General features: G+C 41.9%; 4 protein-coding genes and 1 pseudogene across 6 annotated transcripts; 4 read left to right on the top strand and 1 right to left on the bottom strand.

The window, feature by feature from the left end:
* Nucleotides 1-18,933: 18,933 nt before the first annotated feature.
* Nucleotides 18,934-23,312, bottom strand: LOC147605056 (uncharacterized). Of its 3 annotated transcripts, none has more exons than XM_086793748.1 (3): nucleotides 22,675-23,312; nucleotides 20,916-21,442; nucleotides 18,934-19,563 (listed from the first exon to the last, which is right to left on the bottom strand). In XM_086793748.1, the coding sequence occupies exons 2-3, from the start codon at nucleotides 21,423-21,425 to the stop codon at nucleotides 19,039-19,041; spliced, it is 1,035 nt and encodes a 344-aa protein (XP_086649874.1). In that variant the 5' UTR covers nucleotides 21,426-21,442; nucleotides 22,675-23,312; the 3' UTR covers nucleotides 18,934-19,038. The 3 variants fall into 3 exon arrangements, with proteins under 3 accessions (XP_086649874.1, XP_086649872.1, XP_086649873.1); XM_086793746.1 differs by having other exon boundaries at nucleotides 21,921-23,161; XM_086793747.1 differs by having other exon boundaries at nucleotides 22,265-23,110.
* An 84,028-nt stretch (nucleotides 23,313-107,340) lies between these two features.
* On the top strand, nucleotides 107,341-205,220 carry LOC147605053 (DHHC-type zinc finger family protein). The gene is made up of 10 exons (XM_086793791.1): nucleotides 107,341-107,671; nucleotides 107,771-107,864; nucleotides 124,847-124,941; nucleotides 125,044-125,211; nucleotides 125,311-125,383; nucleotides 125,538-125,590; nucleotides 139,080-139,171; nucleotides 203,757-203,809; nucleotides 203,906-204,031; nucleotides 204,749-205,220. Exons 1-10 carry the CDS (start codon nucleotides 107,526-107,528, stop codon nucleotides 205,070-205,072), a joined length of 1,224 nt encoding a protein of 407 aa, XP_086649917.1. The 5' UTR covers nucleotides 107,341-107,525; the 3' UTR covers nucleotides 205,073-205,220.
* Nucleotides 128,262-130,134, top strand: LOC147605055 (uncharacterized; annotated as a pseudogene).
* LOC147605054 (uncharacterized) lies at nucleotides 192,460-194,767 on the top strand. Its single transcript, XM_086793790.1, has 3 exons — nucleotides 192,460-193,461; nucleotides 193,590-193,905; nucleotides 193,991-194,767. Exons 1-3 carry the CDS (start codon nucleotides 192,479-192,481, stop codon nucleotides 194,468-194,470), a joined length of 1,779 nt encoding a protein of 592 aa, XP_086649916.1. The 5' UTR covers nucleotides 192,460-192,478; the 3' UTR covers nucleotides 194,471-194,767.
* Nucleotides 205,221-222,441: 17,221 nt separating the features above from the next.
* On the top strand, nucleotides 222,442-224,583 carry LOC147605052 (putative galactinol--sucrose galactosyltransferase 2). The gene is given in 7 exon segments (XM_086793878.1): nucleotides 222,442-222,540; nucleotides 222,789-223,199; nucleotides 223,420-223,561; nucleotides 223,656-223,723; nucleotides 223,820-223,954; nucleotides 224,208-224,326; nucleotides 224,329-224,583. Coding segments are annotated over 7 exon segments (1,095 nt in total). The 5' UTR covers nucleotides 222,442-222,481; the 3' UTR covers nucleotides 224,490-224,583.
* Nucleotides 224,584-288,358: the final 63,775 nt, after the last annotated feature.

The following is a 288,358-nucleotide window of genomic DNA, read 5'->3' as shown; positions in this document are numbered from 1 at the left end:
TTCAGCATGCCTCTTATGCATCAGATTGTTATGCTTTGGCTGTGTCTAGTATGTGTGAAGAGGAAGAACCTCTTTCATTTGATGAGGCACAAAAATCAAAAAATTGGTTGGCTGCAATGCAAAGTGAATATGATGCTATAATGAAGAATGGTACATGGTCTTTGTGTGATTTGCCTATTGGTAAAAAGGCCATTGGATGTAAGTGGGTTTTTAAGTTGAAACGAAAGCCAAATGGCAGTGTTGACCGCTCTATAAGGCTAGACTTGTTGCAAAGGGTTATGCTCAAGAAAAGGGCATTGATTTTGATGAGACCTTTGCTCCCACTTGTCGTATGACTACCATTCGTAGCATTTGTGCATTGGCAGCTCATAATGGTTGGAATGTACATCAGTTGGACATAAAGACTGCATTCTTGAATGGAGATTTGCATGAGGAGGTGTATGTAACGCAGCCTCGTGGTTTTGTTCAAAGAAGGCAGGAAAACAAAGTGTGCAGGTTGAAAAAGGCTTTATATGGTTTAAAGCAAGCTCCACGAGTTTGGTATGAAAAGATACATGTATATTTGACTGCACATGGTTTTCAGAATAGTCCAACAGAAAGCACTTGTATGTTAAAGGTGTGGATGATGTACATCTAATCATTGCTCTCTATGTCGATGACATGCTGCTCATCACAGGACCAAATGAGAGTCATATTGCTGATTTTAAGGCTGATTTGAATGCCTCTTTTGAGATGTCAGATTTGGGGCATTTGCATCATTATTTGGGGATACAATTTAAGTAGTGTGATGGAGGTATTGCTTTGTGTCAGACAAAGTATATTGAGACATTGTTGTGGAGATTTGGCCTTGAAGACTGCAAGCCTATTGCTACTCCAATGGAGACAGGTTTGAAGTTGAGTCTTCATGATGCTGGAGATCACTTTGATGTCACACTCTATCAGACAACTGTTGGTTGCCTCATTTATGTATGCATTACGAGGCCTGCCATTTAGTTTGCAGTCTCACAGGTGAGCAGGTTTATGCATAGCCCAGGGTCTCAACATTGGAAGGCAGTTAAATGCATCTTTCGCTACTTGAGTGGCACCATACATCTTGGGTTATTTTATCCCAAGGGGGGATCGTTGCCGCCAGATTTACATACTTTTTCAGACTCAGATTGGGCTGGTTGCTATGACACAAGAGTGTCCACAAGTGGTTTTTGTTTCATGCTCGGTAGCTCATGCATATCTTACTTGAGCAAGAAGCAACCTACTGTGGCCACTTCCAGTTGTGAAGCTGAGTACAAGGCAGCTTTCACAGCAGCTACGGTTGAGTGTGTGTGGCTCAGACGACTTAGGCTGACTTGGGTGTTGGACAGGAGTCTGCCACCTCTATCTACACTGACAGTCAGAGCGCATTGGAAGTTGCAAGAAACCCAGTTTTTCATGCTCGCACAAAGCACATTGAGGTGCATTATCACTATGTCAGGGAGAGACTCTCAGCAGGAGAGATCAGCTTGGCCTATGTACCAACACAGGACAACCTCGCCGATCTTTTCACAAAGGCGCTTCCTCGTGAGAAGTTCGAAGCTTTCCGCAAAGCTTTGGGCTTGCTCCCCTTTGTGGACTGATCTACTTTGGGCATGGTATTTCCCTATACATAAGTGCCAGCTCTCGTTCACACCATCACTCCTAGGGGAGATTTGTTGCCATATATATAGGCATTGATGTGTGTGAACACACTTAGGACCGCTGGGGCACTTTTTCTCTCTTTAGGAGGTTTTTTTCCCCGACTTGTATATACACCCATCCTTCTAGGGCTAACTTATCTTTTGTACATTGACACAATCTAATACATTGTGTGTTGTGTACATTCTTGCTTCTTCTTCTCCAAGCTTTGTGTGCTTTCTTGCAACCCTAATTCCAACACTCACTCGAGGCCTCGCCCTCAAATGTCCGGTCACAAGACTAATCTGGTGGTCATTTCGAAAAACCAAAACTAGGAAAATTCCCCTTGCCCGGAAAACGGGGACGATACCACCTTTTTGATTTTCTTAATGAATTTTCTAACGGGTTCAAGAGATTAGACTATCCTTCACCTGATTAAACTAGATAGAAGGAAAACTATCACTGACTTAATTTGAAGAAATCAACGCTTTTTCCTAACCTAAATGAGGCACAGCCATTGATCTAAACATCTGAGGAAATCAACATTTTTTTCCTAACCGAAATCAGGCACAGTTGTTGATCTACTCATTTGAGAAATTCTTCAGGGTTTTATTTAACTACTCGAATTCTAAGCGTATTCCTATTATTTTAATTTAATTATTAAAACTCCACTAATTCCAGCCTCGGCCCATGGGTTAGCCACCACCCAACCACTGGAATCGGTAGAACCAGACAATTACTCACCCACCCCCATAATTGAATGCCTTTCTAAACTTTTGCTTTCGAATACAGATACGCACACACTCCTCTTTAAAACTTTAACATATAAAATAATCCATTGACAAACAATTATTGGTTACAGATATCATAACTCAAAATTTCCATCCAGTCCCTTGTTTCTCAAAAAACAGTATCACTCTGAACTCTCCATTGAGACCCACTGGTCAGCCAACGAGATCCAGTAACAGATTACAATAATCATTTCGTCCATCATACATATCTTCCACGACATACACATGGGTGTCCTAGGCACCGCGAGCCCGTGCATCGCCTGGTCAGAACCCTCCAGGATCCTCCTGAGGTGTCCTGGCACTTCACTCCAGGGATCGCTTCGTCGGTCCTTGCCCATCGGAAGCACACCATTTTTCAACCATACCGAGGCTGGCTTTGTCGCGTGAGCCGTCCTTTGAATACTCCCTGCGAGCTGTTGCAACCGAACTTCCCTCAAAAACATATACCAAATGCTCCCTCCAGCATTTTAGCGTAAGACAGTCCTTTAAGAAAATAGGGTTTCTATGCAAGTTTTCAGTTTGATTTTCTTTTGAATACAATGAGTATTTCTTGAATCAGTATCCCCAAAACTTCTTGAACGAAATTCTGAATTTCATACCAGAATTCCTTGAATTCTGTAACCTTGATCCACAGATCAATTCGAAGGGTCTCAACCTTAGTTTTAGATTTGGCGGGAGTTTTGAGTGTATTTTTCTAGACTCGTCACATCTTCTTTCCTCGAAACTGACAAAAGAGTTTGGTCTTAGTCATAGTCTGATTTAAGGTTCGAGTCGGATAAGATTTTTCCTGAACTATCTTTCTCAAAAAAGTTTGATAAACTAGTTACTATTTTACCGAATTTCTTTCTTTGAATATACGCTTAACTGATTTCTAAATTAGTTATGAATTCCAATGAAATAAACTAATCATTTATTTGAATATCTCGATCTCGATAGATTTTTTGAATTTTCTTTTTACAAATCGTGTGAATATAAAACGATAGAAATTTTTCTCTTAGAGTATTTAATTATTCATTTATCAAATACGTATAGAATTTAAACATAGAATTTAAGAGAATTCTAATTTTGATATAAAAATTCTTTATGCATCTATTTATGCATAAAAATCAACTTCAATGGGAATAACACTTTTATGCATCTATTTATGCATAAAATCAATTTAATAGGAATAATATTTTTAAAATAAAAAAGAATTCCTTTATGCATCTTTTTATGCATAAAAATCACATTTAATGAGAATAACATTTTTATAATAAAAAAATTTCCATTATGCATCTTTCTATGCATAGAAAATAAAATTTACACTTTTATAATAAAAAATTTCTTTATGCATCTTTTTATGCATAAAAATCAATTTTAATAAGAATAACACTTTTGTAATAAAAAAATTTCCTTTATACATCTTTCTATGCATAAAAATCAAATTTAATGAGAATAACACTTTTATAATAAAAAAATTTCCATTATGCATCTTTCTATGCATAGAAATTAAAGTTAATGAGAATAACACTTTTATAATTTAAAAAATTTTCTTTATGCATCTTTTCATGCATAGAAATTAAATTTAATGAGAATAATACTTTTATAATGAAAAAGTTTCTTTATGCACAAAAATCAATTTTAATAAGAATAACACTTTTATAATTTAAAAAAATCCTTTATGCATGTTACTATACATAAAAATTAATTTTAATGAGAATAATTTTTTTATAATAAAAATTTCCATTATGCATCTTTCTATGCATAGAAATTAATTTTAATAAATAATCTCAATGATATCCATGCATATTCATAGGTGAATATGTACATGGAGTAATTGGAATATTTCTATGCATAGAAATCAATTTTAATAAATAATCTCAATGATATCCATGCATATTCATAGGTGAATATGTACATGGAGTAATTGGAATATTTCTTTTAGATGCAAAAATGGTGGGAATTACTCTTTTGGAATAACATAAAAACAACTTTCTTTTCCACAAAATTCTAGAAAATTTTACCATAACCTCCTTTGTATGGCTGACCATTTCTCATTTTTATCATTCTTTATTTAACTTAAATTAACCCAAATTAGATTCATAGAACTCTTATCTACATAATTTTCCAAATTCAAGAGAGTAAACTATAAGAAGAGTTTAATTAATCTCTTAGTTAATCTTTCTAGGATTAAGAAAGGCTGGAATGTAAAGAAGAGAAGGGGGTGGCCTTTTCATCAAGGCATAGCATTTGAATTTAATTCAATTAACTGCAAAACACAAAAATCAAGAAAACCATAGATTTAAAATTTGTAAATAAGTAAGAAAATTAGCTTACATGAAGCTTGTAAGCTCTCCTTTGGCTTGAGGGATTGAGGGTTCTACTCTTGTTTGAAGCAAGAGTGGCCATCAAATCACTTTGGAGAGGATTAGGTCAAAAATAATTGAATTATTAAGAAATTCAATGTAGATGGCTCAGGACAAGAGTAGAGTAACAATGCATAAACACCATTAAGCTTTTACAAAGGGGGAGGCTTCTATTTATAGGAAAAAGTGAGCCTCTAACCAAGCAAACTGATTTTAGAATTTTTTAGATCTCTTTGGTCAATTTTGGACCATTTTTGGGTCAGCTCAGCTTACTTTTTGGATCTAGTTTTGAAATAGGAGAGAGGAGAGATGAAATATCTCATTTTATTGATTTAAAATTGAGAGTAATGATGAGAAAAAAGGCGCCTACTTCATGATGGGAGATCCCCACTCTGAGGTGTCAAAATTTAGTTTTTTTAATTGTTTTCTTTGGTCCTTAGTCCACTCTTCATCTTATGTGAGCATTTACTCATTTTTGGGGGGTTTTTCTTTTATTCTTCAATTTATCTCCTCCCTACATTTGGATTAATCTTATTGGTCCATAAGAACCTTAATCCAAAATTTTCAAAAAATCTGGACCCTTAGGCTAAGGTCTTTTGTGCACATTATAATTTATTTCTAATGCACCTTAGGAATTTCTTTTTGATCTTCTGTTTCGGGGGAATTTATTTTAATAAGAAGGGATATTTTTTCATCCAAAGATATCTAAAAATTGAATTACCTCTCTCTAGAACATATTCTCTCTAGGCCAAAACAGGTAGAAACAAGATCTTTTATTATTCTGAAAAGGGGATTGATTAGAGGGGAAGAAACTGGACATCTTGAGGGGCTGGGGAGGAATCTTACATCCTCTCCCACTTGAAAAACGCGAGATGTCCTCATCTCGCAAACTGGGGGTAATTCTGCATCAGTTCGGCTTCTTTCTCCCAGGTGGCACCTTCAAAAGGATAGAACTTCCATTTGACTAATAATTCTCTCAAAATTTTGTTCCTGAGAACCTTCTCTCGAACATCAAGGATTTCTTCAAGTTGGAGTTCCATCTGTCCTTGGGTTGAAGAAGTTAAGAGTTCATCATTAAGCACATGATTCGGGCTTGGTACATACTTCTTAAGTAGGCTGACATGAAATACATTATGTACTTTGAGATGAGGAGGCAGAAGAAGTTCATAGGCTAAGCTAAGTCACCTACTTTCTTTGTAATCAGATATGGCCCACAGTATCTGGGGGATAACTTTTTGTACTTCCCAAGAGATAGAGAACTTATTTTGGGGCGTACTCGAATGAAGACCATATCTGCTTCTTTGAATATTCTGCCTGACCTCTTCTTATCTGCATATTGCTTCTGTCTATCCTGGGCAGCTTTTATATCCTTGCGGATTGACTGCATCTGCTGCTCCATGTCGTCAAGCATCTGTCTGGACATCTCAACCCTAATCAATGGGTCGGACCAAGTTAATGGTGTTAGGCAGTCTTGTCCATACAGAGCTTTGAAAGGGCTCATCCCGATACTTCGGTGATAAGACGCATTGTAGGCGAATTCGACTAGGTGTAGATAGCTTAGCCACTTCTTGGGTTCCTTGCCACAGCATTACCGAAGTATATCTTCGATTACTTGGTTCACCCTTTATGTTTGACCATCGGTCTCGGGGTGGTAAGCTGTGCTGAGATCCAAGAAAGTTCCTACAGCTTCGAAGAATGCAGTCCAAAATCTTGACGTGAACTTGGGATCTCGATCACTTACTATTCTCCTAGGTAGGCCATGCAATCTGAAGATTTCCTTGAGGAACACTCTGGCCACATCCACTGTAGTGTAGGTTTCTTTTATTGGAATCAGATGGGTAACTTTGGTTAGTCTGTCAACTACCACGAAGATGGAGTTGTAACCTGATTGCACTGAAGGTAGTCTAGTAATAAAATCCATATTGATACATTTTCACTTCATCTGGGGGATGTCTAATGGATGTAACTTCCCAGGCATTTTTACTCTCTTTGCTTTGACTTTCTGACATATCAGGCATTGACGTACATGATTAAGTACATCCTTTTTTAGTCTAGGCCAAAAGAAGCTTTTCTTTACAGACATGTAGGTCTTGATGAAACCTGGATATCCTGCTACTATAAGGCTATCATGGGCTTCATTCAGAATTTGACCCTTAGTCCCCTCATCATTGGTTATGCATAGCCTGCTATTGTAATACATAATTCCTTCATCTAGGTTGTACCCTTGAACTCGGTTCAACTCCTGAGGAGTTTTACTTTCTTGCATAAGTAGGGTAGCAATAGGGCGAAAGAATTTATCCTGCATGATCTTCTCTCTTGCTTCATTAATTAATGGTTTTGACACACTCTGCAAGCAAGGAGGCTTTTCTGCTAAGGGCATCTGCTACCACATTTTCTTTGCCTGGGCGGTACTTGATTTCAAAATCAAATTCCTGCAGGGTTTGCATCCACCTTTTTTGGCGTATGTTGAGGCCCTTCTGAGTGAAGATCCACTTTAAGCTCTGATGATCCGTCATCAAAGTGAATCTTTGACCCAGTATAGGTAATGTCTCCACAACTTCAGGGCCTACTGAAAGTAGCTCCAGGTCGTGGACATCATAATTTCTCTCATACGTTTTGAGTTTTCGGGATTCATAGGCCACTGCATGACCTTCCTGCATGAGCGCACCTCCTAGGGCAAAACCACTGGCATCAGTTTACTACCTCAAAGGGTAGAGAGAAATTTGGCAACTTCAGAATGGGATTGGTTATCAAGGCGGTCTTCAGCTTATCAAAAGCACTCTGACACCTGGCAGACCATTGAAACGGGGTATTCTTCTTGAGAAGATTAGTCAGGGGGAAGCTATGAGAGCATACTTAGGTATAAAAATTCTATACCAACTAGTTAATCCTAAGAATCCTTTGACTTCTTTCACTGTCTTTGGTTCAGGCCAATCTATGACTGCTTGGACTTTTGCAGAATCTGGAGAAATTCCGTCTTTGGATACCAGAAGGCCCAAGTATTCAACATAGTCGTCGACAAAGAAAGTGCATTTGCTCTTTTTTGCAAAGAGTTGGTGCTTGCTTAGAATCTCAAGAACTTTACGGACGTGAGCTTCACGGTCAGCTGCATTCTTTGAGTAAATCAAAATATCATCAAAGAAAACAAGAACAAAATCATCCAAGTATTCTCTGAGAATGTCCTACATTAGGCGATTGAATGTAGTTGGGGAATTTGTCAATCCAAATGGCGTGACAGTAAATTCATAGTGCCCATAGCGAGTATTGATGGCTGTCTTTGGGATATCTTGATCATTAATCCTGATCTGGTAATACCCTGATTTGAGATCTATGTTTGTGAAGATCTGGGCTCCATTTAACCTTTCTAGAAGCTCATCAATTCTTGGGATAGGATACTTATTCTTAACTGTCAGCTGATCGAGACCTCTGTAATCCACACAGAGTCTTAACATTCCATCCTTCTTTTTCTGAAAGAGAACTGGCGCTCCCCATGGTGAAACATTGGGTCTTACAAACCCTTGTTCTGACAGTTGCCTAAGCTGTTCCTTGAGTTCAATGGCTTCAGTGATGACTGGCATTTTTTGTACATGTGCTGGGCTACTGGTTGAGCTCCGGGGGTCAATTCTATCTCATGATCTAGTTCCCAAATCGGAGGCATCTCAGTTAGCTCTACTGGGAATAAATCATCATACTCACTTAACCATTCTGGTTCTTTAGCCTTCAACTTTGTGTCTACCGGATTCATTTTGACAACATAAATGAGCTGCTTCTTTCTAAGTCTCTTCAGTAACCTAGAAGCTTTTACTAATTGCAGATCTGGGGATCCAAAAATTCCAGTTCCTTGAGCTTTGTTCCCGTGGTCACGGAAGGAAATGGTTCCATTGTGACAGTGAATGTCAACTTGATTTTTGTGGAGCCAATCCATTCCAAGGATTCCGTCGAAAACTCCCAAAGGTAAGACTCTGAACTGGCAGTCAGTTACATTCCCATCTAACTGAATACGATGTGTCTCATGGTGAGTGAAAAGAATCTTCCCACTGGCCAATTCAACTTGATTTTTGTGGAGCCAATCCATTCCAAGGATTCCGTCGAAAACTCCCAAAGGTAAGACTCTGAGCTGGTAGTCAGTTACATTCCCATCTAGATTAAACTGAATACGATGTGTCTCATGGTGAGTGAAAAGAATCTTTCCACTGGCCAATTCAACTTGCATAGGTTTCTCTGATTTCTGTTCTAAGACTAGCTTACGCAAGCATCCTTGGGAAATAAATGAATGAGTGCTGCCTGAATCAATCAAAAGCTTGAATGGCTTACCCTTATACTCAGCTGGAGTATGGATGATAGAGAATTGACGATTTGGCCCTTGGTTTTCAATCGTGGCATAAATCTGACCTCTTTCCTCTTCCACTACTTCTGCTATCGTAACTGCTCTGGCTGCTGCAGATTGAGAACTCTTTCTATTTGGTTACCCCAGTTTTGGGAGAGAGTTTTGAGACTACTCTGAATAGAGCAGATGGTTGAGCTGGAGTCCTCCTGGGATTGCCCTGATTTTGGCGAGACATTGACTAATACAAAGGGGCTGGTCTCTGCACTCTGGGTCCTTGACTTCCCTGTCCTCTTGACATGGCAGGAGTCGGGCAGTCTTTAAGCTAGTGATCGAAACCCTGACACCCAAAACACCTGTTCTCACTTCTAAGCTCATCCCTCTGAATCCTTGAAAGAGGTGGGGCTCCTGAGAAAGTGTTCTGAGGGAAGGGTCTTCCTTCACTTCTGAATCTCCCAGCATCTTGATTCTGAATAGGGCCTTGCTGCCTCTTTGGGGGTGGAAAGTTTGAAGCACTTCCCGGGGTTTGGAACCTTCTAAAGTTTGAGGGTGCAGGCTTCGGCGGGACCTTAACAACAAATGCTTTGGTAAAGTCCTTTGCCATTCTGATGGCTTTGCCATTGAGACTGTTTTGGTATTTTTCACTAATGTGTCCAATGGCTCGTTTATCCCTCTAATGAATCTGGCCATCAGCTGCTCTTCATCCAAAAGTGGAGAATATTTGAGGAGAAGGGCAAATGCCTGATGGTATTCTTCAATCGTCTGGCTATCCTGCTTCACTTCCAAGAACTCATTCATTTTGGTTCCCAGGAAGCCCGGAGGACAAAACCTCGTCCTGAGGTAAGCTTTAAGATCTGACCATATTTCGGTCGAGACGGTTTGTCTCACAATGGTTCCTCCATGCGACCCTGGCCGCTTCCACAATTTTCAATCTGGCAAGAGCCATCTTGCTCCTCTCGTTATAACCGGTTACATCAAAATACTCTTCCATTGGCTCGATCCATTTTTCCACTACTTCTCCTAATTGTTCCCCTTCGCCCTTGAAGGGACCAGGTTGGGATCGGTGGGTGCAGGGTTTTACGAACGTCCGGATCTAACTCTTCATCATCGGTGAGAGGATCCGACTACCTACCACGAGCCGCGCGCCTCATGATTATGACAAAACGACATTTTTGTCAACTTAACTTTGTCACATCAGATTTATGACTATTTAATTTTTGAGATTTATTTCTTAAACAAATAAATATTCCATCATAATTCTTGAAAACAAGATTCACTCTGATAATTTTGTTAACCAATATTCACAACCATGAAAACAATTTGGAATCTTTTTCAAAACATCATTTATTTTCAAAAGTTTTTGATATATACATAGAGCGTCTCGGCTCCAAAAGTCACTGCCTCAATCGCGTGTGCATAAAAAGGCGATACTACGATGGAGACATGCTATGATATACACGATTTATCACTGATAATGGTGCTGTAATTCTTCTCCTAGGAATAAAGCGGCTAAGAAGTCTAAAAATACGGCAAGAAATTCTAAAATTCCGGGGTGAATGATTATAGAGTTGTACATAATGAATAACTCCTAGCCTTATCAAGATCATGGCTAGCGAGATATTCTACCTGAGTCTCTGTCGTTGATTGGTATTGACGGGAATACTTCGCTCTCTAGAGAACCACATATACTGACGTCGCTCTACTAGATCAAGAAAGTATAGATCCTCAAAGTGACGAGCGAGTCTCACTCTGCTTACTCAGGTTGTAGTAGCGGAGTTGATGAGATTTTTGAAGGCAAAGGCGATCATATCCTGACTCTGGGAGAGTCCAGGAATGCTAGACAGATTTGGGGTATCCATCTAAAAATCTAGTTCAATTTATGAGTTTTCAATTTATGAAGTTCATTTCAACATAATCTTAACAAGTGAAAACATTATTTCTCAGATTTACTTTAAAATTTTAGGTAATTTTTGCTGCTGTTTCGTAATTTATGAGTTTTCAATTTATGAAGTTCATTTCAACATAATCTTAACAAGTGAAAATATTATTTCCCAGATTTACTTTAAAATTTTAGGTAATTTTTGCTGCTGTTTTGTAGGTTTACAACAGCGCTCTGATACCAGCTGTGAGATCCCTCTGCCCCCTCCGCGCATCAGATTCCCGATTGCTAGCAGCAGAGGGGAAGTAGCTTCTTCTTACACGGGGCAGGGTTTCCCACTCGGGGCCTCGTCCTCGAATGTCCAGACACGAGACTAATCTGGTGGTCATTCCGAAACCGGGAAAATTTTCCTTGCCCGAAATCAAAACCGGGAAAATTTTCCTTGCCCGAAAAACGGGACTAAACATTTGAGGAAATCACCGCTTTTTTCCTAACCGAAATCAGGAACAGCCGTTGATCTACTCATTTGAGAAATTCTTCAGGATTTTATTTAACTACTCGAATTCTAAGCGTATTCCTATTATTTCAATTTAATTATTAAAACTCCACTGATTCCAGCCTAACCCCATCTGGCCCATGGGTTAGCCACCACCCAACCACTAGAATCGGTAGAACCAGACAATTACTCACCCACCCATAATTGAATGCCTTTCTTAACTTTTGCTTTCAAATACAGATACGCACACACTCCTCTTTCAAACTTTAACATATAAAATAATCCATTGACAAACAGTTATTGGTTACAGATATCATAACTCAAAATTACCATCCAGACAGTATCACTCTTGACTCTCCGTTGAGACCCACTGGTCTCAGCACCAACGAGATCCCGTAACAGATTACAATAATCATTTCGTCCATCATACATATCTTCCACAACATATGCATGGGTGTCCTAGGCACCGCGAGCTCGTGCATCACCTAGTCAGAACCCTCTAGGATCCTCCTTAGGTGTCCTGGGACCGCTTCGTCGACCCTCGCCGTGTGAGCCGTCCTTTGAACACTCCCCTCCAGCTGTTTTGCAACCGAACTTCCCTTCCAAATGCTCCCTCCAAAACTTCTTGAATGGAATTCTGAATTTCATACCAGAATTCCTTGAATTCTGTAACCTTGATCCACATATCAATTCGAAGGGTCTCAAACTTAGTTTTAGATTTGGCGGGAGTTTTGAGTGTATTTTTCCAGACTAGTCACATCTTCTTTCCTTGAAATTGATGATAGAGTTTGGTCTTGGTCAAAGTCTGATTCAAGGTTCGAGTCGGATAAGATTTTTCCTGAACTATCTTTCTCGAAAAGGTTTGATAATTGAGTTACTATTTTACCGAATTTCTTTCTTTGAATATACACTTAACTGATTTCTACATTAGTTATGAATTAAATTGAGGAATAAACTAATCATTTATCTATATATTTCGATCTCAATAGATTTCTTGAATTTTCTTTTTACAAACCGTGTGAATATAAAACGGTAGAAATTTTTCTCTTAGAGTATTTAATTATTCATTTATCAAATACTCATAGAATTTAAACATAGAATTAAAGAGAATAAAAATCAACTTCAATGGGAATAACACTTTTATATAAAAGAAAATCCTTTTATGCATAAAATCAATTTAACTTTTAAAATAAAAAGAGATCCTTTATGCATCTTTATATGCATAAAATTTAAATTTAATGAGAATAACACTTTTATAATAAAAAAATTCCATTATGCATCTTTCTATGCATAGAAAATAAAATTTAATAAGAATAACACTTTTATAATTAAAAAAAATTCTTTATGCATCTTTTTATGCATAAAGATCAATTTTAATAAGAATAACACTTTTGTAATTAAAAAAATTCCTTTATACATCTTTCTAGGATTAAGAAAGGCTTGAATGTAAAGAAGAGAAGGGGGTGACCTTTTCATCAAGGCATAGCATTTGAATTTAATTCAATTAACTGCAAAACATAAAAATCAAAAAAACCATAGATTTAAAATTTGTAAATAAGTAAGAAAATTAGCTTACATGAAGCTTGTAAGCTCTCCTTTGGCTTGAGGGATTGAGGGTTCTACTCTTGTTTGAAGCAAGAGTGGCCACCAAATCACTTTGGAGAGGATTAGGCCAAAAACAATTGAATTATTAAGAAATTCAATGTAGATGGCTCAGGATAGGAGTAGAGTAACAGTGCATAAACACCATTAAGCTTTTACAAAGGGAAAGGCTTCTATTTATAAGAAAAAGTGAGCCTCTAACCAAGCAAACTGATTCTAGAATTTTCCAGATCACTTTGGTCAATTTTGGACCATTTTTGGGTCAGTTTAGCTTACTTTTTGGATCTAGTTTTGAAATAGGAGAGAGGAGAGATGAAATATCTCATTTTATTGATTTAAAATTGGGGGTAATGATGAGAAAAAAGGTGCCTACTTCATGAGGGGAGATCCCCACTCTGAGGTGTCAAAATTCAGTTTTTTTAATTGTTTTCTTTGGTCCTTAGTCCACTCTTCATCTTATGTGAGCATTTACTCATTTTTGGGGAGATTTTATTTTATTCTTCAATTTATCTCCTCCATACATTTGGATTAATCTTAATGGTCCCTAAGAACCTTAATCCAAAATTTTCAAAAAATCTGGACCCTTAGGCGGCTAAGGTCTTTTGTGCACATTATAATTTATTTCTAATGCACCTTAAGAATTTCTTTTTGAACTTCTATTGCAGGGGAATTTATTTTAATAAGAAGGGATATTTTTCCATCCAAAGATATCTAAAAATTGAATTATCTCTCTCTAGAATATTTTCTCTCTCTAGGCCAAAACAGGTAGAAACAAGATCTTTTATTATTCTCAAAAGGGGATTGATTACAGGGGAAAAAACTAGCCATCTTGAGGGGCTTGGGAGGAATCTTACAATTATCATGAACCACACCATTGTCCACATTTTCATGCGCACTTGATTGATGATCCATGCCAGCTCCATGATCACCTGTGTCGTCATAAAAATGCAATTCTGACAGATTCTTTTCCTCACATTCTACCGCTTCACCAAACAAATTTGCAGACTCCACACTTGCATCCTCCAATGAAACAATCCTCAATTAAGGTATTTGTGGCACCTTCATCTCTCCAGAGATCACATGTCCCTCCATAGCAGACTCACCAGCCTCTTGGCATTTTTCCATCACCTTTCTAGCATGCACTATCCCCATCTCTAGGTCCGCAGCCACACAACCTGAACTCTCTTCAACTCCACAAACATATTGATCCATTTCCCTTCCTTACTGTGTCACAACACTCACACATGGATCTACAACCTGCATACGGCTTCTAGCATGACACTCATCAATCAAACCAAACACAACAGCTCTATCTGGCTTAACAGGTGGCATATACAAATAGGATTTCCACCTCATCTTCCTCTCTTGATACATTGCAGTCTTCATAGCTTTAGCAAACATGCATGGGTCTTTCACCTCTACGTTCTCTCTGATCCTCTCAGTCAGCAATTCAACAAACTTTTCTTTCTTCAAAAAGTCAGGAGGCACCTGATTCTCTCCCAAACTCTTGAGCATCCTCCTCCAAGCAGCTTCAAACCTATCTACAAAACTTGACACTTCCTCAAACTCTCCTTGGGTCATCCTACCCAACTCTCCCACAAGTCCTTAGGATTGTCAACTTTCCCATATTTCTTCTTCAGGGCTTATCTCAACCCATCCCATCTTCTTGTCTCAGTATAAATGACCTCATACTCAAACCACTCCATGCCTACATGCTCTAGCAACAAACTCACCAACTTCATCTTGTAGGCATCATCATCTTTGTGGTTCCTCAGAGCAACTAACTCAACACTCCTCAGAAACTGAGTGACATCCTCACCCTTCTCACCTCTGAACACATCATATCCAAAACAAGCCATTGGCTGCTCTGAGTTGATCAACAGGTGGACTCCAAACTGCTGATCCTCAGTGGGGGCACCAAAGCATGTGTGGTGATTGGGTGATGGCCTCCACTACACCACGAGTCAACACACAAGAAGAAAACACAATGGGATTATAACTGGGGGCACTGAAATCTCATCTCCAAGGGCACCAATCAACCTAGCAATGGGACACCTCAACACCCTCCCAACCTCCCTATCTAACCCATTAGCCTCCTCGAAGTCCTCCCAGGTCATCTCTGACCTCCAGTACCTCTCAAACTCCACCTAAAAGCCTCTTCGAACTATAGTTGACACCCAGCTGACCAAAAACCTCTCCACTTGACTCAGAACTGACCGAAAATTGCTTCCGAAATCCTCCACTTGTCCTCAGTTAGAAAACTATCCTCCAGGCTCCTCAATTGTCCTCCAGCATCATCTAACCTCAAATCCACATCCCGAAGACCTTCCTGGACCCTTTTGTTGACCCTCTTCTGGCCCTCCTCTGACCTTCATTTGCGGAATACTACATCACCAATCTGACATAGAATTGGCTGACTCAAAAGCCTCTATTGAAATAGAAACCTTTCTCAAGTGTCCTCCGACATCCGCAGGCCCTCAAGAAGCTCTAAACTCGAAAGTATAACACATTACTGACTCTATGCTGATAATTGCCGATCCACAGTTGCTTCAAATCTCACTGTATCCGACCAACCAACTGAACTGACTCAGCTGATGCATGCATCCTCTCCTTTGTGTCAGCTGACTTCTAGACCCACAAAACATTCAAACCACACAAGGACCCATTACCGTGAATGGATACTCATCTGGCAGCAGCTAACTCACAATTGCCATAGAAACCATTCAGACTACAAAGCCTTTTGATTGTTGACAGCTGACAGTCCTCTGTTGACTGTTAGACCTTACTCACAAACTCAAGCTCAGACAAGCCATTCCAAGGCCTCCACACCTTTAGCTAATATATCTTATGCTCAGTTAACACATAACTAACTCAGAATCAGTTCAACAGACACTATCTGACACATACATGTCTCTCCACCACCATGAACTCAATTAGAACATCACCTTTACCACAACAAGATCATGAAAACAAAGACAAAATCCACTTTCTCTATTTGCTTTAGATGAACAATAATATAACAGTGTCTCAATAGCCTTGAGACGTGGGTATCAGCATAAGAAGAAAACACAAAAGAAACTCAAGGATCCCCCACAAGTGGACCTTGGGAACAAAGCTTCGAACTTTGAATCCAATGTCACAAACGACAAGTCTCTCACAAAAAAACAGCACTCAAATGACTAGAAGTAGCTATAGTTAATCAGAATTGGATTGAACCAAGTATCTAACGGAGTTTAGCTCCTCAGAGATCCTAGGGGGACACAACTCCTGCAAGACTTTCTAGCCTCTAGCTCTTGCTCCGTTATGATCCAGCCAATTCTCCCACACTACACTAGTATTCTTCTTTTGTAATCTGGAAAATATGCAAGAACTCTAGCCTGCCCTGTGTTGCAGGAGACACACTCCACTGCAGTCTCTCATCACCGGTGGTCTCTCTCCAGCCTCACCGTGCTATCAACCACACTCAAAAACTTCCTCCATTCTCCTTCAATATGTCATTGCCTTTTCTTTCTTTTGGAACCTGTGTTGCCTGCTTCCTTTGTTCATCCACGCACTTTCTATTTTCATTTGCGCACTTGTGCTTATCCACAAGATTCTCATGCTGTTTTGGCCACCTTGGATTGATCATACATTAACATATGTACATTTTATTCATCTTTACACCATGCTTGGGAGGAGCTCAATATTCTCCTCACAAGGGTTCTCTAATCACACTGACGGGTCTAGGTGTATCTCAGGATGGAGAGGCCATGGTGGTGGGTGAACCTGGCCCATGCTACGACCCATTTCCTTGATTACCAGTGATCAGAATACTACCACCTCAGGCATTCTCATAGAAAAAAAACACACAACCCTCTAAGCAAGTTGTGCACGCATGTTCACATCTACGTATTCATGTTTCTAGTTCCACACACATGTTCAAAGCTATGTACGTTGTTCTACGTATGCACGTGCCCAATAATGGCTTGCGAATGTACGTACCTACTGTGTACATATGTTCCCAAGTAAAAGAAATGGGCCCCCATATCATTTCCCACTATTTTCTCTACACCTATCCAACTCTTGCCATTTTTTTCTGGCCTTCTCCCTACCTTCCAGCCCTCTCCGAGCCTTGAGCATCCTTTGCTCTCACCATGGGCGAGAATACTATTGGGGCATCCAAGGCCTCCTCTAACATTGTCCTTCTTACTCCCACCACCATGAAGAGGAAGGCCAAAAAGTCTCTAAGGTCCTAGAGTATCAGGTAGCTGCCTCTAACTTCTCCCTACTAGTGGTGTGGAGCTGTACGAGAAGTCGGTGACCACATGATCCACAATAGAATCCGGTCAAATCGGTAGGTCAACCAGAAGCTCACCTACCACACCCATGAATGCTACCAGATTTCAAGGACCCCGGCGTTATGGAGCACCTCACCCTGGCTTGGACTCGGTGGTCTTGCTACTATTCCCACTTGGGTCTCGACCTCACCACCTGCTCCAGGTTCATTTATGCGTATGGTACCCATCTTAGTACCGGAACTATCAGGGATGCCACAAGTGCTAACCTCACCCTTGTCCTCACTGTTGATGTGGTCCATGAGGCCTTGCACCTGCCCCGGGCCACTGAACCCTACAAGAAGCTTAGCAGCGTCCACAAATCATGATCCACAACATCATCAGGGGCATCACCAACAAGGATGGCAACAAGTTGGAGGACATTACCCGCTAAAACCACCGCACCCCTACTTGTGCCCTAACTATACTCACCATCCTCTACTTAGAAATACAGGTACAACCACTAACTTTTCCCTTCTCGCTCACCTCAAGTTGCGTTAGGTCGAATTGGGCCGACCATTTTCGTCACACGAGATCCAAAGCATTTGCACCAACCTTATCGGCAAGTTGGGGGCAACCATGATCCTCACCAAAGGCCTCTACTACGCTACTAGGTTGGGAGGAGCTCCCTGAACCCTACAGCTACAAAAAACCCCCCACCCCCTCCACACTCCATCCCAATGGCTCTATCCCCTGTTGATTGTGGCCGACCCATAAGAAGCAAAAGATGGACCAGGAGGCAGACGGCAAAAGTGAGACCTCGCAGACTTTCTCAAGACAAATCTCACGGACACCCCCACCAGGTTGGCCATTGCAGGTCCAAGCTCCACTTCGGCACATGCTGGCCCTCCATCCCATAGCATCCTCGAAGGTGCCAGACGGCTTCAAAGACCAACCTTTATTTACCACCCAAGAGGCACATAATATCATAGAAGCCCACCGTTGGATCCACCAAGGTAGTCTCACCTTGGCAGAAAACTTCTCCCCATCACTCTTCCAGTCACAAGGCCAGGTGCTAGATTTCCCTGCTACCTTCTTCTCCCTCCTCCAAAATGCGGCAACGACATGATCGCTCCAAAATTCAACAGTTAGAAGTTAAGATTGATCCGATAGAAATTCCCCATTCTTATCTCATTTGAACCCAGTATTATGCCGAACAATATCTCAAGGCTACAAATTGTCTATTTTTCCATGCCAAAGAGTGAGGTCTTGCAACCATTGAGAAGTGGGTGCAACTAAAGTAAACATGTCCTTGAGTTTGATTCTATCTAGATAATTGATGGCATTGCTTCTACTTGACTAGCCCTTTTGGATGCTTGGGTTTAGAGAGTCTCTATATGTGGTATTTAAAGCTTCCAAATCACTTGAGAGATTAACAATTATACTGTGAATTAATACCAATTGGTCAAAATTATTAATTCAAGTCCAATTGGTATTATTAGCACCCCACCCCCCCCCCCAAAAAAAAATCTAAAACATTGGTATTAATAATAGCAATACACACACATATACACACCCCTCCAATACATTTTGGGATTGGCCAATATAACATCATTAACCTTGAAAAACTGGCTCATATGACATGTTGTACATATGATTAGCCGTGACATAATCACATAATTAAACACTACTGGTGTTTAATTAAGACCAAATTGTACTGTTCCACCAAGGAAAAGCTCCTTCATCTTCCAAGACGAAGCAATAATTGCTGTAATTTTCATCTTCTTCCGTTCCCGGCTTGACATGGATGGTGGGCTCAAAGCTCAAAATCTTAGGATGAACTGTGGCTTGGTCTCCAGATGTTTTCTTGATAGCACTAGCAGCTGCAGCGCATGAGCTAATGAATTCATTGTTGAGTGTTGTGATGATATGAATTCCTGCGCCACCATTCTCCTCTTTTGAATTAACACCACTGTCAATTGCGTGCGGACTGTTGCAGATAGCCTCGCTCACAGCGCTCCCTTCTGTGCCAGAGAGTGCTGCAGAAGCCTGCACTATATCCGTGATATGGTGCTCTTGATGAATATCAACAGACGCTGGCATGTCCTCACCACCACCATGATCATCAACTTCTTTTCTAGTTTCCTCAGCTTTTAACATCTCCTCCTCAATTCTAGCTTTGCTTTCATGCTCCCCTTGCTGAAATTTAGTTTTCAAAAAGATCACCTGAGAGCCACAAATCCTATTAGAAGTCCCAATATGTTTATACTGATGATCTTGCAAATTAAATCACAAGCACGTCTTAGCATAAACATGAACGCGCATGTGCTTATGCTAATTTCTGTTCTAATTTAGATCTTTCTATCAACGCCAACTTCTGTTTACCTTAGGAAAGAAATAAGCCCATAAAAAGTGAAAACTGTTTTTTTCTGGAAAGTTTTATATTTTTTCTGGAAATTAGCTAAATATGTATGTTTGTGTGTAAAATTAAGTAAATATGTATGTTTATATTTAAATTTTAAAGAAATTTTCAAAGTAGTGGCCTTCTTTTGCAACCCTATTTTTTAAGAGACCTTCTCTAGAAGGTTTATGTCTAAATGTTAGCGAAATTTTCAAAGTAGTGACCTTCTTTTGCAACCCTATTTTCTAAGAGGCTTTCTCTAGAAGGTTTGAATGGCTTTAATGCCCTCAAATTTGACACTGAGCTTTGGGTGTTCACCGTCCATAGACATTTGTGAATATACATGTGATTAAGTCCATAGACATTTGTGAATATACATGTGCTTAATCAGAAGTATGCCACTCCTTGCCTTTCAATAAAAGAAACTAAAGTTAAGCACAAGTATGCCACTCCTTGCCTTTCAATAAAAGAAACTGAAGCGGAAACATATTTTTTAAGAGAAAATAAAATTTTGAATTATGTTTAAAAATAACACACATATATATATCTCTACACTATAAACATATTTTTTAAGAGAAAATAAAATTTTGAATTATGTTTAAAAATAACACACATATATATATCTCTACACTATTATTCTCTCTATTGTTGCCCTTGTCATTTATATTTCTCTCACTACTTCGCCACAACATTTACCTATGTGTTACTGTCTATTGCCATGTGATTTTACCACTCTATTTCTGCATAGGTTTAGGGAAAGAGAGAGGGAACTTTCAAAAAGCGAGTGGAGCACAGGTTCATTTACTAGTATTATTATAATATTAACAAAGAAATGGGAGAGAATAAAGCACAAGCTGGGTGTGGCCATTGAGCCTATGTATAAACATTACCTAAGGAAAGAAATAAGGCCATAAAAAGTGATCATTAGAAATTTGATATGGGATTTATTTATTTTATATAGTTGTAAATAATGTTGATTTGATAGTGCTCCAAAACCGAGGTGAACCAAAAGACTATGTATGTAATGCTATGTGTGATGAGGTTGAATAAAATTGCTTTTTAATTAAATTCACAGATGCACTTACAATTTTATTTACAAAGCAGAGTGGGTGAGGAGATGAAGATGGAGCTGATAATTTTTGCTTAATTAAAGAGGTGGAAGCAGCTAATTAATTACCTGGTGGTGGAGCTCCTGCTTTTCCTTGAGGATCGCATCGAAGTGAGCTTGCAAGGTGGTGAAGGAGAGCTTGAGAGCATCGTAATCTTTCTCGAGCCGCTTGGTTTTGCAGCGGGCTCGCCTGTTCTGGAACCACACGGAGACTTGGCGAGGATGCAGGCGGAGCTCCCTCGCCAGCTGCAGCTTCCTCTCCGCCTCCAGCTTGTTCTCCACTTCAAAGCTCTGCTCCAAACACCTCACTTGCTCCGCACTCAGCCTCCTCTTCCTCTCTGCTGGCCTAGGCGCTGTGTACATTACACAATCGCTGCTTGTATAATCCTCCTCCATAATCATATCCTGATCTTCTGATCCCAACTCCTCTTGATCAATACCGCCCCCTCCGCCACCACCTTCCATACGTCCATTCATGCTGTACCCTTCATTATATGCAGTACTGATCTTATCTCCAATGTTATTATTCACCATATCTGATCTCTTCCTTCCTGCACCCCCCATCATGCTCGTTACCATTGAAGACCCTGCTCGGCCTGTTTAATCACAGTGATCCGGCATCAGTTATACTAATTGTAATTAGGTTAGTAATCAACTTATGGAATTCAGTGATTAATCTCCATTGCTCCCAATCACAGCTTACACCACATGATCACTACTTCACACTCCCTGAAGACATAGTATATGAAGGTAGTATAGCTACCCCACTACGGGTTTGTATAATCTCACTAGTTCTTTGCATACAGCTTATATATTGTCATCAATTATAATATTAACGAAGCTCATTATAATGCATCATAACCTAATTTCCAATGATGATGACCAACTCACAGGCAATTAACGAGTTTTATACAAGTTGATGTGATTTCAGCTGCGTTTCTCAACGCAATTATACATCAATTTTGGCAATCCAAATTAAGCAGGAAGAAAGCAAAAGGCTATCTTACTACTATACATGCATTTGGAATTAAAGCCAGAAAGTTCTTATCCCAAAAAAAAAACAAGAAGGAAAACCTTGGAGAAAAGAGGGGGAGCAAGACAAATCCATAGCTTCGAGGGTATCACGTGGGGTGCCATTATAAATATTAAGAGTAGGCATATCAAGCTGAATGTTAATTGAGGCATTGCAGCTTGGTGTTGTAGCAGCTGCTGCAGCCATGGTTAATCTATTCACTAAGAGCCAAGATAATCAAATAAGAAACCCTGCTTTAATTCCAATGTTGTATGGTGCAACACGCATCATAATCTTGCTGAATTTAATTATATAAAGCCAACCCCAATTGGCCGTATTAATTAACGTGCTTCTGATGCAAAGAGCAGGTCAAGAGATTTTTTTTAGCTTGAAGGAGGAAGTAAACCATTAATGATGATGTGAATTAGCTATGGCAAGATCTGGCAGAAATATTGGCAATTAATCAGAGCGCCTGGCGGGCAGGCGCCCGCTCTTGTGGCGGAAGAAGTTACAGCTAGTGATCAGCCCCTGCTAGCGATGGCCAGCACAAGCTGCTGCGCCTCCATTAAAATCCAAGAATTCAAGCGTGTAAGCTGTCCCGACGTAGCCCTTCATGAAGAGGACCGTTCTTAATTAATGAAAACGTGCAAAACCATACGCTTACGTTAATTAGGGCTAGCGAAATGAGATTGATTAACTGATTAGAATATCGTACAGACCATAGCTTAAGAGCTAGGCTAATTATAACAAGATTTGAAAGAATAGAAGGTCAAACAAGGGTGGTAAGTTGCTGCTAGAGCAGACGAGCTGCTGCACCTGGAGGAATTTGAATGGGTAGGGAGGAGATGATATTTTAAGCTGGAGATGCACGAGTGCGTGGTGTGGCTTTTGCACAGGCCGAGAGTCGTGTGTGCGTGAGAGAAAGAGAGTTGTGAATCTCCGTGTGTGTGTGAGAGTGAGAGAGAGAGAGACTTGGGAGAGTACTGTGATGTGTGTGTGTGTGTGTGAGAGAGAGAGAGAGAGAGAGAGAGAGGTGCTTCTGTGTGTGTGTGAGAGAGAAGAGAGAGGGGCTTGTGTGTGTGAGAGAATCTTGTGCGTGTGTGTGTGAGTGAGAGAGAGAGAATCTTGTGAATGTGTGTGTGAGAGAGGGGTTGGGGCTTGTGTGTGAGGGAGAGGGGGGAAGGTATTAACGTAGATAGAATGCAATATGAGGGTATACACGATCAATGGTGAGACTTGAACTAGGGTGGATCATGGCCTTTATAAGGACCTTTCTTACAAGCCAATCTGCCTCACTTGTGGGTGGTAGAGAGAGAGGGGCTTGTGTGTATAAGAGAGAGAAAAAGAATCTTGTATGTGTGAGAGAGAGAATCTTGAGTGTGTGTGTGAGAGAGAGAAAGAGAGAAGGGGCTTGTGTGTGAGAGAGAGAGAGAGGGGCTTGTGTGTGTGTGTGTGTGGAGGTGGGTGGATTGCATTGCGCCCAAAACATGGAGAACGGCACCGACACTTTTTGTAGGGGACAGAAAGAAGCCTTGTTTTTGTGTCCGATTTCAATTGGTGGAGGGTGGCATAAAATCCAGCAGAAAATCAAAAGTGTGCGGGAGAGAAACTGATTCGTGCCAGGGCAGGCCCGGCCAGACAAAACTTAGAAAAGCGAGAAAGTAGTCCGTCCCAAAAAAGAAGAACCCGGTCCCACGAGTGGTGGAATTCTATTGGTTAAGCTTCACGAGTTTTGCCAAGTCCCATCATATTAAAAATCAATTACTAACTATCAGCTCCTCCTTGGTATTATTCCTCATCATCTACCTTTGAAAAAAAACCTTTCAAAACATCCAAACTCAAAATATACTACCTAAATGTGAAACAATTCCTTCTCTCTCTCTCTCTCTCTCTCACACACACACACACACACACACACACGCACACACATCGTTGAAAAAAGCAACCCTACTTTTTGGCAAGCATCACTTGTAAGCACAATCTTCTAAGCATAGTAGCAACTGAATCTAGCTCTTATCTGCGCCTTTTCTTTGCTTTAGTAGTCAAGTCTTGGTAATTATCTTCTCCCCACAATGCGACAAAATCCATCAACATCACTCTACCACACAATTTACTCTTGGTTTTGGATTCATTATGGGCTTGGCTTGTTCATGTGATCCAAACCATGCTGGTGTCTACTTTTAGTCTGCATCAAAATCATAAGTCATTGCAGTTATTACATCAGTTCAAAGCTGGTGCAATAGATGTTGGAGAGTGCATAGCAAATATAAAGGTGCCACCCACACAAAAAGTGACTAGGCCACCAATTTGCAAGCCTTGGTGGGCAATGTAAGAGATGGTTCCCACTTGAACTCCAACTCTTAGCTAGTTGGTATGTAGCTACCAAGCCACTACGTGTGAACATGCCATATGGAAACTAAAAGGGAGATCAGAAGCAACAAGTCACATTGTGTATGTCCCCAACAACAAACCCCCCTCCCCCTTCTTCCCCTCCCCTTCCTCCTCTCTTCCTTAAAAAAAAACCCTCTTGCTTTTACCATATGTTGACCCAAACCTTTTTTGATGTTCAAAATACTTTATTTTCTATTTATTGCATATTAACCAACCCCTTTACAAGGCTCAAAATTGAGTTTTTTTGTCATTAACATTTTAATATGCCATTGAGATTTGTATTTTGATGTTTGGGACTTCCTTACAAATAGATGATTGCTTCATGTCTCCTTCATGTTAAGGTAGGAATATGATAACAATATTATAAATGCATCGTCCCATATGAATCATACAACTACTCTTTTACAAGGCCACAAAATACATTACATATACACATTACATATTATAAATGCAAAATCCCATATGAATCATACAAGTACTCTTTTACAAGGCCACAAAATACATTACATCATAGACCACATACACATGATACATAACAAATAATTTGTGGCAAATAAGATGCTTATGATAAGTCATGCATAGTTAACAAAACATATAACCCGTGACATAATACATGTTGATGAGTAGAAGCACTTGTTCCTAAATTTATACCTCTTGATTTGTGGCAAATCAAATGCTTATGATAAATACTGCATAACGACCAAAACATACAGCTTAACAAAGGAACGAGCCTTTGTGTGGTAATAACAGCAACCCAAATCCCCACCTTAGTGTAGGCATCAGAAAGAGGAACTTTGTATCTAGGCTTTACAAGAAGCCACACTTTCTATTGGAAAACCCTATCAAGAAGGCCTCCTACTACAAGAAGCTAACCTCCAGTTCATAATCTTGTATGACTAGATTCGCCTGCTTGCCTTTTACCTTCTACTTTGGTGTACACCCACCCTATGAGTATTAAGAAAATATCACCAGTTACAACTACACAATACATGTGACCCTATCTCAAGCAAATGAATATTTGTCTGGGCGATCAAGATAACCAAAGTAATTCAACTTATTAGTTTGTACTAATAATCGATTCTACACATAGCTTCAAACTCGCAAAATAATCGTTTATTTTTGGAACACCATATATCTCAAAGGATGGTTAACCTAAACCATTTCCAATATGGTATTACTCTCTTCAACCGGTTTTGTAATTTTCCCAAGAATCATGTGTGTTTGGCGATCTACCCCAAGCTCTTGTCTGACTGCTTAGTCTTCCTACTACCACCATTCATCGGCGGTGGCTGAGCCACTCTTCCCTTGCCTATTCATTACATCCATTGCTCCACTTCTCAAAACGTTGGCGAGACATTTCCTCTGTGCCTCTGTAGTCTGTGAGCATGTGCAATGACATCACCATTTGCATCTCCACTAAACCTACCTCTGCTTCAATGTCATGGCTCTCTATCTCAATGTGTCACCCTTGTTTACGGATACTCATTTAATCAACAAAGCCTTTGCTATGTAGGTCTTAACATGGATCAACCCATTTCATCCATTCCCTATAATATGGCTAGATTCAGTGGCACTAGATTCCTGACACGGCAGAAGAAGATACAAATATTTCTTATGAGAGACGGGATGCAGATCATCATCAAGGGAGTAGACAAGAAGACTAGTGTAAGGTCCCTCCCAAGCCATGTATGTATATGTCTCTTTTAATATAGATTTCAATAAGGAAAGAGAGTGTACTTAGAGAAGAGTGAGACAATAAGGCTAGAAACATTAGGAAAGTGTTAGAATAAAAATATTAGCTCCAAAAATCCTAAAAGAAATAAGAAGACAAGAATAGTTCTATTAAGAGATAAGTATCTCCAAAAATAGAAATTCGAATGTAGGTGATAAGAGGTCATATTTAGAGTACCTTTACATATTTAGAGTCTATGCATACTAAAAATATAGAAAAGCAACGCGTTTCTAAAGATGGTGCATTTGTGGCTATATACAAACGTTTTTGCCTATTCTACCCGTGCTGCCTTGTAGACTAGATGTCTTCTGTTCTTTTGACTGGTTATATGACCATATTCTGAGTTTTTATCAGAGAGTTATGGCCAAAATAATTTGTTGATTCTGTCAGGGTCTCTACACAGGAAAACTGTAAGAAGGCAACAAGTAGCCTCAAGGTAATCCTAGAGCTTGAGATGTATATATCCCTTCATTCTTATCTAATATCTTAGAAGAGAAGGTTAGATTGCTATGGTCTTTCGGAGGAAGAGACCAAAACTCCATAGCTTTTCTTTTAGAGAAAGAATAGTATGCCGTAGCCCTGTAAGAGAAGGCTATTTTGCCATAGATCTTAGAAAGAGAGAAGAGTCACAGTACGAGTAAGAGGAGATAAAGCTTGGGGATGATTGGATGATTTCAATCGTAAGACAAGGTATTAGAAGACTCTATTCTCATATGTCAAGTTCTAAAGCTCTTGTTAACGAGCAAAGGTAACGATAAACGACAAATTTCTATAAGATATATACATATTTTGTTTTTCAATTATATATCATTCTTAGGGGTTGAGGTATGGCCCCGGCTTCTCTATTAATTGTTAATAGTGATCTATTTGATTGATTTACTATTAAAAGTTTGTATTCTTTTAAACAACAGCATATACCTTAATAAAGAATGTCTTATCGCAATCTCAAGTTGAAATGCTCAAATCTTTGTGAAAAGGATTGTTTTCTTAAGAAGGTAACATGGATTCTAGTCCTATGGTTTAGTGAGTAAATGGATTGTTATCTTGGTTAAATTAAGATACAGGTACAACTCTCCCTGCCTTGACGCTGCCCCGTTCTGAATTCGCCGATTAGGCAAGTGATTGTGATGCTACCTAGTTCTGAGGGCCCAGGCTAGTGTAGTGAATTAGCCCACCCTAGTGCGCAGACATCCCTCTGAGGGACAGGAGGATCGAGCGATGGAGCCTGAGAGGGCGACAGGCTGGCTTGAGTCCTCCGTTGCCAACGGTCGACGATGAGGTGTATGGTTCCGTAGGGTTTTGCCCAGCATGTAGAGGCTGGAGGGCCGAATTCTAGATCATCGACGGCGATATAAAGGAAAAGAATAAGAGAGAGCCGGTTTGGCTTGTATGAAATTGATTCATGTATAAACTTTCTTTTATAAATCTTGTCTTGGCATTATTGTATTGTGTAAAAAGGCTGTTTTAACAAACCTTGTGAAAAGGGCCTTAATTAAGCAACATGTTTATTTATGTCAAACAGTGTGCTAGGATTAATTAGAAAATAAATTGATGCGTGAGTAGGGTGGAAAGTGGGAGAATGGAATGCCCCGACGGCACCATCCTATGGAGGACGGGTGGACCCGATTAGTCGGGTAGCTTTCCAACATATTAAGTGAAAATCCTACGTTAGATAAATAGGTTCTCATGCAATTCTATTCTAGAAGACTAGGCCAGCAGATGTGCCTTGCATTTATGAGGAAAAAAGCGTTCTCTAAAAATCAAGACTAGTAGTTGCCCAAATTATGATCAATTACCCTATGGGTGATTTGATTTTTAGAAGACCACGCTCCCCTTGTGGGATAGAACTAGGTCTTACCTATGAATTGTATCCTTGAATCTCTGCATGGTTAAGGTGTCGATGAGTAAGAAATTTTCTCCAAGATAAGACTTAGTGGACTATCTTAAGTGTTTCCCCTATTTTTGGAAGAGGGGAACCTTACAACTAGACACATGGAAGGTGCTGAAAAGATTCATCTTTGGGAGGACCAAAATGACCAGGCAACTACTCTCATTGGGTTGAGCCTTATTGATAGTCTTATACATCAGCTTGATCTAAAAAATTCAACAAAGGACGTATGAAAAAAATGGAAAGTTTAATTGAAAATAAAATTATGAATCCAAAAGTATTCTTAAATAAAAACTTATTTGAATCAAAGATGGATGAAAGTGATGACCTCGGAACATTTTGGCACTATTGGGTCTACCACACTCAACAACTCTAAAGTTTTGGGGTGCTTATTGAAGATGAGGACAAAGTTGTCGTGCTTCTCAAGAGCATACAATATTGGGTCTTTCACTCAGCAACTCTCCAATTTTGGGGTGGTTATTGAAGATAAGGACAAATCTACCATGCTTCTTAAGAGCATACAATATTGGGTTTGTCACTCAACAACTCTCCAGTTTTGGGTGCTTATTGAAGATGAGGACAAAGTAACCATGCTTCTCGACAACATACAAAAGGTATCATGCTTTTCCCAAATCCTAACTATTCTTCAGCCAAAGATACATCTCAGTGAAGACATAGTAGCGATGCTCATTGAAGAATATGGAAGGTTCAAAGAATAGAGTCGACAACAACATTGATCTTGGCAGAGCTATGCTAACAAAATGGAAAGATAAGAAAGAAAGCAAGATTAGGTGTCATTACTACAAAATGACTTGGGGGCACAAGAAAGCTCAATGCTCCAAAAATATGGAATATGAACATGAGAAGAATTATGCACACCTAGGAGGTTAAGAAAATGAAGAAGAAGAACAAGTGGAATAGGAGATAGAAGCCACTACAAAAGTACATGGTTTCTCTCTTGATGAGAAAGACTATGAATAAGCTTTCTAAACATTTATGTGTGGGTCAAGGGTTCTTTGCCTAGGTTGTCCCCCAAAATGATATGTAATAATCTCTTATGTGTTATTTTTCTATGAGTTTTCCATTTTGTGTAAAAGGGACCTTGACCATATAAAAGGTTTCATTCCCATGTCAATTCCCTCACCTCTTACATATGTAAAGTTATAAGGATGGGGAGGCTTTTATGCTAAGGAGGAGCTCTTAGAGCTTACAGTTGTGGTGGAGCTCGTTTATCATGCCTTATTGACCTAAGGTCTGAGTGTTGGCACTAGTAAGGGGCATGCTTTCTACTTTAATTTGTTCCTCCCCAAAAAATGCTTGATGGAGGATAAGAGTTTTGACCAATGATATTTTTAAATTCTAGTAAGGGATAGGAGAATTGCATCATACAACCAGCTTAGCATGAAAGGGGAGAAGAATGTAGCCCCACATGTTTATTTTAGTATTGACTTTCTAGAAGACCCATTCAATTAATTGCTTATTAAATACTTCGCCTCGATGGGGCACCCTAAGTTTCTTAAAATATTACCTTGTTGACTACTTGGAAACCCCACCTTTGTAGGTCAAATGCTTTATCCTCCACTCATCCTCCATTAGTCTTATTATTCTATATTTTGCAATGTTTCATCTAGATCTAGAATCATTTGTAAAGCATTGAATGAATGGTGAGTGAATGATGATGTTGGCTCTTCTTACAGCTTCATTGTCATCTTGTAGAAATACAAAATAAAACATTGGAGCTAATTGGCATCCTTTCATGATCTATCTATTTATTGTGAAATATCCAACCAACACTCTATTAAAAAGAAGGTTTGATCTAATCCCTTAACTATGTATATGATAGAACTCATGCTCTTGCTAAATCCAAGATTTCCCACCATGGCTTTACTTATGAATGACCAATAGATTCTATCATAATATTCCCTTCAAGAATAACTTCTTGTAAGATCATAGTTAGGGGATGAGTGGCAAAATACAACGTGAGAGCTAATGGGCATCCTTGCATGACTGCTCTATGTATTGTGAAATCTCCAACCAACATTCCATTAAGAAGAAGGTTTGATCTAATCCTTAAACTAAGTATGTATATGATAGAAATCATGATCTTCCCAAATCCAATATTGCCCATGGCTTTGATTTTCCTCCTCGAAGAAGTATATGAACTATGACGTAGGCTACCGCTCTGCCCTTCGGGGTAATCATTGTATTCTATCATAATCTTTTTCTAAATTCCTAGCTATAACATGAAACACTTTTGTCTAATGAGGAGAGCCGATTATTTACCTATAAGAATTGAATATATGTTGTCATGGATAGACCCGCTACCTTTGATGGAACCATGTTGTCATGGATATATGTTGTCATGGATAGACCCGCTACCTTTGATGGAACCATGTTGTCTTACGGAAATGCAAGTTTGCTGTAGAGGGCGATAACCTTTCAGTTATGACTATGTCAAATATTTTGTATATGATTGTGAGCAGGGTTATAGGTCCACTAATGAGAGAACTACTCAAAAGTAGTTTGTTTATGGAGGAATACCAATTATTATCAATGTGATGCTTTGGAGATGCGACCAATATTCAATGAAGATCTTCACAAAGAGACCCTGGGACTTATTTTTCCCCAACTTTTTCAAGGATATAAGGCATTCATCCTGTTTAGTGAGCTTTCTATGACTAGGTGAAACCTTCCTTTGCACAAAACTAAGTGACCCACCTTCAATATGAAACCTCTTATTAGAATGATCCTCCTTCTAACTCAAAGTTTACCCAAGAATTCTACCTAATTCTTAGCCATGTTCTCTAATAGGCATGCCATTTTCTTCCTTAACATGTCCAATGGTCTCCTTGATTTTCTTGTCCTTAAGGGACTTTGAAAACCAAACTTTGCAAGCATGTGGGGGGGACCCACCCCCACATGCTTGCAAAGTTTGGTCACAAAATTGGAGCATGTTTGAATCGGTAATTAGCGCCCAGTGCGGATTTTTCAAGTCTCTTGGTGCTTAAGGGGCCATGGAAAATCCGGGCCTTCCCCATACCATAGTACCCAAACATGCTCCGATGGGGACCAAACTTTGCAAGCATGTGGGGGGGACCCACCTCACTTGCTTGCAAAATTTGGTCACAATCGGAGCATGTTTGGATTGGTAATTAGTGCCCAGTGTGGATTTTTCAAGTCTCTTGGTGCTTAAGAGGCCATGGAAAATCCGGACCTTTCCCATACCACGTACCCAAACATGCTCTGATGGGGACCAAACTTTGCAAGCATGTGGGGGTGGGCCCCTCCCCACATGTTTGCAAAGTTTGGTCATGATCAGAGCATGTTTGGGTTAGTAATTAGCGCCCAGGTGGATTTTTCAAGTCTCTTGGTGCTTAAGAGGCCATGGAAAATCCGGGCCTTCCCGATACAATCGTACCCAAACATGCTCCAATGGGAATGGAAATTTGCAAGCATGTGGGAGGGGTCCACCCCCACATGCTTGCAAAGTTTGGTCATAATCGGATCATGTTTGGATTGGTAATTAGTGCCCAATGCGGATTTTTCAAGTCTCTTGGTGCTTAAGAGGCCATGGAAAATCCAGGCTTTCCCCATACCATCGTACCCAAACATGCTCTGATGGGGACCAAACTTTGCAAGCATGTGGGGGTGGGTCCCTCCCACATTCTTGCAAAGTTTGGTCAGAGCACCTAGTGCGGATTTTTCAAGTCTCTTGGTGCTTAAGAGGCCATGGAAAATCTGGGCCTTCCCCATACCATCGTACACAAACATGCTCCAATGGGAACCAAACTTTGCAAGTATGTGGGAGGGGCTCACCCCCCACATGCTTGCAAAGTTTGGTCACAATCGGAGCATGTTTGGATTGGTAATTAGCGCCCAGTGCAAATTTTTCAAGTCTCTTGGTGCTTAAGAGGCCATGGAAAATCCGGGCCATCCCCATACCACGTACCCAAACATGCTCCGATGGGGACCAAACTTTTCAAGCATGTGGGGGTTGGCCCCTCCCACATTCTTGCAAAGTTTGGTCATGATCGGAGCATGATCGGGTTAGTAATTAGCGCCCAGTGCAGATTTTTCAAGTCTCTTGGTGCTTAAGAGGCCATTGAAAATCTGAGCCTTCCCCATACCATCGTACACAAACATGCTCCAATGGGGACCAAACTTTTCAAGCATGTGGAGGGGCCCACCCCCACATGCTTGCAAAGTTTGGTCATGATCGGAGCATGTTCGGGTTAGTAATTAGCACCCAGTGCTTGCAAAATTTGGTGATTTTCAACAAACAATATGGTGATGGTGATTTTCAACAAACGATATGATAGCCAAAGTGTTAAAAAATCAGAAAACCATGAACATCAACTAAAATGCAATGATCCTCAATATTGAGAAAACTCATAATGATATAAACATCAACTAAGTACATCAGAATGTGAGCTAACACAACCACTCTAGGTTTAGCCACTAACTCAAAAGATCAAGGTATTTTGAAAATGAGCTACAGTTTAATCACTACTATCAAGATAGAGATCTAGTCAGCAGCACCCTCTCTAGCTCTCAACTACTCTAGAATGCTCTCATGATCATCCACTCGAAGCCGAAAACGAGGGTGAGAACTGTGTTTTCGGCTCTGTACTCGATCAAGAGTACAGAGCCGAAAACGAGGGTGAGAACTATGATTTCGGCTCTGTACTCGATCAAGAGTGAGCCTGGTGTAGCAACCACTAGATGAGAGAATTGAAATACCTCTAACTCCCACTTCCACTCTGCTGGAACTCAAGACTCGCCCGATGAAGTCGAATCTGCTGGTAGAACCGGCCTGCCACAATCAAGCTATGGGCGTCAAAAGAAAACCCATGATCATCCACTGTATCCTGGTCAAGGATGCACTTTGGCCTAGTGCAACTCATCAGATAGTAGTCTACTCCCTCTCTATTTCCCTCACCGGAAATAACAGCAAATACATCACCCTCCTGTAGCAAATCTGTCAGGTCATCATCATAACTGACCATGAACGCAGGACCTGTGTGCTCATCATACAACACTGGATGTGAAGGATGCTCGGGGGAGAGGAATGTCTGTATCCATGTATCTGCCCATCCTCTCGAGGCACAATGTGACCAATCGCCATCCATACATGCTCCACAGAAGCATGCAAACCATCGTGTGTAAATCGTGGGGGCCGCCATGCACGTGCTCCTGATGGAATGTAAACCCAGGTGCCAAGTACTGTGTCACAATCATGGGAGGCTCTATGGTCAATCATGCCACCATCCACATGCCAAAAAAATCTCCTGACAATCCGAGCATCATGTTTGGGATACGATGATGCTGCACTCCCACACAAATGTTGAGAGCACCAGTAGACTACGTGGCCCGCATCTTTGAACCGCTCAGCATCTTGCCGCCGCAACTGATGACGCCTCAGGGCACGTTTCACACACGCGCCCACACCATCATGCTCTCCCTTCCCGTGACCAGTCTCAAAGAATGACCAAATCACTGGGATACTAGACTGCACATGCCACCTATAAATCCATAAAACAAAGTCTTAGTTATTGTTTTCTTTAAGATGTTCTAGTGAATTTAGTTTAATTGTGAATATAAGAGAACCATAAGTACTACCTGTAGAGCCAATAGAATTGTCATGAACTACTTGAACTATGCGCCACAACCATCTGACCAAACCCATTGCTGGCCACGTATGATCCCAAAATCTTGTAAAAAATCATCATGGAGACGAAAACAGTGTTGCACAAAATGTGCATCATGTGAACGATCATCCACTGATATAGAAATGATACTCTCGAATAATGACATGGGTCTTGGGGGTACTCGCTATCCCATCTACATGAGCCTCTGCATGTGGATAGCTAATGTGGACCATAATAGCAACCTGGTGAGGTAAGCAATATAGACGATTAGGACACAAAAAATCAAATAAGTAATATAGCTCAAACACGAAACAAATATTATGAAATATAACCATTACCTTCTTTGAGAAATAATACTCAGATTGTATCTCCTGAAAAGGTGTGAAGGTGTAGTTCTCAGCAAAATCAATCACAGAGGAGACAACCACACCAATAGGAAACTCTCCCAGGCATGCTCGGAACTCACGATCTTGCCACTTGGCACAATGACTGTGCCGTATATAGGGGTAGATCTGCTCCCTAAATGTGCTCCCTAAATGTGGCTGTGAAGTGATAACGTGGTGTATGCTTGTCCACGAACTGCAACTTTCTGGACTGTCCACACCACTCTGGAGCTAGTGTATACTCATAACGTTGCCATGGCACTATCTCTTGGTCACTTACATCAAGATCTACCATCTGTAGATGTGCAAGTGAACCACATGATGTGCAATTGCTCTCCACAAAAGGCATCCTATGGAACTGGGCATTCTCCGTGCGTGCACACAAAAGAGAGTGGATGAAATCACGAGGACTACGAGGCAACTCTAAGAGAACGGAACACATCATAAAAAAGTTTGAACTCAACATGGTAGCGACAACAACATGTGTCACGCTGACGTGAGTACCTCACAAACCAAGGCTTACACCCTCAAATGACCTTTGCCCAATTTTAAGCTCTGGATACGAAGCCACAAACTAAGAATACAACTCTGTTTAGGTCATTTCAAGAAAGCAAGCGTCGTGCTCAATGAACACTCCTCTTATCACTCTCTTACGCAAAGCTTTCTTGAAAATTGGTGAGGCATGACAATTCTCCTCCCAAAAACTTTCTATCAAGGCTCTAGTGGTTTCATCTAGTAGGCGATCATGCATAGCTACACGACCACTACTCGCCCACAAAGCACCAACCTCATTGGCATCTAAACTTTGTCGTCTAATAGACCCAACTCTAAGTGCGTGTGGTGCTATGGAAAGGATGTGAGATGTGGCACTCACCTTACCCTTCATTTGGGAGCTACTTCTGGCTGCCACAATAGCCCGTCGAGCAGCCAAAGTGTCCGTAGAGTTCCTCTTCTTGTTAACTATATAGGAATGACGAACACTTTGTATCACCGCCATGCGAGCTCTCCTCTCTCTTTGACCTCCAATGTCAGAAAGCGCCCTGCAGTTGGCCATGTTCGGTAGATCGATCAAAGCATCAAGCACACATGCCTGTGATGAAGGCGTGAGGTCTTTGAAATAGGAATGGAAGATTGCATGGGCACGACGATGTGCCCCTGACTTTGATAGTTCTTTCCTATCCACATGATGGGTGCCCAAAGGAGGGGGGGTGGGTTCTTGTAGAAGAGAAGGGGACTCAGGAAGGGCGGGTTCATGTGGATTATCTAAACTAAGGGGTAGTGGGGGGGAAGAGGGAGGAGGGAGAGGAAGTGGAAGAGGAGGAGTAAGGCTTGGATCATCGCAACGGAAGGTGTTGCTCGTTGACGTGCTCTCCACTCTCTCTTTCTCTCACGAGCTACCCTTTTCCTCTCCTCCTCTTGAACTTGGTGGACGGAGGGAAGTCTAGTCCTATCACGTTTTCGACTCCTATGACTTTGAGAACCCATTCTCAAGGAAGCTAAGAGAGAAAAAATTATGAAGGCTCAATGATGGGATAGTACTAGAGATAAGTATGGAATAGTACTAGAGATGTGTGATTATATAGAAAAAATAGGTTATCCACTTCAAATCTCATTGGATTTCCTATCTAAGATTGATTGGATAATTAAGATAAACATAAAGATAATTAAAGATAAACTATTATCATTACTAGATATATAAATATATCTTTAAATATATCTTTTATTTTATAATTATATAACTATATTTTTTTTATGATGATTTTTTTTAAATTTTATTCAAAGGTTTATTCTATACAAAATATTTTCAAGAAATATTAAACTTAAAAATTTATTTTTTTGAATTGAATAACATGAACTTTAAAAATAATATTATTGATCTAATTTCAAAATATAATCCTTTAAAATTAGTGATTTAAAATTCTTTTATTTAATAAGTTATATATATTTTATTATTTAAAATTTTATATTCTATTTCTCTAAATTACTAAATTAACTTTTTTTTAAAAATATATTTTTTTTACAAAAAGGGGAGGTGGGAAGGAGGTGCCACGTGTCACATGCATGCATGACACGTGCAATTCTCTTGACATGTGGCACTATTATGGTTGATGTGGCAATTCCATGATGTGGCATGCCATGTCACCAAGTGTGAGGTGGCATGCAAAGGTGGCAAGAAGATGCGACATTAATGATGACTAGGATGATGAGGTGGGGAGTCAACTAGGTTGACCATGTTGACATGGAGGGTGGAGGTGGCAAGCTGAGGTAGCAAGCTACTTATGTGGATCCTCTCGAAGCTGATGTGGACATAAAGTGGCATGCATATATAAGATTTGTGCCTACCCAAGCCTCACACATGGAATGATATCTAAGCTTTGAAGTTTACCACGCCTAGATTTCCAAACCTAACTAGGATTGGTTTTAGACTTGAAAAGCGGAGAGTGGACACAGTATGGGAATTTTCACTTGGGAGGATTGAAAATGAACCTTCCCATACTCAAATTAAGCCAATTTTTTTAATAAATTCATGGCAACAATTGTATTGATCCCTAGAGTTTTTAGATTAAAAGATTCAATAGAATTAAATTACAATTGATTTAATGGGCCTCTCACAGTCATAACAAATTTTCCAAAGTAAATCTACAAAAATCCAACCGTTAGATTTGTAATTTTACCTTATACCCACATTATACTAATCTTTCTCAATCTAATCATCACTAGATCCATACAATTTGAGTATTTTAAATGGTAGATGTGGTGGGAGGACAAAATAGTATGTTTTTTTAACAATTCTAATACATTTTAAATAATATAAAAATAGTTGAACACATCAAAAATTACTCGATAAATCAAGTTAAGCTCTATGTTATTTGTGTTTGTGATATGCAAAGTGGGAACATCATATGAGCAATAATGTAAAAGTTATAGACAATTTACTCACATTTACTGTACTTGTCTAAACCTCCGACATGGCATGTATACAATTTTGGTTCCCAAAGAAAAGGAGATTTGCAATTATTGGATATTCGATCAGATTATAGTTTTAGGTGCCCAACTTTGAATATGATGTTTCATTAGAAGACCTTGAAGTGAAACTCCTTGGCTAACTAGGAGAGATTGGCTATTCTTCTTGAAAAAATGCCTGTTTTTCGGCTTAAGCCAAGGGCGCCCACTACATGAAACTAGATAACCTCATCTTGCAACCACCCCTGCAATGAAACTTGACCTTAAATTGCTGAAAATACCTTGATTTAGAGAGGGTATTCGGATTTTTAAACCAAGGTGCAATTTAAAAAGAATCACATACAAGGGTTTAGCAACTCCCTAATGATTAATTTGAGCCTCCAATGTCTCTGAAAACCTAAAGAGTGATTAGCACTAATCTCATTATTTATAGAGGTAGTTTATAGTTATAATAGAGAGGTGGTTTAGAGTTATAATAGAGAGCAGAGAGAGATTTGAAGATTACATCCAAACCACTTGATGAAATCACTTTAAACTTATAGGCATAATCCCTTCAAACTTGTTAGACACCTATAAGCTTGCAAGAAATTTGCATCATTTTTTCTCAAATTACCCTCTATTGTAACAATAGCAGTAGTCACTGATCTATAGTTATTTGGTATTAATTTTTAAGCCTTTAAAGTGCCTTGATTTGATGTGGTTGACCTCTTATGATTTGGTATTAATTTTTAAGCCTTTAAAGTGCCTTGATTTGATGTGGTTGACCTCTTATGATTAATAATCCTCCTCTAGGTGTCCAATTGCAGCAATGGATAGGGGAAATATAAGCTTACTAATGCTGATAAGTTTTAGTAATTTTGATTAATCCTAAGGCTTATAATACTAATGAAGGTGGGATCTACTCTATTACCAACTTGATAACGCAAATTAAGAGCTCATGGTGGATCCAAAACAACTAAGAACATGGTTTGTGAATAATCTAAGTACCAAAAAAGGTTAAGAAAGTGATTAGCAAAATTGGCACCATGAGGGTATAGATCAAAAGCACACAATTTCTATTAGCTTAAGAATCTTTGAATAGGTTGAGAATACATGTGATTAGCTCAATATTTGTTTCTAATCGTGCTTAATTATCTCTCAAAGTAGCTCACTTGAGCCACCACCTCCATGATTATAGCCCTTATAAAAGTTTATGAAGACTTTCTATCCACTTGCACTCTATGAGTTTCTCAAAGTAGATTCTTGGTTGGGTAATTGTTCCACTTGTTGCTACCTTTTACATGCTACTTGACCTTGGACCATACATTATCAGTTGTCTAACTTTTCTCTCCATCAACTAAGGCTACATGTTCCCCTTACAAGAGTTAGCTAGCTTGGAGGTAGCATTAGCTGTAGCCTAGAGACCGTTCCCATGGAGTGGTTTGATACCAGTCTTCTCAAATTTTTAGAACCACTCCCCCCCTTCCCTTTTGATGCACAAATGATTCCACCCTTTATCACTTGACTTCAGAACCGCTCCCCCCCTTCCCTGTTAATGCACAAATGATTGTACCTTTCATCACTTGACTTCTAATAATAATGACAACCGCCAATATAGCAAGGGTTCTTATGCACCTCTTGTTTACTTCGTCAGTAGTAGAGCTAAATCAATTTCATCATCATCCCCCTTAATCCTAGCCCATGAGTGTTTGGGGGTTAAGATACCTTTCTCAATTCTCCAAGTTTACAATGAAGTATTTGCTTGGAAAAGAGAACGTTTTAGCGAAATGCTACAATAAATCCAAGAATGCAAGAAAAATAATATAAAACAAAGATTAAGTGTGATTTTTTCCCCAAAACATACACAAAACACATAAAATTATAAAAATTGACGAGCATCAAGGTTCTACATGGCATTGACCATTGACTAATGCCTTATACGATGTCATTCTTTTTTTTAGTCCTGGGGGATTCACAAGCCATATCTTATGGTATCATGTTAGTGTAAGGGAGGGGGGGGAGGGGGAAAAGGAGAAGGAAAGTAGGGGTTTCATTTTTTCTTGTAGTTTACAAGATGTAATCTAGTGGTGTAGTTTGAAAACTTGATTAGTTTACTACTCTTTTCAGTTAACCACACATGGAACAATTTTTGGAAAGTACATGTAGGTCTTTGTGCTTCTAGCACTTACATCCATGCTACTTACATGGGCTACAACTTGTCACATGTATAACATCAATATTTGCTATTTGATTTTTAAACCTTAAATAGGGGGTACTTGAATTTCATAATTGGGACTCATATCCTTAGAAAGGGGGTTTATTTTTAGAGAAACTCTTTCTCAACATAGCTGGTGGACTAGAATAGAGATTATGGTAGGAATTGAGTATGATTCCTTTTCAAGTAAAAATGTTATCTTCATAATGCTAAAAAATAAGAGGTATTAGCGGCTCCCCAGGGCTTAACATTCCTAGAGTTTTCCTAAATTTCTTGTTTAAAAATCACTTTTAGTCTTGACATTTGAAAGTACTTGTATTTTTGTGTCCACCCTGCCACCCACTTTCTAGTGTTTGATTTGTTCATCTCCTATCAAATTCATTGTCAAAGTCTAACCCCATCTAACCCAATGGGTTAGCCTCCAAGTTTAACCCCATTTGACCCAATGGGTTAGCCTCCGTCCAACCACTTATTAGTCCCCGTATTCAGTGATTGACACACACCCATAATTGAATTTGCCCTTTAGCTTTCAGTCACATATGATTTGTATAATTCAATTTTACACTAGAAAATTTGTACTCATTCGTAAAAAAATAGACCTTTACAAAGATATAATCATCCACTATGTACTCATAGATCCGTCTCCATGACATATGAGAGTATAAGCCCTTGGATTGAACCAAAAATCAATGATACACCAGAGATCTACTCAATCCCATCATTGCCTATGAAGGATCTACTCACTGCACTATACAATACCAATGAGAGATCTCCTCAATCTCGCTATTGTAAAAAATATCAAGGGATCTACTCACCTCGCCAACATATAAACCACATCTATATAGAGGGCTCAGGGTCTTGGAGGAGGAGGAACAACTTCGTGTGAAATATCGAGTGAGCAACAACCATACACCCCCACGTGTGGGGTACCATCACACAAGCCACCTTTGTACATAAAAGAGAACATTACTTTTACAAACAATTCTCTCACCAAGCATCGAAACACGTCACTATGGCATGTAAACCTTTGTAATTCAATAGATCCTTCTTCTCCTTGAGGGTCCCAAACGGAGGTCATAAGTTTCAATTTTCCCATAGTTTCCCCTCAACAAGTATTAGTTTTAAATCTCTAATTCAAAGTCAAGTTGAACCTTAGCAACACCTTAATTGGTCAGTTTTATTGACTTAGGAGAGTTTTTTTCTTTTAAGTAATGGACTCTATTCAGAGCATTGGGTGCTATTTTTAGATCTAGGGTCTAATTTTTTAGAGTAGCATGGAGTGCTAATCTTTTCACTTTTTGCACGTGAATAGCCTATAACTATGCACATAACTTGAAAAGGCTAAATTTAAAAGTAGAGAGCTAAAATAAGCATATAAATTCTAATTTTTGCAGATGTTAAAAGCAAATACTAAACAAACAACTCCTAATATAATACACTAGGAAAAATCCTGCGTGTACACCATAACCAAGGAAAAAATTCAAAATCAAGAATAAAATTTTCCTAGCATAAGGTCCCATAAATATAAGGAATAAGTCTCTAATAATAGCTAATTAATTGATTTAAATTTACATGCGTTCTAAGGTTAGGGATGGTTTTGGACAAGGGATTTATCCAAAATTCCTTTCTAAGGGTTAAAAACATAAAACTATGCATCCTTCACTTTCAAAGGTTAAAGGAATGCAAATTTATTAAATGGAAAGCCCAAAAATTAATTCTAAGGCTATGGGTTTGATTAATCCTATTTACTATTATTACAAAAATTAAATAAATAGTAAAATAGAAGGTAATCACGAGTAAAAATTGAAATTTGAACTTGCATGAAGGACACAAGTACAAACTGTACCTGAGAAAGATTTATGCAAAATTTTGAATAATAGATTTGTCTAATCTTATATGGGGATGGAATCGGAGTAGTTGGTTGGCAAGAGAGGTTGATGTAGAGATTAAGCACCAAGGAGAAGTCCACAAGTTTTTCTTGAGGGGAAAAGTGCACACCAAACTTTAAAAACTGGAGTACTTGCCAAAGAAAAGGACCACTGCACTTGGCTAAGTACTCCTAGTACTTGACAGAGAACACAAGGATGATGATGATGATTACAAATAACTCTCACAGCTACCAAGGAGGGGGGCATTGGAAAAAAGAAGGGGAGGCCCCTTCTTTGCTTTCCCTAAAAGCATAGGACATGCATGCATATTTAACATGCTTTTATGGTAAATATAACCCTTCTTATGACATCTCTCATCTATATTTACCTTGCTTTTCTCCTTTTTTGTACTCATCTTAGCCTTGTTCTTGATTTAACTTGCCTTTTGTATACTTTTGAAGTATTCTATACTTTGCCTTTTTGTTTTTTCTTCTTGATGTAGCTTGCCTTTTTGTTTTTCTTCTTGATGTAGCTTGCCTTTTCTATACTTTTGAAGTATTTTATGCTATATTTTGAAATTTTGTTTTCCTCCAGTGGTTTGTAGAGTGTATTGCGGTATTGTATTCTTTATTTTCAATCTTTGTATTTCTTTCTTTATGATGTTGAATAAATGAGTCCCCAAACCAACTTGAGGCTAACAAGGATATTAGTGGTTAATAAAGTTGAGAAGGCTAGCCTACTAGGACCATATTCTAAGTTGGCTATGTTTACTATGAAATTTGCTTAGTCATACAAGTGGTGACAATGATGCCGTGATAGCAAGAGAAGGCTCAACGGAGGGGGCTTAGCTTAGATTGGTAGCTAAAGAAGCCTTGATGAGGTTACAATTGAAGATATGGTTGGTCCCAATTTATAATGATGATACATACATCATAGTGCTAAGTTTATGCATGCATACACACCATGTTCTCATCGTGGACATGAATAACAAGCAGGTATAGGCTATAGGAAGCTTGGATAGGGATCAAATAGCCATGAGGAGGTATAGGCTCTAGGAAGCTTGGATAGGGATCAAACAGCCATGAGGAGGTTATAAGGAAGCTTTGATCAGGTCACAATTGAATGTATTTTTACTCTCAATCTATAGTTAGGTCCACATGCATTGTTAAGTTTATACATGCATACACACCATGCTCTCATTGTGAGAGAGCTTCTTTTATCTTGTATGTAATTAAAGCTTTATTTATTCTCTATCTCCTTGTATCAAGTGTTAACAGGTCATGCACAAATCATTAGATACCTAATAGGGGCAACATAGGGGTAGGATTGATTTTCTGGTAGTTGTAATTGTTGTTTTGGGGCATCAACCTTTATCCATAGATTAATATGAGTTCATATTCTTAAACAATATTCCTAAATTTACTCTTTTAATTATTGTCTTAGTCATATTTTGGACTTGTAGGGCCCCTAAATTTACTCTCTTTTAATTATTAATAGTCTTAGTCATATTTTTGTTCCCATAGCAAGGAGAATCAACGCTGCAAAAGAGTGTCTGGTGGCGCCACGGTGGAATCGATTCTATGGACAGGTGTCAATCGCTGAACCCATGGAAAGACAGGATTGGACGGGACCAGACTATGTACAGGCCTGTCCCCGTTTTCCCACTGCTGCTGATGCTCGTACTCCTTGTGTGGAGATTTCCGTAATGCCACCTGGCTCCTGGCCCTTAAAGGGTCGGGGGCCACGCTTCTATCACTGATTTTTCTTTTCTTTTCTTTTCTTTTTCCCTCCACTTCACTATTCTTGCTATTGCCTCCACATTCACCCCACTTGTCACTCTCACCCACTTACATTCACCCACTTGTCACTCTCTGTAGTAGCCACATCATTTTGCCCTCCATGTCGTGGGTGGCAAGAGCGCCTAACAGAGGACAAACTATTGTGCAACAATAGCAGTGGGTCCGTAGCAGTAGCAAGAAAGGACGTCCACTGTCTTTTGTATTTTTTTTAAAAATTTGTAATGATAACCTCTATAGGTATAGCTCCCAGCTTTACCGTTGGGCTATTGTCCTCACCAGGGTTGATTTTTGACAGGGTGGTATGCCATTCATGAAAAAATTTGATGACGGGTTATAGTCTTTCAAGTGACGTTTTAAATATAAAAACGGCCTTCAAAATTGTGTTACTATTATGAACTTTTAGAGCATGCTTTATCCATGTACAAATTGCACATTTTATATTGTTGGCATCAACATAGATAATGAAACTAAAATAGTAAAAGGCTTCAACTAAAAAAAAGTGTATTCCAAACTTTTGTATATATGTAGAATGTGTGAACAAAATATAGATCCTTGACTCCCAAATAAAAAATACAATTAACATGTTAAAAAAACTTGGGCCATGAAATAAAATTACATGGCCATTCACTCAAAAAGTGAGGAAGACATAACCATGAAAGTGAGGAAGGCATAACCATGAAAGACCTCAAAGTAATTTTCTTAGGGCATTCCACAAATTCAAACATCATAGATCCTGCGTTCCTTTGCATCCTTCCAAATCTTGAAGACTCCATCCCACACAACATTATCTAGCATTGGCCCTGTCAATTACACTCTCATTGGATCATTGAGAGTGTTAATTGTTAGCCTAGTTCGCATCACATCAATGACACTCATTAAGAGAAATATGGACTCTCCATTTTGCCCCTTAAGGAGTGAATGAAAAATAATTGGCCTGACCAATGAGAGAGCTGGGATTCTAAATCCATGTAACATGGATCTTTTTGTCATATCTTTGCCCAAATCTCTTAAGACAATGAAATAATAGAGCCCATATCTTAAAAAAATAAAGAAATGTCAGATTTCATATCTTTTTCATGTCAGATGTACCTTGTGGTCATCACATGGAAGTTTAAAAACCGAATTTCATTTTTTTTCTATCTTTTATGTTTAACTTTTTACTTTCCCTCCTTTTGCATTTCACTACCTTTTCATTTTTCCCTCTTTTTTGGCGGGATTCAATTTCACCATATCTTCTGTAACACTAGTTCTTCCTTCACAAAAATTTACAATCATGTTGTTCTCCACCATAGCTCTCTCCTCCTAAGATTTCATCTTATTTAGACAAAACGTCTATGAGTTAGGCCCGTTTTCTCGTATGAACTTTCCCTTCTCTGTACCACACATAGCTATCTTGATGTGAAGTGGCATCAAATTCTTGTGAGTAATTATCATATGTTTAGGGTTTGTCTATGTTTTGTCTTGATGTGAGTAATGATCATAGGTCTAGGATTTGTTTATGTTTTGTCTTGATGTGTTGCTATTTATTTTCTGAGGAGCAAGGTTGTAAGCAACAAGGTTGTGTAAATCAAAGAAGTAAGTTGTTGTTTATTCCCTGTTGTTTTAATCTTTATTTGTTGCTTTCAATCTTCTTTGCACAGTATTGATTTGAAGTGGCATAAAATACCACAGTAATGATCATAGGTTTAGGATTTATTTATAATGTTTTCTCTTGATATGTTACTGTTTATTTTCACAGGAGCAACAAGGTTATGAGCAGTAAATTACTATTTATTTCTTGTTTTTTAAATCTTTATTTGTTTATTACAATCTTCTCTGCACAATAATGATTCTAAGTGGCATAAAAAACAATAGTAATGATCATAGGTTTAGGGTTTGTCTATGTTTTGTCTTGATGTCAGTAATGATCATAGGTGTAGGGTTTGTTCATGTTTTGTCTTGATGTGCTTATGTTTATTTTCATAGGAGCAACAAGGTTATGTAGATCAAAGCAGTAAGTTGCTATTTATTTCTTGTTATTTTAATCTTTATTTGTTGCTTACAATATAACATATATATTTATTGATCATGTAGTCTAGCTTTATTAATTTAGATGTCTTCAAGAAGGAGGAATATCAGTAATATTCACACAGTGGAGGTGTTTTGTAAGGTCCCTCCCAAGCCATGTATGTGTCTCTTTTAATATAGATTTCAAGAAGGAAAGAGAGTGAACAGAAGAGTGAGACAATAAGGTTAGAAACATTAGAAAAGTGTTAGAATAAAAATATTAGCTCCAAAAATCCTAAAAGAAATAAGAAGACAAGAATAGTTCTATGAAGAGTACTTTTACATATTTAGAGTCCATGCACACTAAAAATGTGAAAAAGCAATGTGTTTCTAAAGATGGCATGTTTGCGGCTATATACAGACATTTTTGCCTATTCTACTTGCGTTGGCTTGTAGACTAGAAGCCTTCCGGTTCTTTTGATTGGTTATATGACCATATTCTAAGTTTTCATCAGAGAGTTATGGCTGAAACAATTCTCTGGTTCTGTCAAAGGTCTCTACACAAAGAAATTATAAGAAGGCAGCTAGTAGCCACAAGGTGATTCTAGACCTTGAGATGCATATATCCCTTCATTATTATTTAATCTCTTGGAAAAGAAAGCTAGATTGCTATGACCTTTATGAGGAAGAGACTACTACTGTATAGCTTTTCTTTTAAAGAAAGAATAGCATGCCGTAGCCCTGCGCAAGAGAAGGCCATAAACCTTCGAAAGAGAGAAAAGTCAGAGTACGAGTAAGAGGAGATAAAGCTTGGGGATGATCAGATGATTTCAATCGTAAGAGAAGGTATTAGAAGACTCTCTATTCTCATATATCAAGTTCTAAAACTCTTATTAACAACAGCAAAGACAATAATAAACGATAAATTTCTATAAGGTATATATATATTTTGTTTTTTAATTATATATCATTCTTAGGGGTTGAGGTATGGCCCCGGCTTCTCTATTAATTGTTAAAATAGTAGTGATCTATTTGATTGATTTACTAGTTAAAGTTTGTATTCTTTTAAACAACATCATATGCCCTAATAAAGAATGTCTTATCGCAATCTCAAGTTGAAATGCTAAAATCTTTGTAGAAAGGATTGTTTTCTTAAGAAGGTAACATGGATTCTAGTCGTCCTATGGTTAGTTGAGTGAATGGATTGTTATCTTGGTTAAATTAAGGTACAGGTACAACTTCTCCCTGCCCCTTGACGCTGCCGTGTTCTTGTGCTTGTGTAGCCGGACGGAGTGGAGACGTTAGTAAGGCCCGGAGTCCACCCATGGTATCCCTTATACCATTGGGAGAATGAGGTTTACCGATTGAGGGCGAGTAATTGTGATGCTGCCTAGTTTTGAGGGCCCAGTCTAGTGTAATGAATTAGCCCACCCTAGTGCATAGACATCCCTCTGAGGGGGGCGGGAGGATCGAGCGACGGAGCTTGAGGGGGCAGCGGCGGTCGACGATGAGGTGTATGGTCCCATAGGGTTTTGCCCAACATGTAGAGACTGGAAGGCCGAATTCTAAATCATCGGCAGTATAAAGGAAAAGAATAAGAGAGCCGGTTTGGCTTGTATTGGAATTGATTCTTGTATAAACTTTTTTTATATAAATCGTATCTTTGGCATTATTGTACTATGGAAAGAGGCTATTTTAACGAACCTTGTGAAAGGGCCTTAATTAAGGATCATGTTTATTTATGTCAAACAGTGTGGTAGGATTAATTAGAAAACAAATTGACGTGTGAGTAGGGTGGAAAGTGGGAGGACGGAATGCACCGACGGCACCATCCTACGGACGGGTGGACCCGATTAGTCAGGTAGCTTTCCAATAGATTAAGTGAAAGCCCTATGCTAGATAAATAGGTTCTCAAGCAACTCTATTCTAGGAGACTAGACCAATGATTGTGCCTTACATGGATGAAGGAAAAAGCGTTCTCTAGGAATCAAGATTAGTAGTTGCCCAAATTATGATCAATTACCCTATGGATAATTTGACTTTTAGAAGACCACGCTCCCCGGGATAGGACTAGATCTTACCTACAAATTGTATCCTTGAATCTTTACATGGTCAAGGTGTCGACGAGTAGGAAATTTTCTCCAAGCTAAGACTTAGTAGACTATCTTAAGTGTTTCCCCTATTTTGGAAGGGGGGAACCTTAGAAATGGTATCAGAGCCGATCTTAGTTCCTAGGATTTGTTTTTCAAAGGTTAATTGTCAAGGGATTAAAACAAGTGATTAATAATCTTATGAGCACAAATCAATCATCTCTACTGGCCATAGAAGTGATTTGAATATCCTCACATGTTGAGACAATCATCCTATGAAATTGTGCTTGTATCTTGGGGGTGCACACGCAAGATATTTGTACAATAAATTTGAGAAATAAGATTAGGGAGGAAACCTTTTGAGAAAAAACATAGGGTGATCAAATTAAGAAACTAGTGAGACTGAATGACTAGAAGGATAGACCGAAACTTTGTTTAGAGAAATTAAGGAGATATATCTCATTAATTTGTATATTCTAAATTATTAAGATTATAACTCCAATAAGGTTTGAATAGTTGACGTATGAATGCCATCCATTGGATGCTTTACACTAGACGATCATCCAAGATCCTGAACCCATCTCAGACAAACATGGGTCTAACTTCGGATGTGTAATTCCCAGAGGATCATGCTCTTAGATGTGTTAATCCCAAGATACTAGATGTGTAATTTTCAGAAAACTAATCATCTCAGACATGTTAATCCTGATAATCTTTGGATGTGTCAATCCCAAGGCAATAGATGTGTAATTCTCAAAAAATGAAGATCTCAGATGTATTATGAGTGCCTTTAGATGTGGTGCTATGATAAGTATTTGATAGTTTTGAACTTTTAGTGGATACAATGAAAGAAGCAAGTTCACCCTTGCTCGTCTAAAAATCATAAGAAATGCCGAATAGTTGGAAGCACTGTTGTCATTCTAACCACTGGAACCAGAATCAATTATGGATGCCATGAAAGCACACCTTCGTGAAAGGTTTTGGGGCCTCCAGGATTTTGAGAGGATAAAATGAATGAATTTTTGGAGCTAACCCAAGAAGGGAAGACCCTGGAAGAATACCACCAAAATCTTGCTAAACTTCGCCGATTAGCTCCAGAGATGAATGAGGTAACTCTTCTCCATAGATTCATTTGAAAGCTTAATCCACCATTGAAAGAATGCAAAACCATCCTCTATTCCAGAAGCCATAATTATAGTCAAAGACTATGATAAAGTTTTGGAAAGTGTCGAGAAGGACATGAGTCCTTCCATGTTAATCAAGAAGAGGTCCCCTAATTCAAGAGGTCCCCTAATTCAAGAGGAACGTCAAGCCCACCCTTGGCTACAAGGAATCATGAGCTAGAGCAAAATTATGACAAGAAATAGGGATAGCAGGGTTAAAGATATCATTAACATTGATGTTGATGAATCCTTGAGCTTGAGTTGCTCTTCTATCTCAATCGTTTCTTTGTTCTCCACCATGGGTTTGTCTTGATTCTTCACCTTACAATCTTCCACATGTTGTTCTTAATCATTAGTAGAGTGCACTTTAAACTTCCATGCATTGTAATTGTTTTTGTCAAGATTGCTTGCATCACCAAGGAGAGAGATATCACTTGGAGCCATTATAATATGAGAGAAGTAATTCCTTGAGATGAATTACTTCCTAGCATTTTTAGATTCACATAAAGACAAAGGGTTTACCATAGGTAATGCTCTGATACCATGTTTAAGTAAGTAGTACAAACTAGATAACACCACAGGTAATGTTCTAATACCATGTTTAAGTAAGTAGTTTAGACTAGATAACACTATAGACTACTTTTAGACTACTTTCAAAGTGTTGGATGATTGGTGCAATAGATAAGTACTAAAAAGCATTTAAACATCACTCACTAGAAAATACTACTATAAAGCAATGTTAACTACTTGAAAGCATTGATGAAAACAGAGATAACTTGATTAAATACACACAAATAAAGTATTATGAAAGATTAATGCTTATGCACTATAACTTAGAATGAACTAGAAGAACTCAACACATGGGAGAATAATTCAATCTCTCGAAACCTAATTGGCTTGTTGATCAGCCCTTAATACACCTTTTTATCCTTTTATTACTCACACACAACGAATTACATTGGGTATATATAGATCTTTGAGATTGATTGATAATAGATGAGAGTTTGAAATTACTACATTAATGTTGTTGCTTTGTAGCCAGCTAATAGCACCATGCATATAATGCTGGTGTTGATGAAGCTTTGTAGGATGATAGTCCATATGATTGGTTACAAATTTCTATTTTGACCATCTTCAAATTTGATACCGTTTAAGATATACTAGCTATTCAAAAGCCAGTGTTGGTGTAGTTTACAGCTTGTGGGAATGTAGGAGCTTCCTTCCTATGATTTTGGTGAGCAACCAATCAACCACATATTTAGGTATAGGTGATTCTACCATGACCAAGTGAGTAAAGGCAAAGTACAAAATATGTGATTCTACCATGACCAAGTGAGTAAAGGCAAAGTACAAAATATGTGATAAGAGTGGAACCTTAATCTAAGGTCCTATCATGTGCTAAAGGCCATGGAAAATACTATGAAAGTGCCTAGTGTAAGTACCTAACTTGAGCAACTCGCACATGGTTGGGTACCACCACCACAAGCAAGGAATCCCTAGAAAAGAAGCAAGACATTCCACACATGGCTAGGTACCATCACCACAAGCAAGGAATCCCTGGAAAAGACGCAAGGCATGCCACTCTAAGTAGTATACACACACTAACCCCTTGGTAGCTTTTCATGCAAGGAGGAGTAGATAAAAGCTCAACCACATGTCTCTTACATAAGAACTCTCAATCTAGCATGTCTTCTAGAAAGCAATGAAAATAATAAGAAACAATCAAGCAACCCAAATGCATCTCACACATAAGAGGAGGTCAAACCAACAAAGCTTCAAACACTCTAAACTATACACACACTCAGACTCACACATGAGCACACATGAGCTCACAAGAGTGAAATCCACAACTAGGGCTAGAGGGGAATGAGGCCTCCTTCCCCCCACCATGTTATTATATAGCAAAGGGAGGCTATATCCTATGCCACATGTTAAGCATAGAAGATTCCCATAGATTACACCAATGTGAGAGGTGACTAATGCCCATCACCCCCTCTTTCCTAAGTCAAAACCTTAAGAAATGTGCACTAAAATTATATCAACAGATGTGCAATGTGCCCAATTACACTTGTAATGTGTGCACATGTGTGAGATAACCCTATAAAGATACACAACATGTAGCTCCATATACAAAGGCCTAATGTGTTAACCCAAAAAGGGTTATCGTGCCCCCGCCTCCAAAGTACATCTAGTGCCTGGAATGTTGAAAAGATGTGATGATGAGTGGGTATAGGGGGGCAAAATGATGTACCAAAAGATATAGAATTAAGTACAATGTAAAGTGGTTGATGTGGATCAAAATATGTGTCACTAAAGCCCATGTTGATGAGACGATCTATTGATGAAGCCCATAAAGTAGAAGGGATGACACCCCCACCTCTAAAGGAGACCAACTCTACTAAGATCTTAAATTAGGATCTGATTTGGGAAGTCAACTAGCTTCCGCTCCATAATGGAGGGCTCTCGAATCCCAAATAATTATCAAAGAACATGTGCTCTAGATAAAGCATAAGAAAAACAAAGTGAACTTGTTGCCACCGATAGAGAAACTGTATCACAATGATAATCTTGGTCCTTGATGCCAGGATCCCAAATGAAAGTGGTTGGTGCTCCAGCAAAGGCCATAGATGTATAAGTACCATGAACCATAAATCCTAATGAGGATATCCTAATGAGGATGTATGTGGAGCTGATTACTTTGGATGTGGCATGAATCACAATGTACACACCGAGAGGCTTCCCCTCAATGAAAGAATCACCAAGCGGGGAGAAGTCCATGAACCATAAATCCTAATGAGGATATCCTAATGAGGATGTATGTGGAGCTGATTACTTTGGATGTGGCATGAATCACAATGTACACACCGAGAGGCTTCCCCTCAATGAAAGAATCACCAAGCGGGGAGAAGTCCACTTGATAAAGAGAGCGATATGGAAAATAGGTTGCGTCAAGGCTATCTGTTACATAGTGTCCATAGACATTGGGTCATGATGATCTGGAGTGGTTCTTGATGATGAGGATAAATGTAGCTCGACCAAGTGATGCGAGATAATCAGGATACCTGATGGGAGTGCTCATTTAATTTCTAGTTGCTGTGTTACACCCTTTATGCCCCTTGAAAAAAATAAGATATGTATGAAAAATAATATTTCACAAAAGGGGAGGGGATAGAAGATGTTTAGTGTTAGTAAGTTAGGAGTGTTGGATGATGCTTGCCTTTTTTTTTTGAAAATGGGTTCACACCCCATAGAAGGGCAACTGTTTGGTAATGATTTGGTCACAACCAAGCAAACCACATCTGTACAAATATGCTAGCCCACAGTGGAAGTTTCAAAAGAGGAAGAGGAATTAGAAATGTATGCATCACTCAGAGGGACTGGATCACAAGGCCGTACCTCCCTTAGAAGTTGGCAGAAGCAAAAACGGTATATCGCTCAACGAAATGCCCTACTACAAAGAAAACCCACGGATGCCCAGTGGCCAAGATACCTCAAAGCTACTAAGGTACACGATGAGTTTTCTAAGGATTGGAGTGAGGAGTTAAGCAAGATATCCCTTGAAGGGAAACATATGGATAAAGTTACCCTTCAAGAACAGGAAATGCCTAAGCTTACAAAAGCTGGGCACCAAAAATGAAACAAGGTTTTGGTGAAAGCCGAGCGCGAGGCTAAGAAGGTGATGGCTAAAAGAAAAAGAGAGAATGAGGATAAACTATACCTACTTTCAGTACTAGACCATTTCAAGACATACACAATTGATGAATGAAAAGTGGTCCAATTGATGACCAAAAGGGTTAAGGAAAGATGGTTTATCCGCATCATACGGTGGCCCGTGAGGTCAAGGAAATTGATATTATTGCAGAGCCAAGAGAGAAAAGTGATGGGAATTAGATAGATGAGAAGAATGGATGGATGGATGTGGTGTGAATAGAGGTGATGATAATATGAGGTGAATAGATGTGATGAGATAAGATGTGAATCAGATAGATGATGATTGGATGGATGTGATGTGATGTGAGTTAGATAGATGTGAATGAATGGATGGATGGGTGTGATGTGAATAGAGGTGATGAGATGAGAGGTAAATAGATGTGATGAGATGTGATGTGAATTAGATATATGTGAATGGATGGATGGATGTGATGTGAATAGAGGTGATGAAATGTGAGGTGAATAGATGTGAGATGTGATGTGAATCAGATAGATGGGAGAATGAATGGATGGATGGATGAGATGTGAATAGAGATGATGAGAATGTGAGGTGAATAGATGTGATGTGAATCAGATAGATGGGAATGAATGGATGGATGGATGTGATGTGAATAGAGATGATGAGATGTGAGGTGAATAGATGTGATGTGAATCAGATAAATGTGAATGAATGGATGAGATGTGATGTCATGTCATGTGAATCAGAATGTAAATGAATGATATGAGATGTGAGTGAATGTGTATGTGAAGAATGGATGTGAATGAGCATGTGAAAGAATGGATAAGGATGTGTATGTGAAGAATGGATGTGAATGTGTATGAGAAGAATGGATGTGAATGAGTATGTGAAAGAATGGATGTGGATGTATGTGAAAGAATGGATATATATGTGTATGTGAAAGAATGTGATGTGATGTAAAGAGATGAGATGTGACATGAATATATGTGGATGTGAAGTGATAGATATGAATGTATGGATAGATGCGATTAGTCATACATGTGAACGATTGGATGGATGTGGATGAATGAGATGAGATGTGTATGAATGAGATATGATGTGGATAGAAGTGATGTGATATAATGGTGATGAGAATGAATGTGATGAGAATGAATGTGATGGATATGAATGAAAGTGAATGTGATGGATATGAATGAATGTGATGTAATGGGATGGTTATCGGGATAGATGCGAATGAATGAGATGTGAGGTAAATGAATGAATGAGATGTGAGGTAAATGAATGAGATGTGAGGTAAATGAATGAGATGCGAATGAATGAGATGTGATGTGAGTGAATGTGATGTGGTCTGAATGGATGAGATGTGAGTGAATGTGATGTGGTCTGAATGGATGAGATGTGAATGAATGTGGTCTGAATGGATGAGATGTGAGTGAATGTGATGTGGTCTGAATGGATGGATGAGATGTAAATGAATGTGATGTGATGAGATGTGAATATGGGTAGATACGAGTGGATGAGTGAATGAATGTGATGTGATGAGATGTGGATATGGATAGATACGAGTATGAGTGGATGAGATCTAATGAGGATAAATTGGTCTGAATGGATGAGATCTAATGAGGATAAATTGGTCTGAATGGATGAGATGTGAATGAATGTGGTTTGAATGGATGAGATGTGAGTGAATGTGATGTGAGTGAATGTGATGTGGTCTGAATGGATGAGATGTGAGTGAATGTGATGTGGTCTGAATGGATGAGATGTGAATGAATGTGATGTGATGAGATGTGGATATGGGTAGATACGAGTGGATGAGTGAATGAATGTGATGTGATGAGATGTGGATATGGGTAGATACGAGTGGATGAGTGAATGAATGTGATGTGATGAGATATGGATATGGGTAGATACGAGTGGATGAGATCTAATGAGGATAAATTGAGGAAAGATGTAATGAGATAAAAATGATGTGATTGGATGAGAATAGGAATACTTATGAAATGGTTGTGGAATTAATTAATGTGGTTTGATGTGGAGCAATGTGGAAAGATGAGAGTTCGTTATAGGAACTGTATTTTTGAACTGTTCTTAAATGACTATTTTATGTCAAGAATGCTGGAGAAGCATTTTTGTAAGATGCGTCCCTCCAGCTTTTGAGGTGTACAGGTGTAAGAACCTCCCCTTCTGATCTTGTAATTATTCCCCTCTTTGAAATAAAAGAAAGATTATGTTTTACCCTATTTTGACCTAGAGAGAGGTAATCCAAAATTGAGATATAAAAATCCTCCTAGTGTCTAAAATGGTTTCCCCTGAAACAGAAATTCAAAAAGAACTTTCCAATGTGCATTTGGAATTAATTGAAAATAAGTATAGAGGACCTTAGCCTAAGGGTCCAAATTTTCAAAAAATTTGAATCTCCAATTAAGGTTCCTATGGGCCAATAGGATCAATCCAAGTGTGGGGAGGAAATAAATCCAATTTATAAAAGAAAAACCCCCCAAAAATGAGTAAATGCTCACATAAGATGAAGAGTTGACTAAGGACAAGGTTTATTAGTAAAAAAACTACGAGTATTACTAAAAAAATGAGATATTTTGGGTATAATGATTCAATTTTGACACCTTGGTAAGGAGAAGGGAGCTCTTTAAGGAGGCGCCTATTTCACTTGTGTGGTGGAGTTTTAAACTCAAAAATATTGTGATATTTTTATCTCTCCTCTCTCCTAGATCAAACCAAATCAAAAGGGAGCCAAACCAGGTCCAAATCTTGTCCAAATTCAACCAAACTGAACCTGGAAAATTATAGAAACTAGTTGGACTTGGTTAGAGGCCTCCCTCACCTATAAATAGATCCTTAGCCCTTTGTAAAAAAATTTGAGAACTATACCATGCCAATATTATACTAAAATAATGATATTTTCTATTATCCTCTACAAATTGAAGAGATTGGAGCTTCTCTCTCTCTTCAATCTTCCTTGGTGACTCCAACAACACACCAAACCAATTGATTGGTTGGGGGCCTCTACTGTGATTATTGTCTTCTTTTTCTTAAATCTCCAAATGTTTCTCTTCTCAACCCCTCTCAAGCTTGAGAAGCATTAATTTGAATGGCTTTTGAATACTATTAAAGTTCTATAATGTCATGTAATGAAGAAATACATAAATTTTCATTTATGCTTAATTTATAATGGTTTTTAAGCATTTCTCTCTCTCCCCCAAAGAATGGTCATTCCTATGACCTATTCTCAATTCAAATGAAGCTTCTCACATGAAGCATTTCTCTAATCTAAAAGTAATTTCTATGCTTGTCTAATTGGAGGCCAAAATAATGGCACCTAACCAAATTCTTAATTGGATCCCATCACTACAGTGGTTGGGCGGTTGGCTAACAGACTAGACTGATGGATCCGTAAAATGAGACTCAATTTTGTTGTAGTACGATAGATGAAGTAAATCCGGGATAGTAATTGTTCTATGGAAAAGAATCAATGGATGTGCCTCTCGATATGGGAAAAAAAGCATTGATCTCTATGATCTAAGTGCAAGTTTATTCCTTGATCTGACCAAGCGACTTATAGGTTCGGTCGGATCAGTTCGGTCAGTAATGACCTTGACTGCATTAGAGCCAAAACTATCCTGGAGGAATCGCCCGTGCTTTTCGGGCGAGGGAAGTTTTTTCGGGTTCAGTTTTGGAAGAACCGAGGGATTCTTTGTCTGGATATCTGTGGGTGAGGCCCCGAGTGAGGGACGCTGCACTGCGCAAGGAGTGCTACTTCCCCTGCTTGCGCGGAGGGAGCAGGGATCTTTTAGCTAGTATCAGGGCGAATTGGCTAAAGTGGATCAACTGAAAAAGCCAAAAATGTCAAAAATATGTGAAGTAACAGTAAATGGTTGTAATTGTGTGAAAAAATTCATACAAATTGATATTCAAAATGAAGATTCATAAAATTGAAAGTGGGTCTTCAGATGGAAGTACCGCAATTGTATGGAATCCCTGACTTGCTTGAGGCCTACACATGATGGTATTTACCTTATAATTCCAAGGACCAACTACCCGTATATACCGAGGGTATAACTATAGCTCTTTACTGGCAATATATACGAGTAAATCTAAGACCTTGAAATTATAAGCAAAAATGCTATCCAGATGATGAATTCGGATGTGGTTGATATGATTTTAAAACTCTGGTTGAGAACTGATGAGTTGATTTGGATTCTGATTGAAAAATGATTATTCTTGAATTTTGGTTGAAAAGTGATAAGTTGAGCAAAGCCACAATGAGGATGAATGGGACGAGTTCCTGTGATGATGTTCGTAAACTGGAATGATGATAATGACTTCTTCAGCAAATCACTATGAGATTAGTGGATTGTGCTGTCAGATTGCTACTGTTAACACTTGACCCGGTGGATCAAGTTAATGGATGCAAATTGAGAACTTGCTTAACTGAAACTTCCATGGAGGAATGTTCAGATGGAATTTTTTGCCTGATGGACCATTATTGTGTTAAGAATATGAATGATATGTTCTAAATGAATTTTTATCTGATAATGAGTTCTATATAAGGGATCTTTATCCTATGATTCTGTGGAGAGCTGACCAATCTAAAGAACCCTAGAATCAGTTGGATCTAAAGTCGGATTTGAGTTGTAAAAAAAAGGACTTAACAAGAATTTGTGTATTGATAGGATCATGGATCGAGGTCGTCGACTCGATGAGGAAGAGCTCGACTTGGATGTTCATAAAACTCTTCATAGATCGCAGCCTGGACCTTTCAAGGGTGAAGGGGAAAACTTGGGCGAGACTGTGGAGAAGTGGATCGAAGCAATGGAAGAGTACTTCGATGTCACTGCAAGGCTGAAGATAGTAGAAACAGCTAGAGTAGCATGGAGAAACCACTACGAGACAAACCGTGTGGATTGAAACACTCAAACATGGAATGATCTCAAAATTTACTTAAGGAAGAGATTCTGTCTTCCTGGCTTTTTTGAAACAAAGATGAACGAATTCTTAGAGTTAACCCAAGGGAGCAGAACTATTGAAGATGAACGAATTCTTAGAGTTAACCCAAGGGGGCAGAACTATTGAAGTATATCACCAAGCGTTCGCTCTCCTCCTCAAATACTCACCACTGCTGGATGAAGAACAGCTGATGGCCACGTTCATTTGGGGAGGACTAAGCAAACCATTGAATATCCTAGTGAAGAATGCCAAGCCAGTTTCCATGGCCGAAGCAGTGCGGATGGCGAAGGATTTCGCCAAGGCCTTTGATGTCAAGGTCCCGCGCCGAAGCCAGCACCATCACCTTTCAAAAGGTTTTTAGCTCTAGAAGATGATTCCAACCTTCCACCGTCTAAGAGATATAAGGGTCAAGCCCAGGATATGGGAATTTTTAGAATGGAAGAAATGTCCTTTTCCCAGAACTTAATCCCTTGGAATTCAACTTCAGAAGTTCCACCCTTGAACAAGGGAGTGAAATGCTGTAACTGTCAAGGATTTGGACATCGCAGTATGGATTGCCCAACACCTTTTGGAACAAGGTTTTCAGGGCGAGAAAATCAAGGATCAAGATTCAAGACTCCAGCTCCTTCCTTCCAGAGTAATCAGGTTTCTTTCCGCCAAAATCAGAGAAATCCCAGAGGTAGACCGTCTAACCAACCCGCAGTTTTAATCCAAAGTAATGCAAGACCTCCGCCTCAGAATAGGGGAAGTCAAGGAGAGATGTTCCCAAATCGGCCATCCACTTCCAAGGCAATAACACACGAAGTGATTGAAGAAGAAGAAGAGGATGAAAGAGATCATACTCCACCTACGAGATGAGGACATCTCGCGTTTTTTAAGTGGGATAGGATGTAAGATTCCTCCCTCCAATTTTTGAGGTGTACAAGTGTAAGAACCTCCCCTTCTAATCTTGTATTTATTCCCCTTTTTGAAATAAAAGAAAGATTCTGTTTTACCCTGTTTTGACCTAGAGAGAGAAAATATCTAGAGAGAGGTAATCCAAAATTGAGATATTTTTGGATATAAAAATCCTCCTAGTGTCTAAAATGGTTTCCCCTAAAACAGAAATTCAAAAAAAACTTTCCAATGTGCATTTGGAATTAATTGAAAATAAGTATAAAGGACCTTAGCCTAAGGATCCAGATTTTTAAAAATTTTTGAATTATGCTCCAGTTAAGGTTCCTATGGGCCAATAGGATCAATCCAAGTGTGGGGAGGAGATAAATCCAATTTATAAAAGAAAAACTCCAAAAAATGAGTAAATGCTCACATAAGATGAAGAGTTGACTGAAGAGTTGACTAAAAGGACAAGGTTTATTAGTAAAAAAACTATGAGTATTACTAAAAAATGAGATATTTTGGGTATAATGATTCAATTTTGACACCTTGGTAAGGAGAAGGGAGCTCTTCAAGGAGGCGCCTATTTCACTTGTGTGGTGGAGTTTTAAACTCAAAAATATTGTGATATTTTTATCTCTCCTCTCTCCTAGATCAAACCAACCTGGAAAATTCTAGAAACTAGTTGGACTTAGTTAGAGGCCTCCCTCACCTATAACTAGTTGGACTTAGTTAGAGGCCTCCCTCACCTATAACTAGATCCTTAGCCCTTTATAAAAAATGTGAGAACTATACCATGCCAGTATTATACTGAAATAATGATATTTTCTATTATCCTCTAAAAGTCCTCTACAAATTGAAGAGATTGGAGCTTCTCTCTCTCTTCAATCTTCCTTGGTGACTCCAACAACATACCAAACCAATTGTAGAATAGGATTGGTTACCAATGCGGTCTTCAGCTTATCAAAAGCACTCTGGCACCTGGTAGACCATTGAAACGGGATATTCTGCTTGAGAAGATTAGTCAGGGGGGAAGCTATGAGAGCATACTTTGGTATAAAAATTTTATACCACCCAGTCAATCCCAAGAATCCCCTGACTTCTTTCACTATTTTTGGTTCAGACCAATCTATGATGACTGCTTGGACTTTTGGGAAATCTGGAGAAATTCCATCTTTGGATACCAAAAAGCCCAAGTATTCAACATGGTGCATTTGCTCTATTTTGCTTTGCAAAGAGTTGGTGCTTCCTTAAAATCTCAAGAACTTTTCTGACATGAGCTTCTTGGTCAGCTGCATTCTTTGAGTAAGTCAGAATATCATCAAAGAAAACAAGAACAAAATCATCCAAGTATTCTCGGAGAATATCCTGCATTAGGTGATTGAATGTAGCTGGGGCATTTGTCAATCCAAACGACATGACAGTGAATTCATAATGCCCATACCGAGCATTGATGGTGGCTATCTTTGGAATATCTTGCTCATTAATCCTGATTTGATAATACCCTGATTTGAATCTATCTTTGTGAAGATCTGGGCTCCACTTAGCCTGTCCAGAAGCTCATCAATTCTAGGGATAGGATACCTATTCTTAACTGTCAGCTGATTGAGACCTTTGTAATCCACACAGAGTCTTAGCATTCCATCTTTCTTTTTCTGAAAAAGAACTGGCGCACCCTAAGGTGAAACACTGGTGGGTCTTACAAACCCTTGTTCTAACAACTGTGAAAGCTGTTCCTTGAGTTTGATGGCTTCAAGAACTGGCATTTTGTACGTGCACAGGGCTACTGTGGTGGCTGAGCTCCGGGGGTCAATTCTATCTCATGATCTACTTCCCGAATCAAAGGCATCTCAGTTAATTCTGCTGGGAATAAATCATCATAATCACTTAACCATTCAGGTTCTTTAGCTTTTAACTTTGAGTCTGCTAGATTCATTTTGACAACATAAATGAGCTGCTTCTTTCTAAGTCCTTTTAGTAACTTAGAAGCTTTTACTAATTGCAGACTTGGGGATCCTGAAATTTTGGTTCCTTGAACTTTATTTCCATGAAGGTCACGGAAGGAAATGGTTCCATTATGTCAGTGAATGTCAGCTTGATTTTTATGGAGCCAATCCATTCCAAGGATCCCATCGAAAACTCCCAAAGGTATAACTCTGAACTAACAGTCAGTTAAACTCCCATCTAGATTGAATTGAATACGATCTGTCTCAAGGTGAGTGAAAAGAATCTTCCCACTGGCCAATTCAACTTGCATAGGTTTCCCTGATTTCCGTTCTAAGACTAGCTTACGCAAGCATCCTGGGGAAATGGAAGAATGAGTACTGCCTGAATCAATCAAAAGCTTAAAAGTCTTACCCTGATACTGGAGTATGGATGACTGAGAATTGGCAATTTGGCCCTTTCTTTTCAATTGCAGCATAAATCTGTCCTCTTTCCTCTTCCACTACCTCAGCTATTGTGACTGCTCTGGCTGCTGTAGTCTGAGGCGGAACTCTTTCTCTTTGGTTGCCCTAGTTCTGGGAAGGAGTTATGAGGCTACTTTGGACAGAGGCAGATGGCTGAGCTGGAGTTCTCCTGGGATTTCCCTGCTTTGGGCGAGACGGACCCTAATTTAACTGATACGAAGGGATTGGTCTGTGCACTTTGGGTCCTTGACTTCCCTGTCCCCTTGACATGGCAAGAGTCGGGCAGTCTTTCAACTGGTGACCAAAACCCTGGCATCCAAGACACCGGTTCTCACTTCTGAGCTCGTCCCTCTGAATCCTTGAAAGAGGTGGGGCTCCTGAGAAAGTGTTCTGGGGGAAGGGTCTTCCTTCACTTCTGAATCTTCCCACATCCTGATTCTGAATTGGGCCTTGCTACCTCTTTGGGGGTGGAAAATTTAACATACTTCCCGGGGTTTGGAATCTTTTAAAATTAGAGGGTGCAGGCTTCGGCGGGACCTTAACTACAAAGGCTTTGGCAAAGTCCTTTGCCATTCTTACTGCTTTGGGCATTGAGACAGGTTTGGCATTCTTTACTAAGGTGTCCAATGGCTCGTTCATTCCTCGAATGAACTTGGCCATCAGCTGCTCTTCATCCAATTGTGGAGAATATTTGAGGAGATGGTACTCTTCAATTGTCCGGCTATCCTGCTTTAGTTCCAAGAACTTATTCATTTTAGTTTCAAGGAAGCCCGGAGGACAAAACCTCTCCAGGTCTGGGTATTCCGGTAGAGACGATTAGTCTCGCAGTGATTCCTCCAAAAGCGACCCTGGCCATTTCCACAATCTTTAACCTGGAGAGAGCTATCTTGCTTATCTCATTGTAGCCAGTTACATCAAAGTATTCTTCCATAGCCTCAATCCACTTTTCCACTACTTCACTTAACTACTCCCCTTCACCCTTGAAGGGACCAGGTTGGGATCTGTGCAGTGCTTTTTGAACATCCGGATCTAACTCTTCGTCTCATCGATTAGAGGATCCAGTTGCCTTGCACGGGCCACGCGCCTTATGACTCTAACAAAATGAGATTTTTGTCAGCTTAACTTTGACAATAGATTTATGATTATTTAATTTTTGAGATTTATCTTTAAACAGATAATTATTTCATCATACTTCTTGAACAAGATTAACCATATTCACAATCATGAAAGTAATTTATTTATTTATTTTTGCAAAACCTCATTTATTATCAAAAGTTTTTGATATATACATAGAGCATCACGGCTCCAAAGTCACTGCCTCAATCGCGTATGCATAAAGAAGCGAAACTGCGAAGGAGACATGCTATGGTACACATGATTCATTACAGAAAGAGGTGTTGTAATTCTACTTCTAGGGATAAAGCGGCTAAGAAGCCTAAAAACTTGGCATGAAATTCTAAAGTTCCTGGGTGAATGATTAAAGAGTTGTACATGCTGAACAAACCCTAGCCTTATCAGAATCATGACTAAGAAAATATTTTGCCTGAGCCTCTGCTGACGCTGATTGGTACTGATATTAATACATCGTCCTCCAAAGAACCACATATACCGACGTCGCTCTACAGGATCAGGAAAGTAAAGACTCTCAAAATGACGTGCGAGTCTCACTCTGCTTACTCGGGTCGTGACGGAACCACAACACGAATGGCCGGGAGTCCTGCTGCCCGAGCTATCACTGAAGCAGCTGTCTGAGGCGTCTCCACCACCTACCTGAACGCCTTGCCAATGGATGACAAGAGGGGCAAGTACTCCCTGCGGAGTCCAGGAAAGCAGATAGTGATGGGGAAACCTGTCGCGCCTGCTAGCGGGTCAGAAGCGGGGTCGAAACCGTGAGTCCATCGCGCCAAGAACGCCCGGGATGAGCGGAGGGCAATGGGGCTCCGAGCCAGCACCGTCTGAGCTGCCTGGGGGGGACTCGAAATCCACCTGGTAGTAGCCACCGTCTGAGCTGCCTGGGGGGACTCAAAATCCACCTGGTAGTAGCCACGTCCCAAAAAATTGATGCTGACGATCTTGGCAGGCACGCCAACGAGGCTGCCTTTATAGCAGAGTTGATGAGGTGCTCGAATGCAAAGGCTATCATATCCTGACTCTGTGAGAGTTCAGGAATGCCAGATAGATTCGGGGTATCCATCTATTTTTATGAGTTTTAAATTTTTGAAGCTCATTCAACATAATATTAACAAGCGAAAACATTATTCCCAGGTTTACTTTAAAATTTTAAGCAATTTCTGTTACGTAAATTTACAATAGCGCTCTGATACCAACTCTGAGATCCCATTGCCCCCTCCGCACACCGGATTCCCGATAGTTAGCTGGCAGCCAAAGCAGCTCCCTCATGCACGGGGTAGGGTTTCCCACTCGGGGCCTCGCCCCCTCGAATGTCTGGGCACGAGACTAAGCTGGTGGTGGTCATTCCGAAAACCGAAACCAGGAAAATTTCCCATGCCCGAAAACGGGGACAATTCCATCATTTTGAATTTCTCAACAACGAATTTTTCTAGCGAGGTCAAGATATTGAACTAACCTTCATTTGATTAAACTAGATAGAAGGAAAACTATTACAGACTTACCTTGAAGGAATCAACGCTTTTTCCTAATTGAATCAGGTGCAGTCATTGATCTATTCATTTGAGAAGTCTTCAGGTTATTATTTAACTATTTGAGTTCTAAGCGTATTCCTATTAATCAATTTTATTATTAAAACTCTACTGATTCCAGCCTACCCCATCCGGCCCATGGGTCGGCCCATGGGCCGTGGCCGCCGCCCAACCACTGGAATTGGTAGAACCAGACAAGTACTCACCCACCCATAATTGAATGCCTTTCTTAACTTTTGCTTTAGAATACAGATACGCACACACACCTCTTTAAACTTTAACTTATAAAACAATCCATTGACAAAAAATTCTTGGTTTTACAAATGTCATAACTAAAAGTTTCCATCCAGTTCCTTGTTTCTCAAAAACAGATATCACTCTGGACTCTCCGTCGTCGAGACCAGCTGGTCAGCAACAAGATCCAGTAATAACAAATTACAATAATTTTTTATCATCATACATATATATCTTCCACGACATACGTATGGGTGTCCTAAGCACCGCGAGCACGTGCATCGCCTGGTCAGAACCCTCTAGGATCCTCCTTAGGTGTCCTAGCACTTCACTCAGGGACCGCTTCATCGGCCCTTTCCCATCGTACCGGAAGCACACCATTTTTCACCATACCAAGGCTGGTCAAGACCTGGGTAGGTTTTTGCCGCGTGAGCCGTCCTTTGAACACTCCCCGCCAGCTGTTGCAACCGAACTTCCCTTAGAAAAACACAATGCTCCCTCTAGCATTTTGGCGTAAGACAGTCCTTTAAGAAAATAGGGTTTCTATGCAAGTTTTCAGTTTTGAGTTTCTTTTGAATACAATGAGTATATCTTAAATCCATATCCCAAGACTTTCTAATCACAGGTCTGAATTCCAAACAGAATTCCTCGAATTCTGTAATCTTGATCCTCAGATCAAAATCAAAGGGTCTCAACTTAGTTTCAGATTCGGTGGGTGATTTGAGTAAATTTTCCTGAACTGGTCACATCGTCTTTTCTCTTGAAACTGACTAATTCAGGGTTTGAGTCTAGAAAGGTTCTCCCTGAACTATCTTTCTCGAAGGGTAATATTTCAATTACTACTTTACTGAATTTCATTCTCATTGAGTATTTGCTTAACTGAATTCAAAACTAATCACGAATTCCTATGAGGAATAAATTAATCATTTATCTAAAATTTCGACTTTGATAGTTTTTCTGAATTTTCTCATTACCATCCTAGAGAATATGAAACGGTAGAATTTTCTCTCACAGAGTATTTACTTATTCATTTACCAATATTCATGGGATTTAAACATAGAATTAAAGAGAACTCTTATTTTGATATAAAAATTCTACATGCATCTATTTATGCATAAAATCCAACTTCTTTGGAAATAACACTTTTATATAAAAGAAAATCCTTTTATGCATCTATTTATGCATAAAAATCAATTTTGATGAAAGTAACAGTTTTATAATAATAAAAAATTCTTTTATGCATCTATTTATGCATAAAAATAAATTTTTATGAAAGTAACACTTTTATAATTAAAAAAATTCTTTTATGCATCTATTAATGCATAAAAATTAATTTTGATGAAAGTAACACTTTTATTTAAAAAAATCTTTTATGCATCTATTTATGCATAAAAATCCATTTTGATGAAAGTAACACTTTTATTTAAAAAAAAATCTTTTATGCATCTATTTATGCATAAAAATCAATTTTGATGAAAGTAACACTTTTAGAATAATAATAATGATAAATCTCCAATATGCATCTTTTTATGCATAGAAATTAATTCTAATGGAAATAACACTTTTATAATAATAATATTTCTAATATGCATTTTCTATGCATAGAATGAAAATAACACTTTTAGAATACACAAACGGTGGGGATTACTCTTTTTGAATAATAAAAGATAAAACTTATTTCACAAAATTTAAGAAAATTTTGCCATAACCTCCTTTGTATGGCTGACCATTTTTCAAATTTTTTTTCATTCTCAAGTTACTTAGAAATTATCCCAAATGGTTTAAAGCATTCTAAACTAATCAAATTTTACTTTTTAAAGAGAAACAATATGAAAAGTTTAATTCTAAGAATTTGATTACATATCTAGGATAAAGAAAGGCTGAATTCAAGAATGAAGAGAGGGGGAAAGCCTTTCCATCAAGGCATAACATCATTTTTCATTTTAAAGAAAACGAAAATTAGAAAACCATTAAATGGAATAAAGAAAAAGTAAGATTTCTAGCTTACATGAATTTTTGTGAGCTTTTCTTTGGCTTGATGGTTTGAGGGATCTACTCTTGTTTGCAACAAGAGTGGCCACCAATTCTTTTGAGGAAATGGTCAAAAACTAATGAATTATCAATAAATTCACTGTTTTTGGCTCTAGAGAAGAGTAGAGTAACAGTGCATAAAACACTATTAAGCTTCTACAAAGGGGAAGGCTTCTATTTATAGGGAAAAGTGAGCTTCTAACCAAGCAAACTGATTCTAGAATTTTCTAGATCAGTTTGGTCAAATTTTGACCATTTTTGGATCAGTTTAGTTCAATTTTTAGATCCAGTTTTGAATCAGGAGAGAGATGAAATATCTAATTTTATTGATTTAAAATTCAAAAGCAATGATGGAAAAAGGCGCCTACTTCATGAGGTGGAATCCCCACTCTGAGGTGTCAAAAATTCATTTTTTTAGTATTTCCTTTGGTCCTTAGTCCACTCTTCATCTTATGTGAGTATTTACTCATTTTTCGGGAGATTTTCTTTATTTCTTCAATTTACCTTCTCCCTACATTTGGATTAATTTTATTGGTCCATAGGAACCTTAATTTAAAATTTTTTAAAAATCTGGACCCTTAGGATAAGGCCTTTTGAACAGATTATAATTTATTTCTAATGCACCTTCTGAAATTCTTTTTGAACTTCTGCTTTGGGGGAATTTATTTTAATAAGATGAGATATTTTCCCATCCAAAAATATTTAAAAATTGAATCTTACATCATGTTTTTCATTCTGGATGCTATCATTGCTATGTGGGAGGGAATAGAGCACACACAACACTCTACACGAGACTTCATGTTTTTCAAATAGACTTTGACAAGGCCTATACATATTGGAGTGGGACTTTGTGCTACATTCCTTGGCAGAAATGGAACTGGGTCCCCTTTTCATTAAAAGAGCTTAGACCCTCTTCAACAACTTGAGGGCTAGAGTCTTAATAAATGGTCTCCTAACTAGGCCCTTTGACTTAAAAAGGTCAATCACATAGGGATGTCCCCTAGCCCCCATGTTGTTGTTTGCAATTTCAGTAGTAGATACTGTGAGTTAGTTGGTTGAAAAGGTCATGCTCGAGGGAAAACTACCATAATTTACTAGATAACTTTGTTTACAAGAACTTGTAGATGACATGAATGGGCTGTTTCATAAAGAGCCCTAATCCCTTCATAAAGAGCCCTAATCCCTTCATACCTTTTGACTTTTCATGCAAACCTTCTGTCTTGCCTCGGGGTCAAAGATCAATCACATCAAAACTGGGATCAAGGCGCTTGTGGAGGAACCCCCTGCATGCAAACCTTTTGTTTTGCCTCAAGATCAAAGATCAATCAACAAAACTGGGATCAAGGAACTCATAGAGGAACCCCTTGATTGGCGTTTGCACTAGGGATGCAAAGTGATACAAGAAAGTCAGATATTTAGGCTTCTAGAAATGCTGCATTAGGGGAATTTTGGACTCAACTTTGGGCCGTCTAAGAAGTGCCAACTAAGCTTAGAGAGAGATAATCCAAAAAGCCTAAAAAATAAGGTGAAATTGATTTTGGCGTATTTTCTCTTGGCATTTTCTTGAGATATAAAAGACATATTTTTATTCTTAAATATACATAAAAATGATAGAATATTGCTAGTTCTTGAAGTCTTCAATCTGTTCATGTACTATATGTACTACGTGAACAATGAATTGGTCAATTCTCCAAGTTTAATTGTAAGATCCATGTCCCCACCGCGCAAGTACTAACAGCGGAAGTAGCACTTCTTGCGCGGGGCAGGGTCCCTCACTCGGGGCCTTGCCCACGGATATCCGGACGAGAGACTAATCCAACGGTTCTTCCAAAAACCGAACTCGGAAAAACTTCCCTTGCCTGGAAAGCACGGGCGATTCCTCCATGATAAATTTTTCTCTAACATGGTCAAAAGCCTTAATTAACTCAACTAATCTGACCAAACCCATAAATCCCATAGTCAGATCAGGGAAAAGATTACACTTGGATCATAGAGACCAACGCTTTTTTCCTCATTGAGAGGCACAGTCGTTGACTCTTTTCCATAGAACAATTTTTATCCAGGATTTACTTCATCTATCGTACCATAATAGAATTGAGTCTCAATTTAGGGATCCATCAGTCCAGCGCCTAACCCCATCCAGTCCCGTGGGTTAGCCAACCGCCCAACCACTGTAGTGATGGGGATCCAATTAGAAATTTGGTTAGGTTTTGTCCCGAGTACCAGGGAAAAGAGTTCCCAGGCCCCCTAGCCGGATATTCATGCAAACTTAAAACTAATCATACCACTTACACACCCAATATGAAATTGCCTTTTTCACAGATTCAGCTGTTTTTAAAACAATCATTTAATGAAATCATAGAGTCACTGATCATAATCCTCAAAATCTCTAGTTGAATCCTTAATTCCAATCATTCTTTCATCGGTGTACCTATGGCATCATTGGCAACTAGAACGCTCACCACCTGTCCACTCAAGGGCCTTTTCGATGGTTCCTAGCTCATAGTACTCGGCAATATATTCACATATCAAAATGGAATCTCCATTGAAGATCAGCAAGATCAACCAATGGATCCATATAAAAGAGCCATGGACTCATCCGTTTGAGGACCAGCAAGGTCAATCAACCAGATCCATGCTCGAATTGAGAAAACAACTCTTACTCCTTGTTCCAATATCTTCCACGATGCACGTGTGGGTATCTTCGGTGACCCAGAGCCCGAGCATCATATGGTCAGCACCCTCTAGGATCCTTCGTAGGTGACCTAGTGCTTCACTCATAGGGCTGTTTCCTTGGTCCCTCATCCACGGAAGCTCACCATTTGAATCAAACCGAGGCTGGTCGAGACCTCGGTCGACCTTGCTACGCGAAATGTCCTCCATTGACTCTCTCCGTTCAGCTGTTGCAACTTATCAGATTAGGTCTCCACGACCTCATTCAAAAGACGGTCAAAATGCTTCCCCAGCATTCTTGACATAAAATAGTCATTTAAAAACAGGTCATAAATACAGTTTCTAAAATGAAATCTCGTCTTTCCACATTGTTCCACATTAATCCACATTATTTAAATCACATCCATTTCATAAGAATTTCCATTCTCATCCGATCACATCATTTTCATCTCAACCATTCATAACTACCCCGATCCACATCACATCATTTTACCTCACATCTCAATCATTCACATCTATCTCGATTCACATGACATCACATCTCATTTATTCACATCTTGATTCACATCACATTCACTCATATCCATCACATTCATTCTCATCTATCTCGATTCACATGACATCACATCTCATTTATTCACATCTTGATTCACATCACATTCACTCATATCCATCACATTCATTCTCATCACCATCCCATCACATACATAACATCACATCACATCTATCCACATCATATCTCATTCATACACATCTCATCTCATTCATCCACATCTATCCAATCATATCTCATTCATACACATCTCATCTCATTCATCCACATCTATCCAATTGTTCACAAGTACGATTCATATCTATCACTTCACATCCACATATATTCATGTCACATCACATCTCTTTACATCACTTCACATTCTTTCACATACACATCCACATCACATTCTTTCACATACACATCCACATCCATTCTTTCACATACATCTACATCCATTCTTCACATACATCCACATCCATTCTTTCACATACATCCACATCCATTCTTCACATACATATCCACATCCATTCTTTCACATACATCCACATCCATTCTTCACATACATCCACATCCATTCTTTCACATACACATTCGCATCCATTCTTCACTTATACATTCACATCCATTTTCATCACATATCATCCATCATATCCCATATCATTCATTTACATCCTAATTTACATGACATCACATCTTATCCATTCATTCACATCTATCTGATTCACATCACATCTCATCACATCTATTCACCTCACATCTCATCACCTCTATTCACATCACATCCACCCATCCATTCATTCACACTTATCTGATTCTCATCACATCTCATTACATCTATTCATCTCACATCTTATCACCTCTATTCACATCACATCCATCCATCCATTCATTCACACCTATCTGATTCTCATCACATCCATCCATCCATTCATTCACACCTATCTGATTCTCATCACATCCATCCATCCATTCATTCACACCTATCTGATTCTCATCACATCTCATTACATCTATTCACCTCACATCTCATTACCTCTATTCACATCACATCCATCCATCTATTCATTCACACCTATCTGTTTCTCATCACATCTCATTACCTCTATTCACATCACATCCATCCATCCATCCATCCATTCATTCACATCTAACTGATTCTCATCACATCTTATTACACCTTATTCATAGAATTTAAACATGGAATTTAAGAGAATTCTAAATTTGATATAAAGATTCTTTACGCATCTATTTATGCATAAAATTCAACTTCAGTCGGAATAACACTTTTATAAAAATCCTTTTATGCATCTATTTATGCATAAATTCAAATTTAAGAAAAATAACACTTTTGAAATAAAATTAAATCCTTTATGCATCTTTCTATGCATAAAATCAATTGTAATGAAAATAACACTTTTGAAATAAAAACAAATCCTTTATGCATCCTTCTATGCATAAAACCAATTTTATGAGAATAATACTTTTGAAATAAAAATAGACCTTTATACATCTTTCTATGCATAAAATCAATTTTAATGAGAATAACACTTTTGAAATAAAAACAAATCCTTTATGCATCTTTCTATGTATAAAATCAATTTTAATGAGAATAACACTTTTGAAATAAAAATAAATCCTTTATGTATCTTTCTATGCATAAAATTAAATTCAATGAAAATAACACTTTTATAATAAAAATTTTCATTATGCATCTTTCTATGCATAAAGTTAAATTCAATGAAAACAACACTTTTATAATAAAAATTTCCATTATGCATCTTTCTATGCATAGAAATTAAATTCAATGAAAACAACACTTTTATAATAAAAATTTTCATTATGCATCTTTCTATGCATAGAAATCAAATTCAATGAAAACAACACTTTTATAATAAAAATTTCCATTATGCATCTTTCTATGCATAGAAATTATTTAATTCAATGAAAACAACACTTTTATAATAAAAAAATCTATTATGCATCTTTCTATGCATAGAAGTTATTTTTAATAATTAATATCAGTGATATTCATGCATATTCATAGTAGGTGAATATGTACATGGAGTAAATTAGAATATTTCTTTTAGAATGCACAAATGGTGGAAATTACTCTCTTGGAATAATATAAAAATGAACTTTCTTTTCCATAAAATTCTAGAAAATGTTGCCATAAACTCCTTTGTATGGCTGACCATTTCTCATTTTTAACATTCTATTTTCTATTTAAATTAACCCCAATTAGATGTAAAGGACTCTAATCTACACAATTAGGTGTAAAGGACTCTAATCTACACAATTTTTAATTTTCAAGAGAGTAAACGATAAGAAAAGTTTAATTAATCTTTTTGTTAAACATTCTAGGATAAAGAAAGACTCAATTGTAAAGAAAGAAAGAAAGACTGTAAAGAAAAAAGGGGGTGGCCTTTTCATTTTTGACCATTTTTTGGTCAGTTTAGCTTACTTTTTGGATCTAGTTGAAAAAGGAGAGATGAAAATATCTCATTATTTTTTAGTTTAAAACTCCTCCACACATGTGAAATAGGTGTCTCATTCATGAGGGGAGATCCCACACTAAGGTGTCAAAAATGCATCATTTCTTCTAAATATCTCTTCTTTTTTAACTAATAAACCTTGTCCTTAGTCAACTCTTCATCTTATGTGAGAATTTACTCATTTTTGGGAGATTTTCTTTTATTCTTCAATTTATCTCCTCCCTGCATTTGGATTAATATTATTGGTCCATAGGAACCTTAATTGGACATAGTTCAAAAATTTCTGAAAATTTGGACCCTTAGGTTAAGGTCCTTTATACCTATTTTTAATTAATTCCAATTGCACATTGGAAAGTTCTTTTTGAATTTTTGTTTCAAGGGAAACCATTTTAGACACTAGGAGGATTTTTATATCCAAAAATATCTCAATTTTGAATTACCTCCCTCTAGACATTTTCTCTCTCCAGGCCAAAATAGGGTAAAACAAGATCTTTCTTTTATTTTTAGAGAGGGAAATAATTATAAGATCAGAAGGGGAGGTTCTTACACCTGCACACCTCAAAAGCTGAAGGGAGGAATCTTACACCTACTCCACTTAAAAAATGCAAGATGTCCTCATCTCGCAAAATTAGAGGACAACTCTTTCCCTTAAGATCCAACTGATTCTGAGGTTCCCTATAGTCCGGTGAACCCAACAGAATTCTGGAAAAAAGATTCCTTATGTAGAACTCATCATTAGATAACAATTCTTTCAGATCATATCATTCAAATCCTTGTCACAATAATGGTCCATTTTTCATCTGAATAGTCATTCATGGGAATTTCAATTATACAGATTTTTAATTTGTCATCCCTTAACTTGATCCACTCGGTCAAGTGTTAACAGCAGTAATTTGTCAACACAATCCACTAGTCTCATAGTGATTTGCTGATCGCTTTTCAACCAAAATTTAGGAATCATCATTTTTCAATCAGAATCCAAATCATCTCATCAATTCTCAGCCAGAATTTTAAAATCATATCAACCGCATTCGAATTCATCATCTGGATAGCAATTTATTTATTTTTGCTTATAATTTCAAGATCTTAGATTTACTTGTATATACTGCCAGTAAAGAGCTACAGTTATACCCTCAGTATATACGGGTACTCACGGTCCTTAAGGTAAATACCATCATGTCTAGGCCTCAAGCAAGTCAGGGATTCCATATAATTACAGTACTTCCATCTAAAGACCCAATTACCAATTTATGAATTTCAGTCTGAATAACAATTTGTATGAATTTTATCACACAATTACAACTTTTTACTGCTACTTTATAAATTTTTGACATTTTTGGCTTCTCGGTTGATCCACATTAGCCAATTTGCTCTGATACTACCAGCTGTAAGATCCCTATCCACATCGCGCAACGAATTCAGGGGTACTAACAACAGAAGTAGCACTTCTTGCACGAGGCAGGGTCGGGGCCTTGCCCACGGATATCCGGACGAGAGACTAATCCATCGGTTCTTCCAAAAACCAAACCAAGAAAAACTTCCCTTGCCCGGAAAGCACGGGCGATTCCTCCAGGATAAAATTTTCTCTAACATAGTCAAAAGCCTTAATTAACTGAACTGATCTGACCAAACCCGTAAGTCCCATAGTTAGATCAGGGAAAAGATTGCACTTGGATCATAGAGACCAATGGTTTTTTCCTCATTGAGAGGCACAGCCATTGATTCTTTTCCATAGAACAATTTTTGTCCGGGATTTACTTCATCTATCGTACCATAACAGAATTGAGTCTAAGTTTAGGGATCCATCAGTCCATCCTAACCCCATCCAGTCTCGTGGGTTAGCCAACCGCCCAACCACTGTAGTGATGGAATCCAATTAGAAATTTGGTTAGGTTTTGTCCTGGGTACCAAGGAAAAGAGTTCCCAGGCCCCCTAGCCGGATATTCATGCAAACTCAAAACTAGTCACACCACTTACACACCCAATATGAAATTGCCTTTTTCACAGATTCGGCTGTCTTTAAAACAATCATTTAATGAAATCATAGAGTCACTGATCATAATCCTCAAAATCTCTAGTTGAATCCTTAATTCCAATCTTTCCTTTCATCGGTGTACCTATACCAGAACGCTGTCCACTCAGGGGCCTTTTCGATGGTTCCTAGCTCATAGTACTCGGCAATATATTCACATATCAAAATGGAATCTCCATTGAAGATCAGCAAGATCAACCAACGGATCCATATAAAAGAGCCATGGACTCATCCGTTGAGGACCAGCAAGGTCAATCAACCAGATCCATGCCTGAATTCAGAAAACAACTCTTACTCCTTGTTCCAATATCTTCGACAACGCACGTGTGGGTATCTTCGGCAACGCACGTGTGGGTATCTTCGGCGACCCAGAGCCCGAGCACCATATGGTGAGCACCCTCTAGGATCCTTCGCAGCAGCCAGCAGGTGACCTAGCGCTTTACTCATAGGCCGCTTCCTTGGTCCCTCATCCACCGTACCGGAAGCTCACCATTTGAATCAAACCGAGGCTCGTCAAGACCTCGGTCGACCTTGCTATGCCAGACATCGTCCATTGACTCTCATCAGCTGTTGCAACTTATCAGATTAGGTCCACGACCTCATTCAGAAGACGGTCAAAATGCTTCCCCAGCATTCTTGACATAAAACAATCATTTAAAAATAGGTCATAAATACAGTTTCCATCAGCTATTGCAACTTATCAGATTAGGTCTCCATGACCTCATTCACAAGACGGTCAAAATGCTTCCCCAGCATTCTTGACATAAAACAGTCATTTAAAAACAGGTCATAAATACAGTTTCTAAAATGAACTCTCGTCTTTCCACATTGTTCCACATTAATCCACATTATTTAAATCACATCCATTTCATAAGAATTTCCATTCTCATCTGATCACATCATTTTCATCTCAACCATTCATAACTACCCCGATCCACATCACATCCATTTTACCTCACATCTCAATCATTCACATCTATCCCGATTCACATGACATCACATCTCATTTATTCACATCACATTCACTCATATCCGTCACATTCATTCTCATCACCATCCCATCACATACATAACATCACATCACATCTATCCACATCATATCTCATTCATACACATCTCATCTCATTCTTCCATATCCATCCAATCGTTCACAAGTATGATTACCCATATCTATTCACACATTCATATCTATTCACAAGTATGATTATCCATATCTATTCACACATTCATATCTATCACTTCACATCCACATATATCCATGGCACATCACATCTCTTTACATCACTTCACATTCTTTCACATACACATCCACATCACATTATTTCACATACACATCCACATCCATTCTTTCACATACATCTACATCCATTCTTCACATACATCCACATCCATTCTTTCACATACATCCACATCTACATCCATTCTTCACATACATCCACATCCATTCTTCACATACATATCCACATCCATTCTTTCACATACATCCACATCCATTCTTTCACATACACATTCGCATCCATTCTTCACATATACATTCTTATCCATTCTTCACATACATAACCACATCCAGCATGGCGCTGGATTTCCTCACTGGCATGATTGCAGGATGTGGCATCATGGGGATGTACCTTTTGAATGGAGGCTTTCTTGGTTGTTGAAAGATTTGCCCACATCCTGATTTACATGACATCACATCTCATCCATTTATTCACATCTATCTGATTCACATCACATCTCATCACATCTATTCACCTCACATCTCATCACCTCTATTCACATCACATCCACCCATCCATTCATTCACACTTATTTGATTTTCATCACATCTCATTACATCTATTCACCTCACATCTTATCACCTCTATTCACATCACATCCATCCATCCATCCATTCATTCATCTTATCACCTCTATTCACCTCACATCTTATCACCTCTATTCACATCACATCCATCCATCAATCCATTCATTCACACCTATCTGATTCGCATCACATCTCATTACATCTATTCACCTCACATCTCATCACCTCTATTCACATCACATCCATCCATCCATTCATTCACACCTATCTGATTCTCATTACATCTATTCACCTCACATCTCATTACCTCTATTCACATCACATCCATCCATCTATTCATTCACACCTATATGATTCTCATCACATCTCATTACCTCTATTCACATCACATCTCATTACCTCTATTCACATCACATCTCATCACATCTCATTACCTCTATTCACATCACATCCATCCATCCATCCATCCATTCATTCACATCTAACTGATTCTCATCACATCTTATTACACCTTATTCATAGAATTTAAACATGGAATTTAAGAGAATTCTAAATTTGATATAAAGATTCTTTACGCATCTATTTATGCATAAAATTCAACTTCAGTGGAAATAACACTTTTATAAAAATCCTTTTATGCATCTATTTATGCATAAATTCCAATTTAAGGAAAATAACACTTTTGAAATAAAATTAAATCCTTTATGCATCTTTCTATGCATAAAATCAATTGTAATGAAAATAACACTTTTGAAATAAAAACAAATCCTTTATGCATCCTTCTATGCATAAAACCAATTTTATGAGAATAATACTTTTGAAATAAAAATAGACCTTTATGCATCTTTCTATGCATAAAATCAATTTTAATGAGAATAACACTTTTGAAATAAAAACAAATCCTTTATGCATCGTTCTATGCATAAAATCAATTTTAATGAGAATAACACTTTTGAAATAAAAATAAATCCTTTATGTATCTTTCTATGCATAAAACTAAATTCAATGAAAATAACACTTTTATAATAAAAATTTCCATTATGCATATTTCTATGCATAAAATTAAATTCAATGAAAATAACACTTTTATAATAAAAATTTTCATTATGCATCTTTCTATGCATAAAAATTAAATTCAATGAAAACAACACTTTTATAATAAAAATTTCCATTATGCATCTTTCTATGCATAGAAATTAAATTCAATGAAAACAACACTTTTATAATAAAAATTTCCATTATGCATCTTTCTATGCATAGAAATTATTGAATTCAATGAAAACAACACATTTATAATAAAAAATTCCATTATGCATCTTTCTATGCATAGAAATTATTTTTAATAATTAATATCAGTGATATCCATGCATATTCATAGGTGAATATGTACATGGAGTAAATTAGAATATTTCTTTTAGAATGCGCAAATGGTGGAAATTACTCTCTTGGAATAATATAAAAATAAACTTTCTTTTTCAAAAAATTCTAGAAAATGTTGCCATAACCTCCTTTGTATGGCTGACCATTTCTCATTTTTAACATTCTATTTTCTATTTAAATTAACCCCAATTAGATGTAAAGGACTCTAATCTACACAATTTTTAATTTTCAAGAGAGTAAACGATAAGAAAAGTTTAATTAATCTTTTTGTTAAACATTCTAGGATAAAGAAAGGTTGAATTGTAAAGAAGAAAGGGGGTGGCCTTTTCATCAAGGCATAGCATCAGAATTTACTTTAATCAACCAAAACAAACAAGAAAATTAAGAAAACCATAGATTTAAATTAAAAGTAAGAAGAATTTAGCTTACATGAAGTTTGTAAGCTTTCCTTTGGCTTGAGGGATTGAGGGTTCTACTCTTGTTTGGATCAAGAGTGGCCACCAATTATTTTGGAGAGGAGTAAGTAAAAAACAATTGAATTATCAAGAAAATTCAATGTAATTAGCTCTGGGTAGGAGTAGAGTAACAGTGCATAAACACTATTAACCTTTTACAAAGGGGGATGTTTCTATTTATAGGAAAAAGTGAGCCTCTAACCAAGCTAACCAATTCTAGAATTTTTCAGATTTGTTTGGTCAATTTTTGACCATTTTTTGTTCAGTTTAGCTTACTTTTTGGATCTAGTTGAAAAAGGAGAGAGGAGAGATGAAAATATCTCATTATTTTTTAGGTTAAAACTCCTCCACACATGTGAAATAGGTGCCTCATTCATGAGGGGAGATCCCACACTAAGGTGTCAAAAATGCATCATTTCTTCTAAATATCTCTTCTTTTTTAACTAATAAACCTTGTCCTTAGTCAACTCTTCATCTTATGTGAGAATTTACTCATTTTTGGGGGATTTTCTTTTATTCTTCAATTTATCTCCTCCCTGCATTTGGATTAATATTATTGGTCCATAGGAACCTCAATTGGACATAATTCAAAAATTTCTGAAAATTTGGACCCTTAGGCTAAGGTCCTTTATACCTATTTTTAATTAATTCCAATTGCATATTGGAAAGTTCTTTTTGAATTTATGTTTCAAGGGAAACCATTTTAGACACTAGGAGGATTTTTATATCCAAAAATATCTCAATTTTGAATTATCTCTCTCTAGACATTTTCTCTCTCTAGGCCAAAATAGGGTAAAACAAGATCTTTCTTTTATTTTTAGAGAGGGAAATAATTATAAGATCAGAAGGGGAGGTTCTTACACCTGCACACCTCAAAAGCTGGAGGGAGAAATCTTACACCTACTCCACTTAAAAAATGCGAGATGTCCTCATCTCGCAAAATTAGAGGACAACTCTTTCCCTTAAGATCCAACTGATTCTAGGGTTCCCTATAGTCCGGTGAACCCAACAGAATCATGGAAAAAAGATTCCTTATATAGAACTCATCATTAGATAACAGTTCTTTCAGATCATATCATTCAAATCCTTATCACATTAATGGTCCATTAGATCGAAATTTTCATCTGAACAGTCATTCATGGGAATTTCAATTATACAGATTTTTAATTTGTCATCCCTTAACTTGATCCACTCGGTCAAGTGTTAACAGCAGCGATTTGTCAACACAGTCCACTAATCTCATAGTGATTTGCTGAAGTCATTAATGTCATTCTAGTTACGAACATCATCACAAGGACTCCTCCCATTCATCCTCTGCTCAGCTTAACGCTTTTCAACCAAAATTCAGGAATCATCATTCCAAATCATCTCATCAATTCTCAACCAGAATTTTAAAATCATATCAACTGCATTCGAATTCATCGTCTGGATAGAAATTTATTTATTTTTTTGCTTATAATTTCAAGATCTTAGATTTACTCGTATATACTGCCAGTAAAGAGCTGCAGTTATACCCTCGGTATATACGGGTACTCATGGTCCTTGGAACTATAAGGTAAATACCATCATGTCTAGGCCTCAAGCAAGTCAGGGATTCCATATAATTGCAGTACTTCCATCTGAAGACCCAATTACCAATTTATGAATTTCAGTCTGAATAACAATTTGTATGAATTTTATCACACAATTACAACTTTTTACTGCTACATAAATTTTTGACATTTTTGGCTTCTCGATTGATCCACATTAGCCAATTTGCTCTGATACCAGCTGTAAGATCCCTGTCCCCCACCGTGCAATGAATTCAGGGATACTAACAGCGAAAGTAGCACTTCTTGTGCGAGGCAGGGTCGGGGCCTCGCCCACGGAAATCCGGACGAGAGACTAATCCATCGGTTCTTCCAAAAACCGAACCAAGAAAAACTTCCCTTGCCCGGAAAGCACAGGCGATTCCTCCAGGATAAATTTTCTCTAACGTAGTCAAAAGCCTTAAATAACTGAACTGATCTGACCAAACTCGTAAGTCCCATAGTCAGATCAGGGAAAAGATTGCACTTGGATCATAGAGACCAACGCTTTTTTCCTCATTGAGAGGCACAGCCATTGATTCTTTTCCATAGAATAATTTTTGTCCAGGATTTACTTCATCTATCGTACCATAATAGAATTGAGTCTAAGTTTAGGGATCCATCAGTCCAGCCTAACCCCATCGAGTCTCGTGGGTTAGCCAACCGCCCAACCACTGTAGTGATGGGATCCAATTAGAAATTTGGTTAGGTTTTGTCCCGGGTACCAAGGAAAAGAGTTCCCAGGCCCCCTAGCCGGATATTCATGCAAACTTAAAACTAGTCACACCACTTACACACCCAATATGAAATTGCCTTTTTCACAGATTCAGCTGTCTTGAAAACAATCATTTAATGAAATCATAGAGTCACTGATCATAATCCTCAAAATCTCTAGTTGAATCCTTAATTCCAATCATTCCTTTCATCGGTGTACCTATGGCATCATTGGCAACCAGAACGCTATCCACTCAGGGGCCTTTTCAATGGTTCCTAGCTCATAGTACTCGGCAATATATTCATATAACAAAATGGAATCTCCATTGAAGATCAGCAGGATCAACCAATGGATCCATATAAAAGAGCCATGGACTCATCCGTTTGAGGACCAGCAAGGTCAATCAACTAGATCCATGCCCGAATTCAAAAAACAACTCTTACTCCTTGTTCCGGTATCTTCGACAACGCACGTGTGGGTATCTTCGACGACCCAGAGCCCGAGCACCGTATGGTGAGCACTCTCTAGGATCCTTCGCAGCAGGAGAGCAGGTGACCTAGCACTTTACTCATAGGCCGCTTCCTTGGTCCCTCATCCACCGTACCAGAAGCTCACCATTTGAATCAAACCGAGGCTGGTCAAGACCTCAGTTGACCTTGCTATGCGAGACGTCGTCCATTGACTCTCCATCAGCTATTGCAACTTATCAGATTAGATCTCCACGACCTCATTCACAAGACGGTCAAAATGCTTCCCCAGCATTCTTGACATAAAACAATCATTTAAAAATAGGTCATAAATACAGTTTCCATCAGCTGTTGCAACTTATCAGATTAGGTCTCCACGACCTCATTCACAAGACGGTCAAAATGCTTCCCCAGCATTCTTGACATAAAACAATCATTTAAAAACAGGTCATAAATACAGTTTCTAAAATGAACTCTCGTCTTTCCACATTATTTAAATCACATCCATTTCATAAGAATTCCCATTCTCATCTGATCACATCATTCTCATCTGATCACATCATTTTCATCTGATCACATCATTTTTATCTGATCACATCATTTTCATCTTAACCATTCATAACTACCCCGATCCACATCACATCACATCACATCCATTTTACCTCACATCTCAATCATTCACATCTATCCCGATTCACATGACATCACATCTCATTTATTCACATCCTGATTCACATCACATTCACTCATATCCATCACATTCATTCTCATCACCATCCCATCACATACATAACATCACATCACATCTATCCACATCATATCTCATTCATACACAACTCATCTCATTCTTCCATATCCATCCAATCGTTCACAAGTATGATTACCCATATCTATTCACACATTCATATCTATCACTTCACATCCATATATATTCATGTCACATCACATCTCTTTACATCACTTCACATTCTTTCACATACACATCCACATCACATTCTTTCACATATACATCCACATCCATTCTTTCACATACACATCTACATCCATTCTTCACATACATCCATATCCATTCTTTCACATACATCCACATCTACATCCATTCTTCACATACATCCACATCCATTCTTTCACATACATCCATTCTTTCACATACATCCACATCCATTCTTCACATACATGTCCACATCCATTCTTTCACATACATCCACATCCATGCTTCACATACATCCACATCCATTCTTTCACATACATCCACATCCATTCTTCACATACATATCCACATCCATTCTTTCACATACATCCACATCCATTCTTTCACATACATCCACATCCATTCTTCACATACATATCCACATCCATTCTTTCACATACATCCACATCCATTCTTCACATACATCCACATCCATTCTTTCACATACATCCACATCCATTCTTTCATATACACATTCGCATCCATTCTTCACATATACATTCACATACATAACCACATCCAGCATGGTGCTGGATTTCCTCACTGGCATGATTGCAGGATGTGGCATCATGGGGATGTACCTTTTGAATGGAGACTTTCTTGGTTGTTGAAAGATTTGCCCACATCCTGATTTACATGACATCACATCTCATCCATTCATTCACATCTATCTGATTCACATCACATCTCATCATATCTATTCACCTCACATTTCATCACCTCTATTCACATCACATCCACCCATCCATTCATTCACACTTATCTAATTCTCATCACATCTCATTACATCTATTCATCTCACATCTCATCACCTCTATTCACATCACATCCATTCATCCATCCATTCATTCACACCTATCTGATTCGCACCACATCTCATTACATCTATTCACCTCACATCTCATCACCTCTATTCACATCACATCCATCACATCTCATTACATCTATTCACCTCACATCTCATCACCTCTATTCACATCACATCCATCCATCCATTCATTCACACCTATCTGATTCTCATCACATCTCATTACATCTATTCACCTCACATCTCATTACCTCTATTCACATCACATCCATCCATCTATTCATTCACACCTATCTCATTCTCATCACATCTCATTACCTCTATTCACATCACATCCATCCATCCATTCATTCACATCTAACTGATTCTCATCACATCTTATTACACCTTATTCATAGAATTTAAACATGGAATTTAAGAGAATTCTAAATTTGATATAAAGATTCTTTACGCATCTATTTATGCATAAAATTCAACTTTAGTGGGAATAACACTTTTATAAAAATCCGTTTATGCATCTATTTATGCATAAATTCAAATTTAAGAAAAATAACACTTTTGAAATAAAATTAAATCCTTTATGCATCTTTCTATGCATAAAATCAATTGTAATGAAAATAACACTTTTGAAATAAAAATAAATCCTTTATGCATCCTTCTATGCATAAAACCAATTTTATGAGAATAATACTTTTGAAATAAAAATAGACCTTTATGCATATTTCTATGCATAAAATCAATTTTAATGAGAATAACACTTTTGAAATAAAAACAAATCCTTTATGCATCTTTCTATGCATAAAATCAATTTTAATGAGAATAATACTTTTGAAATAAAAATAAATCCATTATGCATCTTTCTATGCATAAAATTAAATTCAATGAAAACAACACTTTTATAATAAAAATTTCCATTATGCATCTTTCTATGCATAGAAATTAAATTCAATGAAAACAACACTTTTATAATAAAAATTTCCAGTATGCATCTTTCTATGCATAGAAATTAAATTCAATGAAAACAACACTTTTATAATAAAAATTTACATTATGCATCTTTCTATAGAAATTAAATTCAATGAAAACAACACTTTTATAATAAAAATTTTCATTATACATCTTTTTATGCAATTAATTTTAATAATTAATATCAGTGATATCCATGCATATTCATAGGTGAATATGTACATGGAGTAAATTAGAATATTTATTTTAGAATGCACAAATAGTGGGAATTACTCTTTTGGAATAATATAAAAATGAACTTTCTTTTCCTCCATAAAATTCTAGAAAATTTTACCATAACCTTGTTTGTATGGCTAATCATTTCTCATTTTTAACATGCTATTTTCTATTTAAATTAACCCCAATTAGATATAAAGGACTCTAATCTACATAATTTTTAAATTCCAAGAGAGTAAACAATAAGAAAAGTTTAAGTAATCTTTTTGTTAAACATTCTAGGATAAAGAAAGGCTGAATTGTAAAGAAGAGAAGGAAGAGGCCTTTTGATCAAGGCATAGCATCAGAATTTACTTTAATCAACTAAAACAAACAAGAAAATCAAGAAAACCATAGATTTAAAATTAAAAGTAAGAAGAATTTAGCTTACATAAAGTTTGTAAGGTTTCCTTTAGCTTGAGGGATTGAGGGTTCTACTCTTGTTTGGATCAAGAGTGGCCACAATTATTTTGGAGAGGATTAAGTCAAAAACAATTGAATTATCAAGAAAATTCAATGTAATTGGCTCTGGGTAGGAGTAGAGTAACAGTGCATAAACACTATTAACCTTTTACAAAGGGGGGTGTTTCTATTTATAGGAAAAAGTGAGCCTCTAACCAAGCTAACCAATTCTAGAATTTTCAAGATCAGTTTGGTCAATTTTGACCATTTTTGGGTCAGTTTAGCTTACTTTTTGGATCTAGTTGAAATAGGAGAGAGGAGAGATGAAAATATCTCATTATTTTTTAGGTTAAAACTCATCCACACATGTGAAATAGGTGCCTCCTTCATGAGGGGAGATCCCCACACTGAGGTGTCAAAAATGCATCATTTCTTCTAAATATCTCTTCTTTTTTAACTAATAAACCTTGTCCTTAGTCAACTCTTCATCTTATGTGAGCATTTACTCATTTTTGGGGGATTTTCTTTTATTCTTCAATTTATCTCCTCCCTACATTTGGATTAATCTTATTGGTCCATAGGAACCTTAATTAGAGAGCATAATTTAAATTTTTTTGAAAATCTGGACCCTTAGGCTAAGGTCCTTTGTACCTTTTTTTAATTAATTCCAATTGCACATTGGAAAGTTCTTTTTGAATTTTTGTTTCAAGGGAAACCATTTTAGACACTAAGAGGATTTTTATATCGATTTTGAATTATCTCCCTCTAGACATTTTCTCTCTCCAGGCCAAAACAGCGTAAAACAAGATCTTTCTTTTATTTTAGAGAGGGGAATAATTATAAGATCAGAAGGGGAGGCTCTTACACCTACACACCTCAAAAGCTGGAGGGAGGAATCTTACATTAATGGCTTATATCTTAAAATCTCTATGTATAAGCCGAAATAGAATATTTCTTGAATTTTGAACCAAGGATCATCCAAAAATAGTTCGAGTTCCCTCCTTGCAAGAAATTTCATCTCAAATTTCAAAGGTTTTTGAGTTCCCTCCCTGCAAGGAACTTTACCTCAAATTTTGAAGGTTTTACATATCAAAGTTTACAGGTATTGGTACCTTCAAAATCAAGGTTTTTCTTGCAAATTAGTTGGACTCTTTACTTCTTTTTACTATTTTGGCACCTTTCTCTTTCCATTCAAATTTTTCTACTAAATCAACAAGGAGGAACATAGAGAGAATCAAGAGGATGGCAGAGGGATCAAGAGCAAGGAGGAATACATAGAAAAGAGACATTTACAACCTGCACATCGAGCTTGAACATGAATATGAACCTCTAAGTAAAAGAAATAAACCTAATACTTTGTGTACTGCTTCTAAAGAAATGTCAAGGATGCAAGGGAAGAAAAACATAGATTTATGGATTGATGGGAGGTTATATCCAAAAGACCCTTTTACAAACTCCACACCCCCATTCAGGAATACGACATCTCTGCTTAACTTTGTTGGAGATGGCTATAACGAGCTCCTAGGATATACACATCATTTGGAAGCAACAATAAATGTTCATAAATTAGAAAGAGATTTGTTTGAGAAGGACAACATTCATTTGAAGAAAATCATGGAGCATTGTGTGTAGAAGTTATTAAGCAATAAGGAAACCATTTCACGGCTTGAAAAATAAATGTCTGAATTAAGACATAAGCAGACCTCATTAGGTATCCATAGATGACAAAAAAAACTAAGGGATATTGAGCAAAATGAAGCTAGGAGGTGGTGGCATCAAGAAGAGAATACATGCAATCAAGTAAGCTCCTTTCTATAACTGGTTTATTGTTTCTATTGTGATATTTTATGAATAGCAATCATTATTGCATATGTTCATATATATTAATTTCTACATTTCAATATGATATTAGATCATTATTGCACCCTGATAAAGAATCAATGACAGAACCTTCTGGCGCACATTTCAATCTTCTTTTAGATCGCCAGTATGCAGAAGCACTGATGAATGAGAAGAAATATAAGAAGGTCTCAGAAAAGCAAATAGATGACTTTTTCAAAGAGAATCAAGTCAATCCACAGGACACCCAGGCAATACTTGATGAGGCTGGTATATCACACAGAGGGTACTCAGCCATTTATAAGACTTTGCATGAAAAGATGAAGGATTCTAGTATGAAAGGATCGTTATTGCCAAATCCTTCTTTGGTTAAAAAAATACGTAAACAAGTAAACGAAGAGGTACTGCAAGCACTGGGAACCCCATTTCATATTGAAGACACCTATGCTACACCAACAGGAGATGTGGTCTACAATAGATACAATAATATTTTCTACGACTTGGAGGCCTTACAATCATATGCTGTACAATTGTTTGAAGTAACTCCTGAAGAATGTGATGGTGTCCTCAAATTTGTGCTAAAGCTTGATGAGTGTAAAATTGTGAAGGAGAGAAAGTTAGAAAGGGTTACCATCACACTGATGAATAGAGCACTTGATACATCTATTCTAAAAGATAATCCTAGATGGTTTAGTGTTCAATCTAAAAACAATATATTGTCGTTGGGATCGTTTGAGGTAACATTTATTAGACTCAGATATGTTTGTGAAAAAAAAATGCATATAAAAAACACTAATGGGTGTTGCATTCCTATGTTTCTTATGTATTGCAGGTAGAATCAGAGAATTTTGATGTTTTGCATTAGGTCTTTCATAAGACATCGATACCCGAGATCATCAGCAACATGAGCAGAGAAATGGTAAAATCTTGGATGTGGAAGCATGGGACAATATAAGGTGGAGTGGCATATGGCGGTGATCTTAAAACTCTAAAATGTATGCACAATGTATCAAAGGGTGCCAATTCAAAAAGTCCTTTGCTTATATTGCATGTGCAGTACAAAAGGTGTTTGATAAGAGGTATTGGAAGAAGGCATCGGATAGGCACTTGTTGAAAGACCCAAACTTCAAGCCAATTCTTGATATTCCATTGTCAAGTGTCCACATTTGTACAATGCATGCTCTTTGCAGAATCATTGAAAAACTCTTGTTTTATACATATGTTTTGCATAGACTCTACAGCCCAATACAACAAAGGTTACATCCATCAAAGCACTAGAGAAAGTTCTATCAGACATTGGTTTGCATGTGGTGGACATGCAAAAATTGAACAAGATGAAAAAAGGTCTAAGGATGGAAAGAATGTACCTAAGAAACCTTCCATTGGGGGTGTTAAAGCAAGAAGGTTTCTATTTGAACCAACACCAGAAGGTCGTAGAAGAAGACGATCAGTGCAGATCGTAAAATACAATAGATGGAAGTGCGTTCACAATGCAGTAGTAGACCATGCAGACAATGGTCAAGCAAGAACACAGAAAACCAAGGTGTGGAAATCTCTAGACACTATGTTTAAGTTCTCTGACAAGAAAGTGTGGACGAACCATGAGATATTTCAAACAGTGCTATATGAGTTCAAGAGATCAACAATGATTGATGCATGGATGGATCAACACATCACCCACTATATGGTATTAGATTGATTATGCATTGAACTAGTTTTTATACTGTATATTGAAAAATATACTAATTAATGTATTCTTTTATTCTCTTGAAGCATATTATATTCCATCATACCCCTTGGTTTGCAAAGAAGTATGGTAGTTTATCAATATGGTCAACCCAGGGAATGGAGAAAACACATTAACAAGCACGCTCCAGGTATTTCAATCATACAAGACATGGTGGAGGAGTAGAAAAAGCTAACAGTTTAGAGGAATTACATCAGTGGACATATAGGAAGCTTGTACACAAAGCTAAAAAGAAGCAACAGTTAAAGGCATCCGAAATTAATCAAGCAATAAAACTTGTGAATAAAGAAAGAAAACAAGATATATGGAGGAGATATAATGCAAGTATTAAGCATGCAGAATGGCGAGGAACAAAATAAAGAAATGGGAAGATTTGGATACCCATAGATCCATGATTAACATTTCAAATTCAAAAACGATCATATGAAAAACTGTCATGACATTACACAAGAGATAATATTATTCCAAGAGATAGGAATATACTACTACTCCTTAACCTGCTCACTAACATCCTTGGGTGTATGAAGCCTTGCCCTTTTTGAAGATGGCTCTGCAAAAACTAGAGGAACCCTTATTTTTGTGAATCTGAGAAGCTCTCTTTTGCCATAATCACTTAGCATATTGGGATCCTTAATCCTACACGCTAATCCATAAGCAGTATAGGCTAAGTAATATTTACTCCTTAGTGCATAGACTCCAGGGCCCTGCCCAAAGATTCGTAACGCTAACTGCTTCTCCAAAAGCATGACTTTGTTTGCATCTCGTTTGCATTCCACCTGACAGGATATGCCCCAAGGTATCTCGATAATGTCTTGATTGCAAACAAAGGAAATTCTGCATTGTCTTTCGAGAATTTCTTGTGGAATATAATGAATTGTGGAAACTTCAATCGGTTTATGTACTCTCCCAGTGCTGAGTCCATTCCGAGTCTTCCCACGCGTTTGCCTGCTCTGCACTCGAGAAACTCATCCTCAAACACAACCAGGTGCAAAACAATATTGTCGATGAGCCAACACAACAAATAGAATAAGCTACTCAGCACAATAAAAAGTAATTAACAAGTAAACACACCTTCTGATTTTCATCATTAACAAGTAAATCATTTGTCCATATATTGATTGTTGAGTTAGTGTCCTGGACCGCCGATGAGGATGCCCCTTCCATTCCCATGTGTGAAATATTAAGTTTTTGCTGAATAGCCTGAAATTCCCCTTCGGTGGGAAGGTTGGATTCATAGCTTTTTGCATCCTTGTACATCATAGATAATGTGTCGGCAGCAAAATGGAACTCACTGTCCTTGACATTTGAATCCAATAAGAGATACTTATCCAAATCTGGATCGACAAAATCTTCATCTTCCTCAAGATTCTGTGCAATGATGGCTAGACAATAGTCTTCCCTTATGTCAAACACAGCTTAAATATCTGTAGTTAACAAATATTCTTTGTCACCAATAGGAAATGTGGGGAGTAGTGGGGTTGGAATGTCCCCTGCTTCCTCTATCATAGAGGGCTGCTCTTCACCTGTATAACCACTAAGGTGTCTTCTCTTCTGAGTGCGTCAATATCCAACTGCTCACTTAAGTCCCTTTCCGCATAGCCAAGTTTATCTCCTCCGCAATCTCTTGAACTTCATCTTCTGCTCTTGTAGGTTCCTCTGCCTTCTCCTCAATTTCTTCATTTGTAACTTTTTCATCCTCAAGAAGCACATGCAGGTAGCAGATAAATCCATAGTTGTAAGCAACGAGACGACACTTGTGATTGTGAATGGGGCACTTACTGTGTGTCTTCTTCTTATCATCTGGAACCTTTAAAAAATCCTTGTTTAACTTTTGTCTCAGGGTTGTTGAAGGCACAATATCATTCACGTGCACGTACTAGACGCCATCAAACATGACTGTACCATTCAAAGTGATCTACTGAAATTGTTGCCCTTTCTCCTCAAGATACGAACGAGCAGAAATGATCATGTCTTCGATGGAGAAATTGAAATTAAACATGCGTGAGATTTCAGGATGGCGATGATGCTGTCGAACTTTATAAAGGAAGTCAAACAACTTTTCATCTGGGGTTTCTTTGAAGGCCCAGATCAGACTCAACCTCAATCTCGAAAGGTTCCATCTACAAGCGAGGAAATATGTCAGTACGATGAAAGTTCTATGTAAGATAATAAAGGATTAGGCAAGATCAGTATAACGCGATAAGCGTTGGAGAAATCTCACTGACATCTCTAGTCGCGTTGTAGTAATTTGATGAAATATTAGTGAGAAAATGAAATTGCAAAGAAAAATGTGCCAAAATCAGTTTAACGTGATACGTGTGGGAGAATTCCCAAGGAGCCCTCTCTTCATGTTATAGTGATTTGATGCAATATTTCAAAGGCAATGACGATTGTAAGAAAATCCACTATGTAAGAATGACAGTAGGACAAATCACTATAATGCGATATGGGTGGGAGAGTTCTCACTAACTCCCCTCTTTACGTTGCAGTAATTTGATCAAATATTTGTAAGAAAAAAATTAATTTCTTAAAAATCTAAAATGATGAAATCTTTGAAAAAGCAAAAAAAAAGAACGGCAATAGGACAAATCACTATAACGCGATATGCTTGAGAGAGTTTGCACCGAGACCTCTTCTCGCATTGTAGAGTGATTTCAAGAAATTTATGCAAGCAAATTACCATTGTGGGCAAAATCACTACAATGCAATATGGGTACGTTAGTTCTCACCGAGATCCCTCTTCTCGCATTGTAGTGATTTGATGAAATATTTGTGATAAATAAATTAAATTCTTAAAAATCTAAAAGCAACAATCTTTGATGGAATATTTATAAAACAATTATACAACTTCTGCCAAATTTAAACACGAAAATATTTGAAAACATACCACGAAATTCCATGGGAGAGCAAGAAGCAACCAACGAAGTTGACTATAGGAGAGCAAGAAGCAACGTGAAGGTGATGACTGTGAGAAAAATTGCACGAGAGCAAGAAGCAACGAATAATGAATGTTGGTCACCTTTATCCACGAAAACTAACGGTCTGTACATGTGGCAGACATGCATGATGGCACACCACACACGTGCTCTGCGCATGTACGATGACACGTGTCAAAATTGATTGATCTTAATCATCATGAGTACGGCCCCGCATCCTCCTTCGCATGTGTTGACATGCTCTTTCGCACGTGTGTCTTGCTTTGTCCTTGGTAAATGTGGTACTCCTCGGTAAATGTCAAGTGTCCTTGTCTTTTGCCCCTGTTTCGTTCGGCCTCCTTCACCTGCGTGTATTCCTCTGTCGTGCCTCATCTATGCCATCTCTGCAATTTATCAAGCAAGTGTCCATCACTTCAACATTTTCCCTTCGTAATTCTTTGGTGAGTTATCAAGCAATCACTACTGGTCTTAAATGTTATATTCAATCATATATATCATGTTTTACCTACGTTCATTAAATATTGGTCAAATGAAAGGCAATGTCTGACAAATCACCACGACGCGAAGAATGAATTACGATTTTTTTTTATGTAGCCATATCGCATTATAGTGTTTTGGACATACTTTCTTGTCCTATACATTGTTCTGTGTCGTGTATGTAAATGCATTTTCTTGATCTTGATTAGTGTTAATCATTTTCAGAATTGATTTTTACACAATTTTTAGATTTGCTAATTTCTTATTTTGATAAGATTAGTAATAAAATTTATGTTAATCATTTTAAAACTTATATCACTGTTTTTAAAATCCTAATCCACTTCACTGTTTGATCTCTTGAAAATTTTCTTGATTTTCAAAATTAGGGTTTGCAGAGATTTTAGTAACCAATATTGAGGGATTTTTCTTGCATTATTTTGTTTAGAGAGTCTACAATTTTAAATATCAATCCTTTAAGCTCTTATTTCTTTAAGATTAAACCCTAGATTGCTAAATATTTGAATTCTTGGAGAAAGATTGCAAGAAGAAGATTGATGTGCAAAGAATCAAGATTACAATGCAGAATCTTGGTGCAGATTTCAGGATTTTATGTGCAGTTAGTAGAGATTTTCAAGAAAGTACAGAATTTCAGTGCAGTTTTAAGAAAGGTTGCAGAAAATTGTAGTTTCAAAAAAGTGTGCAGAAACTTGGTGCAGTTTCAAGAAGTGTGCAAAATACAGTTTACTGTGTAGATTTAAGAACAATGTTGAAGATTATAGTGCAGAGTACAATTTTGTTGTAAATCTATAGTGTAGAACATAGTAGTTTATAGATTATGCAAAGTTTTTTGTGCTAAAATCAAATCTTGATGCAGAATATGAACAACAAGTGATTCTTGATCAAATCTTTTAAATCTTGTCACTTTCTTGCAAAGAAGTTGGACAAAGATTATAAACTTGTTGTTATAGTACAAATCTACACATATTAGTATAAATCTTGATGTATTGCAAGTAAAGGCATCAAGATAAGTGTTGAGAAGACATTGTTTACGTGCGCATATCCTGGATTATAACATTTTAATACATTTTCATCAAGAAATGTATAGCATGTTGTTCTATTAGAGATCTGAGCATCAGTATTATGCAGAGAACATGGTGATGAATAGTTGATACAAAAGTGTACAAGCTTTACGATTTCAAGTGCAGAAATTCAAAAAGTTTGTTAGTTAACACTGTGTTTACAAGTATGGCCCTGCTGGGAATTGAACCTAGTCCACTCGTGTGAGCCAATATGCCCCATACACCACAAGGTTCTCCTAACTTGCATACAAGGTTCCTTGAGTGTGAAGATGATCTCTTGCATATTTTGTATAGAACCAGTTCTATGAAAAGAAAGGCTATCAAGAAACAGAGCTCAGTGAAGAATTCCTATGCAGCTTAGTAAAGAAGTGTGCACAGTTTAAATCTTTTTCAAAAGTTCAGACTCATGCAGTTCTTAGTGTAGTTTTGGAATAGCTTCATTGCCTTGGTGTTGGTTCAAAGCTCAACGTTGTAGTACTTGTTTCAAATTCCTTCCCAGAGTGGAGAGACCCTAGCAAGAGAATTGCATTCAAGTGTGTGCCTGAGAGAGACTTTGTTATTCTTCCACAACATCACAAGAGGCCCTAGCTTCCCCACGACTAGCTCTGAAGGGAACCTCTCTCATAGGTGCATTAGCCGGCACAAGATGACTTGAATCAGCCAAAGACCTTGAAGAGGTCAACTAGCAGTTTAAGAAGGTAGGGTACACATCCACAGAAGGCTAGCAAGCAAAGTTCAAGTTCAAAAAGCAGTAAGTAACAAGAAGCAAAACAAAAAAAAAACCATCGTGTAGGCCGACTGACATATGTCATAGATGCATCTGAATGTCGAGCCACATACCCAAAAACTATGCTCCTCAAGTGGCAAGAATGCATCTAAAGGAAAATGTCCTAACTCCAAAGAACATAAGCTCGTGTTGAAATCCGTAGGAGCCAAAAGAACATATCTCAAGGTCAGCATCATGCGATTGGTAAGAGTGAACCAATGCTATCACAAGACAAAAACCTATTGTAAGGGAGATTTACAATGCACAAAATGTGTCATTACCTTAACCAGTTTTGGGACCTCAACCTCCACCATGAGGAGACCGTGAGAATCACACCGTTGAAACAAAATAGGTTTTGAGGAATCTTCCGAGTGTCCAGAATATGAGGTTGACTTGGACAGTACATCACATGTCGCTGAGGACTCCACGTAGCTTTATCCGGACTACTATGTAGTCAATGCAAGAGGCGAAGTCAAACTAGTATACCAGCTAGCCATAGTAGGAAAAGGTTGAGACATCAACAACTCTACTATTAAGAGAATGCCTCTTCAATGCTATCATTGTCAGACCACACTGAGTCTCTGAGTGTCCCATTGGAAACCAACCAATCACTCTCAAGATGCATCTCCTAGCATGCCACCACAAACCTATAATCGTTGTGGCATAGATCATTGGATCAAAGATTACCCAATGAAAGTGTTAGTTGCAAATCAACAGAGTGGTCCTACTATCATGCCTCTGAACATGATTAGAGTGGGTGGCCAAACTCAAAGATCAATTTTGAGAAACCCTAATCCACCTGTGAATGTAATAACGAGACTCATGGCACAAAACACACTTGTTGTAGAAAAAAATAGAAAGCCAGGCTTCTTCAATAGCAAGATTCAAAAAGAAGAGGGGCCATAGAAGAAAGAAATCCATAAAAATGGACAAAACTAAGAAAACATAATGAGTGAACTTGGGAACACCTAATGAACTAGTCTACATGAATGATATTGATGAGGATTTTGATTCAGTGACACATAGGCTGGTTCTGAGAAAACCAAAGACACTCAAACAAAAACTAAGGAGACCAAAAAGGAAAGGATGGAAGCCCTCAATACCCTAACCCTATAAGGGAATTGAAACAACTTCATGAGCTCAAGGATATGGTCACACATACTCAAGAGGAGTTGAAACCAAGACCAAAACAAGTAAACATCTCTGACACTGTTTATCCCAACAACCTAAAGACTATCCTAACCCATAATCCATTGGATATACCTAGTATCATCCTTGAGGTGAGGGAGAACTCCCCTGTTCCAAGCATGGATTCTGAACTCTTTAGAAGAATGTTTGAGTATTTCAACCATGAACCCATTTAAGAGGTGGAAATTCCAATCTCACCCAGCACCCTCATATGGTAGAGAGATCACGGGTACTCCATTGAACATCCCTAAGTTGATGGCTTTCATGGCTTTCACGGGTACTCCATTGAACATCCCTAAGTTGATGGCTTTCATGGCTTTAAAAATTGAGACCACAATCATTGCACGTATGCATGGAGACCCTGAACTCTTTGTTGCATTGAAAGCTCTTCTTAATGGGAAACTTAATGTTAGACTGCCACACCCTTTGCAAACATGCATAAACGACATCCTTCCTATGAGACTGCACCAAAGCCTCAAATGGATGAAGACAACACTAGGTCTGTGGTCAAAATACCATTAGACAAACTTGGACAATACTTTGAGAGTGATGAGACTAATGCAACCCTTTTTGTCACTACCAAGGGAATCACAATAATGGGAGTCCTAGATGGCGGTGGAGTGAGTTTAATCACCAAAAAATGTTGGGAAAAAATGGATAAACCTCGTCTTGAAATGTCTGAAATGTTGTCAAGATGGTAGATGGAACAATTGCCAAACCTATTTTGGGATGTTACGAGATCTTAGGATCAAGGTGTTGAAACATTAGGTGAAGCATACCTTCATCGTCTTGATCAATTTCTCCAAACAACCAAACTCTTATGAGATGATCCTAGGAAGACTGTCTATACGTGAAGCTAAAATGGTCCATGATTGGGTAAGGAACCATGCCACTACTTGCAATTCGATGATTCAACCTTAGAGTAGACTTTGTGATTGGTCATGTACATCCTATGGGTAGTGGTGGACTTTTCGGCAATCAATTAGATATCACCATCAATTATGTTCCATTACAATATTGCTTCACATGCAAGAAGGACACTGATATGAACCAGGGACCATCCTAATCAAAATTCATAGATGAAGGTGATGATTTAAATTGGATTCAAATGATGGCCCACCATAGACACTTGGGGAAGGCAAGAATCAAAATGGGTAACACCAAATGGTAAGGAACTCCCCAAAGTTGTACCATTGCAAATGATGAGTGCCATGTACTTAGACAATGAGGGAATCATGGAGTATAGTGCGCTTGAAGGGGGGCTATGTAGCCATCCTGTAAGTAGCCACTAGGAAGGGGGGGTATGTAGCCACTCTGTAAGTTAACATGGTTTTGCCCGCCTGACCTACCACCATAAGGCACTTTCCCATCTTACCCACCTGAACGGGCACTTAACTTTTGTAAGATGACACTGGAATATATAAAGGGGCCTTACTAAATATGGAAAGTGTATGAACTTAGTGTACATAGCTACTTAAGACTAGTAATAGAGGCTGGGCTATTTTTAAGTTTTGCCAACCTAGTGTGCAAACTAGTCATTTTTTATAATAAAAAATACACAATCATTCCCTATCTCTCCTCTTCCTCCCTGCTTGTATGCCATTGAATTTTGCTTACTTGATGGATGCATGCTAGGTAGGTACGATTGTAGGTTTTCTTCTTGCATTAGTTTCTATTTCTTTTCCCACCTTTTGTGAGAGAGAACTACCATGAAGACAGATCTCTTGTTGCCTCCATCAAGGCATAGAGAGATCTCCCTTCACCCCATTGGCAAAGGAGAATTCCCATGTGATGGTTATGAGAATGTATGTGATGGATATGAACGAATGAATGTGATGGATATGAACGAATGAATGTGATGGATATGAATGAATGTGATGTGATGTAAATGGAGATAGATGTGATGTGTGATGTGAATGAATATGATGTGATGAGACGTGGATATGGGTATAGTATGCGAGTGGATGAGATTTGATATGGGTAGATATGCGAGTGGATGAGATCTAATATGGGTAGATATGCGAGTGGATGAGATCTGATGTGGATAAATGAGAAAAGATGTGATGAGATGAAAAATGATGTGATGAGAATGGGAATACATATGAAATAAATGAGAATTAATGTGGAGCAATATGGAAAGACGAGAGTTCGTTATAGAAATTGTATTTATGACATGTTTTTAAATGATTGTTTTATGTCAAGAATGCTGGGAAAACATTTTGACCGTCTTGTGAATGAGGTCGTGGAGACCTAATCTGATAAAGTTACAATAGCTGACGGAGAGTCAATGGAGGACGTCTCGCATAGCAAGGTCGGCTGAGGTCTTGACCAGCCTCGGTTCGTTTTAAATGGTGAGCTTCCGGTACGGTAGATGAGGGACCAAGGAAGCGGCCTATGAGTGAAGCGTTAGGTGACCTGCAAAAGGATCCTAGAGGGTGTTGACCATACGGTACTCGGGCTCTGGGTCACCGAAGATACCCACACGTGCATCGAGGAAGATATTGGAACAAGGAGTAAGAGTTGTTTTCTGAATTCGGGCATAGATCTAGTTGATTGACCTTGCTGGTCCTCAACGGATGAGTCCATGGCTCTTTTATATGGATCTGTTGGTTAATCTCAACGGAGATTTCATTTTGATTTTTATAAGTGAAAATATTATCCGTTACTATGAGCTAGGAACTATCAAAAAGGCCTCTGTGAGTGGACAGGTGGTGAGCTTTCTGGTTGCCAATGATGCCATAGGTACATCGATGAAGGAAAATTTGAAAATTAGGATTCAACCGGATATTTTGGAGGATTATAAGCAGTGACACTATGGTTTCAATTAAATGATTGTTTTAAAGACAACTGATTCTATGAAAAAGGCAATTTCATATTGGGTGTGTAAGTGGTGTGACTAGTTTTAAGTTTGCATGAATATCCAGCTAGGGGGCCTGGAAACTCTTTTCCCTGGTACCCGGGATAAAACCTAAACAAATTCTTAAATGGATCCCATCACTACAGTGGTTGGGCGGTTGGCTAACCCACGAGACTAGATGGGGTTAGGTTGGATTGATGGGTCCCTAAAATGAGACTCAATTCTGTTATGGTACGATAGATGAAGTAAATCCCGAATAAAAATTGTTGTATGGAAAAGAATCAATGGCTGTGTATCTCAATGAGGAAAAAAGTGTTGGTATCTATAATCCAAGTACAATCTTTTCCTTGATCTAACTATGGGACTTATGGGTTCGGTCAAATCAATTCAGTTAGTTAAGGCTACGTTAGAGTAAAATTATTCTGGAGGAATCGCCCGTGCTTTTTGGGCGAGGGAAGTTTTCCGGGTTCGGTTTTGGAAGAACTGAGGGATTAATCTCTTGTATCGATATCTGTGGGCGAGGCCCTGAGTGAGGGAGCCTGCCCCGCACAAGAAGTACTACTTCCACTGCTAGCACCCATGAATTCGTTGCGCGGTGGGGACAGGGATCTTTCACTCCTCAATCATTACTTGGTTGATTTTAGCTTGTGGTGGTTATGGTGGTAGACCAGGTGGCACGGTAGAGGTGACATGTCCTGTATTCGAAACATCCCCCTAGGTAAATAGGATGGGTTTGGCTATCTTGCTGCAGTGATTTGCACACGGGTGATGCTGGTAAAGCCAGTGGTGCTCTGGGTGCCAGCGATTGTGCTACGATTTAGAATCTCGGATATGTGTACATGGAAGTGTTGTGACTCCCTAATTAAACACAATGAACACAATAGAGTAATGCCCTTACTCTTAAGTGTGGGCATTCAATGGTAGTGTGATTCAATCTGCACATAGAATCTGCACATAGAACACCATATCAAATCTCTATGAGGGTTAAGATGGGTATGCCCATGCCCAGATGCTTCTCTTCCATCCTTCACCTTCAATTTGTCTAGTATGGCATTACTGAGTTCGTCCACAATCATGTTCCCAACTTGCTTGCTCCGAGTTCTTGTTTCTTGGTAACTCAAAACTCGTGAAGTCATTGGTACCGAAGATATTTTGACATATTTAGGTTGTGGCAATTCAAGCATATGGTCTTCATATTCGATTGCCAACTTATAACATGCATCTAGAGTAGTTGGTCAGGCTAATACTAGATAATAGATTCACATTTCCCATTTCCTTTTATTCAGCCCCCTAGCCGTTCTACTTCAACCCTTTCCAAATCTAATTCGACTTCCTCTGAGGTTGGGAAGAATACTTGACATGTCCTGGCTGAGTTTTCCAAGTCTCTTCTCATTCTGGGGGTGCCAATGTTAGACAGCCTAGAACTTGAAGTTTGGGTTGGTAATTCTTGCCTTGGACCTAGTCCAACACGCTGGTTGACGGGCCCGTGCCCCGTAGATTGTGCTTCCTTATCGTTGTTGGTTTGGAGACCAAAAAATCCCCAGGCTATATCAATGATACCACTAGATCTTGTAGGGGAGGGTGGTTTCTCCTCTTCCCCAAACCCAAAGAATCTGTTACATTCCCGTAACGACGGGCATTACCACAAGAGGGGACGGCCTCTGGCTCACCACCCAGCCATAGAGGAAGAATGAGGATTGCCCCTCATCCCCCAGGCTATATAGTGTGTGGCCTGCCGTCCACACTAGCCTGGCCGCCCATGACTCCGCATGGGCGTCCTCTCCCATTGAACCCCGGACATGGCCATTCGGTCTGCCGCCGTCGGTCACAGGCATTACAGCCTACGTGACATTACCCCAGTGTTACATTCCCATAACGCCGCTACGGGCTTACCACAAGAGGGGACGGCCTCTGGCTCACCACCCAGCCATAGAGGAAGAATGAGGATTGCCCCTCATCCCCCAGGCTATATAGTGTGTGGCCTACCGTCCACACTAGCCTGGCCGCCCATGACTCCGCATGGGCGTCCTCTCCCACTGAACCCTGGACATGGCCATCCGGTCTGCCGTCGGTCACAGGCATTACAGCCTACGTGACAAAATCGTAGGCCTTCTTCCATGGATTCTTCACTACTTATCTCGACGGTGGTTAGATTCCTTACGACACTCAATTAAGTGCTCACTGAGTGGCCTAAATCAACACTCTTTTGATAGGAAGATCTTGGGTGATTTGATGTACTGTCGTTGGGAGTGAGGTCGTCTCCAATGAGCTTTCCAGACCTCAAGTGCATGTGAATGTGATTTGATAAGCTAATTTGCTACCCCAATTGAATTTTGGTAAGGTATCGTCGATCTAATTTTTCTTTATTTTCTTGGCTGTGAGACTGTAGATAACAGTTCATGTCGGTGAGATGTTAGAGAATAGTTCATGTTATGAGATCCAAATCATTCACGTTGTGAAATGGTAAGTAGTTCACATCATGAACTAATTTTTGTACTCTCACGTGCTCCAATAATTACTTCGGATTCACAAGTCAACATTACCTTGATCTAATTTAACTAGTCTCAATGTGCTCAATTAAGGCACTTCCCTAACCTTAATCTGACAATACTAGGTTCATGAACTAAATCTAGTTACGTCATGAAACTCGAAGATAACAATTCATGTCGTGAAATGGTAAATAGTACACATCGTGAAAAGCTACTTCGTTCATGTCGTGAAATCTAATTGGTTCACACCGTGAGATGTCCAAGAATCGTTCACTTTATGAGATCTAAATCATTCACGGTGTGAACTATATAGTATTTCACGTCGTGAAGCATTCTTTGCTGGTTCACAGATTACAATTTTGTCGGACCCATCGTGTCATAGATGTCAGGATAAGACGACCTATTTTTAGCAAGGTAATCCCTTGATTTGTCGTGCTGATTGCAAGAGTGGTTCATGTCATGAGAGATAGCAGGAAGTAGTTCATGTAGTAAACTATTTTTTCTACGTTTGAAGTTCTCGTGTCAACAGAGAGGAGTTTGGGTGCAAATTACCTATCCAGATGCTCCAAAATGATTGTGCTAGACATAAGGAATGTAATGCGAGTTCAAAACACAACCAATGGCTCCTTATTTTTTTGGATTTTTTCAAAAACAAAGTATCACCCTAGTCGTCAATGTTCACAAATTTGGTGATACAAACATAAAAATTGAAAGGAAAAAATAGTGGAGCTTTCCTCTAAGGTCACCCCAGTACCCACACAACAAAACGACCAATATCTCCAAACCTTCACTTCCACTCAAACCTTACCCATTCATTCCATACACAATGCACTACCAGAATGCAAAGGCAATGATGAAACTTGTGTAATGGGAGCTGAAACTCAAAGAGGATGGAAGAAACAAAGGTGTTTCTGCAGCAGCAGTGGCGCCAAAAATGTTATAGGCTACCACACCTCCAAGAAGGAACTCTATGCATTCACCTTTGAAAGAAGAAATAGAATACAACTATCGTAGGGAACTTACTAATGCTTCAGATGTATGGGGACCGACCAAGACTGCAACAATTGCAGGTTGTAGGTATTATGTTACATTCATTGATAACCACACTAGGAAAGTGTGGGTTTACTTCATGAAGGAGAAAAGTGAGGTGTTTGCTCACTTTCAGAGATTTAAAGTCTTGGTCGATAAGGAAAAAAGCATGTAAATAAAATGCCTAAGATCAGATGGTGGGGGAATATTTCTCCAATGAGCTCAACGATTTCCTAAGAAAGCAGGGAATCAAGAGACATTTTGCATGCAAGTATACTCCACAACAGAATGGTGTTATAGAAAGAAAAAATAGGCACATTGCAAAAGTGGCACATGCCTTAATAGTTGAAAATAATATGCCACATTATTTTTGGGCAAAAGCAGTAGTAACTATTATGTACATTATGAATAGGACACCCACTGCATCTGTTCATGGTATGATGCCTGAACAAAACTTTATAGGCATAAGACCGAATGTGTCTCACTTGAAAGTGTTTGGGTGTATTACATATGTGCATGTTCCTGATGTGATGAAGTAAAAATAAAGTTGGATCCAAAGTTAGAGAAATGCATCTTTATGCTCTGAGCAAAAAAGTTATAAATATTATAACCCTACCACTCGTGAGATGCGAGTAAGTAGAGATGTTGTCTTTGACGAGATGAGTAGCCGGTATGCACCAGCAAGGCGGTGAAGGGAATAGGAGATGTAAATGTAAGAAGTGTTGATGCTGAATCAAATATAGAGTAGTAATTACAAGTGCTTAGTGGACATGGAGAGTCCTCTAGCAAATGGATCCAATGTTAGTCCATGGTCAGGCAGGTTGAGGAACACATGTAGGTATGCAAAGGGAAGCAAAAGGTATATCAACCTTTTGTGCCTGATCTCTCAGGTCACTCATATATAGATGGTGACTATTGTGGCTCTGAGCAGAGCCTTGATGAGGAGCTTGGCATCCCGCTTGTGGTTACTCCTGGTGTAAGGAGAACTAGGACTACTTTGAGAACACTTGGCAGTGATCTAAGTGATGCAAGTCTACAAAGGTTAGGTACCCTGTTTTATAGGTTGAGATATGATGGATATACAACCCATCATTATGCTTACATGGTTAAAGCAATACAAGAGTTGGAGCAATACAAGAGCTGCAGCCCACTGGTTTTAAGCAAGCACTTCGAAATAAGAAATGGGAAGATGTCATGAATGAGGAGATGGTAACATTGGATGCAAATGCAGCATGAGAGTTAATAATGTCTTTGCCTTAAGAAAAAGAAGGCAATTGGATGTAAGTGGGTGTATAAAGTCAAAAATAATGTTGATGGTTTAGTGGGGCAGGTATAAGGCAAGATTAGTTGCCAAGGGCTATGCGTAGACTTATGGCATTTACTATGAGGAGACATTCAACCCGGTTGCAAGAATGGAAACCGTGAGAGCTGTCAATGCTATGGCTGAAGTAAAGAATGCCTTCTTGCATGATGATTTGCAAGAAGAAGTATGCATGATACGGCCACTAGGTTATAAGAGTGATGCACACCCAGACTTTGTATGTGGGTTATGCAAAGCCTTGTATGGCTTAAAGTAGGCACCTAGAGCATAGTCAAACAAGATTGAGGGAGTATCATGTTACCATTGGATTTCAGATAGTCAATGCAAATTTTTTACTTTATGTGAAAAATATAGATATAGGGATCATGCTATTAGTCATCTACGTGGATGACTTGATTATCACTAGTGATAGTGATGCCAGCATACATGATGTTAGGAGGCTTTTGAGATGAAGGATTTGGGTGAGCTGCGATATTTCTTGTGTAGAGGTGGTGAGATCACCTCATGGCATTTTGTTATTGCAAGGCTTGGACATGTATCCAAGTATGGTATGACATGCTGTAAGCCTATTTCAGTGCCATTGGAGTAGAACACAAAGCTTTTCGCAGATACATGTGAGCTTTTGGAGTACCCCACTACGTGTGAGCTTTTGGAGTACCCCACTACGTGCAGGCGCATATTGGGTAGCTTGATCTACATGACCATTACTAGGCTAGACTTGAGCTATGATGTTGAACTTGTGAGTCAGTTTATATAGGCCCGTAGAGGAAGCCACACGTGGATGCAGCTAGACGGATTCTTAGGTACATAAAGTCCATAATTGATTATGGATTTTTCTATGAGGCTGGTACAGAGATACAACTACATGGGTACACAAATGCTGATGTGGCTGGTACTCAACTAGTGCTACGGGTGGATAGTGATGACCCGCCTAGGTGATAGCTTTCGTACCTATGCCACTATCATGGTTGGTGAGATTATGGTTGATATGCCGCCAACCACAGGGGGGATGCCAAGCTGTGTGACAGCCACTTTGGAGTACTAGAGTTATGGCATAGTTATAGCGCCAGCTCATATAGTTGGGTTCACACCATAGACTGACCACATTGTATGTTGTTATAGGAGAGAGCTTTCCCTTTATGTATGTACTCTTATCTTTTAGTTATATGGTTGTAGAGAAGAGAAGAAGATAGAATAAAATTTAGCCATCCATCTCCCTCTTATGTATTGCACTCTCGTGTGTGTGTGTTTACTTGTAAGGAACTCAAGCTCTCCCTCTCCCCCACACGCTCTTTAGCTACCCCCCTTCCAATTTCTTGCATGCTAAATTCACAAATACCCCCTTCCTAGTTTTGTTCTTTGTTGTTGTGGGGCTCTTGCTCATGGGTGCTAAATACATAAATACCCGCCCTTCCCATTTTCTACATTAAAATGCATAAATGCACCCTTTCTCATTTCTTGCACCATGCTAAGCATTTCTTGTGCCCTCCACTATTTGCACTATTTACACTGGAGTGAGATCCATTGTTTTGAGGTCACATTAAACGACTTTCCAAGTAGAGTAGCACTGAGATCCATTGTTTTGAGGTCACATTAAACGACTTTCCAACTAGAGTAGCACGCATTGTTTCCAAAGTACAATGTAAGATGGATGAACAACAATTTTCTATCTAGGAGGAATAGTATGATTACATTGGCTTTGTGGGTCTGTGTTTAAGAATGAGATCCCAATCTTGGTTGGTATGAAGATTGAGGGCCTATGTATTCTCGTCAGAGCCAATAATCTTGCTTGATCTAAGGTGCATGAAAAAGTGTTGTTGAATTAACACTCAAGGTGGATCCACACCTATGTAGTGGTCTTAGTTTTGGTCTCATTGCAGTCCGTGTTTTGGTCTCCATGTACCTCGTTCCTCTTATACTGCGATTATAATTTGGTATAGTTATAATTGCTCCTAGTTGTGAAGTTTCTTCATTCTCTTTTCAGTTGGGGTTCAGTTGAATTGTAGTTTCTTTTCACTTATGATTGCTTGCACTTGTAATTGTAATTCGTCTCTCGATTGCTATTGCAATTCAGTTACAGTTACAATCATGGCTTAGTTTTAGTTAGTTGCGGCTTAAGTTTATTTTGGTTCCACTTACGACTGTAAAAAGTTCATTTACTATTGCAAGTAATGGTTTAGTTTTAATTGCAATTGTGGTTTAGTTTTAATTGCAAGTAATGGCTTAGTTTTAATTGCAATTGTGGTATGACATTCGGTTGCAATCGCTTTCAATTATAATTTTGTTTTCACTTAGGAGTGTTGTCGCTGTGAATTATAGTTGAGTTTCTCTTGTGATCAAAATTTGAGTTTCACTTGTGATTAAAAGTTGTAGCTTGGGTTCACTTGTTGTGATTGTGGGTTGGTTCCACTCTTGTAATTGCAAGTTGCAATTTGGATTCAGTCGATTGTAAGTTACCGGTGAAGTTTCAATTGCTATTGCAATTTGATATTCAATTACAATAACTTTAAATTGTGATTTTGTTTCAATTGCTATTGCAATTTGATATTTGGTTTTCAACTTGTATTCTTGATCATCTCATGTCAAGCACAAGATCTTAACCTTGTAAAAGATAATGTATATCTATAAACATAAAATTCAGAAAGGAGGAAGGGCACTACATCAACTATATCATCAACATCCCATGTTGAGAACATCAAGAAACTATAAAAAAAATGTAGTAATCCATTATACAAAACCATATGAGGAACACGACCTCCCATTCTTATTTTGATGGTTGTGTTATTGTTCCTTTTGAAACCCCTTCTTGCAATTTTCTTTTTAAGCTCTTAATCTAGAATTCAGCCTTTGAATGTAGCCTTTGAATGACATCACTTATTAACCTCTAATCTCTAACATTTGAATGACATCACTTACTAACTTCTTAATCTCTAGACTTTGAATGACATCACTTACTCTAGGCCTTGACAAATAGAGGCAAAACAAAATAGAAAACTAAAAGACAAAAACATAACCATTGCCTAGACTAATCCATCTGCAATCTCTAGGCCTTGACAAATAGAGGCAAAACAAAATAAAAAACTAGAAGACAAAACATACCCATTGCCTAGACTAATAGTCCACTAACCTGTTCTCTTCACCACTAGGAATAATGAACTAATTAGGCACACCGACTATAGCTACTACATCAACTTTACCTTCACCTCTCTTCACCACTAGGGACAATGTTAACACACCAACCATACTTTTTAGCCCACCTCGAGGATGTGACTATGGCTATGAAGGGAGCTATTTTAACCACTTTCCAAATTGGATCTACAAATGCCAAAAATCCATTCACAATGTCTGGTGTAATTTTGTTAAAGAGATGTTTGTCATACTATCATTATATTTTGAAAGAGTCTCTACTGTGTTGTAATTATCTTGATAATCTCTACATGTTTCACGACGAGTGTATCATGAGAAAACTGGCCAATTAGGGCTAAATTCATGTAAAAGAGCTAAAGCTAGTAGATAGGAGCCCTCGGGTCGTCATGTACTCTTGGGCAGTCTAGTGAGAAATGACTTATGAAGTATGTATGTTAATTTCCCCATTTTTGTAGCACATTCTCCATTTAGCAATAGAGCTCTAGTGTCATTCTCTATTCTCTTTGCAAATTTCCCATAAGCTAGGATTAGTAAGTGAGTTTGGAGGATGCTACCCAATGGAGACAGAACCACAACAATGTGTCAACGCACGTGAGAACAATGTAACAAATGAGCTCTTTACAAGAGTTGACTCTTGAGCTCTAGTTGAACTTGGAAAATGTCCATGACAAACATAACAAGCTAAGGCAATGTGAGTGCCCAAACGTGTTAATGCACACACATATACACACCCACACATGCGCACGTGCACAGCTACACACACACACACACACACACACACACACACACACACACATTTTTCAAATCTTAAGGTTACATATTTTTTCCCACTTTTTTTTCCCCTTGTGTAAGTGTTAAAGTTTAAACATAATAAGAGAGAGAAGAAGTGAAAGGAAACATGGAGAGCCTTGGATTTGTAAGTGTTAAAGTTTGAATACAATAAGAGAGAGAAGAAGTGAAAGTAAACAGAGAGCCTTCGATTTCCTTTTATTTCCACGTTGTTGCTTCAAAGCTAGCTAGATATAAGAAGTATGAGTTTGATAAATGGCTAAATTTAAGAAGCATGTCTTTAACAGATGGGAACAGCCAAAACATCCTTTGTAAAAGGATCCCAAAACATGATTTTTCATATGTTTTGTCAAGATTTTGATTCAAAGAAACTCAGAGAAGTATCAAGAGGAGCTCAACAAAGTTATAAATTTATTCTTCGATTAAGTACACTTGAATTTAGTAAACTGAGAGTTATTAGGGTGGATATTAATAGATTAGGCTCAACATTTTGGCATAATCTAAGTAGAGCAAAGGTAATTAATACTAATGATAAGATGATGATAATGCTAGAGAGTTCATCGAATACAAATTTTGATACCTTTAAGGCTGAGAATACATTATCATTAGCCACTAATTTGGCTCCATAATCATTCTTAATCAAGATCCCACTAATTAAGAGCCACCTCCCCCACTTTTAGGTGCATTGATAGATGTTGATTGTTGACTAAAATTCATCTACAAGCCCACTTGAAGGAAGAAGGTGCCTACTTTTGATGTGGTTTGGGCTTGATTCTTATTTACATTGCACTCCTTTTAAGTTGCATACAAGCTTCATCAAATCCACTTCCATCATATCCTGGGGTTTCATGGCCCCCTTTAGTTCCAAATTATTACACCTTTTATCACTTGTATCTAAACCATCCACTTTGGATACATTTGTCCATGTAACTCCACATCATAACTCCATAGCATCAACTATCTAGTTGGAAGACTAGTCATGTCATCATGGTTGAGTGAGAAGTATGCCATTATTACTCACTAAGCTCACAACCCGAAAATTCTCTCTCTTAAGATGGAAATTTCATCTACATTCAACTATACTTATTATAATGTAGCATACTCAACCCAAGGATACATAATGTAAATATTAAAAGCTATTGAACCTTAAAATAGAAAATAATAAGGAAAGAAATATTCAAAAAAATATCGAAGAAAGGTAATTTATGTTGGTGAGTAATGTAAATATTGAAGAAAGTAGATTTGTGTTGGTGATTATTGTAAATGTCAAAAAATAGTAGATCTGCATAATCCTCACTCAAATTCCAATGAAAGCAATTGAGGAGGAGGAATCTCTTAGAGTCTCTTTTTCCAAATATCAAAAAAAGCATTAGGTTTCCCTATGTCAAAAAACAAAATTAGATGAAAAACATGAAAAAGCATTAGGTTTCCCTATGTCAAATGGCAAAAAACATAACTGCATGAAGGTCCAAGGAGGGAAAAATGTCAAAGAAATTAGCATAGTTGGAAAAAGTCCAAATGAATAAATGTAATTGAAAAAGAAGGAAGCAAGAGAAAAAGCACTCCTGAGGAATAGTCTTCATACTTATTTGGGTGATATGGGCACACTACCACCATGTGATGCAAAAGATCACAATGGCCATACTTGGCATGATACAATAGATCGTAGCCAAGCCTACAAATGGAGCTTGACCCCAAATAAGAACTTACCCCCTGACTCAAAATAGGGTTAATGAGAAAATTATAGAGCATGTGTGTATGCATGCATCCATGTGTGTGCGTGCATGTTTTCATTGAATTTTTATATATTCTCAAAGAAAAAATTGAGCAAGTTTTTTTTTTATAAAAATGATTATAAAGTAGAGTGAGGTTGGGTGGTTAACACTATCCTAAGCTAACATGCACACACGTGTATATACACACTATATATATATGTATGCACGTGTGTGTGTGTGTGCATGGGTGTGTATATACAACTTCAATAGCGCGGTGAAGGTTTTTGCCCACCTCGTTATCGTCGTGTCATGATTTGAATCAGCATGTGTGGATTCAAAAGGACTGTAAGTCCATCGAAGACTTCTCCTCACTTTGTCGGACATCCCTGTATTCATGTGGTTGAGAAATGGCTACACCTACTGAAGTGTACAGACATAGAGATCCCTCTATTGAGCTTAAGAAAAGCAATGTAGGAGGAGACTCCCAACAAGTTGAGATGTTGTCCTCTCATTGCACTAATCCCAACCATTAACATTTTTGTGACACTCTTCAAGAAGGTTTTTCTGAGATCAAGAAAGCATGGGATGAGCTTATCCCTAAGTTTCGATTACGGGTTCCTAGCGAGGTATTACTAGACTCAGGAGATGAAACTTTTACAGAGAGTTGTGATCCTTTTTTTTTCTTGGCTGCAGTGATGTTGGGCAATGGCTTAAAGCTATTCTTAGAGGATGCTTTGTTGAGGGCTGCTAGTTTGTTGCTTATGGCCTTCTATGACGTTTTACTTATTGATCTGTAGCGAAAACAAACTATTTTGGAAAAGCCACTTCTTTTTTTGGGCAATGGCTTAAAGCTATTCTTAGAGGATGCTTTGTTGAGGGCTGCTACTTTGTTGCTTATGACCTTCTATGAGGTTCTACTTATTGATCCGCAGCAAAAACAAACTATTTTAGAAAAGCCACCTCTTTTTTTGGGCAGTAGATGGTGCATGTGTACCTATGGTCACCTACGAAGGATTATCCAAGCTTCATCAAACACAGATGCCCTGAAGTTGCAGAGCTTTTTATTTATATATGCCGTGCTTTACCTTTTTGACAGAGTCATTCGGCAATGTGGTTTGCCCTCCCAGGTCTTCTAGGAGTGTTAATGGATTTTGCATCCTTTGGAATACTGATAAACCAACGCCTTCCTGAGGGCCAGGATGTTGAACTGCCAGGACTTCCGACATAAGAAGCTTTCTTTAAGCTCAAAAAAGGGGAAATTTTGCTGGCTCTTGTTTCACATGTAAAATGTTTTGGACACATGGAATCAAAATGTCCTTTGATACTGGGAAATTTTGTTGGCTCTTTTTTCACATGTAAAAAGTTTGGACACATGGCATCAAAATGTCCTTTGGTGCTCTTGCATAGTAAAGCTGCCAGTTGTAGTGCCACTTCAAGAGGTTGTTCCTATTGTACCCGTGTAACAACAAAAGGGGAAAAGTGTGCCGCAGGCCCCAAATGTCACCTCGCTCTCGATATATGATGGGTGGGTAAGCCCTCACTCTAGCTTGCTCTTTGTGATGAGCTACATGTGTGTATGGTGGCTCCAAGAGCAAGAAGAAGAGATATGCCAAAAGTAGAAAGAAGCACCACCTTGCTACAACTCTCAAAAGAGTACTATGGTTTTAGTGCTCTTCCTCAAAATGCTAACCCCTTGCTAATCAATCCACCGACCCTTTTTGTGAGCGGCACTTTTTATGTCTCTCATTCTTCTCCATATGTATGTCTTGTTTACAAAAAGATTACACATGTAAGGGCTTCCCCTCCATGCAAAAACATGGACAATTGGATCACCATAGCGTACATCGGCGTTGTTTTCATTTCCTTAGTGATATTTTGCTGTGGAGATTGGCCCATATTCGAGGGGACTGCGGTTCAATCCATCCACCATTGCTGCACCGGCGGGAGTTTTGAACTCTTAGAGTTAGTGCATTTATCTCCCAAAATCATCCATTGATAAGATCTGTGAGTAATTTACAAGTTTTGATCAGTTTTACAGCGAATTGACCTACATTTATGCAGGAAAATAGTTGGGTTTCTGTGTGGAGAGTCAGGTAGACATGCTGTTGCCTCAGTTGAGCACTACTGCTGTGAACGGCGCAATCCAATTCTGCAGGTTTATTTCCTTTTGGATTTAGCGTTTTATTGTCTTTTTTTAAATATATTAATGATGTGAACTACTTGGAGATTTAGATGAATCAGTAATGATGTGGATTATTTGGAGATTGAAATGGATTAGTACGTTATTGATGTGCATTACTCGGAGATTGAGATGAGTTACTACCTTAATGATGTGAATTACTTGGAGATTAAGATGAGTTAGTACCTTAATGATGTTAATTATATTGGGAATCTGGATATTAGTGCCTTAAAGAGTCATTTGTCTGCGGATTGACACGAATTAGCAGTACCGTAATGATGTGAATTACTCGGAGATTAAGATGAAATAGCACCTCAATGACTTGGACATTGAGATGAATTAGTACCTTACTAATGCCTTAATTATACCTGTAAAAAATGGACCTTTGCTCACATGATTAAGGCATTAATAGTGCCTTAATTACATGAACAAAGTTGTTTTACAGGTTTCCACATGCATAGCAGTAGCTAAATTTGTTAACTCATTGCGCCCCAGAAAGATCTTGTTCTCCTACTCTCCCGAGCATTGCGGCTCCCTAGAGAAAGTTGCAAAACACCACCTCGCTTATGCTGGAAGATGGTGGGTATCCATTGGTACATATTAAGGTTGAGCAATGGGAGCACAAGCTTATTTCTGAAATAACAGTGCGAGTTAAGGGTTTCTAGACCCTAAAAGCAGCAACAAGCCATGTTAGTGCAAGACTAGGGAGTTCTAAAATTTAAAAGTAACATCACATCTCTAACATCAAGAAAACATAGGGATGGGATATAATATCATAAAAACAGGAGAAGGGAGAAGGTTTGTAGACAAAAAAGTAACAAAAAAGTGAATGTATGTGTGTATCCCATCAATGGACCCTGTGTATTTTGTGTGGTGGATACACAATGCAGTCAATCTAACAGTATTTTTTCATGAGGACATGTACAGGGTGGTTTAGATGAGGTAAGGGATCATTGTGAGCCCTACCGATAACGAGATCAGGGTCATTAAGTGTAACATGCACTTACTTTTTGCGAAGCGTTTTGATGATAAGATGTTGATGCTTAATACTTGCTGAAAACTGAATTGATATAGATGGCATACAGCACCAGATTAGGTTCCAGATTACCCTCTCAAGGGCCCCACCATTGCTGGTGTATTTTCTTGTTTGTATTGCAAGAGTAAATGAATGTACAATGACCACTTACTGCTGTCGACAGAGAACACCTGTGTTTGGACTGTATGGGGCTGAGATGCAGGCTGATTGGAGGTGCCCACAATGGTGCATTTTGCTGCCCTAGGCCGAGGATTAGTGTTGGGTGACCCATTGGCTTAGGCTTGTCTTTTCATTATTCTGTTTTGAAGTGCCTGACAAATGCGTAGGCTCCTTCCCTTCTACTTGGCATTCGCTTCCCGATTCCTAAAAGGTAGGCTGGTGGTATGGGCCCCTTGAGTTCTCTCCGGGGCTTTCCTCCCGCCTGAAGATCTCGCTAGTGTTACCTGCGGATGGTTGGGACCATAATAGGATAAGAGTTGAAAGGTCCCATTACCTGCGGATGGTTGGGACCATGATAGGATAAGAGTTGAAAGATCCCACATGTTGTTCAGCCTACTACTACCTTTGGTCCTCCGGTCAGGTAGTGCTACTAGGCATGCAATGTCCTCACACTGGTTTCACTGACCTATATTGGCATGGGGATGAGCAGATGCAATGTCTTTTATATTGGTTTCACTGACTTATATTGTTACGACCCTGTGTTTTTCTCTGGACAACAAGCAGGTGCGCACGGGCACGGGATGGATAGTGTGAATGGCATCTGTTTGGATTTGAAAAGGAAACCCATGTGTGGCCGGCCCAAGTGTGAAGGGGACAAAAGGATTTAAAAGTTTATAAGGTTTTAAAACCTTTGATGATAAAATAATATTATTATATTTGAAGGCATGCGTTTTTGCTATGTGCTTTTGGCTTTTTGGAGAAAGCGAATCGCATCCAAGTTTATAAAGCGAAGGTTGGCAGAATTCGAGGTGGGTCGTCATTGTGGTGGCGTGTAGCGTGCGGCACTTCTTCTCCATGGATGGCATGGTCGTTGGCACACGACAACCAAGGCACAGCAAGTGGCAAGGCAAGGCTTTGGTTGGGGGTGCACGACATTAGCCAGTCGTATGGACTGAGGGTAGGCGGTGCAGGGGATGGGTGCACGGCTGCAGCCAGTCGCCACAAAAGCAAGCCAGCGTAGGCATATCTCAGCCTTGGCCAGTCGCCAAAAAGCATAGGCGACTTCAGAGCAGCAGCGCAGGCGGGATGGGCTGCAGGAAGCACCGGGCTGAATACACTTCCTTCCATCTCTCCCTTGGAAGGGGACTGGCGGGCTACAGGAAAGCGCAAGGCTGGACAGCGCTCGCTTCCTTTCTCTCTCTCTCTCTCTCTCTTGCAATCCGGCAGGCAGGACTGTGTGGCTACGCAGGACAGCAAGGGTAGGCTGGCGACTGCAGGATAGGAAGTGCACGTGGGCTGCTGTTGTGCGCACCTCCATGTTGCTCTTGGCTGCAGGTTCTCTCTCTCATGTGGGCGCACGCTTGCATGTATGTATGTATATCAGTGGGTGCTCGTATGTGCGTATGGGTTGTTGGAGGAGGCACTGTTGATCTCGACTATTGTTGTGGCAGCTTTGTGTGGGTTGTACGGCCGCGCAGGATTGCTGTTGATGCTCCTGCTGATGTTGTACAACAGTGCTGTTGTTTACAAACCATGGGGTGCAAATGGCGGTGGCCTTATTCCCCAAGCCTTTTTGGTGTAGGAGAATAGAGATAGGCTTTTTCTCTCTCTCTCTCTCTCTCATCATGAATTGCAGGCTCTGTTGAAGAGATTGGGATACAGAGGATCAAGCTAAGATGCACGGGATGATGTTCTTGGAAGAGATGTATTGTTCCTCTCCGTCTTGGACTTATGTGTATTCAGGGATTGCTTGACATGTCCTCTATCTTTCTCTCTTTGGGTTTTGGCAACCGTGCTTGGATGGTATATCTGTCATTGAAACAAGACATTGGTTTTCGAGAGGAAACAGGACTTTGGTTTCGAGGAAACAGGCCTCTGGTTTATGGGATACAGGTCTTTGGTTTATCGGATATAGGTCTTTGGTTTCATGTGGAAAACATGTCTTTGGATTCATGTGAACAGGTTGTAGTTTTCTTGAGGTTACATGCAAGCTGTGACTATAGGAAAGGACATATGGTTTGGTACAGTCCTACTGCTGTTTGGGAAAGGGTTTGAGGGATCCATGGTAGAGATGGAGAAGACCTTTTCAAACAGGGAGGTATTGTACAGGTGTGCCTTCTCTATGGTATGCTACGCTGTAATAACGAGAGTTCTCTTTTGGAAGTCTTGGGTGAAACTATAAGGGATCCTATTTGTGGAGGATTCGACAAGAAGTACTTTGTACTCAAATTAAATCAAGTAAAGAAATACCGCAAGGGGTGCCACTGCGTTTTGGGGCCAATTGGTGTCCTTGTACTATTTGCAGGAGCATTCTAGCTCCCATTGTTTGTTTTCTTTTTCCAGGTCCTCAAATGTTGAAGTGTTCTGTGCGAGTGTTTTGTTTCACCGCCCGTCAAATTTCTGAAGGCCGGTTTCATGGTTCCATTGCCGGGATATCGTCGACTTTCTCAAGGAGGCAAGCCCGTGGTTGTCACATCAAAAGCTTCAACATGTGGAAAGTGAAAAGAAAGTGCAGGAGACGCATGATTGTGAGTCTTTGCCTATATGAGGTGAAGAGCAAAAGCTAAAGATGAAGCTCAGGAGAAAAGACACCAAGGACATGAAGTAGTTAGCCAGGAACAAGAAAGCAGTTGAAGTGTTATGGTGCAAGAGATGGGTTGAAGGCTATGGCTTTTGACACTTTGTCACCGGTGGTATCTTCACAGAGGCTTCATGGGTCCAGAAGGTAGCTTCTTTCTATGTTTAACAGTGGTGATCTACTATGCTTCATTGGGGACTTGTGCTTACCACTTGGGTAGAGTGCAAGTAGGTTTTGGGTGCCCGAGGATGTATCATATGAGGCTCAGACGGAAGCGGAGGAACTTGATGAGGTTCTTATTCCCAAGCAGATACTGGCACATAAGGAAAGAAAGGTACAGGGTAAAGTTTCCCGTCGCTATCTTGTGAAGTTTAAGAACTATTCATCGATAGATGCAAAGTGGATGGAGGAGCGTGACTTAGTAGATTCACCTCAGGAATTGCAGCTTTATCTTGATGCCTTTGAGTTGGAGCCGACTCTTGTTATAGCTCATTTAGGTTCAGCAGAGCTGGGGTCTGGAGCATTGCCTGATGCTCAAGAGGTACATCTGCTTATGGGACTTCTATGATATTGTGTACTAGTCATATGAGATGGTAAAGTTGGGTATGGTTCACAGTCGGCCGCACCATGAACTATAACTGCAACTATGGATGGTTTTTAGATGATGCTATTTGTGGAGTTGATTCCCTTTGGAATGGCATGGCTTGGTTGAGCTCAAAGTCTGCGGCAACTTGAGCTAACACTTGGAGACTCTATGAAGGGCATAAGTCTTGCGAGCAGTCCTAGAGTTGGTTTGGTTCATGGATATATGGATCGAACTCTATTTGTGCATGTATGCATACGCTTTTTGAGGTATTATTGTATTTTGGTGCCATTGGATCCTGGTACCCTTGAGAATACATTGGATAATACTCTGGATTGAGTGTTGTGATGCATGTATATTGGTATGATACATCAAGTACTTTATTATATTCATGGATGCATCACTGAGTGTGGCCCCTGCGGGATGGCCATAAGCAGAGTGGATAAAGCATCAAGAGGGACATATGTGGAAAGTACTTCGTGGATGTATAGTTTAGATGCATTGAGTGCTTTCATATGCTCATGTTGTACCATCAATCGTGGGTCTTGCGGGATGCCCATGGGCGTAAGGCTTGCGAGGAGCCTTGAGACTGTTATTTTGGACTAGGTAGAGCATCTTGAGGAGCATATTGTTTGCGAATGCATATATATGTGTCATGCATATGTTTGTCATATGTAGAATGATGCATGGTTTTGTTTTTGGCTAACACAGGTTACGTGTTTCCACTTGGTTTTAGACTTTTGCTGCAGGTTCTGAAGGAACAAGCAAGAGTTGTTTGTCACTTTGACGTGACAGTGTGGCCTTATTGTCCAGAATGATTGTTTCATCACCCAGATGCACTGGAGGGGCATTGCTTTTGTCATATGGGGAATCTTTGCTCTTACGATGCCTTACTGTGTTATTGAGTGCAATCGAGGATGCTTGCTTTTTTTCAAGAGGGGGGTATGTTACGACCTTGTGTTTTTCTCAGGACAACAAGTTGGTGGGCACGGGCACGGGATGGACAGGGTGAATGGCATCTGTTTGGATTTAAAAAGGAAACCCATGTGTGGCCGGCCCAAGTGTGAAGGGGACAAGGATTTAAAAGTTTATAAGGTTTTAAAACCTTTGATGATAAAATAATATTATTATATTTGAAGGCATGCGTTTTTGCTATCTGCTTTTGGCTTTTTGGAGAAAGCGAATCGCATCCAAGTTTATAAAGCGAAGGTTGGCAGAATTCGAGGTGGGTCGTCATTGTGGTGGCGTGTAGCGTGTGGCGCTTCTTCTCCATGGATGGCATGGTCGTTGGCACACGGCACAAGGCACAGCAAGTGGCAAGGCAAGGCTTTGGTTGGGGGTGCACGACATCAGCCAGTCGTATGGACTGAGGGTAGGCGGTGCAGGGGATGGGTGCACAGCTGCAGCCAGTCGCCACTAAAGCAAGCCGGTGCAGGCATATCTCAGCCTTGGCCAGTCGCCAAAAAGCATAGGCGACTTCAGAGCAGCAGCGCAGGTGGGATGGGCTGCAGGAAGCACCGGGCTGAATACACTTCCTTCCATCTCTCCCTTGGAAGGGGACTGGCAGGCTACAGGAAAGCGCAAAGCTGGACAGTGCTCGCTTCCTTTCTCTCTCTCTTTCTTGCAATCCGGCAGGTAGGATTGTGTGGCTACGCAGGACAGCAGGGGTAGGCCGGCGACTGCAGGATAGGAAGCGCACATGTGGGCTGCTGTTGTGCGCACCTCCATGTTGCTCTCGGTGGGCGCACTCTCGCATGTATGTATGTATATCAGTGGGCGCTCGTATGCGCGCATGGGTTGTTGGAGGAGGCACTGTTGATCTCGACTATTGTTGTGGCAGCTTTGTGTGGGTTGTACGGCTGCGTAGGATAATGCTCCTGCTGATGTTTTACAACAGTGCTGTTGTTTACAAACCATGGGGTGCAGGTGGCGGTGGCCTTATTCCCCAAACCTTTTTGATGCAGGAGAATAGAGTATACGAAGCAAGGAAACAAGGAAAATGGGCAGTCTACCGTAGAGGTAGAGCTGTTATTGCAAATTTCAGGACAACCAAACATGGTAGTAATGAAGAGTAGCTGCTAGAGAAATCCTTCATGTTATCTAGGATTCTCCTACGGTCATGTAGGGAATTTGAACTATTTTTAGTTTTATCTCTATTTTCATTTTGTTGCCCCCGAAGTGGAATGTAATCACATGGATGTATCTGATTAGTCCTATAGGTCAGATGTGGCCTCGAAAGGACGTTAATATAGTTTTCTTTTCTTTTCTTCTTCTTTCTTTTCTCTCTCATCATGTATTGTAGGCTTTGTTGAAGAGATTGGTGATATAGAGGATCAAGCTAAGATGTCACAATTTGGTCCATCACCATTTCTGGAGCCACTTCTATGGGACTGTCACTCCATAGAGCGGCCAGATTTTTGCCATGTTCACATGGGACCAGGCCAGTGTCCCATGTGAAAGGGCCAGTTTTATGGTGTCACATGGATGGGAGCCAGATCAGTGCCACCTGTGTGCGACCAGTGTTGCGTCACATGGACGGGAGCCAGATCAGTGCCACCCATGTGCGACCAGTGTTGCGTCACATGGACGGGAACCAGTTTCGTGTCACCTGTGTGTGATTTGCTTCGTGCTGTATGGACGGGAGCCTGTTGGTGCCACCCGTGTATAGCGAGGATGGTGTCTTACCTATGGGACTGTCACTCCATAGGAAGACCAGGACATATTTATTTGTATTTGTCGCACCAGTTTTGTGCCCGACAGGAACCTCTTGTACAAGTTTCATGAAAGGGAGATTTCGTCCACTAATTGTGCACATGCATTTATGCCTGCATGCATAAATTTGTTTTTGCATGACTTGTTTGCGTGTGTTTGCCTGTTTGCCTGTTATGCCGTGCCAGTACACTGGACGGGGACACCCCCAGTGTACCGTGGAATGCTGTTTGCCGACTTGGTGGTGTGGCGTGTGAACAGGTGGTAAGTATTGTCATTTTGCCCCTTTTAAAATGTAAAATCCATAAGCTATGGTTAACTTTAATGTTTATAAGCAAGGGCTGGACATTTTCTTTTGGATGGTGCCCATAAGTGTTAATTATGTATTAAGGTTTTATAACTTTTGATAAGGCTTTTGCATGGAACATTATTGAAAATTCCCCACGTGGTGGCTTGGTGGTTTCTTTCTCTCCATCACCTGCAGCCTATTCTATCCATCGCCTGTACCCGCCTAAAGCTGCCCACGACTCCTTGCTGCTGGCTGTGCACGCTTGTTGGCTGCTGTACCTGTACGTGCAGTACCTGCCATACAGCCCTGCTGTCCACGCCTGTACCAACCCTGCAGTACCTGTTGTACCAAGCCTGTACGAGCCCTTCAGTACCTGCCGTACCACGCGTGTACCTGGCTGTTGTACCCGATTGTACCTAGCTGTTGTACCCGCTTGAAGCTGCCCACATGTACCTGTTGGTTGTCCCTGATGTACTTGCTGTACTTGTTGGTTGTCCTTGTGTACCTGCTGTACTTGCTGGTTGCCCTTGTGTACTTGTTGTACCTGTTGCAAGTACAGGTACCTGCATAGTACCGGTGTATCCTTGGCCTGCGTTAGTACGGGCGTGCCTGTTGGTGCATGGTCGCGGAAGACCAGTGAAAGGCAAGTGTCCACCCAGTGAAGGTGGGAATGAGCACGTGATTTGGGGCTACCCTGCCCAACACCTCTTCATCGACTTGAACCAGTTCTGTTTGGTTGTTTTCACTCCCTTGTGGAGAAATCTGGCCTGTCAGGCCAGTGACACTTGGACAAATATAAATACTCCAAGAAATACAAAAAGTATTGAGGGGGGGGGGGTCTTTTCCGGCCCCAGTGTTGGTGTCATTTGTATTTTCAGTATTTCCAATATTTGTGCTGCTGATGTTGTTTCCATTATTTAATAACAGTTAAATTAAGTGTTCTAAATATGTGTATATTGTCTTCCGATCTGTAGGCCTCCTGTAGGGAGAGGTCACATTGGTATCAGAGCTCGGTCGTCTCTCTTTCTCAAGAGGAGACACGGAGTTTTGAGATCGAAAGCAAGCACGAACACTTAATTCAATGGACAGCTAGGGCAGCCCATTGGAAGTGCCGAATTCGAGGGGCCAATCAAGTGCTTCACGGGATTCCGATGCATTGCATGGAAGGCATAAACCTCTTGAGAGAGTCTATGACAGTGCATATATGGGACAGCCATCACGTGGTAAAGAACCCATGCACGAGGAAGAGCCCAATGCATTGAGGGCTGAGTTGGAGCACATGAAGAGGCTCTTGCAGGCAAAAGAGCAAGAGCTGAAATTCTTGCATGTGGACCCCCATGTATAAAGTGTCATAGAAGCCAAGAAAGCTGATGCTATGGTGGACATGTGGACCCCCATGTATAAAGTGTCATAGAAGCCAAGAAAGCTGATGCTATTGTGGACATGACTTTTGAGTCTATGGCTCGAGAAGTGGGTAAGAAGCCAAGGGAGTTGGCACTCTCTTATCTTATCCGCAAGGGTGACCTTAAAGAGGGAGAGGATGGACAGCTTTTGTTCAAGAGTCCACCCCGTTTGCAGCATGGAGACCCAGCCTCTCAAAGGTTGAGATCATACTTGCATAAAGAAGAAGTATCGGTTATCTCTCGCCATGTATCCACTCCTCATGGCACAGGAGGAAACAGATTTATGCATGCTCAAGGCCATTTGGATTCTAGGTATGTACATCATGGGGACAGTGGTCGGCATGCAAGCCAAAAGACCTTGCCTATTGAGTAGTCTCGTGTGGTGAGACAAGGTATTTCTCAACGAGGTCACATGCAGTGGGCCACAAGAATCAAAGACCCATGTTACTTTGGCTAGTGGAACACCCATCATTGTCCATGAAGCTCATGCAGAGAGAGCTACCCCGTTGGATAAGGGGAAGAGAAAAAGAGAAGAACATGTACCACATCCCAAGAAGCTCAAGGAGTTCAAAGCCGGGGACAAGTCCGTGAAATTTGATGCCTTTCATGGAGAGTATGATGCCTCTAAGGTGCTAGCTTTTGTGGCCCAGTTTGATATTGCTTTTAGTGATGAGGACTTCACTGAGAAGTCCAAAATTCGTCATGCAAGCATGTTCTTGAAGGGGACAGCTGCCCATTGGTGGATCACTGAAAAGACCACCAGAGACCCCATTTGCACTTGGAAAGAGTTTCAGGACAGATTCTGTGTCCAATTCTTACCTCCTAATGCGGAGCAAACTCTCACCCAAAAGTGGGATAGACTTGAGCAAAAAGATAATGAAAGTGTGCAGCAGTATGTCAATAAGTTTTGGAAAGTGTTGCTTGAGGTAACTCCCTTTATGCAAATTTCCGAGGATGAAAGAAAGAGGAAGTTTCGCTCCGGATTGCAACCAACTTATCGTTCAGGCATTGAATTGCACCCGAAACACACTTTGCAACAGCTTATAGCCTTTGCTCTTGTTACGGAGCAATTGGTGCTCAAAATTAAGCAAGATCAAGGGGGTTCTAAGAGCAAAGAGAAGGCTGTCCCAAACTTGCAAAAAGATGGATAGCCACCTAAAATTTGGCTTGACCCCCGAGCAAAGGAGGGGAAATGCTTTTCTTGTGGCAGCAAAGAGCATATGTTTAGACAATGCCCTAACCCCGCAAACCAAAGCATGAGGACAAGCAAACCAAGACAAATGTGCATGTAGTTTCCGATGTGCAGGGAAACACAAAGCATGATGGAAAAGAGAGGATGGTATGCAAAGCATGGGGTCAAATCAAGGATCAGCCCGCTCTATTTATGTTTGATGATTGTGCAACAGATAACTTCATCTCTATTCAGATGGCAGCCGCCTTGGGTATTGAGGTTGAGGACATGGGGCCTCAAATTGAAGCAAAAGCTGCCTTTGTTGGTAAAAAGGTGCAGGTTACTCCACTTATTGGGAAGTTGCGGATACATATCTAGGGTTACCTTGATCATGAGCGTTTCTTAGTTCATCACTTAATGGATGTGATGTATTGCTTGGCAAGCCATGGCATCATAGGCTTGAGCCCCGCAAAGAGTACAAGACAAACAGGATTTCCTTTATGCATAGAGGCCGCATGCATGTTATTGATGCTGGCAAGGAAGGGGATTCTATCCCACTTGTATCTCACATCGAGATTAATAAAACAATGAAAAAGAGTCTTTTTGCGTACTTGGTTTTTGTTCATGATAGCATTGAACCAAGTCATCAAAATGTGGATGTTTTGACTCAGGATAGGCTGAATTTTCTTCATGCATATAAAGATTGTTTTGCTGATGCATTGCCAGGTGAACTATCTCCTCAAAGGCTCGAGGATCATCGCATAGATCTTATGCCAGGTAGTTCTCCACCTAACAAATCTGCAGATCGTGTGAGTGCCGCACAACAAGAAGAGATCATGAAGCAGGTTAATGAGCTTTTGGAGAAAGGTTTGGTTCAGCCAAGTTGCTCACCTTATTGCTCTCCTGTGCTTCTTGTTCAAAAGAAAGATAGATCATTCTGCATGTGTGTGGATTATAGAGCTCTAAATAAGCTCACCATCAAGAATAGATTTCCAATTCCGCGTATTGATGACATTTTGGATAAGCTTGATGGCTCAGCTTGTTTCAGCCATATTGATTTGAAGAGTGGTTATCACAAGATACAAGTGGTGCCACAGGATGTCCACAAAACTGCATTCAGGACAGCTTTTGGATTGTATGAATTTTTGGTGATGCCTTGTGGTCTCACCAATGTCCCAGCCACATTCAATCCTATGATGGATAGGATATTCCGACCTCATCGAAAATTCACAGGTGTATTCTTTGATGACATCTTGGTTTTCTCCAAGAATGAGCAGGAGCATAGGACTCATTTAGCCACAGTGTTTGAAGAGTTGCGGAAGCATAAACTCTTCATTAATGCCAAGAAAAGTGAGTTCTTTCTTTCAGAGATACACTATTTGGGTCACATTGTATCCAAGGATGGTGTAAGAATGGATCCTGCCAAGATAGAAACCATTCGGAATTGGCCAGAGTTGCAAAATGTACATCAAGTATGTAGTTTTTTGGGGTTATGTTCATATTACAGGCGCTTCATAAGGCATTTTGCCATGATAGCCACCCCTCTACATGATCTCAGGAAGAAGAAAGCCACTTTTAAATGGACTCCAAAGGAGCTGGATGCCTTCTTGCAACTCAAGAATGCTATCATATGTGGACTCGTATTGATTGTTCCCGACTTGCAAAGGTCATTCATAGTGGAATGTGATGCCTGTGGCGATTGTATAGGGGCTGTTCTAAATCAAGAAGGTCATGTAGTTGCATATGAGAGCCGTCGATTGCATGATGCTGAGCTTCATATGGATCTCTATGAGAAAGAGCTCTTGGCTGTAATTCATGCCTTAAAGATATGGAAACATTATCTTCTTGGGGCTGAATTTGTAGTCAAGACAGATCATCAAAGCTTGAGATACTTTCTATCTCAAACAAAGCTTTCGGAGAAGCAGATGAGAATGGCAAACTTTCTTTCCATGTTTCATTTTCAGATTGTAGATACTCCGGGAAAGAAAAATGTGGTGGCACATGCATTATCCAGGAAGCCTTATGTGGTTGCAGTTTCAGTGGCCTCTCATGGGAACTTATTTGCCATGCGAGATTTGTATCATTTGGATGCTGATTTTTGCCATATATGGACTGATTTGATGGCTGGTCACTCACATGCCTCTTATGTGATCAAAGAGGGTTATCTTATGAAGGATAACTACTAATGTGTGGTGAAGGATATGCGTCCAAAGGTTATGGAGGAATGTCACGCTCCACCTTATGCTAGTCATAGAGGTATCATGCCTACTATATGCATGATTCAGAGATATTTCTTTTGGCCAAGCATGCGTAAAGACATTGAGGCATATGCACGTGCATGTCTTACTTGCCAAAAGGTGAAATTTGACAGGCAAAAGCCTCCAGGTTTGCTTCAGCCATTGCCTATTCCCTCGCAGCCATGGGAAAGTATTACTATGGACTTTATTATGGACTTGCCTAGATCCCAACATGGGAATGATGCTATTTGGACCATTGTGGACAGGTTTAGCAAGCAAGCTCACTTCTTGCCCGTCAAGAAAACCATTAAAGTTGATCATATGGTGAAGCTTTTTCTTGCTAACATCTTCAAGCATCATGGTATGCCTAAGTCCATTGTTGGGGATAGAGATCCCAGGACTACGAGCCTCTTCTCGAGGGCTTTGATAACATGGACACTAAACTTGAGTTTTCATCAGCTTATCATTCCCAAACGGATGGCCAAAGTGAAGCTGCAAATTCAGCCGTGTTGGATTTGTTGAAGTTTTATGTGGCAGATCAAAAGATTGCATGGTAGAAGTATCTTCCACTTGTAGAGTTTGCTCACAACAACACAGTTCATGCCTCCACGGGAAAGGCCCCGTCAGAGATTATTTATGGCAGAGTGGTCTTGCCACCCATCCTTTGTACTAAGGATGAGATTTTTGCAACTGATGAGTATGTGCGTGACTTGGATGTAGCCTTTGCTTAGGTGCGGACAGTCATTGCAAGGTCACAAGATAAGCATAAAAGTGCTGCTGACAAGCATAGGAGAGACATGCAAGTCAAGGAAGGTGATTGGGTATTGTTTAAATTTGAGAAAGCTAGGCTTCGGAAGAGGCCAGGATGAGAGGGATCATATCCAAAGCTTTCTACTCGATATTATGGACCCTTCCAAGTGATTGACAAGATCAATGAAGTGTCCTTCAGGCTTGCTTTACCCAGCCTTTGGAAGATTCACAATGCTTTTCATGTGAGTCTTTTGCGGAAGTATGTGGGGCCAGATCCAGAGGAGCCTGTCACAGAAGATCCGCCAGAAGTTGATGAGCTTGAGGAGATCCTTCCGCCAGAGCAGATTGTATTCCACAAGGAGAGAAAGTTACCACATGGGAAGCTTTCTAGGAGATACCTTGTGAAATTTAAAAATTATTTACCAATTGATGCAAAGTGGGTAGATGAGGATTATTTTGCTGACTACCCTTAGCTTCTACAGGCATATCTTCAGGCTTTTCAGTTGAGGTCAACTGTTTAGAAGCCCGAGGGATGTCACCATTTGGTCCATCTCCATTTCTGGAGCCACTTCTATGGGACTGTCACTCCATAGAGTGGCCAGATTTGTGCCATGTTCACATGGGGCTAGGCGAGTGTCCCATGTGAAAGGGCCAGTTTTATGGTGTCACATGGACGGGAGCCAGATCAATGCCACCCGTGTGCGACCAGTGCTGCGTCACATGGACGGGAACAAGTTTCGTGTCACCCGTGTGTGATTTGCTTCATGCTGTATGGACGGGAGCTTGTTGATGCCACCCGTGTATAGCCAGGATGGTGTCTTACCTATGGGATTGTCACTCCATAGGAAGACCAGGACATATTTTTATATTTGTCGCGCCAGTTTTGTGCCCGACAGGAACCTCTTGTACAAGTTTCATGAAAGGGAGATTTCGTCCACTATTTGTGCACATGCATTTATGCCTGCATGCATAAATTTGTCTTTGCATGACTTGTTTGCGTGTGTTTGCCTGTTATGCCATGCTAGTACATTGGACGGGGATGCCCCCAATGTACCGTGGAATGCTGTTTGCTGACTTGGTGGTGTGGCGTGTGAACAGGTGGTAAGTATTGTCATTTTGCCCCTTTTAAAATGTAAAATCCATAAGCTATGGTTAACTTTAATGTTTATAAGCTAATGTGTTCAGACACATTTAAAAGAAGGACTGGACATTTTCTTTTGGATGGTGCCCATAAGTGTTAATTATGTATTAAGGTTTTATAACCTTTGATAAGGCTTTTGCATGGAACATTATTGAAAATTTCCCACATGGTGGGTTGGTGGTTTCTTTCTCTCCATTGCCTGCAGCCTATTCTATCCATTGCCTGAATCCGCCTAAAGCTGCCCACGCCTCCTTGCTGCTGGCTGTACCCGCCTGTTGGCTGCTGTACCTGTATGTGCAGTACCCGCCATACAGCCCTGCTGTCCACGCCTGTACCAGCCCTGTAGTACTTGCTGTACCACGCCTGTACCAGCCTTGCAGTACTTGTTGTACCATGCATGTACCTAGCTGTTGTACCTGATTGTACCTAGCTGTTGTACCCGTCTGAAGCTGCCCACGTGTACCTGTTGGTTGCCCTTGGTGTTCTTGTTGTACCTACTGGCTGCCCTTGTGTACCTACTGTACCTTTTGGCTGTCCTTGTGTACTTGCTGTACTTGCTGCAAGTACAAGTATCTGCATAGTACCGGGTTGGTTGTATCTGCATACTTGTGAAGTACATAATGTGCTTGATTACACCTGCTACAAATTGTACCGGTTGTATCTGGATTGTACTCACCGTACCAGGTGCTCTCATATTCTTTTTGTCATTTGTATAAATCTCAACTTTGCTAATTTAAATTCAGAAAATGCTTTAAGTTGTGTGGTGCAGGAGCATGTCATGTATATGCCGACCATGTTCAGAAAATTCTTCCTGGTGTGGTTAGTATATTTCCCTGTGTGGTGTTAACCGCGCTCTCAGAGTTTCTGAGAGCCAGTGAAGGTTAGACTCACTAGGGAATTTGGGAGCAAAGCTCATTGGGGAACCAGGCCACGTTCCCTCCACGGTGTACCCTTGGCCTGCGTTAGTACGGGCGTGCTTGTTGGTGCACGGTCTCGGAAGACCAGTGAAAGGCAGGTGTCCACCCAGTGAAGGTGGGAATGAGCATGTGATTTGGGGCTACCCCGCCCAACATCTCTTCATCGACTTGAACCAGTTCTATTTGGTTGTTTTCACTCCCTTGTGGAGAAATCTGGCCTCTCAGGCTGGTGACACTTGTACAAATATAAATACTCCAAGAAATACAAAAAGTATTGAGGGGGGGGGCCGGCCCTTTCCGGCCCCAGTGTTGGTGTCATTTGTATTTTCAATATTTCCAGTATTTGTGTTGCTGATGTTGTTTCCATTGCTTAATAACAGTTAAATTAAGTGTTCTAAATATGTGTATATTGTCTTGCGATTTGTAGGCCTCCCGTAGGGAGCGGTCACATAAGATGCACGGGATGATGTTCTTGGAAGAGATGTACTGTTCCTCTCCATCTTGGACTTGTGTATTCAGGGATTGCTTGACATGTCCTCTATCTTTCTCTCTCTAGGTTTTGGCAACCGTGCTTGGATGGTATATCTGTCATGGAAATAGGACATTGGTTTTCGAGAGGAAACATGACTTTGGTTTCGAGGAAACAGGCCTATGGTTATGGGATACAGGTCTTTGGTTTATCGGATACAGGTCTTTGGTTTCATGTGGAAAACATGTCTTTGGATTCATGTGAACAGGTTGTAGTTTTCTCGAGGTTACATGCAAGTTGTGACTATAGGAAAGGACATATGGTTTGGTACAGCCCTACTGCTGTTTGGGAAAGGGTTTGAGGGATCCATGGTAGAGATGGAGAAGACCTTTTCAAGTAGGGAGGTGTTGTACAAGTGTGCCTTCTCTATGGTATGCTCTGCTGTAATAACGAGAGTTCTCTTTTGGAAGTCCTGGGTGAAACTATAAGGGATCCTATTGGTGGAGGATTCGACAAGTTGTACGTTGTACTCAAATTTCATCAAGTAAGGAAATACCGCAAGGGGCGCCAATGCGTTTTGGGGCCAATCGGTGTCCTTGTACTAATTGCAGGAGCACTGTAGCTCACCCTATTTGTTTTCTTTTTCCAGGTCCTCAAAGGTGTTGAAATGTATTGTGTGCGAGTGTTTTGTTTCACTGCCCGTCAAATTTTTGAAGGCCGGTTTCATATATTGGCGTGAAATGGACAAATGCAAAATATGAACAGATTAGTAGACAAATATGGAGATGTTGAGAAGTTGCTTCAAGTGGTAAATTGATTTACAAGAGTTGCATTTTGGATTATCCTATATGTGAATACCTGAGAAGACTTGAAGTTGTACCAATCCACATGCAGTGCGATGTTGCACCCTGTCTTTCTGTTCAAGGATAAGCAAGAGAAGATGTCACATGCATTAGGTCTCAGCTGCGTGTGCCATGAGTCATGACTAATGAGGCCATGTACAGGGTAATTTAGGTGAGAGAGAAGATCATTGTGAACCCTAATGGTAAAGGCATAGGGGTCATTGGGTGATTAAGAGGATCAGGCTTTGCACGGGGTTAGTGCACTATCTACATGCCTGCGAAGGGATTATCAGTGCCTGGAGCCAAAGGCCTATGAGACTGAGCAAACTGGGAACCAAAGAGCAATGGAAAGCTGGTGATGATGCTGTTGGACACTTGTGTTAGGGAAAAATCAATAGGAATTTGTCATGGAGCAGGTTTGGACAAGTTTGTGCAGCCTTCAAACTTTGCCCAGGTCTCGGCCAGGGGCTGGCCATATAAAACAACGCTTGAGGTCCAAAAGAGTGAAATCCTCGATTTTAGGCCCCCTACTGATGGTAGATCAAATGACCAGAAGTAGGAGGAGGATTTGTATTATAAATACTATTAACAATTTGTTAAAAAAAGGAAGTCTGCTTGTCAATAAGCCATGGTGAAAGATTCAGACTTACAATCCTATTTTTGGTGACATGCAGCTGTTTTACTTTACAATTTTGGGTGGAACCTATTTTGCCTTTGTGAGCACCTCATTTGAATACATTCCTGGGCACTATGTCTCAGCAATACACAGGCAAGTGTCATGAATGGTATTAACATAAATTTTGTCTAGTATTCACTGCAACTTAAAAGAATGTCCACTTTGGCATTGAGCATGTAGAGTAGTTGGTTGCAGATATCTAGGAACTTGGGGTGTGATTATGGGTGCCGCTCTGTTTCTAATCACGAGCTTTAGTGACCCCGGCACGATAACTGCTGCAAATGTGTCGGATTATCTATCTGTGTACCCATATGATGGGATTTTGTATGAAGAAAAAACATGTTCAACTTGCAACTTGGCCAGGTAAAGACCTAGAGCTTCTAAGGTATGCAGTGTACTTTACACCTGAAATACACCTTTTGGTTTAACCTCTAAGATTTTTTGTCCATGCTATGTTTCTAGGCCTGCACGATCAAAGCATTGTAGCATTTGTGGGCGCTGTGTTGCTCGCTTTGATCACCATTGTGGCTGGACGGTTGGCTTCCTTTCACATGTGGACTGCAGTTTTTATAAACTGGATGCATTCTTTATGTTTTGGCCTCTTGATCATGTGTATATAGGTCAATATCTACTTGTTCTTGATCAGGCCCGGTCTAATCATACTGATGACAAGTGGTCTTGGATGGCAGAATAATTGCATCGGGGAGAAGAACCTCTGTTTTTTTATCATGTTTCTTTCCTGGTATTACAATCAAGCCAACATTTGCAATGCTTAGTCACAGACGATAAAGTAGAATTACTGATTAGGATATAATTCCCACACAGCTGGTGGGTATGTTTTGTTATCGATGTTTTTTTTCTAGAAGCTACAATTTGAATAAATGCATGATCCAAAGTTTGTTGTTTTATTCCATGATTTTTATGATTGCTGAAATGGGTCAATAAACATAAAATATTTTTTAAATCAGCAATGTGCCCGGAATGCTTTTAGGAAGAGGATCTCCTCTTCCATGGTTTTAGCAAGAGGATCTCCTCTTCCATGACACTCTTTAAAGAAGAAGTGTGAGAATAGTTCTTTTTACTCCTACAAAAAAGCATCCTGATACAACCGTTGCAGGGGAGGTGGGGAGAGGTTTCATACGTGTGACTTCTCGCTAAGATAGCTCCTGCCCAATAGCTCGATTCCATTCATTGCATAGAGATTAACAAGGACACACACAGAGGAATCGGCCAGCTATCACCCAACCATAGGTCCTCTTTGAGACTACTCCCTCACTAGGGGTTAGGCACCAAGAGAGGACCACTAGAGTGGTCCTCCCTGGGACCACTCCCTCACTACTAAGGGCTAGGTACCAAAGCACATCGTCTCTCAGGTAAGAGCTGTGTGTCCCATACAAGGAAGCCCCCACCAGTCCAGGTTTTGTTGTTGGAGGACAAGCATTATCCAAGTACAAAAGCATAAAGGCACGTGCACATGTTCTTGCAAAAGGGAGTGGATAAAAGTAACCACAAGACAAAAGTCAAAGGGGCATCTACCTTTGCTAGAATCAAGGAGCTAATCTAGGAGAAAAGATGGAGAGAATCATGGAGCCACCCACTCACACCTAATCACAGATGTTAAGTTGTATTACGAGCATGTATGGAGCCTATTTAAAGGCACTCTTCTCAATGATAATCAAGCAAGTATTTGAATCATTTTTCCACTCTCATATTGAGTTGTGTTTTATTTCTCTCTCTCTGTGGGAGATACAGAGTGCTGGTATGCACAGGTAGGCACTTGGTTTGGCATGCACGGTATGCGGATGGAGGCACTCCCCCCCTTCCAGTATAGCATAGAGGCCCCGTCATTTGCTCTCAGCTGCACAGAGCGGAACAGGGTTATCAGGAAGGACATTGTCAGACTGGATACTCAGAGGACATGGAGTTTACCTAGTCGTCCATTGGGGACGAAGATGGCCTTCTACAGAGATCACCTCCTATGCTTGACAGACGATGGGTTCATCATCCATCCATGCTAAATGGACATACACCTATCCTTTGGGGTGAGATGTGTGATCGGCCAGATCCGCACCTCGTCCCACCAGCTGAGAGTGGAGACTGCCAGATATGGGCCTAGGGCGGCCACACCAAAGGACAGGATATGCCAGCTATGTCACATAGAGCCCGAGACAGAGGACCATTACATATGCTATGCCCTGTATACTATGAGATTCGGGGGAGGTTCCACTGCCTCTTCTGAGCTGGGCTCGGACCATTTTCTAGGATCATGGACTTTCCGGATCAGAGATGCCTGGGACTTTTTCTTCTAGAGCTCCGCAGACACAGGGAGTCCTTAGTGAGATCCAGATCAGCTGTACTTGGTCGAGGACCAGCACAGAGAGCTCTCACCGACTTCTTCCATACCAGCACTCCAAGGGCCGATCCACCCATCATACCTAGACCACAGGCTAGTGTAGGAGCTCGGCCGAGAGGTGTGACACTCGACAGAGCCACTGAGTTATGTAGAGCTCGATGCCCCAGACTCCATGGCCCTCACCCATGGCCACGCCACCACAGGAAGATCCGGGCCATTATCTCCCATCATCGCAGGACCTTCTCGTGCTAGCTCAGTTTTACCACCTTGAGCACCATGTCACAGCGGCCCATGAGGGATGTATTAGGGTGATATGAGAGCTCTCTGCTCATGTACCTAGATCAGATTTTAAAGTTCTAGATTTTTTGTTATCTTTCTTTATTACTATTTTGTACCCAGGATGATGTACCTCATGGATATGATGTAACCTTTTGGTCTCACAGGTCATTTTGGCCTTTTGAAGATGTTAATACAACTTTCTTTCTCTCTCTCTCTCTCTCTTTTTATGCCATAGCCATAGCCATGTTTCTCCATGATCCACCATGGCCTTCACTTCATTGTTTTCTACATTTGGTATCAGAGCTATAGGTTGATTCTGCCTTGAGCGTTAGCCCCTTATCCTTACACTTGCGCCGCCATCTGTACAACTATCCGTACATGCGCAAACAATCCGTAGAGCTGTCAGCAGTAGTAGGACGGCCCAATCTTGTGCACGCATCTCGAGCAGCAACCAACAATGTGCACAAATCTTTAATCAACACACACATTAGTCCATGAAGCAACCTTAAGAAAGTAAAGTCTTTTTCTAATTTCTACAAGTCCTACTTAATCAGAGTAATTAGCCTTAATTCCTTTGTTATTTTTCATAATTGAGAGTGAAAATCTAGCATTAAGGTGTTGCTATAGCATGCTAAAGCATTATTGATCAAAAACCCCTTGTTTGGAAACCCTAATTTCTTGGGCATTATCTCTAATGGATTAGACACTAGCATTGGAAACTCTCCTCTGTTAAGACGTTCCTAGTTTCATAGCATATCATGTGGCTACCCACATGTTCATTGAAAAATTCAATGGGAAAAATTTCCACACCTGGCAGACTAAGCTGAAGTTTAGTCTTATGAGGGAGGGTCTTTAGCCTTTCATTGAAGGGGAAGAGAAGATGCTCGAGAATGAAGATGCAGCTCAGAAAGCATGGAAGTTGATGTCAGAATATGCAGCGGAGATGAAGACAAAATCTGAGAACACGAGCAAGTGCAGAAAATAGACAACAATGGAGAGAGAGGCGTGTAACTCTACTCTATATACACAAGAAGAATCCCGAATACGAGATACAAAATGACAAGGGGCTGTGGGGCCATTATATATGGCCCCAACACTGCAGTCGGCCTGCTCTAGGACAGCCGACAGGCACATGAACTCCACGACCAACACCTACACCAAGTTCGCCAGGTGTGTTCTGTCGGCCAGCATGGACGCGAGAAATGGAAAAAATATGGATGCACCATTGTTTCTGATGGATGGTCAGACACTAGGCGTAGGCCTATCATAAATTTTCTTGCATGCTCCATTCATGGCACTGTATTCTTGAAATCTATGGACACATCTGGGGAGTTCAAGTCTGGGAGTTTGTTTTCGAGCATTTAAAGCAGATTATCATTGAGGTTGGCTCAACAAATGTTGTGTAGGTGGTATGCATGGATAATGCATCGAATTGTGTTCGGGATGGGGAATTGGTTGAACAGGAGTGGCCGACCATTTTCTACACTAGATGTGCATGCCATTGCTTGGACCTCTTGTTTGAGCCTTGAGGACATTGGCAAAATTTCTTGGGTTGCGAAAGTGCTAAACCAAGCAACTCAAGTTGTCACATTTGTCACAAGGAAGTCCACAGTGTTGGCATTGTTTAGAAAACTGAGCAAGGACTTGGTGAAGCCTTCTGCAACTTGGTTGGCATACTTTTTTATTATGCTGGTTACTCTCTTGGATGAGAGATGTATGCAGGGTGTGCGCAAGCTGATGATTAATGATAAATTTGTAAAAATGAAGGCATCAAAGACCCCTCAAGCAATTGAGGTGTTAGACATTGTGTTCTCTGCATCTTTTTGGCAAGAGGCAACAACCATTGTCAAGATATGCGCTCCCATTTTGAAGATTCTCCGCTTGGCTGACAGGGAAGAAGCCACCATGGGCCTCATGTATGAGCTTATAGATCGTATGGTAGAGCAAGTGCAAAACATGCAAGGCATTGTGGCCAATAAGATGAAAGAGATCAAAGACCTATGCATTGGTAGATTGGAAATGATGCACACACCATTGCATGCTGTGGGCTATATCTTGCAACCTGTATGGAAAGGAAAAGAGCAAGATAGTGACTCAGAGGTGCATGATGGATGGATGACTTGTTGGAGAAATACACTAAGGGTGATTTGGCCTTGTAAGGAGATCTCATTGATGAGCTGGACAAGTATAAGCGAGAAACCGGCACATTTGCTCGTCCCATTGCAAAAGATGAGAAAAGAATGCAAGAGGGTGTGAAATGGTGGGAGACATTTGGGGCTTGCATACCCAAATTACAAGCTCTTGCACTTAGGGTGCTTTCTCAAGGCACACGTGCCTCCCCATGTGAAAGAAATTGGAGCACGTTTTCTCTCATTCATACTAAGAGAAGAAACAGGCTTCTCCCTTCTCATATGGAGAAGCTTGTTTTCATACACACAAACTTGAGGCTCATCTCCAAGATCAAAGAAAGAGGCTATGAGAGAATGGAGATCACATTGGAAATGCTTAACAAAGAAAAAGATAAGGAGCGCTTGATTGCCTTGCGAGATTTGCAAGAGGCTATTGTAGAGGCAGATGAGGCTTTGGAGTCTCTTTCGATTGCTCCACCCTCTGCAGCTGGCCAGCCATCATCTAGCCATGTTCACCATGCTTAGTTGCTACCGAGGCTTATGAGTTTGATGATGATGATGATGATGATGATGAGGAGGAGTAGTTTGCAAATCAGGACGAGCCCATTGATCATGCCGAGGATGAGGGGAGATTTGATGAGGCTTAGTGCTACTTAGTATTCTTTCACTTTCTACTTATGGTTTGTCCACTTCCTACTTATGTTTTTCCTCATTGCTCAAGAGTCAGTCTATAGGTTTTGCGGCTTGTCCATTGAGCAGTCCATCATTCATGTTTTTGCTTGCTTCCACTGATGTTTTATTTAGTTTCTTGAGGCTTGGACCTCCTCATGTTTGTCCACAGCCCACAGCCTACAGTTGCCCGCTCCACGCTCCCTACTTATGTAACATGTTACATCATTGATCATACATGTAATATAAAGTCCAGAGTTTGGATTCTGGTTCGACATCATTTATGTTTTTTCTAATCCAAAATCTTTGCAGTTTCAAGTTTCTTTGGTTTTTTATGTCATATGTAGCATGTTTTTCTTTAAATTTAGGTGCCGTATGGAATTTCTTGGGAGTTTGAATCGTACTTTTTTCATACTTAAATACCTGTATGCATTTGCTGTATGGTTGCCGTATGGAAAAACTATGGGAACAATCATGCAGAGGACTGCTATGCAAAGAAGCCTTGCGAACATTGTGGTAAAAACAACCACAATGAGAAGGATTGCTTTCACAAGAAAGCACAAGCCAATGTCACAAAGAAGATGGCTTGACTACCATCAAATCTACTCTAAGGATAGAACCAGACACAACTTCTAGTGAAACTATGTCAGAGGTATATGTTAATCCAAATGAAGTGTATACTAGGATAACGCTTGGGGGGAATTGTCGGAGAACAAGCCTTACTCAAGTACAAAAGCATAAAGGCATGTGCACACACTCTTGTAAAAGAGAGTGGATAAAATCCATAAAGTAACCACAAGCCAAAAGTTAAGGGGCATCCACCTGTGCTAGAATCAAGGAGTTGATTTAGGGGAAAAGGTGGAGAGAATCATGGAGCCATCCACTCACACCTAATCACAAATGTTAAGCCATATTAGTCGCATGTATGGAGCCTATTTAAAGGCACTCTTCTCAATGATAATCAAGCAAGAGTTTGAATCATTTTACCACTCTCATATTGAGTCGTGTTTTCTCTCTCTCTCTCTCTCTCTCTCTCTCTCTCTCTCTCTCTCTCTTTATGCCATAGCTATGTTTCTCTAGCTCATAGCTCTCGTCTTTGTTTTCTTTTGTACCATGATGAGATTACATGGACACTATTGTATCACTTTTGGTCTCATAGACCCATTGCCATCTCCCTAGCTTGTGCCAACTCGTGAGTGTCATGTGCACAGTGGGTATCTACCGTGTGCTATACGCATGCAAGACTAGTTTCGAGGCTTGGGGAAGCTTGGAACTAGGCAGGCTGATTGACGAGCTGAGTTAGGGAAATACTAACGAGCGGGCACCCAAGTATGGACGGGCGGGCGGCCAAGTGTGGACGCCCGATGACCGGCCAAGAGCCTATAAAAGGGTGGCCAAGGTTAGTTATTGTAATATAGAGAGTCTCGCGAGTTTGTGAGAGCTCTATGGTCTTGGAGCCTGGATCTAGTGCAGACGTGCACCTGCTTTACGCAGCCGAGGCCGGCAGCAATCTCGAGGCCTGCGAGGGCAGCTTCGTGGCGGTATGGGACGTCATGAGGAGGAGATTGGTCGGTACGTCAACCTAGTTAGCTCAGCTCGTGGCTCGGTGGGGACAGCCAAGACTGTGGGCTCGCCCACGGCTGTCATGGTTGGGAGGTGAGTCAGGCTTGCACCCCCTTGCTTGTTTGTTGTGCCAACTCGTGAGCGCAGGCAGCCCAGGCCAGGCCGGCGCCCAGGCCTGGTAGGCCAGGCGGGCCAGCGCTCATGCCAGGCAGTCGGCGCCCAGTCCACGTCCAACAAGTTGGCGCCCAGACCACGCCCAGCAGTCTGGTGAAGCGCATGCTAGCGGTCAGCGCTCGAGCGAAGGTGCAGCCGACTACGTCAGCAGTCCACGATGGCAACCGGCAGGTAATCCAGGCGCCGGCAGCTCACCGACGGGTGAATTCAGGAGAGAAAAAAAAAAAACAGAAGTAAAGCTTACGTTTTTTTTACAAGCTTTCGTTTTTTTAAAAAAAAGTTTAAATTTTTTTATAAAAATTTAAAAGTCCTCTCTCCTCCAAGGTCTTTAAGGTTTCCAAGGTTTTTATTTTTTTTAAGACTAGAGAATATATATATCCATATATATATATATATTAAAATATATATATATATATATATTTATTCACGAAAAAAAAAACACAAAAGCTAAAGCAAAAGCTGAGCCTAGCTTTTCGAGTTTTTTTGGCTTTTGGGAAACCTTTATAAACCCCTCAAGTGGGCTTCTTGCCACACATCTCTCGAGTTCTCAAGTTCTCAAGTTTCAAGCTCTCAAGCTCTCAAGTTCCCGTGCACTTTCATTGTGCAAAGATCCAATTTTCTCTCCGCGTACCCTCTTCACGATGTCGACCCAAGAATCAGAGTTGGAGCCCCTAGTGGAACGCGAAGGCTTGCCGGCTACGGAAGGAACCGATGCCGATCTTTTTGACGAGTTTGTGTCAAAATTAGATTTCCAAGAGTTCAAAGTAGCTCTCAAAGCTTCTTCGACGGAACGTCAGGCACAAATCGCAGCCCAGATGCAGGCTTTGCAGAACTCTATTGCTCTCTTGACCACTACCCTCTCTACTTTTTCGAGAATGGATACCTTGGCTTCAGCTTTAGACCCCAATATTACTCCTGAACCGTTCGGGGGCGAGCAAAAGCAGAGAACCAAGGAGATCGTGGACACTTGGCTACATAAGTGGCAAGTTCACTTTCAGTTTCATCCATATGATGATGGAAAGAAGATACAGTTAGCAGCAGGTTTCCTGTCCGGCAAAGCTTTGCTTTGGTGGAAGGAACTGAACCCAAAGCCAACGACTTGGGCACAATTCGAAGATATCTTCAAGAAAGAATTCCTCAAGAAAGAGGATGATTATGATGTTGTTGCCCGGTTTTCAGCTTTGACCATGACCTCGCAGCACCTCACTTATGAGGTCTACCTCCAGAAGTTTCGTGACTTGTTGTCTGTCTTAGCGTCTTTAGAAGACAGAGTACCCTTTCCCGGTTGGGTTTTGGTAGATTGCGGTTGTTTTGGCTTGCCTCCATTAATCCTCATTTCTTCATTTTGAGTGAGAGTCAAAGCCCGGTCATATGTGCTGGGTTTAAAGTTACGAACTGTGAACCGAATGTTAGGATCCAATTCACGAATGAATCGATCCATCTTGGCCTGCTCAGATAACCCTAGCTGCTGTGCTAAAGTGATAACCTTTTTGGAAAACTGAAGCACGGGTGACCCGCTCCTCGTCGACCCTGCAGCTACGGCAGCTCCCTCTCGCTCCCTCTGCACGCCTGCGCCTCGTTGCTGTCCGGTCAACATTTGCGTCTGTCTGCTCCACGCCTAACACCTGCTTCACACGTGTTGCCCTTGCCTAAAGGTATTCTCTGTACACATTTTTGTTCAAACACAAATACAAATTTTGCAGCCATTTCAGCGTAGGTCATATACAATTTTGCAGACACTACAGTGCATGTGTTGAAAATATGTAGATTTTGCAGACACTACAGTGCATGTGGTAAAGGGTTCAGGCAATTTGGGGGATTTCTCAATTTCAGGACAAATTGAAAAAATTGGGCATGTTGCTTTGCTTGCAATTTGGGGGTTTTCAAAATTGAGGTCAAAATCAGCAAATTGAACCTCTTTCATTTGCAGAAATTTGGGGCTTTTGTGAAAATTGGCCAATTAAATGCACATTGAAGCGATTGGAGTGCATAAAAATTGGGGATTTTCAGATTGGAGCATGTAATTGGGCATTACAGTTGTGATTTATCGCGTATGTATGCACATTGTGTGTAATTGGACAATTTGGTGCAGGTTTACACTTGCTTTGGTTTGCAGGCATACATTTGCACATGACATTTGGTTGGCTGGCGGTGCACATAGGTGCTTGGTTTGCTTGCAGGTATATTTTGTTGACATGGCACAGAATGCTACAGATGTATTTGGTGTGCTCACCCAGGAGGACAAGTTGGATGGATCTAACTACTCCCTCTGGAGTTTCATGATCCGTAATTTGCTGGTAGCCAAAGGGCTTTGGGGCATCGTGTGTGGTGATGACACACGCCCACTTACCATACAGCCAGCCACGCCTCAAAGGGGAGGTGCTCAAAGAGCTCCTGATGTAGAACCTGCTCCCACACAAGAGCAGAAGAGATGGGACTCTAGAGATGCACAGGCCATGTCATTGATAACCCTTTCAGTGAAAAGGACTATTATTCCGCACATTCGTTCTTGCAAGACATCGAAGCTTGCATGGGACACATTGGAAGCAATGTATCAGGTACGCAACGAGGCAAGAGTTGCCTACTTGAAGAGGCAATTGGATCTTCTTTCTATGGATGAGGGTGACTCCATGGCAGATCATCTCACCAAAGTGAAAGATTTACAGGAACAATTGCTCAACATTGATGAGGTTATCCCAGATAGACAGATGGTCACCAACGCTCTTCATTCTTTACCACCTTCCTACTTGGGCTTTCACACAAACAAGAGCAAACTTATCGAGCAACCGTGGTGGAGACAAGGCATTTACAGCCAAGGATAAGGGTAAAGCAAAGAGCTTTAAGCATGGGGACAACAGTCTAGCAAGGCTGGTCATGGACAGCCCTCTTCTGGTGGTGAAAAGTCTGAAAAAGGGGATGCAAACAAGCCCAAAAAGAAGGGCAAATGTCACTACTGCCATAAGCCTGGACACTACATCAGTGAATGTAGGAAGCGGATTGCAAAAGAGAAAAGGAAAGAAGCAGGCAATGCAGTAGCAGAATCTTCTGATGACAAAGCACAGCAATCAGCTAATGTAATCCAAGAAGAGTACACTTTTTTGTTCACAATGCACTAGTGGCACACCAAGTGCTTCAGACAATGATATGTCTTGCATTGCATCTGACAGACAGAATGCATCATGGTATTTTGATAGTGGTGCTTCGAGCCACATCACTTTATGCAAAGATGTATTTCAGCACTTGGTTTATGCTTTAAATGGCTGCACTGTATCATGTGCAGATCATACCACATATCCAATAAAGGGAATTGGCAATCTCATACTTATTGCAGCCAATGGTGCCAATATTTGTATGAAAATTGTATTGTATGTTCCAGGGATAAAGAAAAATCTGCTCTCTGTCTCGGCCATAAACCACCAAGGTTTAAAGGTTGAATTTGAAGATGGGAAGTGTTTGGTAAAAGACCCATTAAAGGGTTATGAAATAGTCACTTCTGGAACACGATACAAAGGCTTGTATAAGCTGGATAGCTATGACAAGCGTACTTATGATGCAAATACAGTGGCTGCCCACAGTCCTGCTATGTATGATGTAGAGCTATGGCATGCTCGTTTTGGGCATGTAAATTTTCGGAGTTTGATGCTTTTGCAGAAGCATCATATGGTTGATAATATGCCGCCTCTTGAGTCTCCACCAAGACATGTATGTGAGGGGTGTATTTTGGGAAAGATGCAACGAAAACCATTCCCCAAAGATGGAGCTGTAAAAGTAAATTACAGCTCATACATAGTGATGTATGTGGTCCAATGCGGACACCATCCATAGGGGGGCATCTTTACTTCGTCACATTCATTGATGACTACTCCAGGTTTGCTTGGACTTACCCCTTGAAAGCGAAAGCAGATGTGTTTACATGCTTTTGACACTTTGTAGCAATGGTTGAAAATATGTGTGGATGTAAAGTCCAAACACTCCGCTTAGATAGAGGTGGAGAATACATGTCAAATGCATTCAAGGATTATATGCTTCAAAAGGGCATCAAACACCAATGTACTGAGCCTTATACACCACAGCAGAATGGTGTAGCTGAAAGGAAAAATAGATCTCTCATGGAGATGGCAAGATGCATGGTGAAAGCACAAAAGTTGCCTCATAAATTTTGGATGGAAGCTATAATGTGTGCAACTCATGTGTTGAACAGGTGTCCAATAAAAGCTTTGAAAACCATAACACCATTTGTTTGGTATAGCCGAAAGCCAACAGTGGATTATATGCGTACATTTGGGTGTTTGGCATATGCACATGTGCCAGAACAACTCCGAACAAAGCTAGATGACAAAGCAATGAAATGCATTTTTGTGGGCTACAGCAATGAGAGCAAAGGATACCGTCTTTATAATCCAACTACACGAAGGATTTTAATGGACTTTTACCCATTGCAATTAGGGGGGATTCAGATCAGCTAGCCCCTACACAAGAAAATCCTCATGTAGAACATGTGGAACAGCCAGCCATTCAGCCCCCTTCTATGGAAGAAGTGGAAGATCTTGTCAGGGAAGAGCAAACAGCCATAGACACAGCCAAGTCAGTGCCAAGATGGTTGCTGAAAACTTTGCAAGAAAGCAAACTTGCAGCTCCACTCACAAGTATAACAAGGGCTAGTTCCAGCCATGCTTTGAATATACATCGTGGGGAGTTTGCATTAGCAATGGGTGGTCTCTTTGATTCAGAAGAGCCTTCTTCTTATGAAGAAGCACATGAGAATGAGCATTGGTTGCAAGCTATGCAAGCTGAAATTTCTTCTATCATGAAGAACAATACATGGGATCTTGTGGAATTGCCTAAAGGCAAGCATGTCATTGGAACAAAGTGGGTCTACAAAGTCAAAAGAAAGTCTGATGGTACTATTGACAGGTACAAAGCAAGACTTGTGGCTAAAGGCTACTCCTAGAAAAAGGGAATAGATTATGAAGAGACTTTTGCTCCTACTTCGAGAATGACCACAATAAGATCAGTGATTGCATTGGTTGTACATAAAGGATGGATAATGCATCGATTGGACATCAAAACTGCATTCTTAAATGGGGATTTACAGGAGGAAGTATATGTAAATCAGCCCATTGGTTTTGTAGTTCCTGGTGAGGAACATAAAGTATGCAGGTTACACAAAGCATTGTATGGGTTAAAGCAAGCTCCAAGAGCTTGGTATGATAAGATACATGCTCATCTAGCCAGCCAAGGTTATGTGAATAGTCCAGTTGAAAGCACATTGTATGTGAAGAAAACCGATGCCGATATTCTCATAGTCATCTTGTATGTAGATGACATGCTCATTACAGGTACTAGCAAAGCACAAATTTCAGATTTCAAAGCTGATTTGAAAGCTGAATTTGATATATCAGATTTGGGGCCTTTACACTACTATCTCGGCATACAGTTTATACATACAGATGATGGCATTGTTATGCAGCAAACTAAGTACATAAAAAGTTTGCTAAAAAGGTTTCACATGGATGAATGTAAGCCAATTTCTACTCCAGTGGAACCAGGTGTACGGCTTACTATGCATGATATTGAAGAGCCTTTTGAGGCCGGCATTTACAGCCAGGCAGTGGGATGCCTCATTTACTTGTGTAACACGAGGCCAGACATATCTTTTGGGGTGTCTTTGTTGAGCAAATTCATGCACAGCCCAGGCACAAAGCATTGGCAAGTAGTCAAACGCATTTTTCGTTATCTTAAGGGTACCCTGGATCTTGGTTTGTTCTATCCCAGGGGGGGCAACTTGCAGCTTTATGCATACAGTGATTCAGATTGGGCTGGTGATTATGATACCAGGCAATCCACCAGTGGGAATTGTTTTTTTCTTGGCAGTTCATGCATATCTTGGTTGAGTAAAAAGCAACCCATTGTTGCCACATCTACTTGTGAGGCTGAGTACAGGGCAATCTTCACAGCTATAGTAGATTGTGTATGGTTGAGGAGACTATTGGCTGATCTTCGTGAGCGTTAGCAGACACCCACCACCATTCTCACTGATAGCCAGAGTGCTATGGCCGTGGCACGAAATCTAGTATTTCATGCACGTACCAAGCACATTGAGATTCATTATATATTTGGAAAATTGTCCAAATCTACATTGAGCGGTTGGTCAAATATATTGAGAGGAGTAGTATGCAAGTCTGTGGTCAGGGTTAGCATTAGGAAATTCTCTAATGGGGATGAGGTCTAGTCAAAGGAGAATTAGGCAAGTCCCTACCAATACGAGTGAGATATGAACTTTACATAGATTTGGACAGTTGTCCGAATCTTTATTCAATGGTTAGCCAAATCTTGTGAGAAGAGAATCAAGCAAGTCTCTATAATAAGAGTGAGCTATGAATTTTATACAAATTTGGGTAATTCTATATTGAACTGTTGGTAAAATCTAGTGAGAGGAGAATTTAGGTGAGTAGTGAGCTAAATTGTAGTTAGATTCGGACATCCAAATCTTTAATGAAGTGCAGCCAGCCGCCATATGCACCTGCAGTCCAGCCATACGTGTGCTTCTCATTGCCTGCAACCAGCCACACATCAGCGCCTGTCATCGCTGCCTGTGTTACGTGTGCCACGTGGCAGTGCCATGTCAGCTGCCTGTACAAGTGCCACGTGTCAGCTGCTAACTGCTATGCTTGCAAGGTTGACCCACAAGTTGCCTCAGTTGCTGCTCTTGCAACAAGGTAAGAGAAAGACCAAAAATACATATACATGCACATGTACACACACATGAGCGTGCACACACATGTACACACACACACACACCAAACATGTATTTGCATCCACACGTGTACAAACTTACACATGCACATACAGAGTAAAACATGATCAGTGAATGCTTAACATGTTTAAACATAATCATAGTGCTTAAGAAAAGAGGTAAAATACTCAGTCCTGTAACAGTTTCCTCTCATTTATAGCGTGTTCTTTCTTAGCACTCTTTGTTACTACTGAGCATCGAACATGTAATGATTGCATATAAGGGTAGAATAATGTTGTTGTTTTTGATTGAAACTTATTGTATGCAGGCATTGTTGCCTCTCTTTTTATGGGACATTTGTAATTGCAGCGATTTTGGCAGGGGAAGTGAAAAAACGAAACCTTATTCGACTTTTGACATGTAAGTTCTCTATGGAAAATGAGGCTTTGTATTGGAAAAAACACATGATCACTTGCCATAGAACGAGAAAGATAAAGAAAGAAAGATATATTAAGCGTCTACTAAAGACCCAATGGGCCTCTGAGACCAAAGTGATACAATAATGTCCATGGCATATCTCATCATGGAATGGAAAATAAAACAAAAACAAAACATAAACATAGCTATCTCATTGAGGTGATACAAAACTGTCCATGGAAACTCATCATGGAATACTAGGAACATAGAAACATGAGAGGAGCATCACCCCCAGTAGATGGTATACCACTCTCCAAAATATCAGGCATGGGTATATGGCCGAGAGGCCTCCCTCCGCTACATCACGTGGAGAGAGAGAAATGAAATGAAATGAAATGTTATATTAACGTCTTCAAAAGGCAAGAAAGAAAGCTGTATTAACGTCTACTAGAGGCTGAACTCAACCTATGAGACAAATCAATGTACAACTATCAATGTCTTCTGGATGTCCAAAAAGAGAGAGAGAGAGAGAGAGAGAGAGAGAGAGCAATTAATCTCTACGAAAGACCCCAAGGGTCTATGAGACCAAAGTGATACAATGGAACCATGGATATACCGAACTAGGGAAAACTGAAAGATAAAACATCTAACACTAGTGCATGTACATGTAATCAGTAGATGATCGTGTTTAGAGTGAGATATGACGTGATCAGCTAATGACGATACCTACCTCAGCTAAAATTAATCTAGTGGCAGAGGGAAAGTAAGGCCTCTGTCATGGGAGCGTGCCATCATGGTGGAGAATCTCTTGGATCTGCCTTCGTTGGATGGAGGGTCATGGTGCTCTAGATTGAGGGCATCTGGCCTGCAAGATAGATTGTGCTTGCTCACTTCTCACTGAGAACTCCTCTAGGGCGCGGAGCCGAAGTGCTCGTACTGGTGGTGGGCTTTGTTGTCGGAACAGAGGCATTGGTATGGGAAGTGGACTTTGGTTTGGATGCCTATACCATGAAGAAATTTGTGATGGCTCTCTGAGACGTGTCCTGCTGAGGTTGGGCTTGTCTGTCTCGGTACTACATCGGTGTATCTCTTGATCTCCAGCAAGTACATGCCCAGGCATCCCTGATCCTCATACTGTATCACCTGCGAGAGAGAGAAACTTTTATTAATGTCTTCAAAAGACCACTAGGGTCTATGAGACAAAAAGGTGTTACAAAGTATCCAAGTGTTACACTGATGCTGGTAAAATAGAAAAATAAAACACTAGAAAAAGACTACTAGCTACAAATACAAGTAGCATCCTCAGGAATACATCATCAGGAATACAATAGCACGATGACCCAAGGTCCAAGGAACATCAAGCTAGGGTGGTTGGTTGAGAGGTCTCATCATCATCCTCAGGAACTCTGTAAAGGGCATCACATCTCCTATGTGGGCATCTCTGAACATCGGAGCATCTCCTGGACTTGGAGCTGACGGGTGGAGCACCTATGCGGCCCAGTAGGTCTTGGGCGCCTAGCTCGTTGCATCTGAATCGCCTGGTCTACGGTAACCCCGGGGAAATGGAGAGGCTCTTGTGTGCGCTGTCTCACTCGTCTGAGAGGTGGGGGGTCCTAGGTGGGTTCCTCTCTCAACGAGCGGTGAGAGGCTTCTTGGATGTGGGAGAAAAAGCTCGTGATCCGAGGCTGTGAGGTATCTGTGCCCAGACACTTTCGGCATGATCCAAGCAACTGGTCCTTGTATCTACGCAACTCAAGAAGGTAGAGCCCAAGACAATGCTGATCCAGATAGTCAATGACTCTGGATAATGGCCCAAAACCCTCTTTGAACAGACAGTGAAATCTCTCACGTATCTTATGAGTCATAATACACCGGGCATCTGCAAACATACTCTCCACCTCCAGTGAACAAAGTGTGCATATGCGGTCCACTATATCAATACCCTTAGCTCTCCCCGTCTCCACTGTAAGCCTGTGTGAAGAGACCCAGATCTGCCCAATAGCTATCCTCATGGCATGTGACATATGTCGGAATAGGTACCCAGGCTTCTGAATGAAGCCATCAGTTGTGAGCCATAGGAAAACCTCTCTGTAGAGTCGCATCTTGGTCCCAAGATGCTCTTGCTCAGGTGCCTGCCATGTGATATGGTCTCCAGTCATGAGAGGTCAGCTTGTATAAGGTGGTTAATCTCCTGACGTGTGAAAGGCAAGAGGGGGGCATCAAAGCTAGAGTTGAAGGGTGGAAGGCAGTCAATCTGGAAACCATGTATCTGGAACCATCTCGACACCCTAGCATACCATGAAGTGGGCTGACCATCTGTTGCGAGTCTCCGTGATGACTCAAGTGCTAAGTGTGGGAGTCTATCATGGCCCAGTGTGTAGATCCACTGTATATATGTCACTATCTGGAAGAGAGCCTCTACTACCAAGGGGGAAAGCTCCAAACTCTACTATGACAGCCTAGTGTGGTACTGATGGTTTGCTTCTGATCATCCTCGAGTATATCATGACCTGCAGCCTCTCTACCTTACTCCACTACATCCGCCCAAGATTTGGTCCCAGAATGCTGCTCCATACATAGCTGCCGGTGTCACCAGAGTGTCAAAGAACCACCCTTTTGTACTAGACTCCTGGAATGGGCCTGAAACACTGTCACTCTAGGTGGGATAGGGCTGCATATCCCCTCGTGAGGTGGGCCAAGGCAGCTGGTTTCATGTTGAAAATGGGTCCCGTGAATGTGACTCAAAGATAAGCATATGAGTCCACAATCTCCACCGTGTCACCCCCATAAACAAAACTCCTGGCACTCCTTATGGCATTCACTGTGGGCCTGGATGTGTTAAAAACCATAACCTTGGTCTTGCCCAGATTCACCATGAGATCCCATTGCTCACAGAAGGCCTGCAAAGCCTATGAATAGTGCTGCAATCCAGCCACTGAATCTGAAATCAGCACCATTTCGTCGGCATATAAGAGGAGAGGTATCACTATACCATATAATGTGGCTCCCGACCCCCCTAATCTGTCTATAAAATCATTGAACTCATCAATGTACAATCCAAATAGAGTGGGTGATAGAGGGCACCCCTGTTTCACCCCGATAGTGCTCGTCATTGTCACCCACTTGTGTTTGTGAGAAACCCTAACCATGTACACAATACATGGAATCTTGTATCAAGATAACTTGGACATATTGTTTGACCTAGCATGGCAGGCGTCATGATTAGACATGAGTTCTTTTTCCGGAGGAACCCATGAATGGACATGCTTGGGGAAGTATGATTGGACATGCTTCCATCCCTAAGTGGGAGAGTATGATTGGCCATGGACATACTTCCATCCCTAAGTGGGGAAGTGATTACTAATTAGACATGCTTTATAAAGCATGATGGACTACGCACTCTTACCTTTATGGGGGAGAGTATAGATGGATACTGTAAGCCCAACAGAACGTGCAGTAACAGATTCAATCACGTGTCCAATAGATATAGATAGAGAGAGAAGGGGGAGAAAGAGGGGTATAGGGGTTTTACATAGTACACATTGAGCGGGAAATAGGTCTCGCCCTCTTTTCAGGAATATATTTTAGGAGCAATCCATGGGATTTTCCAAGCCAGGACCAATACAACAAATGAATACAATATCAAACAAATACGTCGATAACGAGGTTGGTGCTGGAGACAACGTCAAGGCACAAGGTCTCTGATGCCTGAGCTCACCACTAGGAAGACCCACAAGAGTCTTACATCGGGCTAATACCAATATCCAATGTCTGAATCAAATCTGATGCTCTCGAATTCCCACAAGAGTCTCTACTCCCAATCCGGACAAGAATATCAAAAAGGCACACACCGAGGTAGAGATGTTGGAAGAACGAGAGAAGATAGGGCAAGGCTATCCACGGTTCTTCCCCCAAGGGGTGGTGGCAGTGTTTCTCCAGATGGTGGCAGCCCTCCAAAGGCGGCGCGTGCGGTTGTTGAGAGGCGGAGTAGGTGGCAATTGAATGGCAGCACAACAAGGCGGAGATGGCGGACCAGGGGCTGCACAGGTTGTTGTTGGGCAGCGCAACCGACGGTGAAGGCAGCGGTATTCAGTTGACGGCGGCGTTCAGCTAACGGCGGTGGTGCTCCTCTCTCACAGGGCGGCGCAAGGAGGCAGAGCAGCGGGCTCTAGGGCGGCGGCTGCTCAGCCAACGGAGAGGGGCGGAGCAGGGTGGCGCAAGGAGGCAGAGAGGAAGATGATGATGATGAAGCTCCTTGCTCACAAGATGAATTTCCAAGGTGGCTCTCCACAAATTCTCCACAAATTCTCCACAAGCTCTTGTTCGCATCTTTAAGAGGGGACAAGCTTCTTATATACTTGAGGGGGAGGGCCCCCTGCTTTTTGCCATGCCTTGCTTTTGCTTTGCCTTTTTGCTTTGCTTTTGGCTTTTCTCTTTTAAATATTTTAATAATAGTCAAAAATAGCCAAAATTCGTAATTTGTGCTTTTGTAGCTTCAGGGCCTTGCTTTTTGGCCCTGGGGCTGCTTTTAGCTTTTTGATCCAGTTCGATGTCCTCTTTCCAATGGTGCCCTCAACTCTCGGTCAACATAGTTTGACTCTTTGCTTTTTCTTGCTTTTTGACCAAGTTTGGTGCTTTTCCTTGTACGAGCTTTAGGAACCATGTTCCCATGTGTCCATCAACTTGTCCATGTGTCCGGGCATGAGTTACATCATGTGAAAAGAGCTCGGAGAGCCAAATAGTTATAGATACAAAGTGTATTGAATGGATGGTATTCACCTTAGGCACATACACATTTAGTTGCTTGATGAACTTGCATCAAATGTTGTTTTGGGAATGCGTGAACACATAGGCATTCATCCTCAAGTATCAAATGTCTGCATGCTACTGATTGTTGATTTAGCTACTTGTATTTTGCAGGAGGTTAAGTATTCTTATCACCTAACAATTTTCAATTTCAACAAATTTTAAAGATATACTAACTTTTAGGATCGAAATCTGATTTAAGGGCTTTCCCTTCATCTTTTGAGAAAACAGAGGTCGGAATCAAAATCAAAACGGTTGAAAACCCCCAAAGCACAGACACCAAAAAAAAAAGTGATGATGTGGCGATGAATCCACTCGCCCATGCTAGCTCAGTAACTTTCCCTTCAGCTGAACATGCAAACTCATTTTAGAAGTTCAGTTATCAACATCTCTTTCTATTTCTTGAAGGGGGAAAGTTACTTGTGAAGAACCATGACTTTCTATTTTAAAAAAGAAGATTAGACCATCTCCTTCTATTTTGAGGAGAGCTATCAAGAAAGTTTCTCATGCACACTCATTAATACCATCTCTTTCTATTTTCAAAAGGGAGATGCACTTTTAGAAACCATCTCTTTCTATTTTCAAGAGGGAGATGCACTTTTAGACTATCACTTTCTATTTTTGAAAAGGGGGAAAGAACTTCACTATAAAAGGATCATTATACACATGTGAGAGGAGAGGCAAGAACTTCATAATCATTTTGTGAGAGAGAGAAACAACACTTAGCGCTTGAGAGCAAGAGGACAAGGAGGCTAAAGCTACTCTATCAAGTGTGGAGATTCTTTTGCCCACCCATCACTTCATGGCGGAGGTGCTGTCCAAGTGTATGTGAGAAAGCCCTTGAAGAAAAGCTAGCTGAATTCTTTTTCGAAGGACTACACTCGTGTGCATCCAAAACACAAGAGAAGACAACCGGTTGTGTGACCCATTGGAAGGCCATTGGGGTGGCACACTGACGGGTGAATTTCTCCAACTCTTGTGCGTGTATGGTAAGCAATCACGTACAAATTAGGAGATTCCAAATCATTTGTTTTCAACCTTGTTTGTTGGTGATACCATGCTGAATTTAATCAGCCAATGTGGCGGCGCGACTGAAGACGCCTGCGAGCTCCGCTTCTCCCCCCCCCCCCCCCCCCCCCCGCTGCTTCTCGCCATCGCGCCCCACTCTCCCCCCCGCCAGTCCTCCGCTGTCCCCTCCGCCCTCTCCCCCGCCTCCTTCATTGCGCCATCTCTCCCCCGCCTTCTGCCTCGTGACCTCCCCCGCCTTCACTCCCCCGCCTCCCTCCTCGTTTCCGCCTTCTTTCCCCCCGCCTTCTCTTCCTTCGCCACCTTCCTCGCTGCCTTCCCCGCCATTCCCCCCGCCGCTTGCTTCCTTCCCACGTCATTTTTTCCTCCGCCTCTCTAACCCCTTCGCCTCCCTCTCCCCCGCCTCTCTTCTCTCCCCCGCCGCCTCTCCCCCCTCCGCCTTCTCTCTCCTACCTTCCGTCTCGCCCCTCCGCCCACCGCTAACTCCTCCCCGCCTCAGCTTCCCCCCCCCCCTCCCCCGCCCCGCCCCCGCTATCCTGTAGCCCTCCGCCTCTCTTTTTCCTCGCAGGGCTGTGTCCCTCCCGTTGGTGACCCCGGTTTCTGGCCTTTTCCCTCTGGAGGACTCCATGGAAGCCGCTCCGACTAACCCTGCCGATTCCGGTCTCCGTCTGGAGTTCACAGCTGAAGATCTTTAGTTGTTTGTTTCCACAGTTTCCGCTCTTGAGGCCTCCTCCTTGGTCTGCAAGATAGTGGGTAGCCGTCCGATGCGGAGAGAGCTTCGCGACCTTCTGCAAGGCAGCCTTGTTGGCGTGCCCGCCAAGATCGTCAGCGTAGATTTTTTGGGACGTGGCTACTATCAGGTGGATTTCGAGTCCCCACAGGCAGCTCAGATGGTGCTGGCTCGGAGCCCCATTGCCCTCCGCTCATCACGGGCATTCCTGGCGCGATGGACTCATGGTTTCGACCCCGCTTCTGACCCGCTAGCAGGCGCGACAGGTTTCCCCGTCACTATCTGCTTTCCTGGACTCCGTAGGGAGTACTTGCCCCTCTTGTCATCCATTGGCAAGGCGTTCGGGCAGGTGGTGGAGACGCCTCAGACAGCGGCTTCAGTGATTGCTCGGGCAGCAGGACTCCCGGCCATTCGGGTTGTGGTTCCGTCACCGGAGTCCCTCCCGAAGACGATCCTTCTCCCTTGTCTTTCTGGAGGACATATGATACAGCGCGTGGAGTATTCGGGCCTCCCCGGCCAGTGTTACATATGTCGGGAGATGGGCCATCTCGCACGCGCCTGTCCCCGCAAGGGGGCTCATCCTTCACGCTATGCCGCCTCCGGACCCCCTGCAGGAGACCCGAGGGGTGGCCATCCACTTCAGAGACCGGACATCCCTGGCTCGTCACAGCAGGCGCCATCATCTGACGAGCAGGCCCCGGCGGAGGATGCCGCGCAGTCCCAGGAGACTGGCGGATGGCAGGAGGTTCGCCGGCGGAAACGCCCGGCCCGCAGGGACCGTCGTCGCAGACGCCAGGAGGCAGCACAGGCTGGCGGACAGGCTCGCGGACAGGCGACTCCGGTTGGCGTATAGGCACCTATCAGCACTTATGCTCCTGTCAGGGATAGGCGGCCAGCAGGTCCCACCCCGATGGACGAGGATTCAGACTCTGTGCTCGTTGAGGCCGCTGGTGGAGCCTCCCACGTGGAGACCCCGCTCCCGCCTCCCCCCGCGGGGGGCCCCGCCCCCTCCTTGGAGCAGATTCTTGAGGATCCTGGGCCGCACTCTTCGACCCCCGGCTCCCTTTCCCCTCACCCGGAGAGCACTCCTTCCACCCTCCCCTCTCCCCTCTCCCCTCTCCCCCCCCAGCCCCCCCCCTCCCGCCTCCCCCGGCGGCCCCCCCTGACACCTATCCTCTGGCAGATGCCTCTCCATCCTCTCCTCGCTCTCCCCCCTCCTCGCCGCGAGCCCCCATCCCTCCCTCGGCCTCTCCAGGATACTTCGCCAGACCACCCACTGCCCCGGGGCAGCGCAGCTGGGTAGGCCAGAGCTCAGTCCAGCGGCTGTTCCACCGCCACTCCGGGCCGGTGGAGATGGCGATCCTTGCTTCGCCCGCCATAGAGTTCTCTCTAGCCTCCCCTGGGGGGCCCCCGCGATTGATGGGGCTACCAGTGGAATACGGTTTTTTCAGGTGCCTCCAGCTGGACGCTGGCCCGTTCGAGACACTGGTCGCGCCCTTGCGAGTTTGCGTGGTGTGCCATCCCTCTCGTTCTCCCTCTGTGGTGAGCAGCATGGTGGCTTTCTCCTTTCCTCTCAGTGTTGCCCCAGACACAGCATGGGATTGCAACTCTGTAGAGGAAGTTTTGCGTGATCAGATACTGGAGTTTTCTCACCACTTCAGTGACTTGGGGCTCACGGACCTATTGTTGCAGACCCGATTACACTCAGCCCGCATGAGCTTGTTTGGTATAGGAGACTGGCGGGCGGATCCGGTCCACACCTCAGTTGAGGCGGTGCTTTTGATTCTCCTCCATGCCGCCCCGAGGGTGCAGCCTACCTTTAGATACATATATGCAGAGGATTGGTCTCACGCCTATGCCCTGGACAGGGCGAAGGCGGAGTGGGGCTGGACACAGAGACAGGTCACCCTCTTTTTGGAGAGACTCCGCACCCGGACAGACAGTGATTATTCTCCCTCCAAGCCGGCGCCCAAGACTCACAGAGTGGAGGGCAGATCATCCGGGCCGGCTGAGAGGGGTGAGCCAGTGGAGGCTTCACTTGCCATAGCTCATCCATGAGGATCCTCTCATGGAACATCCAGGGTCTCGGTGGACATCGCTGCTACATTGGTCGGGGCAGACTTCGCCAGGAGATCCAGAGGGCTCTCGTTGGAGGACCCATAGATATCCTTTTCATCCAGGAGCACCACCTTTCTGCAGGGCGTACCCGCACCTGCGGGAAGATCTTGCCAGGCAGGAGTCACACTTTTTGGTCACCGGCATATGGCTCCCAGGGGAACCAGGGTGGAGTATGCATCTCAGTCAGCGAGCAGCTTCTATCCGAGGTTGTGGACTCTGGCATTCTGGTCCAGGGTCGTGCGCAGTGGATCATCCTTCGGGTTGGGGAAGACCGCATTGGCTTCCTCAACTTTTACGCCCCTAATGGGGCGATCGGGAGAGCCGAGTTCTGGAGCACCATTAGGCAGTCCCTCCCCTTGGCAGACCACTGGTGCCTCGGAGGGGATTGCAACATGCTGGAGGATGCAGAGGACAGGATGGGGGGCAGCCAGGAGACCATTCATGGGCCGGAGCTCGCTGCCTGGGAGGAACTAGTGCTACAGGTGAGAGGCCAGGATCCGTGGACTCTCCCGGAGTTTGGCAGGTTGCAGGGGAGTCTATCTTTCTCGCGCTCGGATAGACGGGCCACAGGAGTTAACCTTTCCCGCATCGACAGGTTTTACATTGATGAGTGGGCCTGTGATAGAGGTGGCACAGTGGGCATACTTGCAGGCTCCTCGTTTTCAGACCACTTTCCAGTGCTTCTCCAGATCGAGGACCCCACGAGAGGAGAGCAGGGCCAGAGCGTCCGGATTCCAGATTGTCTCATAGAGGAGCCCGAGATTGCGATCAGAGTTGAGCAGGTCTGGTAGGAGCTGCAGTTCAGGAGAGGATCGGCAGCCAGCGATCTTGCCAGTGGCTTGCAGGAGATCAGCCAGATGCTCAGACAGGCTGCCTTGGACCGGCTGGAGGCCTTCAGAGAGCAGGAGAGGAGCCTACGGAGGAGTCTAGCGTCCCTCCAGAGACTCCAGGAGAGGGATCCTACGAGCCCTTGGATCTCAGAGCAGATGGAGTCAGCTCGCACGGAGATCAGATCCATCGAGGAGAGGAGGGTGGAGTTCCGATTCCATGCTCGGGCTTCTTTTTGGACACAGGCTGGAGACAGAGTGACTCGAGATTTCTTTGAGGCGACAGGGCCTCGCTTCAGACGAGAGGGTCTCAGGCGTCTTCGGCAGGCTGATGGCCAGGTTGTGGTGGATCCCCCCAGGGTTCGGGCTATAGCCACAGATTTTTACAGGGACCTTCTCTCTGCTGAGCCAGCAGATGACAGGGTGAGAGAGGCTCGGGAGGCAGTCTGGAGCTTCACGAGATCGGTTGTGCCGGCCCATTTGCAGCACTCCCTTCTCTCCCCCTTCTCGGATACGGAACTGGAGGAGGCTCTTCAGGCATTACCTCGGGGCAAATGCCCAGGAGAGGACGGTCTTTCGGTGGCTTTCTTCCAGAGGTACTGGGGCCTCCTTCATAGGGGCTTCAGATTGGCATTCCAGGAGATTATGGAGTCAGGAGTCATGCCGGACAGCATGGCAGAGGGGTTGATCCACTTGATCCCCAAAGAGGGAGGAGACAGACTGGAGATTAGACAGTGGAGACCGATCACCTTGCTAGGCACGGCCTACAAGGTCCTAGCTAAGGCGATCAGCAGGCGGCTTCAGCCTCACCTTCCGGACATCATCCACTCCACGCAGACAGGCTTCATCCAGGATAGGAGCATTCTGGATAACTTTTTCTCTTTCTGGGAGGCTACGGCTCTGGCTAGATTTCGACAGGAGGATCTGGCAGTGCTCCTTCTCGACTTCGAGAAGGCATATGACCGGGTGGACTGGGCCTTCTTGGAAGGCACTATGGAGAGGATGGGCTTCCCCCCTCAGTGGATCCGTGGGGTCTCTGCACTCTACACATCGGCTCATAGCCAGGTGCTGATACAGGGCGTGCGCGGAGAGGGGTTCCAGCTCTCGCGCTCGGTGCGGCAGGGGTGCCCCTTGGCGCCCTTTCTTTTTCTTTTTGTGGCGGAGGCCATGAGCACTTTTTTGACGGCACAGGATACAGGTTTGCGGGGCCTCCAGCTTCCCATCCGCACCTCGGAGGAGCTCCTAGACTCGGAGTTTGCGGATGACACTGCTGTCTATCTTCAGGGAGGTGAGGAGAACCTCCGCCGCTTCGCCTTAGCCATGGACAGGTTTTGCAGAGCTTCGGGCGCCTTGATCAACTGGCACAAGTCGTGTGGGTTGTGGGTCAGCTCTATGCCCCCCCCCCGACTTGGAGGCCAGTTGACGGTTTTCAGTGGCTGCCCCCCGGCACTACAGTGCGTTATTTGGGATGCTATGTGGGCATTGACATATCTCCGGAGCAGCAGATAGCCCCCCTTCTTCTGAGCATTCGGAAGAAGCTTCTGTATTGGAGTACCGCTCGTTTATCTCTGGCTGGCCGAGTAGTTGTGGCCAACCAGGTTCTGCTTGCTACTATGTGGTACATCACTTCTTGCTGGGCCTTCTCTCGGGCGTGCATTGGCCAGGTGCAGAGGCTCATCAGGAACTTTCTTTGGTCCGGTGGCGACGGGCGGCCCGCCAGGGCCAAGGTGGCATGGGCGGTGATCACTCAGCCGAGGGAGAGAGGCGGCCTGGGCATTGTTGATTTGCCAAAGCCGAGCATTGCTTGGCAAGTTGGTAGTTCGTGGCCTCCTGCCAGGCGCTGAGCCGTGGAAGGAGTTTCTTGTTTCCAGGATGCTCAGCCGCACCCCTTCTCTTAGCGGCCCTTGGACCCCAGCATCAGGTGGATCTTTACAGAGCAGCGATCCAGAGGAGTGGGCCTTGGCTTCGAGGAGCGTTTTGCAGCTAGCCTTCTGAGGGCCTGGTCGCATCTGAGGCCGTCACTCTTCCCCGGGCACCGATGAGGAGCGCCTGAGGCAGCCTTTGATCTGGAACCCCTTGATTCGTCTCCCCAGTGGCCATATGGTTGGATCGCGGTCTCACGTGTCGTGGGGCCCGCTGAGCTCAGGCCCAGCCCAGTCCCTAGACGACTGGATAGGTTTTCAGCAGCTGCCTCTAGAGGCTCAGGAGAGGAGACTCAGTGGGATGAGGGGCAGAGAGTTGATGAGACAGGACATTGAGGCGGCCATCCCCCGGGAGTGGCGGACCCCAGTACAGGACCCTCCACCTCCACAGTGGATGGGTGTCTTTACTCGGCATGAGATCCTTCTAGCGGTCTGCGGCACTGCGGAGAGAGTCGCCCCACTCACTTTCGAGGTGGGAGAGGGTGGCCAGCTTCAGAGGACACGACTAGATTTGGATGGGCTCCAGGGATGTATTCTTCAGAGGGTGCGGGTGGTCGGCTTTCATCAGAGACAGTGGCATGTAGACCCCTCACCGGCCTCGATAGGGGAGGACTGTTCTTGGAGATTATGGGCTTGGGACAGCAGGCCTCTTATTCGCCTTCAGTGGGATCCAGGTGAGTGGTTCTGGCGAGATCCCTACTTGGCCCCTACCAGCCCAGGCATCCCCTTTTTTCAGTACACAGCGAGGCTGGGGCGGCGGATTCAGAGACACAGGATAGCGAGCACCCCGGCGGCGGCCGAGCATTGGCGGCGACAGGGGCTCTCCCCTGCCTTTCTTCGGGACTTCTGGCAGCGCCTTTGGGCCAGCTTCCGGCCCCGGAAGGTGACGCTGTTTCTCTGGCTCACAGCGCATAGAGGACTGGCTGTGGGGGCTTGGCTAGCTTTCGGCAGTCACCCAGCGTCCTGCCCTCGGTGCGGCCATGCACAGGAGTCGCAGCGGCACTGCTTATGGGATTGCCCACAGGCACAGCAGGTCTGGCAGCGCGCTCTCAGGATGGTTTTTGCAGGTTCACCAGGTGAGATTGCTGTGTCGTGGGGTGCGGTGGCTTGGGCCACGGACAGCGGCCCGGCCCTTGGATATGAGGACGTCCCTGGCAGTGCGACCATCCAGGTCTCTGACAGGGTGATGGCGGTGGTTCCGACGCCAGACTTCTCTTCGGCAGCCCCTCAGGAGGGGGTCGGGCACAGATGGGAGTTGATCAGCAGCATGACGGCTTGGCACATTTGGAGAGCCCGATGCAGGGAGGCCATTGACCGCCAGGCGACTCCACCGGCGGAGGTCATACAGGCCCTCTGGGTGGACATCATTCACACCTTGAGAGGACACTGGGGGAAACTCCAGGGCGACTCGGATCGCATGAGAGGGCACCGCAAGGCTTTCCTCCGCACTTGGCAGCCTGGCCCTTTCCTCACCGTGAGGGGCGAGGATGTCACTTGGCACTACAGGCCTCCAGTTTGGCTTTTCTCACCTCCCACATGTACTACTAGGTAGCCCCCCCCCAGAGAGCGGCCAGCCACGGGGGTGGAGCTCAGGAGTTCACTGTGTTTTTATCCCTCCTTGCGAGGTGAGCTTTGTAGCCTTATGGCGTTTTCTCATTAACTAATAGAAGGATCGTTTTTCCGGAAAAAAAAAATTTAATCAGCCAATACACTTTGTAAAAATTTTGGAGGAATTAATCTATATTCTTGTGAAGGGGCCCGGCCGTTCCGGGACGATGCTGTGTCGACTTTCTCTCTTCCATTATTCCATCTCTCTCAAGTGATTGCTGAAAATTCTTCAAAGTGTCTTTGAGGGAAACATGGGTAAGGGGCTGTAGGAGAGGATTCAAACCTCCCTCAAACTTACGGATGACTTCGCTATCGCTGATGTCAATGTATTGTACTTTTGCACATTATCTCCTTGCTGATCCAACTTGTCCCACTCTATGCACACCTTCTTCTTGAAGTCCGTGGGCAAGAATTGAGCTTTGAACATCTCCTTGAACTCCTCCCGGGTTTTTGGATTGAGGTTCTTGGTAACAAGTGTTAGATACCAATTAGTAGCAACTTCTTTGAGATGTATAGCTACCTGATAGAGTTTCGATTCTTCACAATAATTACGATTTTTGAAGGCCAAATCAAACTCCCTGATGAAAGCTAAGATCTTTGTGATGTCATTGTCCTTCCCATCATTATATGGTAATTTCACACTTTTATCTCCTAGCTTGCATTCTCCTTCTCCTTGATGTCCAGTACAACCACCTTTTTTACCATCATTGGTGACTCGAGTGGTGGTAAAGTAGAGGGAGCCAGCATGCATGGCTCCAAGAAAATTGCTTGCCCAGATGAATCTGGACCAATGATTCCTTTCTCATGAAGATATTCCTTTGCAAACACCAAAGGATCACATAGCTTTGACTTCTTTACATAATCTTCAAAATGAGATACCTTTGAATGGTTGATGGTCTTCCTTGATACCACTGCTTGCACATCCGGATCGGTTAATAAGTCCTCCATTTCTTTGAGTCGATGAAGGAACGCCACTTTAGCATTCTCTCCATGGCTTATCGACCTTGAGGATCCCTTCATCATGTCCCCTGGTTGCTCTGTCAGCATCACCACCTCCTATTGAAGATGAAACTTCTACAAGCTCACGAAAATGAGTCGGTGATCTGATCTCTCTCTGTGGCTAGACATCTTCTTAGCAGCAAAAATCTTGTTCCCAGGTATTGTCTTCAATTACCAACAAGGTAAGGAAGATAACACCACTCTAATACCAATGAAACTCGCCGCAAACAAACTATTCATTGCTAATCACACTCAACCAACTTTAATCAAGTACAACTTTGACCTTGTGCATCCAAGGCATGCCAAGCATCGCATCACACCCTTGAGTAGGACCTAGTCACTCTCCTTACTGCTCGCCAGTTTTGTTAGTGCAAAAGAAGGATGGTTTTTTTCGCATGTGTGTGGATTATCGAGCCTTGAATAAGGTTACCATAGATACCCTATCGATGATATCTTGGACACACTAAGTGGAGCTTCAATTTTCAGCTAGATTGAGAAGAGTGGGTATCATCAAGTTTGAATTGTACCAGAGGATATCTCCAAGATAGCATTCCGTACCACTTTTGGCTCTGACCAATGCACCGGCTACCTTCAACCGAATGATGGGTCGAATTTTTCGCCAACATAGAAGATTTTGTGGAGCTTTCTTTGATGACATTATTGTCTTTTCACAAAATGAAGAGGAACACAAGAAGCATTTAATTGTAGTATTTCAAGAGTTAAGAGCACATAAATTGTAGAGAAATCCAAAGAAGAGCGAGTTCTTTTTGTAGGAAATCAAGTACGTGGGACATATCATCCGGGCAGGTGTACGGATGATGGATCCGGCCAAAGTCAAGGCCATTGTGGAGTGGCCAACTCCGAAAGATGTCCATGAAGTGAGAAGCTTCCTTGGACTTTGCTCATACTATAAGGAGTATGTGTGCTATTTTGCACACATTGCTACACCTCTGCATGTGCAAGAAGAAAGATGTTTTTAGCTGGACTTAGAGAGAGGAGGCAGCCTTCAAAAGGCTGAAAGAAGAAGCCAGCAAACATATTGTTTTGCATCTACCAAATTTAAATAAAGATTTTGTGGTACATTGTGATGCTTCAGATGTAAGCATAGGTGTTGTTTTGATGTAGGAAGGAAGACCGGTTGCCTATGAAAGCCGGATGTTACATGAAGGTGAGAAGAACTACAACTTTGTGCCTCCCTATAGCCCACCTCCACCCTTATCATTACCTTCACTCATGGCCGATGCAAATCTGGTTGGAATTGAACCCTTGGCCACCGTGCTGGGACGTGTAAATGTCAAGTTGCCAATCTTAAAAGGAACTGCCTCAGAAGGTGCCGACGACCATGTGCGCCGTTTCCTGGTCATGTGCAGGAGCAGAGGGTTGGACAGGGAGGACGCTTATGTGGTACTCTTCCTTTCCACCCTGGAGGGGTTAGCTGACAAATGGTTTAGTCAATTTCCAATGAACCACTTTGGCAACTAGATAGTCTTGTGTGACACCGTCTCTAGAACCTTCCGTCCAAGCAATTGAGAGGAGCGGGTGTTGTAGGAACTCCACCACTTCAAGTTGCTTCCTGGAGAAAACTGTCTCTGAGCTCATGCCATGGGCGACAGTCCTAGTGGCCCACTCTCCCGCCCATCTAGGTGACTTCATGGTGCGCGAGTGGGTGAATCAGGCTCTTCCACGCACCACTCAACAAAAGATCCTAGAGAGCCTCAGGCCAAGTGTCACCTTGCGGGAGTTCCAAGAACTTGCCGCTCAGCTTGAAAATGCACGTCTCTTGGTCGAAGGTGACGGCAACAGAAGGGCTGACACCCCGGGGTCCACAGCCATTGCCAACAACATAGTGACCAAGCTCCAAATATACTTGGAAGCTCTCAAGCTCTAGAAGGCCCACAAGGAGGAAGACCATCTCAAGCGTGAGCTAGAAGCTCTCAAGCTCCAAAAGGCTCAGCAAGAAGAGGGTATTCTTGCCCAACTCTGGAAGGAGATATAAGAGCTGAAGGCTCAACAGGAAGCCAAGAGAACAGTTTGGTGTGCCATCTGTCAAGCTGTCGGTCACACTCCACAGCAGTGTCCAAGAAGGTGATATTGCAATTTTTGTGAGAAGGGTGGTCATAAGGATAAAGACTGCTACTACCTTAAGGGGTTCCGCCAGTTGCACCAATAACAACAGCCATTCCCACCAACAAGTGCCAGTCACTTGGTAGGCCCTTGTACTCCTATGTACCAACCGCCAATTTCGGCACCCACCTACAACCACCAAGCCCCTCCCTCACCATCAAGTCTTCCACCTCTCATCCCAATCCTCCAGTTGCCACCCCCACCCTAGTGGCAATCCCCATAGCTCACCCACCTTGTCCGCCTCCACCCTGCACACAGCCAGTTCTCTGTTACAGGTGTGGTGAGTGTGGTCACTACCAATGCCTCATGCCTCATGCCTGAACGATCACCACCTTGCCACTACTGCCCAGGCTCCAAAGATCACTATACTTGTGACTGCCTCACACAGATGGCTAGCACTTCTGCCTCTCCATCTGTGGACTTAACTTTTCCAACAGCACACCTTGTCTCAGTGGGAGAAGAAGCACACCCCTTGTCATCACATCCAGTCCCAGTCACTTCCCTTCCTTCCCTAGGAGTCTTCCTCTCACCACCCACTCCAACAGTTGGTGATCGACCCCCAGCTTGCACAGTGATCACTGGTGCCCAAAAGAAGGCTATGGGAGCAACGTCCACTGAAGAAAAGTCTGTGGATGCACCTCCTCCTTGCAATATTGTGCACCATGCATTCCTACAAGCATACAAGGATCTCCTAACTACACCATCAGCATTGTCACCTGTCCTCACCATCCTCACCATGAGCCTAGATTTATCCTTGACACAATATGAGGCGATCCCTTGAGGGGGGTTTGTTGGGATCAAAAGTCTTGCCTATGTATTTGTTTGTGTATGTTTGAACCCGCTCTTAAGAGGGACTAACATAATATCTAGATATTTTGTGTGTGTTTGACATAAGCAATGATGTCATGACTCATGAGCTGAACCTTTATACCTATAAAGATAATGTACTTGTTTGAAGAAATATACAAGTCACATTATTTGTAGTCGTGTCTCTAAGAGCTTTGTTCCCATAGTTGTTGTTTCAGTTTCAGTTAGTTGTTTAGTTTTTTTAGCTTTTCTTACACAGACATTGTATCAGATCCACCAATTGTTGTAACCTTTTTGGCCTCATAGGTCATTTTGGCCTTTTGAAGACATTAATATATCATTTCATTTCATTTCTCTCTCTCTCTCTCTCTCTCTCTCTCTCTCTCTCTCTCTCTCTGCTCATGGCGTGACGTTGTGCACCCCCCCTGCTCATGCTGGGCGCTGGTGGTCTCTCTCGCCCGCGCTGCCCTGTGTGTCGTGTTGCGCCTATTCGTACAGTGTGTCGTGCTGCTGTGCGGTCTGCCTCGCACCTGTGTGCCCTCTGTCCGCCTCCCTTGCTCTGTGCTCTGCTCTGCGCTGCGCTGCTCTTGCTCTGTGCTCTGCGCTGCCTTGCACCTGTGCGCCCTCTGTCCGCCTCCCTTGCTATGTGCTCTGTGCACTGCTCTGCTCAGTGCTCTGTGGGCTGCGCTGCGCTGCCTTGCACCTGTGCGCCCTCTGTCCACCTCCCTTTTCCCACCCGCCCTTGCTCAGGCTCCCAAGGCAGCAACTAGGGGGATAGCCACAATGAACCTACAGGAGCTGGAGGCATACATCAAGACAGTGGAGGACAACACCAAGATAGTGGAGGACAACACCAAGAAGTTACTGGGCAAACAAAAGAAGGTGCTGGACAGGGTTCTGAACCAACATGAAAAAAAGTTGGAAGGCCTCCGCAAGGAGATACAGGGAAAGAACAACAAGATTGAAGAACTGGCAGCCCAGGTGAACCACCAGTGATTCAGATGTTGAAAGAGACCCAGCTGCAACAAACAGGAATGCCAGAGGCTGCCCCAATGATAGGGGAACTCCGGACAGAAATGGAAGCCCTGAAGGCTATGGTCAAGGACCATACAGTGGAGGAAGGGGAACTGAATATTCAGGAGGGTTTAAGGGCTGACTTGGAGCAGTTGAAAGTTGCGAGTGATAAGCTGCGGGAAGAACTCCAGACCACTAAGAAAGATTGGGTGGAGGTGGTGAAGAAGCACAAACCCCCACAGAGCATCATACATGAGACTCTCGAGGAGGAGAAACGCAGGAAGGATAGGGCCCTCCATGTGCGAGTACGGGGGCTACAGGCGGGGGCTTTGCCGCCCAAGGAGGATGCCATGACGCTTTGCCAGATGCTAGGAGTGGACGGGATCGCCCCCCCCTTTGCAGATACATGGAGGGCAGGAAAGGATATGACACGAGAGCAACCCCTCATCATTAGATTCCCTAATGCCACCAGCAGACAAGCCTTCTTTGGACAGGCGGGCTGCCCTCAAGGGCACACAGGTGTACATGGGAGATGATCTCACTCCAGCAGAGGTGGCACACCGGTGTGAGGCGATGGTGACTGTTCATGAGGCCCGCAGAGCAGGCAAGTGGGCTATCTACAGAGATGATAGAGTCATTATCACTGAGCGCCGTCCCAAATAGGGACGCGGGGTCTATGAGACCAAACACCTAGGGTTGGCAGTATGAACTGCAATGGCATGCTGTGGTCGAATCCAAGAGGCTTGAGTGAGATTCTTACAGGCAGGGATGTCATTTTTTATATAGAGACTCATCAGAGCCCTGAGAGGGGCTTACCGTACATAGCCGGGTATGAGTGGGAGTCAACTTTTCGAGGCGAGACCCGCACATTAGGAGTACGTGGCTCTAGGGGGGTAGCTGTCCTCTTTAGATCCCATCTCCGACAGATTCTCAGCATCGTCCGGAGGATGCACGATATCTTTGGGTGCGGCTACAGCTTAGCAGTGACAGAGTCGTCCACATTGCTGTGTGTTATTTTGCACCACGCCACTCCCCTTACACCGCATAGCATGGCCAGTCACTGTACCTACCATTATATGGGGTATCATGGAGTTCTCACAGTTGGGGAAAGTCCTCTTGCTCGGGGATTTCAACGCCAGGATGGGAAGTCAGCACGTTCCACTACTCGATCTAGACAACCCTATCAGACTATAGGAGCTGGACATCACTGACACAGGGCTGCAACGATCATCACAGGACCGTGAGGAGGTCACAGTGTATGGGAGATATTTCTTAGAGCTAGGAGCTGCACATGGTCTCATTACCCCCTTTTGAAGCTGACCATGCCTACCTCTCTTTCACTCTTACCTGCACACCACTCGTCCCTCCACACCCCCCTCCCCCCCATCTCTCATTACACTCAGGTCCTTTTTGATCACGAGCTTGACCTTGTTTACTCCAACCACATCTACCGCCAACTCCAAGATGTGGAACCTACTATCCCCCTATCCACCCTCACAACACAACTTACCACCATACTGCACACATCCGCCACTACTTCTTTCATCTGCACGCGGCGGTCTACCGCCATGCCACCTTGCAGTTCCCTGCCCCATAACTGTTGGTATGATGACGAATGCCGGGCCACACGCTCCCGTCTTAAGCATGAGGTACGGATTGGGCAAATCACGAAGTGCGAAGCGCAACGGATTTCTTAACGGCTCACCCAACGCAAGAAACGGGAGTTCTATGCTCGGAAAGAGGATGAGTTATACTGACTTTTCTTAGGGCCGAACTGCAAAGAGGCCTGGAGGAAACTGTGAGAACATCGCCTCCCTCACCTATCACCTACCTGGACACATGGCACTCCTATGCACGCTCCCTCTATCATATCTCCCATCAGCCACCCCTACTCCCACCACCAGATCCTCGCCCCACCACCTCCTTCACAAAGGGCATGGTCCTCAAGGCCATTCGTAGACTACGCAATGGGCAAGCCCAAGATGCAGTTCCATGCCCCATACTTGTTGGTATGATGACGAATGCCACGCCACACGCTCCCGTCTTAAGCATGAGGTATGGATTGGACAAATCACGAAGCGCCAAGCGCAACGGATTTCTCAACGGCTCACCCAACACAAGAAACGAGAGTTCTACGCTTGGAAAGAGGATGGGTTATACTGACTTTTCTTAGGGCCGAACTGCAAAGAGGCCTGGAGGAAACTTTGAGAACATCGCCCTCCCACACCTATCACCTGCCCGAACACATGGAACTCCTATGCACGCTCGCTCTTTATCATATCCCCTATCAGCCACCCCTACCCCCACCATCAGATTCCCGTCCCACCACCTCCACCTTCTTCAGAAGGGCCTGGTCCTCAAGGCCATTTGTAGACTACGCAATGGGTGCGCCCACGATCATGAGGGACTCACTGCCGAGTACATCTCGCATGCCGGTGATACCTTGGTGCCCCTACTAGCCTACATGTTCAATAGAGCCCTTTGTGAAGGATTTCCACCCTCTTGGTCCACCAACACCATCACCCCCATCCTCAAAGCTGAAGATCCACTTGAACCTAAAAATTACAAGATGATCATGATTGGCCATACATTGGCCAAACTCTATGGATCAATGCTAGAGGCGGAGCTCAGTTCATTTGCAGAGAGCCAAGGATGTAGAGCCTCAGGACAGGCTGGCTTTCGGAGGAGCTACTCTACCCTTGACCACATCTTAACCCTCCGTACCATCATCGAGGAGGGTAGAGCACGACATCAGAGTATTTACTGCTGCTTTGTGGATTTCCGCAAAGCTTTTGATACTGTACCCCGAGCCCGCCTCCTACACCGTCTATAGGAGATAGAAGTCCCATCTGACATGGTTTGGAGCATCATTGCCACCAATCCCGTCAAATGGGAATAGACTCCGTTGGACACCCACACTCGTAGTAGCACAACTTAAATATCACAATTTGAATGGACAACTTAATAACAACTGAAAATTGAAATGAAATGAAATGTCGATCAATGGACACCAGCACTGGGGTCGGAACGGGCCGACCCCCCCCTCAATATATGATATATTATTGGGAGTATTTAAAAGATACAATGCTCCATGGGTTCAAAGAACCAGATGATGTCCATGTACAACTGGGATGAATACAGTACCAAACAAGAGACTCGAGGTAGACGTTCGAAGGAGAGCAGTCCACTTGAGTAGTCTAGTCTCCACGGTCCTGTGCCTTCACTGGAATCCGCAGAGAGCGCCCCACTGGTGTTCGAGGACCACGCACAAATAGGCGCTCCCGTACTAACGCCTGGCTCTCCCGATCTCGGCACCCATGGACTGTGGTTCTCCAAAAGCTTGGACTACCCGGCACCCAACGGGTGTTAGCAGCAAAGAGTAACCTTTATCAGATTTACATCAAAGTCCTTTACTTAAATCTCAATCCACTTACCTGAAGCCCGCTAGTGGAAGACAAATACCCGATGCATCTAGGTGCAGCTACTAGAGATGGACACCAGGGCACAGCAGCCTACTAGCGAGAAGGAAAAGGGCGTAACCGCCGGTGCAGCTACTTGTGGAGGAGAGTGTAGCCGCCTGTAGAGGGTGTGCAGCCGCTTGTAGTCGCCCGTGGAGAGGAGGCACAGCCGCCTGTGGCCGTGTGTGGAAGAGAGGTGCAGCCACATGCTGAGGAGGAGGGAGCGCACAGCCGCCTGTAAGGGTAGAAGACACCTGGCTGCAGCCGCCTGTGGAGTGGCGCAACCGCTTGCAAAGTAGGCAGCCGCCTGAGGTGGAGGGCGCAGTCGTCAGTAACCTGCAGAGTGGAGGAGCGTAGCCGCCTATGAAGAACGCAGTCGCCTGCAAGGGGAGGAGCGCAATACATGAAGCTCTTATCCTCGTACCGCTTCCTGTGCTTCTCTTGCTTGCAGCTCAGCCCTTAGCATGAACCAGGCTCTGATACCATGAAAAGATGTAGGGGAGAAGAGAGCTTGAGCTCTTTCAAGCACACACACACTCACAAAACCCTAAAAGAGAACACACAATGTGAGAGGTTGAAAATCTTCTTCTTCTTCACACAACACTCAACACACCATATACAAAGATAAGAGTACACACAATAATCATCATCATCAACATTATCAACCAAGGTCAATACTACTAGGGATATCGGTCGAACCCCTGATCGCTCGTAGCTCGCTGAAGCTCCCGCCTCCACCCTGCACGCCCCCCCTCTCTCTATCGCCTGTGCGCCTCCCACCTCTCCGCCAGTTCGCTTTTTCACCCCCCGCCTGCCTTCGCTTTGTGCGCCCGCCTGCACGCCCCCCCTCTCGCTATCGCCTGTGCACCTCCCACCTCTCCGCCTTTTCGTTTTTTCACCCCCCGCCTGCCTTCGCTCCCCTCTGCTCGCTTTTGCGCCCCCCCTCCTGCCTCGCTGCTGCGCCTCCCCCCCTCCTCGCCATTCGTCCCCTGCCCTTCGTATTTTCGCCCCCAGCTCCCTCTTCGCCTGTTCGCCCCCCCATCCCCTCTGTCGCCTGTTCGCTCCCCTCCTTTCCGCCTGTTCGCGCCCGCCCCCCCCCTTCAGCAGCGCCCCGCCTCCCCTTTTGTTGCCACCCCCCCCCCCTAGGGTTTCTCCTTCGTTTTCCCCCTCTCCCTCCTCTTTCGTGTTGTTCACCCCCAGGGGGTTTTGTTTTTCTTCATTTTCTTCCGGTCTTCGCCTCTTTGGGTGCAGCCCGTTTCTTGCAGGTTTTCCGCATTCGCCTCGCCTTCGCCTGAGCTTCAGACTCTGATGGAGACTCCTCCCGCCTCGCCTCAGAGGGACTCACCCGCAGCCCCCTCGCCCGCCCCTGAGGTCATCCCCATCAGGCTTTCTCTTTCGCCGGAAGAGGAAGCGAGCCTCACTGCAGAGGTGGAACGCCTCCAGGCTCATTCCACCATCTGCCGTATAGTCGGCACTCGCCCCAGTAGAGGGGAGATCAGGGATCTTCTTCAGGCTCGCCTTCTTGCAGATGTGGGCAAGATCCTGGATGTACAGCTCCTGGGCCGGGGCCATTATCAGATCGAGTTCGAGGCCGCCCAGAGCGTTGCCAAGGTCCTTGCCATGAGTCCTCTGGACATCAGGGGTGCTCGGGCTTTCTTCAGACCTTGGCAGCATGGATTTGACCCAGCAGCGGCGGAGCAGGGAGAGCGCCTCTTCCATATTACAGTTTGTTTCCCTGGTCTCTGCCGGGAGTATCTTCCGCTCCTCCCCAGGCTCGGAGCATTGGTGGGCTCGGTACTAGAGACGGGCCCCTCAGCAGCTTCAGTGGTGGCCAGAGCAGCGGGGCTACCTTCGGTCAGAGTGTTGGTGTCTGACATCTCCTCCCTTCCTAAGGTCATTCAGCTACCTAGGATAGGGGGGGGGTGGATAGATCAGAGAGTGGAGTTCTCGGGGCTCCCGAACCAGTGCTTCATTTGCAGGCAGGTCGGTCATCTGGCCAAGGCCTGCCCTCGCAGGAGACCTCGACCCTCACCACAGCAGCAGGCTACTGATGGCCCGCCCACAGATTCGGCTTGGCAGGCTGCCTCAGGGACACCTGCTCAGGCCACAGAGACCTCGGAGTGGCAGCCTGGACAGGGGCGCCGCCGAGGGAGACAGCCACAGCAGCACGCACAGAGACCGCTGCAGCAGCAGCCACAGTCTCAGCCTCACTGGGTTCCCGTGAGGAACAGCTTTGCTCCCCTTCAGGAGGAGACCCCTGCAGCGACTGAGGACCAGGAGATGCCAGCTCCTCCTTCTTCACCCCCCCCACCCCCGTCCCCTCCCACCGCCTCGTCTCCACCTTCGCCTCCTCCCGCCTCCGCTCCGGTTTCGGCAGCGGCTCCCTCTCCACCTCCCTCGCCTCCCCCTCCTCCCCCTCCGCCCGCCTCACCTTCCCGGGAGACCCTGGCAGTTCCCTGGCGCTCACCTGCAGTCCGGAGAGCGCTGAGCACTGACCTCGCTCGAGCATCACAGAGGAGACCTATGCCGATTAGGGCCTCACGGATTTCATCTATCCGCAGTCAGCTGAGTCGCCTTGGCATTAGACAGCGCTCGGAGGCCTTTGATTATACCTTTACACGGCTTTTTGGAGCAGAGGACCCCCATGAGCCAGCACCCATTCGAGTTCACGTAGTGATACCTCCGGCCCGCGGGGAGGAGGCACTAGACTCAGCGGTGGCCTTCTCGTTCCCTCTATGTGGACCTTGTGATCGGGAGTGGACTCTAGAGCTCGCTCTCAGCACTTTGAAGACTCAAGCAGTTGAGTTTTCTCACCACATGAGCGATCTGGAGGTGACTGATGTGATAGGCCGACTTTGGGAGTTGGCTCATTTTTTCTTGGATCCCGGGAGTGTGGATACCTCAGGGATTCGGCATTTGGTCGTGCGCATAGTGGCAGACTTGGCGCGGGACCCTGGATATGTGAGTATACACGAGGTTTCTCTGTCAGAGCAGGAGGCAGTCGCCATGGGCCACAGCCACTGGCGCCTGATCCGGGATTCTTGCAGCACACCGGGTGGGCAGATTCGCAGCCGTTCGGATGGGGACTACTCTCCATCCAAGCCGCTTGCGAAGGCCCGCCGTACGGCTGAGACAGCATCCACCTCAGCAGAGCATCCATGAGGATCATCTCATGGAATGTACAGGGCCTTGGCGGAGCACACTTTATACGCTATCGAGGTTGCTTGAGGCAGGAGCTTCAGAGATGCCTGGTTGGTGGCAGCATTGACATTTTGATGATGCAGGAGCACCACTTGGGTGGGAGCAGGATCCGGAGATATGGTTCGGTGATGCCTGGTAGATGGGACACTTTTTGGTCTGCAGGGTTTGGTCCTCTGGGTGGACAGGGAGGAGTATGCATGGTTATTGCAGATGTATGGCGGCAGGCCATTGTGGATCGAGGGATCATTGTGCCTGGTAGAGCACAGTATGTCATTCTGAGGATGCATGATGAGCTATTGGGTGTGCTCAACATCTATGCGCCCAATCATGCTAGTGCCAGAGCAGAGTTTTGGACTCAGGTTACTGATGCATTGCCAGAGGCCGCACATTGGTGTGTTGGGGGAGACTTCAACATGCTTGAGGACCCGGTAGATAGGGTGGGAGGCAGTCATGTTACAGTGCACGGCACGGAGCTTGCAGCTTGGGACCGGTTTTGCATGTCACTGAGGATCACTGATGCATGGCAGCATGGGGCTTTCTCCCGGTCTCAGGACAGTCTTAGTTTCTCTCGGTCGGATCGCCGGCAGGGAGGGACTAATCTATCTCGGATTGATCGCTTTTATGTGGGCGATTGGTTAGGGGAGCGAGGGGGCTCCGTCGGCATTCTTGCTGGCACCTCATTTTCAGATCATGCGCCAGTTATATTGACATTGGAGGAGGGGACACGGGAGCCCAGCTTGCAGTTGAGGATCCCAGAGAGGGTACTTACAGATCCCAGTCTCGCTGAGGACATTGAGAGGATCTGGCATGATAGTCAGTGCTCTAACCAGGATGCAGCGGGCCAGTGTGCCCAGGGACTCATTGATCTTAGCTCTTTTCTACACGCTGCAGCTTTGACACGACTGGGAGAGATTCGCGAGCGGGAGCAACGGCTGAGACGCAGCCTTGCTTCGCTACAGCGCCTTCAGGAGCAGCAGCCTGCATGTGAGTGGGTGGCGTCCGAGCTGAGCCAGGCACGCCAGGAGGTTAGAGAGGTAGAGGAGCAGAGACATGAGTTTTACTATCGTCGTCAGGCCTCTCAGTGGACGCAACTTGGTGATAGAGTGACTGGGGAGTTTTTTGAGATCACTGGACCCCGTCATGCGCGAGCAGGAGTTCGCCAGCTTGGTAGACCGGATGGATCGATAGCTACTGAGCTCGGGGAGATCAGAGCCATTGCCACTGCTTTTTATAGTGACTTGCTTTCAGCGGAGCCAGCCACTGAGGATCGAGATGTGTGCAGACAGACTGTGTGGGCCCATGTGCAGAGGAGGGTCACAGACCATATGCGCACAGTTCTAGGTGCGCCTCTGTCAGAGACTGAGCTTGCCGAGGCCTTGAGGGTCCTGCCGCGACATAGTTGCCCAGGGGAGAACGGACTGACGCCGGCCTTTTTTATGCGCTATTGGGACCTTTTGGGGCCAGGCCTCTGCAGGGGCTTTCAGCATGTTTTGGACACTAGGGTGATGCCGCAGAGCTTTTCAGAGGGCTTGATCTATCTTATCCCCAAGGGGGAGGGAGTATCGGATGACATTCGGCATTGGAGGCCTATTACGATCCTCAATACTGTCTACAAGGTCTTAGCAAAGGCCTTGAGTTTGAGGATCCAGCCCTTCCTGGGGGAGTTGATTCATGCTACTCAGACAGGATTTGTCAAGGAGCGCAGTATCCTTGACAACATCTTTACTTTCTGGGAGGCGACGGCCCGAGCTAGGTTTCTTGGCGAGGACTTGGTCGTGATGCTTCTCGATTTTGAGAAGGCATACGATAGAGTTGATTGGGGATTCTTAGAGGGCACTATGCTACGCCTGGGCTTTGAGCCAGGATGGATCAGAGGGGTGGCAGCTTTGTATTCCACAGCTCGCAGCCAGGTGCTGATTGCAGGAGGTCGGGGGCCGAGTTTTGAGCTGACCAGATCAGTCCGTCAGGGGTGTCCTCTCGCCCCTTTCCTTTTTCTCTTCTTTGCGGAGGCTATGAGTATGTATTTGACGGCAGAGGAGGTTGGTTTGAGAGGACTTCAGCTCCCAGTCCGGGGGGAGGATATGCTTGATGCTGAGTTTGCAGACGACACGAGCTTATTTTTGCATGGCCAAGAGGCCAATCTTATTCGGGCAGAGCAGTCGCTCCAGGTTTTTAGTGCAGCTTCGGGAGCATTGATCAATTGGCGCAAGACAGTGGCCTTTTGGATCAGTAGTGCTCCCACTCCGGCATGGAGCCCGGACCCCGGTTTTAGATGGATTCCTCCAGGCACAGCAGTGCGGTATTTGGGATGCCAGATTGGCCTTGATTTGTCACCTGAGCAGCAGATTGCCCCGCTTCTTCTGAGCATTCGGAAGAAGCTATTGTATTGGAGTACAGCTAGACTATCCTTGGCTGGGAGGGTGGTGGTGGCAAATCAGGTGCTGTTAGCGACTATGTGGTACATTACGTCTTGCTGGATTTTCTCGAGCTCTTGCATCAGCCAGGTACAGAGGCTGATCAGGAACTTTCTGTGGTCTGGGCGGGACGGTCAGCCAGCTCGGGCAAAGGTTGCATGGGCAGTTATTACACTTCCGCTGGCTCAGGGCGGTTTGGGCATTATAGATCCAGTCGATCAGAGTAGAGCCTTATTGGGGAAGCTTATTGTTCGGGGGTTGCTTCCAGGCGCTGAGCCTTGGAAAGAGCTCCTCTTGCAGCGACTGCAGGCCCGGGCGCCTCCTGCAGGGGGTACTTGGGCACCAGAGATTCGCTGGATCTTCATAGAGATGAGGAGGACAGGCCTCAGTAGAGGATGGGAGGACAGATTTGCTTTGAGTATCCTGAGAGCTTGGGAGCTGCTGAGACCGGGGCTCTCTCAGCGGCCTCCTTCTTGTGTTGAGGAGCGGACCAGGCAGCCGCTCATCTGGAGCCCAGCGGTTCGTACAGAGCAGGGTCATATGCTGGGTTCTCGGCCTCGTCTAGCCTGGGGACCTTTAGCGGCAGGCCCAGCTCGTAGTTTTGGAGACTGGCAGGCTTTCTGCAGTCTACCAGAGGAGACCCAGGTGGAGAGGCTGAGTTACTTCAGAGGGGGGTTGATTATGAGGGATGATATTCAGGAGGCACTTACAGAGGAGTGGTTCACACCTCTCGAGCCAGTGGCCCCACGGTGGATGGGAGCCTTTACACAGTTGGAGATCCTGATTGCTGTCAGAGCCAGCACTGAGGATGGCAGATGCCTCTATTATGAGATACAGGATGAGGGCAGACTCCAGAGAGTGGAGGTGGAGTCGCCTTTGGTTGCAGAGTGCACTTTTCAGAGGATTCGGGTAGTGGCTGCCGCTTCTCGGAAGTGGCATATTGACCCCGACCCTGCTGACGTGCTCCCGGATTGGCGCATATGGGCTTATGCAGCGCGCCCCTTGGCTCGGCTACAGTGAGACCCCGGGGAGTACGAGTGGCATGATCCTTATGCATCCCTTGAGGCCACAGAGATCACCTTTTTCCAGTATACTGTTCGGTTGGGACGGCATATTTTGACGGCGAGGAGGACGGTTTCTCCAGCGGCAGCGGGGCATTGGCGATTGCAGGGACTATCACAGGAGTTCCTGGAGGATTTCTGGGCTCGGCTCTGGGCTAGTTGACAGGCCCGCAGGATCTCGGCTTTTCAGTGGCTGGTCGCCCACAGGGGCTCAGCGGTTGGCACTTGGCTTGTTTACATCGGTCTTCCGGCGGCCTGCGTCCGATGCGGCCACCCTATGGAGACACAGAGACATTGCCTTTGGGACTGCCCTCAGGCACAACAGATTTGGCTGCGGATGCTGCGTATTCTGGCCCCCCTCTCTCCAGAGGGTATGTTTACGTGGGGTGCCGCTGCTTGGTCGACTTCATCAGGGCCTGCTATGGGCTATGAGATGGAGCAGGGCAGTCAGGCCATCAGATTTATTAGGGGCCAGCCTCGCCTGGTTCCGGCACCGGATTTCTCGTCCGCCAGCTGGACACAGGAGAGGGATTTACGATGGGAGCTCCTCAGCAGCCTCACCATCTGGGTCACCTGGAGGGCTCGGTGCTTTACGGCCTTTGAGGGGAGATTAGAGCCACCAGCAGAGACTGTTCGGGGGATTTGGCAGGAGTTGATCCACACCCTGCGAGGACAGTACGACCGCATCCGGGGAGACTCGGATGAGGCGATCTTACGGCGCCAGGCCTTTCACACCACTTGGCGCTGCGGCCCGTTCTACACCCTACACACGGGATCCCCCCGTTGGCACTACAGGCCACCTGTTTGGCTCTTCCCCCCCCCTATTGTATGATTTAGCCGCTCAGTTCTTTAGACTGATGCTTGTATTTTGCAGCACCTAGGGAGAGTCTCCCGGGCTGCCATGATGTATTCACTGCTCTTCTCTTTGTTAGGAGCAGGAGAGATCTCTTTTGTAGCCCTACGGGCGTTTTTTACATAACTAATGAAAGGATCTTTTCTCGGAAAAAAAAAAAAAAAAAGAGAGTACACACAATATGAAAAGCTACTCAACCAAATACATACTAGGGTTCTCTATAGTGTGAACCCAACTAAATGAGCTGGCGCTATAACTATGCCAGTCTCTAGAATGGCTGTCACACAGCCTGTCATCCCACTGGCCGCATATCACCCATGATCTCACCAACCATGCCAGTGGTGTAAGTGTGGGGCCTATCCCCCAGGCGGGTCATCATGGAGCATGAAGGATGGTCGCCTGTACCGTGCTCTCAAGCTGGTGAGATGGTCGCTCTTTATAGGTGTTGGAGAGAGAGCACACGACCACAGCTGGCCGGCTCCCCTAGCTTGCATGGGGACGGCCAGTTTCAAGGTGGGGTGTGGGTAGGTGGCCATGCACCCAGCCCCACACATAGGATTAAGAGTCGGGTTTCCCTCCCCACCTTGGCCCATACGTGGGTGCCCACCCTATCAAGGACATCATTAATTATTGGGGAGGGTGCCCACTCTTTAATGAATGTGAACTTACAACCTTATAAAAAATAAAGGTTAGAAAGAATGCTATAAAATAAACAAGTGCAATACACTTACCACCTGTTCACACGCAACAAAACTCGTCAGAAGACAGAGCAAACTACACGACTCACTGGCAGGCGTCCCCGCTCAGTAAGTGGCACGTCAAACAGGCAAACACAAAAATACAAGTCATGCGAAAACAGTTCCAAACATGCAAAACATGAATGCATGTGCAAATAGTATCATGGACATATCTCCCGTTCATGTAACAAGTACAAAACATCTGTCAGGCACAATGATGGCATGACAGAGAAACATAAATCCCGGTCTTCCTATGGAGTGACAATCCCATAGGTAAGACACATATCCAGGCACGAGCCTCCCTATGGAGTGACAGTCCCATAGGCAAGACACGGCACAAATACTGGCTCTTCCATGGCGTGACAATCCCATGGATAGAACACCGTCTAGGTCATACACGGGTGGCACCAGTCTGGCTCCTGTCCATGTTATACAAAAATACTGGCCCCTTCACATGAGACACCGGCCTGGCCTCAAGTGAACGAGACACAAATCTGGAGATGGAACAAATGGTCGGCCAATTGGTGACATCCCTTCGGGCTTCTAAAGAGTTGTCCTGAACTGAAAAGCCTCAAGATATGCCTGCAACAACTGTGGGTAGTGAATAAAATAATCTTCATTTACCCACTTTGCATCAATGGGCAAATAATTTTTGAACTTCACAAGGTATCTCCTGGAAAGCTTTCCTGCAGGTAGCTTTCGCTCCTTGTGAAAGACAATCTGTTCTGGCTGGAGGATCTCCTCAAGCTCATCAATCTCTGGCGGATCTTCTGTGATGACAGGCTCGTCAAGATGTGGCCCGATATACCTGTATGACACTTCATTGATCTTTTGAATCACCTTGAAGGGTCCATAATAGCGAGGAGAAAGCTTAGGATATGATCCTTCTCGTCCTGGCCTCTTCCGAAGCCTAGCTTTCTCAACTTTCAGCAAAACCCAATCACCTTCTTTGACTTGCATGTCCGTTCTATGCTTGTCAGCAGCCATTTTATGCTTATCTTGTGACCTTGCAATGGCTATCCGTACCTGAGCAAAGGCTACATCCAAGTCACAAACATATTCATGAGTTGCAAAAATCTCATCCTTTGTACGAAGGATGGGTGGCAATACCACTCTGCCATAAATAATCTCAAATGGGGCCTTTCCCGTGGAGGCATGGATCGTATTGTTGTAGGCAAACTCAACAAGTGGAAGATACTTCTCCCATGCAGTCTTTTGATCTGCCACATAACACTTCACCAAATCCAACACGGCTGAATTTGCAGCTTCACTTTGGCCATCCGTTTGGGGATGATAAGCTTATGAAAACTCAAATTTAGTGCCCATGTTATCAAATAAAGTCCTCCAAAAGAGGCTCGTAGTCCTGGGATCTCTATCCCTAACAATGGATTTAGGCATACCATGATGTTTGAAAATATTTAGCAAGAAAAAGCTTGACCATATGATCAACTTTAATGGTTTTCTTGACGGGCAAGAAATGATCTTGCTTGCTAAATCTGTCCACAATGGTCCAAATAGCATCATTCCCATGCTGGGATCTAGGCAAGTCCGTAATTAAATCCATAGTAATACTTTCCCAAGGTTGCGAGGGAATAGGCAATGGCTGAAGCAAACCTGGAGGTTTTTGCCTGTCAAATTTCACCTTTTGGCAAGTAATACATGCACCTACATAAGCCTCAATGTCTTTACGCATGCTTGGCCAAAAGAAATATCTCTCAGCATGATACCTCTATGACCAGCATAAGGTGGAGCGTGACATTCCTCCATAACCTTTGGACGCAAATCCTTCACCACACATAGACAGTTATCCTTCATAAGATAACCCTCGTTGATAACATAAGAGGCATGTGAGTGACCAGCCATGTATGGCAAAAATCAGCATCCAAATGATACAAATCTCGCATAGCAGATAAGTCCCCATGAGAGGCCATGGAAACTGCAGCCACATAAGGCCTCCTGGATAATGCATCTGCCACCACATTTTTCTTTCCCGGAGTATGCACAATCTGAAATATTCATATAATCCAAAAGCTGTCCTGAATGCAGTTTTATGGACATCTTGTGGCACCACTCGTATTTGGTGATAACCACTCTTCAAATCAAGACGGCTGAAACAAGCCGAACCATCAAGCTTTTCCAAAATGTCATCAATACGCGGAATTGGGAATCTGTTCTTGATGGTAAGCTTATTTAAAGCTCTATAGTCCACACACATGCGGAATGATCCGTCTTTCTTTTGAACAAGAAGCATGGGAGAGCAATAAGGTGAGGAACTCGGCTGAACCAAACCTTTCTCTAAGAGCTCATTTACCTGCTTCATGATCTCTTCTTGTTGTGCGGCACTCACACGGTATGTGGGTTTGTTAGGTGGAGAATTGCCTGGCACAAGATCTATGTGATGATCCTTGGGCCTTTGGGGAGGTAATTCACCTGGCAATGCATCAGCAAAACAATCGTTGAATGCATGAAGAAAATTCAGCCTATCGTAAGTCATAGCATCCACATTTTGATGACTTGGTACAATGCTATCACGAACAAAAACCAAGTACGCAGACAGACTCTTTTTCATTGCTTTATTAATCTGGATGTGAGATACAAGTGGGATGGAATCCCCTTCTTTGCCGGCATCAATGAAATGCATGCGACCTCTATGCATAAAAGAAATCATGTTGGTCTTGTACTCTTTGCGGGGCTCAAGCCTATGATGCCATGGCTTGCCCAGCAATACATCACATCCATTTAGTAGTGCAACTAAGAAATACTCATTATCAAGGTAGCCTTGGATATGTATGCACAACATTCGTATCAGTGGGGTAACCTGCACACCTCTTTACCAACAAAGGCAGCTTCTGCTTCAATCTGAGGTCCCATGTTCTCAACCTCAATACCCAAGGCAACTGCCGTTTGTATAGAGATGAAGTTATCGGTTGCACAATCATCAAACATGAATAAGGCAGGTTGATCCTTGATTTGACCCCAAGCTTTGCATACCATGCACTCTTTTGCATCATGTTTTGTGTTTCCCTGCACATCGGGAACTGCATGCACATTAACCTTTGTTTGCTTATCCTCATGCTTTGGTTTGCGGTCAGGGCATTGTCGAAACATGTGCTCTTTGCTGCCACAAGAAAAACATTTTCCCTCCTTGGCATATTTCTCCCTTTGCTCGGGGGTCAAGCCAAATTTGTTTTTCTTTGGGGCCTGATCTTTAGATGAGGTATTTTCAGCTTTACCTCCCTTGTGGGTCTCCCGAAAGTTCTTTTTAGATGGCTGTCCACCTTTTTGCAGATTTGGGACAGCCTTGTCTTTGCTCTTTGAACCGCCTTGATCTTGCTTAATTTTGAGCACCAATTGCTCCGTAGCAAGAGCAGAGGCTGTAAGCTGTTGTAAAGTATGTTTCGGGTGCAATTCAATGCCCGAACGATAAGCTGGTTGCAATCCGGAGCGAAACTTCCTCTTTCTTTCATCCTCAGTGATTTGCATAAAAGGAGTTACCTCAAGCAACACTTTCCAAAACTTGTTGACATATTGTTGCACACTTTCATTATCTCTTTGCTCAAGTCTTGCTCCGCATTTGGTGGCAAGAACTGAGCATAAAATCTATCCTTAAACTCTTTCCAGGTGCAAATGGGGTCTTTGGTGATCTTTTCGGTGATCCACCAATGAGCAGCGGTCCCCTTCAAGAACATGCTAGCATGGCATACTTTAGACTTCTCAGTGAAGTCCTCATCGCTAAAAGCAATGTCAAACTGTGTCACAATGCTAACACTTTGGAAGCATCATGCTCTCCATGAAAGACATCAAACTTAACGGACTTGTCACGTGCTTTAAATTCCTTGAGCTTTCTGGCATGAGGCTCATGGTCCTCTCTTTTTCTTTTCCCTTTATCCAACGGGGTAGCCCTATCTGCATGGGCTCCATGGGCCATCATGGAAGTTTCATGAAGCACGGTGGCATGTGCTCCACGAACCTGAGAATCAGATGCATGTGACCTTCCTGCATAAGGCAATGTCTCTCCATGAGACAACTCAGTAGGCAAAGCTCTTCTAGTGGCTGACCTGTCATCCCTTCCATGGGATACATGTCTTGAATGCATGTGACCATCATGCCCTCATATACCTGTCAGGCTTTGTGCCTTGTGGAGAAGATGCATGACGAGAGGTGACTGTCACCTCTTCCCTTTGCATAAATGACCTCAACCTTTGAGATGCGGGATCTCCATGCTTCAAGCGAGGTGGATTTTTGAATTTCAGCTCTTCATCTTCCCCCCCTTTGATGTCACCTTTGTGAAGGAGGTAGGAAAGTGCCAACTCCCTTGGCTTCTTGCCCACTTCCCGTGCCATGGACTCAAAAGTCACGTCTACCATTGCATCGGCTTTCCTTGCTTCAATGGCACTTTGCACATGGGGATCTTCATGCGAAAATTTCAGCTCTTGCTCTCGTGCCTGCAAAAGCTTTCTCATATGCTCCAATTCAATCCTCACTGCATCAGGCTCTTCTTCTTGCATGACTGTCTTTCCTCGAGACAGTTGTCTCTTTGAATCACTATCATTTACCCTCTGAAGGGGCTTGTGCCTTCCTTGTAAAGCATCAGAACCACGCAAGGCACTTGATGGGCCCCTCGAATTGGGCACTTCCAAAGGGTGGCCTTGGCTGTCCATTGTGTTAAGTGTGCTAGAAGTGGGGTGTCCAATACACAGGTTCCTTTCCCCACTAAGAAGAGGGAAATAACCGTGGTCTGATACCAATGAAACCAATCTCGTCAAATGGGAATAGACTCCGTTGGACACCCACACGCGTAGTAGCACAACTTAAATATCACAATTTGAATGGACAACTTAATAACAACTGAAAATTGAAATGAAATGAAATGTTGATCAATGGACACCAGCACTGGGGCCGGAACGGGCTGACCCAACCTCAATATATGATATATTATTGGGAGTATTTAAAAGATACAATGCTCCATGGGTTCAAAGAACCAGATGATGTCCATGTACAACTGGGATGAATACAGTACCAAACAAGAGACTCGAGGTAGACGTTTGAAGGAGAGCAGTCCACTTGAGTAGTCTAGTCTCTACGGTCTTGTGCCTTCACTGGAATCCGCAGAGAGCGCCCCACTGGTGTTCCAGGACCACGCACAAACAGGCGCTCCCGATCTCGGCACCCATGGACTGTGGTTCTCCAGAAGTTTGGACTACCCGGCACCGAATGGGTGTTAGTAGCAGAGAGTAACCTTTATCAGATTTACATCAAAGTCCTTTACTTAAATCTCAATCCACTTACCTGTAGCCCGCTAGTGGAAGACAAATACCCGATGCATCTAGTGCAGCTACTAGAGATGGACACCAGGGCGCAGCAACCTACTGGCGAGAAGAAAAAGGGCGTAACCGCCGGTGCAGCTACTTGTGGAGGAGAGTGTAGCCGCCTGTAGAGGGTGTGCAGCTGCTTGTAGTCGCCCGTTGGAGAGGAGGCACAGCCGCCTGTGGTTGTGTGTGAAAGAGAGGCGCAACCACCTGCTGAGGAGGAGGAGGAGGCGCAGCTGCCTGCAAGGGGAGGAGGAGGAGGTACAGTCGCCTGCAAGGAGAGCGCAGCCGCCTGCTGTGGCTGCCTGAGGAGGAGGGAGCGCACAGCTGCTTGAGGGTGGCGCAGCCGCCTGTAAAGGCAGAAGACACCTGGCTGCAGCCGCCTGCAGAGTAGGCAGCCGCCTGAGGTGGAGGGCGCAGTCGTCAGCAACCTGTAGAGTGGAGGAGCACAGCCGCCTATGAAGAACGCAGTCGCCTGCAAGGGGAGGAGCGCAGCCGCCTATGGAGCATGAAGGATGGTCGCCTGCACCGTGCTCTCAAGCTGGTGAGATGGTCGCTCCTTTGTAGGTGTTGGAGAGAGAGCACACGACCACAACTGGCCGGCTCCCCTAGCTTGCATGGGGGCGGCCAGTTTCAAGGTGGGGTGTGGGTAGGTGGCCATGCACCCACCCCCACACATAGGATTAAGAGTGGGGTTTCCCTCCTTACCTTGGCCCATACGTGGGTGCCCACCCTATCAAGGACATCATTAATTATTGGGGAGGGTGCCCACTCTTTAATGAATGTGAACTTACAACCTTATAAAAAATAAAGGTTAGAAAGAATGCTATAAAATAAACAAGTGCAATACACTTACCACTTGTTCACACGCAACAAAACTCGTCAGAAGACAGAGCAAACTACACGACTCACTGGCAGGCGTCCCCGCTCAGTAAGTGGCACGTCAAACAGGCAAACACAAAAATACAAGTCATGCGAAAACAGTTCCAAACATGCAAAACATGAATCCATGTGCAAATAGTATCATGGACATATCTCCTGTTCATGTAACAAGTACAAAACATCTGTTGGGCACAATGATGGCATGACAGAGAAACATAAATCCCGGTCTTCCTATGGAGTGACAGTCCCATAGGTAAGACAGATCCAAGCTTGAGCCTCCCTATGGAGTGACAGTCCCATAGGCAAGACACGGCACAAATACTGGCTCTTCCATGGCGTGACAATCCCACGGATAGAACACCGTCCAGGTCATACACGGGTGGCACCAGTCTGGCTCCCGTCCATACGACACCATCCTGCTAACACACGGGTGGCACTAGTATGGCTCCCGTCCATGTTATGCAAAAATACTGGCCCCTTCACATGAGACACCGGCCTGGCCTCAAGTGTACGAGACACAAATCTGGAGATGGACCAAATGGTCGGCCATTTGGTGACAATTGCCCTCTATGAGTCCGTCTCACCGGACAAGTGAGAGCCCCAGAAGGTACATCACAGGAGATTTCCAACACTATTGTGGTGAAACAGGGCTGCCCTCTATCACCCACTCTTTTCGGCCTCTACATTGATGAGATCTCGAGCTTCATTGACGGATTAGGTGGGGGTGGTCCCACACTGACAGGCATATTGATCCCCATACTACTTTATGCAGATGACATCGTCCTTCTCTTAGACTCAGCCGAGGGGCTTTAGAGACAGTTGGATGCCTTACACGACTTTTGCACTCAGCGGGACCCTTGTGTTATCCTTGGTAAAACCAAGCTAATGGTCTTCAATACCTCTCGCCCCTTCACATCTAGATTGAGCTTCACATATAGAGGGGATCCTGTGGAGATTGTCTCATCCTATGTCTATCTTGGTGTCACTTTCAGTGGCCCACGCTTTACCATGGTTCCCGTAGCACATGCCAGAGTGACACGGGGAAATGTAGCCTTGAGCTTACTTGAGCGGCAGTGCTTCTAGGCACATTTCCAGGAGCCCAAGACGAAGGGGTGGCTTTTTGACACTCTCGTCACACCAGCCTTTGATGTGTAGGGAGCAACCTTCTGGGGCCAGATTTATCTGGTGAGGATTGGCAGCGACTTGAGAGGCCCCAGGTCATGATGTTCTCCCGCATGATCCGCAGCAAACCATCAGTCCCACACCAGATTATCCAAGCAGAGTTTGCTGCAACCCCAATGGTAGTGGATGCACTCTTCCAAACAATCACATACCTCCACCGCATCAGTCACTTGGATCCCCACAGGTACTCGAGGCTTGCCCTGGAGTCCTCAAGACATTTAGCACTTGAAGGCCACTTTGGAGTATGGTATGCACTAGTTTTCACTTGGTTCTTAGTATATGGCTCCGCATGGACCGCCTACCCCCCCTTCAGTATAGTTTGGACTCCCCTTCTCATGAGGATACCAACTGGGTTATCCAGTTAGATCTTCTCAGCCTCTACACCCATTGCACATGGATCACACCTCCAGAGCTCCCCACGAAGATGCACTTCACAGAGATCACTTCCTCACACTCACTGAGGATGGATTCATCCAGCAGCAGCTGGGCTACTTGAGTGTTTCATCCCACCGCCTCAGAGCGGCGACAAGTAGAGCTGAGCGCATCTTCAGAGTTGAGTAGCTCATACGGAGACCCAAAGAGGAGAGGATCTATCGATTATGCTACACAGGTTGAGACGGAGGAGCATTACATATGCCGCTGCCCAGTATACTATGCGATCCGCAGGAGGTTTTGAAGGAGATAGCACAGGCGGAAGCATAAACAATAAACATAGGAGAGAGTGCAAAGGAGATTGAGAGAGGTGGACAAGATCACCTTTTATAACAGCAGTAAAGGTTTACAATGGCAATGGCCAGCAAGTGAGTGTTGAACTATGTGCAAGGGAAATAGATGATTGAGTGAATAATTGGGAACTCTTTATATAGTGCAGTAGGGACCTGGCCGATTGGCCTTGGACAAATAAATAGGAGAAAATCTAGTAAAATCCCAGATAAATAGTAAAGCCCCAAAACACTGAGATGCACAATTCTAACACCCCCTTTGCAGCTCATAGTGTGTAAGAGTCGGAAGAAGATAAGTCGATGAAGATGCAACCATGGACCCTCTAGCACCACAAATAATGGAATCACCTCGGAGAGAGCACGTGCCAACTTGTTTCCTAGAAACAAGATGCCACCACGAACAGCAAGGAACTTTGCTTGGCCACGAATTTCTACACAAGTGTGCGGTGAAAAAAATAGATGATGAGCTGCTAGACACACTGCGCCCATAATCCCCAATAGTGGACAAAACACATCATGTCCCAAAAGCCTCAAACAATGAACTTGGAACAGATCCAGTCATAATCTCTGCTGTACCAAAGATAACCATGTCCTGCCAGATGTCTAATGCTTGGAACTCCGAATCACGGTCCCCATGCGACGATGGGGAGAGGAACTCAAGCCTCTACAATGGAGTCATGTGGTGGATCGGGATCATGCACACCATCACCTTCACCATCAAGTCGGAATGTTACTCCATCCACGACGTCGGCACCCTCCATCTCCACGGCCTCTCAATCATTACGTGGCCCACGTCGACAATCGACACTTGGGGAGAATTGGAACCCCACCCCAAGTTGAAGGAGGAGGTGGATATGGTGGTGGCCCGCTTCTTCTTCCACGACCACATTGCCTTTCAAGTGGCTAGGTAAGTGCAATCGATCATTGCCAATTCATCATTCATGTTTTCATCATCCTAGTCCCCTTCTCATTAGTAAATTACTTTCTTGAATAGGTCGGAATACTTCAAGGTCATGGTTAAGAAGATTGGGGAGTATGGCTCAACCTATACGCCCCCCCTCATCCGAGAGCTTGCGCACTACATTGCTCGAGAAGGAGAAGCGCATTGTAGAGCAAGCGGCCGACAACACAAAGCGGCAATATGAGAGGAACGGAGTCTCCCTCATTGTGGATGGATGGAGTGACACCCACAAGAGGAGTATTCACGGCATGGTTGCATATTCCCGCGGAGAGATGTACTTCATCTCATCTCATGATGCATCCGGCACTGGGAAGAGCGTGGATGTGCTTGCGGCGGAGTGGGCTACCACCAGGGAGATCGTTGGCCCCGAGCATGTAGTGGGCTTTGTTGTGGATGGGGAGCCTTCCAATAGGGCGGCGGGAGCTATTCTCCAAGGTATGTATGGACATGTCACGGTGTTCTTTTGTATGGCTCATTGCCTAAACAACCTCCTCAAGGACATCGGGGCATTACCATGGATCAGCACGCTCATTGAGGAGGCCAACACCATGGTCTCCTTTGTCCTCAACCACCAAAGACTTCAGCATGAGTTCAACAAGAGGTCCTGTCTCTCTCTCCTCAAATATTCCGACACCCGGTTTGCCTACAACTTTCTCATGTTGGGCCGGTTGAAGGATTGTAGCGGTGCTTTGAGGGGGCTTTTCCTTAACGACGAGTTTGTCGCCATGCAAGAGTCCCATACAAACACTGGCCAAGAGTGTAGGCTACGGGCGGATGACGCCTCTTGGTGGGAGCGTGTGAAGACCACAGATGCTATGGTGAGGCCCATAGTCCACCTATTGAGGATTGTAGACGCTATGCAACCATGCATAGGCAAGGTCTACGAGGCCATGGATCGCATGATAGAGAAGTTGAAAGACTTCGTGCCTGACGAAGACAAATACGAGGAGATCCATGCCTTGTGTCTAGGAAGGTGAAATTCCTACTACTCTCCATTGCATGCAGCAGCTTATGTGGTGGACCCAGAATTCCAAGGCAACAAGCAGGAGAGCGACCGGGAGGTGAGCGCTGGATGGAGGATCATCTTGATTTCATGGCTCCTATGGCTGTCATGATGCACAGGTTGACCGCTCCAAAGTTGGTGCTGCTCTATGGTGGGAGGACTTTGGTTTAGATGGACCGGAGCTGCAGCAGCTTGCCATCCGCATACTTAGCCAGGCCGTCAGCTCCTCTTGCTTGGAGCAACTTTGGAGTACCTACAGCCACATTGCCTCTAGGAAGAGGAACCGACTCGGGGTAGAGCGTGCCAATGACCTTGTCTTCGTCAGCGCGAACTTGCGAATGCTTTGCAAGAGCGTGACCAAGAAGGCAGATTCCTTCACCGAGTGGGAGATGAGTCAACAAGAAGAGCAACAAGAGGATGAGACTGAGGATGAGCTTGATACTTCTTTGGCACAAGCTACCCATGACCATGAGGCGAGCACTTCACGTGGATGATCATTCATGGATCATGATTCATGGGCCTTACTACTTAGCTCTAGCCTCTAGCCTCTAGTCTTCAGCACTTTTTTGTCATTGACTCATTTGAGTCCGTCCATGTATTCTGCCTCCTTAAGGCTTAGTCCTGACTCCTGACTCTTGAGTCATGACTCATTTTGTATCTACTTAATTATTAATATGACTCAAAAGCTTACCATTTTAGTGTAAATTTGTGCTCATTTTGATGTACTTCCAAAGTAGAATAAGTGTAGAGTAGAAAAATTTTAAAAAAAGTATTTTTTGAGTGCCGTTCCCTCCCCCATCCCCGTTCCCTACTTATGGCCGTCCCCCATCCCGTCCCCGTCCCCATCCCCATCCCCCGTCACCGTCCCCCGTCCCTTGTGACTATGCCATGGACATTATTGTATCACTTTGGTCTCATAGGCCTATTGGGTCTTTAGTAGACCTTAATCTCTCTCTCTCTCTCTCTCTCTCTCTCTCTCTCTACTACTCCCTCGGCGAGCCAGACGTCCCATAGACGTCCTTCAAGAGGAGTCACCCTTGACAGAGCCATAGCACTTTGTCGAGCGAGACGTCCATGCTCACCAGGACCTCGTCCACAACCGCTTCATCACCGGTGGATTAGAGTCATCATCACCCGCCACAAGAGACGATTGTCGTGCCACTTTAGTTTCTCTATCTTATAGCACTCCATGAGAGAGATACTGAGATGAGCAGAGTACACCAGTCTTATGCTAGTTGTAGATATTATACACTTTTGTTGTACCTCAGTAGTAGTATTTTCCTTTTATAGCTGTTTAGGACTGTTTTAGGACTTTTAGTTCTTTTTGTCTTACTTTTGATGAGACACCATCAGCTGTGTACTATGTTTTGGTCTCATAGGCCACTTTGGCCTTTCGCAGACGTTAATCTCTCTCTCTCTCTCTCTCTCTCCTTCTGCACACATAGAAGTCATGGAGATCTTTGAGCCACCATAGCTTAGTGTTGTTCCACAGATGTCACCATTTGGCCACCCAAATGATCCTCCCTTGCTTTCTCAATATGTTATGCCTTGGACTCGCGTCCATGGCTGTTGCTTTATACTTAGGTATGGGATTGACGCCTGTCATGTGATACTGTGGACATGATCTTCCGCTGGGACTTGATGTGTTCACACCCGGAATGTCGTGTTTGAGATTAGATGTTTGGCTGGGACCTGTACCTGTGTGTAGATGCCGGGATACGCCTGTAAGATTGGCTGTCCGCTCGGGCTTGTACCTGTGTGTACATGGTGGGAAACGCTTGGAGGATTGGCTTTCCGCTAGGTTTGGTACCTCATGTACTTGCCCAGAAACGTCCCTTGGGTATTAGTCTCATGAATGGGGATTGTCCATACCAATGTTGCATTGCATAGCATCTTTATGTGCTTGCCTACAAATTGATTTGCATGTTGTTTTCATGCTTGCATGACCAATGTGTAGTTTCGGGTAAGGGGACGCCTGCCCGTGAACCATGCATGTGAAACTATGTGTTGACATGGTTATGTTGCATGTGGATAGGTGGCAAGTATTGGTCAAATTGTGTTAATTTATCTCTTAGGACTTGGAATTAATTTATAAGTGGGTGTACTCACACTTTAATAAGTTTTGGGCCACCAAAACTCACTTATAAATTATGACCAGCCCTATGTACACTCACTTAAGTCCTGAGGTGGTCACAACTCAGTATCCAAGAGGTGTCCAAGCCTTATCCCTTTGTCCAAAGTAAGTATCCAGCCATGTGTCACCTCCACCTTGGACCCGTTGCACTTACCTTTTGTAGGTGGACAACAATCTCTCTCTCTCCCTCCTCCCTTTTCATAAATGAGCACCAACTTCAAGAGGGCTATATGGCTGTATTTTTTGCACTTCTAGTCTCCCAACTATGTAACAGGCCTTCTTAAGGGCTCTGGCACGGGTACTTAGCTTATCTTCACGAAAACAACAAATTCATGCGTAAAACCTTTAGAAAATCGGAAAATAAACAAAAGGGAGAGAGAGTAGAAAGAGAAGACACCACACTAATAGTCGGAATAGCCTTGGGCCGACCCCCTCCTTCCCCCTCCCCCCACTCCTCTGAGCTATATTAGATAAAACCCCTTGGAGGAGTCTTGAGTACAAGTTCTTAGAGTGAGAGAGCTCTCGTCTTTTAACATGTCCCAACAATGAGAGAATAGCTGAATATATAGTTCTTGCCCAAAAGCACTTTAAAACTCACTTATAGCCCAAAAAGCATCTTTTTCAATAATAAAAGGTCTCTCTCTTTTTAATTAATCTTTTTCTTTCCAAAAGCTGGTGTAAGGTTGCCTTGCATTGCTATCTTGCCACATGGCAGTGCCACCTCATGAGCGCCACGTCATTTTTAACTTCCCAACCCCCCCCCCCCCCCTTTTTTTTTTTTTTGGTTGGTTGCATTGCATTTTTGCATGTCAGCATTGTATTTTGATACTTTGGTGATATCCCCCCAACTTATTAAACAGTTGTCCTCAAGTGATTGGTCTAGCTTTTCCTTGCTTTTCCTTCTTTTCTTTGCTTTTTCTTGTTGTGGGCCTAGCTCTTCTCTCTTTGGCCCTTGAGACATGGTTCTTCATGCGGAATGTGAAGGCATGTGCAGATATGTAGTGTTGTCACATGTGAACAAGAGAGAACTCATCTCGCTGGGTTTTCCTCCCTGGACACCTAGTGTGAAAGGACACTTAAACTAGGGCTTGCATTATAAGTTGTACTTGTACTTCATTTCATACAACATCAATATACGTGCAAGTACTTCGTGTGAGCTCCCATTGCTATCCTAACCCTAGCCCTATTACTCCTGTGTGGTGCCAACAATCGGTATCAGAGGGTTTGAGCCTCTTTTAGGGTTGTTTGTGCATTTAGGGCTTGATAGTGCACAATAGTGCATTTTTGGTTGCATACAACTTATTTTTTAGCCTCTTTGCAAATTGGTGCATTTGTATGAATGGCACAAAACGCAACAGATGTATTTGGTGTACTTCAACAGGAGGATAAGTTGGATGGCACCAACTGCTACTTGTGGAGTTTTATGGTCAAGAACTTGCTGGTGGCCAAGAGCTTTTGGGGGTTTGTTAGTGGTGACGAGCCTAGACCATCCTCCTTTGTTGGTTGCTCATCCCCTTTTTTCATTTGCTCGATCTTCTTATATGGTTGCTAAAAAATTTTCATCAATTCGGGATCTTGGAGAATAGTGTCCAAATTGGTTATAGTTTTGACTATGTGGGTTCTTGGGTCTTCTTGGGTTTGCTTTCCACTTTTGGTATCTTGGTCCTCTTCTTGGTGGTGACTCGGTGAGTGCTTCCCATTGCTTGAAGAAAAAGCAAAAAGCACCGTGTGTAAAGATCGGTATCCCTCATAGGAGAGAGATATAACCTGTGCTTTGATCATAGTCACAGGGGACGGAGGGGACAGACCCTTGGAACGGGGGGACCGTCCCGGGAGCACTGTGGGACGGGGACGGACAGACGTCCCCAGCTGGGCGTCCCTCACAAGGGACGGCGTTCCGGGGACGGATCTAGGAGGGGACGGTTGCATGGGAACGCCGTAGGTTACTGTTTGGGCAATGGTCACATTTTGGACCTTTTTTTTTTGGCCGTTTGGGAGGGGCTTTTCATGGGCCTTTAGCCTTGGCCCATAGGCCTTGAGCCTTTGAGGCTTTTGGCCTTGACCTCTCTCTTGCCTCCCTCCCTATAAGAAGACACACACACACACACTCCCTCTCACACTTCAAGCTTTAGCTTCACACACACACACACTCTCTCTCCCTCAAGCGGCAAGCCTCAAGGGCCAAGGTCTCAAGTTTCAAGCTCTCACACAAGCAAGCTGTAGCCTCTCAAGACACACTCTCCCTCACACACACACACTCTCAAGCTTCACACACACACACACACACCCACCTACCCACCCTCACACTCAAGTTCTCCCTCAACTTTCAAGGCTCAAGCCTCACTCACTCTCTCTCTCTCTCAAGCTATCAAGTGACAAGGAGGCATCCATCATCCATGGCATCCTCCTCGTGGCAGTTGCTCTTCAAGTTCCAACTACCCGTACAAGGACGATGGGATGGACATGGTGGAATGAGGTCAATAACACCCCATCCCCTCATGGAGGTGGTGCACAGCCATGCACATGCAAAGTGCTGCAGCTTTGCCCGTATAGGCGAGTGGGTGGTACTGACAAAGTAATTTTTAAGTGCCGTTCCTACCCCCGTCCACGTTCCCTACATATGGCCATCCCCCGTCCCCATCTCCTGTCCCTTGTGACTATGGCTTTGATACCATTGTAACAGGCCTTTGTAAGGGCTATGGCACAAGTACTTAGCTTATCTTGAAGAAAACAACAAATTCACGCGTAAAACCTTGAGAAAAAAGCCAATGAGGTGATAGCTCAAGTGGTGAAGGTGTAGGGCTGTAACGGGTATTGCTGCAATATGATGGTGAGAGACCTAAAGGGCTAGTCCTCCCCCATCCTCCTCATAAGCCCGGATCGCTCTAGCCTTTGTGGCCCAAGCGAGAGTGTCCCAAGTGATGATCGGGGTTGATGCCCTATCCATAGCGAAGATGCCGAGAATCCGCTGCCAAATCTGCTGAGTCTTTGGGCAATCCCAAAGGCAATGTCGTTGAGACTCTCGATGGTGGCCGCACCGCGGACAAGCCGTTGACCGACCTCCAACTACCAGGCAAGTACCGACTACCAACTCTTGTGTGCCATTAGCCAAAGAAAGAGTGTGATCTTTCTAGGCCGAAAGCTGTCCCAAAGCCTCTTCCAGAAATTTGAAAGGAAGCACTGTGAGAGGCCCTGTGATTGCCAATGTGCTGCTGCTATCGGTGTGCCTGACTGTATACTCTCGCCCAAAAGCACTTGACAAAAGCACTAAAACTCACTTATAGCCCAAAAAGCATCTTTTTTAATAATAAAAGCTCCTCTTTTTTGTATTTAAAAAGATTTTAATCTTTTGCTTTCCAAAATCTAGTCGCATCATTCCAAGCTTGTAAGGTTGCCCTGCGTTGCTATCCTGTCACATGGCAAGCCACATCATCAACGCCACATCATTTTTTATTTTTTATTACTACGTTGCGTTTTTGCATCATTTCAGCAACCTGTATTTCGATGCTTTGGTGACAAACTCCATCTCCCAACTCCATATCCAAGCTTGCTAGAGTGTTCTCACGCATCTAGGATTGTTTCAGGGTCAAATTCTACACTCCCAATGGCTCAAATTCAACAAAACAATTGAAACCGGCCTCTGGTAGAAACCAAAGTGCGGTAGACTAGCAGTCACCCAATCCAGTTGTAGTCCAGACAAATAATCAAATAAACAGGAGCTAGAGTGCTCCAAAACAAAAAGGAGAATGACACCTGTTTGCCCCAAAGCTTGGCGCCCCTTTCGATACTTCTTTATTCAATTTCAATGGAAAGATTTAGATAATTACAACATGGCCATCCATGGCTCGTATGTCTGCAAGTCCAATCTGCCAATCCTCAGTACCTCTTAGCATAGAAGTTACACAGCCTTGTGTCCCAAGAACACCACACTGTTATCACCTCTAATCTGCTAAGTCTGTACATCCATGAGGCATTGAATAAGCATCTGAACCATGCACATAACCATAATCTCAGCCATGAAAACCAGTCCACAAACTCATCCAAAACAGCCCACAAACTTGTCCTGTTTCCACCCTCTGAACTGCCAAACACTTCCTCTCACAAAGGGCTAGAGAGAACCACTCTAGAGCAGTCTTGAGCCAGTGAAAAGAGAGACTTCGAAAGACATCACCTGCAGTCCCACTTGCTCACAAGGAAAGAGAAACTTACAGTCTTTATGTCGATTTCCACAAGAGAGAAAAGACACGAGGAAAAGCCCCGTTCTGTCCTGCCTTCTTGTCTTGTAGCCGCCTGCAGTCCAACACCTGATTCGACGTGATAGAGAGAGAGAACACTTGAAGGTGAACTTGCTGTCCAGCCTTGTTCTCTTTCCTGATTGCAATCTAGTGATACAGCAAGACATCCAAAGTGAAATGTACAATATGGCAAGATCAGCGTCCCAATCTCTCTAAGCCATGCATATGTAGCAACATTCATTGCAAACCAATGGTGTAGTAATAGTCCAAGTTGTATTACCACTGTGAACCATACACAACCACAACATCCAATGTGACTTGTACACACATATCATAGAAGTCCCATAAACAGATGTACTATCAGCCATCAGTACCTTCGGGTGAGACAAAAGCTGCACCAAGCGACCTCTAGATGTCATCCGAGCCTATCTGTATCAAGGGAGCGGAGGTGCTACCCCCCTCTTGAGCATCAAGCAATGCTCTAGACCCATGCTCTGCTGAACCTGAATGAGCCGTAACAAGAGTCCGCTCCAACTCAAAGGCATCGAGATAAAGATGCAATACTTGAGGTGAATCTGCTAAGTCACCCTCCTCCATCCACTTCGCATCCATCGGTGAATAGTTCTTAAACTTCACAAGATAGCGACGGGAAATTTTACCTCATGCCTTTCTTTCCTTATGTGCCAGTATCTGCTTTGGAATAAGAACCTCATCAAGTTCCTCAACTTCCAACTGAGCCTCATCTGATACATCCTAAGGCACATCCCCACGGAAAGGTCTAAGTAGACTCACATGAAATGCATTGTGAATCCTCTAGTGATTTGGTAGCTTCAAACGATAGGCCACCTCACCAATCTTTTCCAATACCTGAAAAGGTCCATAATAGCGCATGCTGAACTTAGGGAATAAGCGCTCTTTACCCTTCATCTTTTTGAGCCTAGCTTTCTAAAATCGCAAAAGAACCCAATCACCCAATGCAAACTCTAATGCACGTTTGTGACGGTCTGCTGCTTTCTTTTGCTTTCTTTTGCTTTTACTGAGTTTTCTGGAGTGCCAACTTAACTCTCCTATAAGCTTCATCCATGTTCTCCACATACTGGCCAGCCTCAAAGATCTTATCATTTGTGTGCAAAATAGGTGGTACCTTCTTCCCTCCTTCCACAATCTCAAAAGGCGCCTTGCCCGTCGAGGTATGGACGGGGTTATTATAAGCAAACTCCACCAAAGGAAAATACTTTTCTCATTGTCGCTTGTGCTCTGACACATAACACTTAAGAAGATCTAACACTGTGGAATTAGCCTCTTCCGACTGACGATCTGTCTGTGGATGAAACAATGATGAAAACTTGAGAGTTGTACCCATGTTGTCAAACAACCCGCTCAAATAAACTCGTCATCCGTGGATCACGGTCACTAATGATAGATGAAGGCATGCCATGATACTTGAAGATGTTCGCTATGAACAACTTCACCATGTGATCAACTTTGATCGTCTTACGCACGGGAATGAAATAAGCCTGCTTACTAAACCTGCATATGATAGTCCAAATGCCATCATTTCCCGTTTGTGTCCTCGGAAGATCAAATATAATATCCATGGCAATGCTCTTCCATGGTCTATCTGGAATAGGTAAAGGCTAAAGTAACCTTGGTGTCTTTTGACGGTCAAACTTCACCTTCTGACATACGATGCATTGCCTAACAAAAGCATCAACATCTCTTCTCAAGGTGGGCCAATAAAAGAAAGCCTCAACTGCCTTTACCATGGCATCAATATCTCTATGACCTGCATACGGCAGAGCATGACTTTCAATCATAACCTTGAGTTGTAAACTGCCTGGTAACACAGTCTACCATGCATAGTTGTTTCTCGTACCGGTACGAATGGGTTCGTACCGTACGGTTCGTACTGTACGATATCATACGGTACGATTTATTTATTTATTTATTTATTTTTTCCCAATTTTTTTTTCCTTGAAAAAAAAAATCCAAATGTAGAAAAAAAATATAGAAACCTTGCTTTACAAAGATCCCAAATGCTCGCAATACTTTGCAACTTTGGTGTCCACTCAGTATTCCATACGGAGTTGTTGAGAGACCTAAAAAATCTGGCGAGGTAGACTGGTAGTGTACACTTGATTGGCAGGATGAGAGAATCTTGCTACATCACTTGGGGATCCTTGGTATAGGTAGGCTAGACAATTAGATTCTCAAGTTATGTACGAGGGAGAAGATTTGGACATGGCCATTTTGATCTAGAGAGGAGTCCCTAAACTTATCACCCTAGATACACTCCTCGTATTTGTGCAAGGACGGTCCCTTAGTCATAAACGCTACACTGGGAGACCTTTGGTATTGCATTACCCATCCGGGTTCTTTTTTGGAGCCAATTGGGAGATCCAACTGGGAGAGACACATATCCATGTTCTGGTTCCTCAAGCACTGTAGACTCCTCCCCTCCCAACCTTCCCTCACATTCAAGCTTGAAGCTCCATAGGTTGTAAGTGTAAAAAATAAAAACCGTATTTTATCGTACGGTATCCGAAAATTTCATATCGTACCAAAAATTCCCGTACGGTATCGTATTTTCGTACCGTGACAACCATGCTACCATGCATCGACAAAAAGCTATCCCTGAGAGTATAATGATCATGCCGCTGACCCTCAGACATCTGATCATAGACCCTTCCAAAATCCTCATCCTGGGCATATTGCTCTTTCATCTCATCAAGCTCATGATGATAAGCAAGTGAAACAACTGAGACCTGTGGCTTGCGGGACAAGGCATCTGCCACAACATTCTTTTTGCCTTCCACATGAACAATCTAAAAGTGGAACATAGACAGAAAGTTGGCCCATCTCATATGCTTCTCAGAAAGTTTAGTTTGCGTAAGAGAATTATGCAAGGTCTGATGATCTGTCTGCACAGTGAAATCAGTCCCAAGCAAATAGTGTTTCCATGTAGAAAGAGCATGAATTACAGTCAACATCTCTTTCTCATAAACCTGTAAATGCTTCTCTGCATTCTGTAATACACGACTCTCATAGGCTATCACATGCCCTTCCTGCATGAGAAAGAGCATGAATTACAGCCAACATCTCTTTCTCATAAACTTGTAAATGCTTCTTGGCATTCCGTAATATACGACTCTCATAGGCTATCACATGTCCTTCCTGCATGAGAACTGCCCCAATGCTTCTCCCACATGCATCACACTGGACAACAAAAGCCTTTTAGAGATCCGGTAAGACTAATACGGGATCCGAAGTAAGCTTTTCTTTAAGCTTTTTAAAGGCTGCAATTTCCCGATCAGCCCATCGAAACAGAGTTCCCTTCTTAGTTAAAGCATGAAGAGGCGAAGTAATCTCAGCAAAATACCGTATGTACCGCCTGTAATAGGAACACAATCCCAAAAAGCTGCGTACATCATGCACGGTCCTCAAATTTGGCCAATTGAGAATTTCTTCCACTTTCGAAGGATCCATACGGACTCCATCTTTAGACACGATATGACCCAAGAAGTGTATCTCTTCCAAGAAGAACTCACTCTTCTTGCCATTAATGACCAACCTATGCTTCCGGAGTTCTTCAAACACAATGGCCAAATGCATCCTATGCTCCTCCTCTGTGCGTGAATGCACAATCATATCATTAAAGAATGTTCCCACAAACGCTCTATGAGGCCAGAAAATCCTGTCCATCATCCTGTTAAATGTGGTAGGAGCATTTGCAAACCAAAGGGCCTGACCAAGAACTCATATAGCCCAAAAGTGGTCCGAAATGCTATCTTATGCACCCCTCGGGTCTAATGCGTATCCGATGATACCCGCTTTTCAAGTCTATCCGACTAAAGACTGTGGAGCTGTGTAAGCGGTCCAATATGTCATCGATCCTCGGAATAGGGAATCGATTCTTGATGGTGTTCTTGTTTAGCGCCCTGTAATCTATACACATGCGCCAAGAACCATCTTTCTTTTGCACTAAGAGCACATGTGAGCAAAAGGGTGATGAGTTAGGCTGGATCAACCCCTTTTTCAACAACTCCTGTACACCTGGCTCATAATTTCCTCTTGTTGGGCTGCACTTACACGGTACGGCGATCTATTTGGTGGGGTACTCTCCGGAGTTAGATCAATAGCATGATCTTCTAGCCTTTCCGGAGGAAGTTCTCTTGGCAATGACTCGGAAAAACAATCCTGGAACTCACGTAAGAAATCAGTCCTGTCTTTATCTAACACAGACAAATTAGATTTAGACTCATCATCTTTTGCATCCTTTACAAAAACCAAGTACGCGGAAAGATGCTTTTTCATTATTGATGAAATGGCCGAAGCCGATACAATAGGAACAGATTCCCCTTTATGCTTTACATCCAAAATATGCTCTTTCCCTCTATGAGTCAAACTAATCTTCCTGTTGTACATATCCACCACCGCATGTACTCTATGGTACCATGGCATACCCAACAAAACATCACACCCATCAAGTGGCATGATAAAGAACTCCTCACTGTCCACATAACCCTGCACATGAAGCCTCAGCTTCCCAATAATAGGGGTAACGGGTTTTGCATACCCAGGACAAGCCATATTAGCCTCATACAAAGGCTCCATCTTCTCTGTGCGGATCCCCAATCTGCCAGCCAAATCTGGTGAGATAAAGTTGGCTCTAGCACCTGTGTCAAAGAAAATCAAGCCATTTTGATCTCTCACTTTGCCCCATGCTTTGCACAACTCAGTCTCTTCACCACCTGGGTGCTCCCCAACAAGATCAGGAACTAACCCTGCAGAAGGCTTTGGTTTCTTAGACTTGGGCTCCCCTTTAGTGTCAGAGTCCTTTTGGGACTTACGCTTGGGACAATTAAAAGGCATATATCCCTCCTCAGTGCAGAAAAAGCACTTCCTAGCATCCATCAAAGCCTGTCTCTCCTCAGGAGTTCTCTTGGGCATGGGTAACTTCTTATACTGCTTCTCTGTAGACCCTTTTGCATCACGCGAAGCATGCCCTGACTTTTCAGATTTCTTGCTTGTGCTTTTACTTCCTTTAAATCCAGATGGGGCTCCAGTGAGTAACGCATTTGCCGTCATAGCATTCTCTATCATCTGCGACATATTTGTTACTCAAGTCTTTATGCAATAGTCACGCACTTCCTTGGGCAGCCCACAACAATACTTCTCAACTTGCTTAGACAAAGGCACATCACGATAAGAAGTAACTGGGAGTAAGGCTTTCCAAAACTTCTAATTATAATCCTCAAGATTTTCACACTTCGATGCATCCAACTTATGCCATGCTGTCATTACATCCACCTCAAAAGTAGATGTGAGCCACACGGAAGAGAACACGTGTTTAAACTGTATCCAAGTAGATGGTGCTATGCCTTGCAAAAGAAGAGTGGACCACCACTGCAATGCATTGCCCTTGAGAAAAGTCGCAGCTTTTCTCACCTTAGAGGAATCCGTGTAATTTCCACCAGAAAAAGCAGCATCAAATTGCTGTAAAAAGGTAAGTGCCTTTAGCTTGTCTTTGGCCCCGCTGAATGTGTCAAATTTCACTGCAGCTCCCCCTTCCTTATAATCCTTCGCCTTACCCATAGGCGTTAGATTATCGTAAGGAAGTGGCTTTACAAGATTGCTACCCCCAACATTCATGCCCATCATAGGGTCAACATTGCCAATTCCCACACGTGGCATACCATGCATTCGTGCTGATCCCCCCATGTTTCCAAACATACCACTACTATGCATACTGTGCTGCATGTCCCCATACATGTTTCCTTGCATTCCGGGCAGCATGCCCCCATACATATTCCCCTGCATACCAGGCTGAAAATTAGTTCCAAAATTCCCTTGCATTCCCATACCTCCCTGAGGGTATTCCCTAGTCATAGATTGGAACACGAAACCACCGCCAAAATAGCCTGGATGCATAGACTATTGCGGAATAGGTGGCTGTCCGAAAAAGGAACTCTGTGGGTTTGCACCATAAGTGTTTTGCATGTTAGGAAACGGTCAAAAAGCAGGATCCTGTGGGAAGGCACCACTATTGCCCTTAGGTGTGTTCCTAGAACGCTCTTTGTTCTTCTTCTTAGGATCAGAAGGGGCTCTCATAAATTCAGCAAACTTCTCACTTTGTGTGAGCTGCATAAACACATCCACCGCCCCTGCCAAACGAGCTTTAAACTGGGCATCATCTTCCTCTTGACTTGGCATCTCTTCTAGCTACGTTACATTCTCATAACGTGCATCTTCTGCAGCCAGTTCTCCTGCAAGTATTTCCTCAGATTCATTTCTCTCAGGAGAGGTCTCTTGCTCTCATAGTAGCACGAAACGGCGTTTCCGCCCCCAGGAAACGGTTCGGGCGTTTCCGGAAACGGCAGGCCGGCGGAAACGCCGTTTCCGCGTATTTTTTTTTTTCAGGTTTTGACGGGGGGGGGCCGCGTGCGTTTTTTCATTTTCGCTCTCCTTTCCTGCAGCGCTGCGCTTCTTCGAACCTTGCGCCTTTTCACCACAAAGGGCCAAGGCTCAAGGCCAAGGCCCTAAGGCTCAAGCCTTTGCCCCCAGTGCCCCCCACAAGGCTCCAAGGCCTGTACTCTGCAGGCAGCTTGCTCCAGTGCTCTCCAATCTCACAGGTGGCTGCCCATTCTTCAAGGCTTCAAGGCCCAACTTCCAAGCCTCCAAGGGCAAGTGTTCTCGAGGGTAAGTGCTTTCAACTTCAAGTCTCACTATGCCTACAGATCCCTATTGGCAGTATGCAACAAAAGGGGATGGATATGTCGGAGGTGGGGGTTCCCGCAAGTGGAAATGTAATTTTTGTGGATATGAAAAAACAGGTTCAGTGACCCGGGTAAAAGACCATTTGGGGCATGTCCCAGGCAGAGATGTCGCTTTATGTCAAAATGTGCCGCCCGATGTATTGGCATCACTTGAGGGTTGGAGAAAGCAACGCCTTGGTTTGGATGTTGGTGAGCAACATATGGCAGCACATGCAACAGGTGAAGCATCCTCGAGCCAAGTGGCCTCTTCAAAGAGGACTAGAGTTGAGAGCCAGACAGATGTATCTTCGAGTGTGGGTGAGGGCCCTAGTGCAAAGAGGACACCTTTACCTAGTGTGGAAGTGCCTGCAAAGGGTTCATTGCAAAGAGCAAGCCTTACAGCAGGCTTGCAAAAGCAAGCCATGAAGGAGGCAACAAGGGAGGTCACGCGCTTGTTTATACGGTGTGCTATCTCTTTCAATGTGGCTCGCACCATACAATGGAAGAAGACCATGCGGGCCGTTAGCCGCATTGGCTGTGAGTGGGAGGGTCCCTCGGCTGAGACAATCCGCACACGAGAATTAAAGAAGGAGAAACTCAACGTAGAAGGCCAGCTTGAGTTTTTGAAAGAAACATGGAAGAAATATGGCTGCACTATCTTATGTGATGGATGGTCAGATGTACGCAAGAGGAATGTGTATAATGTGCTTATCTCCTCTTGCAAAGGCACCATGTTTTACAAGGCCATTGATGCATCGGCTGCGGGTCTCACCGTTACAGGTCTCTTTATTTGGACACACATCAAGAAGGTGATTGAGGAGATTGGCCCACAAAATGTTGTGCAGGTTATTACGGATAATGGAAGCAATTGTGTCTCCATGGGGAGTATGTTGGAGGATGCATTCCCAACAATTGTGTGGACCCCTTGTGCCTCCCATAGTCTTGATTTATTGATTGAGGATTTGGGGAGAATTTTTTGGGTCAGTGAAATCTTTGCCACCGCGAGGAGCATTGTCAAATTTGTGACACAAAGACCAAAGGTTTTGAGCATGTACAGGGCTAATAGTACCTTGGAGCTTCTCAAGCCATCCACTACGAGGTTTGCATACATGTTCATAGTGCTTGAGCGGCTTCTTCGTGTGCGGCCAAATCTGATTCGCACTATTAGTTGTGATGCATGGATCCAGTCGGGTAAGAGTATGACCCCAAAGTTTGTGGATTTTAGACGCAAGATCCTCAATGAAGCATGGTGGGAAGAGGCAGAGGCATTAGTGAAGACCTTAAATCTCATCTACACGGTCTTGCGCATCACGGACATGGAGGGGAGTACACTAGGCCTCATTTATGAGTACATGGATAGGATCGGGAAGGCACTAGACAACAATGCCTACCTATCTGTAGAGAGGTACGTACTTCTTCGCTCATGACTCATGGCTCATGAGCCTTTGCCAAATTGCCTTTTTGTCTTGGCTCTTTTCTAAGTTATAACTTTAAAGTCTTTCTTTGGTTTTGTTTGTTACTTGTAACTTGTAGAATCGCGGAGATCAAGCAGATTTGGCAAAACCGTTGGGTTTGGTTTCATAGACCAATCCATGCTGTGGCTCATGTGTTGCATCCTCTATGGCGTAGCGAGGATCAGCTTGAGTGTGAGGAGCTAAACGATGACTTCCAAACCTATGTGGAGAAATGGTGTGGTGGCAATTTGCAGATGTTGCGATGCTTAGAGGATGATCTCCTTGCTTTCCGCAACAACACTGGCTACTTCACAAGACCTACTGCAAAACTTCGAGAAACGCAGCTTCAGCCGGTCTCATGGTGGGAGAAATATGGACATGGTGTGCCTACGTTGGTGAGTAAGAAGTCCCTCCGCTTAAGCTTTAACGGCGACACCTTATTTGTATAATGTACTAATCCTAAATCTGCTCTTTGAACAGAGACGTCTTGCCATTCGAGTCCTCTCACAAGATTGCAGCTCTGGAACTTGTGAGAGGAATTGGAGCACATGGGCGCTCTACCATACGAAGAGGAGGAACAAGTTGACTACAGCCCAACTTGAGCGTCTTGTTTTCTGCAATTGTAACTTGAAGCTTCTTGAGCGGGCAGCTATGGGTCCTGAGCCAATGCAAGTGAATGTCGACAAGATTGACATTGAGAAGGTGCGGGATATTCCCACAATTCTACAAGAGGACCGAGATCTTTACACTTTGCTTTACGAGGAGGCCACAACACCAGTTCACGACACACGTGGTGGTCGTCGTAGGAGAGGGAGGCCGGCTGCAGCTAGTACTAGTGCTGCTAGAGAGGAGGCTACTGGAGAGGACTCATCTTCTTGCAGTGAGGACACACGCGAGAGCCATGAGGACTCTCAGGAGGATTCAGACTCCTCGGGTGCTTCAGATGAGGCTCAGCAGTGATCACTGATTCACTGATGTTCCATGTTTTTTGTTTAGTTCTTCTTATCCTTAGGGATTATGGACAGCCGGCATGTCGGTTATTTTGTAGTTTTTGAACCTCTGACTCCCAAGTTTGATGATCATTGCTGATATGTATGATGTATTATGATCACAATTTGCAGCTTGCTATGTATGCTTCGGCCTTCAGCCTTTAGTTTTTTATGGTTCACATGAATTTGCCGCGACATCATACATGTCCATTTGGCATTATCTACATTCTGTTAAGTGTTATGATTCTAATGTCCACTTGAGTCTTTGATGTGTCTTGTTTGAGGTCTCTATGCATGTTTTTTGCATCTCTTGACATAAGTTTATTTAATAGGATGTCTCTATGCATGTTTTTTACATGTCTAAAATAAATTCAAAAGAAACTCCGTTTCTTGCCGTTTCCGACCTCGCGGAAACTCGGAAACTCCGTTTCCGACCCGGTCCGAACCGACCGTTTCTGCCGGTCCAGGTTACTATGCTTGCTCTTCCTCATCATCATAAAAATAGTCATCTTCTGTGTCTGACATCTTGTTGAAATTTTTAGCAATGGCTTTCCTCGAGACAACCACGAGCTCACCCCCTTAAGAAAGTTGATGATGGGTCCCGACAACGGAACCTTGAAACCGGCCTCTGGTAGAAACCAAAGTGCGGTAGACTAGTAGTCACCCAATCCAATTGTAGTCCAGACAAATAATCAAATAAACAAGAGCTAGAGTGCTCCAAAACAAAAAGGAGAACGACACCTGTTGGCCCCAAATCTTGGCGCCCCTTTCGGTACTTCTTTATTCAATTTCAATGGAAAGATTTAGATGATTACAACATGGCCATCCATGGCTCGTATGTCTACAAGTCCAATCTGAAAAAGCAACCAGCCCGTGTACTTTCCCCAAAAAGCAAGCCTGTTTGTGAAGTTCTGGCTGTGTGGATTTCAGCGCAGCCCACCAGCCAGTTCTGTGCATCTGTTTATCCCACGCCTGCAATCAGCCCAGCCTGTATGCGCCTTCTTTTCAGAAAATCCCTCACGCCCTGCGGTCCACGCTGCCTGCAGCCTTACGTTTTTTTTCCAAAAGCAAGAGAGAGAATAGAGAGAGGGAGGCGTGTACTCTAAAAGTGGAGTAGCCCCCTCTCCCCATAAATATCCTAGGGCCCTATTTAAGTTTATTAAAACCTTCCTAGGGGCCACTTATGCCTAGGGGCCACCCAAGGTTATAAACATTAAAATTTTAACCATTGGTCCCCCTTCACACTTGGGGATGTCCACACATGTTACCATTTGTCCGGGCACCAAGTATGAACAATTAAATTTTTATCTTGCTTACCGACCACTATGCCCACACTTATGCTGCACCAATTTCACAGGGTCATGACAACAGTCCATTGGGACTGTTTAGGTGGACACCTCTCTCCCTCTCTCTCCTCCTTTCTCACAAATGGGTGCCAACTTCAAGAGGGCTATATGGCTGTATTTTTTGCACTTCTACTCTCCCAAACTCATATCCAAGCTTGCTAGAGTGTTTCTCAGGCATCCAGGATTGTTTCAGGGCATGGTCACTGTGAAACGCGTTTAAGCAGCCCTGAAACGTGAAATGCCTGAAACGCCTAAAACGTTTCGAAGTTTCACTGAAACGCTTGCCTAAAACGCGCAGTTGAAACGGCTAATTTTGTAAGGTTTTTTTTTATATCCTAGTACTTATATCTCTTCATTATATATATAGGCATTTCGGTCTGGCCAGCCAAGCAAGAAGTGGAGAAGTTCCCAACTCAAGAGGGAATTCCAGTGGAGGACATGTCCTCTCATGAATAGCATGCCTATGATGCACACTGCAAGGACCATGTATTGTTGGGGACAGCCGTCCCGTGGCAAAGAGAAAGTTCATGATGATGATGGGCCCAATGCATTGAGGGCTGAAATGGAACATATAAGGCAAAAACTCCGTGCTAAGGAGGAAGACCTGAAATATTTGTATGTAGATCCTCATGTGAATCAGGTTATGGATGCCAAGAAACATGATGCATGGGTTTTGATACTTTTGAAACTATGGCACATGAGGTTGGGCTGAAACCTAGAGATTTGGCCCCCCCTTTTGGGAATGTGTTGGAGGGCAAGGAATGTGAGCTTCAATTTAAGAAGCCACCCTGTTTGAATCTCGTTTATTCTAATATGAAGTTGGGGGACTGGTGGAAAGGCCTTGGAAGTTTGCATGTGTAGGGAATTTTAAATTGGTTATGTTGGCAACGTCATGTACTCCACAGACAGCCATGGACAGGTAGTAGACATGGACAATCTGATGAAGGCTTGCAAGCTAGAATGTCAATGTGACAATGGCTATTGCATGGTTGGTAACTACAATATTCAGGAAGCAAACAAGAGCCTAAGCAAGGCAAATGTATGTTTGGGAAAATATTTTGTCATGCAGGAACAAATTATGCATTGTAGGAGAATCAATGCCAAGACCCATGATTATGCTATGCACAAATTCAGCATATGGAATGTATGGGCTTTTTGCATGCTATGTTTGCAGGTAAACTATGCAAAACTTGTGTATAAGGTTGTTTGTACACCCTCTGGTACATCGTGTCGGGAATGTAAGTCAGGAGACAAGCATGTATGTTGCAAGGAGTATATGGGATGCATGGCAAGAAGGACATGATGGGTTTATTGGCATTGTGACAGCTTTTGCCAGATTTGTTCTAGCCCTCTTGGCCTACATCCTTGTGTCGAGCTATTTCGGTCTCCTAAGTTGCTAGGCGCACGCGTGTGTATGGATGCCTCTAAAGCATACGTGCGTCTAGTAGGGTACTTGGGAATCTGGGATTGGGGGTCAGGAGCTGGTTTTTTGGAGGACTTATGGAGAATCAAGACATCCCTGGGTGTAGAGTTGCTAACTCTATACAGGAGTTGTCATTATTATTGGCTCATGGAGGTATTGATCTGGCTCAGAGAGCTATTCAATTGTGGGAAACTGTTTGGGGGGGGTTCAAATCCCCCAAGGATCACCTCGTAGAACGCTCCTGATATAAGACTCGAACCTTGCAAAACAAAGCCAAGCAACGTGAAGGGGGTGCAGGCCTGACTCAGCTCCCAACCTTGACAGCCGTGGGCAAAACCCACAAGTCTTGGCTGTCCCCACCGAGCCACGAGCTGAGCTAACTAGTTGGACGTACTGACCAATCTCTACCTCGTGACGTCCCATACCGCCACGAAACTACCCTCGCGGGCCTCAAGACTGTTGTCGGCCTTGGTTGCATAAAGCAGGTGCACGTCTGCACTAGATCCAGGCTCCTGATCATAGAGCTCTCACAAAGACACGCGAGACTCTATGAACTATTGACTAACCTTGGCCACCCTTTTGTAGGCTCTTGGCCGGTCACCGGGCATCCACACTTGGGTGCCCGCCCGTCCATACTTGGGTGCCCGCCCATTAGTCTATCCCTAGCCCAACTCGCCAATCAGCCTGCCTAGCTCCAAGCTTCCCCAAGCCTCAAAGCTAGTCTTGTGTGCGTGTAGCACACGGTAGATACACACTGTGCACATGACATACTCCCCTTCCTCTAAGAGCTCACTCCTAAGCTCACTAAAAACCATCCCTCTGAAGGGTAGTCAATGTCTCCCATGTAGCGTCCTTCTCAACACAATCCTTCCACTTGATCTTGTATTCCATGAGAAGTGTATTACGCAATCGTCTTTCACGAAATCCAAGGATCTTTTCCGGTTCGTGTGGAACAAATGTTATGTCCTCAACATCTATGATTTCTTGAGGAGTAACTAACTGGTCTATTCCACCCAGTACTTCCTTAAGTCTACTGACATGAAATACGGGATGAACTTTACATGAGAAGGCAAATCCAGTTCATATGCGACTGAACCAATCCGTCATGTAATACGAAATGGTCCACAGTATTTAGGGGATAATTTCGGAGATTGACCTATCTGTAAAGTCTCGGAATCTTTCAGAACTCGCAAATACACCATCATTCCTTTAGACAGAACTCTCTGGGTGAACGATGTCTATTAGAATGAAATCTATCTTTGTCTTGAGCACTTCTAATAGATTCCTTCGCAACTTGTAACATTTCTTGCATATCTTGTAAAAAATTACGTGCTACATCATGCTGAAGTCCTGAAAATCCCACTATAACAAGTGATCTAGGTTGAAAACCATACATAAGCATAAAAGGACTAAAACCTGTACTCGTAAGCTTATGACTATTATATGCAAATTCTAACATAGGAAGATAATCCTCCCATGAACTCTGTCTTTTGGAGACATATGCTCGAAAGCATATCCTCCAAAATGTAATTAACTCTTTCAGTATGGTTATCAGATTGAGGATGATCTACTCAAATTCAAAGTTGTTTCCAACTTCTCAAAAACAAGCCTCCAAAAGTCACTTGTAAACTTAAGAGTCCCTATCATTGACTATGTCTTGCGGTAACCCGTACAGGCTAAACAATTGCTCGATAAACTGCCTTGCTAATTGCGTAGCTGTAATGGTCTTCCGTGTCGGTAAAAATCTAGCCATTTTTGTCAAGCGATCCACCACAACCCAAATAGAATCGTGGCCTTGACGTGTTCTTGGTAATCCAGTAATAAAATCCGTGGAAATACTTTCCCATTTATTACTCGGGATTTGCAAAGGATGTAACATCCCAGCCTGTTTAAAGCGTTCAGCTTTATTTGCTTGACAAACTTGACACTTGAGGACATAATCTTCTACATACCCTTTCATCTTTGGCTAATAAAAAGTGTTTCACTAAAGCTAATGTCTTGTGTACCCGAGGGTGTCCAACAGAAGGGGCGTCATGACACTCCTTAAGAATCTTGGACCTAATGTCTGGGATCTGTGGTACACAAATTTTGACATTACGGAATAGTAAACCATTCCGAATCATCCACACTGGCCTCCCGCAGCCTGAATGGTAGGCTGCTCAGTCATTGAGTCTTGGTCAATCAATGAGCTCCCGTCCTGGATCTTTTGCCAATATGGACCAAAATAACTATCAGTCTTGCAAAGCCCTCTCAATGACTGAAATAAGTCAGTAGAAATCTCGGTGAACGACAAAGTATTTGCCTCTCTAATCCGACTAAGCACATCTGCGACACTATTCATGGATCCCTTTCAATAATGGTTTTTAAAATCAAAATCTTGCATTAACTCAGTCCATCGAGCTTTCCTTCCTCTCAAATCATCTGCATCACACACATACTTGATTGACTGATAATCAGGCAATACCACAAACTTGGAGCCATATAAATAATGTCTCCAAACCTCGAGAGCGTGAATGACAGCATAAAGCTCCTTCTTAAAGATTGGCCAACAAGATTGAGTGTCATCCAGCTTTTTACTCTCGAAAGCAACAGTTCTACCATCTTGAAATAGAGCAGCCCCAACTCATCTTCCTCAGCTTGGCTCATCCTGTAAGGTGGAATGCTAATAAGTTGAGCACGAGGGACCAGATAAATACGATGATCCATTGCTCTTTCAGGTGGTAAGCCTGATGGCAGTTCCTTAGGAAATACATCTTGAAACGAATGAAGTAACTTTTGTAATTCTTTGCTTTCAAACACTCTTAATTCATTGGCATCATAATAGGTATGAGAAATGAAGAAAGTGGCATCAAGACGCAGTGGAAAGCATTATACAAAGAAGAATCCATTATATTTTCAAAATCAATGTTATTTACAAGAGGTCCCTAAGAAGGATGTATACAATCACCTAAGATACAATACTGGGTGTTCCTATGTTCAAACGAAAAAGTATGACTAGACCAATCTATCTGGACCTGAAGGGTCTTAAACCACTCAATCCCTAATAACAAGTCTACATGCTCTAGATGCATAATATAGCACTCCATAGTATCTTCGTAGTCCTGAATCCGGATCAGTAGCTTCTCCACCTTTCGATCCCATACTTGCCGATCTGCTGGTAGGCGTATCTCATAGGTAATGATCGCTAGGTGTTGTGTCCAGACCCAATTTCTGTACAAGTTTGTAATTAACAAAGTTGTGTGAGCTGCCAGGGTCCAAAAGAATGTGGATTCTATGGCCATGCACTTCTCCATAAACTCGGAGAAGATCATGCAAGCCAAAAACTTTAGAGCTGAACATACAATCAGAACAGGAACTAGGGACAGTGACTGAAGTACATGTTAAAGTCAACTGGTTAGCTGTCTTCGGCTTGGGTCCTACGTTGGTCTTTGCACCCTTTTTCTTCAGGCACTCGTTATATATATGTCCTTTTTCTTCGCAGATGAAGCAACGTCCCTCCTCCTTGAGCTTCAAAGCCTTGAGGAGACAGTTTTTCTTTGTTGGGGTCGAAGTAGAATTCTTTGAAGGTTGGTCCGAAGACTTTCCTTTTGTCGTGCTAGCCATCGGTGCGGAGAACTTCTTTTTGTGCTTGTTCCCCCTGCTTAGTTACGGGTTTAGATTTGGAAGAGACCATTATATCGTATAAATACGAGCAGAATGAATGGCCTCGTCCAGTAGTAGAATCCATCTTCGTAGCTTTCATCTACAAGTCTCTAAATTTTTGGAGGTAGACCTCATAAGTGAGATTCATGCGAGGTCATGGTCAAATTGGCAAACTGAGCAACGATATCGTAGTCATCCTTCTTCTTGAGGAATTCTTTCTTGAAGAGTTCTTCATTCAAACTGGACCCAAGTTGTTGGTTTAGGTTTGAGTTCTTTCCACCAAAGCAAATCTTTGCCTGAAAGGAAACCTGCTGCTAACGGAATCTTTTTGCCATCGTCATATGGATGAAACTGGAAATGGACCTGCCACTTATGTAGCCATGTGTCCACTATCTCTTTGGTACGCTGCTTTTGCTCGTCCCTAAAGTGTTCTGAAGTAATGTTGGGGCCTAAAGCAGATGCCAAGGTATCCATACCCGAGAGAGTAGACAAGGTAGTGGTCAATAAAGAGATGGAATTCTGTAAGGCCTGGATCTGCGCGGCGACTTGTGCTTGACATTCCGTTAAAGAAGCTTCGAAAGAAACTTTAAACTCTTGAAAATCAGATTTGGATACAAAATCGTCAAAAAGATCGCCATCGATGGCCTCCGTAGCCGGGAGGTCTTCATGTTCGGGAATGGGTTCTATCTCGGATTCTTGGGTCGACATCTTGAAGAGGGCAAGATGAAAGAAAAGCTTGGCTTTGAACAAGGAAGAGTGCTAGAGAGTACGAGGAGTGTGGCAAGAAGCCCTCTTGAGGGGAATTTTATAGGCCTTCCGAAAAGCATGTGATTTTATGCATTGCTTTTGTGTTTTTAAAAAAATAAAATAAAATAAAATAAAAACCATGCTTGAGGGTTTTTTTGTTAAAAAAAAACACTTAAAAAAAACACATAAGCTACATAAACTAGTCGCCTAGAAGATTTAAAAAAACACATGCTTTTTTGTTTTTTAAAAAACATGCTTTTGAAAGGTCATTTTTAACAAGGTTCAAAAAACAAAAGCAAGGCGTGTGTTTTTTTTTAAAAAAAACCAAGGCTAAAAATATCCACACAAAAAAATGACTGCTTCCCAATCGCCACCTGTTGGCTGGTCTATTGATGCTTTTCTGCTTTCTTTTTTTTTTTCTGCACCTAAATAGTGATGCTGAATGACCTCTGTGCTTTGGGCCTTTGAGCTCTAGACCTGAGCTTGTAGGCTCTGGATTGGCACCGTTGGTGGCTAGGACGTATGTCCGGAGCCTGGACACGACATTCCAGTAGGGTAGGGGACGCATTGTCTACGCCTGACATGGTCGTCAAATACAAGCTACATGAATGGGAGATTGTCCATCACAAGTTGTGCATTGCATCACATGTTTGTGTGCCTGACAAATGCTTTCACGTGAAGTGTTTGGATTGCCTGCGTAGCTTGTGTGTCCAGTCTAAGGGTCAGGGACGCCCACTCGTGAACTTGTCTGTTGACTAGCTTGTGGGCATGTGAATAGGTGGTAAGTACACGTTATATTTTTAAAAGCTTTGTTATGTTATAGCATGTCTTGCAGGGTCACATTCATTTAAAAATGGGTGGACACATTTATGAAAGAAGCCGGACCTTTTATGGGAGTGGTTGGCCAAGGCTTGAAGGGTGCCCTTTTTACCATTGTGGTGTGGGCACCCCACACTCATTAAAGAAGATGGGCCAAGTGGGTAGTTGGACCCAACAACTGGCACTTGGTTCGTGCATGGGCCACCCACCAACCGGTCAAGCGACTCTCCCACGCTTGGGGAATCTCCATTGACTAAGAGAGAAGACACACACGTGACACGAATAAAGCCACCTCTATGCAGCTGCAGCCGTACATCTCTCCCTACTGGCCGTACCTCCTGACATCCATTGCTACCCAACCCTCATCATCACCAGCTGCTGAATTCCCTTCACCTGCATGTGCGGCCGTACTGCTACATGGGCTGCTGAAAGTCACTGCTGTACAGGCCATACTATACTTGTAGTACCCGCCTTGCCTTCTGTACCTGCTGAATCTGCTATGCACTCTGAACCTGTCCTTGCTGCTGCCATACAAGCCGCACAGTCTGTACCAGGTGAGAAGTTCTGTACTGCTTCTGTCTCCTGTGTGCTGCCGGTACAGTGGGTTCAGCATATGTGGAGTTGAACAACTTTTTGCTTCCGTTTTTGCTCCTGTGTTGGTGCTGGAAAGCGAGTCCTTGCTTTGGGCCGGTTACAAGGCGCCGGAGAAGAAAAGTAGAATTGTCAAGACACTCCGGTTTCCAGTGCAGGTGTCACCATTTTTCAGTTGTGTTTATTGCTTTGTGCTGTGCCACATGTCTAGGTATTAATAGTTTAAGTGTGGCAAAATTGTGCTCAATCCTGTCCAGGGGAATTTTGGGTGTGTTCGGAACACATTTTGGCCATTTCAGCCCTTTCCAAATTCTAATTCAGCATTTCCTCTTTTCTATTTTGGTTGCTCCCCCACAGCAGCCATTGGTGCTTCTTGTCGCTCCCAATTTTGTCATGCTCATGTCACATGACTTATATTTTTTGCTCTCTTCTGACTGACCACCTTTCTTCTTTCCTCTTGTTGTGATTTCTCTCACTATTCTCTCCTGTAGAGAATCTGTTTGATTGCTTGTTAGCAGCTTAGTCTCATGACCTTTCTTTTTATCAATAGAAGCATTTTAGATACTGATGTGCCAGAAATAGGGTTGGATTTTTAAGTAGCAGGGATCATTTTTTCCATCTTTTCACATGATTACTGCCTACTTGTGATAGTTAAATTCTCCATGTCCTTTTTGTACTTGTTCTGGCAGTGTATTTTGGAGTTGAACCCTCTTTTCAGAAGCTTTTCCCTCACATTCTCCAGGTATCAAATTGTTTTTCTGAGGTTGTTTATAGGAATTCCGTAACTCTTATCTTCAGGCTTATCTAAATAATGGGTTTTTTACTTCAAACATGCCAGTGGCTGATGACCTTCTATAGCGAGCAGCTGTTGATATTACTTTTCCTTGTCGTGATATCTTTGCTGCTGATGGGGTTCCTGGGCTATCACTTGTATCTGGTCGTGACCAACACTACAACAAATGAGGTAATTTTCTGAACACGTACAATATATTCATATACACATGTATGCTCCTAATACCTAATTATCAACATACATTCATACATACATATTACACACATTCAAACCATAGTCACAAGAAATGTTTCGACTTTTTGAGTTCTTGAAGTTTTTTTCCGAAAGGTTTCGTCCGTCGCTTCCACAAGTTTCGAAAAATTATATACATGTATGTATATACATGGGCACTCAAGTTGCTACTACAAAAGGATCTACTCAAGGGAAAAAAACAGAAAAAATAAAAGTAGAAAATTTGGTTTTTTTTTCCCAAGCTTCCCTAGCCAAGAGGTCTCGTGGTTTTCTAGAAACGTTTCGCTTCGAAACGTTTTGAAGATTTCGAAATGAGGAAATACATTTTTTTGTGACTATGATTCAAACATACATGCATACACACAAGCGTACATCCTTACAAACATACATATATACATGCATACATACACGCACCATCCATGCACGTGTGTGTGTGTGTGTGCACATAAATAAATATATACATACATGCACATACATATGTTTACATACACACACACACATATGTATATGTAGGTGTGTATGTATGCATCCATGCATGCATGTACAGATGCATATCTACATAAATCAGCTATGCAAGTAATGTCAAAACTTAAGCATAACATCAAGATTAATATGTTTTGAGTCAAATGTAACTAACAAAAATGTGTATGAATGCAGACCTTTAAATGGGAGAGTTACAAGAGATTGCAGAATGTTGTTTTACTTCAAAAACATCCTAATAATGATGCACAGGAAGCCAAGAACAACACAAATATGGGTGATGTTCCTTCTTCGGGTGAACGTGTTTCAGAAAAAAGGTTCAAACATGTATGTAGCCTGTCACTCTTCTCAAGAAAGCATGCTGTACCATGCAAAGGGATATTGAAACGGATGAATGTTTATGACAAGGGGATTTTTCAAAATGTAGCTGAAGTTTTCCTCCCTCGGTCATGTCAATTGTGGGGTAAAAGCTTCAAAAGCTGTAAAGAAAAGAAATTATAAAGCAGTTGTGAGGTGGCTTCATTGATATATTATCGGTGAACAGAGAGGATAGTTTTGCATGTGCATTTATGTATCCCACTATTGTCGTTTGAAAAGTATTTACTGCTTGTTTGAACTTATTTAAAGAATAATAAATGAATAACTTTTTGTACTGTTTCAGTACTCCCTGGAGCAAAGAGGGGGAGTATCACTACCATGCCTGGGAGTCATTTTGGACTCAGATGGGAGGCAGATGCAATAAACACTTCTTTGCTACACAGCCTATCTCAGAGCAGAGAAAGTGTTAAAGATACTCGGGCACACTTTACTCTATGGTGAGGGGGATATCCTCTGACTTTTATTGTCGACTTCTTACCACTAAGCCCCATAGCCCCCTAAGGATAGAGCACGGGGGAAGGTTTGGGCTACTTTGCATGAGATGGTCACAGAGGATGTGTATTTCACTTGATGCCCCTTCTTTGCCATGGAGGAATTCAGGCAAGCATTCCATGGGTAAGTATCCAAGGGATGATAGCCTTTCACCCACCTTTTCGAGGCATTTTTGGGATGACTTTGGGAAACGTATCACTATGACCCTTAAGGAGGTGTGTAACATAGGGAGTATGCTTCCAAAAGGTGATAAGATGAATATTGGTCAATGGAGGCCTATCACTTTTGTTGGGACTGATTACAAAGTACTTGCCAAGGAAGCAAGCATGAGGTTGCAGCCAATATTGCAGGATGTGATTCATGATGTGCAGAATAAGTTCCTTAAAGGAAGAAGCATCTTTGATAATATCTTTTCTTTTTGAAAGCGGTTGAATGGGCTATGGAAAGCAACCAGTCCCAAGACTTTCAGAGGCATAAGATAGAGTTGGTTGGGATTTCCTTGAAGAAGTTGGTTTTTGGATTAGTGATTCGTAAAGAGCCAATTGGGATGTAGAGCTCGGGTTTATTGGAGGTTGTACTAACAGATATTTGGGGTGTCAAGTCGGGGTTGATATATCACGTGCACAATAGTTTGCACTAGTAATTATGAGCGCAAGGAAGAAACTTCTTCATTGGAGTTCTAGCAGATTGGATTTAGCCTCCAGAGTCTTGGTGGTTAACCAAGTACCATTTGCGTGAGCTTGATTCATTGCCTCATGTTAGTGCTTCCCTCATGGATGCATTAGCCAACTACGTAGATTGATTCACAACTTTCTCCGGTCAGGTTTGAATGGTATATTGGTGGTTGATATCTTCATGAAAGGCATTGAGTACAGAGAAGCTTCACAGATGTAGAAGCTTACTTGGAGTGCAAGGTATGGAGTTTAGCTCGAGGGAAAGTGTTGAGATATCGAGCTCAACTAGTGCGGATATGGATTACACCTTTGCACTTATGCCGCTGGCATGGTTCATCAGTCATCACTGTGGTTTACTCCCTAGTTTCTACTAGCATGCAACCTCAGATCCAGAAAGGTCTCATACTGCTCCAAACTCTGATAATAGCCGCTATAAGCAGAAATGAAGGTGTCCTACACTTTGGCTGAGTAAAGGAAATGTGAACTGAGCATCCGATCACTACCACCAAGATGTGAATCATAGAAGAAATTCTTCCAAGGCTTGATCACTACCTAGAAGGAAGCCTCTAACCACTAACTTGCAAAGGAAGCCTCTTGCGAGGCTTGATCACTACCTAGAATGAAGCCTCTAACCACCAACTTGCAAAACTTGCAAAGCAATGCTTTGCGTTGTATGTTCGGGATCTACAAAATGCAGCTATCCTTTGTGTCTTGGGTGTATAAGAGTCTTCTAGGAAACGTGGCCTTCTTTTGGTTATTCTTACATAATGGTCTCCCCATTAATTAGTGTAGGGCTATTTTTGGTGTAGACCCCTCTTGCCTCAGATGCACAATAGCTTTTGTCATTTCATAATGGTGATGTAGAGTTGCTCAAAGGATTTGGGGTTATATAGCTCAGCTTACAAGTAGATTTAATAGACCATTTACATTACTTGGGGTGCTATACTTGGCTCACTTAGTCTAGTTCACATATATTTTTTAAGGGTAGGGATTTGGATACGACCATAATGATATGCAAGCGTGTGGCCCAATGTTGCATGCTATTGGATATTCCTCATGTTGGAAACAAGGTTGCAGGAATGTCCACGCGCACAGTGGAGAAGCTCAAGGGAGCACACAATGAGATGATATATAGATAGACGATGAATGTGTGCTCTACAAAGATGATAAGTATACACCAAGATGGGTGTACACTAGCACATGGGAAAAAAACCTCCTAAAGAGGGAAAAAGTATCCTGGTTGGTCCTAGTGTGTTCACACACATCACTACCAAATATGACTGGCACTAAAAGTACACAGATGTGCCAAGCACTTTGGACTATGCTCTGGCCAGACTAATTTCTAAAGGGAAGTAAGTTCAAAGCTTTGTGAAAAGCTTCAAACTTCTCTTGTGAGAGCCTTCGTGAATAAATCTGCCATGTTGTTCTGTATTGGCACATAAGAGAAGCTGCTTTTCCCTGCGAAGCATCTCTCCTTCATAATGATAATGCACCTCAATGTGCTTTGTGTGAGCATGGAAAACTAGATTTCTCGCAACTGTCATAGCGCTTTGACTGTCAGTAAAGATGGTAGTGGCTAAGAACTCGCCAATACCCAAATAAGCAATAAGGCATCTAAGCCAAGAACGCTTAACTGTAGCTATAAATGCGGCTCTGTACTCAGCTTCATAGCTAGAAGTGGACACAGTGGGTTGCTTCTTGCTGAGCCATGATATACATGAATCACCAAGGTGAAAGCAATAACCACTCATGGACACTCGTGTATCGTAACATCCAGCCCAGTCTGAGTCTGTAAATATATACAGCTGTGATTTATTCCCCTTGGGATAAAACAATCGAAGTGCTTGATGTCCTTTAGGTAGCGGAACATCCGTTTGACAGATGATCAATGCTTTGTGCTTGGGCTATGCATAAACCTGCTCGATATTGAGAGTCCATACTGAATATTAAGCTTATGTATTGTGTCTGCAGAATAATAATGTCATCATTATGCTGTCGAAACTCAATATCCAAATAATAGAGTGATGGGCCAAGATGTGACATTTCAAAGACCTTTGTAAATCAGCTATAAAAGCTAAAATATGATCATCATCAGGGCCTATGAGCAGCATGTCATCAACGTATAGCACGATGATAAAAAAATCATCTTTAGTCCTCTTGATATAGAGGGTATTATCAGTAGGACTATTGCAAAAACATTGTGCAACCGAGGATGCATGTATCTTTTCATACCATGCTCTCAAAGTTTGCTTAAGACCATACAAAGCTTTTTCCTGACCTTTCGGAACAAAACCACGAAGTTAAGATACATAGGCCTCCTCATGCAAATCTCCATTCAAAAAAGAAGTTTTAATGTCCAATTTACGTACATTTCAATCTTTATGTGTTGCTAATGCAATGATACTATGCATGGTAGTCATACGATATGTGGGTGCAAAGGTCTCACCATAGTCAATGTCTTTTTTATGTGCATAACCCTTTGCAACAAACCTTGCTTTGTATCGCTCAACATTATCCTCAGCTTTACGTTTAAGCTTATAAACCCATTTCGTGCCAATGATCTTCTTGCCACCATGGAACAAATCAAACAACTCCCAAGTATCATTTTTGAGTAAAGCATCATATTCGGATTGCATAGCACTCATCCATTGTTCGAGTTCCTTTACTTCATCAAAGGAGATGTTCTACATAAACTGGCAATAAGAGCATGACTTGCGTCAACGTGAGATGCATGATGAGAACCTTGACGTGCTAATTTGTTGTTACGTAGTGTTTGCACCAGTCATTTTGTTATACTTTTTGACTTTTAAGTTTTCCTTTTTTCCTTATCAATTGTATCATCCACATTTGTCTCATTAATAGGTTGATATGTGGACTGAAAAACATGTTTTTTAAACCTGTGGATTGATTTTCAGCATTCCCTTGAGTATCCAAATTCTCTACATCAATGTGTCTTGCATTGAACAATGAAAGAAGAGTGTCGAATATGTCTTTTGAACATAAATTTTACACAAAAGCAAGGGTTGAATTCTATCTTCCTCCACAATTACAATATCTCTACTCATAAGAATTCGCTTAGTAGCAGGATGATAGAGACAACAACCTTTACTTTTTGAGCTGTATCCCATGAAAATACATTTAACAGCTTTACCATCAAGCTTGCTACGAATTTGCTTAGGCATAAGTACATAAGCAAGATAACCTAAAATGCGTGAGTGAGCCAGAGACGGCTTTCTATCATTCCAAGCTTCAATTGTATGTAAAGCCTTTATAGGACACCTGTTCAAAACACATGTTGCACACATGATTGCTTCTAACAAAAAATCATGCGGTAACTCCTGACTTTTGACCATACAATGTGCTATCTCCATGAGAGGTAACTCTTGACTTTGGACCATACAATGTACCATCTCCATGAGAGGTAACTCCTGAGTTTTGACCATACAATGTGCCATCTCCATGAGAGACCTGTTTTTGCGTTTAGCTACACTATTTTGCTGAGGTATATAGGATACAATACATTAGTGTTTTATCGCATGATCGGCCATGTATATATGAAACTCCTTAGATGTATGCTCCCTCTCTTGATCAGTACTATGCAGGGTACCAATCTTACATGTAGAAACATTTTCAACCCATAGCAACAAAGTACTTAAAACACATAAAGACCTCTAATTTCTGTTTCAATGGATATACTCAGGTATGTCTGGAATAATCATCAATGAATGTGACAAAATAGAGATAGCTCCCAATAGATGGTATTCTCATAGAACCACATACATCAATGTGTACAAGTTGTAATTTTTGGACAGCTCTAAATGAACCATCTTTGGAAAATGATGCTCGCTGTATTTTTTCAATAATACAACCCTTACAAACATGTTTAATAGGGGCTTCAAGATGTGACAGCTTAGACATCATGTCATGCTTATGCAAACGCAGCAAGCTGTTAAAGTTGAAATGACCAAAGTGTGCACGTTGCAGCTTAGTATCATCCATTGCCTTTCTGGTAAAAACTCTATATACAACATACTTTTGTCTTTCATTTGCATCTAGCCTATAAAGGCCATGAGACAAAGTACGAGAAGTAATAATTGTATTGTCATTACTGCGATCATGAATAATACATCTGTCATCCTCAAATTGAACCACTAAGCCATCCTTAGTAATGGCAGAGACAAATAACAAGTTCTTGATCCCTGGTACACATAATACATCTGAGAGTGTGATTGTTCCATCATTTGCAACAGTGATAATAATTTTACCAACTCCTTTTACATGATATGAGGAGGAGTTGTACATGTAACAGTATTTCCTTGTGGAGTAGATTCAAGTTATAAGAACAAATTACGATGAGAAGTAATGTGCTTACTAGCACCACTATCAAAATACTAGACATGTACATGCATACATCCTTATGCGAAGAGTCAAAATTGCATTACACGATGAAAGCTCAATAATCATGTGCATAGTTTGTAGCTTCTTTGTTTTCTGCATTAGATGTTGATGCACCAGCTATGTAGCCATAGCTTAGTCTTTTTTTTTCTCCTTCTCGAGCCGCTTCATGTACTCATTAATGTGGTGACCAAGTTTCCTACAATAGTTACATTTACCATTTTTCTTTAGTTTGCCGCCTTCCTTGTCTGAAGGCTTGTCCGATGACTTTGATTTCGGCTTGTGAGTACCTTGAGAAAAGAATTTACCTTTGTCTCTTTGTTGACTGGCGACAAATGCTTGATCTCGTGTATACGTGACACATGTTTTGCTTGGAATGCTCTTCTTGCAAGAGCACAAAAACCAACTCCTCAAACGTTAAGGCATTTAAATTACCTTTTATCTGAGTCTGATGGTAGAAGCAAAACTTTGATACGAGTTCATCAATGCATTCAAGACAATAGGCAGTAATGAACTGTTAGGATATACTTCATCAACACTCACTAACTGCTTCTTAAGATCATTGATTTTTGTAAGGAAACTTTCCATGGAGTCTCCCTCTTTTATATGCTTTGACTCCAATTGTTTGCATAGATAAGCAACGCGTGCTTCATTACGTACTTAGTACGATGACGCAAAGTGCATTCTAAGCATGTTTAGCAGTCCTACGTGATCGAATGTGAGAAATGATACTCCTCGACTGACAAAGTAAGCAACATATATGCTTGTGCATCTCTTCCATCTCACTTTGTTTGTCCTTGCGTAGGAGGTATGCTATTCTGTGATAATGTACCATGCGAAACTAAGTCTGTGTTTGTAGATATGCCTTTTGCATCATGTTCATCAAAGGAACTAGGACGTTTCTTAGTACCAACCACAACATTCCATTATCCTTTGGCTATCAATACATGCCGCATCATATAGGACCATAACAAGTAGTTGGTCCCATCAAGCTCATCCTCAACGTATAACATCTAAAATACATCATTGTTTGCCATTTTTCATAGTACCCAAACTGATCCTCATTGTTGGGTGTCCAAGAAAATCCTCATTTCCTAGGGTTATTGTGAGGATGTGACAACACTACGGATTCCCCAAAGATCCAATCTCTCCTCTCGAATCTTGGCAAAACCCAAAGTTTCGACAAACCCAAATGCTCCTATTGCTCATCATATGGACCAACTCTCATGGCGGCCTTCGATAAGGTAGCCACAAGTCCACAAAAATAGGGAGAACATCCGACAAAGACCCTTGTCCTTGCAAAAACACACAATGGAGACCTGCAAGGTGTATGAAAGAAATGTAGAGTAAAGTGAGTAGAAATTTTACTCGTGAGATTGATGTCGCTGAAGTGTAGTTTGTAGACAAAATCCAGTGTGGTGAGTGTCTGATGGTGCTTTCACTTGTATGTGCACACTTGTCTGTGTAGTAGATTTGGAAATACTACTCCAAAATCCGATGAAGAACAATGCAAATCTAGTCCTTGAAGATGTATGCAAAAAATCTGAAAACCACGTGAACGGCTCCCAAAATGCGCACGGAACAAAAATCTAACTGTAAAACTTTGGTACAAAGTACTATACACTTTAAGGTCATCTTTTGTCTCCCAGAAGGGCTCCTTGACGCAATGTAAGAAGACAGGCGACTCAGGGTGAAGGGTAGGCAGTAGTAACAGGGGTGAGGAGTGTATGCTCTAGTATCAAATGTTGGAAACAGGGTTGCAGGAATGTGCACGCACAGAGAGTGGGAAAGCTCAAGGGAGCACACAATGAGATGATAGATAGATAGATGATGAATGTATGATGTACAAAGATGATAAGTATACTCCAAGATGGGTGTTTACTAACACGGGGCAAAAAACCTCCTAAAGAGGAAAAAAGTGTGTCGGTTGGTTCTAGTGTGTTCTTACACATCGCTACCAAATATGGCTATACCTTACACATTATACACCACCTTCGTAGAGGATTGATACCACTTGGGAGATCATTGCTAGTATCATAGCTTTGGCAGATTTGGAGGGCCAGATGCATAGAGAATATAGAGGACATTTACATATACGTCAGTGCATTTGTACTATATGGAGAGATATTATTATTGAGACTCTCTTGGCCAAATGGGCTCGTATACAGGGACCATCCATATTTGTGCAAGTAGAGCGCAATGTTTTCATGAGGATCACCATTGTGTCCTTGATTGGTTGAGGTCACCATAGATTTTGGGATAGGGATCTTTTTCTCATTGACTCCCAGAAGACTCTCTTGACACCATTCTGTCACACAGATTAGTTGAGATCAGCATACATTTTGGGATAAGGATTTTGCACGCAAGAAGCCACAAAACAAGGACATCAACATTGGTGTACTCGATTGTGGTAGTTATTAGTTGGGCTTCTTTAGAAAGATTTTATTTATTTTAAAAGAAAGGAAAAGTGATAAGATTGACACAATAATGAAGCACTGATTTTAAGCTTTAGAACTTGAGTTTTATTTTTTGCATATTTTGTGTAATGAGACAAGCTATTGCATTAACGCTCATCATTTTCTACCTTATATCATATTTTAACCCATAATAATATATGATGTTGTAGAAAATGAGTGAGGTGCATTGTTGTTTGGAATCTTAAGGAACCTTCTATTGTGTTGATGAATTGATAGGCTATAGCGTTGTATTTTGTGTTAAAGCAGTGATGATTACTTGGTGAGTTTACAATTTGATTATGGATGATGACATTGATGTTTTGACAAGGTGTATATAGGATACATGGAAAATGGGTAGAGGTAGGGAGTTCAAAGAAAATGAAAGGGCTATAGGTAGATGTTTTCAAGAGCAAAATATAACTTGGTTGAGATGGCTGATGGCCCGCTAGGTATAGGTAAGATAGGGAATGTAGTATTGGGCAAAGATAGAAAGCCGAATTAGGTTGGTCTACATAGGTCTCGGAAACTAGGTGGTAATAGGGGGTATATGATTTAAGATAAAAGGAAGGAATGGTTGCTAGAGTGGAGGACATGCTTAATTTAGGTGTCAAATTGTAAGTCAAAATAGTTATTTGTATCCTTAACAATTCTTTTAAAATTAGGGAAATTATGATTTGAGTCATCACATATTATTTTTGTGTGATGTTTCTATAATTGGAATGTAACGGTATCTCCAAGAGTAAAAGGTAAAAAGCCAAGGTATACACTCTTTGAACAGGCTCCATTATTCACACATTGTCTTTCCAAAAGATCCAATAGATTCTTTTTTTTTCTTCATATCTTTTGATAATTGAGTTTTATGAATTTGAATGGATGGATAGGGTCTATTGTGATATGTGGTTCCACAACTTAATATGTTTGTGTAGTACCTTCTTTCCAAGGTTTCACATGAATCATTGTGTAAAGCAAATCTTTGAGATGAGTATAGCACTGCAAATTATTGTGTTTCTAAAAACACCTATTAGATGATAGAATCTCCTAGTGGAAACATATCTAGAATGTGAATTTGACTCTAGGAGATGAAAAAGAAGAAAAGCCCATGAAGATTAGTCTAGAGAACTGGAAGAAGAATTCAAGCAAGAGTTGGTGTCCTTACTGAAAGAATACCAAGATGTCTTTTCTTGGTTGTACGAGGACATGGAGGGAATTGACCCTAAATTCTTCCAGCACAGCATTAATTTAAAAGAAGGAGCCATACCAGTCAGACAACAGAGGTACATAATGAACCCCAACTATGCCAAATAAGTCAAAGAAGAAATTCTAAGAGTAGGTTTCATTGTGCTTGTAGAGAAAGCTGATTGGATATCCCCAATTGTGGTAGTTCCCAAAAAGAACATGAAGATCAGAATCTATGTGGACTAATGCAAGCTGAATGCCGCAACTACCTCGGATCCCTTTCCACTCTCGTTTACGGACTCTTTTCTCGATGAGGTAGCTGGAAAGAAAATGTACTCATTTCTGTATGGATTCAGTGGGTACAACCAGGTAAAATTGGCGCTAGAAGACAGGGAGAAAACAGCCTTCATCACTGAATGGGGTGTCTTTGTGGCGATTGTCATGATGCTCGGCTTGAAAAATGCACCTGCTACTTTTCAAAGAATGGTGCAAGAGATCTTCTATGATTACTTGACAGACTTCATGAAAGCTTTTGTAGATGACTTCAGTGTGTTTGGAGATAAGGAAAAGCACATCTATCATTTAAGGATTTGTCTGCACAGATGCACAGATATAAGGCTTAAGTTAAATCCAGGCAAGTGTGCATTTGCAGTGAGATTAGGAACACTTTTAGGACACATTGTGTCAACCCAAGGATTGGCCATAGATCCTGCTAAAGTGGAGGCCATATATAGAATGTCTGCTCCTCATAATATTAAGCAACGAGAGAGGTTCCTTGGTAAGGTTAAGTGGCATGCTAGATTTTTAAAATATTTAGCACATGTAGCTAACCCATTGTATACACTTACCAAGAAAGATGCAAAGTATGAATGAAGTCCGGAGTGCCAAAAGGCATTCCAATGGCTAAAGACAGTAATAACCACCCCAGATTGGAATAAAATGTTCCATGTGTATGTAGATGCTTTAGACAAAGCAGTGGGTAGTGCACTAATGTAGGAGAAGAAAGAGGGGTATATGCAACCCATTCATTATTCTAGCAAAACCCTCACATGGGTGGAAAGGAACTACAGCACAACAGAGTGGGAAGCTCTGTCAATGATTTATGATGTGAATAAGTTTCGACACTACCTCTTGGGAAACAAGTTTGTTTTTCACATGGACCATCAAGCCCTGATTTATCTGGTGGTGAACAAAGCTTTTCTGGTAGGGAAGATGGCAAGGTGGATGCTTCTACTACAAGAGGTTGAGTTCACCATCCAGCACACGCCCGACAAAGAAAATACAGTGGCAGAATTTTTGTCCAGACTAGATTTTGGACAATGTGCTCTAGATGGAGTGGATGATCAACTCCCAGATACCAACCTATTCACAGTAGCAACTACAGAAGTGGGAGAAAATTGGTATTATGATATGATGCAGTTTCGAGAGAATGAAACTTTCCCGGAAGGTTACACTGCTGATAGAAAGAAAAGGATTGCCTTAAGGAGTAGGAACTTCACTATGATTGCAGGAGGGCAGCTCTACAAAAGAGGCTTAGATCAGATCCAACGCAAGTATGTCCTAGACTATGAGCAGCAAACAGTATTTAGAGAAGCACACTATGGCATTATTGGAGGACACATGGGCAAAGAAATCACAGCCTGGAAAATTTTTCAAGCATGCCTGGTGGCCAATGGTTATGAGGAATGTCAATAGCAAAAAGCAAAGTAATGTGATGTCTGTCAGTGGATGGGTCAACCCAGCAATTCTGATAGATTGCCCATCTTGCCCATACTAGTGATGTTTCCATTCATGAAGTGGGGATTGGATTTTGTTGGACCAATCAAGCTGCCCACAAAAGGCAACAAGTGTGAATGCATCATTGTGGCAACTAATCATTTCACCAAATGGCCGGAAGCTAAAGCTATGAAGAGCAATTCCACAGAAGAGGTGGTGAAGTTCCTCTGGTAGGCATTGATTGTCGATAGAAATAGTCATTGACTAGGGCACCCATTTCATGAACAAGGTGATGAAAGGGTTGATGAAAAAGTACCGAATCAAATTGATCCCCTTGCATCGAAAAGATCAACATGAACTACTGCTTTCCCTTTCTAATGGTGATTATGTTTCTACCCCAGTCCTGCTTTACCTTGCCATGTCTTATTAACCAGGGCCTTCCCAATAACACATGGTAAGACCCGGTGTGGTTTTCTGTGGTAATAACCACTAAGTTGACCTTGAAGTCAACTTGTTTGATTTTCATAGGGACATTTTTTATGATTCCTTTAGTAGGTACTACCACCCTGTTATTTGCCATTCTTATGTTGAACGGAATGGGCTCCCACTTGAGGCCCAACACCAATGCAGTTTCCTCAATTGATGACATTCACTCCAGATCCTCCATCCAACACTGCATCATTCATGAGTACGTTGTTTAGTTGAATTGTGACTTTGGCCACTTCATCATCTTTGGATGTTGGGGGTTCTTTGGTTTGAATATTGCTGCATTCTAGGGTTTCTTCTTCTACTGAGTGCTTCAGTTCCTTGCTCAATCCTTCAATGCATTCCATCAGTATTTTGGCCTTGAATCTCAGACATAAGTCTAGCACTTGTATCAATCAGACCTGTCTATCCAGCAGCTTTGACACTACATTAGTTTGCAACCAGTCAGCATTCCTCTAGCTTTCTTCCGAGCATTCCTTCATTGAGGTGCTCCACTTGTTTCCAGAAGATCTACAATGATCTTTGATGATTTCATGTGAGTCGGCATTCCTCTGGCTTTCTTCCAAGCATTCCTCATTGAGGTTCTCCACTTGTTTCCACAGAAGATCTACAATGATTTCATATGAGACATCCTCTTTTTGCTTACCTTTCCTTCTCTCTATTTCCTTAGTACTTTGGATCCTCACCCTTTTCTTGTTGTTACCAGTCCACAACTGCCTTCTTGCGGGCTTTAGGTGAGTCTTGATTATCTAGTGGAGTAATTACTACACTAGATTCATTAGCTTTAGCTCTTGTGACTACCAAGATGTCATGAAGCTTCATCTTTACGTCATCTGCCGGCATCATGTTGGCAATTGGTGGATTTTCTTTGAGTGTTGCATCCACTTCTTCTTGTCTTTCTTCATCATGCTTTTTCTTCATGGCGCATTCCACTTTGGTGTGTCCAAGCTGTTGACAATAGTAGCATGTGAAGTTTGTAGAACCACCGGCATGTCCTTGGCCTCTTCTTTTTGAATATTTTCCATGGCCTCTATTTCCATACCTTCCCATTATTGGGGGTCTTCTTTCCGTACCATGGGAGCTCTATTTTTCATGTTGTACCTGTAGTTCCATGTACTATGATTGTACATGTTACAAATGGTACAAGTTGGTGGCACAATGAATTCCTCCTTGAGGCGACCTTCCTATTTGCACTCCCAGCTTGCAAGCTTCCTAGAGGATCTCTTTTGGAAGGTATTACTTTTCTCCATCCTTAGATTCATGATCATGCAGAAAGCATGCATGAATCTGGTTGGGTTGTGTGGTAAAAGGTTCTCCGCACACACAGGCTATTATGGAAAATTCCTTCCATGTTATGGTTTCTTCGCAGACTTGTTTTAAGTGGACCCACACTTTCTTTTTCTCCGCAGACTTGTTTTCAGTGGACCCACACTTTCTTTTTTAGAGTTTTCCTTTGCCTGAAGGTGCAGAATGCTACTCAGCGGGGAGGTTTTCCTTCTTTGCACTCCCATTTCCTCAACTTGAGAGATTTCCAGGCAAGATGTTATAGAGTTACTTCCATAGGAAGTTTCCTAGTGGAGTTGCAATAGCGGTCCAGTAGAGTTGTGATAAGGGTTTTCCTCAACACAGTTCCCAGTAGGAAGTTTGTCTTAGCCGAAATTTTTTTTCCCTAGCAGAATGTTTGTTGGTCCCTAGAAGGATCACCAGGTGTTTCTCATTGATTTCCCTCTCAGCAGAATGGCAAGATAGCAGTCTGGTGTGACAGACCAATCAGGCAATGCCGTGGTGGAAGACGTGTAGTCACCCGCTGCCACCAGAGTTTTTGGATACGAACACCAACTCTTAAATGGTCATGGGGACACTCAGAATACCACTTTGTTGTGCAGAACTTCACTCACACTCTCTCAGCTCTCGCTTTGCAACTCTTCACTCCACATCTCACTCACTCTCTCACACATACACACCATGTTTAACAGAGATAACAAGTTCATTTTACAAAAGGAACTTAGAGAAACAACTTGTATGAGCTTTTGACATTTGAAGTCCCAGCCAGTTTGGGCAGCATCAAACTTTAGCATGAGAGATACGAGCATCTTAGTATGTAAACTCTTCTAAATATGCAAAAAAGTAAGCTAGTTGAGCATTTGCCAACAATTTTTTGTGTTTGGATGTATATGGAAAGCTTGTGTGATAGGTAAGAAATACGAAAAAACTTATCCACAACAAGCTAGTTTTAGGGCCAAGGCCCCTCTTTAGCTTGTACACATTGATCTATGTGGAAAGATGAGCATAGCTTCAATTGGAGGTTCTTTCTATTTTTTCACATTAATAGATGATTACAATAAAAATATTTGGGTGTATTTTTTTAAAATCTCATGATCTTGGAAAGATGAAGTAATGGCTTCTTGTATTGGTTGAAATTGAGACAAGAACAAAAATGAAGCATCTCATCATAATAGATCAAGGAGGAGAACTCATGTCTAATGAATCCCTGGAAAAGAAGCAAGGCATGCCACTCTAAGTAGTATACACACACTAACCCCTTTGTAGCTTTTCGTGCAAGGAGGAGTAGGTAAAAGCTCAACCACATGTCTCTTACATAAGAACTCTCAATCTAGCATATGTCTTCTAGAAAGCAATGAAAATAAGAAGAAACAATCAAGCAACCCAAATGCATCTCACACATAAGAGGAGGTCAAACCAACAAAGCTTCAAACACTCTAAACTATACGCACACTCAGACTCACACATGAGCTCACAAGAGTGAAATCCACAACTAGGGCTAGAGGGGAATGAGGCCTCCTTCCCCCCACCATGTTATTATATAGCAAAGGGAGGCTATATCCTATGCCACATGTTAAGCATAGAAGATTCCCACAAATTACACCAATGTGAGAGGTGACTAATGCCCATCACCCCCTCTTTCCTAAGTCAAAACCTTAAGAAATGTGCACTAAAATTATATCAACAGATGTGCACTGTGGCCAATTACACTTGTAATGTGTGCACATGTGTGAGATAACCCTATAAAGATACACAACATGTAGCTCCATATACAAAGGCCTAATGTGTTAACCCAAAAAGGGTTATCATGCCCCCGCCTCCAAAGTACATCTAGTGCCTCGAATGTTGAAAAGATGTGATGATGAGTGGGTATAGGGGGGTGAAATGATGTACCAAAAGATATAGAATTAAGTACAATGTAAAGTGGTTGATGTGGATCAAAATATGTGTCACTAAAGCCCATGTTGATGAGACGATCTATTGATGAAGCCCATAAAGTAGAAGGGATGACACCCCCACCTCTAAAGGAGACCAACTCTACTAAGATCTTAAATTAGGATCTGATTTGGGAAGTCAACTAGCTTCCTCTCCATAATGGAGGGCTCCCAAACCCCAAACAATTATCAAAGAACATGTGCTCTAGATAAAGCATAAGAAAAACAAAGTGAACTTGTTGCCACACCGATAGAGAAACTGTATCACAATGATAATCTTGGTCCTTGATTCCAGGATCCCAAATGAAAGTGGTTGGTGCTCCAGCAAAGGCCATAGATGTATAAGTACCATGAACCATAAATCCTAATGAGGATGTATGTGGAGCGCTGATTACTTTGGATGTGGCATGAATCACAATGTACACACCAAGAGGCTTTCCCTCAATGAAAGAATCACCAACAAGCGGGGAGAAGTCCACTTGATAACGAGAGCGATATGGAAAATAGGTTGTGTCAAGGCTATCTGTTACATAGTGTCCATAGACATTGGGTCATGATGATCTGGCATTCTTGATGATGAGGATAAATGTAGCTCGACCAAGTGATGCAAGATAATCGGGATACCTGATGGGAGTGCTCATTTAATTTCTAGTTGCTGTGTTACACCCTTTATGCCCCTTGAAAAAAATAAGATATGTATGAAAAATAATATTTCACAAAAGGGGAGGGGATAGAAGATGTTTAGTGTTAGTAAGTTAGGAGTGTTGGATGATGCTTGCCTTTTTTTTTTTTTTGAAAATGGGTTAGTAAGTTGGGAGTGTTAGTAAGTTTTTTTTTCAAAAAGAGGTTACTAAAAAAGAAAAACAAAGAAGAAAGGTTAGTAAGGATGTTAGATAAAATAAAAAATAAAAAATAAAGATCCTAACTAGGGATGGGGGGGGTTTTTCTACACTAAGGGGAGGGGGGATGCATGCCGCCACCTCTTCTTTCCTTGGTGCTTGGGCGCCTACCATGCCTCCCTCCATTTGCTGCTCTCCACCACAAGGGCCACTTGGTTGAGCTTCGGCACCCACAGTGGCGGCCCTCCAACTTAACAATGGCCACACTTACATAATGAAATCTAAATATTTACTTGTGTTTACTTCCCAAATCACCTAATGGCCTCTTGCTTCCGATGCTTGTGCACTCCATGAACCAATGGCTCAAATGCATAATTGTGCACTCCATGAAAACCAATGGCTCAAATGCATAAAGATTTTGCTTTCAACCACGAGGTTAGAGGCCCAAGTCCTCTTTCATGTTCACACCTTTAAACATTGCCGTACATTTTGATACCACCATTAATTGGAAATAAACACCATAAAAATGCCAATTTTAGGAATTTTAGCACTTATTCAAGTGCCAATTTTTAAAAAGTTCTAAAAATCACTTTATTTCCATGCCAAAATGTGATGAGAAAGCTTTTTGAGTTTATGATAAATTTTATAGTTAATGTTGATAGCATTGGATTTTTTGTCAACATTTGCATGTTGAAATTGAAATCATACTAGAGAAAATGAGACATTTAGAATGGATACCATATTTCACTCACAAAAGGCTGACATTGTTCTACATAACACATGCCATGTTGGAACTAATAATTTAACTTGCTAAGGCAAGATTGGGATGTACAATGCTAGAGGCTTGAACTTCAATTTGTACCCCAATCTCTTATGGTGAAGAGATTGGGTATCAAACTTTAAGTTTGAGACCCAATCTCTTGAGTCTAACTCATAGGCAAGGCTCAAACTTAAGTTTGAACATGCATCTCTTAAGACAATCCAATGTGAGGCTCAAACTTAAGTTTAAGCCTCAGTCTCTTGAGGTTAATTTCCAAGAAAGAGTTTCAGCCTCAATCTCTTAAGGCTAATTTCCAAGAAAGAGTTTCAGCCCCAATCTCTTGAGGCTAAGTCCTAAGAGAGAGAGAGAGAGAGAGAGAGAGAGAGAGAGAGAGAGAGAGAGAGAGAGAGAGAGGGAGGGAGGGAGAGTGTCCTCTTAAGTGCCAAAATCTGTAGGATCCACACAGCTAGTTATGGGTATGTGTCACACAAGCTGGACTGTGTGTGCATGTAGCTATACTGTGTGTGCATGTAGCTATATTGTGTATATTCACAATTATACTATGTATATTATTCTAGTTTGCTTCAATCAAGTTAGGGCGTCGAAAGCTATCCCCATGCCTACTTTTTTTTAACAAGGAGGTTCAGTTTTTTATTCCCACCTCTTCGGGATGGGCCCACCCCTTGTGGAGCGAAGGATGGTGGTCTACTTTGTTTCAAAATGGAGTGAGTCCACGTGCTTACTTTTTCTTTAAAAATTTCCCAAAAGGACAAGGTGTTAATATTTTATGCACATGAAATTAGTCTTTCTCTCTCTCTCTCTCTCTCTCTCTCTCACACACACACACACACACACACACACACACACACACACACAATGTCTTTGTACACTGTGTGTGTGTGTGTGTGTCAAATACGCTAGCCCATTGTGCAAAATTAAAGAATGCATTAGGTCACAACGTAGTGCTTAGTCTTATGACCTAAAGGAACTAAGAAGGGCTTGACCCCCCCTCTCTGTCCACTTGGTGCAAATGAAAGAATGCATTTGGTCATATAGCCTTATGACCTAAAGGAACCAAGAAGGGTCCTTCCTTTATCAAATGCACACACACATCATGTAAACACCACAAACCATTTTCTTTACACAATAAAACTGATGAAATTTTGAGGTACTCATTTTGTTGATTTTAAAGTTCTAGATCATGGTCCTTTAAATGTCCAAGAAATCTCTCTCTTTCTCTCTCTCTCTCTCTCTCTCTATCTCTCTCTCTCTCACACACACACACACACACGTGAGAAGCATCCACCAAGGACAAATTATATGCCAACCTTGGGTCTCCAGCTTGTTGTTGGGGGAGCTAAAGAGCAGCATAACGTGAAGTAAGTACTGTTCTACTGATTATGACTTAGAGGCCCTCAACACAACAGTCTGCAAAACACAAACAGGTGGGCTATGAATGGGAATGATTTCCCGTCCGTTTCCGCTGTATCATCAGTTGCTCTGACAGTAAGGATGGCCAGCTGATGTGTAAAGGGCTTTATATTTGGAAGAACATCGAGTTCTTAATTTAAACTCAATCACTTGTGTGAATACCTTTCCGAGGATTGATGACTAATGGAAATTTCAGGTATGTCTATGTTTGGCATGCTTTTACTGGCTACTGGGGAGGGGTGAAGCCAGGAGTACCAGGCATGGAACACTATGAATCAACAATGAAATACACTGTCCAGTCTCCAGGGATTTCTGCAAATGAACCAGACTTCGCACTAGACATCATTGCATCACATGGACTAGGACTGGTTCCTCCTAGCAAAGTGTTCCATTTCTATGACGAACTCCATAGCTACCTTGCAGCTGCAGGCATTGATGGAGTCAAAGTGGATGCACAGAACATTCTTGAGACGGTCGATTCTGGGTTTGGGGGCCGGGTTTCCCTCACAAGGAGATTCAATCAAGCCTTAGAGGCATCAATTGCTCAAAACTTTCCTGATAACGGATGCATTGCTTGCATGAGTCACAATACAGATTCAATCTACAGGTACAACAATCTGCATTGCTTTTATGAGTCACAATACAGATTCAATCTACAGGTAACTTCAAAAGGATACTCAAAAGATCCCTTATGAGTCCAAAGAACCTTTTGAGCACAAAAGAGCCTTAAGAGCTCAAAAGAAGTCTACAGTGCAGCTGTGTGGCTTCCAAGCTTGACATGTACTTGTGTGGGCTTTCACAATGTTTATTGCTTCTTGTTATTGCAGCTCCAAACAGACAGCAGTGGTTAGAGCTTTGGAAGATTTCTACCCACACGATCCAGCATCGGACACCGTACACATTGCTTCTGTTGCATACAACAGTGTGTTCCTTGGAGAGTTCATGCAACTTGATTGGGATATGTTTCATGTGAATGAAGCCTCTTCAACATCTCAAAATAAGTAATTTTTCATGTATTTGCACATTGGCTGGAGTAGCTCCTTACTGAGTGAACAAAATGCAGAGTCTCCATCCTGCTGCAGAGTATCATGCGGCTGCTCATGCCATTGGTGGATGTGCAGTTTATGTGAGGTGATATCCCCACAGCACCCCACATATTCGATTCTCTTAAGTGCCCCTCACATGAACAAGGGCACATGTATTAACCCATGTGAATTGCTATTGCAGTGATAAGCCGGGAAACCATAATTTTGGTCTGTTGAAGAGGCTTGTGCATCCTGATGGGTCTGTGCTGAGGGCTCAGCTTCCTGGATGGCCTTCTCGAGATTGCCTGTTTTGTGACCCATCTTGTGACGGAAAAAGGTAGGAGGACATCCTTCTCAGTGTAACCACAACAAAGTCACAAGGCTCTTCCTTCTGGACCATTTTATCCCAATTTTTATGTACATGCATGTGTGTGATGAGAGAGAGAGAGAGAGAGAGAGATCTGTTTTCTTCTGATGTTTTAACCCATTAAGTGGCATCAGTTGTGTGGTTTACATGCTTATCTTTTCTTATGTGTACTTCCCGCTAACTCTCTGGATGTGATTGACATGCTAAATGATGGAGTGTGCAGTTTGCTGAAGATATGGAACATGAACAAATGCACTGGGGTTCTGGGTGCATTCAATTGCCAGGGTGCAGGCTGGTGTAGGACCGAGAAGAAAAATGTAGTGCATGATGCAGAACCCGAGGCCGTATTCAGGCACTAGAAGTGGACTTTCTTCCCAGAGTTGCAACAGATGATTGGAATGGTGACATCGTGGTATATTCTCACAGACAAGGTAAAACATCAAGAGCAAGCCTCTACTACCTTTCTTTGAGCTTAAGACTGCAACAGGCCAATTGTGGGAGGTAAGCATGGAGATCTAGTTCCCTTCATGGCCATGGCCATCCATTGTGGGCAAGAGTGCATCCAAGAGGATCTTAATGGTGCCATTAGAAGCCTTGGATCACCCCTTATCATCATATCAGCATGTAACATTAGTTGATTAAAAAAGCTCGGGGGATCATTGGATCATAACATGTTACTACACTGCTTCAATCCTCTAACTCCCAGTTGTCTTCTCTTTTCTAAGTGCATTATAAATATATGATCATTTTAGCCCATTTGTTCCATTTATGCAAGAATTACCTATTTTACGCACATGTCTGCAAGTTTAACTATTTTTTGATCTTATTTACTCACTTTCCAATTTGAATGATGGCATTGCTTTTAGAGCGCGAGCTCTCTCTCTCTCTCTCTCTCTCTCTCTCGGCTAACCTTTCTATCATCCAAGTGTGGTAGATTGGTTAGCTCATTTCCCTCTTGAATCAAAGGTCTTGAGTTCAAATCTTGTCGGATAGATCAATTTGGTCTCTTGGGATAGTTTCCTACAACGTTAAAAAGTTCTCTTCTCAATGTGTGTGTGGGTGTGTGGGTGTGTGTGTGAATAAGAAGAAAAAATGGGCTAACCTTTCTATCACCCAAGTGTGGTAGATTGGTTAACTCATTTCCCTCTTGAATCAAAGGTCTTGAGTTTCAATCTTGTCGGATAGATCAATTTGGTCTCTTGGGATAGTTTCCTATGACGTTCTCTCTCTCTCTCTCTCTCTCTCTCTCTCTCTCTCTCTCGTTGCTTTTAGAGGTCTCCATCTTAACTCTTTCTAACCCCCCCCCTCTCTCTCTCTCTTTTTGATCTTATTTACTCACTCTCCAATGATGAATGATGACATTGCTTTTAGAGGTCTCCATCTTGACTCTTTCTAACCCCATGTGAGAGAGGAGGAGGGGGAGGGGTGTGTGCAAGAGAGAGAGAGAGAGAGAGAGAGAGAGAGGGGGGGGGGTAGGGGTGTGTGCAAGAGAGAGAGAGAGAGAGAGAGAGAGAGAGAGGGGAGGGGTAGGGGTGTGTATGTGTGAGAGAGAGAGGTGTGTGTGCAAGAGAGAGAGGGGGGAGGGGGAGGGGTGTGTGCGATAGAGAGAGGGGTGTGTGTGCAAGAGAGAGAGAGAGAGGAGGGAGGGGGTGTGTGCAAGAGAGAGAGAGAGAGAGGGAGAGGAGGGGGAGGGGTGTGTGCAAGAGAGAGAGAGAGAGGAGGGGAGGGGTGTGTGCAAGAGAGAGGAGAGGGAGAGGAGGGGGAGGGGTGTGTGCAAGAGAGAGAGAGAGAGAGAGAGAGAGAGGGGTGTGTGCAAGAGAGAGAGAGAGAGAGAGAGGAGGGGAGGGGTGTGTGCAAGAGAGAGAGAGAGAGAGGAGGGGGAGGGGTGTGTGAAAGAGAGAGAGAGAGAGAGAGAGAGAGGAGGGGGAGGGGTGTGTGAAAGAGAGAGAGAGAGAGAGAGAGGAGGGAGGGGTGTTTGCGAGAGAGAGAAGGGAGGGGAGGGGAGGGCAGACTCCGCCAAGGTCAAAGATATTCTGAAGTGGCCACCCCCTAAATTAGTTCGTGAAGTTCGTGGGTTTTTGGGAATCACGGGATGGTATAGGATTTTTATCAAAGATTATGCCTTGGTAGCTGCACATTTGACGGATCTTCTTAAGAATAGTGTGGCTGCCAATCCATCAAAACAGTTTTGATCAGCTTAAGGTCATTATTACTTCTGTTGCCCTAGTCCTGGAACTTCCTGATTTCACCAAGGAATTCAAAGCGGTTACTGATGCCAGTAGTCTAGCACTTGGTGGTGTCTTAGGCTAAGAAGGAAGACCAATCGCTTATCGCAAGCTGAAGCAAGCAAATTATGCCACCCATGATTTGGAGCTCTTAGTAGTTGTTCATTGACTCAAATTATGGAGACATTATCTCTTGGGGGAAAAATTCCAGCTTGTAACTGACCACAGAAGTCTGAAGTGGATCTTCACCCAGCCTAATCTCAACATGCGACAAAGGAGATGGATTGAAATTCTACAAGAATATGACTTCGACATCAAATTCCACCCTAGGAAAGATAATGCAGATGCACTTAGCCCGCAAATTTTTGTGTGGAGGGGAGGGGTGTTTGCGAGAGAGGGAGGGGAGGGGAGGGGTGTGTGAGAGAGAGAGAGAGGGGAGGGGAGGGGAGGGGTGTGTGAGAGAGAGAAGAGGGGAGGGGAGGGGTGTGAGAGAGAGAGGGAGGGGAGGGGAGGGGAGGGGTGTGTGTGAGAGAGAGAGAGGGGGGAGGGGAGGGGAGGGGTGTGTGTGAGAGAGAGAGGGGAGGGGAGGGGTGTGTGTGTGTGTGAGTGAGAGAGAGAGAGAGAGGGGAGGGGTGTTTGCAAGAGGGGGAGGGGAGGGGTGTGTGTGAGAGAGAGAGGGGAGGGGAGGGGTATGTGTGTGTGTGTGTGTGAGAGAGAGAGAGAGAGAGGGGAGGGGTGTTTGCAAGAGGGGGAGGGGAGGGGCAGGGGTGTGTGCGAGAGAGAGGAGGGGAGGGGAGGGGCAGGGGTGTGTGCGAGAGAGAGCGGCGGAGGGGAGGGGTGTTTGGGAGAGAGGGAGGGGAGGGGAGGGGTGTGTGTGTGAGAGAGAGAGAGAGGGGAGGGGAGGGGTGTTTGCGAGAGAGGGGAGGGGAGGGGTGTTTGCGAGAGAGCGAGGGGAGGGTAGGGGTGTGTGGAGGGGAGGGGTAGGGGTGTGTGCGAGAGAGGGTAGGGGAGTGTGCGAGAGAGTGAGGGGAGAGGAGGGGGTGTTTGCGAAAGAGGGAGGGGAGGGGAGGGGTGTGTGTGAGAGAGAGGGGGGAGGGGAGGGGTGTTTGCGAGAGAGGGAGAGAGAGAGAGAGAGAGAGGGAGGGGAGGGGAGGGGTGTTTGCGAGAGAGGGAGAGAGAGAGAGAGAGAGGGAGAGGGGGGGAGGGGGAGGGGAGGTGTGTTTGCAAGAGAGAGGGAGGGGGGGAGGGAGAGAGAGAGAGAGAGAGAGGGGGGGGGGAGGGGAGGGGTGTTTGCGAGAGAGAGAGAGAGAGAGAGAGAGAGAGAGGGGAGGGGAGGGGAGGGGTGTTTGCGAGAGAGGGGGGGAGAGAGAGAGAGAGAGAGAGGGGAGGGGAGGGGAGGGGAGAGGAGGGGAGTTTGCGAGAGAGGGGGAGAGAGAGAGGGGGGGGAGGGGAGAGAGAGGGGGGGAGGGGAGGGGTGTGTGTGCGAGAGAGCGAGAGAGAGAGAGAGAGAGAGAGGGGGGGAGGGGAGGATTGATTGCGAGAGCGTGCGAGAGAGAGAGAGAGAGAGAGAGAGGAGGGGAGGGGTGTTTGCAAGAGAGGGAGAGAGAGAGAGAGAGGGGAGGGGAGGGGTGTTTGCAAGAGAGGGAGAGAGAGAGAGAGGGGGGGAGGGGAGGGGAGGGGTGTGTGCGAGAGAGTGAGAGAGTGAGAGAGAGAGCGAGAGAGGGGTGTGTGTGAGAGAGAGTGAGAGAGAGAGAGAGCGAGAGAGGGGGGAGGGGAGGGGAGGGGAGGGGTGTGTGCGAGAGAGTGAGAGAGAGAGAGAGGGGGGGAGGGGAGGGGAGGGGTGTGTGCGAGAGACTGAGAGAGAGAGAGAGCGAGAGAGGGGTGTGTGCAAGAGAGAGAGAGAGAGAGAGAGAGAGAGAGAGGGGAGGGGAGGGGAGGGGTGTATGCGAGAGAGAGAGAGAGAGAGAGAGAGAGGGGGGGGAGGGGTGTGTGTGCGAGAGAGAGGAGAGAGGTGTGTGCGAGAGAGAGAGAGAGAGAGAGGGAGAGAGGTGTGTGTGTGTGAGAGAGAGAGAGAGAGAGAGAGGGAGAGAGGGGTCCAAACACATGCATTTACACATGTGTGCACACTCTCCTAAGAAACAATGCTCTGAATTGAAAGGTGCTTTGGTCTTGGGTTAGCCTTGAAACTATATGCCAGCGAATCCTTACCTTGTAATACAATCCCTTCTTTGTCCACCTTTTATAAAGATATGCCTTTAATATAATAAAGACATGTTAAACACTTCATGTATCAAGACTGTTTGGGTTCTCAAAATTTTGGATTCGGATGTGGATATGTTATTTATTAGTATAATTCAAAAAAACACATGCACACGTACAAAGGCAAGCCTCATTCTAGATGAATCCTCTCTCTCTCTCTCTATATATATATATATGTGTGTGTGTGTGTGTGTTAAAGATAAAATATAGTCAAATAAGGATAATATAGCTGAGCAAGCTTGGCTTAGTTTGTCATGGAGATAACATTTGGATGTTTGTGAAGGTTTTTGAGGTAGGCACTTATAAGGTGAGGTCCTTCACTTTGAACCTTCTTGCTTGGGTCTTGTTTCCTCTTTGTCTGTAGGCCTATCATGTTTCCTAAAAGGGATGACTTCGTATGATGCTATTTGGGTTGAGGCTTTGACTTTTTCTGGCAGAGAGATGGCCTCTCTTTTAGCTTGTGGAACTATTTTCAAAAATAACTCTTGTGGTGGGGACAAGACTTATTCCTCTACTTGTTTTCTAGGCTCTCTGTTGGCTCCTCTTGTATCTTCATGGGAATGTCTTGGACATGTGGTTCTTGAAATAAGAATCTTTCTTGCTCTTGCACAATTTGTGAAGAGACAATGTGGTTTTACAGCTCTATTAAGGTGACAAAATAAATTTATGTACTAAACTCTGGTCCAAGGACTGCGATTAGGGAGGGAGGCATGTGCATTGGTTCTTCTCTTGTATCTTCTTGGTTGGATGATATGGTCTCTTGAGAGATTGGCTTAACTAGGGTCTTCTTCATTGTGGCCTCCTTCTTTTTCTCTGAGTCCATACCTGCTTAAACTTCTTTTGTAGTTGCAAAGCTAGGTATGTTTGCCTCCTATCGATCCTCCAAGACATCCTCTTGTATGATTAGTGCCAGCTATTGTAGGACTTCCTCTTCCATTGGGAGTGGTGCACCTGTGGTGTGGCTTAATACCTTGGTGAGGAGGTATGGGTTGTTCATTTTGTTCTGATGCTGGAGTAAATAAATATAAAGTTCTTTGTATCGATAGAACGTCCAATCATCCTTCAAATTCATATGAATATTTTAAAGTGTATGCAGGGTCAATTTTATTTTGTGTAAATGCACCCTCTAGGCAATGCATACATCCAGTCGGGGTGTGAAACTCTACAATGGTCCTCTTTACCTTTTTTTCCTCCAATTTACTTAAGACCCCACGATGCTTTAGGTAATACCACCTTCCCATCAGGTCGTGTTTGTGGCCACAAATCTTCCATACGTGTCCAAAAACCTTTAGATCATCCCTTTGGCCCTTGCTTTCTTTAGCCCCACTTATGGTTTTCCAAAGCACATCAGCTATATTTCTGAATGTGTATTGGGTCTAGTAGATGATTAATTAGAAGATCACTCTTATAAGGAAGTTTGTAGAAATGGAGAGACTCTTCATCCCCGGGCGGCAAAATTTCCATTTTCTATCCATGATTTCTTCCAATCACGTCTTTAAACTAGGAGGTGGTCGGCCAAGATTTTCCTCTCACAATTCGTGATTAACAGGGAGATATTGCACACGACCCTCATACACTATCTTTATTCCAATCACATGTCTTTAAACTAGGAGGTTCTCGACCTAGATTTTCCTCTCACAATTAGTTATTAATAGGGAGATATTACACTATCTTCGGAGTGATGTAGAGTAACGAGTATCCAATTGAGGTCCACATAATGGGCATGTGTTGTATCCAGATATAGTGAACCCTACAAAACATTATAAATTGATAAAAAAGACGATTAGAGAAATTACCAAGGAACTTGTTCAAGTTTAATTAATTAGATTTCTTTACCAAGGAACTTGTTTTGAAGTATGTACTAAAACTTACCCAAGCATTCTCCATAGCATGGTCAATTATGCATAGTCCACATAAGTATTCCTTGTACAGTCGTAACTCTTTGCCCAAAGCATCTGGACATATCGTGAACTTGACTGTCGTCCCTATGAGATCCCACTTCCCCCTCCGCACATCGGATTCCTGATAGCTGGCAGCGAAAGTAGCTCCCTCATACGCAGGGCAGGGTTTAATTACCAAGGAACTTGTTCAAGTTTAATTAATTAAGTTTCTTTACCAGGGAACTTGTTTTGAAGTATGTACTAAAACTTACCCAAGCATTCTCCATAGCATGGTCAATTATGCATAGTCCACATAAGTATTCCTTGTACATTCGTAACTCTTTGCCCAAAGCACCTGGACATATCGTGAACTTGACTGTCGTCCCTGTGAGAAATTACCAAGGAACTTGTTATAGAACATACTTCAAAACAAGTTCCTTGGTAAAGAAACTTAATTAATTAAACTTGAACAAGTTCTTTGGTAATTTCTCCAGGGACGACAGTCAAGTTCACGATATGTCCAGATGCTTTGGGCAAAGAGTTACGACTGTACAAGGAATACTTATGTGGACTATGCATAATTGACCATGCTATGGAGAATGCTTGGGTAAGTTTTAGTACATACTTCAAAACAAGTTCCTTGGTAAAGAAACTTAATTAATTAAACTTGAACAAGTTCCTTGGTAATTAAACCCTGCCCCGCGCATGAGGGAGCTGGTTCCGCTGCCGGGAATCCGTAGCATTCTCCATAGCATGGTCAATTATGCATAGTCCACATAGGTATTCCTTGTACAGTCGTAACTCTTTGCCCAAAGCATTTGGACATATCGTGAACTTGACTGTCATCCCTGTGAGATCCCACTCCCCCCTCCACACAACGGATTCCCGGTAGCTGGCAGCGAAAGCAGCTCCCTCATGCACGGGGCAGGGTTTCCCACTCAGAGCCTCGCCCTCGAATGTTTGGGCACGAGACTAAGCTGGTGGTCATTCCGAAAATCGAAACCGAGAAAATTTCCCATGCTTGGAAAATGGAGACGATTCCACCATTTTGAATTTCTTAGCGAATTTTCTAACGAGGTCAAGATACTGAACTAACCTTCATCTGATTAAACTAAATAGAAGGAAAACTATTACATACTTATCTTGAAGGAATCAACACTTTTTTCCTAATTGAATCAGGCACAGCCGTTGATCTATTCATTTGAGAAGTCTTTAGGTTATTATTTAACTATTCGAGTTCTAAGCGTATTCCTATTAATCAATTTTATTATTAAAACTCTACTGATTCCATCCGACCCATGGGTTAGCCACCGCCCAACCACTGGAATTGGTAGAACGAGACAAGTACTCACCCACCCATAATTGAATGCCTTTCTTAACTTTTGCTTTAGAATACAGATACACACACACTCCTCTTTAAACTTTAACTTATAAAACAATCCATTGACAAACAATTATTGGTTACAGATATCATAACTCAAAATTTCCATCCAGCTCCTTGTTTCTCAAAAATAGGTATCACTTTGGACTCTCCGTCGAGACTAGCTGGTTAGCAACGAGATCCAGTAACAGATTACAATAATTTTTCGTCATCATACATATATATCTTCCACCACCACATACGCATGGGTGTCCTAAGCAGCGTGAGCCCGTGCATCGCCTGGTCAGAACCCTCCAGGATCCTCCTTAGGTGTCTTGGCACTTCACTCAGGGACCGCTTCGTCGACCCTCGTCCATCATACCGAAAGCACACCATTTTTCACCATACCAAGGCTGGTCAAGTCCTGGGTAAGGTTTTTGCCGCGTGAGCCGTCCTTTGAATACTCCCCGCCAGCCTCTTGCAACCGAACTTCCCTTAGAAAAACACATATACCAAATGCTCCCTCCAGTATTTTGGCATAAGACAGTCCTTTAAGAAAAACAAGGTTTCTATGCAAGTTTTCAGTTTTGAGTTTCTTTTGAATACAATGAGTATATCTTAAATCCATATCCCAAGACTTTCTGATCACAGGTCTGAATTCCAAACAGAATTCCTCGAATTCTATAACCTTGATCCTCAGATCAAAATCAAAGGGTCTCAACTTAGTTTCAGATTCGGTGGGTGATTTGAGTGAATTTTTCTGAACTGGTCACATCGTCTTTTCTTGAAACTGACGAAGGAGTTATGTCTTGGTCATAGTCTAATTCAGGGTTTGAGTCTGGAAAGGTTCTTCTAAACTATCTTTCTCGAAGGGTAATATTTCAATTACCACTTTACTGAATTTCATTCATTGAGTATTTGCTTAATAGAATTCAAAACTAATCACGAATTCCTATGAGGAATAAATTAATCATTTATCTAAAATTTCGACTTTGATAGTTTTTCTGAGTTTTCTTATTACCATCCTAGAGAATATGAAACGGTAGAGTTTTCTCTCACAGAGTATTTACTTATTCATTTACCAATATTCATGGGATTTAAACATAGGATTAAAGAGAACTCTTATTTTGATATAAAAATTCTGTATGCATCTATTTATGCATAAAATCTAACTTCTATGGAAATAACACTTTTATATAAGAGAAAATCCTTTTATGCATCTATTTATGCATAAAAATCAAATTTGATGAAAGTAACACTTTTATAATAAAAAAATTTCTTTTGTGCATCTATTTATGCACAAAAATCAATTTTGATGAAAGTAACACTTTTATAATTAAAAAAATCTTTTATGCATCTATTTATGCACAAAAATCAATTTTGATGAAAGTAACACTTTTATAATAAAAAAATTCTTTTATGCATCTATTTATGCATAAAAATCATTTTTGATAAAAGTAACACTTTTATAATAAAAAAATCTTTTATGCATCTATTTATGCATAAAATCAATTTTGATGAAAGTAACACTTTTATAATTAAAAAAATTCTTTTATGCATCTATTTATGCATAAAAATCAATTTTGATGAAAGTAACACTATAATAAAAAAATTCTTGTATGCATCTACTTATGCCTAAAAATCAATTTTGATGAAAATAACACTTTTATTAAAAAAATTCTTTTATGCATCTATTTATGCATAAAAATCAATTTTGATGAGAGTAACACTTTTATAATAAAAAATTTATTTTATGCATCTATTTATGCATAAAAATTAATTTTGATGAAAGTAACACTTTTAGAATAAAAAAAATTCTTTTATGCATCTATTTATGCATAAAAATTAATTTTGATGAAAGTAACACTTTTATAATAAAAAATTTATTTTATGCATCTATTTATGCATAAAAATCAATTTTGATGAAAGTAACACTTTTATTTAAAAAAAATCTTTTATGCATCTATTTATGCATAAAAATCAATTTTGATGAAAGTAACACTTTTAGAATTAAAAAAAATTCTCCAATATGCATCTTTCTATGCATAGAAATTAATTCTAATGGAAATAACACTTTTATAATAAAAATATTTCTAATGTGCATTTTTCTATGCCTAGAATGAAAATAACACTTTTAGAATACACAAACAGTGGGAATTACTCTTTTTGAATAATAAAAGATAAAACTTATTTCACAAAATTTAAGAAAATTTTGCCATAACCTCCTTTATATGGCTGACCATTTTTCAATTTTTTTTCATTCTCAAGTTACTTAGAAATTATCCCAAATGGTTTAAAGCATTCCAAACTAATCACATTTCACTTTTTAAAGAGAAATAATATGAAAAGTTTTATTCTAAGAATTTAATTACATATCTAGGATAAAGAAAGGCTGATTTCAAGAATGAAGAGAGGGGGAAAGCTTTTCCAACAAGGCATAACATCATTTTTCATTTTAAAGAAAACAAAAATTAGAAAATCATTAAATGGAATAAAGAAAAAGTAGGATTTCTAGCTTACATGAATTTTTGTGAGCTTTCCTTTGGCTTGATGGTTTGAGGGATCTACTCTTGTTTGCAGAGGCCACCAATTCTTTTGAAGAGGAAATGGTAAAAAACTAATGAATTATCAATAAATTCACTGTTTTTGGCTTTGGGGGGGAGGAGTAGAGTAACAGTGCATAAAACACTATTAAGCTTCTACAAAGGAGGAGGCTTCTATTTATAGGAAAAAGTGAGCTTCTAACCAAGCAAACTGATTCTAGAATTTTCTAGATCAGTTTTTGGTCAATTTTTGACCATTTTTGGGTTAGTTTAGTTCACTTTTTGGATCCAATTTTGAATTAGGAAAGAGGAGAGATAAAATATCTAATTTTATTGATTTAAAATTCAAAAGCAATGATGGGAAAAAGGCGCCTACTTCATGAGGGGGAATCCCCACTCTGAGGTGTCAAAAATTCATTTTTTTAGTATTTCCTTTGGTCTTTAGTCCACTCTTCATCATATGTGAGTATTTACTCATTTTGGGGGAAATTTTCTTTATTTCTTCAATTTACCTCCTCCCTACATTTGGATTAATCTTATTGGCCCCTCAGAACCTTAATCTTATTGGCCCCTCAGAACCTTAATCTAAATTTTTTAGAAAATCTGGACCCTTAGGATAAGGCCTTTTGAACAGATTATAATTTGTTTCTAATGCACCTTCTGAAATTCTTTTTGAACTTCTATTTCGGGGGCATTTATTTTAATAAGATAAGATATTTTTCCATCCAAAAATATTCAAAAATTGAATCACCTCTCTCTAGAAGATTTTCTCTCTCTAGGCCAAAACAAGTAGAAACAAGATCTTTTATATTTCTGAAGAGGGATTTGATTATAGGGGAAGATACTGGACTTCTTGAGAGGCTGGGGAGGAATCTTACAGTCCCAAAGTGTTCGAAGTTCCTCTAATAATGGGGCCAAGTATACATCCATGTTCTTTACTTTGTACTTTCCTGGGACCATTAATGATAGTAAGAGATGCCCCTTCTTTATTGCCACCCATGGTGGAAGGTAAATGCATCCAACATCTCATCCATCATAGCCTCTTCTAATGTGTCCTCTCGTTGTTGAGGTGGTTGGATGGGTTGGGTGTCCTGTCTTAAAAATAGTATTTGATAGTGTCCTGTCAGGCTGGATTTCCATGTAGTCAACATGATCATTAACATTACCTAGGTCCTTGTGTGAGCAAAAACGTGGATTTTGTAGACGTTCCACTAGATATATATCGTACATGCGTACATGATTACAAATTCTTCGTTTTTGAGTGACCTGATACTTACAATGTGTGCATGGGCACATGCATCTCTCCTTAAAATTGATAGATGCCTCAATGTGGCAGAGCGTGACATTGTCATTGTTTAGTGATGCCATGTTTGCCACATGTCACTAGTTGTCCACACATCGATGTTTTCTTCCTCCACATCTTGTTTTCAAGCGCCACGCTATCATTTTTTCATGCTGCCCCATGTCCTGCACATGTTCGTTAGGATGTTTTTATTTGGGCTAATGGAGTCTCTTTTATAATGCAAGATCCAATTTGTCAGTCATCACCAATTCAAATTGAAAATTAAAATGTGGTGGGCACGACAAAAAAGGTTCGAACTCAAAAGTTCGAATGAAAAAATGACGGGCGCTAGTATGGTCGTTTATAGGTGTTGGTAGTAATTTTTTTAAAAATTATCATCGGTGCCATACTGGTACCCTGTAAAAAATTACAGAATGTAATCGCATACTGTTATTTCTTCTTTCGCTTGGTTTTGCATGCCTACAGGGTCAAAGGTAAGCCTTTTTTCCCCTCCTAGTTTTCCCTGATTTCTTTGAGGTTTACCTCCCTTTTCACCTTGTGTGTGTGTGTGTGTTTGCAAGCTTAGATCTAATTTCTTTTCTCTCTCAATTGAAGGTAATATGGTCTATGCCTTTTGCCCATGTTTTCTTTGCCATGTTCTACTTTCTAACCCACTGATTTGGCTTTGTTTTTTTGTTGCTTTTGTATGTGTTTGCACGAGGGAAACTTCTCTACATTGACTCCTTTACTTCGAGGTATGGTCCTTACCTCTAAACTGTTTATTTTTTTAATTCTTGCATACGAATTGCGCCAAGGTGGGGAGGTGGGTAGGAAATGTAGGTATAAAGGAAGCCATCGCCAAGCCAAGATTTTTGTCTATGCTTTGCTTTAGCGTAGTCTTGGGCTATGCATAGCTATGGTGCGATGCATAGGCATGCCATGGCAGTTGCTCTTGCAAACCGCCATGGCATGCCTATGCATAGCCAAGCATTTACATGGCCATGGCTATGCATAGCCAAGCCTATGCCAATGCACATAGTGATAGCCACAGCTTTGCTTTGGCATAGGCTTGGCTATGCATATCCATGGCCATGTGTAGGCTTGGCTATGCATAGGGATGCCATGGCAGTTTCCTTTTGACCGCCATGGCATGCCTATGCATAGCCATGGCCGTGTGTGTAGGCTTGGTTATGCATAGGCATGCAAGGGAAATTGCCATGGCATGCCTATACATAGCCAAGAATTTATATGGTCTATGCATAGCCATAGCCATAGCTTTGCTTTGGCATAGGCTTGGCTATGCATAGTCATGGCCGTGTGTTGGCTGGCTATGTATAGGCATGCCATGGTGGTTTCCCTTGCAACCACCATGGCATGCCTATGCAAAGCCAAGCATTTACATGGCCATGGCCACAAGCTTAACTTCTAGTTTATGTGTGCAGGCTTTGTCATGCATATGTGTACGCCAAGCTTAACTTTTAGTTTATGTATGTAGTGCGAGATGACCGACACTCCAGAGGGTTACAATATATCTAGGCGTGTCTAAGGGTTACAAACCCTTAGACACGCCTAGATATATTCTTGCAGGGGTTCTCCAGATTTTTCATTCATGCCCAGACCACAAGCTATGAGCCCTAAATAATTCTACCGATTCACAAGCATCTCGGGAGTAGAGAGCCATCGCCCCCAGCAATATTTTGGTGGGGTTGGGCCCTCATGTCCCTCTACCACTGCACCCACACCGGTCCCCCCTCCCTCGTTAGACACCGGTGTGCACCCCTTCTCGTCGTTTGCTTTTCTACGCATATACATAGTAGTGGTGGTGGGAGTGGTTGTGGTGGTTGTGGTATGGATGCTACGAGCCCAGAACATGTGCACCCACCCATCTCCCCCATATCTAGTTCACCTAGCACACCTCAGAGTCCTTACAGTTCTTGCACACCAACATGTGAGAAAGTTTATCATGTGCACAATGGCACCATGGTTATGGACAATGTAGGGAAGGAGATGAAAGGGTGTATTTGCCAACTCCTCAAAATTCAAATTTCCCATGAAGTGATGAAGAACTGGGATACCTTGGATCGAGATAGAAAGAACTTCATCATCTTGCATATTAAGAGCGAGTACACTCTTGCTAGCGAGGTTGTCCATAATCATTGGATCAATAGTGTGGTGAAGACCATGACATCATAGAGATCTAAGGCAAGGGATGCCTCAAAGTAAGGGAAGCCAAAACCAACTTGGCTAGACGATGAAGAGTTGCCGATGATCCAAGCAGAGCAGAGGGACATGCTTGACAAATATAGCCAACAACAAAAGGCAGCTGCACAGTCACACCAAAAGGAGAGTAGTGTGGGCTCGTTGCATCTTGGTAGTCGCGGGCTATGAGACCTTCCACGAGTACTTTTTAAGTAATACTCTCTTACATTTTATTGCCTACTATGATGTGTATTAGCTGCATGCATTTGAATTTTTACTGACTTGTTCATGTAGGAGAGCATGGTAGGCCGTGCCCTATTTTTGAGCAAGGAGAAGTATGGTTACAAGTATGGCATGCAAGCGCTCCTCAAGCAATTAGAGTTGGAGGGTACACCCATCAATTGGGGAAAGCAGCAGAGCAAGTGTAGATATGCCCGATCTTGGTGGTGGTTAGAGGCTTGCTAGTTGGACTACACCTATATGTGGGACTAGATGACTACTTTGACTACTTGTCGTTGTAGGCTTGCCATTTTGGTATATGGGCTTTCCTTTTTGGAATATAATTAGTGTTGTACAACTTGATGTAAATATGGAAATTTGTAACTATCAATGTTGTTTATAATATAAAACTCTAGTTTTTTTTAATTATCAAATTTGAGTATAGTTGGCTGAGTACTCTAACCAGTTGGTAGAATGGTGTAGCCAGCTGCAATCTATGCCTGGATGCACCATTATTCCAAAAATAAATTCTTCATTGTCTCTGCTTGACCATTGGCTTGTGGGTAGTAAGGTGAAGACTTTATATGTGTTGAGATATAGAGCTCATCTAGTGAGGCGGTGGACACTGATGACCCGCCTGGGGGATAGGCCCCACACTTACACCACTGGCATGGTTGGTGAGATCATGGGTGATATGCGGCCAGTGGGATGACAGGCTATGTGTGACAGCCATTCTAGAGACTGGCATAGTTATGGCGCCAGCTCATTTAGTTGGGTGCACACTATAGAGAACCCTAGTATGTATTTGGTTGAGTACCTTTCATATTGTGTGTACTCTTATCTTTGTATATGGTGTGTTGAGTGTTGTGTAAAGAAGAAGAAGATTTTCAGCCTCTCACCTTATGTGTTCTCTTTTAGGGTTTTGTGAGTGCGTGTGTGTGCTTGCAAGAGCTCAAGCTCTCTTCTCCCTTGCATCTTTTCATGGTATTAGAGCTTGGTTCATGATAAGGGATGAGCTGCAACAAGCAAGAGAAGCACAGGAAGCGGTACGAGGGTAGCTTCAACTACTCTTCCCTATTTGTGTTGGCCACTACACCCTTGTCGGGAGCTCTACGGGAGGCACCAGCAAAAACGATCTCTGATTGAGGAGCTTTCTTCACGGGAGTAAAGCTATAGGGCAACTATACTATTCTATCGGACTTTATTTTTTGGGCCGAAAACGCGTTTTGGGTGCGTTAGGACCTCCATTTTTCAAAAAGCAGACGATTTCGAGCACTATGGGTAAAGTCATCGATTCTATGCAGAACTCTGTTTAAAGAACTACAGGAAGAAGACAGATTGGTTGTGCAGCCCCACTGTGTGTGCTGCAAGGAGGTCAACAGTTGCCATTGGGTGTATGTATGCACATTGAGGTCACTGGTTATGACATTTGAGTGTAGTACAGTACCGCTGCAAAAAATACAGCAATTTGTGCAGGACAAACCAAAGTGCTATATCTGGTAAATTTTTGTGTCACTGGCAAGATGTCAAATGATGGCATAAACCAGATTATTGCTGAGAAGCTTGACAAGAACAACTTCCATGCTTGGAGGTCTAGGTTGACAAATTTCCTGATGGGAAAGGGTTATTGGGACTACATAGAAGGTGAGCAACAAAGAGGCACCACGGAGATACCAGAGATCAATCCGAGTGCTACAGATGTGAAAGAGTTCAAGGATTGGAACCAAGGAGCCAGAAAAGTTATGTATTGGCTCTCTATCAATACACAGGACACCATGATTGGGCACATACAGGATGCCAAGTCCCCCAAGGAGGAGTGGGACACCTTGGTAAAACTCTATGAAACGAATACCAAGGCACGAAAGATACAATTGAAGAATGAACTTTTCATACTGTGGAGAAAAAGAGTATGTCTATGAATGACTATGCATTGAAGATTAAGGGTATTGTGGAATCCCTTGCATCTATTGGCGTTTCAGTAGATGATGATGATAAGGTGAAAGTCTGTCTACATGGTCTCGGGCCACAATACAAGGCATTCAAGACATCTATTCAGACTCGAGAAAAAATTTTCAATTTCACAGATTTGGTGTCTATGTTGATTATAGAAGAGAAGAGCTTGGGTGAAGACCAATAGTCTTCACAAAACAAAAACAGTTCAGAGCAACATGCCTTCTACACAAGTTCAAGAAGAGGACGAGATAGAGGAGGTCGCGGCCAACGAGGTGGTCGAACAGGTAATCAAAATTATGGCTAGCAGTAGCAACAACAACAGTCCCAAAATTCACAACAATAACAACAACAACATGCAGATGGAAGAGGCCAATTCAGAGGCAGGGGGAGTCAAAGAGATCGTGGAAATTGGCAAAGGTAGTATAACAAAACACGTGAATGCTTTTATTGTGGTAAGGCTAGACATGTGCAGGTAGATTGTTATAAGAAGCAGGCTGACATGCAAAATGGGAAATTGCAGCAAAACAACTATGCATCTTCGAGCAAAAACAATGAGGATAATGAAAGGTTGTTTGTTATGCAGCATGTCGTTAATGCCATGTCTGAAAATGTTGAAGCAGCACATAAAGATGATGTATGGTATGTTGATTCAGGTGCTTTGAACCACATGACAAGTCATGGGGAGTGGTTCAAGGAGATGAAAAACCTTGAAAGACCACGTTTTATGGAAACAAGGGATGACACTGCTCATCTTGTTGCCCATGTTGGAGATGTGCCATTGTCTATGCAGGATGGCAAAGTGAAATACCTTGCAGATGTACTTCATGTTTTGAACATAACAAAGAACCTGGTTTTAGTTGGCCAGATGATTGAGCAGGGTTTGCAGATTCGGTTTAACCCTGATGGTTGTTATGTTGAAGACTTTAAAGACAAGTGCAGGTTGGTTGCAAAAGGCAACAGAGTGGGCACAATGTTTACATTGAATGTAAATATGCCTGAAGTGAGTGCTGCGATGTTTGCAAATGGTTCAGGAATTGTTGCAGACACAGACATTTGGCATAAAAGAATTGGACATGTGAATGTGCAGAGAATGAAGTCTATGCAGACTAAAGGAATTGTGACAAGGCTGCCAAAGTTTAAAGTTAAAGGTATGCAGAAAATATGTGAAGCATGCCAATTCGGAAAGCAAACAAAGCATGTATTTCCACGTGACAAAAATGTGAGCAAAAATGCACTAGATGTTGTGTATTCAGATGTATGGGGTCCTACAAAGACCATGTCTATGGGAGGCTGCAGGTATTATGTGACATTTATTGATGACCACACAAGGAAAGTGTGGGTATACTTCATGAAGGAGAAGGGTGAGGTGTTCACTCATTTTCAGAATTTCAAAGTTATGGTTGAAAAGTAAACAGGGAAAGATGTAAAGGGCCTAAGGTCAGATGGAGGGGGAGAGTTCTTCTCCAATGAGTTCTCTGAATTTTTCAAGAAGAATGGTAATCGGAGATAGTTTACATGCAGATACACTCCGCACAGCAAAATGGAGTTGCTGAGCAAAAAAACAGGCACATTACTGAGATTGTGCGAGCATTGATGGGAGAGAAGAATACGCCGCATAGCTATTGGGTTGAGGCTGTTTCTACAGCAGTTCATATCATGAACAGGACTCCAACTGCAGCCATCCATGATGTAACTCCAGAAGAGAGGTTTACTGGCAGAAAACCTAATTTGTCTCATACAAAAGTCTTTGGATGCATTGCATATGTGCATGTGCCAGATGAGCTGAGAACTAAGCTGGATCCAAAAGCTGAAAAATGTGTGTTTATTGGGTATTCCCTTCCCTTGAGAAAAAGGGATACAGGTGTTATAACCCTACTACACGTGAGTTGAGGGTAAGCAGGGATGTTTTTGATGAGATGAGCAGCTGGTATGCTGCTGAAAAAGAAGTTGTTGGGGCTGATGTGAGTGGAAATGTGGTTGCACAGAATGCAAGTCAGCAATCATAGTCTTTGAGTGGACCAAGAGAGTCCTCATCTAGTGGTTCAGTTGTGATAGACCATGGAGTGGCAGGCTGCATCATAATACCACTCCTGTAAATGTGATTAGTACATCACATAAGGATAAAGAGAAAGTGGTTGAGCCCTTTAGTATGCCTGACATTTCTGCAGGGCATTCTCATGTTTATGGAGAGTCTAGTGGCTCAAAGATGAGTCTTGATGGGATCTTGGGATACCAGCTGAGAACACCTAGTGTAAAGAAGGCTATGGAAGCCATGAATGCAAAGCTACGAAGATCTGGGAGAGTGAAGAATCCTGTGCAGAGGTTTACCTATGATGGTTATGTGGCACATCACTAAGTGAGGTGGTGGACATTGATGACCCGCCTGGGGGATAGGCCCCACACTTACACCACTGGCATGGTTGGTGAGATCATGGGTGATATGCGGCGAGTGGGATGATAGGCTGTGTGACTGGCATAGTTATAGCGCCAACTCATTTAGTTGGGTTCACACTATAGAGAACCCTAGTATGTATTTGGTTGAGTATCTTTCATATTGTGTGTACTCTTATCTTTGTATATGGTGTGTTGAGTGTTGTGTGAAGAAGAAGAAGATTTTCAGCCTCACCTTGTGTGTTCTCTTTTAGGGTTTTGTGAGTGTGTGTGTGCCTGTAAGAGCTCAAGCTCTCTTCTCCCCTACATCTTTTCAATATGCACTATCATAAAGCCTTTTATGAGGTGATCAATCACCTCATTGACGAACTATGACCCTTGGTTGCTCACAATCTGCAAAGGCATTTAAATCTAGAAGTGACTTGCTCTTATAGAATTTAATTGTGGTATAAGCCTCAACCTTCCTAGTAGCCCTAGCTTCTACCCACTTTATGAAGTAATTTGTGGCTACTATGATGTAGAGTGGACTTAGATTCTTTGTGCAATAAGAATAACGAATCCTATAAAATCAATTTTTTATTTTTTAAAGGGTTTTCGGACTATTATTGGAGTGACATCCTGTCCCTTTGCTACAATACAGCAAATCGTTTAACACTCGTTGCATCACCAAACAACATGGCCATCATAATCCTACTTGGAGAACCTTCCATGTTGTCACTTCTGTAGCAAAGTGTCTATTAGGAAAAATTGGACTCACAAACTGCCCTCTAAGGGCTTTCTCTCTCTTCCATGAATCAAGGAAAAGTGTAAAAATAATGTTATAATATTGCTCCTCTCTCTTCTCTTTTTGAATCTTGTACATCTCAAAATAATAGTTTTATAATAGATTCACTTATTATTTTATTGACTATCCAAGAATTGTACCAGACCTACTCAGAACTCGAATATCTCAAAAACTATTTTTTTATTTGAGCTGGTTTTAAATATCTCAAAAGATATGACATTCTTAAATGCCCAGATTCATTTATTTGAAGAAACAATCATTTCGTGATTCTAGAAGGATTTTATCTTAAAAATGAAATATCTTGATTTGTACTTTATATTTCATAATTTCTTTTTACAAGTACGTAGATCCATGCTTTATCCACATTTTGGTGCGTTTTTATGTTTTTTTATAGATATTTGAAGAGAATAGACATTTTTTTAAAAATTTTAAGAATGTGTTTAGATTTATTATTTTAGAGAATAGTGCATTACGAATTTTCTCTTCTTCTCTTTAGGTCATTTCTTCTTTCCATAGCTCATTTCTTCTTCTACTTTCAAATTTGCCAAACAATTTGTATTTCCCTCCATCTCCAAAGAGTTTGTATTTCCCTCCTATTCTATTGCACTAGTTCACTACTACAAAGCTAGAGAATGAAGAGTAATTTGATTTTTTGGTGCCATTTTCTTGGAGCCAACAAACCATTTCCCTCTTCATTAATCTTGCTATCATAGAGAGACACAGAGAAGAGACAACACAGAGAAGCAATAGAGAGACAACACAGAGCCAACATAGAGAAGCAACAGAGAGACAACACAGAGCCAACACAGAGAAGCAACAGAGAGACAACACAGAGCCAACATAGAGAAGCAACAGAGAACAAAGAGACAACACAGAGCCAACACAGAGAAGCAATAGAGAACAAAAATGGAGGTTAGCAATGTTTTAATGTTGGTTATGTTCAATTGAGTTCTATAAGTTATGTTTTCCTGTTGGTTATGTGCATTACTATTCGTAAATAATAAAGTTAATAGTAAGATATGTTTTATTGTTGGTTAATAATAATAATATGTGCATTACGTTGGTTAATAATAATAATATGTGTTAAAGTTGGTGTTAAGTTACACATATGTGTTAATAATCATGAAATTTTATGTGAGTTTTCTTGTAGGCATTGATTGTACTCAATGGAGATAGTGATGTATCTAAGTGTTTCTAGTTTTTTGATTTTTTAGGAAGAAAGAAGCTCTAAGAAGAGAAGTATACACTTCCAGCTAGATGAAGAGTATGCCCCATTTTACAAGAGAATTGAGGTTTCAATTTGATGAATCCATCGGTGATGCAATTACACAGAATAGCAGGGAAAAAACATATAGATCTTTGGGTTGATGGGTCTATATATCCACCTGATCCTATTATACAACAATCTCCCCAATTCTCAGGAATAACATCATTTGTCAAGTATGTTTGTGAGGGTAATGCAGGGTTATACTTGGAGACTTGCAACCCAAGCCCATGTTTCTGCACAACAGATCATGAAACTTAATAGATCATTTGTTGGCAAAACAAGAAGAGAACAATGTTTTGCAAGATGCTATGCATGACATGGTAATACAAAATGCCAGTTTCATTAACCAGGTTAATGATTTACAGGCTAGCAATAAGAAGATGAAGACAATGCTAGAGAAGCAATGATTTACAGGCTAGCAATAAGAAGATGAAGACAATGCTAGAGAAGACTGTCACTTATGGGCCCACAACCACACGAGAGATACATGAATGCCAAAGGTCCTATAAACCTATGCACATGTTGGCAAAGATAGGTGGACAATACAGGCGAAGGATCTATGCACAATGTGATAACATGAAAAAGATGTTTAGCAATCTAGAAAATGAAGTGAATCAAGGAATTGAAAAGGTACTCACTAAAGATATGGTGAAGTCCGCGCTTCAATGCCCAAAGTTTAAGTCAGTTGTTGGTGATGAAGTTATCATACAATGCTTATGAGAGGTAAGTGATTCCTTCACATCAAATGATATGCAGGGAATATGTGATAAGGTAGGAATAAGTTCTCAGTCTTATGGCATGATATACAAACATTTAGATACAAGGTTTAAAAAAGTTTTGCAAAAAAAGGGTATTGCCTCTTCCTAAACCATTTCATGGTGGTGTAAGCACGATAATCATTAAACAGTAAGGTAGAACAATTAATTGGTGAGCCAATGCACTTATGTCACAGACATGTATGCAAGTATGGGTCAAAGGAAGTGCCGTAAAATTTTACAGTATATCTGTGTTGCAGAATGTGGAGGCAAGCTAAAATTTGTTTTGAAGCTTGATGAAAGTGAGGTTATCAAAGGTCAGAAGTTAGAATGTGTTAGTCTAACTCTCATGAATAGAGCACTGGATCCTAACATCTTGCTTGGTCATCCTTATTACTTTAGTGTACAGTCTGAGAATGAAATTTGGTGGCTTGCTGCATTTGAAGAAGTACCAAAGGAAGATCATGAGATTTTGAAGATTTTCTTTAACTTGACAGAGATACCTAATACAGTGCAACGTCAAAATCATGGTGAAAGTTTGCACGTGGAAGGTTATGGTGAGTATCAAGTGGAATGGCACCTTGCTGGAGATCTCAAAACTTTGAAGTGCATGTTTGGTGTGTCAAATGCAGAGTTTCCTTGCATATATTGTATGTGTTCTAGAAAGAAAGGTAAGAATGGGAAGAAACAATGGGAAAAAATAGGTAGAGAAGGGTGTCCTACATGTGACCAATTTGTTTGCCATGGGGGCCAAAGGGTACAAGTAGATCCTATTCTTGACATCCCCTTGACAAGAGTACACTTTTGCACTTTGCATGCACTAGTGATGATCATAGACAAATTGGTTTATGAATATGTGTGTTTTGCTTATAAAATGCAGCCAGCTTTTGATGCCCAAGAAAGGGTGGAAGAAGTATTATCTGGGATGGGTTTACATCGAGGCCAGGTAGAAATAAAGAAGGATGAAAAAAAGCATGGAGCAAGCGGCAATGTACCATGCAAGCCTTGCTTTGGCAGCTCAAAAGCAAGGAAATTCCTCTCTGCACTATGAAATGAAAATGGAGAACTACTAGTACAACAACCAGAGAAATATGAAGCATGGAAAAAGTAACATATGGCCGTTTTTGATCGAAGCAATGGAGGAAAGACTAGAGTAGCAAAAGCAAATGTGTGGATTACTCTTGACAAATTGGCAGTGCTTTTGTAGAAGATGGCAGAGTTTAAGGAGTTTAAGGAGGTGATTGGTATATTCTATGCATCAGTTTTTGTTGAAGCCTGGACTTCAAGTAGTAAAACACATTACATGGTAAGTGTGACATTATAATTAATTTATATGGTTTTAGAGACTAACTATGATTACGTTGTTTATTGATGTAGCATATATTGCATGCTCATGGTCCTTACTTTGCAAATGAAGGAAGTTTAGCGATATGGTCTACACATAGGGCATGGAGCGATCTCATTGGCAAGCATGATGTGCTTTCCAAAAGACAACTGCTCATGGAGGTGGAATCTATGATGTCAATCCAATGAAACAATTACTTCTATGGGAAGATAGTAATAAGGTTAGAGGAGAAGAAACCTATGTCCAATGGATCACAGGCAATACACAGAGTCATATGTGAGGTTAGAAAGGCACGATTTAAGAATTCATTAGGTAGAGAGAAACATATTGAATGGTTGAGAACTCAGGAAAGAGAGGGAAGCAAGTGGAAAACACAAGAGTCAAGTGTTTCAAATGAGCAAATTCAAGTTGAAACTCTATAATTTTTTGTTGATGCAAGTATTACTCTACTAAACCAAAATGGCTTTCACATATGGCTTGTAAACCAATGTGATATATCACCCATAATCTCACTAACTATAACCATAATATTAAATGATTTTATGTGTGAGAGTATATGCATACTTGTGTGTGAACAATTGTGTTATTTTTAAAGTTGACTAAAGTATTACTTATACGTGGTGAGACATTTACATTTTATAGTCTTCTAGCTTTCAAGCCATGGCACGCACAAAGCAAAGTGCTAAGAGGAACCCTATTAAGACTCGCCCAACACAGCCCCAGGTCAATATACCAATGGAGACTGATAGTGGGGCACTCAATCTGACAATCCAGGAGGCACTAGTATAGGTACAACGCATCCACATCTGCCACGTCACAAGAAGCGTAGATGGAGACCAGACACTGCTGCTCTTTGAGAAATAAGGAAGTATCAGAAAAGCACAAACTTAATCATACCGAGGGCACCATTTGCAAGACTGGTGAGAGAGATATTGCAAGATCTCCAGCGAATGTCTCGTAATAGGTTCTATGCAAGACTTAGTTCTACATTCAACAATGTGCAGCGATGGTCAGGCCAAGTGTTGTTAGCTCTTCAAGAAGTAGCTAAGGCATATTCGGTGGACCTCATGCATGATGGTCAGTTGGCAGCTATTCATGCGAAGCCCATCACTCTTATGGACAAGGATTTGATACTTGTACGAAGGATTTGTAATAGTGATGCCTTCAGTTTGAATATGGATAATATGATTTGAGTAAATCATATGATGCATTGTAAACCTGTGTTTTAATGTACTTGTAATCTATGAGAAGTGTTTTTAATACAAGTACAATTTGATGTTTCTTTCTCAATATCTTGGGTGTTATTATCTTTTTCTCTCGTATAGTTTTTCAAGTTTATTGAAAGCATTATTATTTTTGTTCACAGGTCTCATATGGATTTAGGATTTTTCACACAACATGTATAAGTGTATAAAATTTCAATGAATTTAGAAGTTTTGAAAATTTTGTCTTTACTAAAAAATATAATAAAAATTACTCTAAAAATTAGATTACTTTAAACATGGAACGAAGTTCTAGAAACCCTACGGAATTAATGGGATGTTGCATCAGAGGGGCTCTTATAAATAAGGAAATTACTAAATATAATAAAAATTACTAAAAAATATTTAAGAGTTATTTATTTTCATTCTATAGAAATATAAATATAAGTTATATTTTCAGTTTTTGAAGTTATAAATATCAGTTTAGAGTCTTTCATTTTCATTCTATTCTTGTTTTATCTTCTTCAAGAACATGGATCGCACGAAGAAAACTACTAAGAGGGTTGATTCCGTGAAGGTCAGGCCCCCACCACTGCCCACACATTGCAAACATCGGTGGAGACCCGGCACCATCGCTCTTTGGGAAATCAGAAAGTATTAGAAGATGGTAGACCTTTTGATCCCGAGGAGGCCTTTTCATCGCCTCGTTAGGGAGATTATGGTGGATGATTTGAACGAGAGCCGGCTATCTCGATGGCATTATCGGGTCGACAATAGTGAGGCTCCCACATGATGGATAGCAGTAGCTTTGGAAGCTCTTTAAGAGGCTGCTGAAGCTTTTTTGGTGGACATATATGGTGACACAGTGTACGCAGCAGTCCATGCCAAGAGAGTCACCATCACTAACAAAGATATGCGGCTAGTTCTATGCATGAGGGAAGATTAGGGTGATGATGAGCCGCAGTTTAGGGTTTAGGATAATCTCATGTATATTTCATAATGTAATCTCATGTGATCATGATGTAAATGCTTTACTTAATGAATTTTTTTTTGGGATCCTTGCCAAGTGTCTACTTGTATTGTGATTTCAATTTCAAATTAATGATCAAATATTATTTGTTGATTCTAATTTTAAATTAATGATTAAATATTATTTGTTGATCGCACGAATACAACAAAACTTTAAAAATATATTTTTATTAATATAGAAATTATTACATCATGACATAGAAGCAAGTACAAAAACCCTAAACTCTGTGCCTCTTAGAACTAGGCTCAGCAGAGTTAGTAGGAGGTTTAAGCGAAGGAATTACAACAAAATTTCCTTCAAGCTCGAGCTGGATAGCATGAAGATTAATCTTCCCAGTGGGCAAGGCCTAGGCAAACTAGTGATGAATCTTCCCTCCACACGCTGAGCTTCGAACAAGTATAGGAGCTTGCAGCACTTCACAAGCACCACCTTCTCTAAGCTTTATTTCACAGGCATGGACTTGAATACAACACCCTTTGTCAAAGCCTTGATCTTCATGAGAGAGACTTGTCCATCAGGGGAGCATACTTTGTGAAAGACAATAATGTCTTGGAAGATTTTGCCAATGTACTCCTTCAAAGCTGCATCCTGGACTCTTCCTCCAACATCCCTTGTTTCACCAGCTCTAGATGCAAACTTATCGACGTAGACAATTTTTTGAAGTAAATATTTGTATGCAAAAATAAAATATAAAAAATTATTCCAAAATACAATTTTATGAAAAAAAATATTTTCAAATGAGATGAAATTGTTTATTGTGCGGGGCCTTAAGGGCTTAGGGACCCCACACATGTAATCTGGGATGCATCAGGGCCCTCTAGGCATGCCAGCTGAAGGCTGGCAAGGATGGCCCCTGAATCTGTAGATTCGGGGCCATCCTCGCTAGCCTTCAGCATCTGGGATGCATCAGGGCCCTCCAGGCATGCCAGCTAAAGGTTGGCGAGGATGGCCCCGAATCTACAGATTCGGGGAGATTCGGGGCCATCCTTGTTGCCACCCTTTAGCTGGCATGCCTGGAGGGCCCTGATGTATCCCAGATTACACGTGTGGGGTCCCCAGGCCCCTGTGCAGATTCAGGGCCATCCTCACCAGCCTTCGGATGGCATGCCTAGAGGGCCCTAATTTATCCTAGATTACATATTCATATGTGGGGTCCCCAGGCCCCTGAGGCCCCGCACCGATTTTTTGGAAGATTAAAAAAAATTTTACATACCTTCTCAGCCTCATCATTCTGTTTCCCGTCCGATGCATCTAGGTTTGCCCCCCCAGGGATTGCTTTATCACCATGTCCAGGGTCCGAGAGGTCAATGCATGGTCGAGATCCAAAGAGCTCCTCCTTGTAGCCTCTCAAATTCTGCATCTAAGATATCATACAGCTTCTCAGCACTTCTTTGGATGTGGATGATTGCAGAGACATCATCCATGCTCGTGCCATCATATTGGCCAATCTCAGTTACTTGTGGAGGGACATCCATAGTGTCAAAGTCAATGAGGTCTTCATCAACATCGCGGACAAGGTTGCAGTAGTGCTCTTCCTCCCTCAAATCCAAGACCTCAAGGACATCCTGCATGAGTAAGTACTCAACACGTGATGGCACTCAATGATGCAAGTTTTGCATTCTCAGTAGGATGGGCTGTCTCTTGGTGGATAGTTGACAAGTCCAAAGACAAGCTACGTGCCTCCTCTTCTTGCTTGTCTAGGACTATCTCCTATGGCTCCTTCTCTTCATAGGTGAGAAGAGGAACCACTGGCTCCTCATCATTCTCCTCTTCAAAATCAGAGCATAATATATAAATAGCAAAGGCAATATCCCGCTTGATGAGATCGATCGGGTTTGCCTCCTCAAAAGTGAGGGGCACAGGGGTAAATCGAAAGGGAGGGAACATGTGCAAGTGCTCTTTGCACAACCTTTCTATGGTTGTCACCACTCTTCATGGAGAAGAGGAAGTCTAGGGGTATCCATCGAGCAGTGGAGTCAGGGAGGATAAAAAATGTGATATCATCACATTCCATGCAAAAACATGCAAACACTGAGCTATTGGGCTCTAGAGTCCTAAATATATTCTCTAGCTCAACACTTTGACAAAACCTAGGGTAAATCTGGTCCCACATCTGACCGTAAGCTGGTTTCACTCATCCACTATGCGAACGCATCATGATGAGAAGCCATGGTGAAGGCATAAAGGGAGCAACAGGCAAGGTGGATAGAAAGTGAGAGATAGAGAATGCAATAGAAGTGAATGAAAATAACCCCTACTTATACTTATAAATATAAGTTTATATATTATTTCATTAAAACTTTAATAAAGTAATATATATTTTATTAAAATTTTACTGGAGTAATATTTATTTCATTAAAACTCATGAGGAGGTGATGGCACTCAATGAAGCTAGTGGTGGGTCATGACTTTGGGTTTCGTAAGACTGGATGGATGCAATTTATACTTATGTATATTATTGTACTTAAAATATCTATAAACTTATATTTATTTTAATACCTTATGTTTATACTTTAGTAAATAAAGGACACTTCAATAAAATATAATAAATAATAAAGCATACTTCTATTTCTTGTTATATATTATTATTATTATTATTATATTTTATTATTTACAAAGTTACTTATATTATTATTTGCACTTAAATATATACTTAAAGTTCTATTTATTTTTATACTTATATCCATAGACTTAAAATTAATGACACTTCATTAAAATATAAGAAATCATAAATCATATTTATATTTCTAGGATAATTAATTATATTATTGTTTACACTTAAATATATATTTATACTTATATTTACAATTGTACTTACTTATACTTATCTTTATTTTCTTACATATTAATGGGTTTGAAACATAGTAGACTTAAAAAAACCACTACAATTTATGAAAATGAAATAAAACTAAATTTACAACACTTTTAGAGAAACAATTTTTAGTATTCACTTGAAATAATAAGAATTACATGGACTACAATTTCAAGGATGTGTGGAGCAACACACTGCTTTCATGTTTTGCAATGTTCACTTGACTCCCAACCTTCCTACCATCCAACTTAAAATAAAAATTACAAGGGGGATCATTGGACATGAGTTGGATTTCTTGCCTCAGAAAACTAAGGGGCCAATGACTTTCTACATTAACGTTAAAAGGGTCATGACCCCTCCCAAAGAATATTCACATTAATAAGTGCTGAATGCGTGCCAAGCTGAGCCATTCCCCTCGTCGCCACCTCCTATACTTGAAGGCGAATGCACAAAGTTTGTCTTGCAATGAATTACCTATTATAAAAAACAAACAACCAACATAAAAACATAAAATCAACAATCAACATTCAACCAATCAACATTCAACCAATCAACAATCAACAATCAGTGTCTTGTGAAATGAAGTACTTATGAATAAAAACCATCAACAATCAACAGACAATAATTCGGCAATCTTACCTAAAGGTAACATCTGACGACATAGGTAACTAAAGGTAACATCTGACGACATAGGTAACTAAAGGTAACATCTGACGACATAGGTAACATCTGACGACATAGTAATTCTGCACTCAATGATATCATTGTGGGGTGAGTTCTCTTGAGATGCCATGACTCACCTAGTAACTGAGTCATTCAATCCTCATATGGGCACTTGCATTGATAAGTAATCTTAGTTTTATTAACTACTTCACAGGATCCAAACAAATGTGCAAACAAATCAAATGGTACAAACCAACTTAGATGCACATCTCTAGAGCGTGTGGATGGTTTCATGGCAGCATGAACATCAGTTTTTATCTTTACCCTACATGCTTTTGACATGTCTAAGCTAGGATTATACCATTCCTGGTGGCTAGACAATGGTGGTAATAATGGAATATACTCCAAATTATTTCTCTCCACATCATACACCTAATCATAAAAGTAAACATTCTGAGATGCCAATTCGCTTGCACTCTTGTTGTCATAGATCAAGGCACCTATCTCTGCATCATGTAAAACATTTAGCTCTCTACTAAAACATTCTACATTCGGCCATTCATGTAGAGTGGATGGATATAAAGTTGCAAGCAATAAACATGCTTGTATTAAAACATGCAGAGTGGATGGACTCAAAGTACAAGGACACAAAGCACATAGATATAAACTTATTGTTAGTCTTATGTCTTTCACTGAAGTTTTCATGATGCACTTGAATCTCTTTGTGCATATAAACATGTTGAATGAAAGCCTCTGTTATTGTACTCATACCATTTGTGCGTCTCTCCTGAACTCTATGATTCTACCTTTCCATTGCTTGTTGGGGTATGTGACATCTTTGAGCTTGCCCTTGAAATTGCCACGAGTACTTGGTCACATTAAAATCCAATTTAACTTACTGTTTTGGTCAGGGATCTAGTTACCTTCATCATCTCTCTTGTTAAACACCTCCACTGTGTGAATATTATTGATATTCCTCCTCCTTGAAGACATCTAAATTAATAAATCTATACTGCATGATTAATAAATATATATGTTAGATTGTAAGCAACAAATAAAGATTAAAACAACATGAAATAAACAGCAACTTACTACTTTGATTTACACAACCTTGTTGCTTTGATTTACACAACCTTGTTGCTCCTATGAAAATAAACATAAACACATTTAGACAAAACATTAACAAACCCTAAACCTATGATCATTACTCACATTAAGACAAAACATAGACAAACCCTAAACCTATAATCATTACTGTTATATTTTATGCCACTTGAAATCATTACTGTGCAGAGAAGATTGTAATAAAAAATTAAAAAATTAAAAAAAATAAGAAATAAATAACAACTTATTACTCACAACCTTGTTGCTCTTGTGAAAATAAACAACAACATATCAAGAGAAAACATAAACAAATCCTAAACCTATGATCATTATTGTGGTATTTTATGCCACTTCAAATCAATACTGTGCAAAGAAGATTGAAAGCAACAAATAAAGATTAAAACAACAAGAAATAAACAGCAACTTACTGCTTTGATTTACACAACCTTGTTGCTCATAACCTTGCTTCTGAGAAGAGCTCGGATAAACTTCCCTCGCCCAGAAAGCACGGGCGACTCCTCCAAGATATTTTATTCTAACGTAGTCAAGAGCCTTAACTAACCAAACTGATCCGACCGAACCCGTAAGTCACATGGTCAGATCAAGGAAAAGACTTGCACTTGGATCATAGAGACCAACGCTTTTGTCCTCATTGAGAGGCACAGCCGTTGATTCTTTTCCATAGAAAAAGGACTATCCGGGATTTACTTCATCTATCGTACTATAACAGAATTGAGTCTCATTTTAGGGATCCATCACTCCAGCCTAACCCCATCTAGTCCCATGGGTTAGCCAACCGCCCAACCACTGTAGTGATAAGATCCATTTAGGAATTTGGTTATGTTTTGTTTCGGGTACCAGGGAAAACAGTTCCCAGACCCCCTAGCCGGCACTTCAAGCAAAGTTCAATATAGTCACACCACTTACACAACCAAAATAAAATTGCATGTTTCACAAATTCAGCTGTCTTTGAAACAATCTTTTAATGAAACCATAGTATCACTGATCATAATCCTCCAAAATATCCGGTTGAATTCTAATTTCCAATCATAATCCTCCAAAATATCCGGTTGAATTCTAATTTCCAATCATTCCTTCATCGGTGTACCTATGGCATCATTGGCAACCAGAACGCTCACCAGCTGAGGGGCCTTTTCAATAGTTCCTAGCTCATAGTACCCGAAAATATATTCATTGATCATAATCCTCTAAAATATCCAATTGAATTCTAATTTCCAATCATAATCCTCCAAAATATCCAGTTTAATTCTAATTTTCAATCATTCCTTCATCGGTGTACCTATGGCATCATTGGCAACCAGAATGCTCACCAGCTGTCCACTCAGGGGCCTTTTCAATAGTTCCTAGCTCATAGTACCCGGAAATATATTCACTTATAAAAATCCAGATGGACTCTCTGTTGAAGATCAGCAAGATCAACCAACAGATCCATATTCACTTTGCTTAATCCACATCCAATCATAGGTATTCCCATTGTCCTTCATCCATTCTCATCCGATCACATTATATATACATCCATTTCACATCACATCACGTCACATTCACATCCATTCACATCTCATTGCATCTATTCACATCCATCATATTCATTGCATTCCCATCCCATCACATACATTCTATCCACATTACATCACATCCATATCCATCCATATCTCATCACATCCATACACATTTCATCTCATTCATCCACATCCATCCAGTCATCCACATGCACGTCTATCCACATCCATCCATATATTCATATTCACATCCACGTATATTCACATCACATCACATTTCATCCTCATCTCATCACATTCACATCCACATCCCTTTATATCACATCACTTCACATCCACATCCACATCCACATCCACATCCATTTATATCACATCCACATTTATTTACATCACATCACATCCTTTCACATCCACATCCACATCCATTTACGTTACATCACAGCCTATCACATCCACATCCACATCCATTTACATCGCATCACATCCTATCACATCCACATCCACATCCATTTACATCACATCACATCTTATTACATCCACATCCATCTACATCACATCACATATTATCACATCCACATCCACATCCATTTATATCACATCCTTTCACATATCCTCACATCTCATTCTCATCTCTTCATTCACATCCACATTCATTTGTATCACATCCTTTCACATATCCTCACATCTCATTCTCATCTCTTCATTCACATCCACATTCATTTATATCACATCCTTTCACATATCCTCACATCTCATTCTCATCTCTTCATTCACATCCACATCCATTTATATCACATCCTTTCACATTTACTAGCATGTTCTATTTTTGATACCGATTGGAGTTTTCTAATATTTCTGCCAATTGCTTGGCCTAGGTAAAGGTTCTTTTCCTCAACGGATATTTTCATATTGTTCCTCAATTTTCTCAAGTGGAATATATTCAATATTCTTCTTTTTGAGTAAAAGATTCATGGGATTTACAAAAATCAATTCTACCCATATTTTCCAATAATGCTCAAAATTCCACTTTCGATAAATATTCATAAATTTAATTATACTAAAAATTCCTCTTTTTTTTGTTTAATTTCTTGGATCTCAATTATCATGGAAATTCCTCTTTTTACATTTAATTAATTGCATTCCAAATGTCATGGGAATTCCTCTTTTATCAAAAAATAAATTTATCTAAAATTTCTCTTTTCTTTAATAAAAATATCCATTATCCAAATATACCAAGAATTTCACTTTTTCCATTTAAATGATTGAATTCTAGATGCCATGGGAATTCCTCTTTTATCATTTAAATAAAATTACCATAATTTTATCTTTTCTTATTTATTTAATTATGTATAAATCTTAAAAATTAGTTTTCCATTAAATGTGATGAAAAACATTCTTTTAGCATAGGATGATCAATCCTAGAATATGGTAGGAAGTCCTCTTTTCAAGTTATGCATAAGAATGAATTATGTATCAATTTCTTAAAAATTTTGCCATAGCTCCGTTGTTATTACTGATAATTTTTAATATTTTTAAAAAGAATAAACTTAGTAATACAATTATGATAGTATAACTATCTTCTAAACTTAAATCTAATTTATGGATTTAAATCATAAGATTATCATAATTTTAGAAGCATAAAAGTATAAAAAGTCACTTTCTTAACCTCTAGCTTCACAAGCCTAGAGTTTGATTTGTGAATAAAGAATTTATCAATGAGAAGCATCATTTGAATAGAGAATTGGTCATAGGAATGACCATTCTTTTGGGGAGAGAGAGATATACATAAAAAACATCCTAAATTAAGCATAAAGATAAAATTTTCTTAATTATTCATTACAACTCTTAAGAAAAGCTTGATTTGCATTATAAACACTTAATTAGAAAACTTCTCAAGCTTTAGAGGGGTTGAGAAGTGAAAACATCGAGAATAGTAGAAAAAAACCATGAAATTACATCTTACCTCTTGATTTTACTTGCTTCTCTATCTTAGAAGAAACCCCCAACTAATCAATTGGTTAGTGTATTGAGAGGAAAGCTCCAAGGATGGTTGAAGAGAGAGAGAAGCTCCACTCTCTCCAAAAGTAGAGGATTTTTAAGGGATAATAGAAAATATCATTATTTTAATGTAATACTGGCATAGTATAGCTCAAAGATGAGAATACAAAAGAATGAGGGTCTATTTATAGGTGAGGGAGGCCACTAACTGAGTCCAACTAAGTTCTAGAATTTTCCAGCTTCAGTTTGGTTGAATTTGGAGAAGATTTGGATCAATTTGGCTCCCTTTTTTATTTGGTTTGATCCAAGAGAGAGGAGAGATAAAAATATCACAATTTTATTGAATTAAAAACTCAATCACATGTGTGAAATAGGCACCTACTTCAAAGTCTCCCCCCTCCTTACCAAAGTGTCAAAAATGTATCATTATTCCAAAATATCTCATTTTTTAAGTTACTAATATCTCATAGTTTTTAACTAATAAACCTTGTACTCAGTCAACTCTTCATCTTATGTGAGCATTTACTCATTTTTGGGTATTTTCTTTTATTCTTTGGATTTATCTCCTCCCCACACTTGGATTAATCTTATTGGCCCACAAGAACCTTAATTGGACCATAATCGAGAAATTGCTAAAAATCTTGACCCTTAGGCTAAGGTCTTTTATACACATTTTCAATTAATTCCAAATGCACATTGGAAAGTTCTTTTTGAATTTCTGTTTCAAGGGAATCCATTTTAGACACTAGGATGATTTTTATATATGAAGATATCTTAATTTTGGATTATCTCTCTCTAGACATTTTCTCTCTCTAGGACAAAATAGGGTAAAACAAGATCTTTCTTCTATTTCAGAGAGGGGAATAATTACAAGAACAGAAGGGGAGGTTCTTACACCTTTACACCTCAAAATCTGGAGGGAGGAATCTTACATTCTACCCCACTTACAAAACTCGAGATGTCCTCATCTCGCAGGTGGAGTATAATCTCTTTCATCTTCTTCTTCTTCAATCACTTCCAGCGTTACTGCTGTGGAAGTGGACAACGAATTTGGGAACATTGCTCTTTGACTTTTCCTATTTTGAGGCAAAGGTCTTGCATTACTTTGGATTGAAACTGCGGGTTGGTTAGAGGGTCTACCTCTGGGATTTCCCTGATTTTGGAGGAAAGGACCTGATTACTCTCGAAGGAAGGAGCTGGAGTTTGGAATCTTGGTCCGTGATTTCCTCGCCCTGAAAACCTTGATCCAAAAGGAGTTGGAAAATCTATACTGCGATGTCCAAATCCTTGACAGCTAGAGCATTTCACTCCTTGTTCAAGGGTGGAACTTCTGAAATTGAATTCCAGGGAATTAAGTTTCGGGAAAAGGACCTTTCTTCCATTCTGGAACTTTCCATAACCTGAGCTTGACCTTGTTGTCTCTTAGGCTGTGGAAGGTTGGAATCACCTTTCGGAGCTAGAAATGTTTTGAAAGATGATGGTGCTGGCTTTGGCGAGACCTTGACATCAAAGGCCTTGGCGAAATCCTTCGCCATCCATACTGCTTCGACCATGGAATCTGTCTTGGCATTCTTCACTAGGATATTTAAAGGTTCGTTCAGTCCCCAAATGAACCTGGCCATTAGCTGTTCTTTATCTAGCGGTGGCACTTTAATACTTTTGCTTCCCTGGGTTAACTCTAAGCATTCGTTCATCTTGGTTTCCAAAAAAACCGAGAGGACAAAATCTCTTCCTTAGGTAAATCTTAAGATCATTCCAGGTCTGGGTGTTTCGATCCCAGACGGTTTGTCTCGCAGTGGTTTCTCCATGCCACTCTAGATGTTTATACTATCTTCAGCCTTGCAAGAGCCATTTTACTCTTCTTATTGTACCCGGTGACATCGAAGTTCTCTTCCATTGCTTCGATCCACTTCTCCACAGCCTCTCCCAAGTTTTCCCCTTCACCCTTGAAAGGTCCAGGCTACGATCTATGAAGAGTTTTACAAATACCCAAGTCGATCTCGTCCTCATCGAGTTGGGAGTTATCATTCCTACCACAACGACCTCGATCCATGACCCTATCAATACAAAAATTCTTGTTAAGTCCCTTTATTTATAATTCAAATCCGACTGATTCTGGGGTTCTTTAGATTGGTCAGCTCCCCTAACACAGAATCATGGGATAAAGATCCCTTCTAACAGAAGAACATACAGAACTCATTATCAGAGAATAATTAATTCATATTCTTAACATAGTAATGGTCCATCATACTGAAAATTTCATCTGAACATTCTTCCACGAGAATTTCAGTTATGCAGGTTTTCAATTTGTCACCTAGATCAACTGGGTCCAAGGTTAACAGTAACAATTTGTCAACACAATCCACTAATGTCATAGTGATTTGCTGAAGTCATAATTGCATTCCAGTTACTAACATCATCACTACGATTCGTTGTTTTATTCAACTTATCTTCTTTCAACAACCAGAATTCAGGAATCATCATCTTTCAATCAGAATTCAAGAATCATCATCTTTCAATTAGAATCCAAATCAACTCATCAATTCTCAACCAGAATTCTAAAATCATATCAACCAGCATTCGAATTCATCATTTGCATAGCATTTTTGCTTATAATTTCAAGGTCTTAGATATACTCGTATATATTGTTAGTAAACAGCTGCAGTTATACCCACGGTATATACGGGTAGTCACGGTCCTTGGAGTTATAAGGTAAATACCATTATATCTAGGCCTCAAGCAAGTCAGGGATTCCATACAATTGCGGTACTTCCATCTGCCCAATTATCAATTTATGAATCTTTATTTTGAATATCAATTTGTATGAATTTCATCACACAATTAAAATTTTTTACTAGTACTTCATAAATTCTTGACATTTCTTCCTTCTCGGTTGATCCACTTCAACCAATTCGCTCTGATACAGCTGAAAGATCCCTGCCCCCTCCACGCAATGAATTTGGGGGTGCTAGCAGCGGAAGTAGCACTTCTTGTGCAGGGCAGAGCCTCCCACGCAGGGCCTCGCCCACGGATATCCGGACAAGAGACTAATCCCTCGGTTCTTCCAAAACCAAACCCGAAAAAACTTCCCTCGCCTAGAAAGCACGGGCGATTCTAACGTAGTCAAGAGCCCTTAACTAACCAAACTCATCTGACCGAGCCCTTAAGTCATATGGTCAGATCAAGGAAAAGACTTGTACTTGGATCATAGACACCAATGCTTTTTTCCTCATTGAGAGGCACAGCCATTGATTCTTTTCCATAGAACAAGGACTATCCAAGATTTACTTCATCTATCGACCATAACAGAATTGAGTCTCATTTTAGGGATCCATCAGTCCAGCCTAGCCCCATCTAGTCCCATGGGTTAGCCAACCACCCAACCACTGTAGTGAAAAGATCCATTTAGGAATTTGGTTATGTTTTGTCCCGAGTACCAGGGAAAAGAGTTCCCAGGCCCCCTAGCTGGCATTTCAAGCAAAGTTCAATATAGTCACACCACTTACACACCCAATATGAAATTGCATGTTTCACAGATTCAGCTGTCTTTAAAATAATATTTTAATGAAACCATAGTATCACTGATCATAATCCTCCAAAATATCTGATTGAATTCTAATTTCCAATCATTCCTTCATCGGTGTACCTATGGCATCATTGGCAAACAACCAGAACGCTCACCACCTGTCCACTCAGGGGCCTTTTCAATAATTCCTAGCTCGTAGTACCCGGAAATATATTCACTTATAAAAATCCAAATGGACTCTCTGTTGAAGATCAGCAAGATCCGCCAACAGATCCATATAAAAGAGCCATGGACTCATCCGTTTTGAGGACCAACAAGGTCAATCAACTAGATCCATGCCCAAGTTCAGAAAACAACTCTTACACCTTGTTCCATTTTTCTTCCTCGACGTACGCGTGGGTATCTTCGGTGGCCCAGAGCCCGAGCACCGTGGTCAGCACCCTCTAGGATCCTTCGCAGGTCACCTAGCGCTTCACTCATAGACCGCTTCCTTGGTCCCTCATCCACCGTACCGGAAGCTCACCATTTAAATCGAACCGAGGCTGGTCAGCCGACCTTGCTACGTGAGACATCCTCCATTGACTCTCCATCAGCAGTTGCAACTTTATCACTTAGGTCTCCAGGACCTCATTCACACAAGATGGTCAAAATGCTTCCCCAGCATTCTTGACATAAAACAGTCATTTAAAAATAGGTCATAAATACAGTTTCTAACGAACTCTCATCTTTTCACATCGTTCCACATCATTTTCCATTATTTTACATTCTTCTAAATCAATTCACTTTGCTTAATCCACATCCAATCATAGGTATTCAAATTGTCCTTCATCCATTCTCATCTGATCACATTATATTATATCTCATCTGATCACATTATATTATATCCCATCACATCTATCCTCATCTAATCACATTATATTATATCTCATCACATCTATCCTCATCTAATCACATTATATTATATCTCATCTGATCACATTATATTATATCCCATCACATCTATCCACATCTATCCTCATCACATCTCATCCATTCTCATTTATCCATATCCACATCACATCACATCACATCTCATCCATTCACAACTACCCCGATCCACATCACATCACATCACATCCATTCACATCTATCCCAATTCACATCACATCCATTCACATCCATTCATATCACATCTCATCCATTCACATCTATCCCGATTCACATCACATCTCATTCATTCACATCACATCACATCTCATTCATTCACATCTATCCCGATTCACATCACATCACATCTCATTCATTCACATCTATCCTGATTCACATCACATCACATCTTATTCATTCACATCTATCTCTGATTCACATCACATCACATCTCATTCATTCACATCTATCCCGATTCACATCACATCACATCTCATTCATTCACATCTATCCCGATTCACATCACATCCATTTACATCACATCTCATTCATTCACATCTATCCCGATTTACATCACATCCATTCACATCTATCCCATTTCACATCACATCCATTCTCATCACATCTCATCCATTCACATCTATCTCTGATTCACATCACATCACATCTCATCCATTCACATCTATCCTACCTCACATCACATCCATTCACACCTATCCTGACTCAAATCACATCCATTCACATTACATCTCATCCATTTTCATCTATCCCCCTAATTCACATCACATCACATCCATTCACATCACATCTCATCCATTCACATCTATCCTGACTCACATCACATCACATCCATTTCACATCACATCACGTCACATTCATATCCATTCACATCGCATCGCATCTATTTACATCCATCACATTCATTGCATTCCCATCCCATCACATACATTCTATCCACATTACATATCCATCCATATCCATCCACATCTCATCACATCCATACACATTCCATCTCATTCATCCACATGCATGTTTATTCGCATCCATCCATACATTCACATTCACATCCATATATATTCACATCACATCACATTTCATCCTCATCTCATCACATTCACATCCACACCCACATCCACATCCCTTTACATCACATCACATCTCATCCACATCCACATCCACATCCATTTACATCACATCACATCCACATCCCTTTACATCACATTCACATCCACATCCACATCCCTTTACATCACATCACATCTCATCCACATCCACATCCATTTACATCACATCACATCCACATCCACATTCATTTACATCACATCACATCCTATCACATCCACATTCACATCCATTTACATTGCATCACATCCTATCACATCCACATCCACATCCATTTACATCACATCACATCTTATCGCATCCACATCCACATTCATTTACATCACATCACATATTATTACATCCACATCCACATCAATTTATATCACATCCTTTCACATATCCTCACATCTCATTCTCATTTCTTCATTCACATCCACATTCATTTATATCACATCCTTTCACATATCCTCACATCTCATTCTCATCTCTTCATTCACATTCACATTCATTTATATCACATCCTTTCACATATCCTCACATCTCATTCTCATCTCTTCATTCACATCCACATCCATTTATATCACATCCTTTCACATTTAGTAACATTTTCTATTTTTGATACTGATTGGAATTTTCTAATATTTCTGCCAATTGTTTGGCCTAGGTAAAGGTTCTTTTCCTCAACGGATATTTTCATATTGTTCCTCAATTTTCTCAAGTGGAATATATTCAATTTTCTCAAGTGGGATTTACAAAAATCAATTCTACCCATATTTCCCAACAATGCTTAAAATTCCACTTTTGATAAATATTCATAAATTGAATTATACTAAAAATTCATCTTTTTCCATTTAATTTCTTGGATCTCAATTATCATGGGAGTTCCTCTTTTTGAATTTAATTAATTGCATTCCAAATGTCATCAAAATTCCTCTTTTATCAAAAAAATAAATTTATCTAGAATTTCTCTTTTCTTTAATAAAAATATCCATTATCCAAATATACCACAAATTCCACTTTTTCCATTTTAATGATTGAATTCCAAATGTCATGGGAATTACTCTTTTATCATTTAAATAAAATTACCATAATTTTATCTTTTCTTAATTATTTAATTATACATAAACCTTAAAAATTAGTTTTCCATTGAATGTGATGAAAATCATTCTAGCATACGATACCCAATCCTAGAATATGGTAGGAAGTCCTCTATTCATGTTATGCATAAGAATGAATTATGTATCAATTTCTTAAAATTTTTACCATAGCTCCGTTGCTATTACTAATAATTTTTAATATTTTTGAAAAGAATAAACTTAGTAATACAATTATGATAGTATAACTATCTTCTAAACTTAAATCCAATTTATGGATTTAAATCATAAGATTATCATAATTTTAGAAGCATAAAAGTATAAAAAGCCACTTTCTGAACCTCTAGCTTCACAAGCCCATTTGATTTGTGAATTAAGAATTTATCAATGAGAAGCATCATTTGAATAAAGAATTGGTCATAGGAATGACCATTCTTTTGGGGAGAGAGAGATATACATAAAAAACATCCTAAATTAAGCATAAAGATAAACTTTCCTTAATTATTCATTACAACTCTTAAGAAAAGCTTGATTTGCATTATAAACACTTAATTAGAAAACTTCTCAAGCTTGATAGGGGTTGAGAAGTGAAAACATTGAGAATAGTAGAGAAAAACCATGAAATTACATCTTACCTCTTGATTTTACTTGCTTCTCTATCTTAGAAGAAACCCCCAACTAATCAATTGGTTAGTGTATTGAGAGGAAAGCTCCAAGGATGGTTGAAGAGAGAGAAGCTCCACTCTCTCCAAAAGTAGAGGATTTTTAAGGGATAATAGAAAATATCATTATTTTAATGTAATACTGGCATGGTATAACTCAAAGATGAGAATACAAAAGAATGAGAGTCTACTTATAGGTGAGGGAGGCCACTAACTGAGTCCAACTAAGTTCTAGAATTTTCTAGCTTCAGTTTGGCTGAATTTGGACAAGATTTGGATCAGTTTGGCTCCCTTTTTTATTTGGTTTGATCCAAGAGAGAGGAGAGATAAAAATATCACAATTTTATTGAATTAAAAACTCAACCACATGTGTGAAATAGGCGCCTACCTCAAAGTCTCCCCCTCCTTTCCAAGGTATCAAAAATGTATCATTATTCTAAAATATCTCATTTTTTTAGTAATATCTCATAGTTTTAACTAATAAACCTTGTACTCACTCAACTCTTCATCTTATGTGAGCATTTACTCATTTTTGGGTATTTTCTTTTATTCTTTAGATTTATCTCCTCCCCACACTTGGATTAATTTTATTGGCCCACAGAAACCTTAATTGGACCATAATCCAGAAATTTCTGAAAATCTTGACTCTTAGGCTAAGGTCCTTTATACACATTTTCAATTAATTCCAAATGCACATTGGAAAGTTCTTTTTGAATTTCTGTTTCAAGGGAATCCATTTTAGACACTAGGAGGATTTTTATATCCAAAGATATCTCAATTTTGGATTATCTCTCTCTAGACATTTTCTCTCTCTAAGCCAAAATAGGGTAAAACAAGATCTTTCTTCTATTTCAGAGAGGGGAATAATTACAAGAACAGAAGGGGAGGTTCTTACACCTTTACACCTCAAAAGCTGGAGGGAGGAATCTTACAATGTACAACTAGGGCTCAATGGAAGACCTTATAGCTTGCCCAAAAGGTGGTCTTCATCATATCTTTAAAGGTCTACAGGCGGCATGCGAGCATCCACATGATGCGCTCATAGTAGAAGACCATATTAGGGAGTTTGAAAAATCCCATTACTTTGGGAATTTTCTTTTCAATCTACTATTTGATGTATCTTATGTTGAAATTAGAGCAATGTGATGAGCTATGGTGGATCAAATACTAGAATCAATATCATTAACAAAGTGATTAGCAAATAATTAAGATATGATTAGTGAGTAATTAACAAATAGCTTAACGTAGGCATGGATAATAAAAAACCAACAAATTCTCATTAGGCCAATGCCTCAATTTATAGAGTTTACATCCAAGCATCTAATCCCACTGATTTCTCCTTGATTCACTCCACCTCTCCCAGAATATCTCCACCTCTTTTGCTTGATTCTCTCCACCTCTTCACTTTTCCCATAATATCTCCACACTTCCTAAATCTTCTCATGCTACCCTTTATTCTCTCCCAGTAGATTCTTCTCACCTTTTCACAGGTTCTTTCACATTTACACATTCTCTTTTATAGCCTCTAACCAAGGGCTTGTTCTCGTACACACCCTATTCACTTGTATATTTCAACACCTCCCCTCAAGTGAATACTCCTAGCACACCTGGACCCTATACCAAGTTTCTCTCTTACTTGATAGCCCGCGACCAGTGCCTCAAGTCCCTAAACTCATAGTCCTTGACACTCTCTCTCTCTCTCTATGTGTCTAAGGCTACTACAAGTGCCCACGACCTTGACTAAAGTGCTCACACATACATCTACCACGTGGCCTACATCATCGGTGGCTCAGAGGTGGTTTTACTTTGTTGGAGCAGGTTACATTGGGTTGTGGGGTCTCTCTCTCTCAGAGATTTTCACATGGCTCCTCACTCTTTGGAGACTCACATCTTCTCTTGTCTTTAGTACTCTCTTGTCATGGCAGCTTCTCTTCACGCGTCCGTCTCTTCTTTCAGTCTTCTTAGGGCAGCTTCTCTTCACGCGTCCGTCTCTTCTTTCAGTCTTCTTGGGGCAGCTTCTCTTCTCCTGTCCATGTCTTCCTTCAGCTTTTCTTCTTGGTGTAGATCTTCCTCTTGGAAGGAGATGTTCTTCTTCTTTCATGGCTGGGGCCATGAGCTTGTCCGTCAGGTCTTCTTGCTCCATGTGAGCAACATGTTTAAATGTTTTGCTGACAGTTCTTTTGGGATTTTGATGTTTATCTTGTATCATTATGTAATGCAAACCCAAATCTATGCGGGAGGTCTTACCTCTTGCTTATTCTGGATAAGGGCAGTGTCTGATCCCATTTTTACACTGATGTAATGTGCCCAATACATAATGCATATAGGTGTCTAATCCCATTTTTATACTGATGTAACAATACATAATGCATATAGCATTCATTCTTATGCACATTCCAAATGCAACTTTGGCTGTGAATAATCTTGAAGTTGAGTGTGATTTGCAAGCATTAACCAAGGATTAAATGCAAAATGATGATTATCACAAATTTATCAGCATAATTTTTCCAGAAATTACATTAAATCAAGGGTAACCAATTTGTACGGAATGGTTGGAGTATTAAACCAACTCCGAATTGCAATCTGAAGTTAAAGGGATCTGTATCAGATATCTAATGGTTAATTTGAACCCTCAATTGCACCAAAATATAGTGATTATCACTGATTAACAAATTAATCCTCTATTTTGTGTGCAAAAAACAGAGTATGCGGGGAGTCCAGATCTCGTGCCTTAGACTTCAAATGAGCTCAAATGCTTTCAAAGACATCAATAGCAATGAGTCTAGTAGAGGATTAAGCCAAGAAACACAAGATTTGACCAAATATTGAATGCTTAATCTCTGTTTTACCAAAGTCGCCTGCAGATTTGATGAAGAGCTTGGATCTCACTGTAGACTTGATCAAATTGAATTCTGACTTCACCAGCTTGTAGAGCATGCTTGAAAACACTTGGGGCTAAGAGGAATTAGAACCATTTGAATTGTGGAAGTGAAGATCTCAAATTTTCTCCTAGAAATAGGCGCCTGCTAAATTCGCGATTTCTCCTCAACCCGAGTTTGCTGCGCTGATTTGATGAGCTTGAGTAGCAATGAGTTGGCTAGTTGTGGGCTAGAAGGGTTTAGCCTAATGTGATGTGTGCAAGGAGCTAGAGCTTCTCCACCAGTTATTTAGGGGTACAGAGCTCCTCCCCACCAGTTAGGGGTACAGAGCTCCTCCACCAGCTCTGGGGGTACAGAGGTGAGTTAAAAAATAACTAAAAATTTGATTAATTTTTAATTATTTATTAATCCTAATTAATTAGATAATGGGCTCATAAACTTGATGGATTCTAGGCATGGCTTTGATACCATGTTGAAATTAGAGCAATGTGATGAGCTATGGTGGATCAAATACTAGAATCAACATCATTAACAAAGTGATTAATAAATAATTAAGATATGATTAGTGAGTAATTAACAAATAACTTAATGTAGGCATGGATAATAAAAAACTAGCAAATTCTCATTAGACCAATGTCTCACTTTATAGAGTTTAAATCCAAGCATCTAATCCCACTGATTTCTCCTTGATTCACTCCACCTCTCCTCCAGAATATCTCCACCTCTTCACTTTTATCTAATATGGTGTTCCACCTCTTCACTTTTCCCAGAATATCTCCCAGAATATCTCCACACTTCCTAAATCTTCTCATGCTACCCTTTATTCTCTCCTAGTAGATTCTTCTCACCTTTTCACAGGTTCTTTCACATTTACATATTCTCTTTTATAGCCTCTAACCAAGAGCTTGTTCCCGCACACACCCTATTCACTTGTATATTTCAACATCTTAAGCATAACAATTACAAAGATGTCGGAGAATGTGGATTCAGAACCTACTCTCAAGATCTTTCCAACGATATGTCACATGAGGGGGTTTTGACAAAATCTTAAAAGGGTTTACCATGCCTCCATTTTTTGATCTTGCAAAATGGAAATTGGGATTTTTCCAAACTTCCTAATATGGTCTTAGAGCCAAAAATCTACTTGAGGGTGGGCCCTTTGTTGATGTCGAAGGCCAAACCCTGCGCGCCTTCATAGTAGTGGTCACCATCTAGAAAAATTCTAGCAACGTGATGATCAAATTGTGGCATCACTATTGGGTCTGGGACTTGGTTGTATCAGCAAATGAAATTGTTGAAGCACCGGATCATTGTCTCTTCAGTACATGGTTGCTGGTCTAAACGGAGGAGTGAACTAAGGAAAGTTGTATTTCAGCTTAGGGTTCTATTTTTCTCCTTGTGTGGAAAACATTCCACGCCCACCATCTGTGTATCGGGAGGTAGTCCAAGCTGATGTAGAGTGCATGAGGCACATTGTAGTATGGCTCCCAAATGAAAGGTTTGAAGAGAAAAGGATACCTCTAGGCTGGCTACTCGCCCATGAGAGTTCGAACGTGATGGGGCGAGCAGTGTGGCGGGTGGCCGGCAGTATCCTCTGCGCACGTCCTTGGGGGATGTTTGCGCCACCATTAGTAATTCTTGGTGTCAAGGTAAGGACGTCGAACATGGATGTCCATGTGGTCCATGATGCGGGTGATGGGGTCTGCTTGGAGTTGTTAACCGAGCAGGATGGAAACTTCCTTCTCAAACTCCGTACAATGAGGGGGTCCCACTAGTTGAGAGGGTTGAGCAGAGGGTCGAACTCCTCACACGCTCCAGTGGTGGCGGTGGAGGAATCTCTCCCTCTTTGTGGTTTTGGGTGGGAGGCCATGCGACGAGGGTGGAGGGTCTGTCGAGAGTGGAGGCTCTAGTGGGTGAGGTTTGCATTAAAGAGAGGGGTGGGGGTTTAGTGGAGGTGTAAGGGATGTGGTGAAATGCAGTGTGCAGTCCCAGCTGGAGGGACAAAAAGGGGGGTGAGGGTGGTATGGGTGATGGTGGGGTGGGAAAATGGATGGGTGGAGAAGAAGGTTGGGGACGAAAGAGTGGGAGGGTGGATGTGCTAGAAGGGGGTGGAGATAGTGGGGGTTGGCTGCTGGTATGGGTGAAAGAGGAACCGAGTGGTGGTGGAGGGGGTGGTGGATGAGAGGAAGATCATGGTGGTGGGGGTGGTAGACTGCCTTGGCTTTCATCACCACACCATCATGGTCATCAGGGGTCGGGCTTGCTTCGATGACATCCCCGCGGGGCCATGTGCATGGAAGAAACCTTCGATCATGGACTCTTCTTTGGAGGTGAACTCGAGAGGGAAGGCGATGTGTGAGTGTCATCAAACTAGCAGATGCCAGTGGTAGCCATGACTTGTAGCTACTCATGGCACCTATGGTAGAGGATGAGAAGGCCTTCCACCACAGAGTACGGGGGAAGAGCATCTGCGCGGAGGGAGAGGTAGGCGTTGTCGACCACGTGCCATTTGACATCCTATAAATAATATAATTCCCCTCTAGAAATATGAGAGGGGTAAGGATAAGGGCAGAGGCCATCTAGAATGGAGAGGTCGATGAGCTCGGCGGGATCGAAAGGAAGCCAAAGCGGAGCAGTTGGGACTAGCCTATCAAAATGGCTTGGAGAGGGTGTTGGGGGAGCTTGTAGAAATCGTGGGGGTGCTAGAAGAAAAGAAGGGGGGATGAGGGTGATGCTTGATATGGGGAGCTTGGTGAGGAGGTAAGTGTAACCGGGGCAGGAAAGGGGCTCATCCAGGTAGAGGTTGTGGTTTAGCTGGACGCTTCGGAAGTGGAGGTGAATGAGTTGGTAGGGGGTTTGTGGGGGGGAGTGTTAGGATGGGGAGCTCCGTGGATGTGTCCATTAAAGCATCCACCTTGCAATTGAGGTTTCTAGATGAGGGAGCAGAGGGGGTGGAAGGGGTTGTGCTACTCAGGCCTCACCTTCACCAAGGTGCTCTTCCATCTATTGGATGGTGGCTTCTGAAATCTCCTTGTGTCTCAAAAAATCTCTCTCAGTCTAGTCAAGTGCTTCCTCCACAACCTTGGCTTGATTCTTTTGATTCTGGGCATCTTGGGCAAGGCTCTCAACGACCATTAGCTCGTGGTGTGCCCATTGAGGAGCTTCATGGGCCTGGTTTAGTTTCTACTAAAGGTCGATGATGCAAGTGAGGGCATGCTAAAGCTGCTATGACTACTCGTCGAACTTGCACTGGAGCTGCATGTAAAGCAAGTTTGTCTGGTATAGGTCTTCAGACACCTGGCACTCATGTGCCTTAGCCAGCAGAGCATCTCCCTCTATAAAACTTGTGCCACTTCTTGTTGATGGTTGATGCAATCCATCATCTGCGTGATAAGCTCTCTTGCCATATGTGAAAATCCTTGTGCAAAGTTTGTCATGTCACCATGGGCCGCGTGAACACTTTCGGCATAAGCCTATCTGGCTAGAGTGGAAACTTCCTAAGTGCACCTAGCGGAGGGTGTTTACTATATTCTGCTCTGCTATATGGGAGGAAGAAGGTCTAGCCTTTGTGAAGGAGGGGATATCGATGAAGCGGTCTGGAGGTGGTGTCTCTAATAGATTGCGGTGGTGGTTAAAGAGAAGTCTTGCTTTTGTTTCTCTTCCTTCTCCGCATGGTCTTTTTGGTTGCTGTTGCAAAGCTACCAACTCCTCCTATATAGGGCTTGTCTATGCTGGGTAGTGGGGGGACCTGTAAAGTGGCTGGCTAGCTCTTGGTGTTGCCTCTTTGTTTGTTGGTGGGGACTAGGGAGGAGTTGGTGGGGACTAGGGAGGAGTTGGTGGTGGCTAGAGCAGAGATATAGTGGCAGCGTGGGGGCTGCTGAGCTAAATAGCGCAAGGCAACTCCTCCCACCCAGCCACGTAATAGAGTGCCAGTGTTAACAAGGTGGCCGCTGCTTGCTGCCAGCTTCCCCTGTGGGTTGGAATATATTGCATGCAGCTCCCTAAAAAGGTAGTTGGCCCAATTGACCATTTGGCCTTGGTGCACCCATGCCCATGTGGTCATGTTGCACCTTCTGAATCGATCAAGCCATCTTGTGGTTTGGTGAGCAAAAACTAAAAAGTCCTGGCTGGCATGATCATATCTTGTTGAGTGATGTTAGCGCACTCCACTCCATCCTTGTTTGGGCTGCCTCTATATACTCCCCTGGTCATCTTGGGTGTGTTGGTGAGCCTAACATAGGACTGGTCCATGTGGGGAAGTGCTAGGGCATCTCTGATGAGCTCCACACCAAGATGGACCCTGTGTCGCTGGTCGTCATTATCCAAAACCTTGGCAATATGAAGATTGGCGTCGTAGGTTTCTCTAAAGTACAAGCTATTATAAAGGTCTAGCCCCCATGGCTCCAAATCAGGCAGTCTTCCTCCCAGGCCTAGCTACTCCAGCTTTTGTACAACTGCGGGGTCAGAGGCAATAGCCCTATGAAATATAGGAGCTTGTGCTCCACGTTGTGGTGATTCTTCATGAGCGAATGCACAGTGTGGCCATTGACCTGCTTCATGAGAGCCTCCCCTATATGAGACAGTTTTGTGGGGTGCTGGGCATACTCCTTAAAGTGTCTCCTACTGGTTGCTTTTGTCTGATGGATGGAGGTGTGATGGAGGACCTCCCTAGAGGAGTTGGAAGTATCAGAGCAGACACATGGTGTTTGGCTTGTAGGAGGGTGTAAGAGCTCAAGAGCAATTTAGCAAGAGTTTGGCTAGAGGAAGAGCTGAAAGTGAGGAAATGAGGGGGTGGGGCCCATATTTATAGGTTGTGTAGCAAGGCATGGCCATGGCATCTACAGCAAAAGGTTGGGCAATTGAAGCGAATGGCCACAAGGTTTGAAGCGAATGGCCATGTGGCAACCCAAGAAAATGGCCGTGGCCATACACATAACAGAAGCAAACAAGCACGATAACTAATGGACAATGAAAGCGAACAGGTGCGATGCCGCCAGTGAACAGCCACGGTAACTAGGGAACAAGAGCAAACAGGCGTGAGCTTTCAACAATGAGAAGGGAACGGGTGTTCGCTTCAAGAGTAGAAGTTGGTATGATCGTGGTAAATTCCGAATAGCCATTGGCAGTTGGTTGAGGATAGAACGACCATGGCAAATTACTGCATGGAGTGTAACAACTGTGGCAAATTGGGAACGGCCATGGCACATTAAAACCTAAAAAGAGTATGGCCATGGCAAATTTGGTACGCCCGCAGATTTTCTCTCTCTCTCTCTCTCTCTCTTTTTTTGGGGGGGGGCACCTTGAAGCAGGTTTTGTACCCAAAGGCTATGTTGCCAGCACCCCATTGTAGGTTTTGTACTAACCGTGTGCCCAATTCGCCAAGGTGAGAAGTCGATTCCAATTTGGCGATGGAAAGGTGGGAGGTATTACTTCCTTGTGGGATTTTGAGGCGGGTGGTAAGGAAGTACACGAGGCTTTGACAATGGCATTGTAGTATTCCGTTGCAATCTCACAATGATAGGTGGGGAAGTTGCTGAAGTTGAGGGTATAATTACTATTGGGCTCGTAGGAGAGGTTTAGGGATCCACCTGGGGGTTGGTTCTCGGTTGGTTTTGGATACAGTAAGGGTTTGATTGAGGATCGAAGTTTCATGGAGAGCATTTAGGCCTGTGTTTGTCCTATACCCCCTGTAGGCTTGTGGTTGTCAAATTTGTTGCCAATGTGGGGGACGAGGAGCTTTGAGTGCTTGTGGTGGATGAAGGGGAGGGTTGGCTCATCGGGGGATCCACAATATAGATTCGCCCTGATAATAACCTTATGCTACAAGAAGCTTTTTAGGTACCCAATGGCGAGATGGAAAAGCTGGTTGAGTTTGGTTAGTTAAGTTAGCAATGTTAGTTTGGTTAGTTTGGGTTGGTGGGGTAGCGACTTGTGAGGTGGCAATGTGAGAGTGGATTGATGCCAAGCATAGTGGTGGGGAGGGTGTGAGGCATTGATGTGGCTGGAATGATGAGTGGCCTCTTTTTTGGGGGGATGGATTAATAGGGATGAGGTGCTAGAATGATGGGGGGTGCTAAAGTGGGAAGTTCTTGGCATGGGGAAGCAGTGGGTACTGGCTCTTCATATGTCATAAGGACAGTAACTTGGCCGGAGGCCAGCTTGTAAGGTTGTCATCCATGCATCCCAATAGATGTTACACCTATTATGTCCCATCAAATCCCTTCCCAGGCGTATTTCTTTCACGCATGGTTCTTGCAGGCATCACATAGAACTTCCCTTCCAAGGGATTATTTCCAGTGTGGAATAAAAGCGTGATTGTGCCTAAACAATGAACATGCTATGACGTTATTGTGGTAACAATGGTAAGGGTTTCTTTTAGCAAGGGTCCCTCAAGGGAACACCAAGTTTCATGGGACATCAAATTGTAACTAGCCCTTGTATCGACAAGAGCTAATTTTTGGACAAATCTTGTTGGGGTGGTCATTCCTATAACCACAACTGAGCTTGCTTCACTTCCCAATCGTTTTCTTCAAGGTCAACCACTTGGGCCGTTTTGACCATGATGTGTCTGTGTCGAAGCTTGGCTTTCCTTGCTTTGGCCTCTTGTTGCGTAGCTTTTTTCATATCCTCATGGTATTTCTTGCATTGTTTTTTATCATGGATGAATCTTAAGGTAGCCTTAGTGAGAGGGTCATAGTAGCATTTAAGTTTACTACCATTGAAATAACCAGCCATTTCTACATCATCAAGCATTTTGATGCGCACTGTGCCTTGTGGTGTTATCTTCAGGACTAGGAAAGGTCCTAAGCCTCTGAGCTTGAGCTTCTTTTTATGTGTCTTAATACTGAATAAGAGGACCATATCACCCTCGTCCATTTATTTGTCATTAAGCTAGTCGTCAAACCACTGTTTTGCCTTAGCTTCTCAACAATCATACTGTATACTACTAAGAATCGTGTTTCATCGAGCTTTTTGAGCACATATAGGCGACAACCTAAGACATTTCCAGTGAGCTTTTCTTGTACTTTGACATGCAAACTGGGGACCAAGAACTCCATGGGCATGATAGCTTCAGTGCCACAGATTAAACTGAAGGGGGTGTCATTGGTTGTTGCTGTCTTTTAGGAAGTTTGATAAGCCCAAAGTGCAGCCGACAACTTTTGTTCCCAATCATTGTGGCTAGCCTCCAAGGTTTTAGTCAAGATGGCACACAAAATTTTACTCGTGCTCTCTGCCTGGCCATTTTCTTGTGGGTAATAGAGGGTGGACTTTCTGTGAGTGACAAGGAATTGGATTACCTCATTAATGAAATGTGTTCCATTGTTTGACGAGCTCAAGGGGGCCACTGAAGCGTGTAATGAATGATTCATACATGAATTTAGCAGTTGATCATGCATCAGCCTTACGGGTCACCTGAGCTTCTACCCACTTAGTGCAATACTTGTTGAAATTTGAGCATAATGATGAGCTATGGTGGATCATACACTAGAATCAACATGATTAACAAAGTGATTAAGAAATGATTAAGACGTAATTAGTGAATAATTAGCAGATAGATTAATGTAGGCATGGATACTCAAAAACCAGCAAATTCTCATTAGGGCTATGCCTCAATTTATAGAGTTTACATCAAGCATCTAATCCCATTGATTTCTCCATGATTCACTCCCAGAATATCTCCACCTTTTGCCTGATTCTCTCCACCTCTTCTCTTTTCCCTGATTATCTCCCAGAATATCTCCACACTCCTAAATTCCCTCATGCTACCCATTATTCTCTCCCAGTAGATTCTTCTCACCTTTTCACAGGTTCTTTCACAATTACATCTCCTCTTTTACAGCCTCTATCCAAGAGCTTGTTCCCACACACACCCTATTCACTTGTATATTTCAACACCTCCCCTCAAGTGAATAATCCTAGCACACCCAGACCCTATACCAAGTTTGCCTCCCTTTACTTGATAGTCCGCGACCAGTGTCTACTCCTCCCCTCAAGTTATCTCAGCACACCTGGACCCTGTATCAAGTTTCTTTCTTACTTGACAGCCCGCGACCAGTGCCTCAAGTCCCTAAACTCCATAGTCCTTGACACTCTCTCTCTCTATGTGTCCAAGGCTACTATAAGTGCCCGCGACCTTGACTAAAGTGCTCACACATACATCTACCACGTGGCCTACATCATCGGTGGCTCAGAGGTGGTTTTACTTTATTGGGGCAGGTTACATTGGGTTGTGGGGTCTCTCTCTCTCTCTCTCTCTCTCTCTCTCTCTCAGAGATTTTCACATGGCTCCTCACTCTTTGGAGCCTCACATCTTCTCTTGTCTTCAGTCTTCTTCTCGTGTGGCAGCATCTCTCCACGTGTCCGTCTCTTCTTTCAGTCTTCTCGGGGCAGCTTCTCTTCTTGTGGCAGCTTCTCTTCTCGTGTCCATGTCTTCCTTCAGGTCTTCTTCTCGGTGTGGATCCTCTTCCTGGAAAGAGATATTCTTCTTCTTTCATGGCTGGGGCCATGAGCTCGTCCGTCAGGTCATTTTGCTCCATGTGAGCAACATGTTTCAATGTTTTGCTGACAGTTCCTTTGGGCTTTTTATGTTTATTTTGTATCATTATGCAATGCAAACCCAAATTTATGCGGGAGGTCTTACCTCTTGCCTTAATCTGGACAAGGGCAGTGTCTGTTCCCATTTTTACACTGATGCAATGTGCCCAATACATAATGCGTATAGCATTCATTCTCATGCACATTCCAAATGCAACTCTGGCTGTGAATAATCTTGAATTTGAGTGAGATTTACAGGCATTAACCAAGGGTTAAATGCAAAATGATGATTTTCACAATTTTTATCAGCACAATTTTCCAGAAATTACACTAAATTAAGGGTAACCAATTTGTACGGGATGGTTGGAGTATCAAACCAACTCCGATTTGAAATCTAAAGTTATAGGGATCTGTATCAGATACCTAATGGTTAATTTGAACCCTCAATTGCACCAAAGTACAGTGATTAGCACTGATTAATCACTGATTAGCAAATTAATGCTCTGGTTTGTGTGCAGAAAACAGAGTATGCGGGGAGCTCAGATCTGGTGCCTTCCACTTCAAATGAGCTCAAATGCTTTCAAAGGCATCAATAGAAATGAGTCTAGTAGAGGATTAAGCCAAGAAACACAAGATTTGACCAAATAATGAAAGCTTAATCTCTGTTTTACCAAAGTCACCTGCAGATTTGATGAAGAGCTTGGATCTCACTGTAGACTTGATGAAACTCAATTCTGACTTCACCAGCTTGTAGAGCATGCTTGATTACCCCTTGGGCTAAGAGGAATTAGAGAGCTTTGACCTGTGGAAGTTGCAATGTCATAAACATCTCAGAAATTAAGCGCTGGAAAAAACGCGTAGATCTCCTGAACCCGCCGACGGTTTGCTGCGTTTTCTTGATAGGCTTGAAGCCAAAGACCTTAGCTAGCTTGTGTAAGAATCTTATGCCCTAATTTTGAGTGTGCTAGATGCTAGAGACCCTCCACTGGCTGGGGGTGAAGGGGAAGAGTGAAAACTCACTAAAAACTGATTTTTTTGCTAATTATCTTACTAATCCTGATTAATTCACTAATGGGCTCATAAATCTGGTTGATTCTAGGCATGGCTCTGATACCATGTAGAAATTTGAGCATAATGATGAGCTATGGTGGATCATACACTAGAATCAACATGATTAACAAAGTGATTAAGAAATGATTAAGACGTAATTAGTGAATAATTAGCAGATAGATTAATGTAGGCATGGATACTCAAAAACCAGCAAATTCTCATTAGGGCTATGCCTCAATTTATAGAGTTTACATCAAGCATCTAATCCCATTGATTTCTCCATGATTCACTCCCAGAATATCTCCACCTTTTGCCTGATTCTCTCCACCTCTTCTCTTTTCCCTGATTATCTCCCAGAATATCTCCACACTCCTAAATTCCCTCATGCTACCCATTATTCTCTCCCAATAGATTCTTCTCACCTTTTCACAGGTTCTTTCACAATTACATCTCCTCTTTTACAGCCTCTATCCCAGAGCTTGTTCCCACACACACCCTATTCACTTGTATATTTCAACAATACTCCGTATAGCAGTAATTATGTATTGAGCTTGAGTGTATTTGGCTACACGACTGATGGGTCCAATGAAATCTATACCCCATTTCTCAAATGGTTGTAGGGAAACAATTGGGTTTAGGGGCATGTGGTCTTTGAAGTGGGAAATTGTTGTACACTGGCACTCATCACACCACTTAACATATTATGCTGTGTTTGCCAGTAGAGTGGGCCACCATAACTGAGCTGTGAGGACTTTACATGCAGTTATATCTATTGCAAATTTCCCCCCAGCACAGGTAGAAGGAGCGCGCTCAAGGAGTACATACTCATCTTTTCGGATGCAGCGACGTAGAGGTTTATCTTTTTCCTTGCTTATAAAGTTGGCCTGCAAATGAGTTGCTAGGGGACTGCATGTTTAATTAGATAGTGGGATCGGTCTCTATTGAGGAGGGGATCCACAAGAAGCAAGCCATTGGCTAAGAATCCTTGCCCCATTCAAGAATCAAGCATAGTTGGAATAGGGCGGCATCCGGTAATTCATCATCTACTCCCATCAGTGATTCACCGCGTTAGGGATCCTTGACATGTGGTCTGCTGTGCTGCTGAGAGGCTTTCCTTACCGTGAGACAGTGAAGTCAACTCGAGCAATATAAGTAGCCACCTAGTGATTCTACATGTCATACAAGGCTTGCTTACCAGGTATAGAAGAGCTTGATGGTCTACGAAGAAAACAAACTTAGTTGCCAAAAGATAATGGCAAAACTTCTTGACGGTGTAGACCATGGCTAATCCTTCTCTCTCAGTCGTGCTATATTTTCTCTCCACACTTCATTGAGTTGGTGTGACTGGCAAAGCTGATGGGGAAATCCATCTTGTGTTCTCTCGGTTGGTTGGGCCAACACACAGCCAACAACAAAAGTTAAGGCATCGATGTGGATGTGGAAAATAATGTCCCCATTGGGGGGGACTTGAGAATTGGAGCGCTTGCCATGGATTTTTTTAGCATAGTGTAATTAATCCCTTTGGAATTCTTTAGTCCACTCAAAGATGATGAGGAGTCTATAAAGAGGTCATGCAATATTAGCATACATAAAAATGAATCACCGAGATAGTAACCAACATGCCCCATGAAGTGTTGGAGTCCTTTGAAGTTAGTGGGTGGGGGAAGCTCTAAGATGAGCCACGCTTTGTTGCCATCAGTAGAAATTTCCTGCCTAGAGATGATGTGTCCCAAGATTTCTCCATGTCAAACCCAAAATTAGAATTTTAGTGGGTTCAACAAGATGCAATATAGCCTACACTTTTCTAACACTTTGCAAAAACATGAAAGATGCTCCTTCCAAAGAAGAGTTAATACAAAAGGTCATCCATAAAGACCTCAAGAAATTTTGGAAGATATTCCTTATAAGTCATGCACATGAGACATTGGAAGGTACCAAGGGAGTTGGTAAGCCTAAAGGGCATAACAGAGTATGCGTATGTGCCCCATCATTAAGTGGGCGAAGGTTGTTTTATGTTGATCCTTGGGATTGATTAGCACCTGATTGTACCCAGAGAATCCATCAAGGAAGCTGTAGGATTCCTTTCTTGCTGCTCGTTCTAGCATGTGTTTTGTGAAAGGTAAGGGATAATGAGCCCTAATGGTGGTGGCATTGACTTTTTTAAGGTTGACGCACACTTTGACTTTTCCATTCTTCTTGGGCACTATTACAATGGGTGATACCCATTCCGTATGCTCGATCTCATAGATGAATACGGCATCACAATGAGTTTGTCGATTTTTTGCGAACCATCTTGGAGTATTTTAGGTTCATCAGATAAGCTCATCGTTTGACTAGCCTGGCTCCATCAACCATTGGAATGGTGTGCTGGACTACTTTAGGAGGTACACCTTTAATGTCTGTGTACTTTTAGGAAAAGGAATCCTATTCTTGGGTGGCGACATTGGGTAGGTATGCTGAACTAAGCATATATAGAGATGTAATCTCTTGCTCGTCTACTGTAGCAAACCTTGTGCCAGTGATTCTAGGGCAAAATGTCCAAGTTAGCAAGGATATGCATCCAGTTCTCAAAGTCTTCCAGCTCTCAAAGAGGTCCATACCCTTCACTACCCTCAAAGAGGTGCATACCCTTCACTATCCTTTTCATCTTCAAGTGGCTTGTGGCACATTTGACAGAGATGGACTACCGTGGATCACGTTGTTGTTGACAGAATGTTCTATAAACTGTCTTTCGCTCATAGGGTGTACCTTCCACGTGCATAGATTGATCTTGAATGTTTGATCTTTTCTCCAAATGTATATGTGGTCGTCGGTTTCCCAGTCATGAATCATTTTTTATTCTCTCATGAAGGGTCTACCAAGGATGCAGTAAGAAATTGACTAACGTCCAAAGTTCATACCACAAAGGTGTGGTAGTAAGTAGTTCCAAGGATCTTAATTTTAAGATTCCTTAGTAGACCGATGGGTCTAGCTATGGCTCCATCAGCAAGCTTGACCAATAATGAGGTGTCATCCAAGGCAGGTGCTCCCCATTTTTCCCATCATTGTTTTAAAATAATGATCATACCTGCTCCTCCATCCAAGATCGCTATAACTTGGAGGCCATTGAAGTTTATCGATAAAGCCATATTGAGTTTGTCTCCTTCGAAGTATTGTCCAAGCTTATTCACTCAAACCTTAGGGGTGCCATTTACCTTATGGGGTATAATAAATTATTCTCCCTCATATTCATTAGAGCTATCAAGCTCCATAGTTTTGTGCATGCGTGTCCCAAGGCATCCTTCCATGCAATCTTTTAGATCATTCCATAAACTTGGGCTACCTTGGAGCAAGGTGTCGATAGGGATTTGGATCTTAGAAGAGAAGAAGGAGGAGAGACCTACAATGTCTCTTAGAGCTGCGGTTGTCCCATGAGGAAGGCTGGTTTGGCTTAGTCTTAAGCTCTTTTGAGTCTAAGGGATGGGAACAGGGATTTCAGTGCTCGTTCTCCTAAGATGGTCATCCCCCAGGTTTCTAAGATATTCGGCCACCCTGTCCCCCTGCTGCAGTGGGGTTGCAGTGGGAGCTACTGTTTCTGCTAGCCCTTGTGGGGATAAATGGTATGGGAGACCTCCAAGATAAAATTGAGCTTTTTTCTGTTCTTTTTTTTTATGGTATGATTATACGCTTTGAAGTGCAACGGGCGTACGCTTCCAAAATGGAAAGGGAATGGGCGTACGCTTCTTAGGAAAAACTGGTACGAACATTGGCTTTTAGAAGGGGAAGGAACGAGCGAACACTTCAAGACACGAAAACAGAACAGGTGTTCCAAGTTGGGTCCAAAATGGAACGGGCATGGAAAATATGGAACAGACGTTCGCTTCTTGAAGGGTGAATGGAACAGATGTTCACTCAGGTATGGAAAGAAACGAGCGTGGCGAATATGGAACAGACGTTAGCTTTTGGAATCATGAGACAAAGTGAATGGCACAGCCATGGCACTTTCAAAACAGTCGTGGCACTTGCAACTGAGCAAAATGAGCGTATGCTTCAAAAACTCAAAAAGGAACGGGCGTTCCAAGTTGGGTCCAGAATGGAACGTGCATGGGGAATATGCCACATACATTCGAATGGAACATACATTCACTTCTTGAAGGGTGGATGGAACGGAAATTCGCTTATGAATGAGGATCAAACGGGCGTGTGCTTTCAAAGGTTAAACGGTACGGATGTTTGCTTTCAGAAGGAGAAAGAAACTAGCGGTTCTCCAAAATAGAAAGGGAACAGGTGTGGCACTTCCAAAACTGTCGTGGCACTTTTAGAACGGGTGTGGCACTTTCAGAACGGCCATCCACTTTCTTTTTTAAGAGGGGCTACATGTCTAACAGTGCAGTCACACCCACTTGATTGAATGCAGTGAAATGCACTTAATGCTTAATTTAATGCAATTATTCCCATTTTAATGCAACTGCCACATTTAGCCCGAAAAACTTTTTAGATTTGGTCAGCTGAGGAAGGGAACAGACGTGGCAAAGATGGAATGGGTGTGGCCTATAAAGCGAACGGACGTTCGCTTCTCAGAATCAGCCAGCAGAATGTAGTTTCGCTTGGTTTTTTCCTCAATCTCCTGCTGATTCAGGTGTTTTCCCACTGTTTTTTTGTGTTTTTGTTTCAATAGAGAGCTAGAGCTAGTCTCTAGCTCTCTATTGGTACCTACAATGCATGATTAAGACTAATAAATTGAGATTAATTTGTTGATTAAACTAAGATGCAAGCTTAAAGAAAAAAGAATAGAAAATCAAGGTTTTGCATTAATGTTAAGGGCAATGTGAGAGCACCTACTTGCTCCTTCCGCGCTCGGTGAAGACTTGAACGCCCAATGCTCGATTAACCTCCAATGGTCCGGGTAATCACCATCAACAACAAAACAAACACAAAATCAAACAACCAACTGGTGGATTTGCACTCCAACCGGGCTAATCAAAGACACTAGCAAATGAATAGAGTGGAGGACCCTAAGCCAAATGCATTCCCTGCTAATAGCACCGAAGATGTTAAGGAAAACATGCTACCTTGCACATAAGAAAGGAAAAGAAGAGAATAAAGATACATGCAAGGGTCGAGTCCAGAGAGTTGCACTTGGCCAACCCTAAGAGGGATAACTCCTCGATGTGAAGCCGCTAGGGGCTTACTCCACCTCTTCTTGTGTCACCTAAGAAGAGATCCAATGTGTAAGATTCCTCCTCAGCCTGAATATTGAATAAGCCTTTACTTCAATCCCTTGTAATCATTCCATGTTTCTGCTTCTTTGGAGTCTTCATCAACATACTAAACTAATTGATTGGTTGGGGGCCTCTCCTTAGACTAAAGAATCAAGCAAAATAAGAGGTACAGTGTGATTTATGGTCTTTTTTCTTAATATCTAAATGTTTCTCACTTCTCAACCCCTCTCAAGCTTGAGAAGTATTCTATTGAATGGCTCTTTAATATAAATGATGATTTATTCCCATCAGAATTAGAGATGCCTCCAATTCGGGAAGTAGATCATGTGATAGAATTGACCCTTGGAGCTCAGCCTTGCGAACATAACAAATACCAGTTCTTGCCATCAAACTCAAGGAACAACTTAGACAACTATTAGAACAAGGGTTTGTAAGACCCAGTGTTTCACCTTGGGGTGCGCCAGTTCTCTTTTAGAAATAGAAAGATGGAACGCTAAGACTCTGTGTGGACTACAGAGGCCTCAGTCAGTTGATAGTTAAGAATAAGTATCCTATCCCCAGAATTGATGAGCTTCTGAATAGGCTAAGTTGAGCCCATATCTTTACAAAGATAGATCTCAAATCAGGGTATTATCAGATCAAGATTAATGAGCAAGATATCCCGAAGACAGCCATCAATACTCCGTATGGGCATTATGAATTCACTGTCATACTGTTTGGATTGACAAATGCCCCATCTACATTCAACCGCTTAATGCAAGACATTCTTAGAGAATACTTGGATGATTTTGTTCTTGTTTTCTTTGATGATATTCTGATTTACTCAAAGAATGCAGCTGACCATGAAACTCATGTCAGAAAAGTTTTTGAGATTCTAAGAAAGCACCAACTCTTTGCATTGTTTAACTCCATTAACTTGGTTCGATCCATTGATTAGGGAATATGCCACATACATTTGCTTCTTGAAGGGTGAATGGAACATACATTCACTTCTTGAAGGGTGAATGGAACAGACATTCGCTTATGAATGAGGATGGAATGGGTGTGTGCTTTCAAAGGTTGAACGGTACTGACGTTTGCGTTCAGAAGGAGAAAGAAACTAGCGTACGGTTCCAAAATAGAAAGGGAACGGGTGTGGCACTTCCAAAACTATCGTGGCACTTTCAGAACGGGTGTGGCACTTTCAGAACAACGGCCGTCCACTTTCAGATCTCGGAATTTTTTAAGAGGGGCTACATGTCTAACAGTGTAGTCACACCCACTTGATTGAATGCAGTGACATGCACTTAATGCTTAATTTAATGCAATTATTCCCATTTTAATGCAACTGCCACATTTAGCCAAAAAAACTTGTTAGATTTGGTCAGCTGAGGAAGGGAACAGACGTGGCAAAGATGGAATGGGTGTGGCCGATAAAGCGAACGGACGTTTGCTTCACAGAATCAGCCACAGCAGAATGTAGTTTCGCCTGGTTTTTTCCTCAATCTCCTACTGATTCAGGTGTTTTCCCACTATTTTTTTTTGTGTTTTTGTTTCAATAGAGAGCTAGAGCTAGTCTCTAGCGATCTATTGGTACCTACAATGCATGATTAAGACTAATAAATTGAGATTAATTTGTTGATTAAACTAAGATGAAAGATTAAAGAAAAAAGAATAGAAAATCAAGGTTTTGCATTAATGTTAAGGGCAATGTGAGAGCACCTACTTGCTCCTCCCGCGCTCGGTGAAGACTTGAACGCTCCAATGCTCGATTTACCTCCTATGCTCTGGGTAATCACCACCATCAACAACAAAACAAACACAAAATCAAACAACCAACTGGTGGATTTGCACTCCAACCGGGCTAATCAAAGACACTAGCAAATGAATAGAGTGGAGGACCCTAAGCCAAATGCATTCCCCGCGCTAATAGCACCGAAGATGTTAAGGAAAACATGCTACCTTACACATAAGAAAGGAAAAGAAGAGAATAAAGATACATGCAAGGGTCGAGTCCAGAGAGCTGCACTTGGCCAACCCTAAGAGGGATAACTCCTCGATGTGAAGCCGCTAGGGGCTTACTCCACCTCTTCTTGGGTCACCTAAGAAGAGATCCAATGTGTAAGATTCCTCCTCAGCAGCCTGAATATTGAATAAGCCTTTACTTCAATCCCTTGTAATCATTCCATGTTTCTGAATACAAGAAAATATTATTTTTCCTTATTTTACCTAGTGAGATAAAAATTTCTAGAGAGTGGTAAATCAATATTGAGATATTTTTGGATATATAAATTCTACAAATATCAAAAATATGTTTCCTTGAAACAAAAAATAAATAAAAAATTTCCAAGGTGCAATTGGAATTAATTAAAACTGATTTAAAAGACCTTAGCCTAAGGGTCATGATTTTTTTTAAAATTTGGATTATGGTCTAATTAAGGTTCCTATGGACCAATAAGATTAATCCAAGTGTTCGGATGAGATAAATCCAATGAATAAAAGAAAATACCCAAAAATGAGTAACTGCCATTAGGGAGAAGTGTGGACTCATTTTTGGGACCTCTAAGAAATGCCAAGTCGAAAAGGGGATCGTGGATAACTCTATTGTCCATAGAACCTCAAAACTATATCATGTAACATATCATTAGAAAGATCTTGATGAGAGGATTCTAACACCCCAACCTCCGACAAATTTGGAGTTTTTATGCTCAAGTTATGGCCTCCCCACCAAAAAGTAACCTCAAAAGTTCCGTAAACGGAAGCCTCACCCTCATTGGTCCTTATTATGGAATATTCCCTAGAATCTCAAAGAGCTTAAAAGGCCCAAAAATGAGTCCAAATTTTCCCTAATGCAACAGAAGATGAAGAGTTGACTGAGTACAAGATTTATTAGTTAAAAATTATGAAATATTACTAAAAAAAGAGATATTTTGGAGTAATCATTCATTTTTGACACCTTGGCAAGGAAAGGGGAGCCTTCAAGGAGGCGCCTATTTCACATGTGTAGAGGAGTTTTAAACTAAAAAATAATAAGATATTTTTATCTCTCCTCTCTCCTGGATCAAACCAAATAAAAAAGGGAGCCAAACTCGTCTAAATCTTGTCCAAATTCAGCCAAACTGAAGCTGGAAAATTCTAGAACTCAGTTGGACTCATTTAGTGGCCTTCCTTTCCTATAAATAGACCCTCATTCTTTTGTATTTTCATCTGTGAACTAAACTATGCCGGTATTACTCTAAGATAATCATATTTTCTATTATCCTTTACAAATTGAAGAGATTGGAGCTTCTCTCTCTCTTCAACCTTCTTTGGAGTCTTCATCAACAAACTAAACTAATTGATTGGTTGGGGGCCTCTCCTTAGATTAAAGAATCAAGCAAAGTAAGAGGTACAATGTGATTTATGGTCTTTTTTCTTAATCTCTAAATGTTTCTCACTTCTCAACCCCTCTCAAGCTTGAGAAGTATTCTATTGAATGGCTCTTTAATACAAATAATGATTTATTCCCATCAGAATTAACAGAGATGCCTCCAATTCGGGAAATAGATCATGTGATAGAATTGACCCTCGGAGCTCAGCCAGTAGCCCTGCGAACATACAAAATGCAGTTCTTGCCATCAAACTCAAGGAACAACTTAGACAACTATTAGAACAAGGGTTTATAAGACCCAGTGTTTCACCTTGGGGTGCGCCAGTTCTCTTTCAGAAATAGAAAGATGGAACGCTAAGACTCTGTGTGGACTACAGAGGCCTCAATCACTTGATAGTTAAGAATAAGTATCCTCTCCCTAGAATTGATGAGCTTCTGGATAGGCTAAGTGGAGCCGAGATCTTCACAAAGATAGATCTCAAATCAGGGTATTATCAGATCAGGATTAATGAGCAAGATATCCCGAAGACAGCCATCAATACTCCGTATGGGCATTATGAATTCATTGTCATGCTATTTGGATTGACAAATGCCCCATCTACATTCAACCGCTTAATGCAGGACATTCTTAGAGAATACTTGGATGATTTTATTCTTGTTTTCTTTGATGATATTCTGATTTACTCAAAGAATGCAACTGACCATGAAACTCATGTCAGAAAAGTTCTTGAGATTCTAAGGAAGCACCAACTCTTTGCAAAAAAGAGCAAATGCACTTTCTCTGCCAACCATGTTGAATACTTGGGCTTTCTGGTATCCAAAGATGGAATTTCTCCAAACTCCGCTAAAGTCCAAGCAGTCATATATTAGCCTGAACCAAAAACAGTGAAAGAAGGCAGGGGATTCTTGTGATTGACTGGTTGAATTTTTATACCAAAGTATGCTCTCATAGCGTCCCCCTGACTAATCTTCTCAAGAAGAATACACCGTTTCAATGGTCTGCCAGGTGCTAGAGTGCTTTTGATAAGCTGAAGACCGCCTTGGTAACCAATCCCGTTCTAAAGTTGCCAGATTTCTCTCTACCCTTTGAGGTAGTAATTGATGCCAGTGGTTTTGCCCTAGGAGGTGCACTCATGCAGGAAGGTCATGCTGTGGCAACAAGGAACCCAAGAAGTGGCTAAGTTATCTGCACGTAGTCGAGTTCACCTACAATGCTTCTTATCACCAAAGTATTGGGATGAGCCCTTTCAAAGCTCTGTATGGACAAGATTGTTTAACTCCATTAACTTGGTCCGATCCATTGATTAGAGTCGAGATGTCCAGACAGATGCTTGAGGACATGGAGCAATAAAGATATAGTCAATTCGCAAAGATATAAAAGCTTCCCAGGATAGACAGAAGCAATATGCAGATAAGAAGAGGTCAGACACAAAATTCTAAGAAGCAGATATGGTCTTCATTCGAGTACGCCCCAAAAGGAGTTCTCTATCTCTTGGGAAGTACAAGAAGTTATCCCCCCGATATTGTGGGCCATATTTGATTGCAAAGAAAGTAGGTGACTTAGCCTACGAGCTTCTTCTACCTTCTAATATCAAAGTACATAATGTATTTCATGTCATCATTCTTAAAAAGTATATACCAAGCCCGAATCATGTGCTTGATGGTGATGAAATCTTAACTTCTTCAACCCAAGGACACAGGTGGAACTCCAACCTAAAGAAATCCTTGATGTTCGAGAAAAGGTTCTTAGGAATAGAATTCTGAGAGAATTATTGGTTAAATGGAAGCTCTATCCTTTTGAAGATGCCACCTGGGAGAAAGAAGCCGAGCTATTGCGGGATTACCCCCAGTTTGTGAGATGAGGACATCTCACATTTTTCAAGTGGGAGAGAATGTAAGATTCCTCCCCAGCCCCTCAAGATGTCCAGTATCTTCCCCCTGTAATCAATTCCCTCTTTAGAATAATAAAAGATCTTGTTTCTACCTATTTTGGCTTAGAGAGAAAATATTCTAGAGAGAGGTTATTCATATTTTAGATATTTTTGGATAGAAAACAGAAGTTCAAAAAGATTTTCAGAAGGTGCATTAGAAATAAATTATAATCTGTCACACAAAAAGGCCTTATCCTAAGGGTCCAGATTTTTTAAAAATTTTAAATTAAGGTTATGAGGGGCCAATCAGACTCATCCAAATGTATGGAGGAGATAAATTGAAGAAATAAAGAAAATCCCCCCAAAAATGAGTAAATACTCACATAAGATGTGTAAGAATCCTCCCTCCGATATGTAAGATGTGTAAGCTTTTGGGGTGTGTAGGTGTAAGAACCTCCCCTTCTGATCTTATAATTATTCCCCTCTCTGAAATAAAAGAAAGATCTTGTTTTGGCCTAGAGAGAGAAAATTTTCTAGAGAGAGGTTATTTAATTTTTAGATATTTTTGGATGGGAAAATATCTCTTCTTATTAAAATAAATTCCTCCGAAATAGAAGCTCAAAAAGATTTTCAGAAGGTGCATTAGAAATCAATTATAATCTGTTCAAAATGCCTTATCCTAAGGGTCCAGATTTTCAAAAAAAAATAGATTAAGGTTCTTAGGGGTCAATTAGATTAATCCAAATGTAGGGAGGAGATAAATAGAATAAATAAATAAAATCCTCCCAAAAATTAGTAAATACTCACATAAGATGAAGAGTTGACTAAGGACAAGGATATTAGTTAAAAAGAAAGAGATATTTAGAGAAATGATGCATTTTTGACACCTCAGTGTGGGGGAATTCCCCTCATGAAGGAGGCGCCTATTTCACATGTGTGGTTGAGTTTTAAACTCACAAATAATGAGATATTTTCATCTCTCCTCTCTCGTGCTTCAACTAGATCCAAAAAGTAAGCTAGACTGACCTAAAAATGGTCAAAAATTGACCAAACTGATCTGAAGATTTCTAGAATCAGTTTTGTTGGTTAGAGGCTCACTTTTTCCTATAAATGAATCCTCCCCCTTTGTAAATGGTTAATAATGTTTTTATGCACTGTTACTCTACTCCTCCCCAAAGCCAAAAACTGTGAATTTCTTAATAATTCATTAGTTTTTTGACCTTTCCCTCTTCTAAAGAACTGGTGGCCACTCGTGTTGCAAACTAGAGTAGATCCCTCAAACCATCAAGCCAAAGGAAAGCTCCAAGAATTTCATGTAAGTTAGAAATCGTACTTTTTCTTATTCTTTTAATGGTTTTCTAATTTTTGTTATCTTTAAAATGATAATCTGATGCTATGCGCCTTGC

This window comes from Cibotium barometz, chromosome 60 (genome assembly GCF_041138505.1).
Source record: "Cibotium barometz isolate CiBa-2024 chromosome 60, ASM4113850v1, whole genome shotgun sequence".
NCBI classification, from domain to species: Eukaryota; Viridiplantae; Streptophyta; class Polypodiopsida; order Cyatheales; family Cibotiaceae; genus Cibotium; species Cibotium barometz.
Note: the sequence above shows the minus strand (reverse complement) of the source record. Positions and strands in the feature narration are given on the sequence as shown.

Excerpts from the sequence above, each read along its gene's own strand:
- LOC147605054 (XM_086793790.1), top strand. The coding sequence starts at position 192,479 with ATGAAGGAGGCAACAAGGGAGGTCACGCGCTTGTTTATACGGTGTGCT. Across the intron at positions 193,462-193,589 it reads GCCTACCTATCTGTAGAGAG|AATCGCGGAGATCAAGCAGA; the intron begins GTACGTACTTCT and ends TGTAACTTGTAG. Across the intron at positions 193,906-193,990 it reads GACATGGTGTGCCTACGTTG|AGACGTCTTGCCATTCGAGT; the intron begins GTGAGTAAGAAG and ends CTCTTTGAACAG.
- LOC147605056 (XM_086793746.1), bottom strand. The coding sequence starts at position 22,065 with ATGGCTGCAGCAGCTGCTACAACACCAAGCTGCAATGCCTCAATTAAC. Across the intron at positions 21,443-21,920 it reads CTCCCCCTCTTTTCTCCAAG|GCCGAGCAGGGTCTTCAATG; the intron begins GTTTTCCTTCTT and ends GTGATTAAACAG. Across the intron at positions 19,564-20,915 it reads AGCAGGAGCTCCACCACCAG|GTGATCTTTTTGAAAACTAA; the intron begins GTAATTAATTAG and ends TGTGGCTCTCAG.
- LOC147605053 (XM_086793791.1), top strand. The coding sequence starts at position 107,526 with ATGGACAATTGGATCACCATAGCGTACATCGGCGTTGTTTTCATTTCC. Across the intron at positions 125,212-125,310 it reads TCAACTTGCAACTTGGCCAG|GCCTGCACGATCAAAGCATT; the intron begins GTAAAGACCTAG and ends CTATGTTTCTAG. Across the intron at positions 139,172-203,756 it reads CCTTATTCGACTTTTGACAT|TGTATTTTGGAGTTGAACCC; the intron begins GTAAGTTCTCTA and ends TTGTTCTGGCAG.